This window comes from Melozone crissalis, unplaced genomic scaffold (genome assembly GCF_028551555.1).
Source record: "Melozone crissalis strain CALT ecotype California unplaced genomic scaffold, PUWL_Pcris_2 ptg000036l_1, whole genome shotgun sequence".
NCBI classification, from domain to species: domain Eukaryota; kingdom Metazoa; phylum Chordata; class Aves; order Passeriformes; family Passerellidae; genus Melozone; species Melozone crissalis.
In genome coordinates, this window is record NW_026535814.1 from 11,692,544 (window position 1) to 11,940,471 (window position 247,928).

Below are 247,928 nucleotides of genomic sequence, written 5' to 3' on the forward strand. Positions count from 1 at the left end.
AAATTTTTTTTGGTAGTAATACTTCTGTTTTGTTGCCTCTTGAAACAGTAGCCATCAATTTTACATACTAACCTCACCAATAACCCATTTACCCAATGTCATTATGAATAACATGGTTATAAGAGCCAGTCCCCTTTCTCATGGAGCAGTTTTTGCCTGCAGACAAGGTGGGAAGCAGCTTTCCCTCAACAGCTTTTGCGTTTTAGCAGAAATCTCATTACCTGACATTGACAGACCCATGTGCTCCACTTCCTCTTGGGGTGCTGATGAGCAGAGAGAGGCACGTCCTGCTGCCAGACACCAACAGGACAAACGCAGTGGCAGCCGTGTGTGAGTTCAGCTGGCAAAGGGTGATGCTAGGTGTGCAAATGTATAGCAAAGAGGAAGGGAAGGGGTCAGATTTTATTTTCTTAGTCAGCACACCTGCAATACACACCAGCCTTGCACCTAAAGGCAAAACCAAACCTTTTAATTCAGTCCTTTTCTCCAGACAGGAAGATCTGTTTATGTGTGAAGCATTTTCAGTGTTTCATTCTAGTAGAAAGTTAATTCAAAGCTCTGCTATTTTGATGTCCTGTTATTTTAGATTCGGGCCACATGTTTGAATGAGTGTATTTGATCATTTGGAGATCAAGAATGGAGAATGAGAATCTATTCCTCCATTGTTTTTTTTTTACTTCTGAGTCCAGAATTTCTGCCTTTTGACAATGATTTTGTGGGACAGCTTTTCCTAGCTGAAGGCACAGAGCAGAATAATGGGCAGCAAATATTTCTGCAGATGGGATTCTGTTCAAAAAGACTGGAAATAAAAGAGCAAAGTCTAAACTCTGCTATAACTGGCACCAAAAAAATGTATGTAGCATCAAACCACAAGAGCAGTGATGGGCAGGGACCAGGTGGACTCTATTAGTGAGCAAGGAAGAGAAGGAATCTTTCTTCTTCCTAATAGCTGCCAAGAAACAAGCTTGTTTCAGCTTTTGCATGAAATGATAGATGGTGGCTTTGAAGCCCAAATCTCTTTGGTTTTATTCTTTCTCCTTTTGGGACATGGGTGCTGTGGATGTTCATTACTCACATTGGAAACATTTGCCACAGGAAGCTCCTGGAACAGACTTTGGAAAGCTATGAAAGCCCTAATGTCAGCCCAAAACATCAGGGCTCTCCCAGCACTTGCTGAATCAAATTATTAAGTGCCAAGATAAATTAATGTTTGTCATCCCAAATTTTACAAAATCCAGGGTTTTCAAACCCCCTTCCTACCAAGAAAGTCCTCTCTGTTTGAAAAGTGAACCCCATTTTGGTGGCAGCAGCTTCTGCAGAATCTGCAACAGTATTTTCTGAAGTCTTGCTTCACTCTTCTGTAAATTTTCTTCCACCTCTGTTTCCCTGGTGAAATAGCCAGAATATTTGCATTTTTTAAAAAATCAGGGTTTTCAGTAGTCATAAAGCATAGGCTAATGAGCATCTTCTGCAAGACAATTTAGTTAATTAATATTTATATACTGCAGCAAGGCTCAAGAGCTAATCTATGAAGTGTTATTTAATAATTCTGAATATCTGCCTTGGGAATCCAAGATTGAAATTCACTGCAATTGAATTAAGTTTCAATTAAGGGTTCCTGCCATTAAATCTTTAACACAGGAGCAATAAACACAACAAAAGCATGAAGCAAGAAGATGCAATTCTGCCTGGCCAGCCTGTGGGCTGAGATAATCAGGATAAGCACCTCTGTTCCTGGCAGGGAAGAGTGAGTGTCACTGGGACAACTCGGTCATGTTTACCCTTGGGGGCAAGCACTGAGCCCACAGGACCTGAGGTTCCTGCTCCTGTGCCACACTTGGCTGGTGGAGAATGAGAAAAAGGGAAGACTGTCCCAGCCCCCCTGTGTCTGTGGGGGCCAGCATTGTCCCTGGGGGGAGTGCTGCAGCCCCACATCCCTCTCTGTGTGCTGCCGAGTGGGAAATGACCCCGGCCAGCGGCAGGGTACCAGCCCACAGTGGCACTCTGTGTGCTGGTGACACTGGCAAACAGCCCCAGCTGCAAAGGGCTCGCCCCTCTCACTCCTCTGCAGCCAGGGCCTCTCCTGTGGCATTGTCCTGCTGTCTCCCAGACAAGGAAGCAGGACATGGAACAGAGAATCCCTTCTCACCATCATTCAGCAGCTCTCTTACCACCGCTCAGCAGCCAGCACCTTGCAGGGCTGGGGATCATTCCTGGGAATAATGATGCCTTCCTCAGCAATGCTGTTGCAGCCAGGTACTGGTGAAGACTTGCTCACAGACCAGGGAGCTGCTTGCTTTTGGGGAGGTTGGGTGTGCTTGTGGATGCGTGTGCAGAACTGCATCCTGCAGTTATGGCTTTCCAGAGAATACCAGTGGGTGGTTCAAGAAGTAAAATAAGGATATTATTATTATACACATATAATTTGATTCTTTTAGTCTGAAATAACCCCCGGTAAATTTATATTTACTTGGCAGTGAAAACATAAAACTTGGTTTGGCAATTACATTTAGGAAAACATTAGGAACTCAAGGGAGAAAATACTACTTGGCCGAGCATGTTTAACTAATGCTGAGAAATGGGGCTCTGTGAATCTGAATTCAACCCAGTTTTTTAAAGCTACTTACCCGGTCTCCTTCCACTGCTGGCCAACTGACAGAAATTCAATATTTTTCTTCTAGTGAATGAAAAGCATAGTCAGAAGCAGCCATTGGGTCAGGTTCATATGCAAAAGCTCCTCTTGTGCTTTTGTTTCCTAATTGCTTTTGGAAGGGTTTTTCGGACTGGGCTGACGCAGTTGTGTGTGTGAATTTCCTGGCAAATAAGAAAGGTGACTGTGTCCAAAAGACATTTAAGAGTGTGAATTCACAGCCTTTCCATGTCTAATCAAGGAGCGTAAACCATTAGCCACATGTTCCCCATTTCCATCACATTTTTTCACACTTAAACAAAAACATGCCAAAGGAAAGGTGCTACATTTTTTAATGCCCCCAAATAGGAACCACAGGAGTCCATTAAATGCTGTGGTCATTTCCAGCATACAAATCAATTTTCCTTGTGGTGGTGAAGTGGTGAATAATGCCTGGTTTGTTTAAAGGAGCATGACTGATTTTGGATGAAGGATCCTGTCACTTTGGCATTTTTAGTTTTATTTATTGCATGCAAGCGTATAAAACCTGGTACTGGTCTCAGTGCCAGGCTTACTAGTGGAAAAGCTGAAAGGACCACATAACGTCTGGTGCAGCAAAGAAGTTCTCCTTCTGCAAGGCATTTGCTGGACTCCTGAAAAACTATTTTGATTAACATGGCAGAGAAGGATTTCATCAGTTGGCATCTGCTGGCTTTATTTTTTCTTCCATTTTGCCTGTGTCAAGATGAATACATGGAGGTGAGCAGAAGATCTTATAAACCAGTGGCCAAAATATTGCAAAGTCACCACCAGACTGGTCACAAAGGTTCCAGAAGCAGGGAAATATTGAAACAGCGGCATCAACTTATAGAGTGGACTGTTGTTAATAGCACATCTACAGACCACAATGTCCTGAGACCAGAGGTAGATGATGTAGAACTGACTACCTCAGATAGAGTCCAGGTACTCTGAATTAATCTTTTAAAGATATCTTTAAAGCTAATGAGAATTTTTTTTTTTTTTTGCTAACATTACGAGTAATATATTTATGGAATAGTTTTTATTAAAGCTGTGTATTGGTCTGTATCCTGCTGGGCTGCTTTACAGGATCTTTTAATGAGCTGGTAGAACCAGCAGTGGTTGGGGACATTGGTTTCAACACAGGCAGCAGGGCTTTGTTTTGTTGAAACTGTGAGTTTGTGAAATCATATATGCTGAAATACAGTCTCTTAATTATCCCAAGGTATTAATTATTTAATATATTAAATATATTAGATATTTCTAACTCATTCAGATGTGAAGGAAAAGACAGCATTTCTAGAGGTATTTGGAGAGATTCAATTAGCAGAGAATAATTTTACTTTAAAATGATGTATATAAAGCATATTTCTTGAGCTTGAGACAAAAATAATGAAATTCTGAATGTTCCAAAATTTTGTTCTAAGGAGTAGCTTGAAAAAACCAGATACTAATGTAATGAGTAGATTTAATAATATAAATCAACTGAGAATTTATGAAGAAAAAAAGCTTGCAATGAAATTGTAAATAGTCTGCAGTATCTGCATTTGAAACTGAGAATATCTTTAGGCCTTTCATGGCACTTTACATACTATAGTCATTAGTTTACAACATAGGAAAAATGGCATAACTTGATTATACACAAAATATTGCAGTCTAAATTTGAAAGAAAAAAATCTGAAGGGCAGAAGATTAAGCTTTTTCTAGCACTAGGCAAAACAAAATTCCACTCAAATGAAGGGGCTTTTTTGGTCAATGTGTTGTATTAACAGCAAGAAACATGAGTGCTTTACAATTGATACAAATATTTGAGTCCTGTACAGTTCACCTTTTATCCTTTGGGGTTTTAAAATTTATTCAGATCAAAATATGATATTTTGAATTGCCAAAATCAAAGACATGCAGATAAGTGTTGAATAATAAGGTTATTATTATGATAAGCAGAGAAGAGGTCTGATTTTAATCCTGTCCTGGGCTTGAAGAACTGAAACACATCCAAGTAAGGGAAGAGGTTTAATACACTGTATTCCCTGTATTAAAACTCCACAGTGCCTTGCATTTTGTATTTCTTGGGCAGGAGTTAAATGTTCCTCCAGTGCAGTCAGCAGAACAGATATTTAACTGTAGGCATGTTAAACTGTGCTTGCAGAGTGTAAGCAGTGTAAAACATAAGCTATACAGTCCAAAGGGCCAGCCAGTGTGTGCAGACCCCTTTACTGCAGGGAGAATTCTGTGTGCTGCAGACCTGGTACAGAACATTCCCCTTTAACACCACAGAGTTTCAGATAATGCAGGATTTAATGCAAAACCACAGCTTTTTAGGGCTCAAACTTTCCCCCACAGAAAGTGTGCTGAGGCTGCATGTGTCTCTTGTCAGAGAGTTTAATGCAACTTGTCTGGAGCTGCCTGCTGGGGAACAGGTTGTGACAATAAAATCAAGCCCAGTGATCCGAGTACAGCTGATGGCAGCCATTTACCTGCCAGCCCATCTCCAAGAAGCAATCTTTTGTGGGGAAATGATGCAATTTTTGGCTTAATGAAATGAAATGGAGCACTAGCAGATGCGCGACAGGGATAATCAATCACACAGTGGTTACGCAATATGTGTTTTCCACTTCCAGACTCCAGGAATTTCTAGGCAGAGGAAGAACAAAGGTGGCACTGACATGTTTTAATTAATGTCAAATCTTTCCCTTTCCCTTGAGTTATATGGAAACTATTCAATTCCTATTTCCTGCTTTCTTAGTTATTTGAGATGGAATAACTCTACCCAGCTAAAGAGAATTTAGGCTGGGGAATTTCACCCTCTTGCTGAAGTGTTTCAAAGGTCTCATTCCCTGCTGTGGAAAAGAGATGTCAGTATTTGTTGTTACTATCTATTGTATGTTATTACTATTTGTTGTCTTTGCTGCACTGAGTGCAAGGCCAGCTTCCACACTGCTGTTAACTAATGTAAAATATAACGTGCATTTTTAAAGAACAAGAACTCTTAGTGACTAAGCAGAGTCACGTCAGACCATTTTGCCATTTCAGGTTGCTCTTTGAAAATCTTTCAGTATCACTAGCCAAGCAGTGTTTTAGCCTGAATTTTGGCAACTTTTGGTTGTTTCTTTTCTTGGAGAAGGGGCATGGAAGGCCTAAGTGCCCACAGAGACAGATATTTTGCATTCAGAACAGAAGCCAAGAATGGTGGAGGTGCATCACTCGTCTTCTGCTTTGTCTTAGACAATAAAACAGAAATTCATAAAATTAATCAGGAAGTCAAAAAGGGTCAAAGGTTGGGTCTCCAATTATGACTTGTTCACAGCTTTAATTTAAGGGAATTTCATAGACCATCTGTTGCCTAGATTATTCTCCTACATACTAAATCATGGGAAATTCAGCAGATAGCTTCAGAAATAGTTCCAGTTTTCTATCAGTGTTAGGATATCAATGTGGCAGATGCATTTCACAACCTCCTAAATTATATTCATGTTCTGGCAGCAAAGCCAAAGATTCACTGACAAAAATTATGCACAAATGGCTGCAAAGGATGCCTTTGGCAAGTAGATTGCAACAAATCTCTATGTCACATTTGAGTGTAACTTTATTTTAGGAACATGTTTTTCCTTTAAATGTACTCTTCATGAAGTTCTCTGATTTTAAAGATTAGAAGAAAATCCTAAATATTCCTCATCCTTGGCAGCTGACCACGAATAATTTTTTTTCCTAGTGAAAGAGTAAAGGTAATAAATTAATTACTTTATGACTTGCATAAAAAGCTATTTTTAAATCAGTGGAACTGTTGCATATAACCAGACTGGCAGGACTTGCCTCATTTCACACCTAAGAACCTGATGAGCTTTTTTTGAGGTAATGCCTGATAGCACTTGGTTATGACCATCGCTTGTATCTATTTTATTTTAAAATAGCTGTTTCTCTAATAAAGCTGTTCAAGATTTCACTACATTGTCTGAAAAAGACAAATTGCATCTGCACAGAGAGAGTCTCACATGCAGTCCACTTTGCTGGATTCATGTCTTCCCTCAATTACAATCTCTTCTAAGTCTTTGGATTTTTTTAGGCTGATATGACTTATTTGCTCTTGGGAGGTGTGTATTTAGCTCACCTTCCCATTTAACGTGAATGTGAAACACTATCTAAAAGAAGATGGAGATTTTAATCTCAATGCAAAAATCAGTTATTCTTTTAGGGGATAAAACACGCTTGCACAATTCCAGTCCTCTTGTACTTGGCTCCCTTTCAAGGACTGAAAATGGGCTGAAACCAGAGCCACTTCTTCTCTCATACCAGGAATGTTATAAAAAGTGCATTTGGTGATTGTCAGTTATGTCCTGCCTAACAACTGGAAGAGACAAAACAGCCAGAAAAATACAAACAGGTTCTCCAGGAAGAGGGAGTTCAAGAGGCAGAGCCTATTTTTCTCATTAAGTATAGACCTTGTCTACAATTAATCTAAAAAGCATAGCCTTGACCAAACCCCATAAGTATGAAGCCCTTCTGCCCATTGGCAAGTCTTAACTTTTCCATAACTCTTTGAATAGGAAGGATATTTGTTCAGCTGTCAACTCAGCCTTTATTCCCATGGTAACTTCACCATCACTGGTTCCAGCTGGACAGGGCTTGTGTCTATCCCCTTGGAGGAGCTGCAGTATTTTGGTGGTGTCATGAAATGAATTTCCTATATCCATAAGTCCCTAAGCCTCCTGAAATCAATGAATTCCAAGGGTTTTCTTGGTATTATCCAAAACACAGGCAGAATGTTTCAGATGACATCAGTGACGACACTGAGGGCAGGAATACAGCTCATCTGTGGGCTCATTTGACAGCTCCCATCCTGACAGGGGCTCGTTTTCTGACACTAAACCAATAAGCCTGCATTGGGCAAGGAATTTGACAATGATAAAGATTAGGGAAAAGAAAGGGGAGGAAGGCAAATAATAGAGTGATTAAAAAAAAGTAGTAGTTGGATTGGTGTAACTATCCATCTCCAGATTTTAAGAACTGAAGGTTTGCATCTCAGGATATTAGGAAAGAATTGTAGGGAAAAGAAACAAAGATGGAACAAATGAGGAGGTAGAGAAATAAAATCAAACACTGAATCTCGGCTTTATCTGACATACTGGAAAATCTATGATAACTAAGTTATGAAACTCAGTCAGAATTGAATGAGTCTCCATTAGTACAAACACAATAATATGGAAAAGAAAACCACTCAAACAAAGCCATTATTAAACTGATTACTACAGTAGCTGAGCTGTACATAATGAACTGATTACTTTATTTATGCTGCTGTATTGGTCAGCATATAGGTTTTCATGGTTCACATTCACCACTACAAATGATTAAAAACCCCTTGTATTAAGTTCAAATTTTTGTCTTGTGTCTTGGCACTTTTTTAGGGTCTCCCACCTTTAGTAGCCCGTAAATACACAGGTCTAGGATCATGAAGAGGAAAATGCTGCACAGAGATTTTTTTTTAGTATCTTCTTTGTGTGGTCCAACACAGTTTTATTTATGTTTAATAGAGGAGAGTTCACTGCTGAAGGTCAAATCAAGTCCCTTGTGTCCTACTACTGGTTGTACATAGGCAGGTTTGTCATCAAAGGTCAGTTAAAATGTGGGATCAGGATGTGAATCTAATTGAAATATTCATCTAAATTTCATTAGATGTTATTAATTTATTTTAAAAACATTCATTATTTAACAGGATAAGCTGGGATTTTTTAATATTCGTTATAGATTTTTGAATGCTTCAAGAGCTATTCCTTTAAATCTTCCAAAAATAACATCTTCAGGGATAACCTAACTGTGTGAGAATTTCATGCCAGATAAGAACTGTTTTGAAAACTTACCAAGTATATAAACAGAAATACATAATGAAGACCCTGTAACCAACATGCAGAAGATGGATGTCCTCCATGAATGAGCTACTTAAAGCTTATTTTTGTGCACTTAGTCCCCCCAGCCTGGACCGCAGAATCCAGACTGCAGCTCCTGCTGCCGAGGTGACTTTGGAGTTCGACTCTACCAAGGGCCCCCAGGACCTCCTGGGCCCCCTGGGATGCCAGGTAAAAATGAATTTTAACCCACTTTTTTATCAGTCTAATTGCAGGCCATAAATTACAGGCTATTCTATGAAATATCAGAGAGCGGTCCAAACATCAGTATCTGGGGACAGATTCAGGAACAAGTTTTTCTATCATTTAAGAGGAGACAGATATTTTCCATTGAAAACCTATTTGTTATTAAAATTCAGCTTTCACAAATTCATACTGAAAGTAATCTTATCACACCTCTAGGAAAAATTGGTCTCTCTTAAAACAGCATGAAGTTCCCAATAAACTTGGAAGAGCTTGTTCCCTGGAGCTGATTATTGTCATCACCTTTGTATATCCAGCTGTGTTACTGTTTTCAAGGGCTTTTCTTCATCTAGCATACTGCTAGCCAATATTTTACAGAAACACAATGCTTCTGTTCTCCCACAGAAATTCCTTCACTTTCTTCTTTCATCTTGTCTTTCATAATAAAAAATCCCCCTTTTTTAACATAAAAAATGTCCACAGAAGAACAGCATACACAAGAAAAGTATATACTTTGATCTGATAATTGATATGGAAATATAAGAGCCTAGAGAAGGGAAAATGTTGGTTGCATGCTGGTGTCAGTTTGTTATATCATCTGCCTTCAGAGATTTGGAAATCGCCATTCCTGAAGCAGAGGTACAACATAAATTAGCAGGTCACTGAAAGACAGACTTGTCTCTTCTTGAAAAACTTACATCTTCTGTTAACACAATGAAAATGCAATTCAGTGATCCATTACTTACTAATAAATTGTTGGATTCTTAGAAGCAGGATATGATTTTATACTAGAGCCACATTTTCAAGGCTGCAGTGGACACACTGGGGCATGGCCTGGTCCCAGCTTTGCCCTTCCTTCCTGTCTCAGTTCCACTTTCTGTCACTGCAGGATACCACAAATGTACGTCTGGCAGCAGCCTCCTGCACCCGGGGATTTCTGTCTCCTTCATTTGATGGATTTCATGTTGCTGTGCCTGTAAGGGGAACAGCAGCAGTTGCTTTTCCCCTTGATTGAATCAAATGTTGCTTGCAGACTTCTGTTCTGAACTGGTAGAGCAGTTCTGGCTTCACATAAAGGATCTTGTTATTTTTGAGAGCTGCAGATTCCTCTATCCAAACAAAAAAATGTGCATAATTTCTTTCAGCATTTGGCTTCCTTGTTTGAAATTTTTTTTTCTTAATAGAAAGACTCTGAAGGATCACTTCATCATCAGATTTGATCTCAAACAACACTATTCTTCTTGTAAATTTGTAACCAGAGAGAATAATCAAAGAACAAGCAGAGTGGCAAAGAACCTAATTTCAATTCAGGTTGAATTAGAATAATGATGACATTAATTAATCCCCTGAGCTGAAAGATCAGGCTTTTGCTGCAGGAGGGATAATAATTGGTCAGTGATTCTAGCCAACTTCAAAATCCTGTCAGCTGCATAGACATTTGCTTAGTAATTTAGTCAGTCAACACCAGGAAGTAAGTAATACTGCAGATGCATGAGTATGTTTTGCAATGAGTTGTTTTACTAATTTTCTCATAGCAAGCCATCTCAAAAAAAGCTTAATTATAAAAATTTTGTCTCTCTTTAAATCTAGGACTATGTAGTCAAATGGCCCCTAGCCAGCACCCTGCAAATACACACTCTCCTCTTTTTAGCACAGATTTTAACAACTTTAATGCTACAGCCATTCATCATTTGTGTGGATTGTGTGTTTTAAAGATAGCAAAATCTTATTCAAAATTAGCTTATCCTATCATGATTGGCTTAATTTACCAGGAAATTGGTGTTTATCGTAAAGCAAAACTACTTCTGCAGGCTACTTAGTATGTGGCAACTGAAAGAGGCTTTTGCTTTCCTTGAGCCTTCTCTCTGCTGACATCTTCCTGCACATCTCCCCCACAAAGCAATGACTTGAGACACCACCAGTTTATACAGCAACATGAGGGTTAACTCCCAAAATCTATGTCCTTCATCAAAACCTTTGCCATCAAGCTGACCACGCAGCAGTTTCTTATCCGGTTCATCTCAGCCTGGGGTTTATGGCACGGAAGCGCTGGTGGAAGAGGATCCTGTCACACTTGTCTGTTAAAATATGATAAATTTTTTAAATAAAACAGAAAGTTTTGCTTCCCTTCAGGAAATCATGGAAACAATGGAAATAATGGAGCAACTGGCCAGGAAGGAGCCAAAGGTGAGAAAGGAGACAAAGGAGATATTGGACCAAGAGGAGAGCGTGGCCATCATGGACCCAAAGGCGAGAAGGGTTACCCTGGGATTCCCCCAGAGCTGCAGGTACAACATCTCTGGCTCGTATTGGCTGCAGCAAAACTCAGATTATGGTTTTCTTCACTGAAAAAACAGCACCTTATTACTGTAAGATACTTAAGAAGCAAATCCCCTTGTAAATTAATACTGTAACAGGCATATACAGCCCTTGTCCTTACTGAAAAAAAAGTGCTCTGCCAGATCTTTCTGGAAAAGAAAGCTTTAGTCAGAATCCAGCTGAGAAATAGGCAGGAAGAAACATATATGCTTCCCTTTGAGGGCAAAAAGCCAGTATCTGGGTTATTAAAGGAGAATAGCAGGGACTATCATTTTCCTACCAAGCTGTATCACATAAATAATTGCACTTCCCACAGCATATGGAAAGAGTAAAGGAGTCATGTTTCTCAGGGTAGCCGGGCTTTATGAGACTCTCAGAAGCACATGTATCCAGCTACTCAAATTTTTTGAGTGCAGTAAAAGTCCTTTAGTTTCAAAAGATACCCCTCAGTAGTTGTCTGTATATTTATATGTCTAGGTATTTTAAATATGTTTGGGGTCATGTAGGTTCTGCCTATGAATGAATAATTCAAAAGCCAGATGAGCAATTAAATATGGATTAAAGCCTGAGTTGTTGAGCTCAACTCTCGTATTGGCACAATTTCACAGCTTTTGGATTCCAGCTTCTTCAAATCCCAGGAATCTGGCAGAGAGTTTGTGTATGTATACATAAATATATACGTATGTGTATATAAATCTCTATACACACACACACAGATACACATATATACATATTCATACATATGCATATACATATAATATATGCATGTAGAAATATATATAATATATGCTCATGGTAGAGCTGAATATCTGATAAACATACCTTTAATTACATTCAACATACATCCTTCTACAATTTTAAAATTAACTACCACTGTTTTTTTCCTTACATAAAGACAATGGTAGTATTGTAATTAAAACTGAGTGATGAAAGAAGATGAACAAGGAAAGCTCATATTGTAATACCTATTTCCAATACTTAAAATTCCATCACTCCTTTTATCAAATGTGTTTAAAAATGTTTACAGTATTTCTTACCACCATACTTAAGAATTTTAAAGTCAGTGGTGGTATAGGAGGAAACACTTTTGAGTACAAAACTGTTTTAAGTACAGGATTATTTTGAAAAACTTTGTGTATCCATGTTGACCTGCTACTTCATAATGAGACCTAGTGAGAAAAGATATATTTTTCTGCTGTTCTGTTCAGCCCACAAAAAGTAACTCAGGGTCAAAGAGACTGTGAAATGGAATCTAGACAAAAAGCAATAAATTCCATCAATCTGCCACTGCAGCTGCTTTCCTTTAACAGACGATGAACTTTGATGTGATCCTGGCTGAGAAGCCAGATATTAACAATTTGCTGTAATAGAAAATGCATCCATGCAGGGGTAAGGAAAATCAGCCCAAGCTTTCAGCTCACATCTGGAGCTCCTTAAATTTCTGAACAGATGGCTAACGATTTCCGTTGTTGGATCCAGACTTGCATTTGATCGTCTGTTTTCATTTTGTTCTGGTTTGGATCTGAAATCAAAAGGAGTTTGGGCTGTTTTTTTTTTTTTTTATTTTTTAAATACCAGCATAGCTGGAATCTCACAAAAAATGTCATTTTTGTGATGGGCAGTAACAGATGCAATTGAACACTTGTCATTTAAGAAGCTGAGATAGAAATAAAAAGCCAAGTCTATATGTAACCTTTTGGCAACAAAGCGCAGCAATTCTGATTCTATGCCATTTGCTCACATAATGGGGGCAGGGGAATGATAAACTTACAGAAAAGGTCACTCCCTTCCCTAACCAGGCCAGCTGGCAGGGTCATTCCCTGGTATCTTCCTGAGGATAATTTAAATTGTCTGGTGTGGGATGTTTTGCACTACTTCCTATGAAACATTTCTATGACAAGAAGTGAAACACGAAGTTGAAGCACAGTTTTAATTTTCTTATTTTCACCTCTTGGTCTCCACCACCCTCTGTTTTCAAAACTGAGGGCAACTGACAAGACAGAAAAACCATTGAATATGGAGTGTCAGCTGCAGCACTTCCAGAGGACCTCTAATAAAAGTGTTTCATGTATCTCTAAGCAAGAAACACTAATCTTCATGGATTTTACTGACCATTGTTCATTTTCACACATGCAGTTAAAAGCAATATCCAGTTTAATATTCCCCAATATCCAGCATTGGGGAATACATAAAACTATATAAAACGTTTTTGTCAGAAACACCATTTCAATACTATATTGCTGTTGCATCATTCTAGCAAGACTTAAAAGTAAATAAAATCTGAAATTAAGGTTCTGAACTGCAAACACTTGACCATACACTTACTTTACAGTCATGAATGGTCCAATTGAATATGAGAACCCTAGTCTTCTTCCAGTTTCATTCAATGGGAGTTTTGTTAACTGGAGTTTATTGGCCTTGGAGCAAACCCTAGAAGAACATCTCTGTCAGGAAAATAAACAGACTGCAAATACAGGAAAAAAAATCTGTTACCTTGTTGCTCTACACACATGTTTTTCATGAACGACTGCCTGAATAAGAACTGGATTTTTGCAGGTCGCATTTATGGCTTCAATGGCTACTCACTTCAGCAACCAGAACAGTGGAATCATCTTCAGTAGCGTTGAAACCAACGTTGGGAATTTTTTTGATGTCATGACCGGGAGATTCGGTGCTCCAGTGAATGGTGAGCATTTGCAAAACAGAATAATGTGATAATTGGAGCTGTAGAGAGACACGTGGTCAAAAAGGATGAGGCACATTTAACTGCCTTTGCACTCTGTCTGCATAGCTCTTGCTACCTACTTTCCAGAAAAAATTAACTGAAAGCTGAGCAAGCCAAGAGTGGTCTTGCCAGCCAGTGAGACCAGTGCTGACACAAAGGCAGGAGGAAGAGGCATGGCCAGGGCTGGGGAGGGAGCAGGACTGTCTGCTTTGCTGTGGCTCCTTAGCCCTTCAGCCACTGTGATGACAGAACCACAGTCTTAATGTTATAGCAAGCAGCAGCAGCTTCACAGTTGCCTCCTCCACCTCCTGCCTCCTGTCAATCTCTTCATCCTCATCCATCCCCATGCCAATTCAGCTGCGAGCTGACCTGCAACAGATGTGTGGCTGGAAATGAGGCGTTACAGTTCTTCATGGTTATTTCTCAGCTGCATCAATCCCCCCTCTTATGCAGCTGTGATGCAGGAAGAACACCTGCCATATGCAGAATTAAAATTAATCAGATTTTGGAATGCTATAAGCAGAAACAAAATATCTGCTGACAACTGGAAGGCAGTTTTGTCTACAGCTGTTATGGTTTCTAACCAAGAAGCACAAATGTGCAGCATGATTACTTCTTTCTATGAAGCAAACAAGTTGTTTTTATAACCTTTTCAGGGGTATATTTCTTTACTTTCAATATGATGAAACATGAAGATGTGGAGGAAGTGTACGTGTACTTGATGCATAATGGTAATACAGTGTTCAGCTTATACAGGTAAGTAAAGGGCCAGGACATCTCAATGCAAAAACATTTGTATGGTTGTGACAGCTTGCTCATCTTTCCAGAAATGTAAAATTGTTCATTTTTTTTGGAAGAAATTCTCTAGGGTAAAATAACCAACAAGAAAACCTATTTTTTTTGCCATCCTCAGCATGCATATTTGGACCATACACACCACAGATGCTGGACCTAAAGTTCAGCCTTGATCACCATTTCCTCAAACTCAGGGGTTAGCATAGCAAGTCAGGGTTGGAGTTCAGTGGTATCATGCTGTCATTCTGCTAAAATATGTCTTCATCCTCATTTTGCTTGTCAGAGAAAGGAAATAATGAAGTGTCCAGTGACTACTTACAGTCATGTTAACACGAGGGAAGAGAAATTTACTTTAAAGTTGGGAAGTGTTTAAGCTGCAGAAGTAAGGATGAGTGAGAAGCAAAGGTCTTCCATTTACTGGCCTTTTTATCATTAGCACACCACCACAGGCAGCTTCATCCCCAATAGATCTCTGCAAAAGGAAAAGTGCTTAATTTCTGTTTCCCCTGAAGCACTGGTATCAGAAAAGGCAAGAGGTAGAAGAGAGGAGGCAAAGCCAGGAGGCTAGCCCACATCAAATGTACCCATATTCCAATGAAAGGCTCAGTAGGGAGCAAGCTGCCTGTGTCTGCTCACTGCCTGTGCTGGGAGTACAGGGACTCAGCTCTTAAAATTAGTTGGGATGAACTCAAGGGGAAAAAAGCATCACAGGAAATCTGTAGTGTTGTCATCAATGAGCAGCATTTAATTTTAAACAAAAAATTTGTTCCTGTGCCCTGGAGAAAAAATAAGTTTCAATTCCAGAACTTCAGAAAGGAATGAAATAATGCATTTAGGCAAGGTACTAAATTTGACTAGGAGATCAAATTCAGAAAGTTGCCAAAATTTCCTTATAAAGCCAAAAAAATGTTGGCAAGTCTTTCAAGCAAGTTTTGCTCAGGATAACAATGTACTTGGATTTTTTGGTAAAGTTGTTTGTTTGGTCACTATTGAGAAACAAAAACCTGACTTGTTAAAATATTCATCCTTAGCTATGAATCCAAAGGGAAAGCAGATACTTCAGGAAACAGTGCAGTCCTAAAACTTGCCAAAGGAGATGAAGTTTGGCTGCGAATGGGAAATGGAGCCCTCCATGGGGACCATCAACGCTTCTCCACCTTTGCTGGGTTTCTTCTTTTTGAAACCAAGTAAAAAAAAAAGGAAACAACCCAACAGATGTTTATGTGAAAAAACATCTTTTTTGGAACTTGTACATTTCACTGGACTGTGAAATAACTTTACAACATTGGAGGATCAAGAAGCCTTGTTTTGATGCAATGTGCTGCTACCTGTGTATCAGAGATAAGCTGAATACATTGAGTAGCTGACACAGATTCACAGAGTATCTATTGTCATCTGAGTTGCACCTATTTAACCATTAAATGTTGCTATTGCTCTCTTCCCCAAAAGTGAATGAAAAACAAAGGAAAGTGAGTTTAAAGAATTTAAAGAGCGGTTTACATGAAGTCAATTTCATCTCTAAATATATTTTAGTTATATGTCAGGAATTGAACAACTGATTCAAAAGTTTTGGATCATTTATTCAGTTCATCTTAAATGTTCATTTAAATTTGCATCATGGAAACAGGCCTGAATGTATTATAAGCAGGCTCAGGTGAGACCAGATCTAAAGGAAGAAGATGTACTGGATTGGAATGAGCTCAAATCAAAGAAAAAAATGTGAAAATGTAGATTTCAAGGATTCAGGTTTATTGCATTCCCATCTCAAACCTCTGAAGATGTATCTGGTGTCATTTTTCAAAGATTTTTAGCACATATTTATGCTTAGTCTCTCTCTGTTAGAAGAAGAATGTCAGTAGTTCTTGCCTTAGTAGCAGCTTGAAGCTAAGGTAATTTAGTTTGCAGTGTGAAGGGGATCAGGCAGGGGAACTGTAATGTTTCCCCCTAGCCTTAGAATTTTTAAAACCTGATGTAAGCCAGTGCAGGGTGTCAAAGCAAAGGCAGATACGCTAGAGAAATCAGGATACACCAACAGCACAGAGATAAACAAACTTTGTGGTGTGGAGCTCCTCCAGAAGGATATACCTTATAATATTGCATATTTACTTAACAGTGAAGTTGTTGAAACAGTTTTCCTAGCAGTCTTCCAAGAATCAGAATTTCAGGAAAAACCATTGCAAAGCAGCAGCTAAGCCAGTTCAGTATTTAAACTGGTGAAAGTAAATGCTAGCTGGCTTAGTAGTTCTGGTCCCAATACACTGGGCCACTCTTCAGCATTCATGCCACTGACTTTTCAAAATTTGGGTACCTGAAATTCTATCTTGCTATTTTCATTTCAATGAGCACTAAAATCAATACTGAAGTTTGAATGTACCTTGTTCCGACTCTCCACACAAAAATGAATGAAATATAAATTCCTTTATACAGACATTACATTTTAATCAGATATTACCTGCCATTAATGTATAACAGGAAGATGGGGTTAGGAAAATATTGAAATTCTTTTATACTGGATACAGGTATCAGTAGAACAACAATAGAGCAAATGAATTGAAATCTGCCCCAGGAATTTGTATGTCCTTGTACACGTTCCTAGCGTATGTAACCACATCTTATGAAGAAAAATGCATGTTGATACTTGATGATTATGACTTGTGATTTTTTCAGTTTTATGCATCAACCACTGAAAATATTAGCTTTAATGAACTGTTGTCTGATGTGTTTTAATAATTTCTGTATCAACTTGGATCAGGTCTGTGCCACATAGGTTTTCAAAACCTGAGACCATGTTATTTTGTTAAGCTTACTTTGTAAAACACACATTTATTCAATAAAGATTAATGGTTCAAAGCTATATTGGTTTGCTGACATCTGTATTTACCAAGGACATTACCATTTGGAGACAATAGAGAGATATTCTTTTTAATATGCTTTTCCTAAGCATTCATTTGCTACTGAATGGGAGAAAGTCAGTATTAAGGATTAAAATACATTTATTTTACATGTGTGTATATATATACACACATATACATAAAATTTAAATCTGTAAGGTTTCCTTTGGGGACTTACTCTTCTTTTGTAACATGGCCATTTTAAGCCATTTTGATCAGAAGGAAGCACTTAGAAACTGTATGACATACACTAATTTTAAGCTACTTTTTATCTTATTATCTACTATAATGGCCATAATATAAAAGAAAGTAATGTTTTGCCTTAGCCATTTTTTATTGTTTTCATGAGTTTTGTGCAATGGCCGGCTAAGAGGGGAAGGTAACTAAGAATTATCACAAAAGCTCCTTTGACAAACAAAGAGCAGTTCCAATGTTAAAGCTAAACAGTTTTTTACATTAAAGTTAAAATTCCTAGGTTTTGACTGAAATCTCAGCAGCCTTTTCTCCACAATTTACTGCATGCAATCTCCGCTGATTAAGTGTCATAATACTTTACAAATAAATAGTTAACTTACGTATTCATTTCCTTCAAAAGAAGAAGGAAGATCTTCAAAATACAGCAACTGATGTGAATACGAGTGTGTGTGTGTGTTTATGTTCTTCTCTAAAATTAACATGCTTTATATTCAGTAAGTCATGTGGAATATATGATCTTTTTTCTCAGAAATGTTCATGAAGATTAGTCATCTTTCCATTGCTGCTGATAATTGAAAGACTCTTGCTTAGCAGATGCTCAAGACAAAATGTCTTTTACAAGAGGCTTTTATCCTCTGTTATAAAATACATGGTATCTTGTAATTTGTGTTAGAGCTGAAAAACCTTCTGGAAACTGCAAAGCTGTAATTTGGAGTATACTTAATGGCTTCTTGTCTCTGCTAAAATGAATCTGTATCTCTCCCCCTTCCTGAGCTCCCAGATTTAACCAAAACTTGGCAAGACCCACAAGTCCCTGCCTGCCATGAGAGTTGTGGTTTGGTAGGTGATATTCGACCTCTGTGGTAGGTGCTGGCATCCTGGCAGCAGAAAATGCTTCTCAACACGGAGCCAAGTCCTGCTCCTCCCTTCCCCCAGAGTTCCAGGATCTGCAGTGACATCCTTGCAAGCAACTCTCATCTCCAGCTCTGTCATGAGCATTTTGCAAAACAGGGTTGCGTTCAACTCAAGAGATGCTGAGTGCACGCCCTTGGCAGGGGTAAAACACAACCTCTGTGCAAGAAAAACATGAACTAGAATGAAACCAAATGGGAGAAAAAGGTTACAGGCCTGGGTCTGAATTTCATGAATGGTGTTTAAAGAAAGTTTAATTAGAACTCTGTGAGAAAAGAAATAAGTTTATGGTTTTACTTTCAGAAGTTAAGTCTGTGGACTGATTGACTGAAAAGGCAGCTTAGACTGACAATAGTTTGCAGTCTCAGCCTCACTGAGAAGCCTGCCAAAGGGAGATCTTTAAATAAAGTAGTATTTTTCTAAAGAGAGAATAAGGAACAAACTTTACACTCAGGTCTTTCATCTTCCCCTCTCTTTCATTGAGCTTCCCATGTTACAATCTACTGTTTTCTGAAGCAATTTTTAATAGAAGTAGCTTTGAATTAAAACTTTTTTGCCTCCTTCTTAGTTCAGATTATTAAAATGATTCTTTCATGCTCAGAACAAAAAAAAAAAAAAAGTCACACAAGGACAAAACACGCAGGGAGTCGTTGAGTGGTGTGTGAAAAGACCTACAGTTCTTAATTTTGGTGAATCCATTGCAAAGTTCCTCTATTTTGCAGTTAGTTCTGCTTCAACAACCAAAGAAAATACAGCCTTGGTGATCAGTTCAGATTTAAAAATCTGAGACAACAAAAGGCTGTCATGCTCAGATACTAGTGAAGAAAACTCTAGAAACTATCCTCATAAATTAAAAGAACTTGATAGAAGGTGCAATTCCTAGTATGACCAGGTTCATGCTTACACCAAAGGGTGAGCGCCCCTTTAATTCTTGGGCCAAACCACACAGTTTTAGAAGGAATTAGAGCATCTGCAGCCCCCCATTAATTTCCAGTCTTCTGCCACTGGACTGATAAACTCAGTGCACAGATGTTGACATGAAGACTTAAGGATGAGAGTGAGGGAGGCTCAATTTTGTGCATCTGTGTTTGGAATGGAGCAAGCTATCCTCCATTAACACATTCACGGAATAATAAAACCCTCATGTGGCAATGTACTATTAAACAGACTCCTTGTATCAGTTGCTGAAAAATTGCACAAATTGAGGGCTATTTTCCTGCTTTTCTGGAAACAGTCCATCAGACATTTAAAAAAAAATCCACAAAAAACAGTTTTTAAAAAGAATCACATTGCTATAACACCAAGAGTGGAAACACCCATGTTCAAATTATCTTTGACATCTCAGCTTCTGTTTCCTGTGAATGTGTCTCATGGTGTGATCCTCCCATCATCTAGTCACATGCTACCTCTTTGGCCTTGTCCAGCAGCAAGTATAAGATTCCTGCTGAATAAGGACTCGCACATATACTGGAATGTGACAGGAAGAAAAATATACAGAACATCTTCATTCAGTAACTCCATCCAAATGTACAGTTAAAAAAGTGACTTTACTGTAAAAATAGTGAACACTAATATGTAAGAAAGATTAGCAGAATTAAATTAACTGCAGCTCCCTTCATTTTAGAATACTTTATAAGAGGGCTTTTTTTCCCCATCTTGGAAGTTTTTTGACAGAAAAACACTTCAGGCTCTTACAGCATAGTAAAGATGATGAAAGTCAAGGAAGTCTGCAAAGACTAGAATTTCAGGCCAGGAAACTGGAATTCAGAGATTGTGCCATTCTGCCTCGTGCAAGTCCTGGTCTGCAGCTGGAAGCGCTGGATGGAATTTAATTTGTCTCATGTTCATTTTTTAACTAGAAAATAGTAGAAGCATAGTTATTTTAAGGAAAATTTTTCAGATACTGCATCACTTCAGATCAACATTTTCTTTCCTCCAAGACAACCTGCTCCTCAGAATGCATGTTCTGTCAAATCATTAAAGACTCACAAAATAAGTAAAAAGTATTAGGTATGCCATAAGACACACCGTAAATGGCTCATGGGCAAGATGATGGAAACACTTAATAAAAATAAAGGTTTCTCAATCCATTGCCCTAGCAATGCAGGAGAAATTGTCACTGGGGAATGTGGCAGACAGTGTTATCTGGCAGGAATGGCTCACTGGAGGTAAGTTTAGGGCACGGTGGCTAATCAGGAGTTCATGTGGCATCCAGCACAGATTTCAAGCTCAGTATTCAGGCAAACAAAATGTGGAAATAATCCCAGTCTAGAGTTTCCAGCCTCTACAATACTAGTTAACAATAAACTCACAGGAAAGTATTTATTTTCTCCTGATTACCAAAAATAAAGATTAGCTATATACAGTTTCTTGCCATTCTCTTCATCTAAATCATGAAAGCACATTAATACCATATCCTCTGTTTCAAAGGAAAGAAAAATATTTTGCTTCAGGTACAAGGGTTGAGGTCCAAAGTACAGAAACCACCGTCACAGGCATCAGTAATTTGTAATCCCAGTAACCTGAAATTCATACTTACCAGAGTAGGAGAGGGCAAATTTCGGACAATGTGAAAGTTTAAGGCAACGCCTGTTCAGCTGAGCTGGGACAGGTCACCACCTCAGTGACTGACTGGACTAAAACAACTTGCAAACTGCAGTTTTTCAAGAATATGTCTACTTTAGTGAACAGGGCAGCTTATACAATTACCTTCTGTAGATGAGACAGAGATTTTATTTCTACATCTGTAATTCATGATTTCAGACAGACAGCCAGATTTTCAAGTAGCATGAATTCATAGCTGCTTTAGAAGGATATAATGATCTCAGGATAGATTTTTTTTGCTGCTGAGTGGTGGGATGTACACTTGGGAGAGCAGCAGTGCACAAATCCACACTCACACAGAAGCACGGAAACACAGAAAAGCAAAGTGATGCTCCAAACTGATGGATCCATTGAAATGGCAGAGATTAAGGTGCTGCATTTAGCAGGAACATTGTATAAGGGACAGTGTGTCTGTCACAACAGCACAAGGAACGAAGTTAGAAATGTGGAGGATCCCCCACACCACCTCTGTGGGTATCAAGCACTATGAATGGAGCACAGCTTCTATTCAGGCAAGGCATAAATGCAAGCTTTGGGATAAAGCAACCATGTTTCAAAGCTTTTACAAGCTTGGGGCACAAAACTACCATAAAATTCCATGAAAATATTTAAAGTTCTCAATTTCAGTTTAATGCAGGTATCTTTCAATTTAGTAGAGAAATTTCACCTGCTACTTACATCTTCAGGCAATTATAGTTACAAAGATTTGAAATATTATAACCAATGTAATTTTTGCTTCTTCCTTTAACAAAATCAATACAAACCCTACAGATATCAGTATCTCTTTAGCCATGCATTAGGATGGACTAAATTGTAAACAATATACATGTGAAAGAGGAGAATCCAGACTTTGTGTACATCTGTAACTTCACATTGCTGCCTTAGTATTTTTCCAAAGGACTGAAATGTATGGATAATTGTAATCAACAAATCTGAGACCAAAAGTAATAGTCTGGCATGCAGTGTGTGTTGCAAAAGTGCCTACAGCTCTGCAAGATATATTGATACAAGTCACAGTAAAAACAATTTCAGTCTTTGAACACTGACTGTGAAAGATGCATTTCACAGGATGACACAGACAGCAACTCACTGATGTAATAGAATAAAGCACACACGAGCACTCTGACAGTGCGGATTCAATCCCAAAACAACTCCTTTCACATACCCATTACCTCTGCAATGGTGAATTCATGTGCCCTTCTCTTTGCTGCTGCTTATTAATTAGAAGTATTAAATGGCATCACACAGATGAACATCACACTGTTTTTTGCACACTGCAAGCCCATGGTAGAGAAGATCTTATTTATAACATATATTTTCTGTTGGCCAACTTGCTACTTCAGGAGAGTTTGCTGGACTCAAATTATTAGCCTTCATCTCATGGTTGATTAGAATATCTGTTTCTCTCTCATGCCTGTTTATTTTTTGGTTTGGTAAAATCCAATTTTTCAAACTGGAGTTAATGCTTATAAAATGCTGCCCTCACCTCCCTGAGACTGAAATAACTTAATAGGGTTCTGACTTAAATGTTTCTGCCACAGATCACTCGCTGTAATTCTGGATGACAACTAAACAGCAGGTGCAAAGGACTGCTCAGTTAAACCATAGCAAAATCCAGACATTTTCCAGTGTGTGATTATGGTGTTATTTAGATGGGGTAAACTAAAGAGCATCAGGTGAAATCAAAGGTGATACAACAGAAATTGCCTGTTCGTATTCAACATAAACTCCAAGACCTGAAGATGTGAGGAGACAAATGAAACTGAAAATTAGTTAGAGAAACACAGTGTCACAGTAACATCCTAATGTCAGTGAACACAAACCATTACATGGAATGGCGTCTCTAAGGGAGATGGATAACAAACAAAACTAGCCAGCTTCATTTGAATGAAAATGCAAATACTTTTCTCCTGGCCATTTCTTGTGGGTACCACCATAGCAGTGGACATAATCAGTGCCTGCATTACAGGACCTGGTGTCTGCACAAAAAATGAAGGGTGTATAACAGACCTGTTATTATAGAATGAGAAAAATTGCTGCATTCAAATTAGCAGCCTTTACAGGTTTTCACAGTCTAACCAATTTAAAGAAATTTATAATGGCAGCATGAGTTGCTCTGTCTGTATCCCGGTAACCTGAAATACTGGGAGCAGAGCCTAAGTTTGAAAAGCTGTGTCAATACAATGCCAAAGATTTCATCACCCTTTCTGGATTTATGTCGGTTCCTGCAAGCAGCTGATGCCACAAGAATAACAGGGCCTGGCAGCCCTCCTTAAGGAAACATCTGGCGAAAAGAAACCCCAAGTTTTAATCACGTGTCCTGCTAATATCCCACCTTGTGACCTGGGGGCCTTGGGTGTGGGGGTTTTGGGCCATGCAGGTGCCTCGGGCACGGCTGGAGCCCCAGGCCGAGGGCTCCTAACCTTTTTCCTAACAACAGGCACAGGGACCTGTGGCCCGGCCAGGAGACCGGCTGGACACGACGGCACCCAGCCTCAGACTTCAAAGGCTGGACTTGACGATGCTGGAGGTCCCTTCCATCTTGAACGGTTCTGTGATTCTGTGACTTTCCTGCCTTTGGGCTGTAGGGATGTAAAAGCCCATGGTTTCCTTTGTTCGGGGTCCCTACATGGAGGCAGGGGATCACTCTTTGTTGTTTGGTTATTGCATCACGATTAAATTATTTGAAGGATTTGCTCGTCTGGGCCTCTGCTATGGGAGAGCCAGTGTGAGTGTGGGGGGCTGCGCCGCTGCCAAGGGCCTCGGTGCCAGCTCCGGTGGTGCGGGTCTGACGGCCAGGGGGGCTGGCTCCGGCATGGTCGGACAGGGAGATTCCCCCAAAAGCAGCTGCGTGCCGATCCCGCTGCAAGAGAACGCCTACGCCTCCTCACCACGAGCCGGCGCGGAGGCGGTGGAGGCGCCCGCGGGCGAACAGGGCTCGGGGGGAACACCCGGAGAAGCGGGGCCGGTGCCTCCGAGCGAGGGGCCGCAGGAGCCCGCCCCGGCCCCGGGGCCGCGCGGGAGCGGGGGGGGCGGGCCCCGGGCCGCCTCCGCGATCGGTGTATGGGCGCTCGACAGCGGCAGAGGAGGCCGTGACGATGGCGCTGAGCGGGGTGCGGGTGCTGGAGCTCGCCGGGCTGGCGCCCGCGCCGCTCTGCGGGATGATCCTCGCCGACTTTGGGGCGCAGGTGGTGCGAGTCGACCGCCTGTCCCAGTCCGCCGCGGCCTTACCGCACGGAGACGTACAGGCCCGCGGGAAGCGCTCCTTGGCGCTAGACCTGAAGCAGCCGCAGGGCGCCGCGGTGCTGAGGCGGCTGTGCGGCGGGGCGGACGTGCTCATCGAGCCCTTCCGCCACGGTGAGGGGCCCCGGCCGCCCGGAACCGCGCCGGGGCGGCGCTGCGGCCGCGGCAGCCCGGGCCGGGCTGTGGGGGGCGAGCGGGAGGTTGGAGCTGCGGGGCCGCGGGTCCCGTGCTGAGGAGCTCCGGTCAGTCGCTGAGGGGCTCCCGTTTGTCTGCGGCCTCTGCGATTCTGGGTGGGAAGCGGGCAGGGAGCAGCTCCGGAGGCGCTAGGGGCGCATACTGTGTGGGGGATTTGCGCAGTGCGGCCGCCATGTGAAACCACAAGGAGGAACCGCCGAGAGCCCTCAGACAGGGCCGTGCTCCCGGCCGGGCTGTGGAGGAGCCGGAGGGTGGCCGCGCCGAAGGGTCACACCGTGCTTGGAGCCCTGAATGAGCAGAAGGGTGTCCGAGCCGAGGGGTCAGACCAAGCTGGGAGCACCATCCTGTGTGATATGCAGGCCTGTTGCTAAAGTGCAGCTCACTTCACGGTTGCTGTGCCGGTGAGAGTTTGATCTTACAGTTCCTCTGAAGACAGGAGATCTGACATTATGGGTACACATTTACAAAGCACAAATCCCAGGGAGAGGAATATAAGAGTTGTGTGCGTTAAATAGAGTAGTATGATTATGTTATACAGGGTTACTCTGATTCAGGATCAAATCCAGGTTATGAACTACAGTCTTCATCTTTAAACATCATGTTTAATTTTAGAAAGTTGCACTCTACAAACTGATTGCTTCCTGCCAGTCTTAAATCTACTTTATGAAAAACTTCCTTGTGTTTTTGCAAGTACTTTCCATTTTTAACATTAGGTTAAAAGTAAGACAAATTCTTCAAATAATCAATTACAGAATTTTTCAAAACGAATTTTTTAAAGAGAACTTTCAGTTCATTTTTTAATTATAGTGTGCATATTTCCTAATTAACCACATATAGGCGTGCATAACATCTGATTTTCAGTAGCAAAATTGATGCCATTTTAAGATCAATAGATACACAGGCACTCACCTGATGGTTATGTCAGTATCCCTGGGTGCTCCTTGAGGGTGCTCTTCTGATAGAAAAAATGCCATTAAGGTCAGGTTGGACAGGGCTCTGTGTACACAAATCTAGTTGAAGATGTCTTTGCTCCCAACAGGGGCTTGGAGTAAGTGACTTTTACAGGTCCCTTCCAACCCAAACCTTTCTGTAATCATGCTTCATTGAGGAGCTAGCTGAAATGTTTGGGAGATGTTACAGACAGTTTAGGAATAGGAGACTGTTGTTTAGACATCATACATCATGGACAAATTGTGTGTCACAAGTAATTATTTTTCTTCAGAAAATGGGTTTATTCTTACCTTACCTTGTTTGTTTACTCTACAGAAGGTGAGCTAAAAGAAAATGGAAGTTAAATTCCACTTTTTCCTTGTAGCTAGTCTCCTGGGTTTTTTGTTAATGAAATGTTGTTTTCTTTGTTTTTATGGGCACTTGCTGGGTTTTTTTCATGGCTGGAGGTACAGGCAATTTTGTAAATAGATAGTAGGTTGTAAGGGCCTGTAAGTGAACTACATAAATCTGTGACCCATCATGAGACAGCTGGAAAACAGAAGCTGGGGGCCCGAGCTGCAGAACAATTTCTTGCAAGGCATGTGTAACTTTGCAGCAAGGACTTTGTGACAACAGAGGGGTTATTTGTCACCCTGTTTCCATTCGTGTGCTTGAAAATCATGCATTTTGCCAAATTTCACTGCTTTCTTCTTGGGACTAATCACTTGCAGCTGCCCAGCAGTTAGTGCAGTAGAAATGGATCTGTATGAAATTAGTGATGTAGTAAAAATATAGATTAATTTTGTGAAACAAGCTGGAATAATAGATTTTGGGGTGGAGCAGGAATTGAAATTATGTTATCCCTTCAATTCTGAAATATGTGGCCTTGCAGTGCCATTATAGACTATTGGTAAAAGTCTGACCAAACTGCACTGAACCAGTAAGAAAGTACAATTCACATTTGCAATTCAAATTTCTTCTCTTAAAACCACTGCAAGATTAAAATTTTAGCTTTGATTTCTGTAAATCCGTGCTGATTCAGCTTATATACCACTGATTCTAAAAATTCTTTATTCCCTGCAATAAAAAAAGAACACATTTACTGGTGTGTGGTTCCTACAGATCATCTGTGGAATAGTGGCATGGTCCAGTCACATCAGTGAGTTAAAACACACAGGAACAAGAGCTACTGAGAAATGGTGAGGAAGGTATATTGCAGAAAAGTACAGATGAATATTCAAGGGATTTGGATACAGAAAATGGTTTTTTTCCTTGTTTTACTAGCCTTGGGTGGCTTTCTCGTCCAGTGGTAAAACAGGAATAAAAGCTGAAAAAAAGATCCCCTAAAGCCTAATTTCTGCTTGGTTTATATTAAAAATTTATGCAGTATATTGGTAATTGATAATGTTCATGTTGTAATGTGGACACTGAAGTACAATGTGCTACTTCAAAAAGTGCAGTTGAGTTCTGCTGTTGCATAATCTAACTTTGAGCCATTATGTTTTGTGAATTATTAAATGTGAATTTGAATTCCTTGCTTATGTCTTTTGAAGGTGTCATGGAAAGACTTGGGCTTGGCCCAGAGGTCCTTCTACAGGAGAATCCCAGACTCATCTATGCTAGACTTACTGGTTTTGGCCAGACAGGAAAATATGCCAAGTCTGCGGGTCATGACATCAATTACATGGCTTTATCAGGTAGGCTGTAAAATTTCCTGTTAAATAAAGCATCTTTCCTCCCTTTGATCAAGATTCAAGAACTTGATGAAAGCAGGTAGCTCAAAATTTATCTGACGTGCAGTCTAATAAAACAGCTGATCTGAAGTGTCACTGTCAATGAAATGGGGCTTTCCTTTCTCTGTGCTTTTCCTTGATGCTTTTAGTCAGCTCTGGCACTTGCCTAGCCCGTCTGTAAACTTCCTCACAAGTCAGAAACTGGCCAGAACAAATGAGGGTGTCTCTGCTGGGTTGTTAAGATGAAGCATTCAATGAGGGATCCAACCAACAGGCAGCACACCAAAGGAGGAAACATGTACTGGACATGTTTTCCAGCAGCAGCAAACCGTTACAGGCTGGATCAGCATGTCTTCCCAGGCTGTACATTATTTTCCTTCGTTGTTGCTATTCTATCTGAATAAAGTATCCGAATATTTATCTGAAGAGAGGACTGAATATTTTCTTCAGCACCCCTCTCCTAGAAACTCTGTATACTTATAATCCTGAAAGGGCTGCAGATTATTTTATGTGCTTGTGAGCAGATTTTTTTGAGCATAGAAAAACTAGGCAGCACAAGACAATTGAGATCTTGTGCTTTTTTGCTTGTAAATGTGTCTCCACTGATCCCAACTGAAAGGAAGTAGGCTTCAAATAAAGTGGAAATGCTACATTTCATTAAGGTGTTGTGGACATTACACTGGTTTTAAGTGGTATGGCTTTACAATTATGCAGTAGCAAACATAAACAAAGCACACACCTCAGGTGCTGCCCATCCATGCATGGCCCTACCTCCTGCTCTTCACACTGCTTTCTGTCACTGATGCCTGTGAAGGAGGAAAGTGGCCCAAAAGTTCTGGGCTTCCCACTGGATAAAGTAGTTCTTGTAGCTCCAAGAAAGGGACGGAGCAGAGGCGATGCCAACGTGGTGATCTGGTATCTGCTACTATGAGCAGTCATAATGATGTGGAATTAAATTTCTTTATAGCTGCATTCAGTCTTCCCTCATGGAAAATTGTTAGAGAGTAGAAAACATTAAAGAAAAGATGTCTCATTTGAAACACTTTGACTTCATGTTAAGATGATTTCAAAGAATTAGGGTATTTTTATCTATTAGTGGAGGGAAAAACTTAGTACAGAAACAGCATGGTCCATCCCTACCTTAGTTTGTACTACTTTCTGGTTTACAAATAGAGTGATTTTTAGCTCTGGAGCTGATTTAATCAGTAGTCTTTTGGTTAGTGATAGCTTCCTAAAATAATTTTGCTTGAAATTTCACAGATCAAGTTTTTCTTCCTATTAAAAAGAAATAGAGCAAGGTGTTTGAGAGGTGTCATTCCTCAAAAATGAGATCTCATATTTTGAGTATTTTTCTAGTAAGCTTTGTCTTCCTTTAAGTAGAAAAATATTTTGTGTTAGGAACTCTAAAGAAGTCGGAATATTAATTTTCTGGTGCCTGTGACAACTTTTTAAACTATTAAAAGGAAGGTTTTAGGCAGCAGCAGGGGTTTTACTCCTGCACTGCAGGATTTGGAAATTACTATACTGTGCACTCTGTTGCCCATAGGAAGTGCATTAGACTATTTGTTAATTAAACAGTCCATCAGAACCATGCAATTCTCAGGAATTTCTGACTGTGTATTCTGCAAGTCTCAGGCTGCAGACACAGGAGAGGGGTGATCACACTGCAGTTTCTTGCTTGCCCGAGGGGAATTGCTATGAGGCAACTATCAAGAGTAAGGTTACAGTATAGAGGTTGCTCAGGGTGGCAGAGAAATGCTAACAAATTCAAAGCTCTGACTGAAGTAAATTGGCTTAGCCTTTGCTCTAATTCCGTTTGTTTCTGCATAATTGCTGGCATAAACATAGGTTCCCTGTGTTTACATTGCATGCAATCAGAGATAACCTTCCTGAGTTAGTCACCTGTTCCTATGTGCAACTTTTTTTTTCCCAGACGTAGCTGGGGACAGAGGATAGGACTGAAGTACAGTTGTCAGTGTGACATCCTTTGTTATGACTATTAGTTCCTTTTTAATGAGCACATAAGACTATACATCTGCATTTTTGTTTTAAAATATTCAAAGAAGAACACTTTATCAAAGTGGCTTTGAGACATATTCATAGTGCCTCTTTATGGGTGAGATCCAATGCATGTACAAAGTACTAATATAGAATTACTGCACACAGGGTTGGATTTTTATAAAATTTTATTTAAACTAAAATTTTATCCCTCTTTAGTCAAAATATCAACGTTTAGCTGTGAGAGTTTTGTTAATATCTTTAATTAATTAGATCTTCAGTATTGTGATTTCATATATTTTCACTCTTCTGTGAATTAAAGAGTCAGCCAAGCAGAAATAGGAAACATGAGAAGATTGCTTTATGCCTTATTTATTTGCATGGTTTGAAAAGAATGAAACTTTTACTTGTAGAAATGAATGTTTATAATAATTTTATGCTTATCCTTGCTTTGTTTTCTCTTTTGTCAGGTGTGCTGTCAAAGCTGGGTAGAAAGAATGAAAATCCTTTTCCACCTGTAAACCTTCTGGCTGATTTTGCTGGTGGAGGTGTCATGTGTGCACTGGGCATTGTTATAGCCCTCTTTGAACGTGCCAAATCTGGCAAAGGGCAGGTCATTGATGCAAGTATGGTAAGTTCTCAAGGAACTTGGGGTTTCTTAGGCTTGCTTGGGTGTTCTCCTACTCTAAATCTGGGAAAGGGAGGACGTTGTAAGGTTTAGAATTGAGAAGTTGGGAAAGGGAAAGTGAGGGATCTCATAAAATGGCTGTTCCTTCACATGCAAGCAATTTTCATGTATCACTGCTGCCATAACATCCTTATGTCACAGAACACACAATGCAGCCTCTCCCTTCTCTCTGCTTTTGCCTGTCTGCCTACTTCACAAAGTATTAGCACTATATATTTGAAGAGTAAGTGTGGTGTATGGAGATAGGGTGTATAGTAAACAACTGGCTTACTGCATAACAGCAAAAATTACAGTACTCTTGGAGTAAAATCGCATTAGCTTTATTCAAGATACATCTTCTTATGAATTTGTGACAGGTCATATCTTATTTAGAAACACTGTTCCCTGGGATAGTTACACTGCCTGTGGATCATTGCCAAGAAGTCAACTTCAGATACTTTGTGAATGTGCTGTAAAATAAATGAAAGGCTAAATTAGCTTAATAATGAATATTTTTCCACTGAAGGCCACCCACTTAAAGAGGAAAAATAACTATTTACATTAATTTTTGAAACTTATGTTGTTGCTCCTCTCTTGTTCTTCCTTTTTTCTTTTTAATGAGTGTTGCAGTTAAAATTTGACCTCCGTTTGAGGCATACTCCCTTAGTGAAGACTAAGGTTTGGCCTTAAATATAAATTGAAAAAAAAATTACATTAATTTAAACAAATCCCCTTGTTGAAGGGGTCTTGAAGATAGTAGAGCAGCAAGAGATGTTGGATTTCTTGATTTCAGTAAGTTTTTTACAAATTCACATGATGTTTTCAGAAGCAGTCCATGGCATTGTGGTCTAGATCAAAATTTTATGGGAACAGTGCAAAACAGGACTAATGTTTTTACTGCAACAAAAGTTTTTAGTAGCTGATTGCCAAAATGAAAAACTTAACAAATGGAGTTCTATAGATGTTTGTTGGGGCTTTTTTCCTTTTGTTTTTGTCAATAAGGTGAATGATGGATGAGCGACTGTGTTTAGTAAATTTACAGATGATACACGTATGTGAGGGACTACAAGTGTGCTGGACTTGGGTTAGAATTGAAAATGACCTTTTCACATTGGAGCAATGACCTGAAAGAACTGGCTGCCATTCACAGACATTGCTGCTCTGTGGTCCTTTGTAGGCAGAAACAATTTGCTGCACAAATGCAGTAACAGTGAGAGAACAATTGGCTAAAGTACAATCCTGGGGGTTCGTAGTAGTCACAAGCTGAACATGAGTCAACAATATCATGCTGTTACAAAACACATACATACTGTATTAGGATGTATAAACAGGAAATGGAGCCAGTAAAGTTTCTGAAGCAATTACTCTAACCTAGTCAATGTTTATGAAGTCTCAGCAAAATAATGTTTCAGACGCTGACCATCATCTTTCAAAGTTGCTAATTTGAGGAAGCCCAAGTAGCACAACAAAAATTATGATTCTAGAAACATGACCTAAAAGAAGAATTGAAGGAGAGTATTTGTGAAAGAAAAACTGTGGAGAATTGTGACAAGCCTTCAAATACTGAAAAATATATTTCATGTAGTTTGTAGTATTATCAAATTTTCCTTGTCATAATTCAGAGAATTAAAGGAATTTGTTAGAAGAGAAATCAGTTAAGTCTGCTAATGTTCTAATGACATTTGTAGCTCATTTGGAGTGGAATGTGTTGTGGGGCTTTTTTAAGCCCTTAAGCCCTTAAGATGGTCTCTTCCAGTTTTTTTTTTGTCTCATTAGAATTGTGGAATTTATAGTTCCCTGCTGATGTGCCTGGTGACCTGTGACATGGACAGAATATTGTCCAGTACCACCGGATGTACTTTACCTGATATTTGGTCATATTCCCCATTTCTTGAATAGACTTTCAGTGACATCGTTGATAAAAATTATCCATGCATCATCAGCAGTAAATTGACTGGTGGATGAGCCTGGTTTTACACCTAAGTTTTTTTTTTGTGGAAGGAATTGTTTTAAAAATCACAACACTGTGCCATTTCAGCTGTTTTGTTTTAAGACTGTTTTTTGTTTAAGAGACCCTTTACTTAAGATGTTGTACAATTTAGGTAGTCTGAATATGTTAAAGAGTCAGACACATGGTAGAATTTTCTATAGTAGAAACTGTGCAAAAAGTAGACACTGGGTTCAGAATTTCATCTGTCTGTCTCAGAAGAATTGTGCCTGGCCTGAGTTGATTCCTGCTGGTTGCTGTCCCTTCTCATTGACCCTGTGGGGATCATGGCTGTCTTACAGGAAGCCAGATAGTTGCCACGTGGAGTGAACACTGCGATGTGACACAGTAGGCAGAATTGTACCTCTGCATTCCTGCACCACACTGGAACAGAGGCATGTGAGTCAGGCCCACAGCTGGGGTTCACTAGAGTTTCAGCCACAGAGCCTTCTGCTGGTGGTGGGCATCTGACTGAGCATAACTCACTCTTTGTGAAAAGACAGCCACAGGAAGGCATGCTGGTAGCGATAGCTTGCATAAGAGTCTCGTGGCAGGAGCATTTAGCAATGCAACAGAAGACTTGAGGTTCCAGGTTTTTCTCAGCCTGGAGGTACTCAAAACCAAAACTCCCACATCCTAGGAGCCTGCATCAGTCACGAGGATAGTTTAGCTTGGTATGGATTCATTCCCACTTTTGTTTGAGCTGTTTTCAGTCTGTGGAAATAACAGAAGGCTTGTGGAGCAGACAGGTCTCCCATTAGGGTGATGCCTCTGGATTCTTGTGCCTGCTTCAGAGACTGCAGATGTTCTCTAACGTGAGGGAGACATGAAACACATAACTGTTATTATAATCATTCTGCAATTAGACTTAAGTGGAGTCTCTCCATGTTACCCCTTTCATGTTGTAAAAGAAAGTGACCACATTAGTGAGTGTGTGATGTTATTTTTACATGCCTTTGGAGGTCTGGTGCAGATGTTAAGACACTTTTTTTACTTGTCTCTGAATTGTGGTGGGCCTCAGGCAGAACCTAGCTATCCAGTTGCCCAGACAGGGATATTTCTGAACTCCCTATACCAGTCAAAACTAGATGTGCTGTTTTATTTTAAGTGTTTCCTGGGTACGTAGCACATAGGTATTGTACAGCTGCTGACTAAGAGTTTTGTCAGCACCAAAATCTAATTTTCAGGGCTTATTCTAATGTATTCCCGATCTTTTATTATCCTTACTTTCAGTGCTTTTTGTGTAATATTATTTTTTGTTAATATGAGCAGTGCTAGATGAGGTCATTAGTAAAACAAACTTTATTTTAACATCCTTGCAATAATTTTGCAGATATGTAGATGAAGGTATGCAGTATTTTCTCATATGAAAGTACTTTAATTGACTTTAACATGTGGCAGTGAGGATGGAAGTATTCTTGTCCTTGAAGCAGAGCCGAAGTAACACACATTAAATGAAGAAGCCCTCTTGACTGCATGCTTCAGCAATTTGCATGTTTTAAATTTTTGCATAGAAAGGTATAAACTAATAGATCTTTCTGCATGAAAATTTAGTAACCTTTTTTTTTTTTGGCACAGTATCTATGCTTTTCTCTATAGACAGTATTAGTTTAGTTTCATGCAGCTGAAAATGCATGAATCAAGTGATACTCAGAATAATACAGCTCAGGTTTTAATCTGTTCTCCTGGTATGTGTCTGGCCGTACACTATTAGCTGGCTTATCTTTGCTTGCAGTAATTTCAATACATTTGAAAGAAATTTAATTGCGCTGATGAGCAAAACTGTAGTATGTGATTTGTTTTTAAAGACTTGTACACTCTTGGTAATTGAAAAGCTGAACAAACTGAATTTTCATCTAGGTGTACTGCACAAAGACAAAAATTTGAGAAGCATTTTGGAATGGGATTAATAATGTTTTCTAGCACTGTATTCATCAAAGTCTATGTAGAGATTCTGTTGCTCTGTGTGTGTAGCTGCCAGTGATGACAGTGGGGGAATAGTTTTTGTTTTAACTTAGTGTTGGAGATTTTATTTTATTTTCTTCAAATTTTCTGCTAAAAATAGCAGTCTTCCTATAATCAGTACATTTAAAGGAGGTAAAAATTTGGTATTTATGGGATTGGTACAGATACCTTGTTTCAGGAGGTTTAGAAGGTCTTGATAGCTGTCTAATGCTTAATGTTGTATAGTGGCAAGAAGCTTTTCCCTCACTTGAAATTACTCACTCATTCTCTAAACTTGCTAAATGAGGAAGCTTTGTGCATTGAAGGTGTGTTGTCCATCTGAAGCTGCCTGACTACATTTATGTTCTTTCTTATTCTCTGATTCTAGATGATTTCACATATGCAGTGTAAACAGTAATTGAAAATTTTAAGAAATGGTTAATGACAGAACCTTACCAGAGATTCTGTCATTAAAAATCTTAGCAAAAGGCAGAACTGGTAATAGCTTTTTGTTGCTTTGTTTTATACAGAATTTAGGTAACATGCCAGCTAATTTACTGGAGCTTTTTTTTTTTTTTCTCTAAATCTTCAAGGTAGAAGGAGTATCATACCTAAGTTCTTTCCTGTGGAAGACACAAAATTTGGGACTTTGGGACCAGCCTCGAGGTGAAAACCTGCTAGATAGCGGAGCACCTTTTTATGAAACCTACAGGACCTCTGATGGAAAATACATGGCTGTTGGTGCAATTGAGCCTAAATTTTATAACCAGTTAATAAAAGGTGAGTAAGTTGGAGCAATTGTTTTATAACAGCAAAGCATGATTGAGAGAATTCTTTCACAGTTGGTTTTGATTCATGATGCATGGTTCACAGCCCTTCCAGATCATCGAGTCCAGCCCATGCCCTGCACCTCAGCTATCCATGGCACTGAGTGCCACATCCAATCTTTCTTTTAAACACACCCAGGGTGGTGACTCCACCACCTCCCCAGGCAGACCATTCCAGAACTTTGTCACTCTTTCAGTAGAAAGCTTCTTCCTAAGAAATGGGAAATGTGATTTCTTTGTAAAAGCCAAACACTTCCTGAAGTTAGTTGGGTAGTTGTGTAACAGTTAATTGTCTTTCTAGCCATTAATTTGTTTCCTTTTCACCCCCAGCAACTACACTTAAATTGCAAGTCTTCTTTTGGAGTTATTGTAATGGTGATGCACTAAAAAACTTTTTCTGCAAATCACTTAGTTTAAATGATTCTTATACTTTAAAAAGACCTAATTCTTTGCAATTGCAAATAGAATTTCAAAACATTTCTATTATTTGTATTGTAATTAAAAATAAAACCTATTTAAATTGTTTCAGAAAGGAATGTTCACAGTAAGTAGTTTTAGTATTTCTTGACAGAAAAAATTATTGTGGAAGCAAATTCTGCTTAAATAATTAATTTTCTCCACACAATTTCAGACTGCTTTTAGTGTCTAGTTGTGGATATAATATTTATATTTGACTAAGGCTCTTTAAATATCACCATAAATCATGATTTATCTTTTCAAGAAATTAGAATGGGTTATGCAAAATGTTTAACTGTATGAAATTAAAACAAATGTTCAGGTGCATCTTCTGAACTTGTTTTGTGCTTCAACCCTTTTATCCCATGGACTCTTAGCTTCTTATTGGTTATTTAATTAAATTTTTTTTTCTGTTGTGGTTCTCTGGTAGATTGCCATGCTTTCCATACAGAATTTATGAAAATATAAAAAAATCTTGAAAGAATTTAGTATTTATTCTTTCTTTGCACAGAATATGAAGGCTACAAGAAGTTCTCAATTTAGTTTTAGTTTTGGTTAATGAGTTCAAGGAGTGTCAGCAAAGGATTCCTAAAGTGGGCGCACCCGGCGTTTTGTGAACCGCATTATTCCATGCATGGCTCATGTGGCCAGTCAGTGAGCCTGCCAGGGGAGTAGTTCCTTATTCTTGCCCAGTCTCTTTCCCCCTGATTTTTCCTTGAATTTTAGCATTCCTTGAATTGTATCCATGCTACAGTTTGTACTGGTTTTGCCTTGGGATAGCACTGAATTTCTTCACAGTAGCTAGCAGGGATCTGTGATTTGGGTTTGTGCTGGAAGCAGTGCCATTACACAGGAGTGTTTCAGAGACTGGTGAGCTGCTCTTGCGCAGCACTGAGGACTTTTCTCCTCCTTACCCCACTGCACCAGTGAGAGGGCTGGGGCTGCACAAGAAATGGGAAAGGATCACAGCCAGCACAACTGACCCCAGCTGACCAGAGGGACATTCTGTACCACAGGACATGATGCTCAGAAATAAAACTGGAAGGGAGGTTGGTGGGTGGTCACTGCTCAGGGACAGGGTGTCCATTGGGCAGTTGAGGGCAAGCAGTTGTTCTCATCTGCAGCTCGTGTATTTCTTGTGTTATGGGGTTGTAAGGTGGGGTATGCCTTTGGTGAGCAGGATCCCAAAGATTGTTCTTTATTCTTTGGCTTTGTCTCTTGCAGCCTGTGGTGCTCCCCAGGTTCTTGTGCAGCTGTAGCTGTGAATGGCTGCTTCTCTTGTAGCTTAAAAAAGTCCATGCAGTTGTGTGGAATATGTAAATTGGGATATGCTGCTGCATGAAATACATGAGGAAGGCTTCTGGAGTGACTCAGGGACATGTCCAGCATTATGTTGGACAGATCAAATGTCAAGTCTGGAAATGCCACTTTCTTGGCTGAAGAGGATGATGCTTTTTTGTCTCTAATTGTCCTGAGAATAACTTGTTTGTGAACTCAATTTGTAAGCAACTTGACCTTGAAAAAGAAAGTTGAAGAACAAAAGTAAATATAAAACTATATCAAAATAAAATGCAAGCCCTTGCCCTTGGAGTTAGGTAATTTGGAATTCCAATAAATATCTTCAGGGAAAGTGCTTGTATTAAGTACAAAGCAGATGAGAAAAAAATAAGGCTGTATACTCAAATACCTATATGTTTGGCTTAAGTGATCAAACACTGGCCTGCAGTATTCATGGCCTATGGTATTTTGTATTTTGGAGACTATGTTGAATCACAGTTAAGCTACAGGACTGGGATAGAATCTGTACTTGTCCAAAAAGCACCAAAATTCTGCAAAGGGATGTGGTTCTGTTTGTGACTCTTCGTCAACTTTTTCTGGACAGTCCTGCTATCTTTTATTGATCATGGGGCAAGACTTGGGCTTTTCCCTTTCAGCCAGGTTATCTAAAGATAAGACTGTGATGGATGAAACCAGTGGCCAGGTGATATAACGTGGTCACTGATGGTCTCTGTCTTCTTTAGATGACTCTTTACTGAGGAAAGTGCTAAAATTCTGGTTTTCTTGTAGTTGTTTCCCAGAAATTTAGAACTTAGAGCAACTGTGAATTCTTCTGCTTATGTTGGGGCACCCACACGGGACAACTTCATTTTCATGTTTGAAAGTACTCCTTATGTTTACAGTGCAGAGAAGTTGCTTGATTTTAACAGCTGAGGTTTCAAAAATAGTTATTCCAGCAGGAAAGAACTAGTGTGTATCCACTTGTAAGTAGACAACAACTGCAGTCATTGTTGCATGTGTTTCAGTCTGTTTCTGCCATATTTAAAAAATCCAACATATATGCTGCAGTCTTTGAGGAAATTTTGCTTTTTGCCATTAATCGTATCCCTATCTTTGCTTGTTTACACTCATTGAGTTTCCTTTGTTTATTTTGTAAAAGTGTGTTGTTTAAAGTAAATGACCAAAATCAAGATTTTCTCACAATATTGAATTTAAAGCAGCTAGTCTTTTTGTTATTTTGTTTGAGGTGCACATTGTGATCTGTTCAGATTTTCACATAGGAAATATTCCTTTCAGTACTTATGATTTAAATCTTTCTGAAGCAATAGTTCACTAAATTAGGACAGCAGAACCTTCTTGTGACTTAGGGATTATTTCCTTTCTGGGATACCTATTGCAGAAATTAAATTCAGAATTTAAGCCTTTGAATATTATAGGGAAAAGTGCTTGTGAGAATTGTATTGCTTCCTCACAAATCTGAGGATCTTTGACTTGGGCTGTCATCTGTTCCAGGCATTAACTCCAGCTTTGAAGTGGGTTTAATGGTATGGTCCAGTTGCAATTTCTATCATTTTGTTTCATAGCTTTTCTCCATATTTCTGGTCACTTCTGCTGGTGAGCAGTTTGGTGCTATTCCAGATAAAATATATTCAAAAACCACTTGATGTCTCTCTGTCCATATTCAGAGGGTAGATTAGTTTTGCCACTCCCATAGAATGAGAGTGCAAGCATATGGGTGTTGCAGATGTCAGCTGGAGTTTTGAAGACTGCAGAATTGAGAAAGGAGTGTGATGTCTGAACAATTTGTCTCTGCTCACAGAATTCTGCTTAGCCAAAGCAGAACTGATTTCCTTTTGGTTTTGATTCAGTGTTTCCCTGCAGAGTTCCTGCAGGAACCCAGTGCTGGACCCAAGTGCAGTTAATGACATGGTGAGGAAAGTTCTTAAGGAGGCTGCAGAGGGAAACTAAATTTAAGAAAATAGAGCACATTAGTTTGAGAGTATTGTTGGCTTTGTAGATTGTGCTCAGCAGGGGCAGTTGCCAGAAATTGCCAGAAATGTATTAATTAAATAAATTTCAAATAAATTTCAAAAGACTTTATGAAAAACTGAAGCTATGTAAAACAGATGAAGTGGAAAAGTATTTTGAACTCACTATTGAATATTTGCTATTAACAGACTAGCTGTAGTCCTTTTGCTGGTATTAATTTTATTACTACAAAAATCAGACAATAAATAGCTAAAATGCCTTGGCATCTGTTGAAAAATCTGATAGCAGAAACATTTGCTACTAATGTTAAGCCTTAATCTTTCAACAGAAAGAGACAGCATGTCTTTCAGCTGGCCTGTGAATTGCTTCTACAGGTTTGTTCTGTTTTTCAGCAATAGGTGCTTAGTCTGCTGCAGCCAGGCTATAAGGGCTGTGAAGAACACAGTAAATACTGTGGAGCAGGTGGGAGTAAAGGTTTGATTCTGAGTTATATGGTGTGAAATCAGTTACACAAGGTGAGCTTAGTGTCCACTTACATTGATGTGGAAAGCACTGACAGTTGCTGAAGTACTGAACTTCAGTTCCTACTCTATGGTACCCCTTTCATACTACTTTTCAGTACTCCTATTTGTATTACTTCTGTTTAAAAAAATATTAGGAAAAAATTAAGAAGCCATTAAAAAACATTGTTTACATAATTATCAAGGATTTCCACAGGACTCTCCATTTTGTGATTGTTAAGTATTGTGTACTGTATTAAAAATCTGCTGGTATACTGAGTGCAATATCACATTGTTATTGAGACATTCAACATGGGCAAACAGTTTTCTCATTATGTTTTAGACTCAGTTATACATAATGTTATGTTCTGTTTTATTTTAATTTATTTATTATGATAAGCCTTAAGCATTGTACAAATTCTGTAGAGGGCCAGTCTCTGCTGCATCAAAACATTTGCAGTTGTGGTAATTGAGTATGTCGGCTTGGAGTACAGCTATGGGTGCATTTGCAGTGAGGCCTGGTAGTACTGTGGGCCTGATCAACTGTCACTTCCTAAAAAATTCTGAAGTTTTAGAAACCTTGATCAGAGAAAAAACTTTACATAGTAAGTTTAATGAAAATCCACTGCTTTCTTCTGAAATGTGGGATATTCTGAAATTCAATTCCCTCTCACACTGAGAACAAATTTTATTTAGCCAGAAAAAGAACAATGGCCTTCGCCTTGCAGCTGTTATTTAGGCCAAAATTAAGGTTTCCCATGCTAGATGATTTTATTCAGTCATGTTATGACAACATAATTTCAGAATGACTCTGCTATGACCATACATTTTTGAAAAGAAAATTAGCAAGTTAAACCAAGAAAATCCTGAACAAACCTCTGCTTTTAAAATATATGACTGAAATAATATAAAAAAAACTGTTTCAATTTCTGACATACCAAACCAACTTCACTGATTGATCTAATGAATTTTGCTGGTTTCTTTCTCTTGAAATCAGTGCCTGATTTTACTAGAGTTTTTTAAGAAGTTCTGTAGAAATAGAGATTTCAGTTTGCTCCATCAATAAACGATGTGGGGATATATGTCAATAAACCATAGCATTTGAAGGAGATTTAAAGCTACATTATTATAGGGAGACAATTTTTCAGTTTTCAAAAATAATTTCAAGGTGTGCTAAAGTAGGTTGATTAGGCTTTTCCATACAAAAACTCCTAGATGAAAATTTAAACAAAAAGACTTGGAACTAAGTCATGGTTGCCTAATAAGATGTTCTATGTAAAAGAGACTTTGCTTTTGATTACACTGAGTGAAATCTGTGCTCCTGTGGTATCCCAGACAATTATGTGCCATGCAATAGTTTCCTTGTTGAGTCAGTCACTCCTGCGCTGATTCTGCTCATCTGCACCACAAATGGTGAGCACAAGCTGGAAAATGAGGAGCTGTAGTGCTTAAATGCTCTCAGTTCATCCTGTTTAAAACTGAAGTCTTCAGTGGTAAGCAGAAAATGAGCATGCAATATTAAATTCCAGGTTCTGCATATTGTTCCAGTTTGCCAGAGAATGTGCAGTGAGGCTCAGCCAACTTCCCATCTGCCACAATCATCAAAAATAATTGTGTAATGGGATAATGGTAGAGCTCTGCTCATGTTGGACTGGCTGCTAGAAACCAAACCAACTTAATAAGAAAATGAGTACTGTGAAACAAAGTTTCCACTTGACAAGATTTCATGCTTTGAGACAGAAGTTCAGGTAGTGAGTATTTCCTTTGGTGGAAGGTAAATTTGCCTCACCTCATAGTTCATAAGTAAACTATACTGCGCTGTAAGTCTCTAGTAGAAGACTTTGAAAATCAATAATAAAATTAATTTTGAACATACTGCTAGCTTTTATGTGATCATGATGTTCAACCAGTGTGAGTTACCTTCAGCTGATCTCATTTTTAGGATTACATGAATGGTTATGGACACAAGAGTGTAAGTTCAGTGATTTAAGGTGCTTGATAAGGGCATTAAGGGCTTGATAAAACCATGAGGACTGATCATTTGTAGTATCATTTATCCTGATATCCATAGGTCTTTCTAACAAGATGTGAGAATACTCATTTTGTCTTTGACTGTGATGAATTTCTTGTGAGAGTGAGCAACTGCAAGGCTGTGTTTCTGAGTCTGGAGACTGGCAATTTCTGTGTGTTTTCCTTTGAAGTACCAAAGTGCAATTTCAAAGCATGTATTCATTTTCAAAACTATGTTTAATAATCTTGTGATCAACAGTGAAATTCTTAAATACTGTGTTAAACTGGGGGGGCACTGTGGGCCCCAAGTGTATTGTACAGTTTATGAATGGAGAGAAAGAACTTACAGAGCAGAAGAAAAGGAATTATCTCCCTTTCTTGTATGTTTAAGCAGCAATATATCTACCTCACTCAGTGGTAAGGAAGCTGTAGGAAGACAAGATATTTAAAGTGTTTTTTGCCTATCTACAACTAAAGGCAAGGGGAGGTCTGCATAAATTCTGCCTGCAAACAGCCCTCTATTACCCAAGCTATACATTTCCTTTACATTTTATAGGGAACTGCTATTTTCTAAGAAGCTAATTTTTTTTTGTTACTTTGAGGCATTATGATAATAGTTGTTTTCTCATCTTTCGAATTTCTCAAATTATTTTCTTTTGTATCCCTGCTTTTTCTGAATTTTTCCTGCTGTGTTCATGCTCCTGGATTTCAAAATGTGACTGTTAGAACAGCCTTCAGCATGTCACTTCTGATTTGTATTCAGTATCATATATTCTGCTTATACCTCCATTTGAAACTGTAGTTTCCATTTGAAATTGTCTCAATTTGAAACTGTAGTTCAATTGCCTTTTCTCTTTCTTGTGTTTTACCTCCTTTTTGAGATAATCTCTACAATAAGTGATAAAAATTCTTGCATCTCCTTGAAGTAGCAGAATGAAAGGGCAGAGACTGCAGAGAGCAGAATCCCTGAGAACAGAAAGAGGTATTGGAAGCTGGCAGCACAGAAGAGCTGTAAGCTCCCCAGTGAGAAGGGATGCTTAGTTCAGGGATAGACCTGGGACTTGCCTGGTTTAGGAAATTGTCATTACAAGGCCTGTGTGCCCATGCTTTGCCCTGGTGTCTCAGAAGGGATGTGCTTAGTGCTTACCTGGGTGGTCCTTGCAGCTGAGATGGAAAGCAGGGTTATTGAGCAGCTGGTGAGTGGAAGGGCTGAGGGAATTGGAACCTGGGGAGTGAGCTGGAGCAGAGCGAGGAGGAGACACTGCTGGAGCCTCTTTGGACAGTGGAGTGAAGAAGCAGATCACTCTTGCAGTAACCAGGTCCAAAGTCTATCATCTGTCATGTGTGTCCCAATAGTACGGGATCCATTCAGCAGATTTCTGTGTTGCTAGTGCCAGGTAGAGAATATGATCCTACTGTCAAGCTTTTCTCAGGACATTATTACCTCGAGACAGCTGCTGCTTGTGTGAAGTGTGCATACAAATGAGTGCTTGTTATAGGTATGTACTTAAAAGGCTGTAGCTGATGCAGTTTAGTCTAATTGCAAGTATCATAGAACATTTTATTATTCTGCTCCTTGCCCTGCACAGATACCCAAATAAAGTTCAAAGTGACTGTAGTATTGCCTGCAAAATACTGTCTTCTTGAGGAATACATGTAGTTGTGAGAAGCACTTAGTGAATTATCTAAGCTGTACTGTAGTTAAACTTTACTTTTCTCTTTTCAGGTCTTGGGCTAAATTTAGATGAACTCCCTGCTCAGTTGAGTTTCTCCCAGTGGCCTGAAATGAAGAAAAAATTTGCATCCATATTTGTACAGAAGACACAGGCTGAGTGGTGCAGCATATTCGATAGCACTGATGCCTGTGTGACCCCTGTTCTATCCTTCGAGGATGCTGCCTCACATCAGCATAACAAAGAAAGAAGTTCTTTTATCAAAAATGATCCGGGAGAGATAAGTCCTAGACCTGCTCCTGTTCTGTCTAGGACTCCTGCTGTTCCATCATGTAAAAGAGATCCTTTTGTAGGAGAGCACACAGAAGACATACTTCTAGAATATGGGTTTACTAAGGAAGAGATTGCTAAACTTTGTTCTGATAAAACAATAGAAATCAAGGATCTAAAAGCTAGTTTATAATCTCTGACTATGCATATGAGATAAATTTCAGGCTGATACTGTAAGCTTTTGTGCTTTAAAATTGAACTATATGACAAGTAAATGTTGGCATAATATTGATTTTAAGTAATTTATATGTTCAAAATTGTTGACATTTTAAATTTAATTTGAAAACTGTGAGACTTGTGTACTTGTGTACATGGATGGTCTGTTGTCTAGAATGATACTATAGTTGTGTTCTGAAGATCTACACAGTTTACTTGTTGAGCACCTGTAAACTCTCAGAATGTTGTTTAAATACTGTAACCTTTGGTTTGATTATTTTAATTCTTGGTTACACCATTGATTTGCAATACATGTTGTAATTACTTGAAAGCAATTATTTTAATAAAATATAGTTATATTCTTCTTAAATGAGTGATTGTGTTGTTTATTCATGAATTAGAAGGGATTTTTTCATCTACTTTCATATTAATTTATTTTTCATATTAATAAATATTTTTCATATTAATGAATGAATTAATTAAAAATAATGTTTTATCATGCTGAAACTATGGTCTAATTAATGCTATTCTTTCATGTGCTGCTGCAGAGCTATTATCTCAAAGTTGATCTGTTTAACAGCCTGACTACATTTTCTCAATACAGTCTCCTTATTATGCATTACATACGGAATATCACCTTGGCTAGAAACTAAATTCAGAATCAAATTTTTTGTTTTCAAAATATCTGCCAACTAATAACCCTTTCCTCTCCTCATGGAAAAATGGTAGGCAACTTTGCTGTGCAGGTTTTAAACAATGGTTATTTGGTTTTCATTTCCTTCAAACTTAAACTTTCGTTTGAAACCATCTCTTTCAAGACAAAAGAAAATATGCTTTTAAAAATAATTAATTATATGGCATTATTACAGTATTGTCCAAGGTGTGAGGAGTTATAACATGAAGGGTTGGGTATTTAGATAATTTTGAAGTTTGGTTTGTTGGTTACAAAGGCTTCCAAAGCTGAGCTATACTTTAACCCATTTTAATGTGTTGTGGCAAAAATGTCAACATTATTACCATAAGAAAACCTTTTACATTCTACTACATAAACCACAGTCTGGAAGCAAGAATTACCTAGTAGGTCCTGGCAAGTTGTCTAAACCATCAGCAAAAACACCTGGGGTTTACAGCTGAGTCTAGTGTAAGCTACTGAACATTATACACAGTTGCCGCAGGACTTGACAAGTTTCTTAGTCCCAGATATATCTGATTGTGTTGGAGAAAAATCAGCGTTGTCAGATGTGATGTCCATCATGGATAAGTTCTGAAACCAGAATTACTGATGTCAATTTAAAACCTTGTGTTTCTTCAGGATGGCTTGGATCAGCTGCCTCCCTCAGGTGGCTAACCTGAAAGGTACAGTTTGAGTAAGGTCAATACAGGTTTCTTTCAAGGCAAGAAAGACTGTTTAAAAAACCCTCTTATGAGTAATTCTGATACTCTCTGTTTTCAGAAACCAAGAAATAATCAGTTCTTTTGAGGGCAGTACACAGCACATACAAAAAAGTACTCATCAGTTGCTGCTTAACAGATTCCTGCCAAGCGTTATATCTGCCTCTAAGGCTCCAAGGCAATGGATAGGTTCACTTACTCATCCTTGCGAAGTGCCTTGAAATCCTCTTCCAGAGACATAGGGATTTTTCCCCCCAGGTTAGTCAGCGGGGAATGGTCTGATGCTCATGTTTGCTGAATGGGAAGATGAAGACTGGGTTCCTGGTGTCACTGCCATCTTACAGCAAGATCTTTCAGCAAGAGGAACAGCTTTGTGTCAGGCTAATCCTGCGCCCAGACCATGTGATGTATGTTCCCGTCGTATGTGTGCTTCATGAGCAAACAGTAATTCCTCAGTTGTGGATAGTCGGGAGCAGCGCAGACGCCCAAAAGCTCAGATCAGCTAATGTGAACACACGCTTCCCCGCCCCCTTCCTGGCATAACTTGTGATCGCAGAGCCATGAAAGTATGTGATCCCTCCCCCAGCACAGACCGATCCCACCCAGCATATGATCTGGGCCCCATGTCAGCCGGAGCAGGCAGCACCAGCCTGCCACGGCGCTGCTCGCAGCCGGAGCTATGACCTTAACGAAGGAGAGCTTCCACGGGGCTCTCCTGCCCGCCTCTGGAGCGGCCAAGGCCGACATGGATGGCACCAGAGAGAAGGAGGAGGCCCCAAGGCAGGCAGTGATGAGGACTGGAGCAGCGGTGCCCAGGAGGCGAGCGGTGGGAAGGCTGGTCATGCACAGCATGGCCATGTTCGGCCGGGAGTTCTGCTATGCCGTGGAGGCCGCCTTTGTCACGCCGGTGCTGCTCAGTGTAGGGCTGCCCAAGAACCTCTACAGCCTCGTGTGGCTCATCAGCCCTATCCTGGGCTTCGTGCTGCAGCCCGTGGTAGGTTCAGCCAGTGATCACTGCACCTGTAGCTGGGGCAGGAGGCGACCTTACATTCTGGGTCTGGGCATCATAATGCTGTTAGGCATGGCTTTGTACCTCAATGGGGACGTGATGATCTCAGGTGAGTGAGGGGCATGCGCTGTGCTGACAGACAAAACTCATCCTAGCCTTTCAAATCAGAAAAAGGAGAGGGGTTCCCCTTTTCCTTCTTAAAATGCACTGTTAAAATTTGGTATTGTGTGACTCGGGTGCACTGAAGGAGCTGGGGAGCGCCGTAATCTCTGTGTACATTCAATTCTAACACTGCATGTTATGTACATTGTGCATAGTGTTCTGTAGTCTGTGCATGTGATTGCAGTCTGTTGTATGTTGGTTTGGTTGCCTGACAAGCTCCTTCAGGTAAAGATTTGCTTAGGCCATAGAAGTTTTCATGAGCTAAGATCTACCTTGTTAGCTTAAATGATAGTATTGTTTTTGTGATGTAATACATACCCAAACTGAATCCCCACTCATCCCTGGTTTAGATGGATTAGTATTCAGAATACTCGCCTTCAATTATTGCAGCACTGGCTTGACTCTTGTACCGAGCTGGTGAAAAACAAAAATCCTTAACTTCTTGAAAACTCAGCTGCAGCTGAAACAAGCAAAATCAATAGGAGTGACATCCATATTGTTACATTTTGGCTTGGGATATGGCTTCTTAAAGTCTTGATACAAAGTTGTTGCTGACTAGGCAGATGGGGGAGGTGTGTGTTTTATGGATTGATTTATTCTCTCTTCCTCGATATTATTGATATATACTTGATTTGAATATTTGAGTATTTCATTGACCCAGAGAGAGATGTTGCAGTCAACTCTTGATTATCTAAAACAATATAAGGGTTGGGCAAAGAGAATAAACGGAAAGTATTGCAAAATGCATGTGTTAGGCTACCAGAGCATGCCTTGGAGGTGTTAAGGAATAGATTTAGGATTGTGATGCTCTTGGTTGTGGAGCTTGAAGCATTCTGAGCAGTGTTGGCTCAAGGCAGTAAGTCAGCCTAGCCCAGCTCAGCACTACACAGACTCGGCTCTCCTGCTTCTCTGATGAGATTCCGGTGTCACTGGACTCTCCTGTGTAACCAGTTGTTGTTTAGATTTAGAAGTGTCAGGAAAGACTAAATGTGGTTTTGCAGAACATGGCACTGTTGCTGTCAGAATGAGGGTGTTTTTCTTTTTTTAGCTTTCATCGCTGAGAGAGACAAGCAGCGGACGTGGGCAATAGTCATTACCATGCTGGGAGTAGTACTTTTTGATTTTGCAGCTGATTTTATCGATGGTCCAATCAAAGCATATTTATTTGATGTCTGCTCTCATCAGGATAAAGAGAAGGGTCTGCATTACCACGCCCTCTTTACAGGTACACTGATCCCTTCTTTTCCTCCCTGCCTCTCAAAGGAGGGGAAGGTAATTGCTTGAGTTTTATCCTCACTGTGTTTCTAATCTTGAATGAACTGATCATCTGATCCTGCACTTCAGTCACAGGACTTTTGTTGCTGGGTTTTCACTACTCCGGAGAACAGCAACTTGTGATTGCTGCTGCAAAAATCTGAGGAAGGCTGCAGGCACAAATAATTACAGCAACACAGGCATGATTTACGAGCAGTTAGTTATTTTAAAATGTGAAATAGGGTTTGTCAGTTTGTTTTGGATTTTTTTTGAGTTTTTTGCTGAGGCAGAAATTAATGGATGTAGCTTGTTTCATTGCTGTTGCATATAAAAATAACATTTTTGATTTGTCATGTGACATGCAACAAGAGCTGCGCAAACCAATTGATTCCCATTCTTCAGCAGTGCTCCAGTATATGCTGCATAGAAACAAGAGTTCTGTGTAAAATTCAGAAGGTCACAATTCCCACAAAATAAGACCAAGTGGTTAAGTTCAAATTCCTGCAAATGAAGTTAACAGCTTCATTTGTTTTAGTACATTTTTAAAATGTTATTGAGTTACAGAAGGACATAAAACTGTTGGAACAAGCTCAAAGGAGGGCCACAAAGTTCATAAGGGGACTGGAGCACCTCTCCCATCAAGATAGGCTGAGAAGGTTGGGGCTGTTCAGCCTGGAGAAGAGGAGGTTGTCTGGAGACCTCATAGGAACCCTCCAGTATCTGAAGGGGGGCCACAGGGAAGCTGGAGAGGGACTCTTCTTTAGGAGGATGTGGGGAAATTTAGGCTGGATGTTAGGAAGAAATTATTCCCTGTGAGGGTGGTGAGACACTGGAATGAGTTGTCCATGGAGGTTGTGGCTGACCAGCCCTGTCAGTGTTCCAGGCCAGGCTGGATAAGGCCTTGAGCAGCCTGGTCCAGTTGGAGGCATCCCTGGATGGGTCTGGATGATTTCTAAGGTCCATCCCAACCCCTGAACATTGATTTCATGGAATCATCTGTACAATGTGAGCCCTGTGTTGAGGAAATGCACAGGGAAGACACGTGAGGCCATGTACCTGTGGAGTGACCCGGGAGGAACCTCCTGCCATGTCTGAGAGTAACCCCTGTGAAAGCACTAGACAAAAAGCAGACTAGATGAAAAGTCATGGAATCTTTTTACAGCAGATTTTTGTGGCTACTGAACCCCCAGCAAGAGCAGAGACTCATAAACTCAGTAGCAGTTACTCTGTTCAAGGAGGGAGGTGTAGTAGCTAATGAAAAAGGCTGATTTTGGACACATGAAATACCTATATCCAGGAACACAGTTTATAAGGGAAGCTTAAAGCCACATGGGAATTAAATCTGTATTATCCATTGGAACAGATAAAATGCTAAAGAATCACTTGTTTGGAAAAAGAGAGGAGTGAGTGTTTATGTATATTCAGCACAACTCTGGTTGCAATATTTTTTTGGATGATACTAAAAAGTCTCCAAGTTTGAAGCTACAGATTTAGCTGACTCAGTGTACTGATCTGTGAAAGGGAATGTGAGACAAATAATGTGAAATAGGACAGAAATGGGGCAGAGTGTGTGACTTGGCCCAGCATCCTGTGCTCTCCACAGCAAGTTCATCTCAACCCTTCCTAACAGAAAGTTCCCTGGTCTGGTGTTGAAATCCTCCCTTGACTGGAGTTCTACAGCCTCCCAAGGCAGTCTTCTCCAGCAATTCACTGGCCTTGGTGTTTGTTTTCCCTAAACTGCAACATTATTATTAATTCCCTACAGTTTACATTTATCATTGCCCATTTTATCCTTATTAGACACAGACAGCAATCTTCCCATTTCTTGTCCAGGTTCTGTTTTAGATATTGTTTCTTTTTCCTACTTTAGTTCCTCCTTTCCTTTTACGCTTAATATTTCTGAGATTTTACTCTCCAGTTTGCTTTCAGTTTAGGGTTTGAACATGAAACTTGATAGCTTTGCAGTTATGAAACCTATGGCCACTTATTCAAGTGGAAGAAAGAGTGCACACAATCAACATTTAGGCTGCATTCCAATATCATGATGCTTCTTTTTCAAAACAGCAAAATCATCCCCTAATGTCAAACATTCTGTCTGCAAGCATACACTGAAAATAATGTTGTGTAGATTTTCTTTTAAAAGTAATTAATAGCGTAATTGGTTTTTATGAGAACAAGCAAGGATACAGTCCCCTGTGAAATGCCCAATAGTGCACAATGAAAGAGGACCATAATCAGACCCAGGAGGGTAAAGAAGGTACAGAAAGCCCAGAACTCAATCAAAATCCCATGGTTTTGGGGGAAGCAAGTGCAGGTGCTGTTAGTTTTTGTCAGATGCGGGGCTTTGCTGCAGACTGTTATCAGATCTCCTAAGCAGAAGGGTAGAAATTGAGTTCTTGGGAAGGGCCTATCCCATGGAACTCCCAGCCATCCATCCCCTAGTGCACCTGGTTAAGGAGGTGTCAGGACCCTACAAAGGTGCCAGCCCCACCAGAGCTCTGTGCTGAGTGTAACAGAGGGCATGATCCTGTGCATCTCTGCGTGCGCTTATAGTAACAAAGAGAAGAATTGTAAAAAAACCAGACTGACTGAAAACTGGGTTTATTAACATCAAGGAACAAAGTAGCATTCTCATTTTACCCTTTAGTCTAACTCTTCTGAGAAAATTAGTAAATGGGATTACACTCTTACACTTTTTCCTTTCTGTTTTCTTTACCAAGTGGTGTTGTACTTGGATTTGTATAAGTAGAAAACAATGCCTTTGGGTTTATTTCCTTTTTTAGAGAAAAATCACATGGAGGCAGTATTTCTGTTTGGACTAAGCTAAATACATTTTAAAAATTCTAAACAATAGAAACTCTCAAAAGAATTTTAAAAATGTTTGTTCTGTGAAAATAAAAAAAGAAAACCACATTTTTCTTGTAGGATTCAATTTAGTTTTACTTGCATTATTTACCATTTCAAAGAAAATAGAACTTGAAAGAGTCAAAAAAAGAAATGGACCCTATTTTCCTGTGTATTCAGCCTATTTCTAGAGAGCTCTGCCTGACAGATCTGAAGAGAGTTTTCAAGAGATGTTTTAGTAACTGCTCATGTATGTGTTAGCTCAGTATTCCTATCTCTTGTGATAAATATCTGAAGAGTGATTATTCCATCATTTCTAGAGGGCATCACATATTGAGGGTATTATGTGCTCTTTGTTAATTTTGTCAATGCCAGTAGACATTTCTTTTTCCTTTTTTTCTTCCACCATTGTAGGTTTGGGAGGAGCCCTGGGTTACCTTACAGGTGCTATGGATTGGGGTCAAACCATACTAGGATATACCTTGGCATCAGAATTCCAGGTGATTTTCTTCTTCTCAGCCTTGGTTCTCATAATCTGCCTTACCGTACATCTGTGCAGTATTCCTGAAGTCCCACTCAGATATGAAAACGAAGAGGCAAAGTTCTTGTTGGAAGAGACTGAACCCCATAGATACCACTCCATAGAGGAGGAAATAAGGAATGGTCACTTAAAACCAACATGTACGGAAATAAAGGCTGCAGCCAAGCCAGGGAAATGTGTGGCTGCGTCACGCACACAGGTGAGTGCAGAGGAGATTTTACAGCTTCTATCTTGGCATCCTTGGAGACCCCTTAATTAGCTAATGCTGACTGTTTGTAAGGCACAGGCACAGAAAAGAACCCTCCACCGGGATACAGACAGGAGAACGTCTGCCTGTCTTTCTTTTTTCTTTTTCTTTTTCTTTTTTTTTCTTTAGAACGTATTGCCAGCAAGAGGGATGAGACCGGCTAGTTCTGATGCACTGATCCATTGGCAGGGTATGAGGGAGAAATTGGCTCCATTTTCTGCTCAGTGTCAGTCTTCTGATGTCCTCCTCATGTGAATTTTGTAAATAGGATCTACTTTTTCCTTTAGTCTTGGTATAATTAGCATAAAATTGTGGGCAAAGACTACAGACCATTAATATTTGATGTAGGTCTCTAATTCTCACTGAAGTCCACATGGTTTTGTACATAATACATGTGAAATGTGTGACACTTGGATATTCTGCAACTCAACATTTTATTGAGCACTAATGTGTTTAAAATTGCTACAGCAATTTTAAAAATTTTAAAATTGTCTACAGCAGTGCTACCTTGCTACCAGAGTTTGTGTTTCATTTGAGCGATATTGTAGCTGAGCCTTTGGCAAAATTTTGAGGTGTGAGAAAGCAGTGAGTACTTTTAAATCCTCACTGTTATTTTGTTTCTGATGCATTTTTGTGAGAGATTTCTTCAACCTAAGGCACGTAGGAAGAGGTGAATCTACCAGAAAAGTGTCTGGAGAGCCCACTTTTAGTATGGTGTTGAGAACTAGTGCAAACACATCCATTTTCTGTTGATGATTGTTTTTACAGTGTGGTTGATGACTTTTAGTGCTAGAAAATCCTCATGGCTACCTCATGGTACCCTAGGTAAACAAAGTATAACACAACAGTGGTGACACAATTACTTCTCATTTTAATTCCATTTTGATTTCTTGGCATTATGCATATCAATCCCTGATAGACTGATGCAAAGGTTTGATAAATCAGGTAAAATATACTAAGCATGTACAAACAGTTATAAGTAGGAAAGCAATCCTCTTGTTTAATCTGTAAGTAAAAGGGATCTATTATCTTTTACTATTTGTAATTTGTTTTACAACAGCACTTGGTATTTCTAACTGGAAGAAAAATATTACGAAATTATTAAAATATTATTAAATTATTACAATATTATTAGATGCAAGACATATGAAATGAGCATTGCCTGATGATAATGCAAGGCAAGCACAGAGTGGGGCAGACAGCCAGGCAACAGCTGTGGGCAGAATCTGACAGGAGCTCTGTGATGCTGTCTGAGCTTCCCCATCTCAGGCCAGCATGAGCAGCCGGCATCCTTCACCAGCCCTGTTCACTCTGGGCGCCCTCCAAATTGTCAGAGATGCTGAGCCTCACCGACTGCTTGGGCCATGCGGGCTCTAAAAAAAGAGAAGGCAAATGAAGATGACAGAGCGATGCAGTGAAAATGGGGGGAGCAGACTGTGGTTTGGGGTAGCCTCTGCCTCAGGAAGAAATAATTCCCTGGAGTGTGTGACATGAGAAACGTGGAGTTCCATGTCTGGCACCGGAGGCAAAGCTGTGGTGGCAAGCCTGTGCCATTGCCCTCCTCTCTGCCTAGGCTGGGCAGCCTGTTGGAGTCCCCCAGTGCTTTGATCAGTCTCATGTTCCTTTGATGTGCCTTTCTGTGTGTGCATGAGTTCTAGACACTCACTGCTTTAATGATCTGTCTCCTGCGGCACATGTTTGCTGAGTCCATTCATTACCATAATCACTTCCTTGAAGAAATGGTTTGGCTTCCTGTTTTTCTGTCTTTTTTTTAATTGTAGGCATCATGGCTATATTTCTTCTAAATTAAGGCCTATGTTCTCACATGCTAATAGCTAACATGATTATCAATGAGATTTGACTTGTTACAGTATGAACAGATACCCAAAGCAATTAGCCTTGTATTCTTTTGAATGGTGCCAAATTATTCAGGGTCCACTGCCATAAAACCTGAGTCATATTGCTTCCTCTGCATTCTTATCATCTTATGCCCTGAGTTGTAGTGATTTTGTAGAGATTATTTGGTATTCTGAGCTTTTAAAGGATAAGGCGCTTAAACAGAGCCAAACTTCAGCACATTATTTAAATTAGCATGCAGTTTGTGTGCTGGTATGTTTTGAATGTGTGCATTAAACATTTTTGGTTTCCATTTCCACTTTCTGGAATATCTAAATAGAAAAAAAACCATTTCTATCTAGCTGTCAAATTACTGTTTGTAATCACTGCAGTGTCCTTTGTAATTCCATGACCTTATCCTCAAACTTTGATTGGAAAGTCTATTTTAAAAAGCAGGGTGGAAGAATTGCAAACTAAATAAAGCCAAGTCAAACGATAGTAATTATCCTTGAAATAACACTAATGAGTTAATCTGGAATTCTTTTGTTTTCTTTTTATAATTGTAGAAGAATATAAAGCTCACCCTGTTTAAAAAAAGACAATGATGCCAAGTTCCAAGGGATTTGGACAATATACAGTCCAAGGTGGAAGCCAGCAACTTGAATTTTGGCATTCCTATGAGGATTAAAAACCTCACACTGAAGCAAATTATTTTCCAACTTTATATGTGGTGATTATTCATAGAGTAGCTTGCAGCATAGCCTAGTTCAAAGGAAAGGAGATTTGTGAAAAGTATATACAAAAATGAAGAAAGAAAGGAAAAAATGACATCTTACAGCAAATTGAAGACAAGATCCAGTCCAGGAATTTTGAGTAAATTAGCATAATTTTTGCAGTTCTCCTACATTTTATAACATACCTCTTCCCTTACCATCTCTCCAAACACTGTTGTCTTCAAATGTCTTCAGAGAAAACTGGAAGTTTTCCATCATGCACAGTTAAAAAAGTATATATATTTTTTTCTCTTTAAAAGCAGTGAACCATGCAGGAGCTTTAATACAGGAAGAATTATGTGTAAAAATATCTGATATCAAGCACACCTACAGTAGTTTAAAAAAAAATTAGAAATACAAATTATCTGATGAATGTGACTGGAGAAGAATCTGAGAATTTTGGGGCACAGGGCTGAGACAAGGAGGGAGATTACATGGGGCATTAAAGGCAGTGAGAAAATTTGATTTCCCTCATCAGTGAGATTTGTTAACCAGCACTAATTTGGTTATGAAATGAGTTATTGCTCCCTTGGTATGAGGTGTTCAGATGCTGGAGCTCACATTCTCTGTGCGCTACCATGGGGAACCACAGCTTCTCCCTGCTTCAAGGACAGAGCATAGTGGAAAGCTCATGGTATGCTTGAGGAGGTAGAAGTTTCCCTAGAAAAAGAAGTTTCCTAGGGAATTTAGCACATAGAATGGAAAGGGAATAAAAGGTCTCATGAATCTGACACATCTTAATTTTCAGGAAGTATTTTGAGCACAACTGTCTTCTGCGGCAGCTTTAAATTTTCAGTGTAAAACTGATGGTTTCTATGGAGAAATAACTTTTGTTGCTTGTTGTTTCTGTTGTTGGTTCATTGGGTTTTTTTTAAAACTCTCTGAGTCTGCTTTGGCAGAAAATTTCCCCGTTATTCTATATGTAAATAATTGTCCTACTGATAATAACAGCAAAAAATGTTACATTCCTGCTGGTATACTCCATTTCTTCTATATACTTTATAGAATTTTATAAATTGAAGAAAACTCAGTACCCAAGCAACCCTTCCTAGCAAAAAATAAAAGACTTTGGAAGTTTAGCAATGAAAAGATACTACTAAGACCTTCTTTATTTGCTGTCAGCTATTTCATTAGCATTCAGGACAATAACACTGTATTATTCTTGAATATTTGCTTTTAGGAAAAGAGGCAGATGACACTTAAATCCCTCTTGAAGACACTTTTAAGCATGCCATCCCACTATCGCTGCCTGTGTGTGAGTCACCTCTTTGGATGGATGGCTTTCCTGTCCAACATGCTTTTCTTCACGGATTTCATGGGACAGGTAAAGCATAAAGTGCTCTTCCCTGTAGCATCTCCTCCTCCATCAAAAAGAAGTGAAATGGTGTTACTATCCTGAGGAAATGACACGGGTGTCAGAGCCATTTGTATCTGGATGGCTCAACAATAGTTTTGTAAACCAGCTAATTGAGGTCAGGCCCTTGTTGCAAGCCTGTCCGGGGAAATCACTGGGGAAAATGTTTAGTATTTGTAAGGCTTTGTGTCTAAATGTTCCAAGTGAAGCTCTCAGAGCTGGCCCAAACACCTCCATTTTCTGTTTTGGTTTCAGAGCTGCTCCCAGCTGGGCAGGTTTTCTGGCTGGGCAGTGCTTGCATGCAGCTGGGCTTGTCCTGGTGTGTGTGCAGCATCCCCACAAAGCCCCTCACCTGCACTGCAGCCTCCCTGGCCTCAGGATGCAGCTCTGTGCACACAGGGAGCTACTTGGCAGCAGAAAGTTTTATCTTCCTGCATTTGTCTGTCCTGAACCCCTTTTCTCAGCAGCTGTTTGCCTTCACAACACCCCCTGGTGCCTTTTCCGTGCCATTCCCAGGGACTGTATGTCCTTGACAGTGACTCTTGCCTGTATGGCCGTGTCTGCCTCCTTCCTTCCAGAGCACTAATATGGTCCTGGCACAAATCTCTCACTGCCACTCCCTGCTCTTCTGTGGTTTCCACACAGTATTCCCATTTCCTTGCCTTTTTTGTCTTTTCAGGCAAGGCAAGAGGGAGGGTTTTTTTCCCTGCAGCGTAGATGAACAACTGAAAGAAAAAAGTTTTGCTTGTCTAAAATAGTAACTGAATACGAGAATAACTGTGTGGAAAAATAAGTGTGTTGAGGAAAATCTGAAAGAGAAAACAGAAAACAAATTGTAGATAAATTAAGGAAAGAAAGGCTAAGGCAAGAAGACTGAGAGAAGAGAGAAAGTTAGTTGGAAGTGAGACACCTAAAGGATAGAGGAGCAAATGAGCAGATTAAAAAAGCTGTACAATAGACAGTCCAGGAAAAGGCAGAGGGTAAGAAATGAGGTGGAGCCTGGGATGTGACAGTCCAGGAGATGTGAGTGTGACACCTGGAGAGTTACAAATGGGTGGTTAGGACACTGGTCAACAGATCTCTTGGGTGCTCCCTACCAGGGATGGGGCCTGTGCCCATGAGAAGGAGGCATTCCCTACACGGTGCCATTCCTGCCTGCTGTGACTTCCGTGGTGTCTTTCAGGTTGTGTACCACGGGAATCCCTATGCACCTCACAACTCCACACTTTACCTGACCTACAAAGCAGGGGTAGAGATGGGATGCTGGGGGCTGTGCATCAATGCAATTTCTTCATCACTCTATTCTTGTAAGTACCCATGAATAAACTCCAAGACTGTGTTTGCTGTTTGCCATTGTTCAAAAACCATAAGGGGATGCCAAATTACCTGGAATTTGTTCTACATAAAGGCTTAAGGAATGTTACATTCTCAGCATTGTTAGAAACTCATATCTTAGCACCAACACTTCCCGACCACATCATGAGGGGTGACTTTGGAATTAGGATATTGTTCTGCACATGAACTGACCCTGAACACTGAAAATCATTCTGTAAATAGATGCCACACTAAATTCTTAGGTGCTCTTTCACCTAGCAATGCTGTATTTGTGGGCTCCTGAAGGTGACCTCTCCCCATTTGCATTCCCTGTGTAGAAGTTCTTGCCAGAAGCTTCAATCTTGCTCTCCAAAATTATGCATAAACATGCTAGCACAGCTCCCCAGGTAGTTTTCACCATAACTCTTCCAAAGAATTAAAAACCCCCTGAGCTGAAAACTCATATAAGTAGCATTTTGAGGGTTGATTTGAGCATCTAAAAGAGGCTTGAGGAAAATGTTTTTCCTTTGGAGCTTAACTGCAGGCATTTCTGTATAGCCCTTCTGTGGATAAACTTCCATTCAGCACAAGCATCTCTGGGTGCAGCTGCAGTGCAAGCTGCAGGTTGAGCTCTGGGTGGTGTGAGCAAGTTTTCTTTGGCAAGTTTATACCTACAATAATTTGAGGTAACTTCTAAAGTCATTAAGATTATCTTCTTCATTGCATTTTACAAAATACAAGGTTTTTGGTTTTTTTTTTTCCTTAAAAGGAACCTCCTGATAAATTGTTACCTATTTCTTTTAATCTTATCAGCATTTTCACTTTCTTTCCACAGACTTGCAGAAAGTCCTTCTGCCATACATAGGATTAAAGGGACTTTATTTCATGGGATACCTACTTTTTGGACTGGGTACTGGATTAATTGGCTTGTTTCCCAATGTCTATTCCACTCTGGCTCTTTGTTCACTCTTTGGAGTCATGTCCAGCACACTGTACACAGTGCCTTTCCACCTCATTGCAGAGTACCACAGGGAAGAGGAGGTGAGTGCAATGTCCCAAGAAGCATTAATTTTATATCTGTCTGTGTCTGTTCAACCTGTTTTGGGGGTAAACTGGATAGAAAGAAGCAGATTTTAATTTTAATTTTGAACTATTAACAATGACACATATGGATGGGAAGTTTCTGACAGAGAAAGTTAATATCCCAGCTCCAAACTCTCCAAACAGGCCTTCCATGAAACAAATAATTATTTATCATCACATCTGAAACAAAGACAATCACAGAACATGTTCAGGCAGTAAGCAGGGTGGTCCACTTGTGTTGTCTTCAAGTCCTACCTTCCTCATATCCTTCCTTCCAGCCGCTTTAGCAGAGGACTTCTGAGGGCCTGAGGTTTTAATAACAAGCCTGTAAAGGCTGTCAGAATTTTTAGTTAACTGAAAAGTGTTACAAAAGCTTATTAGCTCTTAGCTAACAAACAAATGCCATTCAAGTAGAAACATCATTATATAGTACAGTATTAAATCTATACCACATACTCATTATCTTTCTAAATGTCTGTGGTTGGGTTTTCATCCTCCATGGCCTTAAATCCTGTTTCCAAGGAAAATCTGGAAAAACTTGCACTCCTTGTATCATGTTACTGGGCATAGCAGGATCTTCATGTATTGTAAAACATTGAGTTCTTTAATGGAAAAGTCCTCTCAAGTCCCTTAAGTTACTCAAACAGCTGGAAACAAGAAAAATTAAGGAGAGTTGGAAGAAATTAGGAAAAGTTCCAGTGTATCTTGGAACATCTGAAGAAATTAATAAAGGCAACGTTGAAATATTGGAAAACCACATAAAACATAGTTTCAAGCAGCAGAGGGCTAGATCAAGTGCTAGACAACACGTCCTACTGTTTTGTACAGCTCTCACCAGCACCTTCTGAAGGATGAACACAAATGAACTCTTTAATTATTCTACTGAATGCTAGGAGGAAGTCTCAAAGTGATTGAATATTTCAGATATATGATTAATAATTTTTTGGTTAATTTCTTTGCTCCTTCCAACAGGGAATGATCATGATGTGTTATAAACACAAAACAAAAGACTGGGAATGAACCCAGGTTAGGGTGAAATCTCAATTCTTACCTCAGGTCAGCCAACTCAGAGAGGAGGAGTAAATGCAAAATTTTTATCTGTTTCAAGACAGAAGTGAAATAAAATAAGCTAAATTGTGCATGAACTTTACAGTTAATAGGCCAATATATTAATGTGTTACTTAAAAGACAACCAGTTGTTTCTTGTTTGATGTATGGTATCTGCTATGACAGATGTTAAATGATATATAATTCTATGTTAGATTTTACATTAATGGGTTGAGGCTTAGCTCAAATCTTCTATAATGTACAAGACAGGGAAAAAAAAGAATAAACATCAAGCACAAGAGTGCATTCATTTACAGATTCATGTATTTGTGGTCAGAACTACTGCCACATAGGAAGACTGGGAACAGCCCAGCAAAATAAATACAATTTATTTTTCAAAGTGTCTAAAATTGAGGCTTTATCATTTCAGAACAAGCAGCGGACATCTTCCCCCACTATGCATTCTACCAAAATCATGCGCTGTGTTTTATAATGCTGCCATTTCAGCTCCTGTTCTGTGCTGCTGTTCCCTAGGGTCCAAATTCAATTTTTTTTTTCTACTGGATTAGGAAGAGACTGTTTGTCTCCAGTACTTGTGAGCTTTGTGTAGCTCAAAGGCAAGGTAATAGGGTTTGCAAAAAGCAAAAAGCATCTTAATGGCTAAGAGAATTTGGATACCAGAACACCGCAGTGCTGCTGGCCTGCAGTGTGGGAACTTCTTGTTGTTGGCATACAACCTCCTCCATTTAACAGCCTATGCAGGAAGGAAATAAATATGTCAATTATCACATAATGTCCCAGTTAAACAGAGTAATTTCTTTCTGGAGGAAGGGACCCCCAGAGATCATGTAGATCCTTCTCAAAGAGGGCAACCTGAAGCAGGCTGTCCCAGTTCTGGTTTGAATGATTCCAAGAAAGGAGACTCCACAACTCCTCTAGTTAACCTGCTCCAGTGACCCACCAGCCTCACAGGGTGCTAATATGCAAGACACTTGTACATAATGAATGAAGGCTTTGGTTCTGCTATGTATCGCAGCAGATACACAGATTAGTAATTAAAAGTGGTCCTCAATAGTGTAGAAGAATCCTAGTCTGGATGTTTGCTTTCAGGTTGCTTTCATCCCCAGCAATAAAAGTATTTGAGTACTGATTTCCCTTATATGCTTTGAGTATTTTAGTACTAATTTCCTTTATGTGCTTTGAGCCATAACTTCAGGTTCCTGCCTATATGTGTGTGGGGCACATCAGCACTGCTGTAAAGCCTTTGGATGTGGTTCCTCACAACATCCTTCCCTGTAAAGTGAAAAGATGGATTTGATGAGTGGACTCCTAGATGGAAAAGAAGGTGGTTGGATGGTCACATCCAGAGGTCAATGACTCAGAATGCACATGGACATCAGAGACAAGTGGTGCCCTCAAGGGTCTGCACTGGGACCAGTGTGATTCACTGTCTTCTTTAATGACATAGATGAAAGGATTGCACACATGAAGGACAGGATGCCATCCAGAGGGACCTGGACAAGCTGGAGGAATGGGCCTATGGGAATCTGATGAGGTTTAACAAGGCCAAGTGCTGGTGCTGCCCCTGGGCTGGGACAGCCCCTGGTACCAGCCCAGGCTGGGCATGAGCAGCCCCAGAGCAGCCGTGCCCAGAAGGGCTTGGGGGTGCTGTGGGTGAGAGGCTGCACATGGCCCAGCCATGGCACTCCCAGCCCAGAGAGCCAAACGTGTCCTGGGCTGCACCCAGAGCCCCGTGGGCAGCAGGGCAGGGAGGGGATTCTGCCCCTCTGCTCTGCTCTGCTGAGACCCACCTGGAGCACTGCATCCAGCCCTGGGCTCCCAGCACAGGAACCACAGGGACCTGCTGGAGCCAGCACAGAGCAGAGACATGAAAATGGTCACAGGGCTGCAGCACCTCTCCTGTGAGGAACAGCCGAGAGAATTGAGATTGTTCAGCCTGGAGAAGAGAAGGCTTCAGATTGGCACAATTGTGGATTGCCAGTATTTAAGGGAGCTTGCAAGAAAGGGAGAGGGGTTTTCACAAGGGCACATAGTCATAGAACAATCAGGAATGTCTTCAAACTTAGAGAGAGTAAATTTAGGTTAGATATCAGGAAAAAATTATTTAGTGTGCAGGTGTGAGGAACTGGATCAGGTTGTCCAGAGAAGTTTTGGATGCCTCATCCCTGGAGGTGTTTAAGGCCAGGTTGGATGTACCTCTGAGCACCCTGGAAAGTGTCCCTGCTCACAACAAGAGCATTGGAACAAGATGATTTTCCAATTTCCTTCCAATACAAACCATTCTGTGATTCTGTGATGATTCTTTGATAATATGATAGTATGGTTCCTTCAGCCATGAGTCAGAGCGAAATTATTCATGACAGGATGACCTGTACTGTTTAATATCAGTTTGACAGAGATCAAGTTGACCTGAACTTGAAAATCATGTATCGTTTCTCCAGTCAATTTCCAATTACTTCGTTAAGAGAAGGGATAGAGGGAAAAACTGCAGATGAGAAAAAAATTGGTGGAAGCTTGGGAAACTCCTGTTACTTAAAATCTCTGTGGTGTAAGAAGGGGAGCAGCGAGCTGTTGCCCTGCCCGCTGCCCCGGGGCTGTAACAATGTCTCGGCCCGGAGCTGCGTGTTGCTGACACTGCCCCGTTTCTGGGGCTTGTTCTGTGCTTCTTTGCAGAGCCAGAAGCTGCAGGAAGGGGAGCAAGCAGGGGAGCACGGGCGAGGGAAGGGCATCGACTGTGCCGCCCTGACCTGCATGGTGCAGCTGGCCCAGATCATTCTGGGCGTGGGCCTGGGGCTCCTGGTCAGCGTGGCCGGCAGCGCCGTCACCGTCATTTCGGCATCCACGGTGGCGCTGGCCGGCTGCTGCTTCGTGGCCTTCTGCATTCGCTACGTGGACTAGGGCTGCAGGGAGCCGTCGGAAGGGATCCCCCCGGGGGAGCGTTTTCTTTCTGGGTCAGTAGCGCTGGTGCTGTTGCTGTGCTGACACTGCTGGCACGTCATCCTCTCTTACCTCCTTGGATCGGTTGCAATTCCAGAGCTTTATGAAATGGAGACTTGATAGAACTGGCTGCCTTATGCCTCGGACACACACACACACTCTCCCCCACAGTGTGTTCACATGCTGTGGCATGTGATGATGGTGTGTGTGGCCACGGTATCTTGATGCTCTACACTGGGAGTCATTCTGGAACTCCTCGTTACCAATTTGTGAAAGTTAATGGATGAAGAATGTGATAAATTGAAGTAATGTAAAAGGACAGAGTTAGGAAGAAAGTTTTTATTTATCTTGTTCTCCAAGTGTCCTAAGTTGGGGGCTGTTCCCTCCAGTAGTCAAAAGCTGCAGGAGATTCAAACAGGTGTCAGAGGCCATGCAGGCTGCAGTTCTGTTATCATTAGTGGTACTGTTAAATGGTTCAGTTAATTACCAGCTACTGTCAAAAGCAGATTTGAGTGTGAAAAATGACTGCAATATAAAAAAGATTGAAGCCTATTGTTTAAAAGCATTATTGTAAAGTAATTATCTTGTACTGGATCCTGCTGCTTCTGTATGAAAAAAGTGAAGGTACTGGCTGAGCTTGTCAGGAAAGTCTGCCTAAAGCTGCTTTGCAAATCCATGTGTAGGTACCTAAAAGTCTGTCTATGGGAAACAGCTGCCATTTCTGCCTTCTTTAAAAAGTGGCTTCTCAGTTCTGATGCTGTAATTGAAAAAATGAACTTGGCCAAGGGAAGAATTTGGCAGCTGGTTGACCACTTAAATCTTGACGTTGGATATGACAGCATTAACCTTAAAGTAGCATCTCTCTTTTCTGTTTTCCTTCATGTTTTGCCTGAAATGTCATTTGCTCTCTACAGAATATTGTAGAGGAATTCAGTTCTGCAAAGCAATATCAGGAATTACTGTACAGTAAATACACAAGCCCAGTTATTTGTATTTTATTGCATATGAAGCTTCTTTCTTATTTTTATAATACTGCCAGAGTTTTGAAAACCTGTTTGTGAAAGCAATATACTGTATTTATGCTGTGCTTCCTCTGTCCTGAAAACTGTCACATCCATCCACTGTGTTATATGTTAAGCCACCTGAAGCCATCTGCTAATGCAATATTGTTAATGAACATTGAGAGACTATGGGCAAATATGGTGTTTATGGTTGTTTTTGTTCTAAACGTTGCACATGTATCATCAACACTGTTCAGAGAAATGCAGTGTTGAGATTATCAGCTCTTAGAAGCTCCGCAAGACATGAACTGACAACACCAAAAATAAATGGTTACATTTCAGCATCAAGTGCCTCTGCAGAGATGCTTCAGCTTCATCCTTTCTCTATGTTTCCAAGAGTAGAGTCACATATTCTCAGGAAAATCAATTTTCCCCTAGGTAAATTCTTATTAATTTTAACAAGCCTGTGGGAGCCTCAGATACCTTTTCTTGATGCTGACTGTCTCCACTGAGGGCCCAAAAAAAGGTTCAGTGTGTGGCAAACCTCACCACAGCATCTGCATCCTTCCTGCCTTTTGAAGAAGCCACATTTCATGGTTTCTTTTGTTTTGTGGCTCTTCATTTCACACCCACGAAGAGGAAGACTGGGAAGACAGAGCCCCTGGACTGTGTTTGAAACAGTTTGCAGGTGCAGAGACAGCTGGAGCACAAGGGCCTCCACAGGCACAAACAGGAGGAAGACAGAAAATGAAGGATTGCTGTCTTCCCAATTATCTTTATGCCATCATTAAGCCACTAACTTCCATTACCTCCGTATCTCCTGGGAGGATGAATTTTCAAGGGAAGAGCAAGGCATCTATGGAGCCATAAAAACAGATAAAGGAGGAAGTGATCTGGTTTCACAGGACTGCACCACATAAACTTGTGCACGAGGAGCTCAGGTCATAAAGCTCTGATTCCACTGTGAGGCTGCAAAAGAAATTTTGCAATGTTTACTATGTCTTTGTCAATATTTTCTTTGAGGTTTAACACCATTAGAACATTAACATTTAAATGGTCAATGTTGTCCCTGCTCTGTTACACAAAGAGAATGCTGGCATTGATTCAGGCCCACAAAGGAACCACAAATCTTTGGCAATGCAAGACAGGTTCTGAACCTGCAGAGAGAAGTGAGAAGTGCTTTTATTTACAGATTTATTCAGAGAAAATTGTTTCAGGAACTCATATTATCATTTCTCACGACCTCATGATCTTTCCCTTTAAAACCCACTGTCGGCTACAGACAACAGAAACATCATCTTTTCTCTGGAAATCTCTATAAAGGCATCCTGTATTGTTCCCAGGACTTCAAGACAATATCTTTATGAGTCTTTGTTAGAAATGGCAAACTGACCAAAAAAGTATATACAATTTGGAAAACAGTGTCTAAACAAAAACAAAAAAAAAAAGATGGTTCTCATTCTGAAGTTGAAAATGTATCTCAAGTGTTACTGAAAACAATATAAAATCTTACTAACTCAAACAAGGGGATAAAATAAGTATTTCTTTTAGCAATAGAAATGTTACTAATGTATGTCACTAATATAATATATTACTAATACATGAAAGGGGATAAAATATTTATTTCGGCAAAAGAAATGCTAAAATGTTAAAAATGTTGAAGGTTTTGAAGGATTGTACTGTAATGCTATTAATTTAAGAAGTTCCACCTCTTCTGTGCCTTTACACCAGTTCTGGACTTGAGCCATTATCAATATGATTATTTACTGTACTTAACATCAACTTTATAGCAGAGATGTGAGTATAAAGTTACAAGTACCCTGTGCCTGATCTTTCTCATCTGGTTTTATTTCCATATACATAAAATCAAATAAATAAAGATCCTCTCTGTATCATGTTTATGTAAATGATACACTTATCCAAACCACACAGAATCACAGGATGTGTCAGGTAGGAAGGGACCACAGTGGGTTATCTGCTCCAGCCTCCCTGCTCCAGCAGGGCCACCCCAGAGCACTCGGCACAGGATTGTGTCCAGAGGGCTCTTGAATATCTCCAGTGAAGGAGGCTCTACACCCCCTCAGTCACCTCTTCTTGGGGCTGAACAAGTCCAGCTCCCTCAGCCTTTCCTCATGAAAGGGATGCTCCAGTCCCTCATTTATCCTTGTATCCCTCCTCTAAACCCTCTCAAAGATGAGCTGTCCTGTGATAACCAACCCTCCTCCCTCCCACTCTCACAGAAACAGTCATGGCTAAACGAGGCAAGGCAGGAGACAAGTCTGTCACCTTATCTTCATGGCACTTTACTTTTTCTTTCTCTTACCAACATCTGCCACTTACTCCCCTTTAACAAGCAGGCATGTGACGCAAGCAAATCCTTAAAGGAACTTCTGGACTCTTCTTTAGAGGACTTGAAGTCTTATTAATGTCAAAAGTATTCTGATTTTTTTCCTCAGTGTTCATTCTGTGTTTCATAGTGTTCTCATTAAGTTTCTTTGACTTGCTTGTAAACAAGCAACTCAGGTGGCTTGTGGCAGATAAACCTTTTTTTCCAGAAAGGCTACCCAAGTCAGCATGAATCATAAATGTCTTTGCCTTGGGAGAACTCACAGCTTTCACATTGGTGCCTATGAATCACTACCAGCCCCTGCAGCATGTCAAAAGATGGTGCAAGTGAATGTGGCAATGGTGACATTTGATATTTTTGAACTGTAGAAGGATTGGGTGGAAGTATCTGCTGTAAAATGTCTGTAAATGTTTTTGGCATGACAAAGCTATAAATAATGAGCTATAAAACAAAATTTTCCCCTCTAAGTTTCCAGCATTCATTTCCATTCTCTAGCTGCTCTATCTTATTTATTTAAGAGGCAAATGTTCAGGGTCACTTTTTCAAGACTGCACTGTGAAAAGTTATTTGTAATTTTTATGGCCCCTGACGTGATGCATCCACGAATGCTGAGGGAGCTGGCAGACATCATAGCCAGGGGGCTCATGATCATCTTTGAAAGGTCATGGAGATCAGGAGAGGTGCCTGAGGGCTGGAAGAAAGCAAATGTCACCCAGTCTTCAAAATAGGCAAGAAAGAAAGAGCACACAGGGAACTGGAACCAGTGAGTCTCACCTCAACCCTTGGAAGGGGCAGAGGCCTCCTACGGGTGTTCACTGATGACACAAAGCTGAGGAGTGGCCGACACCCCATCAGTAGAGGGCTCTGCAGCCCTTCAGAGGGACCTGGACAGGCTGGAGAGACGGGCAGAGAGGAAATTTCTGAAGTTCAACAAAGGCAAGTGCAGCACCCTGCACCTGGGGCGGAACAACCCCTGGCACCAGTACGGGCTGGGCCCAACCTGCTGGAAAGCAGAAGGACAAGGGCCTGGGGCTCCTGGTGGACAACAAGCTGTCCATGAGCCAGCAGTGCCCTTGTGGCCAGGAGGGCCAAAGGTGTCCTGGGATGCATTGGGAAGAGTGTTGACAGCAGGCCAAGGGAGGAGATCCTGCCCCTGTGCTCAGCCCAGGTGAGGCCTTGTCTGGAGAGCTGTGCCCAGTTCTGGGCTCCTCAGTAAAAAAACCATGGAGCTCCTGGAGTGGGTCCAGCCGAGAGCTACAAAGGGGATCAAGGGACTGGAGAACCTCTCTTATGAGGAAAGGCTGAGAGGGCTGGGCATGTTCAGCCTCTAAAGAGGTGACTGTGAGGGGACCTCATCAGTGTCTGTCAGTGTCTGCAGGGAGGGGTCAGAGCAGGGACCAGGCTCTGCTCGGTGGTGCTGAGCAACAGGGCAAGAGACAATGGGCAGGAACTGAGGCATGGAAAGTTCCACCTGAACACAAAGAACTTCTTTACTTTGAGAAGAATGGAATGCTAGATTGCACAGCAGACTGAGATGAGCAAGCCCTCTGTTTCCCGTGGTGCGAGGTTCTGGAGCACGGGGAGCTTTTGGCGAGGCTCACTCCCGAGCCGCACACTCGAGGCTCATTCCCAGGCCCATTCCCGAGGCACATTCCCAGGCCCGTTCCCAAGGCTGCGGAGGGAGTCGGGCGCTCGACTGCCCCCTGCTGTTCAGCGCCAGCACCGCGCCCTCCGGAGCCGCCCCCCAGCCCTGCCCAGCCCTGCCCAGCCCTGCCCAGCCTTGCCCTCAGCTGTCCCCTCAGCTGTCCCCTCCCCTGCCCTCAGCTGTCCCCTCCCCTGCCCTCCGCTCTCCCCTCCGCGGGTTCCTCACTGCTGGCATCCAGTTCTCTCTTCCTTTTCGTGCTTAGACAGCCTAGGAAAGCTGCTCGTTGCCGGCTTGCCCGATGCATTGCAGGCACTGCCCTACGGACACGCGGTGGTGGGAGCCCCCCATGGACACGTTTAGCATCGAACTCATGGCAGGATCTGGCCTTGGAAGCCTTCAGTGCTGAAGCCAAGAGGCAATCCTGCAGTGCAGCCTTTTCCCGCTTGTTTGGCAGAGGAGTTTTTGTGGCATTGGCTCACAGCAGCTAAAGTGCATCGGGAGGTGGGAGGAGCAGCACAGAGGGAGGCAGCACCAGAATCTTGGACACCTCTGACTTCAGGGCCACTCTGCTTGTTAGATGGTGAGAAGGAAATGTGACAAACGGCAGATTTGTGGAGTCTAAGGAGTGACAAGAGGGAAGGGAAACGTTTCTGACAGAGATGCCTTTTGCTGAAGTCTGGACCTTTACACTGGGGTTGCACAGCTGGCAGATCACTGTATAAGTGCAAATGTATCTCAGATTATTTGGGGTTTTTCCAACATTCAGATCTGATTGGAAAAAAAAAAATTAGGTTAGCTTGCAATGCAACTTGGAAGTTATTCAGTTTCCACAGATTTTGAGGGCTGAGCCACCTTTTTCTTTAGTAACTGCTGCGGTTCCAACAAAACACCAAATCTTAACAAGTAGGCCTTTAAGAAATATATCCCAAATATTGTTAGATTGTTAGATTACCATAACACCGCAAAACATGGCAATAAAACAGCTTTTGGAACTATGAGTCTCTCTCTGAAAAAGATGGCGCCTTATCAAAGGGTGATGATCTTTTATGGACAGGGATTTTGCATTTTGGAATATTTTCCTTGGAATTAGTTTATATCAAGTGTGCTCAAAATTGAATATTTCAGTTTACATCTCTGAAAATGAGATCTGAAATTTAAACCAGAGTCTTCTTTTCCCTGTTACGATCCACTCTATAGACTGAGCAGTTATTTACTACTCCTAAGAGAAGGATCTCTTTTACCTTCAGGACCTCATGGTTTGCTCTCTATACCTCTATATCCATCACTGGATTGGCCTATGAACAAGGGACTGGATTTCAGCAGGAAGTGACTTTTGATGGGCAAGAGGAAGACTATATTTACTCTAAGCCCCCTCCACCATTTCAGCAGAAATTAAAAGTAATAAAAACATTTTTAAAACTCACTGAATAGGTGATTTGAAATACATAGTAGTAGATGATTTGAGGGCATAAAATTTGTAGAGGTTTTTCAGAATGAACATCAAGCAAGACAGACACTAATGCTAATTCCACTGCATTGGAACAAAGACACATCCAGAGCAATGTATTTGCTATCAGAAAATCACATAAAAACACAGAATAGTTGGGGTGGCCTCTGGAGATGACCCAGTCCAAGCCCCCTGCTCAGCACAGGGTTGCTAAAGAAGTACAATAAGCGTTAAGTCAGATTCTGAGCACTTCCAAAGTTGGAAACTCTCCAGGCAACCTGTTCCAGTGCTTGACCACACCATTTGAGAGGGGTTTTTTTTCTTACATTTCAATGATGGAATTGAAAGGCCTATTGCCTCCCGTCCATTCCTGGACAATACTGAGAAGAGTCTGATTTCATCTTCTTCAATCCCCACCCGCATCAGATATTTCCACACACTGATAAAGCCTTCTGAGGTCCAGGCTGAGCACCTCTAGCACAGCCTCCCCTCGCATGGCAAATGCTCCAAGCCCTCCATCCTACTGCAGCCTCCCTGGTAAATACTCCAGAACTGGGTGACCTGCCCAGGACTGGGCACAGCATCCCAGACATGTCTCACTGGGCTGAGCAGAGGGGCAGGAGCCCCTCCCTGGCCTGCAGGATTCCCATCCCTAGAGATGTTCAGTGTCCTGCCCAGTGCAGCCCAGGATGCTGCTGGGCTGTGCTGCACGGGCCCTTTGCTGGCTCATGTCCACCTGGTCCCCAGCTCCTTCTCTGCTTTCCAGTCAATTGGGCTCCAGCCTGTGCTGGTGCAGAGAGTGCAGGAGTTTGTTATCCCCTTGGTGCAGGATGCCTGAGGTTCCTGTCACACCATTTCTTCAGCCCAGTAAGACCCCTTGAGAGGTGGCACAACCCCCTGGAGTCACCCACCTGATGTCAGCGTGCTGATCAGACTTCTTCACAAATACAGACACAAGTCATTTTCCACAAGACTCCAGTTCACCCAGTGTGTGGTTCAGCTGAGCAAAAGTGGGAGGGTTCATTGAACAATGATTTTAGAAGTCAGCGTTGAACAGGTAATTTGGCCATTGTACAACTGACCATACTCATTCAGCTGATCTGAAGGAAAACTACAAGTCCTTGGAGAAACAGTATCTCATTATCCCAAGAAATGGATGAGTAAGGTAAAAAGCTGGTACCCGAGTAAGATACCTTTATTTTGTGATTTTCCACACAGAATAGTAATCAGTCCTTTCCAACCAGCAAGTCAATGTTTCCAAAAAAATGTGAACTAAAGAAACTGCTTCTGTCTGCAGCTGATTGTTTGGCCCAATTTTCTCAGCCATCCTGTGAATCTATATTTTACACTTAAGATTTTGGGAAGGATTCTGAGTCTATGCACAGACATAGACAGAGAAACCAGCTAATGAGTATTATCAGCTACACTTTAGCACTAGAGTTAACTGGCTACTCATGGCACTGACTGCTACTGGGATTCTACCTACAAGAGATTCTTTTAACTGCTCTTGTTAGCATTCAAAAACACATAATCATGTAGTGATTATATGCGGTGCTTTTTATTTAAGAGCTCTGGGAATCGGGGTATTACCCAAATCTGATTCCGACCATACATTCGAGATGAGCGTGTTTTATACTCTGCAGTTATATAACTTTCATGTTAATTATTAAACTTATATTGTTCTATTGTATACATAAGTTTCAGCTAAACATAGCCCCCCTTTGAATTTCCAACATAGTTTCTCCTTATTCTTTTTATGATTATATAATAATTATATTTAATTACTAAACAATCATCCCATCTAACAATTATATCATTTATCTTACTGCTTACACAGGTGCAGTTGATCTGGGAAAACACAAAGCTTAACATTTTAGATTCTATCTTTAACTTTTTCCAGGGCTCCACTATCACTCTCATCATTATAAAAAGATATTTTCAGTAACCCCCTTTAAATGGAAAAATAGGAATTCTCTTTTGAGAAAAAACTCTCACTAAAAAAAGAAGTTCCAAGCTCTCAATCTAACGTCCTTGAGCTGCATCACACCCATATCTGCTCTTGCTCCAGCTCAGGGATACAAATTAGATCAGAGCTTCTGTGCACACACTCAATTGAATAATCAATTTTAGAGCAGACAGTCGTGAATGGGAATGAAGGGGACTGGGCTTTTTTTTACTGTTAAAGTGAGTGCCAGAATAACTCACTGAGAGAGTGAAACAGCATTTCCACCGAAGAGGCATTTCAAAGGGCAACCTGGAAATGCAATTGGAGGTTGTTATTGCATTAAGACCTTGGTTAGTTATTTAAGGGGCTGAAATACTTAAACGTCCCTAAAGAATCAGTGTCTTTGCCTAATGAAAATATCCGGTCTTTAAAGGTTCCCTCAGTTTGTCACTAGATGTCAGCCTGCACCTTCAGGTCCCTACCCTTCTATAAATAAGTGCACCTCTCCACCAGCACCCCACCAGGACTCTGCAACAGAAGGAGATAAAGCAGGCAAATCTTGTCAAGAATTCTCTGAGTATTGTTTTGTATCCTTCAGCAATGTTTATTTCAGTAAATGAAAAGATGATTGTTACAAACAAAGACATGAACATTTGTAGGAAACAGAGTTTTTGAAGGGTGTTGTAGTCATTACTTATGAAACCCCGGGATACTCAGTAGGATTTGTTGTTGAGCTGGAATGATCCTCTGCTGAGGCCACACACCCTATGCAAACAGAGCAACTGCAGCTTCTGCCAAGACCTAGGCTGGTGCCCGTGCCCATGCAGCACACAGACAGATTTCAGGCTGTTAGCTGGGACTCACAGCCAAGGTGAAGCAGGATTTCTCTCTGCTCATGCATCGCTACAGCAGTGCTCTCTGCTGGGCTGGACATGCACTGACCTGCACAGCCTGGGCTCCTGCTCTGCCCTAAATCAACATTTGGCCGAGTGTGGACGCATTGTGCCTCTTTGAAACAGCAGATCCATGACTTACACTGGGTGGATCAGTGGCTTGTGAGAGAGCTGCCCACTAATTTCATTGTCCAGTCCCTACAAACTCTCAAGGTATTTCCATGTTTGGGTGATTTGCCAAATGGGAGGTTTTTATGTCTCTAGTGATCAGACACCTGGGGTTTCCTCTGACAATAGTACACACTCTGGGATAACTATGTGTTGTTCTGAACACCACCTGTTGTATTTACTGTGTTGTTTTCCTGGCACAAAATTATGTCTACACTGACACCCACAAAAGCACATGGGTTTTGCCATGCTGAGCATCACAGAGGCTGTCTTTCAGGCAGCTTGCTATCTACTGAAATTCATAGTTTCACTTCAGATGCTTGGAAAGCTGTTTATTCAATGCACAAGAACAGTTAAACATCAGATAGGGAAAAATTTTCCAGCAAGTTAAGCAAGAAATTACGCTATTCAAAAGCAAACAGTAAGAAGAGCATCTGGCTGTGAGATTCCTCCCATGTCCTTAATTTAGATACTTTCTCCTGGCCTACAGAAACATGAATATCTCTCTGAACTCTGGAATTAAGAGCTTATGGTATCCTTTTCTCATACAACTGTGCAACTTTCTTCACCTGCAACACAGAAATTAGGGCTTTCTCCCACACCAGAAATGCAGTTTTTTGCAAATCCTTTAGCAGATTAAGCTGCTTTACCAGCAGATCTAGAAAGACCTCGGGTTCCTAGATAGCATACTGGAACTTTAATTGAAACAGGAGCTGGGAGGAAGCTGATCACTGTCCTTGGGAAGGGGAGACCTACAACCCAGATCTGGATCAAATTTCCATTCTGTATTTGCTGAAAAAAATCTCTCCACAATTCCTCTTTGGAGATTACACCCTAACCACTGTGCTGCCAAGCCGAGTTTGAGGGCTTTTGTTGCCATAAAGATCCAGCAACGCTGAGCAACTCAGGCAACAGGGAACTGTTTCAGGCCAGAGAATATGAGCACAGTCACAAAGTGGCCCAGAGATTGAGCCACTCCCCTGGGATGTGGAAAAGGGAACTGAATCTCTCAGGCTGTGGGGGATAGCTGTGACCACTAATTTAGCATTTCACAAGGGAGGGGGAAGGAGCATAATCTGCACATACATTGAAGCTGGAACAGAAGCAGCACATCCAGGCACAGATTCAAAGGGATGGGGGAAATGAGTTGAGTTCACAGCCGCTTCTGACTTAGTGTGGCCTGGCACAGGGTTTTCTGTGTCGGGATGCAGAGTTGCCTCCCTCACAGGATGCACACTGTGGCCAGCCCCAACAGAAATATCCCCATTAAGCACAGAAATAAGTGCTACAGAATTAAGCAGATTTAGGCATGCTCAGGAACAGGTTTCTAGGCACAAAAATTTTACTAGAAAAAACTTAAGTACCTACAGACTTCACCGGTCAACCAAGTCAGGATTTAGGAGGTTAGAGAGGCAGTTGTACAGTACTTAGATGCTCAAGTTCTTCTGTGGATATGTCTGATTTCTTCGGAGTCGTTGCATCTGTGTAAGTGTGCCCGTCAGCCGCCAGCTCACTTCTGCTGCTCTTCTTCAGACAACTTGTAAATCAGTATCTTCCTCGTTAGCAAATGCCCAAGGCTGGAGAAGCTTTTCTGCCTTGGAAAAAAAGATAACTTCTCCTTGCAGGTAGCAGAACCAGCTGCTTTCAGACCAAACAAATTTTACAGCAGGAGTTACCAACACATTCAGTACACCTAACAGAGTCTGAAAAGTGTAATTGCCACTATGGTGTAGCAGCTTTCTCTGGACAGAAATAGCAAGTTTGCTCCATGTCAGTACTTAGAGGTGACACACAACCCTCTGCATAAATGCCTTTATAGCAGAATCAGGCAGATGTTGGAGTTAGACTGCAAGGAAAGGGTTTGGAAATAGAAAACATTTTTGAAAATTGTATTTATATAATCATCTTATATGCAGTACTAGGGATTAATGAACTTGTGTTCTGAAATCAAAACCAGAAATGTTGCACCTTCCTATCATTTAAAACAAATGCTTTGAACTTTTGGTTTCAAATCTTTTTCCTCATAATAAAAAAAATATTTTAAGTAGATATATAGCCTCATCATAAAAACTTTCACAGCTTAAAATTACACTTTTTTCATCCCCCTAAAAGTTCGATTCAGATAAGCCTCAGATTATTTCTCAGGCATTTCTGTGGAATAGAGGCTGGTAAAGGCCAATCCCTGACATTCTCTAGGCTACATAAGCACTGCAGGCCCTAGGGCTGCTCAGACTGGAGGACCTGAACTGAACTTCGCTTGAAAAACTGGCAAGAGTCAGTGCAAACCCTCAGCAGAACTAAAGCCTTTGTGCTTGGTTTTAAGTGAACTCAGAAGTATCCCAGAGCAAGTGATTTGAAGTGGCTAGGGGTGTTTCTTTTTCCCCTTTTCTAAATATTTTATTTACAGTTGTGCTGATTTCCTGAAGTGAAATATGAACAGTCTGAAGTGCAGCAAAAATTAAGCCTGCAACCTCAGTGCCGTGGGAGAGATGCTGTCTTGCATCTCCATGGTCTGGGGCTGGGAGGTTTCCTTTCCTCTCAGTGGCCTGGAGAGAGGCTGCAGAACAGTATTAGGGGGCTCACACCCTCCCTCCAAACCCAGGCAAAGGAACACCCCATGAAACTGCAAATTCCATCCTTGGGTTTCTCCTTGTCTGTCTGGGTTGCTTTATGCCATGGCAGCAGCTGGGGGGATGAGGGGTAGCTAGAAAAGCAGATCTGCACTGATCTGGAGGGGAGCACAGTGTTCCTGGTCCCTGCTCTTTCCCACGTCCCTAAAAGAGGGGAAAGGCGCCAAGCCTGAACAAGCAGGAGCTTTGTACCCACTTGTGCTGGCTGTTCCCCTCAGGGCAGGTTTGAAATAGAAGAGAGGCTGTCTGATGCCCAGCCCTCAGTGGAGCCCAGGAAGCAGTGACGTTTACAGGGTCCTGCAGCAGGGAGAAAGCAGCTCAGCTCCCTCTCCCTGCCATAGACAAACACACAAGGTGGGAGGGCTGCTTGCAACTCCAGCTTGAGGGGACGTGGTTAAGGCCTTCCAGCCTTGGTCCACCCCAGCCAGCCCCTCACCTCCCTGTGCTACTTTGCACATCCTGCATCCTCCCTGGCTGGGATCCCATCACCCTCATTGGTCCTTGCTCCCCAGCACAGGCAGAAGCACTAAAAAGCATCATAGAGACATCCCACCACTACCTCGTCCTAGTCCTGTTCTCCAGCTCAAGGTGCATCTTCCAGACAGCAACATCCATCAAGTGTCTCCGAGGGCAGACAAAACCGCAAAAGAGCATCTCTCACACACAAGTCCTCTTTTACTCATCCCTCCTCCCCTTGTCCTGACCAGGCATTCAATATCCCCAGGCCACATCTGGCACTGTGCCAGCCCCCAGAGCCCCCTGCCCTCTCAGCAGTGCTGCTCCATGGAGCTGGCAGGCAGCCGGTCGTAGCGGCTGCTGTACATCACCACCCCAGGCGGGTAATAGGCCACCTCTGCCTGCACGGCTGCAGCACGGGGAGCAGCAGGGACAGGCTGGACAGGCATCATGGCATGCAGGGCCTGCTCCTCCTTCTCAGGCTTGGTGGTGTCAGTGAAAGGGCGCATGGTGGTGAGGGAAGGGGAGGTGATCCTCCAGAGGAGGCTCTTCAGTGCCTTGCGAAACTCCCTGCGCATGAGGCAGTAGAGGATGGGATTGAGGCAGCTGTTGGAGTGTGCCAGGCACACACTGATGGGGAAGAGGTACACTTGGGAGAGAAAGTACTCGTTGCTGAAGTGCACCACGTTGAGTTTGATGAGTATCCCCCAGGTTGTAAGTGCTTGGTTAGGCAGCCAGCACAAGAAGAAGGACAGCACCACGATGGACACTGACCTAGTCACTTTGGAGCGGCGCTTGATGCTGGGGCCGCTGCAGGTGCTGCCCACGTGCTTGTCACTGATGAAGCGCACCAGGAGCAAGTAGCAGAGGCTAATGACAACCAGTGGCACCAGGAAGCCCAGCAGCACCTTCTGGATGTGGTACAGACCCAGCCAGAATTGGGCATTGTTGCCTCGGCCCTCTGGGAACTTGACAAGACAGAGGACATCATCAAAGACAGTGGCAGTGGTGGAAAAAATGGCATGGGGCAGGGAAGCCAGGACAGCAGACAGCCAGATGAGTGCACAAAGCCACTTGGCAGAGCAGCAGCCACCCAGTGGGTCTCCCCGACGCTGATTCTTCAAGGCTGAAGCCACAGAGCGGTATCGAGCCACACTCATGGCAGTGAGAAAGAACACACTGGCATACATGTTCATTGCTGTCACATAGGAGACGATCTTACACATTGCCTTGCCAAAGAGCCAGTTGAAGTCCAGTGCGTTCTCCACTGCCCAGAATGGCAAGGTCAGCACAAACTGAAAGTCAGTCACTGCCAGGCTGGTGACAAAGAGATTGATGGAGGATTTCCTCCAGCCCTGCTTGCTTTTCATCAGGTAGAGCACCAGCAGGTTGCCCACCAGTCCCAGGGCACACACCACGGAGTACACAAGTGAAATGACAATCCGCACCACGTCAGAACTGTCCCCCTGCATCCCGTCGGCTCGCTCCAGGTTGATGGTCTTCAAGAACTGCAGGAAGGACACGTTGCTCCCGTTGTCCATCTGAGCGCTCTCCAGGAAAGCCAGCGGCGTGTCCCAGGACTCCCTGTCCGCTCCTTCCTTTATGCCAGCGGCAGGCGAGCAGGCACCGCGCTCGCAGGGCTCGCCCATCCCATACTAGGGTGGGAGACGGGTCCGCGGGAGCTTTTTCCCCAGAGGCTGACCAGCGGCGGCGGCGGCGGGAGCGCTGCTGGGGCGGCGGCAGGGTCCGGGCACGGCACGGCGCGGTGCCGGCAGTGCGGTGCCGGCTGTGCGGGGACACGGCTGGAGAGGTGCCGGCTGTGCGGTGGCACGGCTGGCACGGTGACAGGGCTGGCAGCTGGCACGGCTGGCGCCGCTGGGCTCCGCGCCGCGCTTTTATCCGCGCCGGCGGGGCGGGGCATGCGCGGTGGGCGCGGAGCTCTCCCCGGTGCTGAGCGCGGCCCCCGCGCCCCCGCTGCCCCCACGGCTGCTCCCGCCCATCGCCCCGTCCCGTCCCGTTCCGTTCCGTTTCATCCCGTCCCTTTCCTTCTCGTCCTGCCTCATCCCGACCTGTTCCGTCCCTTCCTGTCTCGTCCCGCACACCTTGCCGGGAACGGCATCTGTGACTCAACCGGGCGCTCCCTCGGGCTCAGTGCGGCAATTGCCCGGCCGGAGGCGATGCCCTCTCTCCCCCGCCGGTGTCATGCTGCCTTCCCCTATATGATCCCCCATCTCCTGATGTGATCCCCGCTCCCCCGACGTGATCTCTCCCCGACGTGATCCTCCCAATCCCGATACGATTCCCCTCCCCGATGTGCTCCCCTCCGATCAGCGCTCACAGAACCTTTCCCCTCCTGCGTGGGGACAAGTTTTGGGGATGTCGCACCTTCGCTGAGCCGCAGGACGACCCGGAAACCACCCGCGCCTTCGCGCTTGAGAAACCTCGGCACCGAGCCGGACCGCGCCTCCCCCGAACGACCGCACTCCAGACAGCGACCCACGAACGCCCCTCCTGCTTTTGGGACTCGGGGAGACGGCGTCTCTCCCTCATTTTAAAGCGAAGGCGCGGACAAGGCAGCTGTAACTGCCGGCTGTCCATGGCGCTCGGGGGAAGGCGAGAGCAGCAGCCGCCGCTCCCCGAGGCAGAGGGAAGGATCCCGCCCGCAGGGGGCGCCCCTGTCCTGCGCGGGGCCCGAACATCGCTTCCCCACCAAGTCTGCTGCAAAAACAGACAGCAAGCGATGGGAACAGGAACCGAGACTTTCCTTCTTCTGTTCCGCTTCTAAATAAATCAAGATAACGGCGCACTTTTAAAACCAAATAGATTCTGAATATACCTAAGTAAAGCACTGTGAATCAGCCATCCGGGGGAGATTTACGGAACATTTAACAAGTATATTATTTTTGCATTGATTTATCTCACTGAACTTCCTGCAAAGACATAGTCGTGTGTGCTATTTGTTATCAGCAGTCCACTCGTCACTTTGATTTGTATCTGCAGGGACCCTGTAAAAGTATCAGCCAGATGATGGTATGGGAGTGTTAAAGGGGAACAAGACTAATTAAAAGTTTTAGACACCATTCATATTGCTTAGAGTGAGGGTGCAATTTACTGGAATTAGCAATGCAAGGCTCTGGAAAGGTTTAGTCTGCAGATTACTTAGTATAACAAATAGCTTGGTACCAGAATGACCAAAAAAAAAAAAAAAAAAAAAAAAGAGAAAGAATGGACTGACCACATCAGCACAAAGCCAAAACATAGCTCCACACCAGGCACTTCAAGGAAAATTAACTTCAACCCAACCAAATCCAGCAAATCTTCTCAATTTTTCCAAATTATGGATTTTTCCCCTACATTTTCATACCTCTTAATCACTGATTAGGGTGGCATCTGGGTGGCATTTTCAATACACAGCATTAAGTTGCATCTCACAGCCTGCTGAATGGCAGCAGTCTTCCTAATTGTTTCAACCAGAGGAAATTATCCTTGCAGTGAAATTCAACAACCCCATTAGTCCCATCAGCGTTGCAGTCAACTGTACAACAGCACATGCAGAAGACAAAGCCACTGATCCCTTAAAACCAGCAGAAGAACCATCATATAAACAAGCAATCTGAAAATGCTGAGTTTCAGCCAGACCTGCAGAGGTTCTGTAAACACAGCAGAGGGTGAGGTGCCTCCCAGCCCACAGCAGCAATGACTGCCTTAGCACTAGTCAGCACTTATCCAAAACCAAGATTAGTAAAACATTTGAAATAAGCAAGTTCTTGTTCAATTTTCCCTCTCCACTTAGCCCTGCTACTATTATAGCCCCCAAGGAAAAAACAATCTGTAATCGAGCCACGCAGAGACTTGATAAATTATTAGTGAGGTTGATAGTGCAGAAGTTGACTTTTTCTAGATTGAATTCTATCCTATTCTCATCACATTGCTATCTTCACACCCAATTTTAAATATGTCTCTGGAAAAATTGCAGCAAACATGTCTTGCATAAAATAATTTCTTCTACCATTTCTTTTGTTTGGCACATCTTGCTGATGATATATTGCTGAGACTGAACAGTCATAATGATCCAGAAAGGGGAAGAGGAGGAAAATAATGTCCAGCCTTATATTGCTTTTTCTGTTAGTCACCCAGAGAAAGCAATGGAGTGTGAAGTTGGGTACCTCCTGGGAACACTGGTAGTGGATTTTGAACTCAGGTCTGCAAGTGTGAAATGACTGTCCAAGGTTTCTGCTCATGTTTGGACCCTCAGAAAAATTCCTTTTCAGTCTTGGGTGGGTTTTTGGTCATTCTTCATTTCAGAGATGTTTTAGAGGCAGGTAAGGCAACTTGCAATACCTAGATGAATAATAAAAGAAATATTTGCTGAATTATTTATTTAACACACTGCCAGAACACTGCTATAGCTGAAAAAATGTTAAAGAAAGCCATCAGCTACTTTCAAAAAGTATTGCAAAACTCATCAGATACAATCACAAGCATTGTGGTTCTGAAAGACATTGTTGTCTGTTTGCTCCCTATTCATTGCACTCATGCTGCCAAAGCTGTGCTGCTAACATGCACCTTTTCAGAGCCTTCTTTTTATCCAAGTGTCAGTGTAATTGGTATTACTTACTCAAACTTTCTGAAAAGTCTAGGAAGGCAGAGGCTTCCATGATGCACTCTAGCAATAATGGTGTAAAAATGGCTGATTTGTGTATTTTGCCCATCTCAAACAAATCAGGCAGAGGCTTTTGTTTTCATATATATAGTACTATGCCAATATAACCCACAGGGCTGAGATTGCTAGTTTGCCTGCAGGCAGCATCAATCAGTACAGTAGACTTAAAAAGGCTGTCACTTGTTCAGGCCACCAACAGAAACTGCCCACTGGTTTTGACTGTATTGTGTCAGTGTCCTGCAGGTGTTTCTCAAATAGCATTAAAATATGTTTTAGTTAAATATGCCAAAAAAACATTTGCTGAAATGGTGATTTTCCTACAATTTACCTCAAAGAATTCCTATAATTTTTCACTCCCTTTGCAGACTTCATACACAAACAAAAGATTTCTTATAATTACAACAGTGACTGAACCAGCTGTATGCTCCTCTGAAATATTTTGGCAAGGGAGATGGTGTTCTGTTTTCAATATGAAAGGCATTTTTGTAGCTTAGAGCAGATTTTTAAAATATTGAATGTATCACTAAATACAGAAATGTGGGACTATTTCTCAGGGTATGTTTGTAGCAGTAAGAGATTTTAAATTTATTTTTTTATATTTGACACACTGAAGCAAAAATTAGTAATAGTAAAGCTCTAGAACAGATTTTATTAAAAAGATTTACTGGTGTGTGTGGCTTAAATGAGCTTTACATTATTTAAATGCTGCATTCTTGCAATTGAATTCTGTTTTATGAATAATTCTTTTTATGGCATCGTCTCTCAAACAAAATTCTGGATCAGGAGAAGGAAACTAGAAAACAGGAAAGGGATATTTCATGTTTGTTTAGTTTTTCAGTTCTAATTTCTGGAACTGATATGGCCTCCTCTTGATTTTTTATAAGCTCAGGGCTACAATCTCATCCTTCTCACCAAATTCAGACAGTAAGTGTTAACTGGGTTTCAGTCCCAGTTAACTGGTTTCAGTCCCAGTTTCAACTGGGTTTACAACTTTATCTTCTCCATCCTGAGAGTGAACTTGGTATGACTTGATGTGTGTCCACCATGGGAATATTTTCATGGCAATTCTCCTCTTAAAAGTCTATTAGGGAATGGATACAGGCTTTCATTACAAAATCTCAGATAACACAATGATCATACCACAATTCATGAACCACAGAAATATCCTCCAGAAAGTATTATTTGGACACAGAAATAGGTTTTAATAAAAACAGAACAAAACAAAATACCCCTGAAAATACCCCCAAACCAAACAAATAACCTTCCAAAATCCTTGATTATATTCATCATCCTCATAATTCACTTTCTAGACAGACTACTGAGAATATATTTTTTGGGCACCGACTTAAAAAGATAATTCACAGTGACCTTTGATAAATCAAAAAGTTGCTCCAGAAACATGCTTTTATTTGGTTAATATGCATAGTATGACAAATAAGCTTATAAATTCACATGGTGCAAGCATGAAATTATAATTTTGTGAATTAGCTCACTAGTCATAAAAACCAATCCATGTTTGAAGACTGACTAGAAATCTCAGTGTGAGCACACACAAAAAAAATTTGAAGTTAAAGAATCACTGACTACTTAAGAGTTTGCTTCATTCTCTTACTTAAATCTGCCCACAGACATACCAGAAGTGGAATGTCAGAAAATAAATTTTTTTTTGCAAGAGTAACTTATGAAGTTCCGAAAATCTGTAAAGATTATAATGAAATGGAAGCTGAGAGATCCAACAGTGTCTCTGGCTCAGTTACCAATAGTTAGCTGTTTTAAGAGACTGTATCTCTAATGAGAAACAGGGAATAAGACTAAAGATTAAAAAAAAAGTACTCACAAACTTCTTTATAAATCTGGCAGAAAAAGAATACATCAACAGTGGCAATTATCCAGCAAACTCCACAGGGTCCTTGGTATTCAGAGTCATTCTCTTTCAGTTCATCTTCCTGCCAATAGTCACAGTATCACAGAATCACAGCAAAGTCTAAGCCCACCACATCATGTGTGATCCATGTTCTTACCATTTCTAGTGCAAGCAAGCTGTTAAGCTGCCAGGATAGCTAACAGTCAGGTCTGGAGAGTGTTTCACCTTGGATGTGACAGGCAAGGATCTGTTATACTCCAGAGGTATCATCTCCTCTCCCTGTTGACTGCAGGAGTAGAGCAAGTGTGTACTATACAATTTTGTATCTTTAAATTTTGAGTAGGACACTCTCATTGCTAGTAAAGCAAAATATCCTTCTGTGTCTGTCTTCACATGGACTTCATTTAACAGCAACTCTCCTATTCCAAATCATATAATTTGTGTTTTAGCTCTTCACTGCTCAGAACCTCTGCTTTTCTGGCTCTCTGGAAACATTTCTACATACATGCAAATTGCAATGCATAAATTTATTTTATGGCTGTCCTGGAAGTCTACTTAAATTTAAAAGAGTCCAGTATTGTTTCTGGTTTCTCAGTACAGGATTGACTGTGTCTCTTGATTATGACCTTTCAATAAATGTACAGGCTCTTCTGAGTGGAGCTGCACCTACTGAACTGCAACACCTTTGTTGCCACAAGAACACAGCTGATGTGGTGATGTATTCTTTTTATAACTGAGGTTGAGTCAGCAAAAACAACCTGCTTTCTTTAAAAAAAAAACTTCCAAAACCTCAGGTTATGCCTCTTTGGAACAGGAAACCACTGGGAAGACACAGTGCCATAAATTCTGTTCCCTTAAAATGGTCTCAGTATGTACTCACATCAGGAGAGTGCTTTCTACTTGTGCCATTGCTTCACATCCTGACTGTTTTTAGCTGGGATAGATGTAGTTTTCTCCTTAATAGCTGGTACAGTGCTGTGTTTTGGACGCCGTGTCAGCTACAGCCACAGCATCCCTGAAGCAGGAGCCCTAGTGTCCCCCAGGGTATTCTCTGACACTACACCCAGTGAATCATTTTTTCTGTGTATGTGCATGCTGGCATAAAGCCCAGGGAGTTATGGATGTCTCAGACCAGATTCCCACAGCTCTCTTTCTCCACTCTCTATGACTTTTCGATCTACAAATTTTTGTCATTAAAAAAAAAAAAATCAAATCAAAACTCATTCCCACAAACTCTCTTGAGTTCCTAAAGCTTTTAGTTCTCCACCACTTCCAGGGCTGGGGAGAATTACAGGCAACAGGAATTAAGTTTTCCTGCTGAGGAAGAAACCAGGATTGAATCCTGCAGGAAATTCCCATCAGATTCACCTAGCAGGGAACACCTAGCTAAGAGATGACTGAAATGGAAGTAAATAGTTAAATGTCTCTCACAGAAGGGTTATTTTTCTGATGGCCTTCAAGAAGTATGTTAAACCAACACTTTGCAAACATACGCCCATCCCTTGAACTGTCATACCTTCTTTCCACTGCTCCTATCCTGTTCTCCTCATTTTGCAGTATTTTTCCTTTTTTATTTCATTTGGCGGAGATACTTCCTTATTTGCCAACTGAATTATTTTAAAATATTAATGTCAAATTGTATGGCTTTTTCTATGCAACAATTGTCAAGTGTTTTTAGATGGTAAATATTATATATATAATATCAATTTCAGGTCACACTTAGCTTTAAATTAATTTAAGGGAAGTACTGATAAAGAGCTAAGCAGACTATAATACCCAGTCTCACCAAATAGCCTCATGCCCACTGTGTGACTAGACTAAGACTCTTAATGGCAAGAACACCAGAAAACTTGTCACTGTAACAGATGAGATAATATCATTTGTGTGCAGAATATATGGACAGAAATATTGAAAAAAATACCTCGCAATTAACAAATCTTCTCTTGGCAAGTACTGTTGGATATCAAATAAGCCATGTTGAATATCAAATATTCCTTTTGCATGGTCGGTGTCCTTCCACTATCTAGAAGACAGCACATGACGATTCCTAAATCAATTATCACTCTTATAAATATGTCCGTTTCCAGAGTTACCTGTCTGAGTCCTGGGGGAAGCCACATTTTTTTGCTGATTTAGAAAACCTTGGAGCTTTAACTCTTTTTTTGCATTTCCGTGCTCTGGAGTTCACAGTTCTTACAGCTAAGGCAGTTGAACTGTGGCAGCCATTCATCTTGGGAAAACTGAGCAGAGAAACAAGGATAATTAAGCACAGATTGCAATGAAAGTATACAAGAAGTCCATGGTGGAGCTAGCTTTAAGCAGGAGGCTGCCAAAGCAGATGAGGAGCCCAGCCCAGGTCTCAAGCATGGGACAGCACTGAAGTGTGCACCCACCTGTCGATCCTTGGCCTGGCAGTGACCATAGCAGATGCTCGATGAGGAGACTTGCCAGAGAGTACATGGCATGCACTTGAAAATGTAGATGGCAAGGTTATTTAGGAACTTTCTGTCCATAGGGAGGACATTCAGAAGTAACCCCAATGTGCCAGCACACTGCTAAACGCAGAACGGTCTCGGCACCCTGAGGAGTCTTAACCTGCATCAGGGGAGGTTTAGGCTGGACATTAGGAAGAATTTTTTCACAAGGAAGGATGATTCGACTTTGGCATGAACTGCCCAGGGAGGCGGTGAAGTCGGCATCCGTGGAGGTGTTTAAGAAAGCAGTGGATGTGGGTCTTGCTACCATGCTCTGGTTGACATTTTGACATTCAGACACAGGCTGGACTCAATGATCGCAGAGGTCTTTTCCAACCTGGCTGACTCTGTGATTCTATCAGGTAGCCTGGAAACCGGGCTCTGGCTGCTGGGACCCGAGGGGCCACGGGCTATGGGATGCTTCAGCCCGGGAAACCCCTATCCCCTCCCGCCGCATCAGGAGCGGTGGACAACGGGAGAAACTCCCGCCTGCCTCCAACACCTTCTCCTGTGGCGAGGGAACCTCTGCCAGGGCCTGTGCGGGGCTGCGAGGCGCCCTGCCCCGGCCCCTCGGCGGAGACACCGGCGTGACCCAGCGAGGGGACGCAGCCTTGTGCGGGCGGCCCTCCCCGAGGGCGGCCGGGCCGAACTCCCCACTCCGGCTGCGGTGAGGGCGGAGAGGGGCGGCGGTCCCTGTTGGCGGCCTCGCCTCTCCTCCCTCCCCGCCGACCCGGCCCGGTTCGTCCCGCCGCGTTAACCCCGGCGGCTCCGAGGCGGGGGCTCCCGGGAGCTGCTCCCTCCCCACAGCCCTCCTTCCTCCGCCGGCAGAAACCAGACACCGGGACGGCCTCGCGCAGCCCTTGTGCAGAGCGGCGCCTGAGTCCGGCGGCGCCGGGAGCGGCCCGGCCATGCCGCGGCCCCGATAGGCGCCCCGCTCGCAGCTGCCCGCCCGCACCATGCCATGTGTGCCGCGGAGCCGGGCCGCACGCGTGCTCTCCCTCTGGCTCCTCGTCCTCCACGCCCAAGCGCCCTGCCTGGGCAGGGCCCCGCCGGCCGGCAGTTCCCCGTTCCCCGACGGCGGGCAAGGTCAGTGGCGGCGGGACGGGGCGGGACGCCGCGGGGAGCGGGTCCCGCCGAGGGTGCGGTGCGAGCCCGAGCAGCGCAGCGGCTCCGGGACGCTGCTCGGGCGGGAGGGGCGGCAGCCGGGCCGTGTCGGCCCCTGGAGCTGCCCGGGCAGCGCTGCCGGGAGCGGCTCCGCACCGGGGCACAGCGCTCTGGCTGCGCCTTATGCGGCTCCCGGGCAGAGTTTGGCTGTGGAGAGATGAAGGTATTGCTAAACTCCGCCTGTTGCAGATCTTCCCCGTTTAGAAGCAGCTGTCTAAATGCCGGGATCGTTCTGTGCTACTAAACCGAAGAAGTTTACTGTCCTGATTATTTATTTATTTTAAGCAAGCGATCGCTTCTGTACCAAAGCAGCAGGCGCTGTAGAAGGATTGGTCTTATCAGGGTTCAGCACCCGCTGTGAGTTTCTCACATTTAGTGAGGATGGTAAATTACAAATCAGACTTCACCCGCGGGAGGAGTTTCTTTGAGGCTGCCCTCACAGTTGGGTTATTTTGTCCTCTTTTGGAGTGGGGAGTGCAAGGAAATTTAATTTTTATTTTAGTTTTTGCCGGCTTAAGGAAAATTGTGGCTCCCAAGGGAGAAAAATTTTGAGTAGTTGGAAGACTCTGCCTGGCAGTAGAAGATCCAAAAGTATATGAAGAAATTTTGCTTCTGTAATCAACAGCTGTGGTCCTTTCAAAAGAGCTTGAACACAAAAGAGAAAATCTTCTCTATCTGTCAGAGAGTGTGGAAAGGTGTTTAAATAAAGTGCCTGAAAAGTGTTTCAATAAGGTGCCTGAAAAGTGAATTTTCAAGTATCCTGAAGTTGGTTCCTGGTGGATTCATTGAAAGTGGATGCTAAAATTACATCCCTGTGACTGTACATGGGACAGAACAGGGATGGTTGTGTTAGCATGTAGCGGCTGTTTAAGTGTTGGGCATGTGGAAATTAATGTAGAAGTAATTTCACTTTCTAGGCATTGAAAACAGTCTTTTCCAAGAATTTGCAAATATCATTGAGTAAAGGGGCAGTTAAAAATGTGGCTAATTTTTTACACAGGAAGGTTTCTGGCAGTGTGAGGTGTGGACTGAAATTTGTATGTGGTAGAGTTGAAGTGTTCTCCCCTCTCTACATCCATAAGTGTGGTGGATGGGACATTGGGATGCCCTTGCAGAGTGCTGAAGGCCTGCTCTCTGCTGTAGGGCTTTGAATGGAGCTTGCTGTATTTCCTGGGTGTGATGCTTCCTCGCAAGATGAGCCCACACTTTTTCCTATCCCAGGGAATGGTTTGAAAACAAGCCAGAGGGTCTGAGGGGCACATGTACACAAACTACAAAGATGGAGATGAAACAATGGCAAATGATGGTGCGTCACATTTTAAAGGAATTTTGTCAGGGAACATGTTATGTATTTAAAATAAATTGTGGTTTTCCTGTCATGTGTGACAGATCATGTATGTTTTTATCCTAGTTTAACCACTTTGTGTACAGCCATTCCTAATAAGGCAATTCTCTGCCATGTGTGGTGAATTTGAATCCACAGAGGAGCAGAACACACAGGAGTGGTTTTGAATATTATCAGATGTTTTCACTGATGTGGAATTTGAAAGGTCTGCAGAGAAGACTTTTCTGACAACTTAAAGAGTGCTTGGGCTCCTCAAAATGAGTGTGAAGGGCCTGAACATTGCCTGCCCTGTGCGCCCAAAAGTCTGAGCAGACACTGATTGCAGATAAAAGTTGTGACTCAAGTGTGTGCTGCTCATTGCCATGTTTCGGTCTCATTCACAATACCAACACAAGCCAGCATGCCCAGGCTGTAGTTCTGGAAAGACAAAACACCCTCTGGAGATACACAGCCACCTTTCCTGGCCTGTAAGTCCTGAGCAGTGTCCACACGACAGGTGGGACTCCCCTGGAGTGGAGAGAATGCTGGATGTCCAAGGGGGATGCTATGACTTGCCAGTGCCACGGCTTGTCAGTGGCATTTGTTCTCTCCATTTATGTTTGCTGCTGCAAAATTTTATGGAAACTTGTGGTGTTTTAATAGGAATTCCCGTTACTATGTGAAACTAGAGGTATTCGGTATTGAGGGATGCAGCCCTTAATTTTGAGCAGTCTGCGTTGCATGAATTTTGTTCTTTCCTAGAAGGGCAGAAAGGGATCACCAAAATTGTACCACTTGTCTGTTTTACACTCTTCTCCAGGCAGAAACTATGCTGTCTTAGGCTTAGTGTGGAGCTCAGTAAATTTTTCTGTTGTAGTTAGGACTGAATTTTACCCAGTCTAGGCAAAACTGTACTGATAGTGATTACTTGCAGAAATATTATTACCCTCATCATGTTAGACTTTTTTGTCGTAATCTTATTCCCTCTGGTCTTTTGAAGGGTTTTTAATAATTCATTTCTGCAGTTGTATTACAGTACATTATTATTGCAGCATAATTCTCCTCTCCAGTAACTAAACAAGTATTTAATGTGTTTATGGAAGAAGTTCAGTATCTCTGCTTTGATAATCCAATGCTTCCGCCTTATTTTACATCTTACTGATGCTGATGGCCTACTTTTCTTTAACCTCTGTACACTAAGTGATGCTATAGTGATGAAATAAAAAACTTCCTTGCATAGTTTTAAATCCAAAACCAGAAGTCTTTGGTGTTGCATAGAGTTCAGCAGTTAAGCCACAACAAATTAGGTTCAAGACATCAGGCAGAGGCAAATGGCACAGTGACAGCAAATGAGTGAGTTTTCCTTCAGGCACTGGATTTGATTTTTTAATGAGTTGTGCTGAAGACCATAGAAATGGGGCTGGTCTTGCAGCATTCTCTGTTAGTCTGACTTTGCTCGCCATATGGAAGTCCCATGTCTGGGAAGTCCCATATCCCAATATGGGATGTGAGACATCTGGGAAGTCTCACAATTTAGCATCTGCAGATCTTATCTCTTCTACCTGCCTTTTTTTTTTTCTTTTTTCCTTCCCTGTAGAGTGTGAGGAGGCTTGGGTTAGCTTCAGCTGCTGAATTATCAGGCATCCAGCACCTTTTGTGCTGTCCACAGGCTGTGCCAACTGCAGGCGTGAAGGTGTGCACTGAGTTTCCAGCGTCTCAGTCCCCTCAGTGGACAAGGGCAGATGTCTCTGAGAACCTCTGGTAGGCATTATTGTCCACGTTGTCAAGACCTGGCTCTGTGAAGGCCCAAAACCCCACTGCTGTGGCTTGTCCTGCAAAGGCTCCAAGTCACTGCAGGCTTGTATACAAAGAAATCTATTGTGTAAGAGAATAAGTTTGCTTCTGAAGTAGAGTTGCTGCTGAAACTAGGCCAGAATTCTGATGTAGTTCTATATGTGCTGGGAGGCCGGGGACTTTGTGTGTTTTGTTTTGCTTTCCTTTCAGTTGGAAGTGTTTCAGTGCATTTGTCTCAGGGGTCTTTGGCCTGAGGAAGCTCAGGCAGCCACGTCTTAAACTGCAGCTAATGAGGGCAGCTGAGATGTGCTCCTTCCAGAAGGGGATGAATCCAGACAGCTGCCTGCTTAGGCAGGATTTTTCCTCTGTGACTTTGAAGGTATAGGCAATGGAGGGAGAAGTGCTTCTAAAAGGATTGTCTAACTAGACCTAGCCTGGAAGCAGCTGGAACAGGCTAATTGCTTTGTTAAGCAGCTTAGTTAATGAATGGGGTGTAGTCACTTTATGTGTGAGTGGCTGGGACTTTGGGAGTGAAGAGCGACTCTGGGTAAAGAGGAACTGGATTAATGCATGTCATCATAACTTCTTTTTAATTAAATGTGTTCAGACTGTCATTTCTTGGGTAGAATTCAAGTTATCCCAGCAGATCTGGCCCTTAGGGTATGAATTCTTATGGATTGTGTTTTATGTGGATTTGTGTTATTTGCACGGGGCTTTTGCGTTTCACATTAATTTAAAAAAATAAAATTGGGTACAGCTGGTGTTTCTTCTGTATCTTCTTGTGCTTCCCCTGTTGTAGCAGGGGACAACAATGTCAATAATGCTCTCTTTCCCTGCTAGATTCTGAGAAGTGATAAGATGTCCAATCTTACCCTGCTTGGAACGCCTTATACAACACAGCAGGATTACTTCATTCTCTTCAAACCCTTCTTTGAAATTCTGAAGCTGCAGCTGTAGCAGTTGCTAAAGCTGGTGCTACTGAGATGCTGTTACTACAGATAATCAATTTGTGTTGTCTTCACCTTTATGTCTTTGCAAGGCTCTCTGTCCAAGTTCAGGTGGTCAGTTTTTTGGATGTATGAAGATCACACTCCTTGATCACAGTATCATGTCCTGGAGACCTAGGTCATGAAGGGTTCCCAGCTCTAGTGGGACTGGGAGAGGGGAGTGTGCATGACAGTCAGTCTTTTATATGAATGGGGACAAATGTTTGAAAAGAAGAATGTTTACCTTCTAAACTGAGGGTTACAATGGGAGAATAGAAAGCCCAAATGAGGAATGTGTTCCATAGTAGTCTGTGCACTGTCTGTCAGTAGGGCGTTGTGGTGAATTGCTCTCACTTCTGATTTTTCCTTTAAATTATGTGAGATCTGTACAAGCTAGTACTCACTCTAGTTTTGTTTCTTTTTTTCCCCCCCTTTCTCTCAGAGCAATTTGTGAAGACAGTGCCAGAATACCACGTGGTTCATCCAGCAAGAGTAGATGCAAGTGGGCATTTTCTTTCTTTTAATCTACACCCTCCCATCTCAAGTCTGAGGAAGAAGAGACATCTCGTAAAAAGTGAAGATGTGGTATATTACAAAATTAATCACAAGGAGAAAGATCTGTTTTTTAACTTGACTATCCACACGGGATTTCTTTCCCATAACTATGTAGTAGAAAGGAGACGTGGCAACCACACCAGGGCGAAGATTTCAGCTCCCTCAGGAGTTCCTTGCCACTTCCTTGGCACAGCGTGGCAGCCCGGCTCCGGCAGTGGGACAGCAGCCATCAGCACTTGCAGTGGCCTGGTAAGTGGTGTGATCTTTACTGGGGTTTTGGGCTATTTCTGGTGTCATTAGAGCTGAGCTTGTATGAATATGTCTGCTGAAAAACTGGGTGAGCCAGTCTGATGCCTTGCTCACTCAGAAAGAACGTTTAATTCTATGGATGTTGTTTGGGTTTTTTGAAGAATCAGAAAGTCAGAAGGTGATGCCGAGGCCCCTTGGCATTTACTTTTAGCTAGATTTCTTTTTTAATTGGTGATCTGGACTGAAGGTTTCTGTCAGGCATACAGCTTGAAGCCATCCAATATCGAGTCATTGCTTTGACTCCATTAGTAGTTGGATTGTCTTATCAACGCATCCAAATATGAGCTTCTGTTCTGTAATCCTGTAAAAGGAATGTAGCTCAAGTACACTGAAACTGCTCTGTGAATCACACCCATGCATGGTAGGTTGGGAAAACACAGTTATTTCCTAATGAACTGCACTGCAGCTTCAGATATAAATGATAGGTTACATGCAACCTTAGCCAGAGCTCTGAATTCAAGTGTTAACCATTGCCAGGCACCTCATGTAAAAGAACACCCCTAAGGCTGGAGCTTGAAGTCGAACGTTTCTCAGAATCGTGTGGTTCACACTGAGACAAGGAGACGGAAACCTTTTCTTTTCCATGCTGTATGTTTTTTAATCACAGCCATAGCTTCGGTTTCTGTATGTGCTAGAGCATGAGGCTGAGAATGCCTTTCTGGAGGGGAAGAAGGAACAAACTGCCTGAGTGTGAAGGGGATGTAGCGAGGTGTGTGAAGTGGCACGTGTGATGTGTGAGAGGCAGAACCCAAAGGGTTTGTGGAGTGTGCAGACAGAGGTGATGGTGAAAGGTGTGCAGCGTGCACATGCTCTCCTGCCTTGACTCCACATGCCTGGAGTGGCAAATGACAATGTTTGAGAGCCCCTGAAGCAGGGGACTGATCCCTTCTGGCCAGCACATCTCAAATCTGCAGCAGGCCGGGGATTGATGCTTCAATTCTGAGCCTGAACGCCAGGGTGGGTGAAGTGGGAAGTGTAACCTTTCCCTGCTGACCTGTCAGTACCAAAGTGTGTTCCTTGCTGTTGAGCTGTGTGAACCATCCAGAAACTATGGAAAGTCTTCTGGCAGTGTGTAAGAAACAACATGAAGACAGTGGTGGTATATATGAAATAGGAAATTCTGGAGTTTTCAGAGGTGCTGATAACGCATTTGGCATGTTTCCTGGAGAATCGAACATTTGCTTGAGGGAAGAAGTTTCAGTCCCACAGGTATGAAGTTTCATGGATTTTATTTTCTAAGTTACATTTCCCGTGGGGACCAACTTATCAAAATTTCTCCAAAACATATTTTGGTCATACAGGGTCAGTAAATAAAAGGAGGTATGATGATACAAGTAGATTCTTTGGTTGTTTTGTTTTGTGCTTTAACAGAATGTCTTTGTTATTTTTCAGTAGGATGAGAACTTGAAAATGAGGTGCTAGATCTTCATTGTATCTTTGGAAGTATTTAATCTGCAACAAGAACTAAGAAAAATGCAATTGGCATTTTAAATTCAGCTTGGTAATATCTTTTAAAGTTATCCTTTCATTTGTGTTATAAACTTTTTGACTTTTATTTTCACTCGAAGCTTTTGAAAAAACACTTGTATTAGAAAAATCACTGTTGAGGTTTTCTGTTCCCATCCTGCCCCAAAATGAAACTTTGAAAATATATAATCACAAATTAATTCAGGTTGAATAAATTAATTTTGCCTCTGGATAAAAAATAAATTAATTTTGCCTCTGGATGGTGGTTTTGATGTGATGATTTTTGTAGTCCAGAAGTTGCTGCTCTGAAGAGGTGGCAGTAAGAGTTGGGTCTGTATCTTGATTCTCCTGTGTGCCACAAACTGGGGAAAGGCGATTGAGCTTGCCTTTCCCCAGAAAGCTTTCCAAAAGATCGAGTGTCATATGAAAACATCTATTGATGAATAATTTTGTCAGCTATGAGAAATGAAATCTGATTTTCATGATAAAAACCAAACATTTCTGCATTTTTTTTTTGTTTGTGGTTTATCTCCACATTTCAGAGCTCTAGTGTTGATCTATTTTCATCCTGGTGATCCTCAATTTTTTGCTCTTCAGCATCAGGTCTATTTGTGTCTTTTTTTCTTTCTGGGATGAGTTGTGTTTGTCTATTGAAAATATTTTTTTCCATTTACTCTTGTGAAGGAGGGGAGGAGAATGAAGGAGAACTGAGGGTAAATAAACACATGAAATTAGAGAAACTTGCTTCAGATACCAAAGTATCTGAGGAGATTAATAGATGATGGCATGAGGAGAAATGAATAGCTTGTTTGCTGTTGTAAAACTGTGCTGATATGCTCATGCCTCCTAACCCAAGAGCTGGCGAAAACCAGTATCTTAGCTTTTAAATACTGGGAGCAGGAATGTTAGTGATGCTCCTTCCCTGGTGCTGTTTGGTCTTGACACTTCAGGTTCATCATCAAATTAAAGCCTACTGTGCTTTTGTTGCTGAGGCATTTTTTAATAAGCTCAGCGAAGCACCAATTTACTGTGGTAATGAATGACAGGAAACTCTGTGATCCCTAAACGTCAATTTTTTTGCTTTCTTAGTCGTTGGAGCTGGTAAAAAAATACAACTGGAATTTACTGATTTGATTAAATAAATATGTTTTATGGCATATCCTCTTGGTTGTCATTTTTAATGTCAAATGTTGCATTATTATTTTGTATTCTGCCCTAGTGAATTTCTTAGAATATGTTCACCCCAATTTTACAAGCAGTGGCCTGAACTGGAGCAAAATAAAATCCTAAAGATGCCTGTGGGAGAGTGTTCTAGAGTGTTCCTAGTTCTAGTCCTCTTTGTGGAATAGCTTCTTCTCATTTTGAGTCTGTTTGGTTTGTATTGGACAGTTTCTTGATTTCCAGGACAATAGTGGTGTATAAGAACCAAAAAGATGTGTGCTGTATGTTTGTGTCGGTCATAAAAATCGCTCACAAAGTGCACTGAAAATAGAAAATCTGGAAATGTATTTTCATCTCCCTTTCATTTTCACTTTGAAATGTATTCCTGCTTCCCTTGGCATTACACAGGCATTGCTGATGTATTTTTTAATGTTCACAGAATGGTCTGCAAAGGAAATAACAGAGTGATAGGTGTAAGATATGAGAACGGGTGGCACAGTCATTGTGTGACATTGTTCTTTTTAAAAAAAATAACTGTGTCTCTGTTTTCAGAAGTATATATGGGAAAAAAAGATTCATAAAGGAATTTGATCAGATTTGGGCAAGGAGATACAGAGGATAATTATCAAGAGATCTGGACGGAATAAGATGTAATTTCCAAATCCATTTTTTTCTTACACCTTGTGAAATCTTAGTTTCCCTTCCATGCTAAATAGATCATGACCTTCTTAGCAGGTTGAAGAACATGATGCTGTAATCTCTGTCTCTTCCTCTATGGGTCAGTTGCTTAGTGAAGTCTTTTGCACTTCTGAGCCATTTTGAATAATGCATGTGTTAACATGGGCAGAGTGAGACAAACCTCGCTGTTTATTTTGGGTCACACTTGGATGAGGGAATCCCTGTGGGGGAGTCACTACTGGAACACAAGAAACATCAAACTGTGGCACTTGGCAGGGGAGCAGACATGAAATCACTTAGATACAGGAAAATTACCAAGATGAAGTAAAGGGAGGAATTTATTTATTTTTATATCTTTGAGTGAAAATGATGTTTGGATTGGCTGTCTTGGCAGTCTATTTACGGCACTCTTCTAATAATGCTATGAATTTTCCCAATGCCTTTCCACAGAAGGCTACAATGAACTTTCCCAATACTAATTTCTTAATTGCCAGTTGTGTTCTAGTGCTGAGAACCTGTTGTGTCGGAGCTGTGGTGTCAGCTTGTCCTCTCAATAGGGCTGATGGCGAGCAGAGCCCAGTGAAGTTGAATGAAAACCCGGGGTTTGTATGCACCGGAGTCCTACAGAGCTGGGAAGTGGGTTTTCCTCTGGTAGTCCATCCTCTTCATTAGGAACAAGGCCCCCTTTTATCCATCAGTAACACAGACATTGTTTATAGTATTTTTAGATGACAGAGCATCATTAAGGCTTTGTTTCCTTGACACTTGTTTACAGAGCAGAGCTGTCAATCTGCAGTTGCTTCGGGGGATGCATTTGTCTTCAAAGGCATTAGCATGGAAAAGGGAGGAGAGTGGAAGGACATTAGCATGGAAATTTGGAAGGACATTAGCATGGAAATCTGTGCACCTGTATCTGGCAAGGTTCTGGCCATACAGGGCCTGTGGGCAGATCCTGCTTTGTCTGTCTCCAGCTAGTCTGAGGGCTGCCTCTGTCCTGGTGGACATCACTGTTTTTAAAAAGTGCTGGGTGCCTTTGAAAAGATTTTTAAAATGTTTCCCCCACCTCCATTCTCTCTGTGCTGCGCCACAGTCAGGGCAGACTTTTGTGGACCTTAAATTGGTGGCTGTATGACTGTTCGTGTAGCAGCTGGTAGGAGGTGCTCCAAGTGGGACCTCTCTGGGCACATCTTTGTCTGTCCTGACACCAGTGACAAGCTTGTCACTGAAGTGGAATGGTGGCTGAATTCTGCTGGAACGTAACCATTCTCTGTTGCAGGATATCACCATTGAATGAAGCCCAGAATGAGCTCTGGTACTCATCCAGTTCCACCTGTCTTCTCCGTGTAGCTTTATCTTTTGCAGACTTGCATCAGTTTTGGGGAATTCAGCATGATCTCTGTTCTCCTGCTACATGCCCATAAGCTTTTCTAGGTAATGTGAGATGCTGTTTTTCTGTTGACCCACATGTTGCTGTCTTATGATCTGTCCCAAGTTGAACAGTTCTGTGCAGGTATCGTAAAAGTATTTTAGTGATAATGGGCTCTGTGACAGATAGTGGTCTAATACTGCTGTTTAGACTGTCCTCTCCTGTAGATACAGAAAACAGCCTTTAACATGTTGGACTTGGTGATTTCCTTAGATGAGGTTTGAGAGTAAAATCATCTTTCAAACAGTTTTATAATATTTGTTCTAAAGTAATGGAAGAATAAAATGTCTTGCTAAGCTTATAATACATACTTTTATCTGCTTCTGTATCTCCCAGCATTTGAGCTTGTTTGATTACTGACCATTTGTTTGCTAATCTGTTGTTAAAGGTAGTTACCAGGGTTTAGCAAAGCTAAAGTACTACACAATTCACTCCTACAGCCCAGAAAAATATCCGTGTCTTTTTATTCACTTGTCATACACATGCAGCTAGTAGAGTTGTTCCTCTTCCAATGGAAGTGTATTTTGATTATTAAAAGTGGCAAGATATGTGGCAGTGAGAAGACTTTTATGGAAAGTGGGCATGTAACGTTTTCCTCACTTAAACTTTTGACCACCTGAAATTGGATTCAGTGCTCATCCCTGACCTGTGACTGGGCAGCCCCAGAACACATTTGGGCACGTGTACTGTTTAGGTGGCTGTTTTAATTTTATGATTTGAATTGGAATGTATTCCTGTAGTGGTTCCGGAGATACATTAATTCCATTCTGTGAACGTGGCTTCTGGGAGACAAAACCAGAAGTTCTTCAGGGTCTCCTGCTCTTCTCTCATCTCTCCTTCCTTCCTCTGAGACAGTCTCTTGTCTTTCCCCTGAGGGATGGTACTAGGTGGGTCCTGCTTGTGTTTGGAAGTATGGCCATATCTGCCTCTCTGCCAGTGGTATCTCCTTACTTTGGTGTCAGTGGCATCTCCACTGCATCCTCCTTTGGTTTGTCTGGCAAAGGATGGTCTGGTGGAACCAAAATATAGGAATATGGTGTTTGGAGAGAGGCAAGAATGAAATCAAGCTGCCCGCGTTTTCCTCGGGGATGGGAATTGCTCCATGGAGCTTCCACAGTCTGATTACTGCAATCTGACTTGTTCTGATAATCCTAAAGAAGGAAAGAGCTGCCAACTAACCTGGTTGTGTAGCTGATGTACATCTCTTCTCACATGCAGTAGTATGGAAAATACTGTAAGTAGAAGAACATGCACTGAAAGTAAATGCAGTTTTTGCTGTGCATCTGTTCGTTGTCGTGCTTGGTTTGCCTTGTTTCTCCATTACAGTAATAAATATCTGGGTATTCTCCTTGACTGACTAGTGTTATGGTTGTGTTGCATAGTTTTGTTTTCCTTTTTGAAGATGATCCAAAGGCAGGGTGTGTGGTGGTCAGTGGGGGTCTACCCCCATCCCCCAATAGATTAATCCTGCAAACTTTCATTAGTATTTGCTGCAGTACTTTAACATCCATCCCTTTCTTTGTGTTTAAGCTTCAACTATCCGTCTGCCAGCTCCCTTCCCCCAGTCTTTTGTCTGCAAAAATACTCTTAATTGACAGGTCAAACGAATCTCATCAGTGATCTCAATACATGAGAATTTGGCTGTGTCTGTGGCTCCTGCTTTTGGCCTTGTCACCTTTAACCAATATGAAGTTGCTAGACCAGAAGCTGGGTCTGACCGGAGCTTTTATAACATTGTGTTACATTTCAGTGGAAGAGTCATTGATGGGGTAAGTTAAAAAAAAGGATTAGTCTTTGTGAGCTGGTTTGGATGGAGTACTCAGATTTAGAATGCTCCTTCAAGATAATGATTTTTTGAGAATATGAAAGGGTGACTCTTATAAGGTAGTTTTAATGAATCTTAATCTCTTGTTTAAATATATATCTATATATTTGCTAATTATATAGGAATAATGTTCATGTGCAGAGCTGTCAATCATCTTTCCAGTTTCCATGAGTCTTTGTAACCAATCTACTATGTCATGATTCCATTACTTTGGTGTCTTTTTATAAAATGTTTATGTTTACTGAGTGAAATGTGTGAGATTCTGACTTCAGGTTCAGGATGCAGAAGTGAAAAATATGCATAACATCTATTTTGCTTTGATTATTAATAATGTAAGGTTTGTAAAATGGGCTGTTGTTTATTTCTTTTAGTATCTTCTATTCTCTTTGGATTTTTTTGTCTCATTCTCTGAAGTAAAAGTGGAGGCATCAAAGCCATTAAGTTCTTAAGAATTTTTCAGGTAAAGGTGGAACTTTTGATCAGTGAAATGGTGCATGTGCACACTCATGCACATGTGTGGCCAGTGGCTTAGCACGGCTCTAAGTTGTTACTGAGTGAGGTGCACTGCTGCCCATGTCCCTGCTGATGGTGCGGAGCACTGAGGGCTCAGGAGAGATTGGAGGAAATTGCTTGGACTGGGAGAAGGGAGCACACGTGAGAAGCAAACCTGTGGGGGACCAAGGCTTTGATAGTTCTGCTGTTCATAAAACTTTTTCTTCTTTACTTCATTTTCACGACGGCCTCTTCAATTCTCTTTGTCTGTCAGAGAGGAACAGCTGCAGTCTCTGCACAGGGTCAGCATCAGAACTTGGTTATATTTGCACAAACATCAGACACACACACGCATGCAAATACATATAGCCCTGTCACTGCAGAGCGGCTGCACTGCAGCTAAAGCTATTGGGTTCAGATCTCTTTGGTGTGCTGAGAAGGCTTCTGTCATGCTGTATGTATTTCTTGTTACCAAATTGTGGCCAAAAAAATTGTTGTGTTTGGTTTTTTTTCCCAAGAATCTAGTGCTTAACAATGGACTTGCCTAACTAATTTCTTAATTGCAACAGAATTCTAGAATTTAGTGACTTAGTCTAGGGTATTTAGTTGCTTTATATCCACACTGGCTCCAGGTGTGCTCTGGAGAAGGACAAGCATTGAAAATGAGTAAGTAGTCATAAAAAAGCTTGTGGTCTTGCTTAAACAGTGTCTGTATTTAAACTCGTTCGTGGTGTGTTCCAGTTCTCATGGCAAACAGTAGATCCCTATAAACTACTTGTGGATGCATGGAAAGCCCAAGAGTAGATCTAAATTAATTCTGGTTAGGACTCGCAGTAAAGGAAAATGCAGACACAGCTTTGGGTTTCAAGACTCCTTTTTGCAAATTTCACTCCTCCCTCTCACCCCCTTTTGAAATGTATATATTTGAAACAAAGGCAGTTTTAAATGATCAGTCCAAACTTGAATATCTGCTAATTTTTATGCAGTGTTAATTCTGTCTGTTTCCTTATCTAGAACAGTCATTGACCAAATCTGGTCAAAACCATAAAAATGGAGACTGTGGATAGGGTCAGTGTCTGTTTTATCCAGCATCCTCTGTCCAGCAATGACTAAGTAAATATCCGGATATGAGTAAGAGCATGGCAGTTGGCCATCTCTCATTTGGTCATCCTTGCTTCTGTTTTCAACTCAGATCAAATTTTTGGAGGAAAACCTATTGATGTATTAGTATTGCACATATTATCTGGGCACTGCTTTACTCATTGTTAGAAATATAGATCTTTACATATGAATTATAATACTTAAAAAATTATTTAGATGCATCTTCATCTGTTTTCCACTAGCTTTTTCAATCAGTTTCATTTGATGCTTCCTGGAGTTGTTGTCATGGATGGCACAGTGAACAGTGAAACACTGAACTTAGTGTTTGAGATTATTTACTCAGTGACATAGTGTATTCCTAATTAATTCTTTGTTTCTTGGTAATTCCAGACACTTGACAGCTTTGTTGAACAGCTGTTAAGATTAGTTTGTTATATAGTTCTAGTTTTTTTCCTCATGCAAACAGTAGCTCAGGTTCTTTCTGCACAGTAGCAGGTAGATGAGAGTCCATATGCTGCTTTTTCCCCTTCACTGTACAGTGCTGTATCAGTTTTCATTCATCTATTAATTACATTTTTTTTCTTTCTAGTCCAGCTGCTCACTCTCAGGAGTTTTCTGACATTCATTGGTTGTCCTTTGTCCTTACTTTAATAACTTCTTAGAGCTTTCTAATATCCTTTATAACAGATTGTAAACTAATTTTTAATCCAGATGTTAAGATAAGGAAATTGGTTGAAGGAGAAAAGCCATAGCCGAGAAGCTTCATTATTAATAAAAAACCCACAAAAACCATTAAGTTGTTTTCCAAATGAACTAATATAAAATTGCTGAATTGCTGACTGTGAGATCTAATCTATCATTTCAGTTGGCTTTGTAGAAGGTAGACAGCGAGGTATCTTGAATGGCAGGGGAGTAAATGGGTAAAATGAGCAAGTAGTGGAGAAGAACTCTAGCAAAATGATGAGAAAGTAGCCTTTAACCCAAGACATCCCAAACTGGAAGTTTTTCAGAACATCTGGAGGTCAGTGATTGTGTCCTTTTATCTTTGCTCTGTTCTTGCAGCCTTTCCATAAAAATCTGCTTGTGTCTGCTGATGAAGGTTCCTGAGTTGGAAGGATCTTTGTTTTAATCCATTCTGGCCACTGCTGTCTTCTTATAGCACAGGGTTTACAGCAGGTATTTTAATACAGGTGCCTTCTCTTGAAAGTTGTGTGTGGAGGGGAGAACAAGAATTGGTTGTTGTTGCTGCCATGAGGCATCAGAAATTATTTAAAATACAGGTTCTTTCTGGCTTTACTTTCTCTATGGAGTCTGGATGTCCTTTTTTTGGATCTTCCTCAGTAGATTTTAATGTTTATTAGACTGTTTTTGCCATGGCTATATACAACACCAAAATGTTTGAACTGCATTGCCTGCATATTTTACAACAGCTGTTGTCTTTTTCCGAATAACTTGTAATCAAAAAAGAGAAACTGTATTTCTTATTACATCACATCAGTTCAGAGTGGCTGAGTACTTGCTGAGATTTTTAATGTATCTTTATGTAATGTTGTGAAGTCACAGCTGGTGGCAGATGCTTGTCAAAAAACAACAGGTGTGTTATAATCCTTTTTTCATCAAAATGCACAGCACAAGCTACTGCTGCTTCTTGGAAGCAGGACCCCAGTCTCAGCTATCAGAAAAAAGGGGATAAATTAGAAAAGTTCAGGTTTTCTCCTTACACAGAGAACTACATGTTTCTTATTTTATTGCTAGCTAAGCTACAGAGACAGCATGCCACTTGTTTATCGAATTAAGTGTTCTCTTTCAAATCAGGAAATGGATTTCACTTGGCTTTGGAAAAGAGATCAAAAGTCTGAGAGTAGTAGCAGTTCAGGAGAGAAATGCCAGGGTGTTTTATGACCATTACTGCACCTGTGAAAGCAATCCAGTTCTAAGGAGGGAATGAAACAGGAGAGTGTAAATTATCCACGACTAACCACAAAGCCCTTGCCTGCAGTAGCAGCCACTGCCTTCCAGGAAATTGGTAGCTGTCTATTCAACGAATATAGATTTTAATATTAGTATTTCTTAAGATAAAATAGAAATAACATTAAATTCATTAAATGTCATGCCAGGTCATCAGCTACAATTATTTACCCAGGTGAGGTTTTAGGATATTAAATTTAGTTTGCACCAGTATTCTGAATTGCTTTAGAAAGGAATGTTATCTCCAGCCCAGTTGTGTTATCTTTTTGGCCATTTTCTCATCATTAGGACACATCATCTTCTGGCAAGGCAGCAGAGCAGCTTTTTGGCATAGTCTCTTCATGTTATGGCTGTTATTGTTGCTTTATATGGTACTATTTCTAGTTAAGTTGATTATCATAACACTTCTCAAGAAATGTGTTCTGTAAAGGACTGAATGACAACTAGATATTTTAAAATATAAACAAGCCAAGTTTGTTTATGTCAAACTTCTTTATGGAGACTGAGCTAGCTGAACTGAGTTGCATTTTTTCATCTTTTACAAATGTTTTGTGTTTCCCCATTACTAAGAACTTATTTTCTTTGAACTATAAAGTCCTATGTAAAAAATGAATTGAAAGCCATTATTCATCCAGAGTGTCCAGTGTGAAGACTCAAGATGCAGAACATAGAGATGAAGTGATGTACAAAGTCTGTAAGTGGATAAATGGTGTGTGAATTAGAAGCTCAGATGAGAAAAAAACATTAGGCATAATAGCTCAGCTTCTCACAGTGGATGGATTTCTGTGAAATGTAGGAATTCGTGAATTGTCCATCTACCACTGGCATTCGTAGCCCTCACACAGGCTATTTTTGTGTACAAGTCAGGAGATCAGAATTATCTAAAACAAAAATAAAACAAAACCAGAAACTCAAAGCAGAAAACCTCCACTAACTCAACCCCTCCCCCTAAACCCTTAAGCTTCAACCAGGTTTCTTAGGACCTTTCTTTTTAATTTTTTAACCTGATTACAGGACAAGGTCTGTTCAGGAGTTTGCCCTGAACATGGCAGTGGATTGACCTGTTTATCTGTATAGAATCTGCAGCAGTGCCACAGAGAATGGAGCAGTATCCTTCACGGTGGAATTAAATCAGGTCACTAGTTTATACTTGCGTGGTACATCTACCACTGGCGAAGTGCCACTGTGGCATTGCTAACTGGAGTCCTGTGGGGCATTTGGGAGCTGCCCATCATCCTCCCCACCCACCTGGCTGCATCCCAGTAACTGGGCTAATGACATCTGGCACGGTGGGTGTGTGTTTATTTGTGTGTAGCATCTACTCTTGTGTATTTGGGACAAGTCAAGGGTGCTGATAGCTCTGCGTTTTGGAGCACTGTGTCACTTGGGGTGGCACATTGCAGTTTATTATTATTTCGTGGAGAAAAAAGACTGTTCATGTAGTCCTTTAAGTCTCTGTTCTGGGGCTGCTTTTATTTAAAATTCTAGTCATGAGACTAGAATCAGCTTTGCTCAGGATGCAGATCTAGAAAGTATCATCAGCATGGAGAATCACCAGGATATTGTGTCATTTACCAGAAGATGGTAGATGTGAAGTTGAAGAAGGGAAAATTCAAGTGTCATAGTGTGGAGTCTAGAGTCACAGACTTAGCAATTAATAGACATTTCTAGCTTGAAAGCTCATCTGGTATAAGTGTGAGGCTAAGACTTGAATATATTTGCTTTATACTTGGTGGATTTTTTGGGGGGTAAGTTGTTAGTAGAAGTATGTTACCTTGGAGGGAAAAAAAAAGGAAAAAAGATCCTGGGATTTGAGCAGAGATTAAAAAAATACAGGAAAATGTGACTAAAGGTTCACTCAGGATACTCCAGGCATTTCTCATCTCCCTTTGAAAAAGGGTAAGAATCTGTGAGAAGTACCACACCTTATTTTACTTTTCCCCAGATGTTTACTTTCAGCAGTTTTGAGAAATAGGATGGGGGTAAGAGATGTTGGGCTGAGACCATCCTTTTCCTCTTATGTGAGATTTAGTTTTTGTAAGGTAGAACTGGCAGCTGGATTTGTAGGTTTATGGTTTCCCTTCTTGTCTTGTTTCTAGCTGCCCAAGTTCTGTTTTGAACACTGGGACAACAGTGATTTGTCAGGATTCACAGTCTCTTCTTGAAACAAGCAGGCTGATATCCATGGGAAGACCTGGAAAACCAAAAAAACATAAATAAAGTTTTAAATTGCAGCATAAGAGATAAGGTAACAGTGCGAGATGATTTAGGCATACTGGCACTATATGAAGGTGAGATTTCAGGAAGTCAAGACATCCTCTTTCAGCACTTCTCTGAAATCTGGTTGATAAACATCTTGTGTCCTTCATGAGTGGTCTCTGTTCACTTCAACTTTATCTTTCTTTTAAGGATATCACTTCATTTTAGTGATGAAGATAATACTCCAGGGTGCAATGTATCTGTATTTGTATAAGTCTACATAATGTGATTGATGTAAATAATAAAACCAACGCTTTTCCCAAATATAGCCCTCCGATTACCCAAAGGTTTCCGAACCAAGTGAGACACCTAAATATGAGCTAAATTAACACACTTGAACACAGGAAGGCAGGGGAGACAGGAAGTAAAGGAGAGACAGAACTTTAACACAAGGGAAAAAAAAAAAAGAAAAAGGATGTTGTTCATGCAATTGATTGCAGAGTAAAGATCTTGGCAGCCATAAAGTTCTGTTGTCTGGGAACTGTTGTGCACGGAAGCTGAGGCAGCGCAGAGTGAGTGCATCCAGAGGAGAGTGAGCGTGGTAATATTCCTGCAGGGCTTGCAACAAGGGGTGTTTTGCTGTGGTGTAACTCAGCTTTGCAGCCAGGGAATCTGGCACACGCTGTTTGCGGCAGAAAAAGTTGTTCTGGGTAAAAAGCACATTTGTAATGAGTTTGTTTCAGGGTGTTCCATCTGCTTTCCTATCTGAGGCATTTCTGCTCCTTAGTATTAAGGAGCAGTTTCTCTACTGATCACCACAGGTATACAGCAAGAGAAAAATGAAGTGGATCCTGAAAACAGGGTTTGCATGAGGACTGTACTCTGTATGTCATCCACTATCATCCTTTTATCCTCAGAGTTTTGCCCAGCCTCTTTCCTTTGGGACAGCCAAGGAAAGGGTACTGGATGGTTTAGCTCAGAAAGGCAGGGGAGTGCATCCCAGTACATTGGTATGAGAAATGTGTGGTGCCCACAACAGCAAGTACTTTGACATTTGATCCAGTGAAAGGAATGAGACAAGTATGAGGTGCAAGCAGGGCTTAGGATGTTTTTATAACATCTTTCTTCATCCCATTCTGAGACTAATCTACAGATGCAAATACATTTCACACCTGTCCACTGTAAACAGGGAGCCCTGGGGAGCCGTGATTGTATCACAAATTCTTGGCCAGTCTTCATTTAAGAAGAATCTGTAAGCAGACCAGTGAGGGTTGCTGCATCATTCAGGCAGGATGCACTAAAGAACATGAGTCCATCATAATTCTTTTTACCAATATGTAACAAGAAAATAATATCTCTTAAATCTTTCCTTTTGCTTTGGTCCTGCTGTAGTTGCTGTGGTATTTTGTATCCATTAGAGTGTATGCTGTCTGAAGCAAGTTAACATTTCTGTCTTCGCATAACCTTATCTTAAGACCCCTTCATATAACCTTGTCTTAAGACCCCTTTTGTCCCTTCATGGCTGACACACTGATGCGGCGTTGCTCTGTGAGTGCAGCTTCCAGGTTCTCAGGTTCTCAGGTTCACTTCTCACTCTGCCCTGTGTCGTGTGGCTCAGCCCTCTCTCTTCTGTTCTTCACTTGCTCTGGCTTTTGTTGCTCCCTCTGACCCGGCTTGCAGGTGTGGCCACTACTTGCATGACCTCTCTAGTCCAAAAACAAAGACAGCGTTGGATTTGGAGGTAGTCTGGGCACTCCTTTCCCCTTCCAGTGTCATCCTTTTATTCTCTTCAGCAAGGTGCTGTGGCGCCTTTGGGCAGTACCAGAAATATTTGATGGCAGGAGAAGGCTGCTAGACAGCAGAGGTCCCATATGCTGAGGGAGTGTGGGGATGATGGGGTACAAGCCAGTCTAAATACAGCCTCTGACTCCTGCAATTGGATAGGCTCCAATTACTGCTTTCTGTCTTTTGTTGGTGTCTCCTGGGGTCGTATCCTCGCTTGTCAGCAGGAGTTGGGGAAAGCTGGGAGCGACTGGAGGTGCTGCCCAGAGTGCCCTGGAGCTCACTAACTCTTTGTCCAAAAGGCTTAATAGTTCTACAGTTTCTAAGACTATCATGTATCTTTTTGGTGTGGGTTTCATTGCAGATTCAAATTCATTTCTTTCTCTTGCTGAAGTAAGATAATCTACATTGGTTTGTTACATGATCACAGTGCATGGAGTTGCAGAGAGAGAAGCCTGGGCATTCTGTACTTGCATGATGAATTCTCCAATGTAAGAGCCAGATTAACTCTTTAGAGAATTATTTTCTGAGCAGTTTGCCAGGGCTGGAAAGGCTTTTGGAGGTCATCTTTCACTTTAAGAAGTTTGTGAGCAAGTATGTGAGGCAGCAGACTATTTACTTTCTGGCTTGGATTCTTTTCTGCATAGACTTGCACTGGTTTTAGTCAGACAGCAGACATGGTGCTTACTCTGTAGTCTCTGCTCTTTTTTAAATTTCTGAAAGGCTAATTTGTGCTCCAGCAACAGTATTAAAAACAGAGAGGTGAACTTGATGTGAACAATAAGAAATTATAATTGTTTGAAGTTCTATTGTCTGCATAGGCATTGGATAACATCACAGAAAATACACCTTAGTACTTCCAAATCTGTCTAGTATGAAGGCTGAGGCAGTGACCAGCTCTTCTGTTTTACCCTAATGCTGAAGAATGAAATGTGCTGCCTGTCTTCTGCGGCAGTGTAAACTTAATGCCTGACTTGTGACACAGTTCTGTGTGTTGTGTTATGTGTTGCCAGAGCAAAGGTTACCCAGAGGGACATTTTCACTCTGTGCAGTTGGAAAAAAGAAAGTAGTTCCAGGTTATAACGTGTGCTGGTTTTTACTCATCAGTTGTGCCAGATTTTTTAAATCTGGGAAATGGCTAGAACTGCTCCCACTGGAGATGAGAGGAGGTGTGGGGACAGGGCTGGGGTGGGAGGAGTGATGGTTAGCGCTGGGCAGCAGGGTGAGTCGGTGTGGTGGGTGCCCACGAGGGACCTGTGGGTGCTGCTGGACACCCTGCTGTGTTTTCTTGGCTGCCTCTGTGGGCAGTCTGATGGGTTCCTTCCATGAACCGGCCAGCTGGCTCCTCTGCCCAGACAGCTGAGTGGCTTCTTGCCCAACCCACTTGTGAAATACAAATTAAAGGCAGTAGTGAAATGCAGAGGATTTGGTTTTGAACATGAATTTACTGTAAAAGGTCTAATAATATAGCAGCAGTTTGGCATAGTATCTCATGGGGCTTTTGGAGTATGAGAAGAGAGGGGATTTTGTTATAAGCAAAACATTTTTTGAGCCATAAGAATGATGTTTTGCAAAAGTCGGTCACAGCTAAGGGCCAAGTTCTGCCCTTGTTGCATAGCCAAGAAAAGGGCAAACACCAGTGTGATGTTGAATGTTTTTGTATACTCTGAGAATTTTAGATCTTTGAGTATGTTGATGCAGATTTCCTTGCATATAATGAAGCAAGAATGTAGTACTTTTAAATAATGTTGCCATTTTTGCAGGATTATTAGGCAACACGACGGTAACACAAGAGTGGCATGTATAATCTGTTTTACTGAAGAATATAATGTCAGCCATCTTCAGTGCAGCTCAAGTTACTTGCATGGTTTTGTCAAGGACTGTGTGTAGAAGTACTGTTGCTATCTAGAGGGCTTTATTAAATATAGTTCAGTATCATTTGAAAAAGGAGCTGTTGCTTAGTAGATTTGAAGTGAACTACTTGTCTCTGTAACTACTAGTGGTAGAAGTAAGGGTACAGGAAAGGTTTCAAATCTGTGAGACAAATGCTGGAATTGTGTCTGATAAACTTTGTAAGGAACTAGAAGAGACGGGCCTGAGAGGCAAAGGATGGAAAGGAGCAGACAGTTTGGGAACAGCATCTTTGTCTGTGGGCAGTAGTGAGGGATGCAGGTTACCAGTGAAGGGGGTGCCTGTGAGAGCTGGAAGTCTGCTTGCTGCAGTTCAGACTGTCTTGTGTTCCTGTGTCTCATGAGGTGTAAACAGCTGTGGAAATTGGAATTCTGAATGCAAGACCAGCACATTCCCATTTCTGTACTTCTGTTATCGGAACAGCTTGCACACATTGACAGTGGTTTGGGCTTATTTTGTTTGTTTGTTTGTTTACCTGGGGTTTTTGTGTTTTTTGGTGGGCTTTTTTTGGTTTTTTTTTTCTTTGTTTTGTTTTGGTTTTTGTTTGTTTTGGTTTGGTTTTTTATTAATCTAATATTTTAATTTTAAAGTAGAAAACAATCTCATTGTATACAGAAAACTACAGCAGGCTGCAGATAATACTTACTGAAATAACAAGCTCTAAGAAAGAGAGGAGGCAGTGGGGAAGAATCTCCTGGGAATATAATCACAGTTGATTTTCAAGCAGTTGTATTTTTTTATGTTGTTCCTGCTCGCATGGTAATGCTTTCAAACTCACTGGGAAAAATAGAAAGTTCATATCCTTAGGACAAGACGGACTTGAGCCTGGTTTAAAACTCATAGGATATTCTTTGCTGCCACACATCTCTTCCTTCTCCTTTTACTCTGTCCTAAAAAAACCTTGTGTGTGTCACTGTGGAAACACACATCAGAGAGTCGTAATTGAAGGGCTGATAATGGGGACAGGTTTAGATAGTTCAGATAATTGATTTTCAGGAGCTGTGTGTGCCTTTCAAAGAAAGTTAACTGCTGCATTGGATTTGCCGGAGAAGCAAGCAGTGGCAGTAATTGTGCCACAGGGAAAAGTGTTTTTCTGAGAAAACATGAGTCTGCTCATGTGAGCAAATCAACATTGACAGATGAAGGAATAACAGGGTGGCAATAACTATATTTTGAGTAAATTAAGCTCTAACTGTACAGACAAGAAGACCATGGAGAAAAATACAAAATACTGTGTGGTAGGTAGATAACAATGTGCAGTTTTGAAGTGAACACCTCTTCTTGTAATTTGTTGTGGCATCTCTGTTGAAAGAGAGCAATTCTAGGCTGGTACCTGCTTTCTAGCAAAGCTCTTCTCACCTCTTTTCTGTGCTGGGAAAAGCCTGGATGTTGGTGAAAACAGAGTGAATGTATTGCTTAGGCAAAGCAGAGGCGGCTTTGCCAACAGAAGAGATGTAAAGTAGCACTTGCAACAGGAGATGGTGGTGCCAGGAGAGATTCCCAGATGCGCTGTGCATCTCCAGGGTTCTGTTAACCCTTTTGGCTGCAGGTGTACATTACGGACAGTTTTCAGCTATCCTAAGGTCAAACCAAGACTTTCAGAGTTTCCGCTTTGCAGACAAGAGCCTTGTTTCCCAAAGCACAATTTCTCTTTTGTGTGAATTTTTGTAGAAATTGGACTGTTTCCTGGAGGTCAGGTTACAAATGGCAGTGGTGGTTGTGTGTCTTATCACCTGTTTTCCTGAGAAAGATGTGCTCCTGCAGTGTTTGTACTGTCTACAGATGGGACCAGGAACATTTTTACGTTGTCTTTCAGACCTTTGTCCGAATGCTCAGTGCCAGAAGGGACAAAATTGATAGCTCCAGAGAGTTTTGGTGGAAATGTACCTGCTTGGTAATGGCTCCTCTTTTCCAATTGTAACTTCAGCTCTCTCAGTTATCAGGTTTTGAGTCAGAGGAATGAGCATAGCATTGATTTTTTTTTTTTAACAGTCTTCATAAAAATGTGTGAAGACAAATGCCTTAGAAAACCTAAATGTGTCATGAACATATGTTTTCAGGTCAAACTTGCAATCTAATTAGGAAATGTGATTAGAAAATATAAAAAATGTAATCTCATTAGATAGAATCTGTTGGCTTTGGCCATACTTCCTGCTGTTAATTCTTTACCAGTCTGGTTAGTATCAGCTGTCCTTCTTTCTTTCCCTTCCTGCCCACCCTGAATCATGTCAAGCTGACATGACTGTGATTTCTGTGATGTGCTGTGTGCCTGCAGTACATACTATACAAGCACTGACTCTTCTGAGTTCTTGGAAAAAATTTCTCTCATTCCAAAATTTGTTGAACACCTTAAGCTCCCAGGCGTTCTTGACCTTTCCCTTTACAGCTCTTGGATACAAGTTATAAAAGTTTGGTGGCCCTAGAAATGTAAAGATTTAGGGACCAAGCTTTGCTCTTTAACACTTTCTTTAGTTATTTTAAAAGTAGGCGTAGTATGACTACATTGCAGGACTGTCTTCCCATCTACAAAACAATAACACTTGGGTTAACAATTCTGGTTTGTTTTGTTTTGTTTTCTTCTGTGTGTCAACAGTTCAGTGATTTCAATTTAAAACCAGAGGTTGTATTTGTCATTTGTTATTCCCAACAGGTGTTTTATATTTGTATTTCACTTCCTGTGTAATCAGTGTCTGAGGGGTAGAAAGGGTGTAGACAAGGTAGATGCCTACAACAGTTGAGCTTTTTTAATTCTTCCTCTCTGCTGACCTAGGTATCTGTTCATTTAACCTGGGGACACTTCTGGGAAAATTTGTAAATACCAGTCCTTTGTTTCTGAGCCAGGTAGCATGGCTTGTTCATGGTGTCAGTGGATGTAGGTGGGTTCTGTTTGTTAAGGTGAGATTGCAGTTAAAATAACACAGCAGCATATGGGCAGCTTTTCAGCTAATTTTGTTTAAACTCAGTCTGGACTTGAAAAAAGCATTAGTGGACAAATGGAGAATTACAGCTTAGATTTACCAAGTTTTGATTGCAATTTGAGCAGCACCGAAAGAGTTAGACTCTTTTTAAAATAGTGCTTTCGCAAGTGTTGTTCAGAGCAAACGAAGTTTTTCACATTGTGCCATCTGCATAAGCTTGATCCTTTAAAATATCTAATAAAAAAGCTGAAGAAATGGAGACCTGCACGTCTGTCTTCCTGAAGGTTTTATTGCATCAGTTTCTTCTTTTCAAGGATATTTTATTTTGTTGCTCTGTGACTGTATCATGTTTTAGGATGACTTTGTTTTTGGCTTTTCACTTTTAGTTTCAAAAACCAGTGTGAGATTAAATTACAAAATAGATAAACCATATGAATACCAAACATTACCAAAATTTTTGTTTTTCAGGAAAGGCAGAAACGCTCTAGTAATGGCATTATGGCTTATGTGTCAAATTCTCCCCTGTTGATGATAGCTTATGTTCACTCTCTTGGGTCTTTTATAAGTTTTGCTTCATTGTGCAAGCTTGTAAATCTCAATTATACTAATGGGTGTCATGCTTTCACATTATAGGAGAGAAGTGCCAAATACAGCCCCCAGCGGGATGCCCTCATCCAGCAACTAACTCTTACACTATGGAGCCTTTCTCTTAGCTATCAAAAACATTTAACACTGGGGAAAAGAACATTAATACAGCTCGTATTTGAGTCCAGGGGACTATGATCTGGAAAGCTGTTTGCCTTTGTGTCTGGCAGGCTGCTGCGTATTGAAACGAGAGGTAAAACAGTTGTCATAGGAAGGGAAGTAAGTGGCATTTGCAGGGTTGATGGTCAGTTAATTATTGCTGAAAAATACATAGCAACTTGCTCCTGCTCTTTTTAGAGATGGTATTTGATATGCTACTCGTTTACTGAAATGTCTTGTAAAATAATTCTTTGCTGTGAATTAGAAGGCCAAACATTTGTGCTCCCCTGTTTCTGAGAAACCAGTTCTCAGAAGGGCATGAAACATAGGTTGACACCAAGATGTGGCATTTTAATGAGGCCTGATGTCCTGTCTCTGTTTTGAAAGAAATCGAGTCACAGATGTTAACTGTGCTTTCCTGAGGAGGACGGGTAGCTCTGGTTGTTTCCCTGCTGCTGGTTTGCCTGCAGCATTTAGGAGAGAGGCAGAGCAAAACCATATACATTCAGAGAGATGTATGGGCCAGTTTTAGGGAGTCTTGGTGCTTTAAACCACTGCTCTTAGAAGAGGATTCATAAGGGTTTATTTCAGGCACTTTTGTGGGTTTATTTTAGATGCTTTACCCAGAGGATGGTGAGGTGGGAGCATGTTTGCATGGGATGGGGGTCCAGCCTGCTGAGGGCCAGAGTCATCCTTATGAAGGCCTCTAAAAGTGTCCTTCAGCAGCTGAGCTCTGAAATGAGGTTATTGGTGCTTCACAGCCTTGAAAAGGCCTTTTCTAGCACAGGTCATGTTTATTTTTCATTAATAATTTCCATAGGTATTTCAAGCACATCAAATTATGTTGAGGGAATCTATGATCTTATCTCTGACTTAAGCAGGGGCTAAGTCTGCACAGTCAGAAAAGAATGAAGTTACTACAGCCAGGATTTTTGCATTGGCCAGTCTGGTTTTACTCCAGGTTTATGCCACACCTAGAGGCTCCTAAAAGTATACTCTGAAATCTAAACCTTTGACTAATTTAATGAGATGTTTGTCTAGTTAAGGCTCCATAATTTAACATTGTCTCTCGAAAAAATGGTGTAATTTTGCCCTTTTCTGTCTGTTTCCCTTTACTTTCTCCATTCCAGCCAAAACAAAATATCTTGACAAATATTTGACCTCACTGAGTATGCTTGAGACCATAGCAGAGCTGATGGGGTTTTTGACTCTGGGGTGCAATAAACAGATTGACACTGGAGAGATTAATGTTCTGGCTCTTAACATTCCTTGAAAGTCTCTGCTGCAGGTGATGCAGCAGTTAGGATTTCTTAGAATTTAAAAACATGTGCAAGCAAGACAGTAGAATATTTAATATGGTGGAGTAATGATTTCATATTATAAACTTGTAACTCAGAGGGAGAACCATCTGGTTAAAAATAAGTGCATTTTTCTCATTTCAAGTATAGCCCCGGGGTTGTTTTTTTCTCATTTTATTTCATACAGCTTTTGATTTGGTTGAGAAACTAGTTAATGATGTGTGGCAATCGAAGTCATCAATAGCTAACAAAAAATGAGAGTTAATTTTAGAATACTCTTTTCTCTCACTCCCCTCTGTTATCTAGTAAAATGCGAAATGAACATGTTATTCCTTATCTTAAGTTAAATTATTAGAAACAGACACTGTGGTTTTTAGTTGGATTTTTTTTTGGGGGGGGGGGGTTGATCTTTCCATCAATGTCTCCTACAGGTGTTTAATATATATGGAGTGGAGATATCCACAGATGCAGGAATAGAAGGATGTCAAATAAATAGAAGTGTGACTTCCTGCTCTGTTTATAAATACTTCTATATTTTAGAAACTGCTTTTATGGTGTGATTTTTTAAAATGGAGAGTGAACTGTCTCTAAACGTGTAGTAGAAAACACTGGGTTTCATAACTGAGGGCCCGTTGTTACTCTTGATGTAACAGATGTAAGTCTGCTGTGTTCAAGAATTATTTCTCCTGAGGTAGCTGTAGTGAAGGGAGCAGACTCTGTAGTGGTATTCCAACAGTGAATGGAGCACTGGACAGGGGTGAGAGGCCGTAGGGCTGCTGCTCAGAGGGACAAGAGGGCTTGGTGGCCTTGTGTGAAGTGTGGGGTAATAGAAGGACAATATCACAGAGCTTGTGTAGCAGCTCACCTCGTGTGCACTTTGTGAAAGTCAAGGTGCGTGAGCAGGGGTTGGATGAGCTCAGGTACCAGGAGGGCCAGCTCCAGCAAACGCCACCTCCTGACAGCAGCCCAGACACAACTCTCCTGCCTGGACAAGGTGAATTCAGCACCAGCTGTTGTGCTTTACCCCATGGCTGCCTTGTGCTCTGCTGTAGATAAATACAGGCCTTGCTATGAGTCTTAAATGAGAGGCAGCTTATTGAAATCTAAAAATATATTAAACAGCCAAGTATCCAGGTTTATTCTTATCAACAGCTGCTAAGTTACCATCTGATGACACTGGTTGCTTGAGTCCTATCACTTAACTGAACTTCAGAGATGGTGTGGAACTTTAGTTCTGACTTGAATAAGCATTTCTGTTCAAAAACTTAATAAAGTCCAGAGTTTTCTCTCTGTGTTTTTGCCTGCTTTGCAGCTCTGGTGTGTGAAAGTAATAAATGAAATTGAAATGGCTTTTTTTCCGCTCTGGGCTATGAGATTTTTCAGACCTGGTGGTGTATAGGAATGTCTTTGAAATAATAACTCATATTTTTAGAGAAAGTGGAGGGATATGCGTGACTGACACAGATGGCCTTCCTTTGTATCACCTTCAAAGAAGCTCTTCTTTTTTATTTTTCTTGTGGTCAAATAAGAGGTAAAACTTAATCTAGAGAAATCCTAGTCTCCCAAGCATTTTTATAGACTCATAGTTGTTGGTTTTGGTTTTTCCCCCTGGTCACAGTCCCCTTATTGTATGTGCTGAACTTTGGAAAACTGGTGAAGCCTCTTTAGCTTGCATGGAGAGGGTATGTATAAGAAGAGTGGGTTTTCCAGCTGAAGCATGCTTGAAATTCATTACAGCCTTCTTTTTTTCCCTTTTTTTAAAAGCCTGTCAGATCTAAGTTTCCAAATATATTCTCCTTGCAGAGTTGCAGGAGCATGGACTGTCCCTGGAGTTGTCAGTGATTGCATTTCCCTTCCTTTGGTGTGGCAGCTCCAATCTCAGTCACTCCTCCTTTCTTCTGTGAAGGAAATATCTGAAAAATGCATATGGGGGTGGTACCTGGTCAGCCTGTGTTTGATACACTCTTATTCTGTATAATACCTGTATAATTCTGTTCTTTGATGGACTTGTGACAAGTGACTAATAAAGAATTTTCGACAGGAGTCACTTCTGTGCATTGATAGTGCTGCATTAGTGGCACTAATGCATTCGACACAGGTAAGGAATTTTATTTCAAAGGTGTCTGTAATGCTAAGTGAAATGGATATTAGTAGTTCGGTAGGTTCAAGACATTACCTACTTTTCAAAGTGGTTTTGCAAACAGGTTTTGCCAGAACCTGTTGCATTCTGGCAAAAGTTACTACAATATGTGTTTTCATTCAGTCCTGCTGAAGGGAAAAGAGGGAGACCAGATGGATGAAGATAAGATCCTGAATCCTATTCAGTTACTAAGGCAGCTGTGTAAAATTCTGCCACAGTCCCATAAAAGGACTCAGGTTTTATGGATGTGTCTTACCCTGACAGCTCCTGCACACCAACATCTCACCTGCAGCTTGGTTGCAGACATTGATTCTAGTGAGGGCAAGGCAGGGTTAATTGCAGTCATGGTGATGGTTTTGGGAAATAACATATATCTTTTGTGTTGCAACCTACCTGGGAGAATACGGTGTTCAGTAAATAGGTGAGCCACATTAAGGCTGTTCTCAGGAGGTTTTCATTTTTCCCTGGCACATCCAGAAAAGGCAGGACTTACTTTAGCCTTGGATCTCTACTATCTGTAATTAAAGGCTTAAATCTGTGGTGTGTCTGCCTAAACAGGTGACTAAATTGATTCCATGTGAAGTATTCAAACCCACTGAGCTGAGAGGAGGACTTCTTTATGTAGCTCTTTTCTGACACAGACTGCATGGATCTTAATGTTTTCTTTATTAATTTGCTTTTCAAAGGAAGATCTCCAAGCTTTCAGAATGTAAACATCCCAGAGATAGAGAACTGAGCTTTCAACTCCAGCTTTTATCTGAATGTCCAGCATCAGCAGCTGTACAGATGTAATCAGATTGGGAAATGAGACTGTTTTTCTGGTTTTGACTGTAGTTTTCTTTAGACTCTGTGGTGCCCAACCCTTAAATATGAAGTTTTTGGGGAACCAGAGCAGGGGAATGATCAGGAAAGTTTTGCTCTTTCTTTTATCTGAACATAGCTCAGTTCCTGTTCTTTTTAGAGAAAGATACCCATTCTCTCTATGGAAATGAAGAGGGATGCATGGCCGTTTAAAAAACCCAGCCCCAACCCCTACAAAGAAAATCAAACCAAAATGCACAATAAAAAAATCCCTGACCAAAAGTAGCTGGTGCTGTGCATGCTGAGGAGAAGCAGTGTGAGACAGTACAGTAATAAAACCAAAATGGATGATGTGCAGCTTCTTGTATTTTTTCTTAATGCTTTAATTACCCAGCATGCTAGACCTGGGAAAGATTTGTGATGTTCATAAATGGCAGAGATGGGTAAAAATGCCACTTGGAAAACAAGCACCTTACAATCCTGGCTGGTGTGGCTTTTACTGAAAATATGTCCAGGCTGTACTGGACTGAAATTTATATTTTCCTTTCCTCTGATTAAGATTGAGAAGAAATCTCCACTGATGCAAAATGTAACCATTTCTTCTTTAGAAGGACCACTAGAAATGAGTAATGGCTCTTATTTCCAGTGGCCTTTGCAACTTCATTGTTGCTGTAGGTGCAAGGTGGCAATTCTGTGCAGAACTGTGCTCCTGCTGCTTCCACTGTATTTAAATGAGTGAACTAGATGTGTTTTATCCTTCTAAGCTTGTATGTTTCTTTGCCAAAGGCAAGTTTTCATAGAAGGCAGTTTCTCTAGGATTTTTCCACAACCATGTGCAGCTAAAATGTGATTAGGCTGTTTCTGAAGGATATTACCACAATTGTTTTTTCTAATCTTTTAGCTGGAATGCATTTGCATCTGACTCATCCCAAATGTTAGCAGCTAGAGAGAACTGGTTTGAATTTAGAATTCTGCATCTGAGGCCTGAAGATACTCGGATATTCTCTTTCTGTCACTAAGGACACCTCATCCATCATTGCTGTTTGTTCTTTAAATATCTTCTTTGGTGAGGTTGAGAAGTGCTGTCCTTCTCACAGGTGGTAAATTTTTACAAAAGTCTCCCTCACAGGCACTTATTGGAGCTCCTGAGAGAGAAGTTTCCTGGGAGAAAGGTTTCTGGGACCAAGGTTTGTTTCTAGGACCAACCATCTGCTGGGTGTGGTTGGGTGGTAGAGTCTGCACACTGAAAAAGTGTGCACAAAGAAAAAATGTGGGATATGACATGAGCAATATAACAGTGGGTGAGTCTGTTTCTTTTTGATCAGCTTTCACTTGCTGGAAACTCTTGCTGGACTCCCCTGGTTCTGATTGTGTCAAAGTAAACTGAGTTAAAGAACTGTAGGTTAATCTGGTGACAGAGACTGCTGCATTTCCTTCTATAGGAGAAATTTTATCGAAAGCTAGAAGAATTTTCCTCAGGTTCCAGGGATAGGATGCTGATTGTATGCAAAATAAATCAAGAGGAAAACAGATCCAAAATGGCAACAGAAAAGGATTATTGTATCCAGAAGTTTGTTTGAGATCATGAATGCCTAGTTATGTCTGAATGTTCATTCAGAGTAAAAAGCTCAGTCTGTAGGAAGCAGACTCAGTGTCCTTCATCCTTTTGTGCTTTCAGAAAGAAGATTTTGCTGATTTCATGTGTTTATGAGTAGCAGGTACTGGAAAGCTGTATGTATGGGTTTTTTTGTAATTCTGTTACTGAGAATTAGAACAGTTGTGTTAAAGCAGTGTTCTTGGTGAGTTGTTTTTGTTTTGCTTTGTTTTCTTTCTGATTTTGGTTCTTTTTTTTTTTTTTAATAGATGCCATTCCATGTCACGTGGTAATCCATTCTGCTATATGCAGGTTATTATTGATGGAAGATGCTTTGGAGCAGTAAGCATAGTGTACTTTTCAAATATATCACTCCTGCAAAAGATGGCAATGTGTGGGAAGAGTACACAGCAAATTTAAAAAAAAAAGAAAAAGGTTTTATTGAAGAAATCCACCTAAACAGCTTTAAGGTTGAGAAATGCCTGCTGCAGTGTTTTTGTTACAAGTAGTATTGACTCAAGGGTGCATGTGGTATGAGATCTTACAAACACTTGTTCATAAATGCTTTCTGTATTGATTTCTTTCAAGTGTTCACAATGACACTCAATTGTTGCTAATTCAACATTTTCTCATTGCTTACTGTGTTTTGTTTGATGAGAACATGTTTGGGTTCTTAGTTTTGGTTTCTTTTTTTCTTCTTTTGGAAACAGACTTGGGTAGTTCTTTTGAGTTTTTCTGTACTCTGAAGTGTGACACACAAAAATTCATGAATTTTTTACAAAGTTAAATTGGCTAATGTGGTAGTACTGTCCAGTTTTATATACCAGCTGAATACAGAGCGATGAAAATCAGATGTGCTTACTGCTTTAAAACATTTTGTTATAAAGTATCAGAGAGTTGATTTATTCTTTCTCTGACAACATAAAATCACAAGTTTTTGGATGTTCAGTTCCTGTCAGTTTCCATTGCAGTTTTGGTGTGAAAACAAACAACCAAAATACTGATATGTTATGAAGGCTTGCTATAAGGTTTTATGTTAGTGATGTGCCCATGAATTCTATATTGATGTTTAAAGAAATGTTAGTTAAATACTTGCACAGGGCTTGAGAAACAGTTGATTGTATTGGGGAAAAATGGAGTTACTGCAAAAAACTAAAGTGGAATGTGCCCCTGCTTTTTTTCTGTCCATTTTATAACTTGGCTGATAAGGAGGATTTTATTCAGAAATAGCCTATAAGCACAGTGCAGTGGTCCAAAATCTGAAACTCAATGCCATATTAGGTATAGCTGCAATAAGCTGCAACTTTGTTGGAATGATTACACAGGGGGACTGGAATTTGGAACATGAACAGGGTTATTAGCACAAAAACGCCATTCTGGTGTTATTTACTGCTTAATTGTTTGGACAAACTACACTTCATATTAATGGAGTTTCTGACACTCCCCTAGTATCTTGCATCACCAGCCTGTGAAGTTGTTGCACTGGCGAAGCAAACCAGACATAATTTGGACTAAAAAATTAATGCTTTTCTCAGCTGAAAACTTATAATTTTGACTAATGGAATCAGTGGAGTAATGGAGAAGAATTTAAGAAATACCCTGAGAACTCTGTTGTATGCAGCTGGCAGTGAAGACCTTGTCACTAAGCCTGTGTACAGCTTTACCCATATTGCTGTTTTCAAACCAGTTAGAATTCCTAAATAGTCAGGAAGGGTCCCATTTGTCTAATCAGCACTTCTGCTCCAGGAGCAGACAGAAATTCCAGGCAGACATGGGCTGTGTGGGACACTGATTAAATTCCAGTTTAGCTGCTGTTTGCAGTTACTGGAAGGCTGGTAGGGAGCCTTAGCAAGGAGAGAGGGAAGAGGGTTGGAAAGGGATAAATAAACATTAGGTTCTGGCTGCGTTTGCAGCTGTCTAGGAAAGGATTCTGCAGGACAATAAGGACCTGCAAGGAAGGCTTTGAGGAGATGTGTTTAGCTCAGTAGTATTTCTGTAGCACTGCAGAAGCCAGTACATGACAGAGGAATGATTTTAATCTATGCTGCACCACATAGTACATAACAGCTTTATTGACATTATATTTTGGAGGAAGAAGGTGTTTGTGTTTTCCACTGACATGAAACTAAGGATTGCCTCCCCTTTTTAATGCAATTGTCCTGCACCCAGTTGACAAGACCTCTTTAAACCTTGCTCCAAGCACAGGCTATGCTTGCATGGGAAAGCACTGTCAGAGTTCTCTGTGACTGAATTCCCCTTCATCCATGCACATCTTTGAGGAAGGTCAGTTTTCATAAAGCTTTTGTATTCTTCTTGGTATCTGAGATAACACTGTTGGGAAGCAAAAGCAGACAACTCTCAGATTCCATGTTTCAGTCCTCCAGCAATCTCAGGCAGATGACAGATTCGTACAGACTCTGGCTGTGCTTTCACAGACTTGCACATCTCTTAAATTAAGAATCTAGCTTTAAGAAGCTGAGTGGTCTGAAGGGGTAGTGTTCCCCACTGCTTTATGGGGTCCCAAACCTTATGCTTTGAGAATTGACATAGCATATGTCGCGCTATGTGCTCTGAACTGTACCAAGAGGACACATTTAAGAAGCACCATCTATATGAATTAGTAAAAATAATACAGATTAAATGACATCTTTTTGGGGTTAAGATCTTTTAGTGTTTATGCAGTGTAATTTTTAGAAACTTCTTTGTAATGTTTTTATTTCATTATAGCTACAATTTGCTGATGAAAATGAGCACTGTAATTCAGCTGTATTGGAATGAGGTGAAAGAATGTCTTACAGGACTGCTTTGTGAGGTATAGGAGTAAACACAGTACAGGGAGGTAGTATTCTTTGGGTAGTGTTATTCACAGCAGCAAAAATTTACACAGAGGCATAAGAACCACACAGAGGGTGAAGTGTCTGATCCAGTATTTTATTCACTAGTATTGCCACTGTTGCTTCAATATTATGAACTCGTCATCAAAAGGAAATAAATGAAAATAATAAATTCATAAAACCTACATTAAAAGCAAAAAAGATCAGAAAGCTGTGTGGAAAAAAATTCCACAAAGACATTCATTTACATAAATTAATAAGAATATTTAGATATGTGTTTCTCAATTAAATACTTCTTGTATTTTGCTTCCAGTGCCTTTCATTTGCAGTAACTCCTCATTCATCAAACTAATGTTTCATTAGTTTGATGAATGTGGAGTTAGTGCAAATGATCGTAATTTAGAAATTAAACATATTCCAGAATCTCCATCCGTTTCTCGTGTGATGATTAGGATATCTCCATACAGTAGAGAATATTCTCCCTATTACTTGTAGGGCTGCAATGTTATGTACACATGCCAAATTTTATGTAAGTTAAATGAAGACGTGGTGCCCCAGCTGTGTTAATTTCACACCAAGACAGGCTTGGCAGCACTCAGGTTTTACAGCTGAGTAGAGATGGTGTTCACCACTGTGAACTGTGGCAGAAAGAAAGGTGCCATGGAACACAAATCACTGCAATGGTATCCCAGGTCACTGTAAATGAGATGTGTTGGATGGAATGTGACTCTGTCCCCTTCTCTGCTTCTCCAGACCTACAGGATCAGTGAAGAGGACACTTGCAGAGCACTTCTGTGTGTGCAGACACTGCAGGGACAGGGAGGGAATCCAAAGGGATAAAATTGACAATGAAAAGCCTCTCTAAAAACAGTCAATATGTGGCCTCTTTTTTAATGCAGGGCATCGGTTTGCATGATTAAAGTAATAGTTTCCTTGGTAGTTCTGTAATCAAATGGCAGGTAGCCACAAAATTTTTAGATATTCCTTGATTCTGCTGTAGAGTATCTTCTGAGTTACTTAAGAACTGCTGCTGAGGACTCTGCAGTCACCTTGCTGCATAATGTGGGCTGTGATGGTTGTTGGGAAGGATGAGAGTTTGACAACAAAGTCTCATAGATATGGATGCTTAGCAGCAAGATTTTTAAATGTAGAGTCTGATGAAGGAATAGAGATGGAAGCAAGTTTTGATATAGAAGAAAAGAATTGCTGAGCCAGTCTTATTGTATAACCAAGAAGGCAAAAGGTATGTTAGTTAGAAGGGGTTTTTATGACTTAGAACAAAGCATAAACCCACCTCAAACAAGATGTTTCTACCAACTAGAAAGACAGCACAGGCAAACAAGTCAGCAAAGTTGCAAGTAGAAAAAAGGTCTCAGAATTTTCCACTGCAAGAAAACTGAAAAACAACTTCTAGCTTAAACTGTAATGTACTAACTTTTAGTGATTGGAGAATAGTAACATAAATATGGTAATTATATTAGTTATGATAGGCTGTAGATAGTAGTTAAGGTATAGATTGGTTCTCCTGTATTAAGATGCTAAGGAAAGAAAACTATATAATGCAATGTAACCAAAACCAAAGGGTCTCCAGGCCTGCCTGCAGCTGGAGCTGACAGCTGTAGGCACAGGCTCTGTCACCCACGACCCTGCACTGCTGTAACCTCTTGGATGGAATAAACTGCATTTTGGAGAGCCCCTGGAGTCCTGCATCTCTCATTTAGGCTCTTGCAGATGGTGGCATGAGTTCTTTTCCTTTCACAACCAGTAATCTTTCTTCCATTTCAAACTTACACTTATGGCTCGTGTCTCAGCTTGGGATCACTGACCCTCAGAGTGTAGCCTGGAGTCCATTCTCCAGAGTCCAGTTCCCACTGATGGGAATTTACTCAACAAAATTTACAGTGAACTCCCTCCATTTACTGTATAGCATAGTTTAGAAAAAAATCAGAGTGTACACAGGGTCATTATTGCGCAATGACTCCTTAATGTGGTCAGGATTTGAACTGATGGCCAGCTGTAGCCAGGGAATATATTTCCTTCTCCTGCTGTAGTGCTACACATAGTGACTCTTCATGGTGATCTTGAGCTCTTTTTTGTTTTATGTCACTGCTGGAAGCTTGGTAATATGGCATAAGAGCAACTCATGTATTTTAACTCTGTCTGTTATTCATTATCACATGTATTGCATCAGAATTGCAAAACAGAAGTCGGACTTGCATAAGTCAGAATAAAAAAAGGCACTTCCAGTATTGCATTCTGTGTGTTGCAGATTAAAAGAAATTAGTGTCTTTACCTCAGACAGAGAGCAGGTGCTTCTGATCATGATGGTGACAAAGGTTTTATCAGTGAAGAATAGGGATAGGCAAACGTTACTAGTCAATGCCACAAGATTAGAGCTCTTTAATTGAACTGCCCATAGGCAGTCATTGTCTGGGGAGGAAAGCTGTTTCTTTCTAGTTCAAGAAGAAAACACAGTCCATTTCTTCAACCTTCGTGACTTAGTACTCCCCATAGTTTCAAGCAAGTGGGTTTTGGTGCATTGAACTACCAGGAAAGGTTTTGAAACTTTTTATCCTCCTGACTATTGACTGAATCCATTATTAAAAACAAGAAAAAAACTTCATCTTGCCGGAACTTTTTTATCAAGTTAAATTCTATCTGGAGTAATCACTGGGTCTTGGTCTGTCTCTTAAATCACACTCTCAAACTGTTAAAGTTTGAGGACATTCCACTTGTGAGGCTCAGTAGTATCTCAAAAGATCAGAAAAAGACCTTTTTTTCAAAAGATCTTCCTGACAAAACATTCTGCTGTCCTCCAGTGCCACACAGTTGCATGGAAACCATGGGCTTGTCTGTTCACTGCAGGTTGCAATACCCTCACTGGGTTCTTTTCTGGGAACCTGCAGCAGAACTTCACATGAGCTCAAGGGCTTTGTGCAGTAGCTCTTTTTGCTCCCCAGCCCTCTCTGTGGGCTTGACCATCCACATCCCTCTCAGGCTCTGAATTTTCAAAGATGCTTTGGTGTCCCAGTGGGGAGAGGGCTGAGTTCTGCTAAGCCTGCCGTATCATTTAGCTACATTCAGTGTTAGAAGGAGCAAAGTAAGTGTGGATGAAGGAAGGAAAGAAGACTTTAAGGTTATTTCTTGCACCAACATGACCTAAACATTGCCTTTTCAGAAAGTTGGAAAGTTTCTGGCTTATGTCCAGCTTGCCTAACCATTTACCACCCCACAGCAATTCAGTCTGGAATCCTGCATAGAGCACTGACCTCAGAAGCATTTGAGGAATACACCAGAGATACAAGGATGCCCAGAATATCTGCTTGAACAGAAAAACAGAGCCTCCATCATGAAGTCCCTCCCACCAGAGTCCAGATCTCCACCATTGACACTTGTCATGAGGTGACATGCCTGAACAGTACCTTTAATCACCCTGATGCATACAACTCCTCTTCTGTGAAGGCTTTCAGAATTTCATCGCATCGGGCCATTAGCCCTCAGAATCAGTCCTTGTCCTTCCAAAATATATTATTGAGGTTTAGCTCAGCAGGTGGTTTTAGGTAGTTCTTGGATGGCAGACTCAGAGGGGTAGAATTCTGCTGCAGCAATCTTCCAAGTGACATGAGCAGAAGCACAAACTTTGTTACTTGGTTCCTTTATGGCCCATGAAAACAAAACATGATGGCAATACCACTGACTTCTCCAACATTTTAGCTTGGTTAGTTGTGTCCAAATGGACAACTGAGACATCCAGTACAGGTGAAAGGGCTGTCAGAAGAATAACTACACCTTGGGGCAGTCACAAGAGTACTCACCTGGACACGGAGTGAAAATACTGCGGGATATTTTTCAACAGGGTCTTTGAACATAATAAAGTTTTCTGTGTGCTCCTTCAAATATTGTAAAACAATGTTTTTCTTTGGTGGTGAATTACAAAAAGTTCCATTTATTAAATGGATGTACTTTTGAAATCCCAGATGTTGGTAGAGGGATGCTGTGGTCTAAGTGGATAGGTCTGAACTTGGATAGAAATCTATTAGGAATTAATCCAAAAGTACTTCTCATGTGCATTTCACTATTCCCCTTGCAGATTATTTTTCTGTCTGGGCTTTTCTATTTGAAATCAGTCCTTAGGCTTTCCTATTAGAAGTCCCCTTGGAAGCCCTCTTGTGATGAAACCCTTATTCTTTTGCTCCTTGCAGAGATGTCTTAATTGTGTGTTAATTTTCCAAGGAAAGAGTGTGTTTCATTTGCAGCATAGGGATTGTGAAACGTTTCTGGGAATATGATACTATGTTTGAAAAGTAGTTGATGTTGCAAAATAAGGATGAGAAGGTTTACCCCAGACTTTGTTACAGTTTTGGAGGAAATGAATAGATTGCTGTTCTGGAGGGCTGGAAGTGGGTGGCCTGGATCAGTGAATCTGTGGAAGTACAGGCACACAAACTTTAATACACAGACAATTGTCTCATTTATAGACAGGCTTTCTGATGTGCTTCTGATTCCTCTGTATATTGTGTATCTGTATATGTTTAACAGATCCTGGACTCTGGCAAGCATTTGAAAAAAAAAAAAGAAAAAAAGAAAAGTGGTGGGCCAGTCTTGGTGGCCAGTCTTAGAGATCAATAGGATGCATGTTTTTATAATGAACTGTGCCTTGGCTACCACACAGAGAGTTTGATGGGTTCCTCAAGTGGTAAAACGTGGCCCATAACATCTTGTAGCTTTGGCTGTAACATGGATTTTTTTTGTTTCTGAGACTCACAGGGAGGTCTGTAAGCCCACATATGCAACCCATTGTGGCAAATGAGTGTACATGTTATTGTTTATTGGATTGTTTTTCAAGACATATCTCTATAGGGAGCCTGAACAATAAAATAAACCTTCCTCATGTGGGGTATTACTCATTTTTACTGTTATTGTTATAAAGAGTAATAATTCACATGGCAGTAGTGCTGTGAATTATTATTAGTGCTGTGTGTCTGAGTCACAGGCCTTGTGGTAGGTTCTGCATAAATATCACCAAAAACTGCTGTGAGACTGTGAGTGTGGAATAAAAGGCAGCAGGATGAGTGCAGGCTGGAAAGGGATGTTTTTCTTTGGAAGATGTTATGTTAGACATACATTTTGATGTTCTAACTTTTCCTCTCAGCAAAAGGAATGAAGTTTTCTGTTTGATTCTGAGAGTTTGTTGAGCCTTTCAGTTCAGAAACTCAGCTTGCAACTGCTGGCAATTCTGTGAGTGGCCCTAAAATGTGCAGATGGTGTGTGTCACCTAGGAAGCAGTGTTTGCTACTGGATATTAATGCCACTAATATTAGTGTTAGAATATTTTGTTTGTTGGCTGTTAGTCCTACAGGTAATTTGGAGTTGTGGGGTTCACTCTATTGTCCAAAACTCCATGTGGATTCCTTATGTAGAAGAATCAGTACTAGTGGATCAGTAATACTGGCTGATACTCTCTGTCTGTTTCTTTTTCATATACAGGCACACTTGCAAGCAGGAGTATGCTATTTCTAAAAGATCTGTACCAGTAGAAGAAAATAATTTCTCTACATTTTGTGAAGGGCTAGTATATATATGTATTTTTTCAACAAATGTTCCATCTGAAGGACTGCAAATTTGGCTCAACTGGCCATAAACTGGCTGTTTATGCATTATCAGTAATATGAGACAAAGGTCAGAAGGTTTGTTGCAAGTTGAGGATTGATTGTGCTGAGTTCTTTTCTCAGTTCTAGTGTAGCTGTAGAGCACAGTTTCTCAAATCTTCTGTAATTGTAGGGATCCTGCTGAGATGCCTGTTGTACTTCTAGTGCTTTGTGTGTTCGTGTTTTTAATCTCTGTGTGTATGTGTAATTGTATCTTTCGCTTGTTCCTCATTTGCTTGCTTTCTCCACTACACATTGCTGTGGCTGAGAGCTGAACATGGTTTCAAATGCTGGAGCTAGAGCTGATCTTTCACTTCTGCAGCTGTGTTACAGTCTTCCTGAATTAGCAGGATTATTGTTTAAGGACGTCAGACAATCAAATCCCAGCAGCTTCCCTGGAGCCACAGAAGATAAAGGCTGAGACTTGAACTATGGAAAAAACCATGAGAAAAGACTGAAAACTAAGGAGACTGAAAATAAAAGCATCTTACCTTTATATATAATTTTTCTAATGCTTCTCAGTGAAAGGTAATCTAAGACTGTGCTGAATTAATGGGATCACATTGTGTGAGGAAGCCAAACATGGGGTTTTGGACAGTTAGGGCAGTGAGTGCGCAGGGAAGTCTAGAGCCAAAGGAGGAGGGATCTGAGCAGTGTCTGGGCAGGCATAGCAGGAGAGTGGCTGCTGTCCTCTCAGCAGCACTGGGCAGAGCTATTGAAACTGTGAAAAGATTTGTGTGAATCTTGATGTTTTGAAGAAAAATAGGCGGAATCCAGAGATCTCTGTCCCAACAACTGGTTTTGGCTGTGGAAGGACAAAAGAAAGTGTGACCTGGTCTTGGATTAGGTCATGTAGCTATTGGAAAACAGCCAGCAGCGCTAGGGAAAGAAACCTCCCAAAAGAGGATTTTTAACTGCCAGTTGCACTAAACTAGCCCTGTAATTCTTGTTTGCTCTGGCAGAATCTGTCTTGAAAGTCTTCTTATATCCAATTTGAGTTTGGGACCTGTAAGTGCTGCTATGCTTTGAGTACTGAGCAAAGAGCATGGTCAAGCATACTTTAAAGTGACAGTAGAAGGGACAGGAACAGTGCATGTGTTTTCATCTGAGCCTTCAGGGGATTATTCATTGCCTTTGGAATCCACATGTGGTTTGTTGTGTGATGTAGGCTGTCAGGTCCATTCCTGCTGCAAATAAATCAATGAGGTGGAGAGCCACAGATGTATTTGTTTATTTTCTGGTTTTCATTGTCATAGAGGAGAAATAAAAAAGGCTGACAGAGAAACTTGAGAAAATCTTGCCTGAATTGTTTTGGAGAGGAACACACACACACACACACACACACACACACACACACACATATGCATGCAGGGGGGGAAAAAAGGCAAAATAAAAGCAAAAAAAAGAGCACCTTTCCCTTCCCTTGTGCAAAAGCATTGTTTTTCAATTATAGCATTTCCATTACTGATGATTCACTGGAATTGTCAGGATCTGGCATCATCCTGTAGAAAAAACCTCATTTGAGAATGTGTCTTTCAAAAGGTCACAGTCTCATATCTCAGTTGAAAAGATTTCTGCAGTAAAATTCTGGTATTTACCTGTGCAACTCCAGCCAATAATGAGAGCAGAATGAATTGCTTATGGTATGTACTGCTTGTCTAAGTTTGAGAGAGAATGATTGTGAAATATTGATGATTCAGTCCAGAATTCCTTCATAAATTTGTTTGTAAACAGTTCTTTGGTTACACAAAAGCCTGTTAGAGGTTTATGAGTCAATTACACCTCTCTTTTAAAGAACTCTTAAGTCCAGTGAAGTTCTGTCAGGACTGCTTATGTACAAATATTTAGTATCTTCTATTTCTTCCAATTGTTACCAAGGTTTTTTAATTTTTAGTATTCCTAGATTAGTAAGAGTCATGCAGAATGGTAGCTGAAGATGCTTAGTATATTTTTTGTTTATTTAAACTTCTTTAGTAAAACATTTGATTTTGCAGAACTATGAGCATGTCTTGAGGAACGTGTATCATTTGCAGACAACATCTCCCTTATCTGTACAAAAAGTATTTTCTTATTCTTTTGCATGTTTCCCTGCATATCACTGTATCAGTGTCATGTAAAAAGTATTGAAAGTCCTAAGGGAAAAAACAGCTGAATTCTTAGAAAAGCTGAACATCTGTGCCCTTTTTTTAAGTTTAAAGGGTTCATGGTTTCTGAATTCCTGGGAGGTACATTGTGAGGATTTCAAAACATGCCAGTTTTAGAGAGAAAACTTTAACACCCTGTGAACAAAAGAAGACAGTGGAACTTTAACAGAAAGAAAATGAGTCCTTTTATTATTATAGCAAAATACTTTTCCTCACCTGCTTGGTTCCAAAGAATGTTTTACTGCAATTTTTTCTCCAGATAAATAGGTCAATTCTTATCTATTTTGGCCTTTTTTTTGGTGCTATGGCATACTGCATTCAAACCTAAAAGGCTGACTGCTGCTTTTAAGACAAAATGAAATGCTTTTATTGCAAGAAGTGTTGTATTTCCAAAACAGGAAAACTAATCTCTTTTCATTGCAGATAAAGAATGATTTTAATGTAAGGTCTAATTTTTGTCTGTTTGAAATAAAGCTAGTAATTTTTTCAACCATCAAAACCTGTTTTTTTACAGAAATAGTTTACAAAGAAAAAACCCACACATATCCACACATATCAAAACAGTGTGAAATGAAAATCTTAAATTAATGAGCTTTTGACTGAAACCGTATCCTTTGAAGTCATGGGTGAGTTGTACAACTAAGACATTTTCTTTTTGCAGGCAGACAAAAGTGTATTTTCCAGGAATGGTTTGTGCAATGGAGACTTCTTTTAGAAGTGGTTGCTGCTTGCCTGAGGATCTGAGCCCTATGGCAGTGCAAGGTCAGCCCCAAAGCCCAGCCTGCCCCAGAGTTAGTCTGGGACAAGAAGGATTAGTCTGACGTGAGAGGCGTGCACAGGTTCTGCACTGACATCCCCGAGGGGATCTGAGGCTGATGTTACAGCTTCAAGGAAATAGAAACCTGGAGCATGAAAGGTACAATAGGGACAAGTCCTTTGGACTGCAGGAAGAATGAAGAAGCACTCAACCAAGAAAGGCTCTTTTCCTATTGAAAAAGCTCCTGCAAAGACAGCATCTGAGCAGCAGATGGAGATTTCCTTCTTGGTGGAGGGTTTTAATTTTCCCGACCCTTGGCTTTGTTGAGTATGAGTGACTGACTTTCAGAAGGAAATAATGATCAATAGCAGATTCCTGGCAAGAGGAGTAACAGAAGGATGGAAAGTAGGAATATCTCCTTGATGTGCAGTCTGTTTCTGAGCGGCAGTTGGTATTTTTGTGTTCAAAAAGGAGGGACTAATCTTCCCTACGTAAATTTATGCAGCCATTTCTGGTACTTCTCTAAAACATTTCTGATTTCCAGTTTTTTATGGCATCTAGGAGGACTTGAGCAAAGCATTTGATACTGTGCCACGTGGAGTCCGTGTTTCTAAACTGGAGAGACATGTTTGGGCCAGAACCCAACTGTTTCCCAGGCTGCACCCAGAGCCCCGTGGGCAGCAGGGCAGGGAGGGGATTCTGCCCCTCTGCTCTGCTCTGCTGAGACACACCTGGAGCACTGCATCCAGCCCTGGGCTCCCAGCACAGCAGGGATGTGAACCTCCTCTGACTTGGGTGAAAAAATGTTTTGTTTCCTACCAGCTTGTTTTGAAGCTCCCTACCTTTTTTTACTAGGGCAAAGAGGTAGGAACTCTCCAGACCATCTGTGCCCCATGTTGTCTGTTTTCCAGCCTTTTTAGGTGCTTATTACAACAGCCTTTCTCTGGAAAGTGTTGAACTTGTTGATTTGCTACAAGCTTCAGAAGCACTTTAAAGTATCCATCACCTCAGACACCTTTGACATTTCATCATCACTCTCCCAGCAGAAGAGTCCTGGAAATCACCTGAGCTTTTATGCTATTCTTTGTTTAAGTAGTTTACTAGTTACTGGTTTTGTATCAAATTTGATTTGTTTTTTTACTGAGTATGTCCTGCCAAGGAGTATTTGTTTGTCTTGCAGGCTTTTGCTTTTACTGGAGTGGGCTTTTTGCACAACTTGTATTTCACAGTATAGGTCGTCTCTCTGCAACTCTGAGATAGAAGTTAATTTCCTGCCTGTGAGCTTTAGTGTCTCGTATGCCCAGGTAAATCTGATGATATATCAGTGTGCACACTGTACCTCTGATATTAGTGGGAATGGATTTCAGTCAGAATTCAGACTTCAAGGAGGGGTTTACATCACATTCGGAGCTAACTATTTTAAAAGCTTTGTCCTTTTAAATGGACCTGAATCCAGTGCTGAATCAGAACAGCCTCTACCTTTGTTATGTATGAGAGGGAACTGGGATTCATAGATTTGAAAAAAAATTCGTGGTGGTGTGTGCCAGATGCAGTCATGAAAGCACATCACTCTCCCTTCTCAGGCTGCCAAAAATAACCAGGAAAGTCAAGTGATTTGTGTGTGCTTTGCCCCAGGCCAGCAGGAGTTCAGCACATCTGTGGTGATTGCCGGTTACCATCATGCTGCTTCCCAGAGTGGCACGTGCTGAGCATCAGCTGTGTGCTAGAGACTGCACTTTGTCCTGCAAGTACTGGCTCTCTGTTTTTATTGTTTCATTTAATTTCTTCTCCCCTCTCCTTCTGCATCCCAGTTCCTGCTTTCAGTCCCTTTCTAAACAGAGACTAGTTTGTGGTGCAGAGTAACCTTTTTGGTGTAACGTGTCACTCACCACAGCTGCCCTCAGCTGGGACTGAATTTTCCTGTTTTGTAAGGTATTTGGTTTTGATAAGCTCCCTCCCCCTTCCTTCCTCCCCAGGGATAGCACAACAAGCTGCAGCTTGAGCATGGCTCGCAGGCTGTCACGAGGCTGTGCAGAGCAAATGGAGCAGCTGCTTGCTCACACCACCCTGGGTATGAGGGCAGGGTGTTTCAAGCTGCAGTTGTTGAGCAGAATCCATGACTCCTCATGGATTCATTAGAGTATTCTTCCATGTCACTGTGCAGCTCCTTTGGTACTGGGAAGTCACCTTCTGGAATGGCACTGGAAACATGGGTGGGAAGTGAAGAAGAGGCTGAGGGCATCAGTACAGGCTGCCTTTAAGGGCACTGTGAAATGACACTGATGTTAACTGATGGAATCGCCCTTCCATGGCAAGGTGAAATTAATTCTTAAGTCCTGTCTGCTGTGACACTTCATGAGTTTGGAAAAAAAAGAGGCAGAATCCTTTTCTTTCAACACACCTATGATGACAAAAGCAGACCTAAAATATCCTGTCTGCTTCTGATACCACTTCTTGGTTTTGGGCTGGACAGAGTGAAGAGAGGAGAAGAGCATCAACAGGTGGCTCAGTCTGATGCTGCCTCACAGACTTAATTTTCATCAAGCAAAATAATTTCTATTGAGAGGAAGAAGTTTGGCTGTGACCTTCCCTTGCTCTGCTCTTGAGAGGAGTAAGGTTCCTGACAGACTTTCATCCCCTGGAAAATGGGATAATTGTGCTTTCTTCCATCCATCTGCACACGTTGTGGCAGCTGTCATCATTTGTATCTCTGCTTTCTGGCTGTTGACTGGGGGTCCTGTAGGTCAGAGTAATACAAACAATACTTGTCAATAGAAACAAAGCCACTTGTCATTTGATCAAATGTTTGCATTTAGTTATTCTCTAATAAAGTTTGAACTCTGCAAAATTAACATTGTCATGCTCACTGGCTTGAAATTAGTTTTAGAGTATAAGTGAGCAGGAAGCCAAAACAACCGTGGTGCTTTCTGTCTCTGTGATTAGAGATCATGTCTGCTTTGTGAATCCTCTTGCCTGTCTTTTCATTCTTAATAGAAACCACTGTTTAGGCATGGAACTGTTTAACAATCTGGTGTTAAATCTTCACTCTTCGACATTAGATAGGCTTTAAATCATCAAACGTAACCTGTTTTGCAAACTGTGAAAATGTGCTGGATTCCAAATCAAAGCTTTAAAACTTCTCATTCAAAGTGTCAGCGGAGATTTCAAATGCTGAGAAGTACAAACTATTTTTACATAGTTAATTTGCATTTTCATGAACAGCAGTTTTAATATCAACAAGATAAAAATCCCCAGTTAGTACCATGTAAATCTCCTGGATACAGTGTTTTCTGAACAAATTTGATTAGAAAAATTAAAATGAGATATTCCAAGAGTATTTTCCATGAAGAAAACAGCTGTTGCTCTTTCTTACTCTCCCGGATTGTCTTTGGAGGGATTGGGCAAACTCTTTGTTTTGTTTCAGAACAGTAACACTTGCCTCAGTTGTTTTTTGATCCCAAATGAAGTAAAAACCTGATAATCTCACCCTCTTGGGACTAAAGTCAAAGGAAGCCTCTTGCTCTTGAAAAAGCAGTGGGGGTTTTTATCACTTTCTTCCCCACTGGTTACCATAAAGCTTCCAATATAAAAACAGGGGAGGAGGGGAAAGGGCAAAGCATAAATATAGGGAATAGTAAAAAACTCATAAAAGGTATGTTATTGTTCACCAAAGAGCATCCTTCAAGCTGGGTAGCAAAGCTGATTGATTTTAAAATTTATATTTAGCTTGCTATTATATTCACCCTGAGATAGAGCTTGAGACTTTATTACTTTTTCATAGTCCTTGCTTGATGCAGTGCAAGTGTGACCTAGCTGACTTTTGCAGGAGGAAACTCATCTGGGCATATTTAATTCTCAAGGTAACATCTTCAGCTGACGTAGCTTGCTGTGTGGCTCAGAGCTCAGGCGAGGCACCGTGCACCCAGGCTGTGCTGGTGGGATGTCACCTCAGAGCCTTTGCACAGAACAGGCAGCCCAAAGAGCTGTGACCTTGCTCTGAGACCCAGGGCACTCTGCAGCAGTTGGGCAACAAGGAAAATATGACAGAAGGAGCCTGAGATCTTCAGAGTGCCCTGGACTTCAGGCAGTCCTTGGCGGTCTGTCTCAGCTGCAGTGTGAAAATCCCACTGGTAAATAGGAGAAGGGTTGAAACTGTGATTGAGTTAATGAATTTTAATCAACTGTGCCATGCCATCTACCTGCTGCGTGCTCAGCGTGTGGCAAACACACCTCGTTTCAGCTTACTAGAACCAGCTCTGAGTGCTGTGTAAAGTTTATTAAATACTTTATTTGCTCTATTTCAAGACCATAAAAATGCCCAGTTGCTAGTACTCCAGTAGGCAAAAAAGTTTTACCCTGTTGGAATTTAATGGTGTGTCTGAGCTTTAAGTGCAGCAAAAGAGGACAGTTTTGGCTTGTGTGGATCCAATGGGATGTATTTCAAAAAGTATAAAGTGAGAATGTGGAAAGGAGCTGGACAATATGAAGTGTGTGCTGCTGGGCACAGTTAGAGATGTAGGAACTTCATGTTCTTCATGAACTGCTGGATTTCAGAGCTGCAGAGATGCTACCTAATGGGGCTCAAAGAAATTTAATGGCCAGGCAATTATCATCATTTGTGGATCTTCTGTAATGAGAGAAGAAGATGGGAAATTTCTACGATGCAAATATAGCTGCAGCAATAGTGTATGCACAAGTAAATAGGAATAAGATACCTGGACTGTTGGTTCTTAAGGAAAATCACAAAATAGAAGAAGTAATAAATGTTTAGGATAGACAGTAAAGATGATGGTGGAGGATGCCATGACCTGAATGAAGCATGAACAAAGATGTCTTTTAAAATTACATGCTCCAAGTTGTACATTTTCAAGTGAGCATGCTGCAGTCTCTACAGAAGATTAATTTCACAAAGAATTTCCTTCAGTAGAAATGAATGTACCTAGGCTGTTTCAGATTCTGTATGAGATGCAAAGCTCGGAGTGAGTTCAAGGTCCATAGAAGTGACACCTGATTCAGAATTATTTAATGAACTGTATCTGTGTCATAGCAGAGGGGCAAATGAATGCATATTTTGGATTGTTCGCTTCTTTTACATGTTTTTATAAAAGTGAGGGGCTTTAATGTTTTAAGACTTATTCTAGATAACCTTCATCCAGAAAGAGTGAATAGAAAAAATGAAGTTGAGTGTAGTCACCATCAAGCTGGTGCTCTAAGCCAGAGGATTGATTCTCTGCCAGGTCTCTCTGAGTGATTGTGCATCTTAAGTAGTTTTATGGTAGCTGATAGACATGGCCCTAGAGACTTGTCTTCTCTCCTTGGCTGAGGATATCCTCCCAGCCAGAAAGACCCTTCTCTCTGAAGTATCCAGAACTGATAAATCCTTTAGGAACCTGGGAACTGGAGGATGTCAGACAATCCTTCCTCTCCAGATTTCCTTCCACAAAAGCCCATGTTACTGTAAATTTGGCTATTTTCCCCCCTTACCATCTGTGTCTGAACTTTCTGAGCTCACATTGTCCAGGGCATAACTCTGGACCTCTGACCAGTTTTCTGTCAGTTCCTAAAATATTATAGCAAGTGTGACAAAAGTATGTAAAATCTCATGGAATTACAGTATTCTGTTCTTTCACTTACTTTGTCGCAAAAAATAAGCTGTTTTTATTTCAAACCAAAGCTATGTTGAACCACAAGGCTATGTTTCAATATTACACTTTCTTCACTAAATTGTGCTAAAAGCATAGATTTTTTTCTGTAGAAGTGTGTTAGAGTGGGTGGTGTTCATAAAAATCTTTCATCAAATTACTCAGTACCTAAAAGCCCCAATCTCTTTCTGTTCTGAGCAACATCATGGCAAGGGGTTTTTTTCTAGCTGTGTCTGAGGATGTAGTGAAAAATCTCATCTGGATGCTAGGTTTTTCTTTTGGCTGAAATAGGAACAGATGAGAAATTCAAAAAGAGAGATCCCTGGGAAAAAAAAAAAAAGGGACATACAGAAAGGAACTAAGTGATTAGCTAAAATAAATTTAGCGTGTGTAATGTTAACAGATCATTTACTTTACCAGTTCTGTTTGGATTATTTGCAGCTGTAGTTCTCTGATAATGCATGTTTCATATGCCACAATTTTTTCTTTAATTCTTGTATTCAAACCTAGTTTCTCTTACCATGTATTACAGTTCTAATAAGCGCCTGGAGCAAAGTACCTGAAGGTAAAACTCAAATCTTGTCCTCTTCTTTCATGTTGCTTCTAAAAGTTGCTGTATTTTCAGGTTCTGTCACTGTCCTGTTGTCAAAATTCTTGATTGACTTGTTGTCAGAAATATTGTTTAATTTCATGGAGTTACTCACTGTTCTCACTACAGATGCAATTTTTTTGAGCATTATTGTCAACATACGGTTATTGTAACTTTAGACTACAGATTGTTGTTTTTTCCCTTCCCTTTTTCTCCTAACAAACACCCACTAATTCTAGGCTCTGCTGTCTGGTCTAGTATTGCAATTTCATAACCATAGCCAAGAGTAAAGCTGCTCTTTCCCTTCCCACAGGACTCAGCTTCAGCTTCCCACGTGGAACTGATTGAAAAAAACATGCCAGAAAATGTGTTTTGACAAACTTCTGAGCTTTTGACTGAAAGAAATATGTGAAAACGATGTGCTTTCCACTGGAAAATGCAGATTCTACTGAAAATCAAAACATTTTGAAACATGGTTGAAAACTTTTAAGTCAGAGGTGTTCCAGGATCATCGGTGTCGTTTTGGCAAGTGACATGCGATGTAGGAGATGTGATATGTTCATGGAGCTGTTTGTGTCAAAATAATGAGGCACATGAGTTAAAAATCCCATGAAGTGATGTAGCAGCACTACAATACAGTATGGTAAACATTTGCAGCCACAGCATGTCAGAATCTGAGGGCAAAGAGTGAGATTTGAAAGAGGGGAGAACAACAGTCTATAAAAAATGCTGTGGTAGGTTTGTAGATTTTTCACCTGTAGGCTTTGAGGGAAACACACACCCCCCAAACAAACACACACATGCACACTCCACCCCTGTTTTCTGACCATGTCTGTTGCTGTGTTACTCGGTAGCTTTACATAAGAAAGTTCAAATGAGGAAAGCTTCTCTGCAGTAATTTTTTTTCCTGTGGTGATAACTAAACCCTTTCATTAATGTAAATATGAATGACTGTTTTCTAATGAGGCTTTCATAACTGCCCTCCTTTGTGTGTTCTGAGGCTGTGTGAATGCACTCAAAAGCAGGTGAAGCTCAAAAAAAGCTTATATTGTATTTACATAGCTAGAAATCTGATGGACTTTAAATGAAAAATTCTTGCTGTTATATTTGTGAGTCAGAAAAGAACAGCTATGAAGAGCAAAACTAAAGACGTATTTAATCAGCAAAGGGAATTTTGCCAGTCCTCAGTGCTTTGAAGTAAGTTTAATGTGAAGATTGGTCTTTTTTTTCTTTGGTCTCAGTTCGTCTCAGCATTTAATTTATTGGTGGATAGCCTGTGCAGGGTGAAAGTGCAAATGCAGAGCGAGAGTTCAGTAAGTGCTGGAAGTCTCTGGAAGCTTTTGGAACGCCTCTGTGCTGGAAATGGGCTTTTACAGTCCTATTCATATAATGAAGTTTTGCTTTTTTCCCTGCTCCATACAGCTTGGATAGACAGCTGAATTTTAACATGCAAGCATTGATGGAGGAGCTTGAATTTACCACTGATAGGCTTATTCCACCTTTTATAGGATTATCTGGCCTTTCTTGTTGCAGATAGACATTGACACAATAATCCGGCAGCTATTGCCACTTGCTTCCAAAAATCTGGGTCTGCAAATGAAGATGGCTAGTTCTTCTTCATCCCAACTGGCTTAAAACCCCACCAAATTAATCAAATAATCCAGTCAAAAATTACAGATATCCAGGAAAGATTGAACCCTGTGGAATGAAAAGGAATGGGCAAGGATTTGTGAAGGTGCATTGATTCCCTGAGCAGCATGAGGAAAGCCACATCACAGTTCTCCTGGTATGACCACTGCAGATGCATTCTTGCTGTATGGATTCACTCTTGCCTGAAAGTTTTATCCAGTGTGAATGTGGATGCTTCTGTGTCTGGCTCTGGTCCTGTGCCTTGATTTATGATTTAAAAAGAAACATAAGCATTTTTTTGGTATGCTGTTTAATAATCAGAAGTCCCAATCTATTTTTTCTTAAAAATGAAACAAAACCCATACAGGCAGTAGCTGAAATCCCAGATGAACAAACAGATGTGACTATGAGTCCTGAACCTTTGATGCTTTAGGGGTATAAACACAGCTTCAAACCAACACCAACCTCTGGCTTTAAAGCTTTGACTTCCATTGGAAAGAAAGAGTTTCTGATCTCCAGAGCTGTTGGGTAAACTGTGAAAGGACAGTCACAGTTATTTATTTGCACAAGTTTGCTGTGGGATGTACTGGCCCTGTGGCAATACATGTGGAGGCAGAAGGTACTTTACTGAGCTGCCCCTTGTCTCCTTGTATGTAGAGCCCATGGTTATTTTATAGTTTTATAAGAGTGCTTTTCTTCCATTCATAGGATTTCTTTCATATCCTTAATCTCATACTGGCTTTCCCAACCATCCAGAGAAACTCTAAGGCTTTGGAATATTTAAAAAGATTTGAAAATTTGTCTGCCATTCTGTGTTTGAATATAGAAGCTGCAGGAACAGACTGTTACTGCATTTTTTCCCTCTTCCAGAATAGGCTAAGAGGGGTCCACTGACCACAGCAAGAAAGTGAAGAGGAAACACAGCCAAGACTGGAATACCCCAGCCTCCTGTCCCATCCCCAGTGTGGTTTGGGTTGTCAGTAGATCCTTTGCTTTTAGATTAAACATTGCTCCGTATATCTTGACATGGAAGGGGCAGTACAGTGGTTTTGCAGTGTGTGCAGTCCCTGCCAAAACGCTGAGACACGATGGGCCAAGGCCATGCCTGGTTGGAAGTGAGTCCTGGATCATGGCAGGGTGAGGTGTGAAAGGACCCTGTGCGCTCCAGATGGGTATCAAGGGCGCTGTAGCTTGGGCAAAGCAGGGAGCTGATACAAAAGTTTCAGCCTGTGAATGTTGCAGCCTTTTTAGCTGATCTCCTGGATGTTCTTAATGGCTTGATAATTCACGAAAAACTTCTTATTGCTTCCATTGTAGTGTTGGCCTGGGGGCCAGTGAGGGTGTATGGTGTGAGGCAAAGTTGGGCCGTACAGTCCAGCCCATCTGATGGGTTGGGTAATTGATTGTGGGACTGCAGCTGGGAACAGAATTTCAATCTGCACTTATGAAACAGCTTCTATTCCAGTCTTGATCTCTGGGGAATGGATGCAAAACACCAGAAGAATAAGATGCAGCTCTTCCTCGTGCATCATGTTTGTCAAATCAGCTTTTGACCTTTTACTGGCTTTGTAAAAATATGAGAGTCTTTGACTCAGTTTCAGGTTATTAGGAAGGAGATATTTTTTTCTGTTTCACTTTGGGCTGTAATGACTGTGAGGTATGAAACAGCCTAGATGTAGGCAGCAGAATAAATACTAAAAACCTTTTGTGTTCATATTTCTCCAGTGTAAATGACTGGCTTGTGAGGAAAGCTTGGGTTTGGTGGTATGAACGGTATATTTATTTTTTGTCTTCTAGTACTGAACAGAAGAGATTAACTCTTTTGTGCTTATTTTCAGACTGGATATTTCCATCTGCCCCATGGGGATTACTTCATTGAGCCCATTAAAAAGCATCCACAGAAGGAGGGAACACCCCATCCCCATATTATCTATGGTGCAAATAACCTTCCAAATGCTTTAAGGAGAAGACGGGCCATCCCGATGGAAAAGGAACGAACATGTGGACTGAATGGTACTAATTTTTCTGCATTTCAATCAATTTGCTTTCTGAATCTTTTTAAGCAGCTATTTTCCAGTGGTGTGTGCCTTTCCTTCTGCCAGGCTTTTTAAAACTCTGTTAGAAAAGATTATGCAAAATGAGAGCATCTCAATCAAAACACCACGGGAGCCACCCATCTGTGTTCCTTTCTGAAAAGTTAAATCCTCCTTATGACTGCTGGGATATGTTTTTCACACCACTGATCCTTTCTACCCTTCAATTTTTCTCCAACCAGAACTGTTCAGTGAGTTTGAAACCTGAATTCTTGAGGAGCTTTGGGATAAAAGGATTTGCAGTCAGCATTATTTTAAATAAAATGTTCTCACTCCATGCCAAGTTCTGTCTTCAACATAAAGTAACTCCCGTCTAGTCCATGGTTTAAATTTAGGATTTCTAGATTTTCTGTGATTGTTAGCAGATTATTTAAAGAGTTTTATTTAGCTATTCTGAAAGTGAAGTACAGGGCATCAAGAGCAAGATTTTTTTAGTGGAAGTAAAAATAGCTTGAATATTGGTGCAGTAATACTCAGGATCATGTCTTTTATGAAGACAAACTAGTACACTATGCTGGAAGGGAAGTCTAGAGGGTTGTTGGCATCTCATAATTACAGAATTAGTTCCTTTATTTAGTTAAATAATTTCCTTTATTTATTTCACACCAAGAATATACAGATTTTGTGTTAGCTTTCTGATGTTTGAGGCCTTGGATCTGAGTCTGCACCAAACTTAAGAAAGGCATAATATTGGTAGGGATGAATCAGTAATTACTTACATGACCTAAGGCCCAAGGTATGTACAAATAGAGCTGCAGAATACACAGGAATGTGTTTCTGTCTTTCACAGGTCAGTGGTTCAAGAGAAGTTGGTTCCTTTCCAGGAATGGGAAATGAAAGGAGGAATGTAGGAATTTTTAATCCCCAATCATGACTGCTGGTGAAGTTTTACTGCTGAGTAATATGGATTGGTAAATTAAAGAAGCAAAGAGCAGCTTGACCCCCCTGTGTTTCTGGTCATAGACCTGAAGTGCCCTTCTTGCTTGCTGGCCCAAGGTAGTGCAAAATGGTAACGGGGAAAAAGTGAGAAATTTGATGAGGGAGTTACTCAGTCTTCTGTGATAGTGGGAAGGTAAAGGGGAAGCCATAAGAATTAATATGAATGCTGCTCCATTTTATTATTCATCAAGTGAAAATATGTCTATTTAATAGAAAATAACCCTGGATTTGAAAAAACCAGGAGTGTCTAAAGGTAATGTTTATATTGGTATCAATTTCAAATAGCTCCCTGAAATTTCATTCCTTCTGATGACTGCTGGGCTAGACAAGAGAAATTAGTTTAGATTTGCCTGTGAAGAATGAGGAAGTTGTTCTTGCCTACTGTCTTCCAGGTTTCTTTTATGGATGAAATAACATATGGATGAAATAACATCTGCATGCAGTAATTAAAAGTGTGGAGAGGACATTGGAGATCCTTGGGAACATGTTGTTTGCTTGCTTTGTGTGATCTGCTTATTTTCTTTCTACCGCTCACATTTGCCTCTTGTATCTTTCTTCAAAGTCAGGCAGAATGGGACAGAAAAAGACTGGCTGTACCTGGACACTGTAAAAAAGAGAATAACTTCTCTACATTACTTAGATTAGCTGAGTCTGCTCTAATAGACTTGTCAGTTTAAACTTTCTGTCTAATGTTACTCTTTCCAAAGTGACAGAATTATTTCTGGTGATAGTATATTCATTATATTGCACCCAAACAGAGATGGTGCCTTATGAACTAACCAAGTAGTCAGCTGTAAATTATGTTTCTTTTTTTCAAGTCAGCCCTTGGAGGTAATATCTGCTTTTAACCAAACCAAAATCTTGGCTGTCATAAAAGTTAAAGAATCAGTGTGAAGAAATGTATGGGGTTAAAGCCATTTCCATCATTACATTTTTCCCCTTCGTTCGACAGCATATAACAATCATAGAATCCTCAAAATGCCTTAACATTTAAGCTGTGTGTTATGTATCCTGGGCTGCACCCAGAGCCCCGTGGGCAGCAGGGCAGGGAGGGGATTCTGCCCCTCTGCTCTGCTCTGCTGAGACACACCTGGAGCACTGCATCCAGCCCTGGGCTCCCAGCACAGGACCCACAGGGACCTGCTGGAGCCAGCACAGAAGACAGGCAACAAGATGGTCAGAGGACTGGAGCATTTTTCACCCTGGAGAAAAGAAGGCTTTGGAGTGAACTAATTGTGGCCTTCCAGTACCAGAAGTGAGCCTGCAAGGATGGACAGAGACTTTTTACAAGGGCTTGGAGTGAAAGGAAAGGGGGAAATGGCTTTAAACTGAGAGTAGATTTAGATAAGATATTAGCAAAAAATTCTCTGTCTTGAGGGTGGTGAAGCTCTGGAACAAGTTGCCCAGAGAAGCAGTGAATGCCCCATCCCTGGTAGTGTTCAAGGCCAGGCTGGATGGATCTCTGGTGTAGTGGAAGATATCCCAGACCATGGCAGGGAGTTGAAACTAGGTGATCTTTCAGGTTCCTTTCAAACCAAGCCATTCTGTGTTTTGTTATCTCATTTCTGAGTAGCCAGCTTTTCAACAGGGATAGAAGAAAGAAAGAATTCAGTGTCATCTTCTGTTGATACTGTGCATTGTCAGAGCAGTTGCTCTTGTTAGAAGTGAAATACAGAAGAAAAAGGGAAAGTGTTACAATTCTTGCTTTCTGTGCCAAAAGTATTCACTACTTAGGCTTTAGTATACCTATATTTATATATATTAGTATATCTATATTTAGATTAGTTATTTATATATTAGTATATCTATATTTAGAATACCTTGCGCATAAATAAATTTTAAAGGTAGTAAGTTGACTCTGCCACCTTTTCAGGATTTCATGTACTTCATCCTTTTGAGGTTGGTACCAGAAATCTTGTACACCTATGTGACATCACAGATAGCTTAGAGTAATGCCTTTTGGGATCCCTTCAAGGCAAAGCATTTTCAATTTGCAGTTCACAGTTAATTATAAAAACTAATTCTGTTTTATAGGTTAATTTCCATTCTGTGTTTTCAACTCTCAGCAACTGCTGAGCTGGGGCTTAGCTGAAGAAGAGTTGCCTATTGTATGTCTTACCAAATATTTTAATCTCGTGGGCTGAGACTCATCATGAAAGTGTCTGCATTTGTTCATTTGAGCTCTGAGTTTGTTAGGCTTTTTTAAATTAAACTAAGATACTTGAGTTATTTCTGTGACTTACACTTGGTGTATGTTCAGGTTAAAGTTAGTGATGATTTTTTCTTGAAGAAGTTGAATCACCTCGATGCTTATGAGTCAGTGCACAGAGTTGAGTGGTGATAATAGAAATCTTTTAGTCAGAAACTAGTCTGGCTGTCAGGCAAGGACTATAAGGACTAGTTGTACAGACAAAGTCAAAGTTAAGGAATTACTGCAGGGGGGAATAGGCAGAGGATGCTAATCCTCTGTGCAGTCTTTTTCCAGGTTTGTTTTTTTTTTTCTTTAATGCAAGATCTGTGTCTCTTGGAAGAAGCATTGTGCAACAGCAACTTTTACAAGTTTTACTGTGGCAACAGCTGCATGAATATCAAGGGTTCAACTTGTCTTGCCTACACATGCAATAATGTTTTAGAATCACTGACTTTCCTGTAGTCTTGCAATGATTACATTAATTATGTTGTAATTGGTATTGTCTTTAACAGTTTCAGATACTTGGAGAAAAATCATCACAGTAAATTACGTAAATTAAAACTTATGTTTGTTTTGCACACTTTCATTGCTGCTCAGGCAAATGCCAGCTGACTCAGTCATTAGCTGCATGCAGAACTGAGTTACTAATACTGAAAGCAGCATAACAATACTGGACTCTGCTAGCACCTGTCTCACTGCACTATTTGAAATACATGTGAGAAGTGTCAGAAAAGATAAATGAAAACTGTCCCTGTGCCTTATAAAAAACCTCTCTAATCCTTTGTGCCCACAGGAGAGGAAACTGAGGATCTGCAAGTTTGTTTTATTCTTCTAAATAGGTATTTTAAAAGCTTGCCAGTGCTCTGATATATAATTTAAGGAAAGAGGAATTTTCCTACTTTCTCTAGAAAAAGAAGTGGCCTCCTATTTCTTCTGCTTGTTTTCATTGCTACCAGGAGGGCACTGGTGCAAACAGAGGGAATTCTTTTCCTTGAGCTGGAGAGAAGGACAGGTTGCTGTTGTTCAGAGGGTGAGGGCAGTTAAGTTTATTCAGATTGCAGCCTGGTGATTGCTGCAGAGGGCTGTGAAATGTAACTAAGGCGTGAAAGGTTTCGGGTATTGAAAAAGATCTCTGAGAATGTTTAATTGGAGCTTTAGGTGTAGAAAAAATGGTAATATATTTTACCATCATTTTGGCATTGAAGTATTTGATCAGTCTGAAGCTGAGGTTAGTTTGGGTTTGACATGGGCCTCCACCTCCTTGTCTGCAGAGAAGTTACAAATCTTGAAACTTATTTTTTTTGCATTTGGAGCAATTTTGCTCCAGAATTGTAAATGTGATGTGATAAAGCCGGGGTGAAAGAAAGGAGAGAAGAGACTGGCTGCTGTGTGCAATGATGAGGAGGGGAGAGGGAGTTAAAGGAGCAGAACAACATTGTGCAAAACTGTTTTTTAACAGTTTTCCCATCATCACTCAAAATTTAAGTATTTTGAGTGCTAATGGCATAATTAATTTAACAGAAATCTAAATGCCATTAAGCTCTTTCAGACAATTACTACCTGTTCTACTTCCTTTGACTGCAGAACTTTATTAAATTATGGTCTTGCTTTTTGACGATTAACTTGATACTGTCAAAGGCTTCTCTTCAGTTTTTATGCTTGCAAAGTGTACAGTATGAACTAGTAATACTGGCTTTTGACCCTGAAATCCTTTGTTTAATCACTTGAAAGAAGGAGGGGGGAAAACCCAGGGCAATATTTTATTCTCAAGCAATAACCTATCTTCTGTTGTTTTAGAAGGACATTATGGGCAATGTAAGCAGTTTTGCTTGAACTCCTGGTTGTAAGCTCAGAACTCCTGGTAGGGGTTCTGTACCTTCTGTCTGCTTCTAAAGAAAGTTGCTGATATTTTCCCAGTATTTGTTTATCCTGTATTTAATCACATCAGTTATAATTCAGCTTAATTAGCTCGGTTTCTCCAGGACACGAAGACAATTATTCATAGGATGGTAAGTTGGCACATAGAAATTTAATAACTGAGGTTAATTCAGCCTCAATTTAGGGAAGACCACCTTTCTCCCTGCATGGCTCTTCCTATGACTGGCTCTTCTAAGCTGTTTATGAGATGCTTATCATGAAAAAAAGAGCAAATAGGGACATTCAGTCAGAATGACCTCTGTTTTAAAGCAGGTACAACCTAGCAAGCAGCTTGCAGAAGAACACAGAGTATCCCCTCATCTCTGAAACAGTTTGCACTGAACTGGAAAAAGTGAGTCCCTCCTTGTGTGGACAGCAGTATTTAGTATTTCAGAGACAGGGACCTGGGAAATAAAGACATGAAATTGGCTTATCACAGCAATCAGTGTGATAATTGCTGCTAACCAGTATCAAAACACTTCCCCTCTCCACAGACAACCTCATGGAATGAAACCAAAAGATTCTAACTTTCTTTCAGTTTTCAGGAATACATTCGAGGGTTTTTTTTAGTTGCTCTCAGTACAGGTAGAGGAAAAAAGGAATAAAATACTGTATTTTCTGCCATTCTTCCTCTCCAGTTAAATAAGTGAGGAGTCAAAACGAAGGTTTACCCAAGTGGATTGAAGTTTTTGCTGAGCAAGGGCCTGAGATGGCTCAGTGCTGGCAGAGTACTGGCACCTGCTTTCCCTGTCCCTGATGGTTTTCTCATTTTCTTCTCTTTTCTGATGGAATTTTACTTTCAGTATTTCACTTGCTCCTGTTAACTGAAGCAAAGTGACTTCCCTGAGTGCTTGTGTTATGCAGGAGGTGGGGAACAAAAATCTGGCAACTCAGGATTGTTGTTGTAAGGTCATAATTGTTACCTGTCACCACCAGACATGCTACCTGACTCAAAGACTGGATAAACTTTAAAGTTCTGTGACAAGCCATTTTCGAAATAATATGAATCGAACCTGTAAGGAGGGAGAAGTTTTTCTTCGTTGTGAACAGTCTTTCTGTTCAGTCACTGTGCCACTGGAAAGAAAGTGTTTGCTACACCATGCTTGCTTACTGTATTTGCTTTCCTGTAGTTTTCAGGGTAGTCTGTGATGTCTTCCATGTCTTCATTGAAAGTTTCCTTAACTGCTTATCAGATTGAGGAATCTCAGTCTGCATCCAGACTAACTTAATTCAGCATGTCTAACAGAGTACTGTCTTAGAGGAATATATTGTGCTCTTGCTCTGTACCTGTAGCTTTCCTTATCAAACTGTGTGTGATGCTATTGCACTTCTTGAGTTTAGCAATTGATTTGGTAAACAAATGCCTTGGGAATATAAATGTTGAATTGCTGCAGTATTGATTTGGAGAGCAGTAGTACACTTTAAACTGTTATATATCACATCCATCCCTTTCTCTTTTGTAGAATAACAATGACCTTGCATAATTGTAAACCACATTTTAGAAAACTCAGAAAGCCAAGCTGCATTTGGTTTTGTTTCCTGCTGCGTTTCTGATGCAGGAATTTGAAAATTTGGTCAGAACACTTCATCCATTTACAGAGTAGTATTTGCAGAGATGTTCAGCCTTCAGTCTGGTTAGAGCCAGATTTCTCAGTCATGCTAAGCTCCCTGTGACCCTTCTAATAAGAAACTACAATTACCTTATTATTTCTGAGCAGATGACAGATTTCCAGTGCTTAGAAGTGCTGGACTCGTTCTGTGGGGCTGATGAACTGATATGGGCTCAGTGTTCAGAATTAGTTTCTCTGGAGTCGTATATCCTTGATGAGCCTCCTGTTGCAGGTGACCTACTTTAAACAGGTGTCTGAGTTCAGTTTTTCTGCATGAAACACTATGTCCTTGCTTGTGGCTGTGTTCTCTACTCTTTGTGTCCCTGACCTTGGATCCATTTTGTGTGCTTGGGGAGACACCTTTGGAGCTATTGCACTTCAGAGATATTCATAATATTCCTCTAAGCATAGGTTTTGGCTTTATGGTTAGTTGGGAATGAGAGGAACTTGGGAGGTGATTTATTCTATCCACTACTACTTCAGTTAACTTGTACGCTCCCTCCTTTTTAGGGATTAGTGAGGCCCCATTTGCATTTATCGCACACCATGCACAATTGCTTGGGCTGCACAAATATCCTGCACCCCTGTGGTATTTATGTACTGTCCTGAAATAAACTGTATGTAAATAACAAGCTGGAGAGATGCTGTTCACTGAAAGGACATATAGATTACACACTTTTTTTTTTTCTAATAAATGGAATTATCCCAAAGAATTCATCTTTATGCAAAAAAAGGTGGACAGGAGATTGCTGTGCTGAAAGATCTAGAAAATGTTTTTAGTTGCTGCCCTTAAATACTGCACTTGTTTGAAGATTTTGTGGAACTATTTTCTTGCATGTGCAGATTTCCCTATTAAAGACCATAGGAGAAAATAGTGATTTTTTTCTTCTCACAGTCTCATTTAGACTTATCACTTCCCTTGCAAATACTCAACCTAAACTTACTTCAGCAAACGGCATGTAATGTGTCTTAGCTGAAAAAAAGATAGGTGTTCCTTTGCTCTCTAAACAGCAGTGATGAAGTCTTTGTACACATAAATTAGACTCCTACAGAAAGTCTCTTCTAAACTGTTCTAATCAATTACAAGAAACACTGTCCCAGAAATAATCTTTTTGCAAAATAAAAAGTCCAAAGTTTTTATGTCCTTTATTATTCTTTCTTGTAAAAAATGTCTTGGTCTAATACTTGGCTCTTTTGCAGAACAGCTTTTAAGTTGAAGCTGCAGAGAGAGATATTTTCATATTTTAAATACTTTAAAAACACAATTAAAACACAATTTCAGCCTGTCTCCCTAATTTCTGCCAAAGTTGAAATTAGCCGCAAGTTTCTTGCCTGCCCAAACTTTAAAACAAGCTGAATCAAGATCCTTCCTCTCTGATCTGCACTGTTGTTGGTTGAACCCCCAGTATGGGTTCCTTTCAACTCTCTGGAGGTTTTGGATTTGGATCAAATTCTTCTTTCAAATACTGTGGTTTCAACAAGGGATCATTCCTGTCATTTTCTGTATGATTTGCTTGACATTATTTTCCTGATGTTCTTCAGCTGAAACACTCACTGAACCACTCTCTACTTCGTCACATTTTCTTTTCATCCTCCCAGCTGCATCCATTGCCCATGGTGAGATGCTTCTGTCAGTCAGGTCTTCCTCAGAATAACTGGAAGATGATGGGAAAGTTGAAATTCCATCTGTCAGGGTGGTCACAGCAAAGAAGGGCAGTAAAAGAAGGGAGTTTCCTGCAAAGCCTGGACTGGTAACATTGATAGGCAGCTGGAAGTTGTCCAAGCAGAGATAACCTTTATATTGGGGAATTAATTACTAAACAACCTCTTCCTCAGCTTAGGGTTGTAACTTGGTTTTGTTCATAATTATCTATTTTTTGTATATTTTTGTCTCCTTAAGCTATAATTATTCATACTGTTTTATGGTGAATGTGAACTGGATGTTTCTTTCAGCTAACCTGCATTTTTCCCTCTTTCTGGTCCAATGCATTTACATACCTTTATCATCTTAAGACTTCCTGGTGAGAATAGTAATCAGGGAATTTTTGCAAATAAAAACTGAAATTGTCATTAAAAAAAAAAAAAAAACCCAGAGGTTCAATGTGTTGGTAGGGCTTTGTTTAATTCTCTTTCCATAGGAGTAAAAATTTCAAAGTTCAAACCCAGTTCTCAGCAAGCACTTTCAAACTCCTTGGCATTTAAGTGTGGAAGCGCCCAATGCTCCTGTCTGTGAAGGATTCTGGCATAGTTTTCTGTAAGTAATGAACAGAGGGAGTTCAGTTAATTAAAGCTGGTGTTACTGGTGAACCTCCAGTCCGTGCATGACAGAAATGCCAATAAATTAATGGGCTTATGACATCCAACAGGTTATAGTGCCTCTGACAATCAGTCTCTAATAGGAAACTGGAATAAAAAGAAAAAGTCACCCTTAAAACTCTGGCTAAATTTGGAAACATCCTTTAGCCCTGCAGTGGTATTCACAAAGAGCTGAGTGGACACAGCTCACCTGAAGCTGGTGTTACCCCAGCAGGGTAGCTCATGCAGGCTGCTGGCAGGAGTTATTAACCTCTCACGTCAGAGGTGCTGATGGCTGCCTCCCCTGAGATGATGAGATTTATGCTGTTCCTCCCCTTGCTCCTTTTAGGAGTTTACAGATGCCTCTGTCAGCTCCCCCCAGCTGCAGGATCCAGTCTGTCCTGCTCAATGTCTGTTGTCTGTGTACAGGTGCCTCTTCAGGGGCTCAGTCAGACAAATGAAATCTTTTGCCAGCTTGGAACAGGAGAACCTCAACAGTCATCTCTCAAAATGTTGTGAAGCTGGAAAGTGTTGTTATCAGGATTTGCTTCTAAGGATAGAAAATGTTAACAGCAGTGTGTGCCTAAGATTTTCAAGATGTTAGCATAATTCATTTTGGTGACTGACCAACCCCTTCCCTTCTTCAGGGAGGATATTCTCATCTGCAGGAGCTGTGCTTTAAGTGCTGATGTTTGTAGCAGAGGCACAGCAGGGTTGGGGCTGAGCCTGAGCCTTTGAAGGCTGTATTGCTTAGTAACATCATCTGATAGTTAAGACATTTGGCCTCAGCCAGGGACAAGGAGGCCCCTCAAAATGCTTTTTTCTTTGAGCACACTGGTGTGATTGGTATTTTAAAGGCAGTGGAGAAATGGAATGGAAAAAACAACAGCTGGTCCAGAGAAAGGCCAAATGACCTCTGTTGTATAAGCCCAGGGATTAGAAGGTTATAGCATAAGCAGTGTTATAAAAGTGATATCATATCAAACCTTGAAAGAATATAATTTTGTTTCAGGATTAGTTCCAGATTGGCTTTCTCTGATTTTTCTTAGTAATCTAATCCAAAACCAAACTAATTAAAAGCCATTGTATAACTACCACTTCGAAGACTACTCTGTTCATCTTTCTATAACTGTTTCTCTCCACAGACATTAAGCTTTAGTTTAGTTGAGGTACTTTTCACTTCTTGAACTGTGGTTTGAACATTTAAAACTGAGATGTCAAGTTTCAGGAATTATGGGTGAACTATAGTAACTATTGTTGATGAAAAATGAACTTTGGTGCAGGGAATGTTTATTTGATGAGGTGCTTTCTTGAGAACGTGTCCTCTGTGTCTGCAGCATACCTCAAGCATGAAGGTCTTCAGATAGCTGCAAAAAGACTGGGAGATGGAGAAAATGGAGCTCAGAATTTCACTAAGTTGATACCTGTTAGTCAGTGCTCTCCCCTTTCACATCTTCCTTTCAAATTTCATCTCATGTGAGGGTGCCAAGAGGACTGAACGGCCTACAGTATTTTATGGAAATGTGTATTTATTTTGGATGTTTCTAAGGATGGCTGATGAGGCAAGGAATAGGATCCAGGCATTCTCTCCAGCCTTCACCCTTGTTTATACATATTGGCTCATGCTCATCTTGCTCCTCACAGCCCTTTCATAATGAAAATAAGTCATGATAGCTTTGAGTGATGTCTGGAAAAAGTGCTGTTTTCTTCATAATTTCAGAAAAAGCAAGGGGGAAAGAGCAGTTGAAATTTAAGTCTTGTAAATGTGACGTTACGAGTCAAGCCTAAGGGTTTGTGCAGTCCATTAGAACAGCTAATTAGATCTGTTATAAAACAAATGGCATTACCTATTTGCTTGCTCTGTTAGTTCAGGTAAATGATTTCTGAATGTTACTATCAATTGGCATCTTTAGACTGATTTGTAGTTTTTAAGGTTTTTAGGTAGTAAAACTCAGTGGTAGCAGATGAAGTGGTTAGAGATGCTTCTCTTTCAGGCTTGCGTCTTGCTACAGAAATTGATTTGGTACTGCCCTATTTCTAAGATCCTGAGGTGAGAGCAGGATGGTGACAGAGACAGAATGGACAGGGTGAAGCAGACGTAGCTGTCAGATAAAATGTGTTTGCCTGACCCTGTTGGATTACCCTTTGCGTTGGAAGCACAGCTCTGCTTTATTTGCTCTCTAATCACACTTTGTGGTCCAATATGTGGTTTATATACCCTCCTCAGCATGGAGGTGCTGTTTCTTCTGGATCTGCAGAACTTTCTGAGCTTGCAGTTAGCAACCAGCTTGCTGCTTTGCACGGAGAGAACAAAGGGGAGAGCTGAGCATCCTGTGTGTAGAGAGGGTTGCAGTGGGGGTGCAAAAGCTGCTGGGGAGCACAGCTGAGATGGCTCTGGCAATATTGGAGTCTCAGAAAAGGCTATTTTTCTTTGATTCTCACATGGACTGGCAGCATGACCTGAATTCTGTTGTGTTTCAGCCTGTCTGCTGGGCCATGTCCGTTGTGCTGCAACAGGTTCCATAAATTTAGCCTTAGTGAATTAATGAGCAGGTACCGTTTGTAGAATGGGATCATTGGAGAAATCCTGAGAATGTCAATAACACATAAAATGGCTGATGTAAGTACCAAAATGTCATCTTCGCTTCACTAAAAGCCAAGGACACCTGTTTTTCCCATGAGTTTCAGAGCATTTGTAGAACACTTATTACTGTCTTGCTTTCTAGCTTTTAGAATCACTCTCAAGTCCTTTTAGTGCACACTACCTATTAACTGTGAAAAAAATATTTTTGAGAAAAAAAATGTGAAAAGGAATGTGTTTATACCAATAAGCTAAATAAAATGTTGAAATGCAGCACTAAAATAAAATCTGGCAATTTGTAAAAGGACCGTAATGGACCTTCTGTACTTGGATGACTGAAATAGTTTTGTTTAAAAGTTATGGGTAGTGCTGTAAATGCTTTATATTTGGTTTTAGAGTACATTTCTTTCACCTTCTTGTCCCTCTGTGTGTTTTGCTAACAAATTGTATGATATATTTTCTTTGCTGTACTACAGGTGCTTCTACAGCTGACATAGAGAATACCTTCAGGTTAGTTCTGAAAAAAGCAGGGATCTGTCTTCCTATTTAATAGACTTTAGATAAGATGCTGGAAAAAGGGGGGAAGTTTAATCTAGATTATTTTTTCAACATTCTCCTGCCCTTTTGTGTTATAAGTCAGAATTTCAGGGCAGCTAACTGACAATTTTTAACCTATTGATTGTAAGCCCAGGAAATTCTCATTACAAGTGCTCAGTGAAATAACCACATGTTCATTTTACTGGATGCCTTGTTAATTTATGTAAGAAAATGCATCCTCATACATACATAAATATTTAGTCAGTGAGGTCAGATTATTTCTTAGTCAGTCAAATCTTCAAGTACAAAGACAAACTTCTATCTGGAACCATTTTTTAAAGAAAAAAATAATTTTATCTGCTTTATGCTTAGACTTAAAATGATATATTTCTATCTAGGGCTTCGTAACTGGACTACCATGTTACAACTGGAGGACTCTCTCAAATCCGTGTGTTTTATTCAGAATTATTGACTTATTTTTACATCTGAGGGAGTTACAGTAGATAAATCTGTCTTGAAATCTGGCTTATGTTTTTGCGGTGGCAGTTCCAAAAAGTAATGGGGTAATAGTGGGGATAGTTTCAACTAGGCTCCTCAATTCCTTTGCATGTGCATGTTCGGTAACCTCTCTGTTAACATCTTGAAAGAGATTGTTTGAAATATGTCACAGTCAAAGCCGTACTTTTTGAAGGCTGAACTAGAAACTTTTATTTCTTATAAATGTGAGTGTATTTGACTAACTGAATGATAAAATACACAGTCCAATACTAATCCAATGCCAGAATATGTAGCAGAAACCTGAAATGTAAAATAGCTGCAAAATCAGGCAGTTTATATGGTGAACATAAAGACATGATCTTTAATAACTTTGCCTGAGAAATTGTATTTAAAAGATGCCTGTGGTATACTCTACAATGTGTATTCTGGTTCACCATGTAACTTCTTTATATGTAAGGCAAGTGCTGAGCTGGCATTTGCTCTCATTGTGGAACACTGTGGATATTCATGTTCACCACTGTTCCCACACAATGAGATCATGTTTGTGCTAATCACTGAAATACTCCAGTGTTCTTTGGCATGGCAGCCAAGTAGCATACAGCTCTCTTTGTGAGTACATCAAATTTTCTCTGTCTCTCGCTCAGAGTGGCCAGATCCTGACTGCTGAGAGGAATGGCTGGGCTGTGCCTCTGCCATGGACATTCATGCTGTCACAGCAGGTCTGACAGGCACAGCTATCTGCTTGCTGGTTTTGACTCTTAGAGCTGTTTGGAGGTTCCTGGGGGATGAGCTGAACAGCACTTTCCATGCTGTCTTTGGCCCAGAATGAGTCTAAGCACAGTGGAGGCGTCAGGGCAGAGAGTGCTGACATCTGAAAGAGAGTTGGCCTGAGAATGGTGTGAGGGGCTCAGATGCCTGGACTCCTGGGGGTCACAGCTGAGCTGGAACCTGGCCGAGTATTCAGTGAGGGGTGTTGTTTGGTGTTTGGGAAAGGAAGATGTGCGCTTAGGGAAGGAGGTGCAGAAGAATGCTGTAAGATCAGGACAAGGAGCAGTTCCGTCATGGGATGATGTGAAATAGCTTTAGTTCATCAGCCGTGCCTTTCACACATAGTTTCTAACCAAACTGCTGAGATTCAGCTTTTGTTGAGGGTGAAGCTGTGAGCTGGAGCAGTGTCTCAGAGTGCAGGGAGGCTGCATCCTCTTCTGGGACCACTCAGCATCGCCCAGCTGTGCTGTGCTGCCTCTGTGTGTTTGCCTCTGACTTCCTTCCTATCCCTCCTGGAGAGGAGGCAGGAGCAGCTGGTCCCAGCTGGCTCTGCACTCATCATTTGCAAGCACAGAGAGATGCAAGTGGCTGATTCTGCTTTATTAACTTGAAGAGAAATGATGAGCCAGTGAGGAGTTCCTGTGGTGCACAGGTTGGCTCTTGGGGGCCTAGAGGAGGCCCTTAAACCCACTTAAATTTGGGATTCTGCATGGGGTAGCATAAGCAGGCAAAACAGTGCTGGGGGTATGTTAAAATCTGATTTGTGAGAGATGTTTCTGCCTGAATGAAGATGCAAACAAGACTATATGCTGAAGTTAACAGTCTGGATCTTATTTAACAATTAATGTGAGGTAGAGAAATAGAGAGAAGTAGAAGGGATGAAGGAAGGTGAGATCAAGCAGAAGATAGTCAGCACCTGTGGAGTGAGCACCATCCCCTTCGTCCCTCTTCACCTGGCGTCCTGGAGTACCACTTTCCTACAGCCCAAGTTCCAGGGAGCCACAGGATGGTCACAGATGGTGTTCCCACAACTTGGGGTGATAAGTGGATGAGCAGGTGTTTCCTTTTCCACCATTTGCCACAGGAGGAATTTTTGTCCGGATGTGTTAACCACAATGTGCTAACCAGATCCTGCCGCCAGGCCTGGAATAGCACCTTCCAAATTCCTCTCTTCTGTGCTTAACTCAGGTTCTCACTGTGGTGATTTGTCTTATGGCAAGTTCCATCTGTGGCCTTGACAGTGTTTGAAACAGGCACCTGTACTCCTTAAGCCCTTTAAACATACTGGTTTTGGCATGATGAGGATATTACAGGGAGCATTTTGCAAAGGGTGCCATCTGTGGAGGACGACCTTCCTCGGTTGTTGCTGAAAGCCAATATGGGTCCCTTGGGTGCATGGAGCAGCATTCTGTCCTCTCCAAGGAGGGGCAGTGACATACTGAGGTCTTTGCAGAGGGCTGTTCTTAGATTCTGTGAGCTAAACAAGAAAGCATGTGTGAGCAGAAGCCTCTTGTTTTTCTGCATGGGGAAACCCAAGTGCTCCCCTTCAGTTCTGCATCAGTTTAAAATCTCAGGTAAATCTCTGGTAAAATCTCAGGAAAGGCTGGCTGAGGATGGGCCAGTGGGGAAGAAAGCACATTACAGTTCAGAGCAGAGAATTATGCTCTCATAGCTGTCTCCTTTGCTACTCTTCAGCTTCTGATTCTGTTGGAAACAGAACAAAATGTTTCTTCATATTAGGATTTGATAGGTATCAGTGCTGTAGGGACTTTGTTGTCTGATAAAAATGGAGCTGCCAATTTCTGAAGTAAAAGGAAATGCACAAGTTTACTTGGAATCCATGAATCAAATGTGATTATTCTCAGTTACTCTTTCATGAGGAGATGACTGCTAATGCTTATTGGGCTTAGATTCAATTGGTCTGGTGAGCTTTCCTATGAATGCTATAAGAGGCTCAAATTGCTTTTGTGCAAGAGAAGTGACTCTCCCCAGTCCTTGTGGCACAGCACCCAGCCTGCTGCTATACTCACAAACTTATTAAAGCCAGTAGGTGGAGGCCCCTTTGAGCTGCCTCCAGTCCCTTCAGAGGCTGGTTGCAATCTTCACAGCTTGAAAACCACATTCTCTGTTGTGTGAGCCACTTTTAAAGAGCAAACCTTCCATGTAAAGCATTCACCGTGCTCAAACCCTTGGAATTACAATCTTTAGCAGTCCCTTCTTGTTCTTTGCTTCTTCCAGCATAATTGTTGGAGATTTTTTCTGGCACCTTTCCTTGCCTTGGTGCTCTGTCCTCCATTCCTATGGCCTTACCAGCTGTTGGAGCTTGGCATTAGGGCAGCCTGCAATGAGTGCCTTTGTGAAAATCCCTTAAGTGATCTTCAAGAACTATTGGGCACTCCAGAGACCTATGCTGCCAATTTCTGAATCCTGCTGGTTCATGACTCTCTTCCTATCCATGAAGCCCCATAAAATATGTACCCTTTGAATGTTTCAGCACTTTCTTTCACTGCTGAGTTCCCTAGTGCCAGCACAATCTTACCTGCAGCATACAAGCTAAGGGGACAGAGTCACAGAATCTTTTAGGTTGGGAGAGACCTCTAAGATTATTGAGTCCAACTGTTATTCCAACAGTGCCAAGTCCACCAGTAAACCATGTGCCTCCATGCCACATCTACATGTTTTTAAATACCTCTGGGAATTCTGACTCCACTGCTGCCCTGGGCTTCTTCCAGTGCTTGGCATGCCTTTTGGAGAACTTGTCCCTAATACACAACCTGAACTTCTGCTGGCTCAACCTGAGGCCATTTCCTCTCATCCTGTCCCTAGTTCCTTAGGAACTTCTCCCTACCTGGGAGAAGAGACCACCTCCCACCTGGCCACACACTCCTGTCAGGGAGTTGTAAAGAGTGATGAGCCATCTTTTCTCCAGGATAAACACCTTCAGCTTCCTCAGCTGCTCCTTGTCAGATTTGTGTTCCAGACCCTTCCTCAGCCCCATTACCCTTCTCTGGAAACTCTCCAGCATGTCCGTGTCTTTGTTGTAATGAATAAGACATTGTAGCCTTTTACCCTTGTTCTTGGTCCTGACTGCAGCTGGTTGGTGACCTCTGATTGCCAGCATGTAACCAGTTTGGGGGGTTTTTCATGATTATATGAATTAAATTTATGGAAGATAAATTTTTGGAACAAAAATATGGAACAGAAATTCTTGGAGTCTGATTCAAGAGCTCCTGGATACTATTTGGAAAACCAAACTGAAAATCAGATAAACACAATGCAGAGACAACTACTTTAAAGATATCACTCCAAGGTTTTCTGCATAAATTTTCTGTGAATGAATTTTTAGAGAGACATAAAAAGAGAAAGATTATTAATAAAGCCCGTATGTTTTAATTCTAATTTTCATCATAATGGTACCCCAAAACTGCATTTCTCTATTATTTTTAAGTTAGCAGTTCTTAAGTTATTTGGCAAGAGACATTATTATATAGGTATAATTCATAGGGAATTTGCAATCTGCAAATTTGTTTCACAATGAGTGTATTTTGTTTCAGATGATACTTGTTTTTCTTTAAAATTTAACAGAATTGTGCTGCAAGTTAAATTGTATTGAGATGCCATTTTACCAAGAGCTAGATTAATTCATAGAAATGTCACTTCTAATCCATTTCATTAATGTTTTCACTAAAATAAGAGGCACCAGACACTAAAGTTGCCAAATGAATGAACATGGAAAGTTCAAATTTACATGGAGTAATGTACTCCTAGGAAAACATGTGACACAGCTATAATTTTTAATTGTCCCTTATTGTCTTGGGTTTAATTCCTAAGTAAAAAAATAAGAACATTCAGTCAGAAGGACAATCATTGATGCAGAGCATTGGCAACTTCAGGCATATGTCTCCCACGATATTGTTCTCTGTGTGCCTCCTGATGCCCAGTGCATCTATCATTCCATCTGTACAGCCTGAGTGGTAATGAGCAGCAGACACTCAGCAGCAGTATCTGACTAAGTGCATCAGTCAAGACAGGTCCAGTTTTAGCTTCATTCTACTTCAGAGTGGTGTGACTTCACTGTTTGATATGCTGTGTTTTTGACAGCAGGAATGTCAAAGTTAAACAAACCTTGCTGAGTTGTAAGCTTGCTTTCTCTGTGCTTGTTTTTGCTGGGACCTGGGGGTTGTCAGCATGGGCTTGTACGTGATTAAGTAGTTGTAATAGTTTCCTGTGTGAACACTTCTTCACACTCAGAAAGCATTTGTGTCTTAGTTTGACCTGTTTTAGAAATGCTGGTAAAAACACCTGGTTTGGTTATCTTTTCAGTTTTAAATTCACACGCTCGCTTCCATTTTTACACCAATTTTCCCATTATGGCATGTGAGTCCTTACTCTCACATTGTCATCATCCAGACTTAGTTTTGTCTGTTTATAAGCAGATCCTGTGTGTAGAAAACTACGTTGTTTGTTTCAGGAGGGGAACAGGGAAGAGGATTGCTCGCTGAATTTGATTTGTAAGCAATCAGTAAGTTCTCGCCAGTAGTAATAAGTAGTAGCTAGTAGTAGTAAGTAGATCAGCTATGAAAGTTGCTCACTTTCTTATGAGTGAGGGAGAGTATTGCTTGTGCAGTGACTGTGCTTCAACACAGTTTATTGACCTCTTGAAAAACTCACCCCTAAACAGTATCATTTTGTTAATACTTAAACTAAAGGCATGTCTTAGAACAAAGTGAAGGGTTTTGAAAGAGTCATATGTAGCAAGTTATGAACAGTGTGGAATTTATTCGTCTAGCATCATTCACACCTCCTTTCTGGGGCTGTAGTATTTTGACTGTGAACAGTATAAGAGTGGCAAAAATGACAGAGCTCTTGCGCAAAGGGAAGGGAGCTGAGAGTAGAAGGTGAAGACACAAATCATTTTGTGTGACAGTCTTCACTTGGAGTGTTCTCCTCTTCAACTCAGTAATCCTCCTCTTCTGGGAACTTCCAGACATTTTCCCCTTGCTTCTGCAAAGCGCTGTGTACCTCCAAAGACGTTGAAGGCTGGCGATGTGTAGTTAGCACCTGGAGGTCCCCTTGCGCTGCACTGTTTGCTGCATTCTTCCTTGAGCAGCACCAGCAGCAAACAAAGTGGGAAAAAGCTTGTTTTATGGAAATCTCACATAATGCCTTTAAGTGAGGTGAGTCATGTTTGCTCTTTTAGGGAGTTTGGAGTGGTAGAAGACAAGCAGACAATAACTGCTTAACAATCAAGCTCATTTTGAATGGGTGAGTTATTCTAAGTGAAGAAGAACTTTGGTGGAGGTTTTTAAAGTGAGATCATCTAATAGTTAACGATTAGAAAGGTCCTTTCTTACAGAGGACTGGCAAAGAATGTTGTCACCTGATGAAAAATTAAATTGATTTGTTAGAGGGTAGAGCTTTTTTTCACATACACAAACCATGCAGCTTTAAACTGTCCTGAAGAAGCGTGTGCAATACTGCTTTTTTTCTTATATGGGTGAATCTTACAGATAACTCAAAATCTTCCCTAGTAGCTGAAAGTTAAGGGCCTTTTATGTTGTTGTTAATCAAGTAGGATTTGTAGGGTAGTTTCAAGGGATGTTTTTATTTTCACTAAAAATAATTTTGAATTTGATCTTAAAACCCAACCATTTTGCTGAAGTTTATCAGCCATTTCTATCTAGAAGCTGATGAAATGTTGTAATCTACATCATTGCTTCTGATTATGCAGTCAAATATCTGGATATCACATATCCGTGTTGGGACATGGTATGTTACTTGTTGGGCTGAATCAGTTTTTCTAATGAAAGCTTCATATCTGCAAAATTACCTCCCACAACAGCTAGAAACTTCTGAGTGTTGCTGCTTGAATTTCATGTAGTTTGTTACCTGAATCTCTTACCAGCCTTGTTTTTGTTTAGTCTTAGAGCGTCCTGGCTACTCTCTCAGCACTACATTCCTTTTCTGTTCCTAAGGACTCCAGCACTATTCTTATCTGTGTTATACCTCTTCTTCAGAAATCCATGGAAACCCTCAGGGTAGGAGTACCCCCTTTCTCCCTTCTGTTTCTTGTGGAATGAACTGTGCTCAGGAGTCATGATGGAAAGGAGGTTTTCCCCAGGCAGCACTGTTCCTAGTGTCAGGCCATTCCTTGCTTCTTGGATAGTCCTGAACTGGTGGACTCCCAGTCAAGACTTCCATGCCTGGACAACAGGGTACCTGTGATTTCTCAGTAAATCTGAAATCACTTGTAACACTTTTCTTATTGAAAGTAAAGTTATTTAACTTCACAGCTGGATGGTTAAAAGAGACAGTCAAAATTTGGAGGGACATAAAGGCAGAAGTAGAACTGTCCTTTGTAGCTGCCTGTATTTTAGTGTGGCTCAAGAGGTTGTCCTCTCTGCTTTGTCTAACTAAAAAAGCTGCCAGGAGACGTCACACAGTGGGGATCCATCCTTAGATGTCACCTCCCCAGGTGACACACCCTGGACAGGAGGTTGTCCATCACTGAGGAGAGTTCTTTCTGCAGAATCCTCTGGCTATCTGGCGTTCATTTTCACCTCTTCTCAGATTTTCATACAATACAGAGTCTCATTCTTAACCAGGACTCCAAACATTTCCCTGAGGGCTGTTCACCACTGCAGTCTCTATGACTTTAAACATTTTTACCTCCATTGCTATCAGCTGCCCAGACAATTAACAATACTTTTTGCTAGCTGTAAACAGAAAACCTGACAGCTGGCCTGAGGTTTTATTTGGCCATAAACAAAGCACTTAACCAGCAGTTTCAACGGAGTTTTTTGTTCGGATAGCTGTGGGGAAGGTTTTTCTCAGCACAAAACCCTTAAAAATGTAGATAATGAGAACTGTGCTTCATGGAAATAAGAATGCTGAAAAATGTGCAAATGTGCAAGGGAGGTTAATGAATACCAGCTCATAAATAGCCCCTCATTGGGAAGATGATTGCTGTAACTGAACAGAGATTGAGGGAGACAGCTGGAGTGGTGCTGCAGTGCGGGTTAGTGGGGTTAGGGTGCAGGTTATAGCAGTGACAGCTCACTGCTGTCGTGCACAGGACACTTGAGCACGGTGGCTCGGTTCTAAATGTGGTCGGTGTTATTTTGTTTATTAATGTGGCAAATTTCAATTGCGCACATTATGTGTTATCAGGATTGAGGCTTCTTTCAGGCTTACGTCAGAGAACACTTTTCTGAAAACCTGAATATATAAACCATCTTTTACACCAAGAGATACGCACATCCGGTGGTGCTGCGTTTTGTTGGGTACACAGGATGCCATGATTGTTCTGTCTGTGCTTGGATCTGAAGGGCAAACAGCTCATTCATGACAAAGGTGTAGCTGGTGTGAAGGGACCCAGCTGCCAGGTCATCCATTCTTCAAGGGCAGAGTGTCTGGGTAGCTGCTCCTCAGCACTGGGAACTGGACGTGGAGGTGATGTTGGATAACTGTCCCCTGCCCCACAGTCATGGAGGTGATGCTGGAAAGGCTGTAAGCACTTGGAGCTGCCCTTTTGGCCTGTGGATGTGCCCCATCTGGAATTAGGACATCTTCTTTCATGAGTGAGATGACAAGGCACTACTGCGATACATGTAACAGAAACAAGTGCTCCTGATCCTTTGTAGAACTCAGGAAATCCCACCACTGTAGAAGCATTTCTAAGGGGCATGGGTTGGAAAAATGCTAGCAGTTGCTGTAAAACTGGCATCTCATTTGGTTTTAAGGCCCTGCATTATTTAAGTTGCTGGTATTTCCCTGGTAACATGGACAGCTGGCATTCCAAGCTAGAGTGAGTGGAGAGGCATTAGCCCCACTGAACACAGTGCAAGGTTGCTAGCAACCCTACAGAGCAGAGACTTCTTCCTGAAAAGCATTAGATGCACAGATCCCGAAATTACAGTGGAAGCAGTGTCTGTCCTGTCATTGGGCAGGATGGCAGCAGGCAGGGATGCCGTGCTGGTATTTAGATGACACCTGCTGGTCAAATGTCCCCACTTGTCACGGATATTCTCCATGCACAGAACAAGGCATTCTTGGATGTGCCAAGAATGTGTTGGACTTAATGTGCCATCCTAATGGGAAAATGAGCTCCTGTGAAGAAAGCATATCCCTGATCTTAAACTGTCAGCTGGTGTCTTTGGAGAGGTTAGATCCAAACCACAGGAGAGAAACTCCTTGAAAAGGGCATCCCCAATTCAATTTTTTTTTTATCTTGGCTCTGTCTCACAATGTCAATCCCATGTGTAAGTTTTACAGCCATACAGTTCAAGCTTGAAAATATTTTCAAGACAGCATTGCTTTTTACTCTTCCAGATACCCACAGCTTTTTCAAACAGCAGCAGCATCGGAGGGAGAGATGGGAACAAAACCACGCAGCTGCCAGGAGGGTTTCCCGGCGCTCCGTCAGCAAGGAGCGATGGGTGGAGACACTTGTGGTGGCCGACAGCAAAATGGTTGAATATCATGGGAGTGACCATGTGGAGTCATATATCCTCACCATAATGAATATGGTATGTGCAATGTTTTGGGGTTTGTGGGTAGGCGAATGAAGCAAACCTGAATTTGATTATGCTGCTGATCTTCTAACAGGTCTGCAGTGTTGCTCATGGAGAAAAGTGTAGTATCATTAATATATATGAATTGAAACTCTGTATTTTTAAGTAATTTTTTACTTTGTATAGGCACAATTTTTCTCTGGATTTATGTGAGATACGTCTCATAGCTGTAAATGCTAGCACTAGCTTTCTTTTCACTGTAATTCTGTCTCCCTTGGAACCTATTTCTCAGTGATTTCAGATTTTTGACTATGGCAGAGAGAAATTCTGCAGGTTTTAAATAGACAAATTCTTTCACATATTTGTGGATGAGAAAGGTACACAGGGAGCCTGCTGGAAATTGTAGTGACTTTGCAAACCATTTTAGCTTTTTTTAACCAGCTTGTTACTGTTTTGATCATAAATCCAAACAGCAACATATGAACTATTATGAAGGAAGTTAACTGTCCCAGTTGAAGCCAATACAGCTTTTTTTCCAGATAAGTATCCTTCTTGGAGTACAAAGTTCACATTGGAATAAAGAAAAGTTGAACTTCAAATGCTTTCCTTTGTGGCAAGTTTCCAAGTAAAAGTGGTCCTGGGAAAAGCCATAACATCTGCCCAAAGATATGCCTTCTGTTATTAATACCTGTTATCAATATTATGTGTATCATGGTAGATATTGAGCTTGAGAGTACATTGAGGATGTGTTCTGTCTGGTTATCATGGAAATGTGCAATATTTGTGGAGGTAATCAGAGTGCAATTCTAGCCATGGTGACTGATCTGTCCTGTGAGTTTATACAGTATGTCCCCAGCTGTGCCCCAACTTGCTGCTGAGGCAATGAGCCTGAATAAACAGGTGCAAAGGTTGTTCGAGCACGTGAGGTTTTGTCCACACAGGGAAAGTGCCTGGAATAAAACCCAGTCATTATCAGGTTCAGGAACAAACAAGACTCAACAGTCTGACCTTAGATATTAGGGTTATTTAGAATGTTTCAATTTTCGGTAGAGTACCTTGAAAAAGATCCATATCCAAATCAGACCTCTGTAAACACAATTTCTACTTCATTTTGGTATTTCTCCTTTAGTGATCTTCTCCATAACGGTTTTGACCCAAAGACTTTCCATTTTGTTCATCCGTATTTCCTGTGATAGATGGCATAGGTCACACATAGATATGTATAGATACATTGTGATTATCTTCTGCTCTGATTCCTTTTCCTCCTGCCTAATTCAACATTTTGATGATGTTTATAACAATTGGGTCACATTTTTGCAGAGTTCAGTTCTTGTTGCTTTTTATGTGGAGTCTTTTTTGAATGGAGTTGTTATCTTTGCTTTTGTACTTGTCATCCTTTCCTGTACTCTGAGAACACAAGAGTAGCCATTATTCAAATAATTTCTCTTTGCCTAGTACTGACTAAATTTGCTTTTTTGTGAGAGGATCCTGTTTATTTAAAACAGGACAATTTGATATGCTGGTTTATTTGCACCCTGAATGTACCTTTCCGTCAGTGTTATATGACTGTAGATGTTGTGTTCCTTTCTGCTAGTATTTTTTATGAACTCAGAGATTTTTGAATCTTTTTAATCTTGTTTGGGCTTTTGCTCTTTAGCTTAGTAGCTTTAGCCAAAGGCTGTATCATCATTCATTAGGCAGAGTTGGCCTTTGCAGTAGTTGTCATATTTTTGGATTTCAGTAAACTTTCAATGATTTAAGAATTTAAAAAGTAAACCAATCCCCAGATCAACAGTATGCTAGAAGTAAATGTATTTTCTCTCTGAATTGTGTTCTACTGTAGAGGAATCAGTTAATCTCATGTCTCCTGGCTCTGGCACAGGTCACAGGGTTGTTCCATGATCCAAGCATTGGCAATGCAATTCACATTGTGCTGGTGCGGCTCATCCTCTTTGAGGAGGTGGAGGTAAGGTTTTTATTTACCTCAAAATGTCTCTTACAAAACTTCTGGGTTCAATGCATTGAGCTGTAATTATATTTGTTTAAAATAATGTTTTAAATTTACTCTGTTAAAACTACAATGTGTCTGGTTTTAGGAGAAATGGTGCCCTGGATAGCAAAGTATTTTAACTGATGACTTCGGGTATTTCTGCATAAAATTGCATAGGAAACTGTAATTATAACAATCAGGTTAAGAATGGGAAAATGAAATCTCCCAAGTGTCAGAAGAACATGGGATGCCAAAGAAAACTACATAAGAAACAGAAGCTACACATCAACATTCAGGATTTAATTACCTAGCATTGCCTAAAATGTATTATGAAGTGTAGTGCTATGCTATTTGCCGATCTCTGAAGAAGTAAATCTCTTATTGTGCAGTTCAAACACATATTTTTCTTTTTTAAATCTCTTGAAATGAAGAAAAATGGGGACAAAGTAGATATTAATTGCTGTAACTAGCTGTATATTGATAGTTTCCAATGTGTCTATCTCACAAAAATGTTAAAATATCCTTGAATACATGCTGATTGTCATGATTTTATGGTTATTTTTTAAATGCAGTGCACAATAGAGCTAGCTCTGACCAGAGATACACCTTAAAGGGATTTTCTCAGTGGCTTAGAATTTACAACACAAGCCAGATAGTCCCAGTGCTATTAAAGGCAATAAACTGAACCTCATGACTGTGTCTTCAGAAATATTTGTTGGTATAGAGTCTGTCCTTATAGCTCTCAGCATAAGTGGGACAAAAACTTGAGGTTTCACCTAAACAGGACAATCAGGACCTGAGATCCATGATAATCTTCAATTAACTGCATTTCCTAAACTTCTCTGGCTGTTTGGGTAAAAAATGTGGATTCCTGTTGAAGAATGACAGTGTTGTTTTTAGGTTCCCCAGAAATTACTGTCTGGTAACACTTAATCCCATACTTTGACGCTTGTTGAAAACAAAGCAAACTGAGGCAAGATAAAGTGAATGTCCAAGACCAGAAATTAGAAAATTCAATTTTGGATTAATTAATTTTCCATACTTTTTAATTAAGGTTTTCAGTAATTTGCATGTAAACTGTATAATGATAAGTTGAGGAAGAAACTTTTATGACTGCATTGTTTCTCTTTGGAATTGAAAAATATTGTGAAATGAATAGTCTGTTAGAAGCATAATTGTTGTCTGAATATGACAGTGTTCACATAACATCAAGTGACAAATTTGATCACAAAGTCCCACAATAAGTAATCTTCACCTTCTCTTCAGAGGAAAATTTGATTTCAAGAGAATATAAAATGTTTGAAAGTTTCAGTTCAGTGTTGGATCTTATGAAGCTCATTTATCAAAATGTATGTAGAGTTCTGCATTCTATAATTTTCCTTTAGTTGCACCAATTACAGGAATGTCAGCATTTTAACTTAATATTCAATGTTAGATAAATAGGTGTCATTGCTCCTCATGATGGCTCTAAATTCAGGCAAAAGCATAATCAATTACATTTAGATTACCCATCATCACAGCTGACTTCACTGAAGTGTTAGTGCAGTGTAGTGTGGTCTTTACAGTAATATATTCCTTCATTTCCCATTAGCAAGGCCTGAAGATAGTGCACCATGCTGATAAGACATTAGCCAGCTTCTGCAAGTGGCAGAAGAGTGTCAATCCCAAGAGTGATGTCAACCCCACACACCATGATGTGGCTGTGCTTCTTACCAGGTATGAGAGCAGTGACTGGCTGCTGTTCAGTTGCATTTCTTTGGTAATGACATTTCCTTTATAGGCTCCAGCCATCACTTAGTTCATCCTGCACAGAGCTCAGAAGCGTGGTCGAAATATTGGTGATGCTACATGTGCATACAGGTTAGAAGAGATGCATCTTAGTCACAAAATAGAGATTTGTGGCTCCCAAGAAGTGAACAATTTCCACAGCTCGGGTCATTTTCCTCCCTTGATCCTATCTCATTTTGTGCTCAGTGACTGCTCTATTCTCCTTTGACACAATATACCAAAACAAGGTAGCATGCAGAGGAACAACTCCTGAAGAAATGTGCAGGTCCAGCTCTGAAAGGACAAGTATTATTCAAAGAGGGTGCCATTCATTTTTAAGCTTTAAAACATATGATTTTTAAATACCTCCATATTTGAGAAGACACAAAATTATTTTTAATGTCTGAGCACAGGAGGAACAGAAAACTTGAAAGTGAGGTTATCTGAGGTTATGCAGGGAGTTTATGTCATAGCATGAAATGGGACCTCTCCAGGTCTGTAAAAATTGATATAGAAGAGATTGAGTCTGTGATGTAAAAAAACCAGCCCTTGGCTAAACTCTGTCAGGCAAAAAAACCCAACCTAAAACACCCCTCAAGTGGCTCAGTAAAAAAGAGTCACAGAATCTTAGGTTGGAAGAGAACTCCAGATCAAGTGCACCCTTTGACCATTCCCCACCTTCTCAACCTTTTCTCAGTCAAAAATCTTAGGAATAAGAATGTGAGGTAAAGTCTCTCAATGATGTGAGATTTCACTGTCCAAATATAAAGCACTCAGACAGTTCACTTGAATGAAGCTGAGCTGTGGTGACTTTAGTAAACTATGCTTTAAAATGCTGCCAGACATGGAGGTTCTAAAACTTGGGTTTATGGGAGTTGGTAATGAGTGTATGTGTCTAGGCACTGCAGCTACAAAAATACTGGCTGCAAATTATAGCAGTATAATGTAGTAGTAGAAAAAGTGCGTGTTGTTCCATACATGTTTGTAAAAAGACTTACCACTATGATTTACTCAATATGAAAATTAGCACATTATAGGATAGAAGCTGGCTACCTAGTGTCAGTGACACTCCACAGGTGGTTTTAAGCTCTTTAAATGGCACATCTCTTCTGTGATTGTAGAAAGGACATTTGTGCTGGCATGAACCGTCCCTGTGAAACCTTAGGCTTGTCCCACCTGTCGGGCATGTGTCAGCCTCACCGGAGCTGCAACATCAATGAGGACTCTGGCCTCCCCTTGGCTTTCACTATCGCTCATGAGCTTGGACACAGGTACAGTTGACAGGGAAGGGGGAACCTGTCTGAGTCAAATTTGTTATTTGCATGTTAATACTCAAATTGTGAGGCAGAAACGAAACAAAAAGTGAGTTAAGTCTCTATTATTAAAATCAAAATTTATTTCAAAGCAGAAAAAAAATTCTTAAGCCTTTGATGTGTGTTTTACATATACAACTATTCATCAGAGTGAAATAGCATCACTCAATTGTGCTAACTTTTCCAAACACGTGCTAGATTTCTATGCAATTACATTAGATAATCTCCAGATTATCTAAAAAAACATTTACAGAGAGATAAAAAAACATTATCCAAAAAACATTTACAGAAAACAAACCTGTCTCACTATGTCAAGGTGTTTCAGTAGTGCAGATTAGCTAGAAAACATATTTAACTGCTATAGAAAAACTATTATATATTAATCTTATCATATATTTAATATTTGTTATATCCTTTGTATTTTAATGAACCAGTAAAGTCTTTTAGGGCATTTCTTAGTCAGTGGTATTTTCTGTATAATAATGCTATGGTGGGTACACTTAGACTAAGATAAATAAAGTTCATGGATATTTCATTTTAGATTTTTTTTTTTTTTTAATGATTGGGTATTTCTGTTTGAACTAAATTTCTTAGAATTTTATGTTTTTGGAGGTGTTTTGATTGTTTAGATGGTTTATTAACTCACTTGAAAAAACCCTGATTTTTGAAATTGTTTTGACATAGCTGTTATCCTCAGGGCAGAGCATTATCTCATGGACACTCTGGTCTGACTGTAATGCCTGCACTTTTCAGCTGGACTCTGTTGCTTGGCTAAGTCACATGTTCATTGCTTTATCTACAATGACATTAATTTCACTGTGCACCAGCCACCAATCAAGATGGACTCTGTGTTTCCTTATAGGATATAATAATGATGATGATGATGGTAATGACCATGTTGACCATTAATTGGCCACCATTTATTCAACCTCACCACTGTCAGAAAGGAAATTGAATAAATAAATAATTATGAAATCACTCCAATTGGGTCTGGGTGCAGTGGGTTTGTCACTTGGTCCCCATAGCCTGTTGCTGGCAGGAACTGTTTTCATTCACACTGATGATCTGAGGAGACTCCTTCCCACAGCCTGATCCATCTGTGACCTTCTCCTTGTCTGTCCTGGCTGGCTGGTGGCTCTGTGTCCTTTGGGGGCTGTGGGGCTCAGTACTGCTGTGCTTGCCCTTGCACGAGTGGTGCAGGGCCTTTCCTTAAGGACTGGCTCCATAAGGGATGTTGAATACTGCAGGGTTTGTTGTCACACTGTTGACCTCAAGCCAGGCTAGTGTGCACACGTTGAGAAGTTCAGGTAGGGACAAGTTTGTAAGAACAGATGAACAAAAAATAAGAGACAGACATGCTCCCATATCTTAGAGGAATGCCAAAAGTCAGCTCTTCCCCACACTGTCTGTCTAGATGTTTGCAGCCTTAGGATTCAACAGACCCTGTTTGTGGACAAGAGCCTGTCAGAAAGGGGAGATCCGTGCATTTGTGCTTCTGAATCATTACTGGAATTGGTTCTGACTGAAATTAGCTCTGCTTTCAGAACTTTTGAGTCATGATATGATTAGATTTTTGAGAAACGTGGTCTTAAGTATTTTGAACACACTTTTCTGATTCGTGACTGAATCATGACCTGAGTAAGCTCTCACTGCTTTCAGGACTTACACACTCCAGATGTTAACAATGTAGGTATCAACATATTCATATATCAATATCTATGTATGTTATTATTTATATTATGCGATAATGCTCACTCTGAGGTGGTGAAGGGGCATGTGTGTTTACTCAGTTGAATACCATCCAAACTTTTGTGTTCATGACTTCTGGAAGCTCTTGAATAAAAGAATTTCTCAGCAAGTCAGAGATGCTGGAGAGAACCTGCTGTGGAGATCTGCTTACATAGATTGGGCAAATTAAATGGGATGGAGGAATTGAGGTTGGAGGAAAATTCACTGAACATTCAATAATTTTGTAGACAGTGTCTCTGGTGCAGTCTGTCAAAAGTTTTAGAAATGAAAAAAGCAGTAGAGATATTATTATGAGAGAGTCTAAGACAGAATGTAACAAAGCATCATCTTAGTTAAGGTGGTACAAGTTTGGGTTCAAGAGTTAGGGAGCAGTCTTAGCTCTAACAGCTGTTACCTAACTTTTAGGTTTAAACTTTAATTTCTGCCCCAGCTGTGCACTAGTATTTGGACTCCCTTAAAAGTACAGAAGTATAGTCTGTGACAGCATGTTCTTTATTTTGTGCAGAGCAGTATTGTTGTGCATAGCAGACATGTTTGAAAGCCTGTGGGGGTGTAGATTTTTCATAGATTTTGGGTCGTATGTTCTCTGTGTACATTTTCTTTTAGCAAACAGGTAGCTACAGCTCTGCAGGGGAGGAAGCAACATAAATGTCTTTTTAAGCACGGAGTGGAACCTCTAGGTAGGTGTTGTGGTACAGCCAGTCAGCTGGAATTACTAGATGTTGTTTTTTACCTCCAGTTTTGGAATCCAGCACGATGGAAAGGAGAATGACTGTGAGCCTGCTGGAAAGCGCCCGTACATCATGTCCCGACAGCTGCAGTACGATCCCACTCCCCTCACCTGGTCCCAGTGCAGCAAGGAGTACATCACACGGTTCCTAGAGTGAGTGGTCAGGTTGCAGCGTTTGCCTAGATTGAGCATAGCTGTGCTGGAGTTCAAAGTATATATTGTATTATTGCATTGATTATTGGAGGAGGTCTTAGTGTGCTTGAGTTATTTTCCATGGGGGACATACCACTGTCCTGTTGCTCACTTACTTGGGAAAAGCTCAGTGTAGTCTTTTACTCTGGAAATGAACTCAAGTCCTGTCGTATTGGCTGGGGTTTGGTGCAATCTGCAGCTTTTTGCAGTTACCAGGAGAAAGAAGCCTTTCCATCAAGGGCCCTGACAGAGCTCCATGGACTTTGCCTTTGGCCACAGTGCCATGTGTTTGGCTTCAGTGACTTGTTAAAATCTGTTCCATTCTTTTTAAGACCAGCGATGTGGTGCAACTTTAACCGCAGAGTACGGGGTTCTCTGAAGCCACTCTGCAAACTATACTGTGCTCATGGTGTTTCCTCTTTGACAAGCTGTATTTTGCCATTTTAAAACCATCTCTTGCTAGACAGAGTAACTACTTTGTTTGCAGCATTTCAGCCTAATTTGGCTGGAATCTGGAAGTATTATTTACATGGGCCAATCAAAATTACCCCTAAGAAATTGATACTAAAAGTCTGTATAGAAACATCAAAAAACTGTGGTGGTAGGGAGTTTTTTAATAGGGAATTTTTGTCTTTTAGTCGTGGGTGGGGATTCTGTCTGGATGACATCCCCCAAAAAGAAGTTTTAAAGTCCCCAATCATTGCTCCTGGAGTGATTTATGATGTGCACCACCAATGCCAGCTTCAGTATGGTTCCAATGCTACATTCTGTGAAGACGTGGATGTAAGTGCTGAATGTTTTTCTTCATTTTCCTACTAAGAATTCAAAATTCTTGAGCTGCATGGAAGTGTATTCAGTGCACCTCATTTACAAATGCAGTGTGTTTAGAGTCTCATAGGCTAGTGCAGTGCAGGCATTGCCTAACACACTTAATTCTGCATATTCTGGAAGTGAGTTGTTAAGCTGTTTGCATTGTATTTCACAAAATCTTTTCAGTATCTCAGCCATATCTATGGTTAAGTGCCTGTCCTCCTTCTGCAGTGGAGTCGTTTTGGTTTTAAACTTGTAATACTAATTCTAAGGTAAATTGTTAATCCAAATTAAGTCCAATTTTAAAATATTCTTCAACCTTGTGGCTTTCAATTGATCTAATAATTCTGGGAACAAATCTTCAGTTCCAGGAAGAGTTTTCTGAAGAAATTAGGGTTCTGTTCTCTTCCCATACATCCTGATTTTCATACTCTTTATGATCTAAAAAACAAAATAATATTTCAGTCCCTGTGGAAAATACTTACTTTGAAAACCAGTATTTTTGCATGGAACATTAGATATTTTTGCAGAAGTGTATAATTCATAGAGTGCCCTGAGGTCTGTCTCACAGCACAGCAAAGCAGTATTGTGAGCAGATGCAAGGGAGAAGTGCAGTCACAGCAACCCTCACAAGATTGTGGAGCCCTGCGGAGTAACAGGTTGTATTAGCTAAAATACAGTGGTATGGTATTTTACTTGAATAATGGTACTAGAATAATGCTCAGAGGTCTTTGGGTCTTCACATTGTCGAGGTTATCGTGGGTGCTGTGTCTTCAAAGAGACAGGGCAGTTGCTGGTTGTAGTGAAGCTGATTTTTGCGTGAGTACATCAGTCTGGAAGGCAAGGAGCTCAGAGTGTTAAAGTCCATGCTAAGAGCTTTCTGGCCAAAGATGTTTTGAGCAAAAACAGCAGCAGCAACAGCAGCAGCTCCCACACCTTTTTTCTTCTTCCTTCTTCTTTCTCACCCCAAAACAAGGGATTTTTTTCATAAATGATCCAATCAGCTATAAGTACGATTCTAAAACATTTTTCTTACACCAGTCTGAGCTTAATTCTAATGTGTGGAAGTGGTGTCAGTTCTTACCCAAAATCCATGTACATGATTTTATCTATTTACGCAAAACGTACTACCTGTTTCCTTACCCAAAAACTGCGTATATAATTTTACCTATTTACATTAGTAGTTCTATCTGTTCTATCTAGAAACACAAGCAATGTTCTGCTATGTTTTTGTTATGCCTGGACCTAAGTTAAACTAGGCTTTAGGGTCTTTTACTAGCTAACACAGTCTCTTAAGGCACTTGAAATATATTTTTACTTACTTAAAATTAAAACTTACACTTCCGTTTCATGTCTGTATGGCTTAATATATTTCAGCTTCTCTAGGGATTCTAATTCAAACCTTGCATTTCTTTTTTCTTCAAGGAACTCAGAGAGGCTTCTATTTCATGCACTCCAACACAGCATATTTATACATAGAACAGCTCAGCAGCAACGTTTCCAAGTGCTAGCCTAGCTAAATGATCACTAATTTTCCTGTGTTTTGAGCAGCAATGTTCAATAAATGCTGGAGACAGCACCCAGCCTATTGGCCGTGTCAAACACAGATGTGTTCTGGCTGTTGGCAGTGCTGGTATGAACACAGCTCTGGACTGGGCACTGCTGATATTGACTGTTTATTCCATTCAGATAATTGTGTGGATCTCCATCTACCCTTCTCTTAGAGAAATTATTTCTGATTAATCTTTTCAACCTTAATAGATAACATGATTACCAGTGTTGAACTACAACTGCTGAGTCTGAAGAAGGTACTGAAAGATTGCTTTCATTACCTGCTGTTACAGTTTCCTTAGTTACTGTAATTTGTCTGTTGGTACAGATAGAAAATTAGGATGTAATTTTGCAGTACTGGCTCAGTCTGTCTCTCCTTGAATTTGAACCTAATAGGCCTTTACATTCGCATCTCCTGATTAACCAATTTTACAGCTGGACATATGTCAGAAAATTAATTGGTATCCTCTCGTTTTGCATTTTACTGAAAGGCCTCTATTTTGCTGGTAGTTGCACTGGCAGGCAATGGAATTGGGAACAGTAGGGTCAACCTGGGATGTTGAATCATCAGTCTTTTTGTCATTTTGTCTAAGAGGTCTGACTCTTTTTTGCCTTTCCTCTATTTACTTGGCCTTGCTCACAGACAAGCTGTTTTTGTTTTGTACATTTTAATGTCTGACTGAATTTGATCCACAGATCCTTTTTGAAAGAACAATATGCATTTAGCTGAAGACGCCCTAGAGTTCACTTAGAAAAAGCTAGTATTTATAATTCATATAGTGGTTTTCGTGAAGCACTTTGGCAGCAAACTGTCCTGTGAAGTATGCAAGTATTGTCCCTCTAATAAGGCAAAGAAAAGCAAAATATGTATTAGATGGAGGAATTTTCCCAGTCATAGCTAGACCCATAGCTTTCTGTAGAACAGCCTGTAGGATATCAGAATACTCATCTTAATCCCTTTTTCTCTAAAAATGCCATTGGCTTCCATGAAACAGAGGAGTTTTTTTGGATTCAACTTTCTTCAAGGCACAGACCCTTCATAGATTGGGTGGAAAGTGTATATCATACTGCTGATGAGGAGAAAACCTACTTGCTTTGCAGTGAGTCCATAGCAGAGTCATGAATTTCTGTGTGTTCCCTCCAAAGGCATGCAGTACATAGTGCATCCTCTCATATTGTTCTTTTTCATATTGTAGTGCATCTCTTCTGCTGTTGTTTCAGTATTCTTAGAGGCAGAAACCAGTTATGGGATATGGAGATACATATGGAGAAATCCTTGCAAAGCTAAAGAATTCCCTTTGTGAATTCTTGACTTTGAAATCTATGGGTGCACCTAATAACAAAAGTAACTGCCAAGGAAAAGCTGTGTTTCTCTGTGCCAGTTTCTCTGATATTGTCTGAGGATGGTGCAAGAGTACACTTTATGCACTAAAACTACCAAATACACTTTATACAATAAAACCACAAAATATATTCCATGTACAAGAGTTTAAATAAAGGATGACTCTGATAATGAGAGAAAATTCATCAGCCAGAACACTTGATTAGCTCTGCCTTAAGAACCTGGCAATGATGGCTTCACAAGGCCTTCATAAGGAATGCTACCCTTGAGGTATAAACAGAGAACTGCAAAACAAAGTTTGTTCTGTGTACATTGCCCAGAAACAGTGAACCAAGATGCCCAAGTGATCCAGGCATTGTATTCCAGCTGGAGGGCTGGAGTGCTTTGAGATGTTCCATGCCATCAGCTTTTTTCTGGTGCTCTTTTTGACAAATCAAGGTAAACACACAATGGAAGAAGTAAATGAAAGTGAACTCTCTCAAAGCTTGTGCCCAAGCTTAGCCATTTTAAACAGAAGCAGGTCAGAAATGGGCAGCCAAACTCTGCATTTCCCACTTGGATGAACATTGCTGCTAACTCATTGGGGCTGCATTTTTGGAAGCGTGCAGTTTATATGTTAACTTCCACATCTGGTATGTGGCTTCCCCATCCCAGTGGGAGCTGCTAGTGGGATCCTTCTTATCAACTCTTTTCTGTGATGGCATTTGGAGCCATCCCTTCTTCACAGGTTGATGCTGCCAGTTGTGTTCCCTTTTCCAGAATTGGACTATGACATCCAAACAGCCTGAGTCAAAACCTGGGCTTTTGCTTCTGTTGTTCCTGTTGGCAGCATGCATTCCCTCTGAGAGCCCTGCTTTCTCTGCCTTGGAAGTGGTGTTTCATGCAAAGCCCTGATTAGTCAGGAGTTCCAAGCATACAGGGCTCCTGCATGCCAAACAAAGAAAAGCTGGTGTGCATGTGAACTGAAGAGGGAGAAATGGCCTCAAGCTCTGTGCTCCCTTTCTGGAGAATAGTTTTGACTGAGGGAAGTGGGTTTGGTAAAAGGTAGCTGGAATGTTTCTTGCCCTGCTTTCTTTGTTGCCTCTCAGGAGTTTCTGTCTGTTCTGTGGAGCCACTGCACATGAAGCAGCATCTGGAATGCTGTGTTTTATTGGCAACCTACTGCATTAAACTGGCACCAGTTTCTGAGTTACTTAAAATGCAAACATTCACTAACCGGAGCCTTTACTCTTCCCAGCCCACTATGCTTTTTTCTCTGCCAACTAGCTGGCTGCATTTTTTTCCTGATCATTTCCTTGCCATCTCCCAAGCTGATGTTTTAAGAAGCCTGATCACTTTTTCCTCATGTACTTTTGGGACCACCATTAATATTGTTGGAGACATGCTGTTGTTTGTATTTGCCTGCCTGGCTCCTGTAACCTTTGATTTCACTGTATGTTTCCAGGCAGACAGCAATGCAGAATTGAAGATGGTATTGGTTAGTACTCGTCAAATGAAAATTTTTCAATTTTCTGTTCACCTTATCTGCAAACAGCAGTGACCAAAGTTTGTTAAGCCATTGTGTTTTCCTATGAGTTGAGCAGCCAATTAGGAGAATATTTGAAGTCACATAGTGCAGAGAATTCACTTGATAGTATTTACAATATTTTTTAATTTTTCAAATAGTCCCTTTTTGCACAGTAATGATGAGTAGCTAAATTTGGACCCTTGGTAGTTCCTATCTTATGAAAAACTCGTACCCCTCTGGGAATACAACCCTTACAAGACTTTTTAAGTGGCTGTAAAAATCTCTGGGAAGCTTTTGAAAATCTTGGCCATAGGAGTTCTGCCCTGCCTCAGACTGCTGCAGTTTTCTTCCTTTTTCAGAACCTTTGCCAGACCCTCTGGTGCTCAGTGAAAGGCTCCTGCCGCTCCAAACTGGATGCAGCTGCGGATGGCACTCGGTGTGGAGAAAACAAGGTGACTGTGAGCCACACTGTTTACAAGCTTTGCTGCCTGCCAAAGTGCAGAGACGAGCTATGAGTAGCTCTGTTATTGCTGACTGTGAAGGAGGGTCGTCCTGTGACATCTCTATTTACATTTCCACTTAAGTGTTCAACTCTTATGAGCTGAAATAAAAAATAATTCACAGAAACTAAAAAAAATCATGATTTCCCTGTGATAATGATCTGAAGCTCTCTGTGCTTTCTTTTCTCCCCTCAGTGGTGCTTCTCTGGTGAGTGCATTACAGTGGGGAAGACTCCCGAAGCAATCCATGGCGACTGGGGCATTTGGTCATCCTGGTCCCATTGCACAAGGACATGTGGGGCAGGAGTTCAAAGTGCAGAGAGGCTGTGTGATAATCCAGAGTAAGCTGAGTGCACTATCTTTCCCTATTTTTTGTTTAAGATTTTTGAGGTTCTTATGACATTGGAAACTTGAAACTCTCTTGTATGAGACTGTTACCAGCATGTGCCACATCAAGACACCACAGATACTGACACCTCTCTTCCCAGCTAGGCATACCTGTGTGAAATTCAGCTGGCTCATCTTTTACAGTCATCTTGTTCTTTATTTCTTACCCTCCACAGAGCTTATTTCAATGCAAAATGAATTTAAAAAACATACTTAACATTTGGGCTTTGCAGAAATAGTGTAAATATTGCTTTATTCATACTGCAATGAGTAAATAAATGTTGTCAAACACCAGGTGAGAACAGTTTCTAGCAATCTGATCCTGAGAACTCACCTTTCGTGTTTTCTTCTAGTCATCAGCTTTGTTTGAGCTTCACACACATGAGTTGTCAGGTATGGAACATGAAAGGCAGAATTCCCCACTACATATCTGAGTTCATGAAGACTCCACATCTCATTTTCACAAGTCACTAATGCCAGGAATAATTTGTCTTTTCAGAGAGAGCTGTCAAGTGCACTGCAAAGTGTGGGATTCAAAGCAGTCCATTTGATAGGTTAATTTGCTGTGAGCTCAGCCAGGTATTGCCAAGCACTTTTTTGGGATACAGGAGTTGTCTGTGCTTCATACTGACATGTTTGAGTACTCAAACATGTGATGTGAACAGTATCTCTACCCTGTCAAGGATTCAGACTCACCTTGTTGTGCTAATGGGGCCTGAAATACGTTTTTGGTTTAAAACTTTTTTTTTTTTTACCCGGTCTCATGTCCCAGTCTCATGTTCCGTTTCTAGACCCCAGTTTGGAGGAGACTACTGCACTGGAGAGAGGAAGCGCTATCGCATGTGTAACATCAGCCCCTGCCACAAGGACTTGCCGACCTTCCGTCAGATGCAGTGCAGTGAGTTTGATACAGTTCCCTACCAGAACGAATTCTACCACTGGGTTCCTGTTTATAACACAGGTATGAAGCTACACAATTTTTTAATGTCCTGTGTAAAAAGTCGAAGTTACACGCATGTGAGAAATGTCTATGAGGGTGGGACGTCACTGAATTATAAGTTTTCTAATGAATTAGAGAGAAAAATCTGGTGTGCTCTCGTGTGCTGGTGTGTCTTTTGTGTGAACAAAAATGCAGTGGTTCTTCTCTACACTTGGGTGTTTTTACAGAGCTCTGGTGATAATGGCTGTCATTGTAACTAGTTCAGTTCCTGAAAAGATATTGCACTAAAAAAGCTGTTGAAGTTATGTCTGTGCTATTTGTTTAGAATAGATCTAATCCATCTTTTCCAGTGTCAATCACAGAACAAGTAGAGTAGTGTGGTGTAGAGCTGCATCCTTGGGCCTGCAGGCCTCACTGCACCAGAGCTCTTCCACTGCACATATGATTTTACTACTTCCAAACTCTGAAAGGTAGCTGCACTTGACATTACAGTGAAGAAGTAATATCTGAACTGGTTCAGTATCATGCTGCCCTGTATTGTAGAGGCAGAGTCAATGACTCTGCTTTATAACTTGCTTTGGAACAGCTAGTTATACAAGGGAAATCATTATTTGTATGTAGTTTGATTCTTGGGTTGTGCATAAATGTAAAGTGTAGATTATCCAAGAATCACAAAATTTTTAGGGTTGAAAGTAATATCTGGAGACCATCCAGTCCAACCCCCCTGGCCAAGGCAGGGTGACCTGGAGCAGGTGGCACAGGAACACATCCAGGTGGGTTTGAATGTCTCCAGAGAGGGAAAGTCCACCAACTCCTTGGGCAGCTGTTCCAGTGCTCTCCCATCCTCTATGTAAAAAAGTTCTTCCATGTATTGAGGTAGCATTTCCTGTGTTCTAGTTTATGGCCATTGCTTTGTCCTGTCACTGGGCACCACTGAAAGGAGTCTGGCACCATCCTCTTGGTACTGGCTTTGAGCTATTTATATGTATTGATGGGACCCATTCTCAGTCTGCTCTTCTCCAGACTAAGCAAGCCCAGCCCCCAGAGTCTGTCCTCACAACAGAGATGCTCCAGTCCTTTAATCATCTTTGTGGCCTCTGCTGGACCCTCTCCAGTAGCTCCTTGCTTTTCTTGTACTGAGCAACCCAGAACTGCCAGACTCTTTCTAATGGATCCCAGGAGCCCACGGGCCCTCCTGGCTGCCAAGAAACCCTGCTGGCTCATGGGCAACCTGTCACCCACCAAAACTCCCAGGTCCTTCTCAGCAGAGCTGCTCTCCAGCAGGTCAGGCCTCAATCTGTGCTTGGGGTTATTCCTCCCCAGCAGGATCCTGCACTGGCTCTTTTTGAACCCCACTGAGTTTCTCCCTGCCCAACTCTCCCCTCTATCAAGGTTTTGTTGAATGGCAGCACAGCCTTCAGGTGGATCAGCCACTTCGCACAGTTCCACAGCAGCAGCAAACTTGGTAGCAATGTGTTTTTCAATGAAAAAATAAGACAGACAGGATAGGGAAGATCAGGATTAAACTTCCAGTTTCATTTGCCAGTAGTATTTTTCAGCATGTTAATTGCTTTTTCAGTTACTGGAAGTTCTGAATTGATTTCCTAAATTTCAGCTACTGTTTCCATTTCATGTAATAAATACACCATTGAAGATGAACCTAGAGCAGGCAGACTTCCAGTAAAATTTCTGATGAAAGAAAACATGGTTGATGGAGATTTTTTGGAAGAAATCCCAGTAAATCCATGACAAATGCTAACAGCCTAATGTTGAGGCTAAAACCAAGCTCAAAAAACATTTTCTGCATTCGCCTGTCATTGAAATTAAGACCTCTATTACTCAGGGTGTGCTAGTGCAGGGTACAGCGTTCATTCTGTTCGTGTCCTTTCTGTGACACTGCAACAGAGCAGGTAGTTCTGCATGCGCATTTCTTACAGAAGGTCTGTTTCTAAAGGAAATTGAGCATCATGAGTCAAATGCCTACTGCACACTGGAAGGCAGGGCTGTGCTCTGTCCGTGCTGTATTTCAAATAGAACAGTTCAGAACTGTACAGACAAACCAGCTCTATTTAAAATGCTGTGCTACTGAGCCTGATACATTTCATCTGGAAAATCCTTTGCAAAATCCTTCAAATATCAAGGAGATTTTTTTTTTCTGTGGCTTGAAAACTTCTTGACTGTTTTCACCCATTTTCTCAGCAGCCAGAATTCCAGCATAGATTTCCATGTCTTTCCCATTACCTTGGAGGCCCTTAATGTTTTCACGTTCCACCAGCAACATTTAAAGTGTTTTCTTGCTGCTAAACCCTTAACTTAAAGTAAAACTGGCTTCCTCAGACAAAAAGGCTCTCCTGGTAACACTCAAGTGAGTAGGGAGATGCCCAAATTTGTGCTGATCTTTCATCTGACATCATTGTATGGCTGAGGGTAGGTGGCTCTTGTGGGCACACTGCTTCCAGTGTTGTCCAGCCAGAATTACCTGAAATACATCTGAGAGTTTTCCTCCCATCTCACTTTCAAATATTTTTTCACCTTCTATCTGTGGCTAAAGATGTCCTGGGCAAAATACCTGCAAATAAGATCATGAAACATTGCTGTCTCTGAGAGACACAGGAGTTTGGGCCTTCCTTGCATGTGTGTGTCCAAACAAACCAAGACTTTAAACAACAGCAAACAAACAGGCTTTTTAAACCCCAAATGAACTGATGTTTCAGATCTCTGGAGACTTTACTCACAATGTCCTAATATGTACACCAATCTATGTCAATTCCCTTACTTACTTCTTAACTTGTGGAATCCAATTTCAAGGATTTTTCACAGCAGTCTGTTACTATGTTGTCCTGCTGCCAAGAAGGCTTTGACTTTTATTGTGAGTTAATCCTGCCTGGACACCAGGTGTCCACCAAAGCCACCCTGTTGCTCCCTTCCTCAGCTGGATAGGGGAGAGAGAATGTAACAAAAGGCTTGTGAGTAGAGATAAGGGCTGGGAGAGATCACTCGCTGATTACCATTGTGCACAGACAGGACTTGGGGAAATGCGTTTAATTTATTAGAAACTAAATCAGAGTGGAATAGTCATGGGACACAGTTTTCCTTGAACCTCTCCAACACAAGTCCTTCTCTGCAGTTCTTCTTTAGCTGCTCCAGCATGGATCCTTTCCACAGGCTGCAGTCCTTCAGGAATGGGCTGTTTCAACATGGATCCCTGGTCTATGGGTTCTGCCAGGAGCCTGCTCCAGTGAGGGGCTCTCTGCTCAGGCCACAGCTCCTGCCAGGAGCCTGCTCCAGCACGGGCTTCCATGGGGTCCCAGCCTCCTTCAGGCACACCCAGCTGCTCTGCTGTGGCTCCTCCAGGGGCTGCAGGGGAATCTCTGCTCCCCCTGGGCCTGCAGGGCCTGCAGGGGCACAGCTGCCTCACCCAGGGCTGCACCAGGGGCTGCAGGGGAATCTCTGCTCTGGGGCCTGGAGCACCTCCTGCCCCTCCTCCTTCACTGACCTGTGTCTGCGGAGCTGCTCCTCTGTTCCAGCTGCAGTTGTGCAGATTTTTTTCCACCTTTTAAAATACATTATGCCAGAGGTGCTGGCTCTGTCACTGGTGGTTTGGTCTTTACTGGCAGCAGGTCCATCTTGGATCTGTCTGATGTGGGCTCTGGCAGTCATGGGGGAAGCTTCTAGCAGCTTCTCAAAGAGCTACTGTGACAGCTACAGCTGGTTTGAAGCTGCACAGATAAAATTGGCCATAACAGAAACTTATTTGGCTAGCTTAGTTCATTAAAACGTAGAAGTGTGGGAAATGGATTTGCCCATTACCAAGTCCCTAGATAAGACAATGATAAGTAGGATTTGAACTCAAACAGGGACCCCTGCCAGTGCCAATCCTGAATGCAGACATATCTTTGGCCAGTGAGCTGGGCAGTGTTGGAACCTCGACCAGTTGGTTGTTCAAGCACAGGAATTTTGAACCCCCTATAAAAGGGAGTGTCCATCAATGAGCTTTGTCTGTTCTTCAGTGTGTTCAGTTTTGTGCCTGTCTCCAAAAATGTGACCAAATGTGGTGACCTCTGATGTGACACAACAGCTTCTGCTACCCCTGTAGCCCCCCTGCTACCAAAACCTGGCCATGCAAACCCAGTACAGCTCCTGTTTTAGTGTCAAGCATTTTCGATCCTCTCATGCTGCACTTGGGATATAAAGGGGAAAGAAAGCATAATTAAGCTTTCCCAAGCCCTGAGTGCACATACATTTTTTATGTGCAAGTGTCTAGCTGAGGAAATAGATTCCTGAGCCAGACATTCTGTGACATTTTAGACATTTTCTGTTCCTTCATCCCACTGGATAAAAAGCATTAAATTTTCTGGATGGTCACAATTTTCTCTCCTGGCTTTGCTTTCATAGCTTGCATAAGGCAGTTATAGCAAATGTCATGTACTTAAAGAGTCTTTTCTTGTGTGTAAATTGTAACTTGTTGTGTAAATTGCAACTTCACAAGATAACAAAGACATTTTTGAATAGCTTGTGATTTAATAAAACAACCAGCTTTAACAAGCAGTCTCACAGAAAAGCATTAAGTCACATCTTGCTGTTTCCTAGCCTGTTGTTTGAGGTTTCAGTTGAGAATTTTCTGGTTCAAATGGCTGTATGCCTGTTGGGGAACTTGCATGGTCCTGTTATGGAATTGCTCTGGACCTCAGAAACTCATGTGCTCAAGTTGGAGCATCAGAGTACCCTTGGGAATCTTAAAATTATGGAGACCTCCAAGTTCAGGAATGATAAACTATCCAGCAGCCTGAGCAGGATATTTTCTGAATTTTTCTCATGACCCAGGCCCCTATTTTGACACTTTGGACAGGCTTCTGTACGTATCCACTTCTCTTTCCATCAGACTGACCCCATGTTTATTTATTTCATACCATTTGACAAATTCCACTGATATGAGTCTGATAGCATCTCAGGGTTTAGCTTCCATCTATAAGTCCTACATTAAATCATATGATTACCTTTATTTTCTGTATCAGTGCCAGGATCATTTAGTCAGTCATTAGCTCAGATAGGGGTTGTGTTAAAATGTTATAAATTTCATATTTCTACCAAAATATTTCTGTGTATCAAATAAGATATGTTCTGATACAAGGGCTGAGCTAACAGGATGAAATGTCCCTGTTTCAAAATTAAACTTGTTTTGGAGTTCCAGGCTTAGTTAAAGTGATAAGTAGCTTCACCTCAGTTTTTTTTCCCATTTTGTCTGTTTGGTAATTGTCTTTTCTAATTTTCTTTGTTTGGGATTTCCTCAGTCAATTCTGAGTTCTCACAGAGATTAGGAGTTGAAGAGAAGAGGCTCACCTCTTTTCTTCCTTGTGAAGTTGGGAAAGATACTGAAGCCTTATCTTCTTCTGACAGGCACGTTAATCACATCCTTCTTAGTCAGGTTAAGCTGGATCCCTCCTGCATGTGAACTCATGGGAATCAGCTGTAAGGTAAACAAATTTAAATTGGGAAGGAAATATCTTCCTTTCTACTTATCTTCATGTTGTTCTGTTTACACTTGGTGAATCTGAACTTTTTAATAATATACAGAGGGGAAAAATATGACATGCCCAAATTTCAGGACTTTTACTCAACTTTGCTGATTTGCTTCTTTCTGATTACAGATAAGTCACTGGGCCCGTAAGGGGACTCTGTGGCTTGGGATTCCATTTCATCTTCTGTATATTAGGGAATTGATAATTTCTCTGGTCAAGTCAGCAGCAGGTGTAAGATGTGGACACCACATAAAAAACCAGATTGTAATTTTTCTGGCCTGCTGGTTGTTGATGGCACTTCCTCTAAGATCTTACGTCCAGCTTGGAGCAAGGCACTGGCAGAGGGATGCAGCCAGACTAAAGAAGGTTGACAGGAGAGCCACATCGAAGTCAGGAGGTCACTGAGAGGGACTTTTTACAAGGATTAGTAGAGATAGGACATAGGGGAATGGCTTTAAACTGACAGAGGGCAGGTTTAGATTAGATATAAGGAAGAAAAATCTTTACAGTGAGGGTGGTGAGGCACAAGTTGCCCAGAGAAGCAATGGGTGCCCCATCCTTGGTAGTTTTCAACACCAGGTTTGGACAGGACTTTGAGCACTAAGGTGTAATGGAAGATGTCACTGCCCATGGCAGGGGGGTTGGATGATCCTTAAGACTTCTTCCAGTCCAAAAGATTCTACGATTCTGTGATTTGAAGAACACAGATTGAGCAAAGCAAGTTTTGCTCTAGAAAGGAAAACTAGGAGTGAGTTAAATGCCAGCTACTCCATGGAACATTGAAGGAGTGTTTAGCTTGTGTACCCCTGAGCTGGTGGAGGCACGTGGTCGTTGCTGAGTGCTCACAGATTGGATATAATATTTCATGCATGTGCTGGGTTGCAGGAATTTATGTATATTTTGGCCTAAAAGTTACAAGAATTACAGACTTTTTGTTAAAATCTTATCATGATTTAATTGAACTTGCTGAAGTAACTGAACCAGCTGCTTTAATGAGCTCCTTCTGAACAACAAGTGCTCCTATTCATCTGAGTTAAATCTTTTTAGATTTTTGGGTCTGAAATAAGAAAAAAGGCTGAACTCAATGCAATTCTACCATTTCAGGAAACATATTTTTTTCCCTGGTGTGTGAGTTTGGTATCTGCTTAGTGTTTAAAATATTAGGTAACTGTTCTATGAAAAAAGTATTAAAATATTGTTTTGGAGGTTATTGGCTGATTCTGATGCAGTTTATTTATGACCCTATAAAAACAGAGCCAAGATGCCTGAGCTCAACCATAATAAATAATAATGATAGGTAGATAAATAAATAATTTTAGATAGTTTAAATACCAAATACAGTGCCAGTGTAATTTCCTCATTGGTAGCCTAACCAGCCTTTCTGCAGATGAAAAATGAAATAAATAGCAGAGTTTTAGGTGAAGAAGTAAATACCCTATAATTTCCAGAGGGTCTTCATAAAATACATATAGAATGAAAAACAGTAAAAATTTGTGGGTTAGGTCTAATTTTACATCAGTTAACACAATCAGGAAAAACAGGAAAGCTTTCATACTTAGAAAGCATTTGCAAGTATGACAATTTGTTTGGTTTTTTTTTTTTCATTTTATTTTAACTTAGTAAGGGAGTTATTTTTCTTTAAAAACTGATTCTGAGTTATAGATTTACAGCACCATAATTATGGCAGGAGTATGTCAGCACTGTCTGCTTCTTCTTGTTTGGTGATTTCTGAAATGAGATTGCTTGTTTTGTCAACACACAGCGATGAAAAGGTACAGATACCAAACTTCTGTTTGACATTTTTCATTAGGAACAATGCAAAAGCTGAAATGGCATTCTGTAAAATCTATCTGAGCAGGTAACAGAGTACCTGGAATTGTAGGATTCTCCTTGTCATAAACATATTGTGCTTTGTGTAGAAAAGTGCTACATTGAGAAAGTAGGCAAGGTGAAGCAAAATTTAGAGCACTAAAGTAATCACTTTAATCACACTGCCATAAAAGGAATTCTGCAGACAGAATTAAAATCACTTGTATTGTTTACCATGACAGCTCTTATCAAAGCAACTGGTGGGAGTTATGGCTGGCAGCTTTCAGAGAGGGGCTGAGGGTTGGTGAGCATTACAAACTTTATGTTCTTGCCTGAAGAACTTTTTTATCTCCACCTCCACTGATATTCTTGAACACAATTCACATCAGCTGGAATTCCACCAGTTGTATAACCATGGTCCATGCGTGTGCTCTGGGTCTCATCACTGTGGCACTTTGTGAAGCTATTTTTGTTTGAGAAGCCAGAAGCTCACATTGGTGACAGACCTGAGATGCCACTTTAGCTCTGCTGACAAGAGGGGGAAAAAAGCCTTCATTAAGGTTTTCAATTTCCTTTACTGTTCTGGTGGGTTTTTTTGTTTTTGTTTTTTTTTTTCAAATTTGTTTTTTGTTCCCAGTTCTGCAGTGTTTCTGTTTACACAAGTGAAATTCACAGTACCAAAGCTCAGGCTTTGCAGGATTCAGTTCTTGATCTGGAAGAACTTTGAGGGGAAGAGTTGCAGTCACCTTTGTGCACTGTGTGGTGTTATGTGTATGTTGGTGCTGCCCAAACCTTTGTGCACTGTGTAGTGTTGTGTATGTTGGTAATGAGAGCAAATTTTCCTCCTTCAAAAGGATAAATCCTTTTGTTGGAAATTAGTTAGTTTATTTGCATTATTGGAAGATGGCATTTCTCTCATACCAAACATTTCTTCAAACACAGTCCTTTCCATGGCACAAACAAAGGCAGCAGAGGAGGAAAAGATAAAAATAAATCCATCAACCAGGATGTGGAATGCTTATAGCTATCCTGCATCCCTGAGACCAAGGCAGCAACTTCTGTCAACTCTGTCAGGCACAGGATAAAACTCACTCAGCATTAGCACCTCTGCAGCACAAAGTTTTAAAATTATTAAATAATGGTGCCTTGAAGTCACTGCTGACTGGTGGGTTTAAGGCCCACTGCTTTTCTCAGCAAAGCATTTCATTGCTGGGCATGAACAAGTTGCTTTAATGCTGGATGAGACTAGGGTCTTTGAATAGACCAAAACCTGAAGACAAGTCTTGTGTTGGTGTCCTTCATTAATATGGTAGTGGGTGATTTTTAATTCAGGCAGATGGTTCTGGTTCTGCTGCCGAGTTTTCAGAGAGTGTTACAAGTCCAGGGATTATGTCAGTCCTTGCTTTGACCCTAATTTCAGCTCTAACTCATCTTCCATGCACACAATTTATTTATCAGACTTGTGTCCTTTGTCTCTCAGATGTCTCAGCTTTAAGATTTCCCATTCACAAAGGCCAGTGTCTGTGAGGCAGGGACGTTGGTGTTTGGCTCTTCTTACTCCGTAGATGTAATAGATTAAGGCCCTGATCAATCACAGAAAATCTTGTTTCAGAGGCCACTTGTTGCTCTTGCTACAGCTTTTCTCTTCCCTGTTGCTTCTGTGGGACATCTGTCTGAAAACAGCCTGAGTCTGTCAGACTTGCAATATCATCCATATTTCATAAGTTGTCACGCAGGAAAAAAAACGTTTGAAATTATTTATTAAGTGCCAACAGATAGATGAAAATGATGAATGACACGTAAGATCAGAAGCAGGCAGCTGACTGCTCTCTGAGAGAGGCTGACAGCAGTGATGGAAAGTTTAAATTACCTCTGAAATTACTCAGTAACTAGCTGATGGAAAACTTTCCTGTCAGTCTCCTTGGTGATCTCACCCCTTCTCTAGTGGCAGCTGGATTTGCTGGTTTCCCATCCCTTTCTCCATCACAGCCGGTGGCCTCATTGCAGCCTCACTCAGCAGTGACAGAGAGCACATATAGGTGTGAGGGGAGCAGCCTACAGCTGCTTCCCACAAATCCTCAAGTGCTGTTTATCAGGCCTGTGTCACCCTGGCTCTGCTCAATTCTTCCAGTTCTGCCAGTTCTGGCAGATGGCAGGGAAAGTGAGCAAATGGCTCAGCAAAGACCCTGTGCACTGCACTTCAGTGTCATGCTGGCATGTTGTCTGAGTGTTCTGTTTCCCTTTCAGCAAACCCCTGTGAGCTCCACTGCCGCCCAGTAGATGGCCATTTTTCAGAGAAGATGCTTGATGCAGTCACTGATGGCACTCCTTGCTTTGAGGGAAGGCACAGCCGAGATATCTGTATTAATGGCATGTGTAAGGTATTGGGTATGTTTGCATGTTTCTTTCTCTTCAATTTAATTCTATGGCAAAATGCTTAGCCATTTTTTTGATAGGATCAAGGCCAAGTACTCAATTTTATCACATTTTTATAATGAGTTTATAGCAAAAGCTTTCAAAGTAGACATAAGTGAAATTTCCACCTTTTTAATGAGTCTATTTGACTGACTGCTGATTACTTTTGGTGCCTTTTAAATCCTCTGGTTTTTTTCCCACTATTTTAAAACATCAGTTCAAGAAAAGCTGGTTTTGATTGGAAGTTTTCACAAAGTATTGTAGCTTTAGGGTTGTAACTGGTGTCACCACTGTCTGTGGGTTTTTTTATGAAAATGTGGTTTAACTATACAGGCTTAGCTGTTCTGAGCTGTCTTTTGATAGGACTTTGCAGTTGAGGGCAGTAAAAATTAATTTAGTTTACAACATTGAATTGAATAATCTTATACAGTGGGATAATGGGCAGACACAGTGTATATGGCTCAATAATATTGTGCATGGAAGAATAAGTATAATGATGGCTGCCTATTCTTTGTGTTGGTAGCAGATTTCCAGGATGATGTGTGTGTCTGTATGGCATTTGAAGGAGTATTCTGTAAATTCTGTAGCCTCCACAATCTTAGCATTGCTTTTAGTCACTTTCTTATAAATAAAATGAGTGCTTTTCTTGTAGAGGATATATTTACATCTGTGGTTTATTTCTTCAGATTGGGGGTTTGTTCTGTACCTCCTTGAAGCCTAATAGCTTTTTTGCTTTTAGCATCTTTGGAAGCAAGAATGTGGCTTGTGGAAACTGCATTTGCTTATCTGGTATGGGAGCTGTATGCCCCAAGCCACTTAATTGTATAAAAATGCAGCTGGAAGGGGCTTCAAGAAGTTGTCTGTTTCGTCCCTTTAAAAATTATATTACTTTTTTGACATTTTTCACATTCTTTTCTTAAAGATTTCTAGTGATGAAAAATTCACATTTTTAATAGATGTTGGTACACCCTCTTTTTAAACTTCTTATTTTGTTAGAATGACAGTGCATCAGAGACCAGTAATAAAAGATGTATTTTAAGCTATCGTTGCAATGCTTGCATTTATGAAAGGTTACCAAGACCTTGATCAAGCTCACAGTGAAGAGATGCTGCTTAACTTAGCTGAGGGTCAGAAGGGGCCCTTGAACTATGATGGCTTTGAATGGTTCAAGCCAGAATGAATAAAATCTTTAGCATATTGAAACATATAGTAGATATTGCATACCATAGCAGTGCTTTTGACCTTCACTTGGGAGAGACCAGTTACCAAACTCAGAAAGGCTGTCCTTGTGAAACATTCATTCTCTGATTTCCAGCCCAGTTGGACTGGGGTCACTGTGATTAGTTTTAGTTTCCATATGCTTTCTGTATTGAAACCTTGCCTGTGGCAGTTCAGATTTATACCTGTTTTAGAGATAGCAAGACTCAATTTATCCAAACTGGGAGATCAGAGGTGAAAGAGAAGCTAATCTAACTGCAGTTTGTAGAGCCCAGATACTCTTCAGTATTAACAATTCTGTGGATCCAAAGTGTTTCTGAGAAATTCCCTCCAAGATGCTGTCAGCGTTGCACATGGTGACTGCTGCTTCACATCTCACGGCAAACAGATTCATTTGGAGTCAGGATCACAGAATGAACAATATAGCCATGCAAAATGAGACCAAATGATGAATAGGTAACACAAATAGCTCACAGTATTGAAGGGTAGGATGCTTTCATCTGAAATAGGTACCCAGCACAAAACCTGAGGAGAAGCTTTTTCCTATATCTTCATCTAATTTGCTGGTGTTTGATTCCAGCTAGCTAAACACAATAGATACATTACCGGTCCTGAAGAATAAATCTGGAAATGGGTTTAGTATAATTAGTCTGGCACCTCATTGCTGTAGTTTGATTGCAACATGTTGCTAATTATGTGGAAAAGACATTCACAAGTGTTAAAGCACTATTCTGGTTTTCAGAATTGTATCTCACAAGAGCACTTCACATTTGTCCTGAGTACTAAAATAACACTTCACTTTGGTCTGAAATTGAGAAAAATATTAAATTAATAAGATATTAGATCCACTGTCTAAATTGCTCGCATGTGATTGGCATGTAGAGTAGCTATTTTTTCTCAAGTGAGTTCAGAGTTTTCCTACTGAGTATGTCAAAACAAGATAGATAGATCCAAAAAATAATTTCATCTTCTAAATTAATCTGATTTTAGTCTGATTTTGCAGTTTGTCATGAATTTGTTCAGAGCTATCAGAGAAACTAGTCTTTCTTTAATGGCTAAATGTGGATTGAGATGCTTCATTTTAGCCATGAGAGGTATACTGGGTCCTTTCCTAGCTGGCCTGACAAAGCCACAATGTGCATCTTCAAGTGAGAAGTAAGTACAGACAGACTACTGATTCACTTGGTCCTTTTAATTTATCCTGTATCTCCTAATTTTTTGGAAGTGCTGCCCATGCATCAGTGCTGAAGGAAGGCTTAAAGTGAGGTGTTGTTTGCATGGTATTCCTTTAGAACTTGTGGAATCAAAGACAAGTTAAAATTGTTAACTCATTTGAAGGCCTGGCCTATAAAGTAGCTGGGTCCTTTCTCAATGCTGACCTTACACAGAAGAAAAGTTCTGTCAGGAGATCTGATAAGATCTGTCAATAATTTAATCTCAAATCATCAAGCTATACTATGACTATTTTATTTTTTACTGTATGCCTTTAGCACTCATTTTTCAATTGTCATTTTCCCCCTTTTATTTGGGAGATCTTTAAAGCACATAGCCTATATTCCTGTGCTTAAATTATACATCACAACTGTATTCATTCTCACAACTCTTATTTCTTATGAGGTGAGTCAGTTGTTCCCCCAGTGTTAATGAGTGAAGATACTGCCACCAGAGTATGGTTGTTTAGCACTGATAATGGGGATTTTTGATTAGGTACAAGCCATCACATCCTCTAAAAGTGAAGGCTTACATGTTCTTTGCACTGGAATGTGCAGATGGTGAGGGTGGAGGATCTGGAAACATCTGTGATGTTTCTAGCAGCCATTCATCTCCTGCACAGAATTTTGATAGGCCTAAGTGACCTTCAGTCATGCAAATCTGTGGTAATTCACAGTTGTGATTGTGAGAGACTGACATTGTACTGGAGAATTACACAGCTGTGTAGCAGGGAAGGAACCATTATTTTCTCTTTCTGAAAAGCAGATTACACAGCTTGGATTTTTATGCAGCAACTTCACCACTTCGCACTACGGTTCAGCTTTCTCCTCCCATTGCTGGTCCATCAGGACATTTGATTCAGACCCACATAGATAAATTACAAGATAAATTACCGACATCAGGACACATTTCTCTCTCTTCAAGGCAATGTCATGGCCAACATGAAGTAAACATGATTTCTTTATTTGAAGACTTAGTGGGGGAGACAGGAGGAGGGAAGACCTTAAAGTTCAGTATAGCATTCACATGATGGATATTCAAGCAGTGCCCTTCAAAGCCATACCCTTCAGTGTCAGCAAGGACTTTTTGTATCTGCCCCCCACTGCCAATCTGACACAAAAGCCTCTCCCTCTGGAAATGGAAAAAGGCCAATATTTCTGGCTGTTTTCCCTTTAGTCACTGAGCAGCAGGAAATAAATTGTTTCTCCTTCCTGTAATTCAGCCGGGCAGTTCAGGTCATTGCATCTGCCTCTGCACTGTGTGCTGTGACCAGAAACAAAGCTGATCTCAGATGCATTAGAAAGGGCTCTTGGAGAGTGGGACAATGGCACAGTGCAGCAGGGAGGGGTGGGACAATGGCAAAGGGCTGCAGGGAGGGATGCTAAGTTGTGATGCCCATGCCATGGCACACAGTGGTTCCTGTAACACAGCATGGTTGACAGGCAAAGGGTGCACAAGGACATATGTGGGTAAAAAAAAAATCAGAGCCTAATTGCTGCTGATATTATTTCCTGCTTTATAACCTGCATTAGTCTCCAGAACCCCTTTAGCAACTGCTTGTCAGAAATTCATCATGGAGTCATAGCATGCTTCAGGTTGGAATGGATCTCAAATATCATCTAGTTCTGGACTGCAAGTGCCCATTAATGGGTCATATTGATCTTGTGGAAAGTTTGAGGCATGTTTAGAAAATGCATCCACAAGAGTAAGAATAATGAGGAAAGCAAGTAAAAAGAAGAATGACACATCTTGAAATTATTCTAATGGATGGCAAAAATTATGCGGTATTCACTGGAGTAATAAAGGAAAACATGGTCTGGAAATTAAAGTTCATGGAAATTAAAGTATCTGGAGCAAATGAATGCTGTTTATTCTGAGACATGAGAATATTGCTTTGTGATGGTTTTTAATGGCTTTGTAAGATGAGACCCTGCTGTTATATGTGAAGGTCATGGCAGCATCAGCAGCACCCCAGGGCTGAGGAGTAAAGCAAAGGCTTTATTTATTTATTATACCAGAATAAATTGTTTGCCCTACCTCATTCTTGAGTATTCCAAAACCCCAGGAATGTGTAGGAATGTTGCATGTATAGGTAAGGCTCATGTCTGATCAGATACAAACTGTTTCATATATCAGGAGAACAGTGAAATACAAACTTCTGATGCTGTTACTGGAAGGGACAAAGGGATTCCCACCACATCACAGTAATGCCATATTTTGATGCCATAGATCTGTTGGTAAAGGAAATGGTCAAATGGGAAAGGTCTGAGCTGATGGAGTACAGCCCATGCAGAAGCACAGATTTGCCAATCCCAAAGGCAGGGAAGGGATGATGCTGTATTGCTGCCATCTCAGTTAGAGCCAGGGCTGCAGCTGTTCTAATCAGAACTAATTAGTTAAACCCTTGGGGTTTTTTACACCCCACAGTACTTGGAAGGGAAATATGCTCGGTGATGTTCATTTCAAAGTATCTGATTGACAGTGTGAAATAGATAAATTAATTCTGTGTGCAGGCTCTCAAACAAGAATGCACAGTAAATAAAGGACAGAAACCTTTTCCAAAACATGAATTTTCTACCAGAAAATGATAATTTGGCAAAAATATACAATTTGAAGACAAGTAATTTTTAGAGAAGTTCAAAATACAAGCTCCCAGCAGCCATTAATCGTGTTTTCTAATGGGAAAGCACAAAGCGCAAGAGTTCCATCTTCAGACTTTCCCCACCTTTCTGTTCAAGGATATATGTGCATAGTATAGAAAATAAACTTCAAATTTAATGACTTTCTAGAGTGTCATTTCTTCGGTCTAATAAAGAGCCAGATAAGTATGACTTCCCTGTTTGCAGATGATTAACAGATGTACTAAGAGTACAGTAGATGTACTGTGGAATGCATCACTGAGAAAACAGCAGCACTTCAGCCTCTCTAAATTATTAGGAAGTGTTAAAGATAAACTGGTGAAGAGACAGATCTGAATTCCTGGAAAGATAAAGAAACATCCTGTTTGTGTAGCGGTGGCATCTGTGTATTCTGAATAGTAGATTAAATCCACCCCTGTTCAAATAGCTGCATACTGGGAGGCAAAAAGTTCGTCGCCTTGCTAACATATTGTTATCTCTGTAACCTTCTGTACTGCTCATAAGTGTGGTCCTTGGTGCCAGGATCTGTGTGTGTGCAAGACATTACAAATATTTCATTTTTTGAAAGTGGCCTTTGCTGAAAGGAGGGAGAAGCCAAGGCTGCCGCAGAACCTTTGACATGGTGTGACTTTACAGAGCTGGTGTGAAAGGTGCTGGATATGAATTGGCAGTAAGTGATGGATGCATCTCTTTTTTTGGAGCCTTCTTTTAAGTGATGCAGTTTGGCACCATCTGTAGTTTGAGGCCTTTCCTTGCTTCTGTTTCTCACAGTTTCTCTAATTGTTCATTAAATTCATTGGCATTTAGACAAATGTTCAGGTATTTCTTAAGCTGAAAATGATAAAAAAGCACTAGGGGATGCAAGATTCTGTATACCTAGGTTAGTCTAATAGATGGATTTTCCTGTCAGAATCCTGCAGAAATATACAGTTGCTGATGTAGTGAAGGGGAAATAAGATCAATGTCAAAAGAGGTTCATATATCAGATTTTCATACATCAAGAGGGTGTTAGACAGGTTGGCAGGTATAGCACCTGAAAGCTTATTTTGAGAAAAATCAGCTGAGAAAACATGTTTTGGGGTGACTTTATGATATTGTATCCCCTATCTCAAACCAAGACCAAACCTTGACATACAACCAAGCTTCTGGCTATTCATCTCTATCACAGGCCTCCAGGTATCTTAGGTGCTATTAAACACTAAGTGTTGGACTTTATGCTGTGTTCTGCAATCCTGCCTGTTTTTGAAGAGGGGCAGGAAAAAAAATACTGAAACCAAATGCAAATTCTGTTGAAATTTAAAGACATTAGAGCACAGAATTTTTGGGTTGGGCAAGGAAGTTTTTTCCTGACTCAGGATGAATACATTTTAGTCTGACTTTCTTCCTATAGCAAGTATAAACTGGAAAATTAGTTTTTACTAGAACTTAACCCACTTGACCCACTGTATCTGGACCCATGCCCCTATGCTGGCAAGCTGGAGAGTCATTGATGTAAAGCGTCATGCTTACTGAAGAGTTTCTCTTTGCCAGGGGGGTTGACTGTAGCAGAGGTTCTTTGCTGTGAGATGGCCACAAAAAGCTGGCAAAGATTTCAGTTCTGTTTCTGCATTGCATTCCCAGGAACCTGTGGATGGCTCTATGACATGAGGAAGCAGACACAAATCCTAGATACAGTGGCCAGTCCCAGATAATGAAGCCATTTGTGTGGCACATTTGTGTCTCAAGTGACTGGTCACTGCTGTATGTTTTGTGACATGGTGATGGTTGTTGTTTGTTGGTTTGTTTTTCACCTTGGTGTAGTACACTATAGAGGATATATACTACATCCCTACTCAGAAGCACAGTGATAGATGAGCTCTGAGTACTTCATTGTGGAGGCTGCATTTATTCTGACGCTGTTTTTTCCTTCTAGGCTGTTGGCTGTGATTATGAGATAAATTCCAACGCAACAGAAGACCAGTGTGGAGTTTGCCTGGGAGATGGCTCTGCTTGTCGTACAGTGAAGATGATGTTTAATCAAAGCGAAGGATTTGGTAATTTGGATTCCTCCTTTAAATTCTTCCGTTGCTGAAGTCATTTCTCTACGTAAAAATGATTGAAAGTGCTTCTTGTTGAAAACTGAGGGATCATCTGCAGGGGAAATTGTAACTGAGTGTTACCATGTCAATCAGTGAATCAGTGTTATCGTGTTATCAGTGAATCATGCTTCTGCCAGAAAAAAATGCATGCTCTGTGCGTAGTCAGATCTGGTCATCGTTTGATCTGCAATGCTGTGCTGATGGCCTGAATAAAACTATTATTTTCTCACTGAAGTTGGAAAGGAAAAACAAGTTCTTCAGTCTTTGTACAGCTCTGCATACAGCAAAGGTTTCATTAATTTGTTCATGTCTGTTTTGGGAGGATATAGATTTAATTTTAATTAAAAAGGGAAGGATTAATAGCATCTGAGGGTTGCCAGTTCACAGGTGTGCAGAAGCACCCACAATAAGGTTGCTCCAGGATTTAATGAGCCCAGTGTAGGTAAGACAGCTGACAGTTTTACTGTTATTGAATCTTGGATCTCTAGATCCTTATCAAATGAAACCACATAACCAGGAACAATTCCATAATGTTCATCCACAGAATTTTAAAACAAAAATTTATCATGTTGTGTGACAAGCTCAAAAGCTTGCTGCTGATTAGCTTTCCTTTCAAAATCAGATAATGTTTATTGGGAATCAGCAAGAGGCTCTGGGAAATCAGGAAGTAATTTAGCTGGTGGGGAGGGTCAGGGAGAAGGCAGAAGATGATATACTGAATGAATGGTAACTTCCCTTACCAGAGAGTTGCAATACTTTAAAATATTTTAAAACCTTTAAAATAAGGTTTATGAGCAGCAGCAGGTGATTCAGACAAAAATAACTATGCAAAATCTTGAAAGGATATGCAAGTTTTTGTGTTGCAATAGAATACAAATTGCCTTACAGTTTTGATGCTTTGCGTTTTGAACAAATGTTATTCTAATTAAATAGAAAAATAAACCAACCAACTCAACCCTACTGTAAAAGGACACCAACATTTCAAAGCCAAGCTGCCAGGATGTGACATAATTAAGACTTTCCATGCTGTGTTTATTTTTCCTGGTTGTAAGTATGCCTTCTGATCAAGCCTTTAGTTACATAATCACACACTATGTTTGTAACATGTCTTCTCTCCACTGAATGACTATAACATTTGGGAAAATCATTAGACTTGGCTACTTACAACAGACCTAGATCACTGATTTCCTGAATAACAGAAGTGAGCTTCCAGATTTTCTTACTTCATTCACTTAGAAAAAACTGATTCATTTAGAAAAAAATGTTTCAGTTTCCAGTCAGTCAAGGAGACTTGCAGAAGGTAACATTCAGAAAATCTTCCTTCTTAAACATCAATCATTGGAAATCCAAATATATGGTTATATATTATCAATCTAATTAGGAAAGACCTGAAGTAGACAGATTCTGTTTTGCACCACAAGCAGCATAGGATATTTTAACCACTATTTATTACACCACAAAAGAGCTGCAGAGAAAATCAGATGTTGAAGACTCTTGGGCACTTACTTACAGCTCCAGGTTGTTGTACAGCACATAAATAGTTCTGGTGGGAGAAGAACATTGATACTGAAGATTGCTTAGCATGCCCAGTGTGGTTTATCTCACTCATGTGAGTGAGTAATCAAAGGTGAAAAGCTCATTTCACCAGAAAGGTGAACAGGATGTGACTCTCAGAATTTAATTCATGACCTCAGAAAGGTGTGATGAGAACTGGGGAACTCATGTTCCAGTCTTGAAGTAAACCAGCACAAAATGCAGCTCACGCTCCCAGTGCACCAGCTTGTAACAATGTTATCCATCTAATTTCTGGAGCTCAGCTAGGGGCAATAACAAGAAAGCTACCTGTGTTCATGTTCAAGTATCTATGTGAACTTCCTATTTTTACAATTTAGTAGCAACAACAATAGCAGCTTCCTGTAAGGTGAGAAGCTCAGAATCTGACATCACATATTGCCTGTGATGTGAACAGAATTCTGTAATAGATGCTTTGGGTCATTCTTAACACACAAACCAAAAATCCCTGAACAAATAACTATCCATGAAGAGCCCTTGAACTTTGTTATGAAGATTGGTAATTTACAAAAAAGTGCTGAATTTATAGTCGTAATTTGAGGCATTTGAATAAAATTAGTTTGTTATTCTTGTTGTTGTAGGGCAAACAATCGCAGAGAACTTAAATGCCTTAAGAGAAGGTACATGGAATTCTGTGCACACCTGTACATTGTGTACAGATGAAAATGTTCTTTGTAAATTGAAAAAAACCTTCCCCAACAAAGGCTGTTAACTTGCAGGAACTCCCTGGCATTTCTCCAGATTACAGTATACCAGAGCCCTCGGGCATAGTTATGGAAATGTTGATGCCCATGTGTGGAGTAAATTTCCCCTGGCACATGAAAGTCATTCACCTCCACATCCCTTCTAAATGCCACTGGCATTGCCTAAACTCTATTCCCCAACTGATACTAGAAACCTTGACTTGGAAAGTCACACTATTAACAAACTGAAATACAAGCTCTGTGACAGAACATTTGTGTCTTTTTTCAAGCAAAGCTGTAGTTTTTATCATCTTACAAATAAGTGAAATGCAGTGACATTTCTATTGTTCACCTCCGTTAATTTTTCTTGTCTCTTAGGATATGTTGATATTGGGCTAATTCCAAAAGGTGCAAGGGGAATCAAAGTCATGGAAGTTACAGAATCAGGAAATTTCCTTGCTATGCGAAGCAAAGACCCAGAAAAATACTACCTGAATGGAGGCTTTATCATCCAGTGGAATGGTGAATACAAAGTGGCAGGCACAATATTTCAGTATGACAGAACAGGGGATCTAGAAAATCTGACTGCTCCAGGACCCACCAATGAATCGATATGGATTCAGGTAAAGGGGAAATCAGGGGCAGAAAATATGTATATTGGTATATAAAACACTATATTAAAAAAAAAAGAGTTGAGCTGTTTTGGAGAGAAATAAGCACTTTGCTTTTGAGGGTTGTTCATCCTGCCTAAGAACTCAAATCCTGCATAGCACTCCCAATATTTGTTAAAGGCTGATATAATCCTGTGCTGCCACTAGTTGGTCAGTCCTTTGCCCAAACTTTCTTGGACCAACTCATGGCTGTGATGTGAACCAGATCCAGATGAAAAATAAGTTGTCACATAAAGGGAGCTGATGTGAGGCTGTGAACAGTGAGAGCTAGGGGCAGCTAACAGCAGTGACAGCTTACACAGAGCAAGAAAACATACAGCATTATATAGATGGGTTAATAGCTTGTGGTAAGTGAAACTGACCCATTTAACATCCACAGAGGCTGGTTTGTTTCTTTCATGTTGCTTTATGGATTCTGACTTATACATAACCAGTTTCTGTCAGTTCTGAGAAAACAGTTTGGAATTGGCCTTTTGGTCTTCAGAAGTGTCTCTCATGGCTTGTTTGCATGTGTGTCCACCATGCAATCAAAAGAAGTATTAGAGGTGTGATGGGAGACCCCTTTCACACTTTGAATGTCTTGTGAGAAGACAAAACTAGTGAGTGCTCAGACTTCACTTTTAATAGAATTGGGAAGAAGAATAAAAGTTTGTGGCTGAAGTATTTTTTTCCCCTTAATGATGTTTATTTTCTCCCTCTCAGGTAAATTTCTTGAGTACCCCTTCTCAGCTGGAAATTTTTCTTCTTAATTCAGAAACAATGAAAAATAATGTTAAAGCAGTGTCTGAATAGCATCTGTAATTTTCTGACCCGGAGGTTGTTTTATAACAGCTATTTCAGCAGGTAGTAAAATTATAACTGATAATGGGGATAGGCAATAGCTCTTAATCAGCAGCATAGGGATGCTTTGGATGGACTTCACATTATATTTTCTTATAGTCAGTAGAATACCAATTATGGTGACCCATTTATTCTCACCTGTATTTGCAGAAATGCATGGTAAACAGATGTGTCTTTGAAAAATTCATGTATGCCATGGTCGACAAAGAAGTGGAAATTTTGTGCGTCTGCTTCTCTGAACTGGTAGCAGACTTTATGGGCAGCTTTAATTATTCCAGTTTCACACTTTGAAAGCTCTTGACCAGTAGATTATTAATTAAACCACTGATAAACACCACTCTCTCCAGCTGCTTTTTCAAGAAACTAACCCTGGAATCGAGTATGAATACACTGTACGCAAAGAAGAGAGTAATGAGAATGAGATTGGAGAGCCAGAGTATTTTTGGCAATATGGAGAGTGGACAGCCTGCAGTGTTACCTGTGGAAGAGGTAATTCCTCACTTCCCTTTTCTCTTACTGTTTTCCTTCATTTCCTCAAAGAGGTAATGTTCTTTAGATCTGCATTTGGTGGGAAATCACATCACATGGTTACAAAAATAATGTGAGGAATAACTTGTTTACTTTAAATGAGGCAGAGCACTGGAACAGGCTGCCCAGAGAGGCTGTGGAGTCTCCTTTTCTGGAGATATTAAAGATCTGCCTGGTTGTGCTCCTGTGCAGCTTGCTCCTGGAGACCCTGCTGTAGTGGGGGGTGGGACTACGTGATCTCCAGAGGTCCTTTCCAGCCCCAGCCATTCTGTGATTCTGTGAATAATGTGTTTTCACTTCTAAATAAAAAAAATTTAAAATTGCATTAGTCATTATGTTTCTAAAATACCTGCCCTGAAATTCTCAGCTTCTGTGAACCAAAATAAGAAGGTACAGTTTTCTTTCCACCATAATTTTTTGTCAATACTGTTCCCCATAGCCTTTCTTTCCAGCAATACAAATTTATGACCTACTATTGTTTCCCTATTAAGAGTTTTCTATATAATAACTACAAAAAATATTCTTCATTTCTGTCCTGCCTTGACGAGTAATAACTCTTTTCTGTCCATTGTTCAATAGTTACTTGATTGCAGTTAGTCTTGAGAACTTCCATGTCTTTGCCTGTTTGGCAATAGCTTGGGTAGCACTGCACTTGTACTGTAGTTCTGTGCAGCACATTAAACCAGACAAACACAATGATGACTGTGAAGTAGGATTTAACAACAGGTCTGAAAGTTGTGGCTTCTGGTAACTCACACAAAATGCTACCAGGAGAACTTCCTCTGAAGTAGCTAACATTAATAGTAAACCAACAATAAGGATAAAGAGACCAAATCTTTACATTAATAATTTTTTAAATCCACCTATTGTGTGAATTATTTTGAAAATGTGATGAAAATGTGGTATATGAAGGGAAGTCTGAACTTGGGGGTTAGGAATTGTAGCCTTCTGTCTGAATTAACTCTTGATTTTTACAGGACAGTAAAAGAATTCTGGAGATACAACCATAACATTGTTCTTTGACCATTCTGTACAGTGTGAAAGGAGTAGAAGATTAGTGTTACAACCAATAATATGAGAAAGACCTTTTCTAATACTAGAGTATTGTTAATGGTTTTTGGTAATTACTGCTTTTTTAACTGCTTTGTGGAAGAAAAGGAAAAGGACAAACAAGTGTTGTAACAAACCCAGTTGTGATTCTAAAAGTAGTGATGATTGCAGGGGTAACGTTTTTAAATCTCTTCTGTCAGGGAAGACACTAAAACAATGTGTTTTTAGTGGTTTGGACAAAAGGCATTTTATGACCTAATTTTATAAGATTAAAAGGAGAATTTTTAGAAGCCTAGTGTAAAATATCCCATCCCAGTAACATCCACATATTATTTTAAAAGTATTTATATATATACATATAATCAACATATTATAGAGATATGTATTCATTCATATATATGTATGCTTGATTAGATAGATGCTGTGATTTGTTTTCTGGGTTGTTTTTTTTTTTGAGAAGAGTCTCTCAGCACAAAACTTGATGTGCTTTCTGGTGGAATGACACCCACCATTTTCTTTAAATAGGTGCACAAAACAAGTGGTTTTGCTTAATTGTGTTCTTGTAAGTGTTATTTCTGATACCTGCATAGTTCTGAGTCATATTTAATGTAAAAATTGTTGTGATAAAAAGGGGAGAGGAGGCGAATGTGTAAGTAGACTGTTATGCTGTTTTGAGGTTCTTTTTACATTAGCTGCAGTTTTCCCAGAACTGTTTCTAGGTAAATTGTAGCCCCATGTACTCTCTTCTGGCTAGTTAACTGTGATGTGGCTTTTATTTCTGCCACATGGGTTACTTATACTGATAACTGTGGTATGTAAAGTTTTTTCCGTTCTTATTTACTAATTGACTTCCTCTGTTAGCTGCATTTTTGCTCTTAGTAAAAGCTTAGTAAAAGCTCTTTTTTGAGCTTACTGCCTTTGTATAAGTAGAAATCATGTGTTTCAGACAAGATTGCGGACTTGGTGACAGCAGTTGGAGGGGAATCAGGAGGTACATCCCAGTTCATGAAGGGCACAGACACTTCACCAGTCCTCTGCATTCCTTCATGGACAGAAGAAAAGAAATGAATAAACCTGTAGTCCTCTTTCCTCTGAGATACAGATGTCTCAAGAAGTAACTGGACAGGTGTAAAGAAGGATGTAGTTTGCTGATGCAGTGATGCAGTCAGGGTATTGTTTCTTACTCCCTGCTCATTAAAACAGAGAAATCTTGGCACAGAGCTCCAATGCATCACTTGGAATGGGGAAATCTGATATGCCAATCTGCCTGCAGCTCTCTGCCGGTGCATGTTGTATTTGGTTGTGCTCTGGGCCATGGGGATGTGGACCAGCATCACTGTTCATAGCACCACTAAGGCTGGAAAACACCTGAAAGATCAGAGAGTCCCAAGCCTTGACCAAACACCACCTCATCAACCAAACCATGGCCCCAAGTGCCATATCCAGTTGTTTCTGGAACACTCCTAGGGATGGTGACTCTACCACTTCCTGGGCACCCTGTTCTAGTAGGGTTTGACTACCTTTTCAGTGAAGAAATTCTCCCTAATGTCCAACTGACTTTCATAAAATTTCCTTCTGACTTCCACAGAACCTCCTTCTGGCTGTGAACAATGCGATCGATTTCATGTGAATGTTCACTCTGTTCAGATTCAGAATTTATTGCTGTTGACACTAACACACTTGTCCCAAATCACTGACATTTGAAGTGTTCTGAGGAGTTTATAAGGTAAAAGTGCACTGAAGTGCACATCATTTTCTGCCATGGGTGTGCTGCAGGACAAGTCTTATTGAAGATAAGCCTACAGAGAGATAAATAAGAAAAGCTGTATTTATTTAGCCTAACGTAAGTAGTAAATAGCTTTTAAGGATTATTGCAAGTACCATTTTTGTAAACAATTAACCAATATTTTTTTAGGATAAAAAGGAGGACCAAGAAAGATGAACTGCTGAACTAACTTTGACAGCCACAGCCAGTGGGAGTAATTGATCCTTACCTAGACTTCTGTTCTCTTGGCAAACCTGGACCTGCCAAAGGTCCAGCACAGGTCCTTTCATCACCACTGGCCAAAAACACAGCAATAAATCCAAGGCTAATTCTGCCTTTGGTGGCCACAGAAATCAGGACAATACAATCAAATGCTTTCTGCAGCCAAGAAAGAAAATTTGCATTAGGAAATAAGAAGTTGGGCTGCAGGCAGGGCAGTAAACTGATGCAGTGGAAAAACAAAATATTTAAATGTTCTCATGGCTTCTTTCATTTCCTTTGTATGCACCCACCTATTGTAGTGTCAAAGGTGGCTCTGGCCAGTCTACTGTAACACCGCTGAACAGGAAAAAAGTACTCAGAAAAATCAAGGTTTTCTGTGGCAGGTATACCTAATCCTTCATGCAGGGAAAAGGAGAACACACTGCAATACCTGATACGCATTTCCAGTGTAGAAAATAGATTAGTTACATTGCAATCCAGTTCATGGCAAACAAGCACCAAAGGGGAGAATTTGTAGTAAAATCATAACCCTTTTTCTGTCCTCAGTGCAGGACAGGTTGAACCTCTTCCTGCCATTTGCTTTATGCTGAAAGGAATTGCTTTGCAGTCAGAATGTGTGCACACTGGTGTCCTGCAATCTGCTGCACCCTCTGGACAAGAGCTGTCCCACCAGAGCCTGCTCTCAAGACAGCAGGTAGAGCCTGTAAGCTTTTTTACATGCAGATTAATTTAAATGTGTCACTGAGGTTCTTTTCTAGACCAACTACCTATAAGTCCTTCTTTAAATAATCACAGAATGGGTTATATTGGAATTAAAAGTGTAAATACTTCCTCCTTGTCTAAAGGCTTCAGTCTTGTTTCTTAGAACCAGCTTTGAGTGGCATTAAATGTAACAAAAAGCATAGCACACCACAGCTGCAACTAAGGGAGAATATTAGCCAATATCAAAACTTTGTTTCTCCACAGATAGTATCGGTAATTGGCAGATTTTCAAAGCTCTGCTAAAGGACTTTGACTTAATTCTAAGATTCTTTTTGGGGTTAACTGTTATGTGCCCTCTAAATCCTTTACAACTTTTATAAAGGCCACTCTGCAAAATGATTTCCAAGTGTTCCTGAGCTTGCAGTGTTGGTTTTAGAATGCAAAGGTCACTGTTTCCATTGACTGTTTTGTGTCTCAGTTTTAAAGCACTGCAAATGTAAAGACTGGCACTTGTATTCTGTGCATAACTTGTGCATGCACAGAATATAATTTGCTCGTTCAAATACAAAGTGAACTCCTTGCAGAGTATCTAAGTGCACAGCTCAGATGATTACCTGTTCAAATGAGCTCTAAAGTCAAATATGCATGTTTCTCATACACTTTTTTATATACTTGCTTATGATCCTTCATTTCTGTTGTTTACAGCCCAAACTGAGGGCTCTGTGGCAAAAAGATTTCTAATCTCTCTTTCAAATGCCTTTCACACCCAGATAACTTTGAACTGGTACCTTTCTTTGCCAACCAAGTGAGAAATCAAGATATGTGTGGGTCAGCCTCACATCTAAAGAGTCCTGCGTTAGGCATGAAGTGTCACAGGGAAGAAGAAGGAATCTCTGAGCAGATTTAGTGAAATTAAGATTATTCTGTGATCTGATGATTATCTTTCTTGGTTTCTCCTACCTTTCCCAGAAATACTTGCAAGGTTTTTTTCACTGAACTGAGATAGTACACATCAGGTGAACTAATCAGCATTGAGTTCAGAAAAAACTAAAAGTGGTGAAGGGACGAAAACAGCTACCTCTCAAAGCCTTTTAGAAAAATGTTTAGGTTTCAAATTTTACTGAGGTTTCAGTATATTTAGAATTTTTAATCTGTGGCTTGAATAGGACATTACCCTCTTAACTTGTATAACTGTAAATACTTGCTGGGGCAGGGTCAGTAGTGACTAGTTGTCTTTTTCTGCAGTGTTTTTTAGTTCAACTTGCTCAAACTGATAAAACCATTTCATTATGTCATAGCATGTAAACCTACATCTGTGTGTGTGTGTTGCTATAAGCATATAGGATTCCTTCCAGCTTTGGAGCTGAACTGCCTGAGATTTTGAAACTACAGTGGGAGTTCACATAACTTTCATAAAGAGATTGTTTATTAGAATAAACTAGTTCATTGATGTCAGCTGGTCCTTTTATGAGAATGTACAGCTTCAAAGCAAAACTTTTGCAAAGGTTTATGGGGGCTTTCAAATGAATTGCAGCAGCTGAAATACACTAAAAATTTATCAAAGCAAAAGATTTGTTGTTGTTTGTATTTGGAACAGCAACATATCATGATTTTGAAAGTAACAGAAACATTTCTGCCAACTGATTTGCTTACAGCTAGCAGAAAGATTGCTGAATTTTCTAGTCACATTTATACCAGGGCATAAAAGAGAGCACTGCTCCCTGGGAGTTCTCTGCTGAGACAAAAGGCTTGCTCCTGTTTGAAGTCACCTATGAATAAGAGATCACCATGTCCAGGCTTACTGCAGTCTTGCAGCTGCACCATGCACCCATGGACTCTTGAATGCCTCAGTCCCTTAATCGTCCCTTACAGGTGACACTAATCACTGTTCTAGAAGATCAGCCTTCATATCTGACTGGGGCAGAGTCAGTCATCAAATCTTGTGCTGTAGTCAGTAATTGTTTTATATGTCTCAGTCAGAAGCCTTAAAGTAATCAAAAAACAAAAGCATTTCCTCACATACCTGATGTTCTCAGGTGTTAAAAAATAGGGATGTAGGTTTCCTTTGGTTTCTATGAAATTATCCAAACAGGCATGCAAAACTCTCTTCTGTGTTCTTGAGCTAGAGTAGGAGTAATGATTAGATTTGTTGATCCTACAGGGCTTTTCCAACCTTAACATTTTTATGGTGCTATGAATATACAGTGGAATATATTACTATTTCTCAATTATTTTCTATGGATTGCCGTTCTTATCTTCCATGTAGTTTCCCATACTAGTTATTAGGAGGCCTGAGGAAAGGAAAAGCTTGTTTCCTAAACATACTGCTAAATAGCCCAACACTTATCCTTGATGCCATGATAACAGGGCTGTGAGGCCCTGTGCATCCCAGGAGGAAGATAAAAGTTCTAGAGATGCAGTGATCTACAGTGTGTATTAATTGATATGAAAATGAATAGCACAGTTAATGGGAGTTAAAAAATGATTTTTCAGTCTTTTTAGTCCTTAAGATTTGTGTGGACTGTTTTAATGCCTCTGTATCAGTCTCACTGCAGTCTTTCAAACTGTAATGTTGCAATACTTTTGTTTACATTGCGTTGCAGCCAGAGATCTGCCTCAAATTATTGCAGAACTATGGAGAAAGCAGGCTCCTAGAAACTGGATTTCTTTAGATTCATATTAGGTTAGTGTGGCATTTTGGTTCATGTTTCTTTCTGTTAAATGAATGGAGTTTTGTATAAAATGAAATGTTAGGAAATAACCCAAATGGTTTGTATGAATTGTTTTTGTGTGTCTCTTCATAATTGTTCTTTACCTATTGTGCTGAATGTTGTGTATTATTTACTTAGAAAATAGAAGACATTTTTTATCATTGATTTCAAAATGTGCAAAAAAAGTCAAAATGTGCACCAAAACTTCTTAAAAGTTGAATTCATGTTAAGAGTCACAGGATTATTCTGTGGCTCTGGTTTGTGTTCTGCTTAAACAGCCTTCCCAATGAACAGAGAAAAGGTCAGCAAACCCAAGCTTGCTGTGAATAGCCTGATGCTGCTGTGTTTCCTCTTGTCTGTGGGTAACTGGAGAACCCTTCAAAGCCATTTAAACCCGCTCGAGGCCCTGCAGGAGCCCTTTCTGAGGCCAGCAAAGCCATCAAGGAAAGTGCTTTCTAATCTGTCACTTGAGCTCTGATCCCATCCAAGAGAGCTCTGCTTGACCTTTCCAGCTTGGCTGAGGGGTGCACGTAGCCGGGGATTCCTGCACTCCATCCCCAGCCCAGGATGACTGCTCCTTTCTCTCTCTCTGTGTGTGTGTGTCTCTGGCAGGGCTGCGGCGGCAGATCGCGCGCTGCGTGCGGAGGGCGAGCGGAGCCGTCAAAAACTCCTTCTGTGACCCAGCCACGCAGCCCAAGGGGCGGCACAAGAAGTGCCACGAGCAGGACTGCCCGCCCAGGTAACAGCTTCTGGGGCTCTGGGGGTGGGAACAGCATCCTTGCTCAAAGGAACCTCTTCCTCATGCCAGGCTGGCATGGCATCCGCGGCCTTCCATGGTGCCGTGGTGAGGGCTGCCACGCCTTGCAGAGCAAGGTGCCAGAAATTATATAGTAAACAAATCAGAAGTGAGCCATGCTGAGAGGTTTCTAAGTCAAGTTACTGAGCAGTCTGGCAGAGATAGTTCTCTCATGTATTTAGATACTATTTTTGTTCAGTTTGGGTATGGGTGTGCCTGAAGACCATATAGGTTTTTATTTTAAAACTGTGCTCTTGCCTTAGCTCAAGTGAGCTAAGAAGAATTAATATATTAGTAATTAGTATATTCCAAAAACAACTAGCAGAGCCTTTAGATGTTGTTTCTCAGTATTTGAGAATACACCTTTGTCCTTTTTATGAGAGGTGATGAGTGGAAATGCTTACTTCTAAAACTAATTTTTATACTTTCTTTGTAACACAGTACTTGGCATTTTTTATTATGGTCCTTCTTATTTATAACTTTGAGTGAAGTGCAGTTCTCTTAATTCCGTGATCACATGGGAATAATTCTTTCCTTTCTCATAACATTGTCTTAATTTATATTCATCTCTGGTTTTTCTGTGCTACCATTCTGTGCTACCATTTTAGCATTTAGTAGGGTAAGGAAGATAAACATTCCAAGTGGCTGCAGAACTGTGGGCTTGTACAACAGGCACAGATGTGCTGAAAAGAGATCAATACTGGTTTTTGTTTCATGCTTTAGATACTTTGGTTTTGTCTTCTGTTGTCTTTGAAAGTTGTTTATCATGCTGTTCACAAAGGTACACCAGTCTTTCCCTAGAAATTCTAGTTCAATCAGAATCAAATCAAAGCAATGAATCCTTGGGGTTCATGGTGTTGCATTTGCCACCAGTGAATTTCATGAAACTTTGATGTTAAAAGTTCTGTGTATTTGTTTGTTTTATTAGTTATTTCCAAGTATCTTCATAGCAGTATGTGATGCTTCTGTGGGATTTACGTCTTAGTGCTTGCAGCATGGTGTACCAGCTGCATTTCATAATTCTTTGTAGATTGCCAGGAAATCAACTGAAACTACACCAGACTTTTTATTATTTGACTAGTTAAGACCTGGGGCTACCCATACACACTGAGGTGTTTTTTCATGGCACACATAAACTGTACTATCAATTAAATATTCCCAGTTAACTCAATTTATGCCATTTGTTCTAAGTGACAACATTATTCAGACCTGCTTTTGAAAGTCAGAGAGGGGAATTTGTCGCTTGTTGAGCAGACTGCACAATGTCATACATAAACCAAACTCTTCTGCAGACCAGGCAGAAAAGCTCTTGTGTGCTGGCAGCCTGTGATGCTTCCTCAGCTCATTCTGTGCTGCAGGGGAAACCAGAAGTCATCCTTCTGAGGACAGCAAAATCACAACAAAGTGCAGTGCAGGAAAACCATATGTATTTAATTCTAGAGTTGTGTTGCATGTTTATTTTTCTCTTAGTAACACAAAAGTGACTGTAGGAACTTGACCAAGGGACTGAGTCCCTGTGCTGGCTCTCAGCAGGGCCTACATGCCTAAGGAGGAATAAGTCAAACATAAATCAGATTTCTTTGTAATGCTCTTCCAGCTTTCAACTGGTTTTAATTCAAGGCATTTCCAGAGGATTTCTTAGCTTGTCTAATCAGTAACCTCCAATGAACCTCACTCATCCAGCCTCCTTCTGCAGCCTTGAAAAATTTCTCTTATGTACAACTTCCTCTATTATATACAATGTCCTCCTGAATGCTGGAAGCAGGTGTGACTGTCCCACATGGCATTATGTGGGATAACTGAGAGTCCAGTGGAGCTGCTGAGGACAAAGTGTTCCCTAGAGAGGTGGCTAAATTCTGTGCCAGAGGTGAGGACAGTTCTGTTAAACACAACCCTGCAGGGAGACCTCTGATTAGTGCTGCAGCCACAGAACTGAAATTGCTAGGTGACCTTGAACGTCTCAGCAGTGAACCAGGTGCTTTAGAGTAGGTTCTATCAAAAAAATGATGGCTGTTCCCTACTAAATCACACTGATGAAAAACATGCTACTAGACCACTTAATAAGAAATCAATAATTTATCAAAAAGAAGCTATGGACAAAGAATAAAATGGTTGTGGCTCTCACAAACCAGATCTTACCTCCTTAATCCATTTCAGGAAGTTGTAAACTGTTTAAATTGCAGATTTAAAATTACAAATTTAAATTACTTCTGACAATTCTAAGCCCTAACATACTTGCTTGTCCCCTGATTTTCTCTGTATTTATTTTATGCTTATTATTACACTTATTATTACACTTTCTCCTAAAATAATTCAGAGGAAAATGAAAAAAACATTAAAAATATCACAACACATGTATGCCATGTTTTGATTCAGAACAAATAAAGGTGGCTAGACAGCTGAGAGTTAAAATGTCACGCAGCCACTCATGTACTGCTTCAGTTATATTGCCTAGATGAGTTCATTGAGACTGCAGTACAAATGCTTGCTTTTTTCCAGGTCACGCTATGGAGTATGGTTTCCAGTTGAATGTTTCTTTGGTATGCAGGTGTTTAGTCCCATAGCTGTTAATGTTAAAATCAATGGATACTTGAAAAAGAGTAGGATTTTAACTACTTAGAGCATTGTGAATAAAGTTTTGCTTCCCGCTGTAAAGAAAATTGTCTGGAGCCTTTTTAACTTGACTACCCACTTCAGCAAGTAACCCTAAATAGATTATTTTAAAAGTACTTGGAATCTGCTACTTGTTATCTGTTGTTATTGTGTTGTCCTGCTTCCAGACTGCTTAGTACACTTCCGACAGCATAATAAGAATGAGAAATCTGTTTTCTATTCCAATGCACAAAGAATCTATGCACCATTGGTATTTGCTGTGCCTGATGCTGGACAAATACATAAAGAAGCCAATAGTCTCTCTTTAGGTATGACATGCCAAGATGGGAATGAGGGAACTTTTGCCCCATAGCCCCAAAATTCCATGCTATTGCTTTTTCAACAGGAATCACACATCATTCACCACACATCTTCTATGTATAGCTGAGGACTATGTCATAGGCTTTTGGGCTCTGCCTAATTTTTTACAAGCCTTAGAAACCCAGTTTGTGAGGAAAAGATAAGTCTCATTTAAGGCACCTGAATGCCACCTGAAAGAATGAGATTTTCTTCCTATCTCTGTCCCAGGCTTGGTTGCAGAAGAGCTGAACACTCACACCTGCAGCTCAAAACTACCTGAAGTTATTTTTTCACCAGGCAGGCTCCTCTCTGTTCTGACAGTCTGAGGAAGATCAGTGCTCATTTATTGCAAATTAATTACCTAAATTGTGCATTTTGCTTGTTTGTTTGCTACCACAATCTTTCCGTGCCATGCCTGCCTATGGAGATAAGACAGTCATTTCACTTTGCAGGGATCTGTTGATGAATTAATACTTAAGAACCACTCAGTTGCTGTAGCAGTAAATGCCAGAGGTAGAATCAGAAACCAGAGGCAGGAGCAAGCATTGGCTGCTGACTCCCATGAGGCTTTAGTGTCGACCAGCTTGTCCCAATCTCTCTCCACAGTCTTTAGCTTGGCTGGGAGGTCCAACATCTTGGCCATTCCCTCTCAGAAGCTGCATATTTAGAGCTCAGATTGCTGTGTTAATTCTGGATGTGTGTTTGGCAGTCACGTCCAGTTTTGGTTATGCCTCTGCACTGTGAGGAGACAGCAAAAGCTCCTAGATAAGCAGAGCTTGGCAAAGCAGTCACTCAAGTGTTACTCTCTTCTCTGTGGTCCAGAGCCTGCTCTGGGGCATCCTGTACCAGAACAGTAAAAAGGATGTTGGCTGTTTTGCCATCCTTGCTTTGACTTTGTTCCCCTTTGGCTGAGATGCCACAGTTCAGGTCCTCAAGTAGAAACCATGAAGAGACAGGAGCACAGGTGATTCCATGTCAGGTTTCTGACTCTTGGATAATTAGGCATATGCATGAAAAAGGATATGAAAGGATGAAAATAGGAAAACACAACATCAAAAATTCCAGTTAGTGTTAAGAGCAAACTTCCTGTTAGAGCAAGTTTTTTTGAAGTTACCTGCACTGAGTGAGGAAGAAGACTACAGAAAAAATTACCTGGCTGACTGTAGTTTTATTTTGATCATGAAGATGGAATAGAATAAAATCTTAATTCTGGGATTTTCTAGCTGTGGAGCACCTGACTTTTTTGACTACTTCCACTGCTTTCAAAAGTGTTTTGTGTGTGACAGTTGATCACACACTGTTACTGCTGCTCAAGGTAGGTTCTGTGGTAAGCTCTGATAATTCATTGCATAGAGATTGGTATTTCAATGTACCAATTGCTAAACCCTCAGTCAGAGCCATTTGAAAATGCTGAGGGGGAAGATGTGTCAGTTTAGCATATCTGTACCTCGAAATATGTAATCTGGTCCCATTAAAATTAATAGAGCAATTCACATATTTATGTTCCATTTGTGCGGAAATGTCAGCAATTTACAAGATTATAGAAGAGATAAAATTCTAAAGAAGATGCAAGAGATGATAACAACCCTGAAATGGCTTGATTCAGGTGGTGATAATTTACTCCTTTTTTTTTTTATTACTGTGTTCAGCTGAGGTGTACTTGCTTTTTATTTACTTGTTAGAGTTCCTTTGTTGTTTGCAGACCTGGAAGAACAAGAAACAATCTAAAGGAAGGCAAGAGGAGGAGAAAGATATTTTGGGTAGATATTTTGGGATATTTTTTAGTTTAATTTGGAAAGATTAGTTTATTTGGAAAGATATTTGTGGATTTTTTTTAGTTTAATCTGGTCCAGAGACTTCACCACTGGGTTGTGGTGGCAGTGGACTGCATTCTGGAGCAAAGCAGTCAGTGCACTTTGGGGTAACTTAAAAGGAAATGCTGTATGGATATATTACTAAACAGGAAGATGGGTGTAGGTACCACAGAGAGGACCAGATGGCTGCACAAATAAGCTGTGTTGCAGCTTGATGGCTCTGAGTCTTGGTTGTTTGGGTTGTTTATTCTTTAGTTACTAGGAAGGTATACCAGTGCCTTCCACATCAGTGGCAGCTCACATGCAGTGGAAGTGAAAATGAATTAAGGAACACGGAAACTGCAATAGGGAAGGGAGAGGGATTGTCAGCAGAGACAAAGCATAAAAACTGTTAGAAATCTGAATGCTGAACTTTGATGTATTTGTCAGAATAGGATTATTTTGTCTCTTAAGTTCATGGACCTTAAAAGAAAAAAAAAAAGCCAAAAAAAAAAAAAAAAAAAAACCAAAACCAATAGAATACTGTTGGTTGTAAGCCAAAAGCAATTTTTTTCTGCCTTTTTTAATAGAAAGGTGTTTTCAAAATATATTCCTACTTTGTTTTCACTGTAAGGCTTTGTTGTGACCTCCTTGAAAACTCTGGAGCAAGCAATGTTGTTTAGGAGCTTTTGTGGCTTAGAGTTTAGAGCTGGGCGAGATTTTTCAAGCAGCAGCTTGAAGTTGTATTCTTGCTTAGGGCATGCTTAACTGAAGGAAAAAAGCTTTTCTTGGTTTGATGTTTTTTCCTTCTTTTTTTTCAACTATAAAGATAAATCTTCAGGCAAATGTCACAGTTGATGCCAGGACTTCTCAAACTGTAGAAACCTGGAAATTTTTCCTCCCCTTTCTTATCACAGAAGGCAGATATGCTGATGCACAATCTGCTCTGGGTCAGCATGAGAAAAAATAGTTGGATGGTGCTGGAGAAATGCTGAGGTGAACCAAATATAAAGGGAGCAGTTCTTGTAGGTAAGGTGTTTTGCACTGGAAAACACATAACATGTTATAGAGGAAAGTTACCCTGGCTTTGGTGGAAGATTTCATACCATAGTATGAAAGACTGACTTTAATCATGACAGAGACACATAAGGGGCTCCTTTCTACTTTGTTGAGGAGTTAAGTACAGGAAAGTGCAGCCTAATGCAGGCCTGTACACCATGCCCAGAGGGACAGTGCTGCAGGGCACTGATCCCATGCAGCACAGCTCTGATTAACCTGGTTTTGGGGCTCTGTGCCTCACTGCTTCCCCTAAAGGGAAGAGGCCTTGTGGAGGGAGGTAACCCTTATGGAGAACCAGTTTGAGTATTTGTGCAGTACTGGCTGCTTAGACTGGGTAAAGGGACCTTTTCCACCTCTGTGCTGTCATTACAGACTCCCCAGTGATTCTCATTTGTTAACTCTTCTGTACTGACATAGCAATAAACAGACAAACAATAGGGTAGAGTAAATAGATAACTTGCTTAAGTAGATTTCCTAGCAGTTCCTGAGATTTGGATTTGAAGGACTACCTACTCAGTAGATTTTTACACTTTATTGAAGCATGAGGCTTATTCCCCACTTCTGTCTGGAAATCCTGCCTAATTCTGTCTTCTCTCTTTCACTGACTGGGTGGTACTAGAACACAGGGTAGATGGGAGAGCTTGAGTGATCTGAACCTTATGTGAATAGCTTATATCTGAGCCCAGGTTTTAAATTACTGTCTCTTTTTCTTACAGTCTCTGACCTTTTCCTTGATGTGCTTGTGATGGGTTGTTTTCTGATGTTTCTCACCCTGCTGGCTTTCAGGTGGTGGGCAGGGGAGTGGCAGAAGTGTTCGACCACGTGTGGCCCAACAGGGCAGAAGAAGAGAACTGTACTTTGCATCCAGACAGTGGGATCTGATGAGCAGGCACTGGATGTCACAGAGTGCCAGCACCTGCTTAAACCAAAGACCCATCTGTCATGCAACAGAGATATCTTGTGCCCATCTGACTGGACAGTGAGCAACTGGACTGAGGTAAATTCATGTTAGCTGAAACACTGAACTTTTTCTCAAAATTACCTATTATAGTCAGCAAAAAGGACCATTGACCTGCTGTTTTGCCTTTTTAAATTTTTTTTCTAGAATACTTTTCTATAGTTTAGTAAGTTCACAAATCCTTTGTACAGAAAAAAACCTCCAGCCCAGGTTCCTAAAGACTTTGGGCAGTGTTGCATGTTAACTTGCTGAGCTTTTGGGACTGTGGAATGTGGTGTGCTTAGTGCTAAAGAGTCTGTGTGAGAGCAGTGGCTGCTGTGGGCCAGACTAGGGGGATGACTACTGTCATTTCTGTAGGTCAGCAAAACATTTATAAATTCTTTACATTCATATCTCTTGCATCCAAAACTCTGCCTTTTTCCCCATAGCTTTGGAAACATACGGGAATTGTTCAAAGCTGCACCAGGAGACGTTCAGGTTGGACATTGGGAAGCATTTCTCCTCTGGGAGGGTGGTCAAACCCTGGAACAGGCTGCCTAGGGAGGTGTTCAATGTCCCCAGCCTGTCAGTGCTTAAGAGAGCATTTGAACAGTGCCCGTAGCTTTGACTTTTGGTCAGACTTGAGGTGCTCAGGCAATTGGAGTAGGGGTTGAGGGTTGACTGTTGAGGGTTCCTTCCAGGTGTAAATGCTGTCTTCCCTTCATTTTTGAAAACTCCACTCTCGTCTTCTTCATCTTTTTTTTTTCATTAGACTCACTGCTGTGAGAACAGAGTCACATACTGAACTAAAAAAATCTTGTGACTATTGGATTGGTTTATGCTGCTCACAAACCATCATCACAAAATGTTTTGGGTTTTTTTTTGTTAATTGAGTAACCCCCATGTTTTAAATACCTGTTAAAAAATAGATTGAGCTTACATGACTAGCAGTACAATTATATAGGAATGGCACATTGCTTGTGCTCACATGCAGTTGGATTGTATTTACAACTTACTGATAAAAATGCATTTTTGCATCTGCAGAAACTGGAGAGTGCAGGTATTTCACTTGCACAAAGGACAGGAGCTGATGAACCTGCCTACTGTGAGGCTACACTGGTTGCTTTCCTGCTTCTGTTGCTGCAGAGCATTGGGATGCAATATTATTTTATAGCTGTGAACAACAGAGTGCTCCAGCAATGCAAAGTCACTGGTGTTTCTACTGCCCTGTGACCCAGACTAGCTCCAAAATGAGTTAAATGTGTCAGGGACAATAAAGCCCTGGGAAAAGGAGAGTTTGTCACTTCATGTTGAGCACCTGGTCAGGCTTCCTTGCTTCTTAGGAAGAATTCTTCCAGTAGGTTTTTTTGTAACATCTCCACTCCTACTCAACCAGTCATCCAGACTTAGCATCTCCAACCAGAGAAGTGTGATTTTATAAAATCCGTAGTTGAGGCACAGCTTCTGAAGGCATGGCTGTGCCTTTGGGCCTAAGGATGAAAAACATCACAGAAAAGAAGAACATCACTCCTTATCTGCATCTCCTTAGCTCCCAGCACTCTTTGTACACAGCAGTGCTCTCATTTAAATAGAAGCCAGGTTGGCTAATTACCTTCTGTAGTCTCTAATTGAGGATAGACATGCTAGTAGCTCTGGCAGCAGTTCATGGCTGTACTAAGACTGAATGAAAAATCCATTTCATAAAGTCAGCAAGGGTCTGTGAGCTGCATGGATCACCACAGCAGGTTGGTGGCACTGTGAGCAGCACTGAGCCAGTCAGGTGTGGGTTCAGGTCCAGGTTTTTAGTCTGTTTTTTTATAAATCTGGTGGAAAAGGTATTGACTAAATGACTTTGTGAGTCAATGAAGAAATCAAATTCTATAACATTAATTTAATGTTTTGTCTTCATCATGTAGTCTTTTTTCACTACTATTTCCCCAAGGTGACATTTACTGTTGAAAAATTTGGAAAGAACTCCATGGTAGCAGAACATCACTAGAATGAAAGGCTTGTTCTCCAGGAAAAGCTTTGTAATTCATTATTTGTCATGATGCTTCTTTATTATAAACAAATGCCATCTGATACTTCTGTGCAGGGAGATTACATTAACAGGTACATTAATTCTGTTTCATTTGCAGTGCACAGTCACTTGTGGTGGTGGAGTAAGGACTCGTAATGTCACTTGTGCCAAAAATAATGATGAGCCTTGTGACAGTTCCAAGAGACCAAACTCTAAGGCCCTGTGTGGTCTTCAGCAGTGCCCTTCAGCTGGAAGATTTCTGATTCCCCCACAGGCACCCAGAAGAGGCAAGATCATAATCAGGAAAACAACTGCTGATCCTGAACGGAGTCTTCCTCGCAGAATACCCAGGCCAAACCCCAAGTTCCATACAACAACAAAAATGCCCAAGCATGAAAGTGTAACTCCCTTTTTGCCTACGTCCTCTGGTTTGGTCAATGTCTCAGGAAAAGAGGGAGCACCCAACAGGACATTGCAGAGTAATTTTGCTAAATCAGGTGATGTTTACAATTACCCAGTTGTTTCTACTGAAAATAGCTCATATCAAAATAGTACTTCATGGCCTTTTCATAACAGCTTAAGTACTGAAATTATAAGGCATGCTGAAAACACCTCGAAAAGTGAGCCAGTTTCTACTGCACAGAGTGAGATGCAAAGAAGTGAGGACACTCCTGTTTCCTCTTTTACCAGTAATCCAGAAATAACTTCCAGCTATGATTACTTAACTGAGGAATCTGACAACACTGATGGGCCACTTGGAGTCAGCAAGAAAGCAGTTGATCTCTTTTACAGCACAGAGTTCAGTCCTGAAATCGGGACCAGAAGCACAACCTTGGACACTGCCTCTCCTGTCACTCAGAATGAGAGTGTGGCTTCTCAGAGCCCACCAGCATCTCCTCACCAAGACCTTTCTGTGCTCGGTCCTGTCAGCAGAGCTGCTCAAGGGCTGCCATTTCCAACAGCAGCAAACTATGTCAGTCTGCAAGTTGATGTTCCTGTTGTGGAGGTAACAACCCCACAAGCACTGGTTACAGAAATGCCCACAGAGCTTGGGCATGCACCGAGAGACCAGGCTGACAGCAGAGAAGAAATAAAGCTGCCTGACACTGTAACCACTATCACACCATCCTCAGCTCCCAAGCATGCTCTGAACAACCAGAATGCAGCATCTGAGGGTGTTTTAGTGAATGTCACAGACAACAGCCACATAATAACATCCAACAGTTTGCCCAGTGATGCCTACTGGATAGTAGGCAACTGGAGTGAGGTAAGTTATTCATTGCTCGTAAGAAGTGGAGAGTGTGAACAGCTGTCTGAAACACTGCTGAGGAAATGGAGTTTCTTAGTTTGTCACGATTTTCTGAAATCAGTATCATATATGTAAAATACCACAAAAAAAGGTGGTAACTTGGGATATCTAAGATTAGGTTGCTTATAGAGAATGAATATAGTCATCACAGGGCCTGGCCATAATTTACCAACTTTTATTTAATACCCTTCCCACTATAAAGTTTTGTTTTTATGTAAACAGAGTTCCTTTTATGCTAAAGGATTTTATATTCTTGATACCTAAAGTGAGAGATGTTGGTGTCTGAAGTAATCATCTCATTTTTTGATGGCCTTTTTTACCAAACTAGAGAGGGTCAGATCTGGAAACCTCCTAGTCCTGATCTGCCTCTGTGTCTCAGTGCTGATGGATAATGCTGTCCATGGTCTGTTTCTGTGTACCTGTTTGCTCTTGGGTGTGCTGGGAATGATTCACAATCATAGAAATGCAGAAATTCAGGGCCAAAAAGGACAGCATGAGGTTACTAAATGTATCTCATGCCTGTGGAGGCATATCTGGACCCCTGAGATGCTGCTGGATGCAGACAGTGGGTAAGACCCCCGCTCTGTCCTCAGTGCACCAGCCCTTGTTCAGGACATGTACTCCTGATGGCAGTTTGAGCTTTCGTCTTGTGCCTTCCTGTGGCCAGGTGAGAATGGCCTTAGCTTCCCTTGCTCTAGAGGGACAGGTGAAGAATTCCCTCCTGCCCATATCCCTGTAAGAGGAGACCTGCTTTCAGATCTGCTTGAGTGCAAGAACCTACAAGAGAAGATCAAGGGAATGGTTGTGGCCCCAAGCCCCCAGAGCCTGAGCAAAGGTCTGTCATGCAGAGATGCTACTGTCCCACTCATTCATCATCCACCTTGAAATATTTTCCTTACAGATAGCAAACAACTTCCTTGCTGAAAATGAGGATTCTCTTTTTTTATATGCATACTATGGAGGAAAATTATCTTCTTAATAACTCTTTTGGGGTCTGACGTCTAAATTCTTTCAAGATTTTCCTTGTGTTTTTAAATATCTGGGGACATTTTTTTCTTGTCTGATCTTGCTTCAGTTTCATGACATATTTTATATCAGTTGACATTCATTGTGGTCCCAGTGGACACATGGCATATAAAATCAACTAATTATTAACATTTTATGTATTACCCTCTTTGTGAAGGCAGAAGTGAGATTTGTCTTGTTTTGTAACCATCTTGCTTTGATGTATTCAATTTGTGGTCCATTGTAAATGCTGGATCCCTACTACAGTATTCTAGATCAGCAGAAGTTCTCAATTACATTTGGGAGCTCTGTGTGTGTGTGTGTGAATATAGATGTATATGTGTGTATGTTTGTGTATGCATGAAGAGTTTTCCCTAAATGTAGTATTTTGTATCTATTTTTTTATTTCACTACTGCTTTCTTACAGTTTTTTTTGTGGTGAGGTGTCACTGAATTCAGATTTCAACATTCCTGCCTACTCTCCCAGCTTGTCATCATCTTCAAATGCCTTAAATGCATGTTGTCTTTCCTCATTCAGTAGTTAATGAAAATGCTGAAGAGAGCCTGGCTTTGGAGCCCTGTAGAACCATATTTGAAAAGTCTGTTCATTTTGACATTGAACCACTAAGAACCACTTTATTACAGTTTTTCAGTTAGTTGTAATTATTTCACCTAAACTGTATTTACATTTGCTAAAAGAACGCTTTGCAGGATCATGTAAAAATGCATTACAGCAGCCAGCTCCTTATTTCATTAAGCCATGTTAGCCTGTCAGAAAAGGTTATTAGACTCACTTGAGTTATTTCTTCTAGATGGGTCCATATGGGCTTTTCTTTTGCTTTATCATCTTTGTTAGTATTTGCCAGTTTGATCTTGATTGTTTAATAATTTGGTTTTTATCTTCTTGTGAAGTGTGCTTGGATGAAGCATTCCATTAGACCACAGATAGGGCTTTTTATTTTTCTAGAGATAAATTGGAAGATATTCTTATCTAATCCTCTGGGACATTTCCAATCTATTACAAGAATTGATTCTCAACAGTTCAAAGATTCTTGAATAAACACTTGAATGAATGTAGAGATAAGGTTAATACATTTGCTTTCACAGAACTGATAAAATCAATTTGAAGATACTTAATGCATATAACTTTGTTATTCTTTAATAATTTAGTAGTATTTTGCTACTCTCATTCAAGCTATTGTTTTTTGTTAAAATAAATTTTATGGGAAGTGTGGCACATTGAACTTCCAATTTTTCAAATTTGAAGAAGTGATGAAAAAGAGAATTTATGGAATCTCCATCTTTGGAGATATTCTGAAGCCATCTGGACATGGTTCTGGGAAATTGCCTCTAGGTGGCCTTATCTGAGCAAAGCTCCTTTCCAATTTCAACCATTCCATGGTTCTGTTAATAAAGTCAGCTATTCTCTTTCACATTAAATAAAAGTTATCTATTTCACATCACACCTTGAGTCTGACATTTACAGAACCTTTTCTTTTTGTTCATTGCTTTTAATTAATTTTCAGTCTAACGTTTTCTGACTTTATTTTTGCTCTTTCTGTTTGCCCATCCTTAGTAAAACTTTGAATATTTTTCTAGATGACATCTCTCCAAGGCATTGGTATTTCAAGACTGTACCTACCCTGACAAATACTGTGCTGTGCTCTTTCTCTTTTAGTAGCTGTCAATATTTTGACATTGCTTTGCTCTGTAGGAGATGTCCACACTAGTAAATAAATAGTGCCAAGAGCAGTGATAGTCACTGAGGTGGAGAAGTGTGACATGTCCCATAAGAGGGCTGGCACTTGTCCCCTCAAGGGAGAGCACTAATTTGAGTTGGACAGAACAGTGCCCATTCCCACCAATGCTTGTCTGTAAATTTTACTTCTTTCCTACTACTTTCCTGGGCCATTCTGGGCTGTCATTTTTCCCTTTCTAAGAGCTTTCTGAGTAGCAAAGACATTCCATTACCAGCAGATCGTCTCATTCTAGTACTGGTTATCTCATTCTTCTCTTGGTCATGTCAAGTCACCTGCACTTTCTCCCTCTGTGACTGACATCTGCTGTGCCAAGGGGAAATTTTTGGTTCCCAAATGACAAAGGGAAAAGCAGTATGTCTTCAGAAACTTATTTAGCATCAAACAACAACTAGGAAAACTCAGGCTTTATTCTGAAACCCTTTGAAGAATCATGCCTTTCTCTCTTGACCTTGTGCTGCACGCAACTGGGTTTGAAAGAATCCTGCTGTTTCACCTTCCTCACACAAGACCATTAGTTTTCCTCAGTGTGATCTGCCCAACATCGTCTGTGGAGCCACCTTTGCTCTTCTCACGTGTGCTCAGAAAGGGCTTTAGTCAAAGACTTCAGCATCCCTTCAGTGGAGTCCTGGTGTTGTCAGGCTGGTGTAGCAAAGCTGGGGAAGGCATCAGGCCATCAGAAAGCAAGGCAGGGGCAGTCTGTCCTCTCAGTCAGAAAAATTGCCTTGGGTAGAGATGTCACTAGGCAGAACAGAGCAGTGGTGTGCAGTTTCCTTTAACAGGACCTTTGTGGCCACTTGGACACACATCCCAGGAGTCACCATGAGATCACACATCTCCAGTGTTGGTTTTTTTCCTGCCTTAGCTTCAGCTAAACTTTCCCTATTTTTCCAAGGACACTTATTCAGTGTTCTATATTTAACTTTCCCACTGCCACACAGGGAGTTCAAGCCACACAATAGCATTTGCTTTCTTCATCATTTTGCTGACTTAATCCAAGATTATTTATGCTGTTTCTCATGCCAGCTACAGGCTTCTTAGTGTGTGTTGAATTTGGCTCAACATGTGTAGCTCACTGACCCACCCTGTCTAAGGCAGAAAAAGGTAAATGGGTGTCTCCAACCAGTTTTCAACTCCTCCTGCTTCAGAATACAATGACAGTGTTTGGGATTTTTTGCGAGGAGTGTGCTCTCTTGGGATATGGACTGGAATAGTCAATATTCTCTTTCCTGAGACACAAAAATCCTCCCAGATGTTGAAAACACTCAGCCACTTCCTGAAATAATGATTTAGAGAAACATTTTCCTGTACAGTTTTCCTAAGATTCCTAATATTTATTTAAGATTTCCAGCATCATAAATTCAATTAGCTGACTCTCTCATCAGCAGTATTAGGGGTAGAGAGGGAACATGCTGAAGATTGGATGTAATTGCATTTTACTGTGGATCCCCAGAGATAACAGAACAAAACAGTGGAACAGCTGGTACAGATTTAGAATGTCTCGGTAAGCAGGAGTTTGCCAAGGAAAAGAAGTGCATCGTACAAATCAGGAATGGTATTGTCCTTAGAAACAAAAAAAAAAAGCCCTTCTTCAGAATATTAAGTAAAATTTGGTGATTTCAAATCTTTTTTGGATGTCTCTGATAACATATGTCATCTAAAACAGCTGTAGATATTTATATTTAGGTTCCAGGATTGTTTCCAGAATGATGGTCTAATGTTGAGTTTGCCCCTGGGCTTTCCTCTTGCCCTCGTGCAGTGCTCTGTGACCTGTGGAATGGGGGCTTTCTGGAGACATGTGGAGTGCAGCAGCAGGAACACATCTCACTGCCAGGACATGAAAAAGCCTGATCCTGCAAGGAGGTGTTATCTGCGCCCATGTGCTAGCTGGAAAACAGGAAATTGGAGCAAGGTAACTTCACTCAGGGCTGTGTATGAACAGTATGGTTGCAGATTTCAGTGGGTATGAAACTCTAAATATTTCATTTTTAAAACAATTATTTACTCAGTGAATGCATACATGATTCCTAGTTGACCACTCAGCACTAATTCACTAATTTCCTGACCAAGTTATATCTGGAAACACATCTGCTGTGAATTTTGTTCTTCCTGTGATGGGTTGTGCTCATTAACTCTGGCATCTAGAGCCAAAGCAGGACTCACTGCTCCTGTTCTTTGGAGCTGACAGGGCAAAGCTGTACACAGTTGCTTGTGACATCTTTTTAATCTCTGCCTCCAGGGACATATCCTAATTTTAAGAAGCAGTGGGAATTTGCAAAAGGAGTTATTGTGTTCCTACTCACCCTTGTCACCATGCAATTTACATGGTCTGTTCCCCATTCATCTAACTTCTAAGTCTGGTCTGTGCAGGATTCTGTTTGGCCCTAGTTTTGTACCCATGGCCTGTTCAAGGGACAGAAGAGTGTCCAGGGTGCTAAGTGGAACCCAAAGAATTGTGCTTGAGCCCCATTTTGATATTTTAAGCTGTGTGAAGAGCACCTGGAAGGACTTAGGTGAATTCTGGAAGCTTATTACATTTTGTCTTCATGCAGTCTAAAAATTGAGTTTCAAACCACAGGTTATTTTTCAAGACTAAAAAGAGATAAACTACAAAATTTTGTTTTAAATATTGTTGATTTAATAAGGAAAACGATAGGTGTCTCAAACTTAGGCAGTATAGATCATTTCTGTGGACAATGTTGTTGCCATTGGGCTAGAGGGCAGATTGATACAAATAAAAGGTTATAGTTACAAAGCCTGTGTTATTATTGAGCTCTTAGACATAAAATTGATTTGCACAGGAATTACATGCCTCTTTAGAAAGTTCAGGAAAGGCCAAGGCTTTACATAACTACATTTAAACCTCTGAAATTAATTTTAAGAGATACATAGACATCCTGCCCTCTCAGCTACAGTAGGGCAATTTCACCTTCACTTTTTCTTCATAAATGTCATTGCTCTTGCAACTAGTGAATGATGGCCATGTCACAAAAAATAGCTAGCAATCAGGTTTAATGATAAAATATAACAGGAAGCAATGTTTTAAAAATGTCAGACCAGTTATGAAACAAGTTTGAGGCAAGGGGCTTCTCCTATCAGATTTTTGTTGCCCTCCATTTTTTCCCTCAAGTGAACTATACAAACCTAATTGAAGTTTCATATATTAAAAAAGGTTAAATTTTGTTTGCTTTACAAGTGGCAATTGTTTTTTGTTACTCATTTCAAGTATTTTGAAGATGTGTTGTCACAGCAAGACGTCTGGGTTCCCTGCTAGTGCAGTAGAGCTTTTTCCGTTTTCTACTCTCATTTAATTTTTCCCCTCCCCTGAAAGAAAAGTGCTTCAGACGAAATCTTAGAGTCTGTGTTTAATGCCAGATGTATTTTCCATATATCTTGAGACTATTGTACTCAGTTTCTTACAGAGCCACTTCTGTTTCTATACAGAGAGACAGAAACCTGTCCTGTGGACAAGAGTATAAGGATTCCCTTTCCATCCATTCTCCATCTCCTAGGGGAAGCATTACATTCAGGTTCCTTGCTCAACTAAAGGATGCTTATTTATGCAAAGGAAAACATCATCAGATTCTATTTCATCATAGTGGTAAAGGTGAAAGGTGATCTAAGAAGCTTTCAGTGGTGCAGTTGGAATTGGCTTTAATTCTGCTTGAAGACAAAACATGTATTTTTCCTTATCCCTGGGGTAGCAAATTCAGTTCTTCATCAAGAGCAAGAAAGGTCCTGAATTTTGGTGCCTGGAGACAGGACCTGGTGATGCTGCATGAGATTTGGAAAAAGCTCTGGCTAGCAAAAGGAGACTGGAAGGGTTCACGTAGCTCCTCAGCAGAGCTCTAAGCTGGGCAGTGATTTCACAGGCTGTGGGTGAGGCCCAAAGTGCCTCTCTTCTCCCTCCCACCTTCTCAAACTGAGGGTGCTCTTGGGGTACGAACTGTCCTGGTGCCATGGAGGTGCAAGGATACTGAGGGTGGGAGCTGCTACTCACTCCCTTCTCTCTTTGAAGCAGCTAAGGAACTGCTGCTGACAATATCCCTACATTCAGAATCCATTTTTTGTATTTACTGCATTATGACTCTTTCACTATGGCATTTTTGGAAACAGCTGGCATGATTTCCCAATTAAATATGTATCCATAATATTAATGGCCATAGCAGTGTAGCAGGGGATTTGCTTGCATGGCATGTTGTGGGCTGCTGTGAGGAAAGCCACAGCATTTAAGCCTCAGGACAGGTTGGTGTTACAGTAACCTGGAAATTCCTTCCATTCAGGATGCTCACAGCTCAGGCTGTCCTGCTCTGTGACTGGGGAAGGCACAGCCCCTCAGCAGGGCTCATCATGTGGAGATGTGCCCCTCTCTGTTTTGTGTGCAGTGCTCTGTGAACTGCAGCGGAGGCTTCAAGACCCGAGACGTTCACTGCATTGATGTTGGGGAAAAGCGGCTGCTCAGGCCTTTCCACTGCCAGTTACTCGGCTACAAACCACCGCTCAGCACTAGCTGTAACACAGAACCTTGCTTGCAATGGCATGTGGAGCCCTGGAGTGAGGTACTGTTCCTTAAGAGAAGCTTTGTGAGTCAGCAGTCTGCTTTCAGGTAACAGCGGCTGTTGGATCCCGTGCTGTCAGGTAAAACTGTGCTCCAAGGAAGACATGCAGCTGGTGAGTTCTTGTGCATGGCTACAGCAAAAATTAGCACAGGTGTTCATTATGCTTCACCAAATCGTTCTTACAGCTGGAGCTTTAAATTACATGTCCTGAAGGGGAGAAGCAGATGGCCTGGAAGAAAATTTGTTGTAGCTATACTATTGGACCAGTAAATGTGGTTCATTTACATGAATCCTTTTTGCTGCTGTTTTAATCTTGTGTTCTCATTATGGCAAGTTTAGAATGTTCTTTACACTTTTGGACTGAAATTTTATGGAGCAAAGGCTTAGACCAGACATAAGATAAATCTGACTTTTGGGTCCCTTTGTAACGCAGATCTGTGCCAGCCACCTCAGAGGCAGCCAGGCAAATATTTATGTCATCTAAAGCATGTGGCCTGATTATATTTTAGAATTTAATCCCACTGAAAGCAGCTCTGGAGAACATGTGTGATGATATTTGCAGCCCTGTGGACCTAATGCTTTGGGATTTTAAGGGAGGTGATCACATTTTCTTTACATTGCACCAACAAATCACACCTGGAGGAGACCAGGGTGTGCTGTCAGAGCAGTCAGCACGGGGAGAAAAAATAAAAACATCTGAATGATTGCAATTGCTTGCCACTTAAAATACTTTATAAAAACACTGCTCCAACCCTGGGAGTTGCCCTGATGCTAAAGACACTGGGTAGAAATGAATTGAAAGGGTTCATTAATCAGATGTCACATATATTGTCCTGTCCATAGGGGTGCAATTCCTTGTAGGACAGTAACAATGCATTATTCAAAGTATATTTGATACCTTATTTCATATAAGAGTATAAAATACTTTGCGTATTTCAAGCAGACTTCGTGAAAAAAATAGTAAAAAAGTCGGTGAATGAGTAATTCTAGAATGTGGACAGAAGAATGTTTAAAAAATAACCTGAGTCGCTATCTTTGCCTGACAGTTTTACTGCCAAAGAGTTCAGTTGTTGTATGAATTGAATTTTAATGTTCCCAACCACCTCATAAGAAATGAGATCTTATGAATGTGTTGTGTCTTCATTTAGTGTTACAGATTAATCCTGCTGACACATGACTTCTACTCTAATTCTTGTTAGAGATGCTACTGGTGTTGGTGATGCTGATGAGCAGTTCTGTGTTGCCTGTTCTGTGTAGCCACTTCTACTCTGCCCTTTAGTCCTTCCAGTAGTGTGTGCCAGGAGCAGCTTTTCCCCATATAGCAGCTTCTTCTCAGTCTCCTTCCAAGCACATGGAATAAGTGCTGCAGTGCAGAGCTTTTCTTCATGTCTGCACTTTAGTACTTGATGTGCAGGCAAGCCTGTACATCTTTCTATACCCATGGGCCTGTGACTCTGTGTCCTTGTTATCTGTGGCCCCACATGTTCTAAATGAACCTGTCCAACCATCTTTGTGGTCTGTTTGTGGTTTCTCATGCTGTCCCACCCCTGGCTGTGCCCCTCTCTTGGCAGTGTTCGAGGTCGTGCGGCGGTGGCCAGCAGCAGCGGCGCGTCTCCTGCCCGCGGGAAGGGCGCTGTGACTGGAACAGGAGACCTGATCCCATGGCACCGTGTAACAGCCAGCCTTGCACTCAGTGGGTGCACATGGCCTGGAGCCCGGTAGGATTCAGTTTATTTCTGGGCTTTGTTTGTCATGAGCTGGCCATATTTGGTCATGTTATCCACTTGTCTCTGAACCTCAGCACCTGTGGCAAGTACAGTTCCTTATGCACAGCTGAAGCTGCAAGAGGAGAACTTCTGAAAACATTACTGAACATTTGATAGCCAGCTTATGTCCATTCCTTCAGGTGACAGATAATGTAGCTTCTGGCTTTTGTTGCTGTATTAGAAGTCATTGGAAGTCTGCCATCTTTTATCTTGTCTAAGAACAAAGGAGTTTTACCATTAACATTCTTCCTCTGCACATTTGAAATATTCCACTGTTAGAGGCTATTGGAGGGGATCGGGTGATCCTCAAAACAGCTTTGGGGAATATTGTACTTGCCCACACAAAGAGAAATTCTGAATTTTGACCAATAGCCTCCTACATAGTACCTGGCAATCTTATTGAAAAATATGAGGTGTACCTTTGGGGAAACTTCCACTATCTGCTATACACATTTATCTATTGCTATACATATTTATCTATAAAGAAACTAGTATATCTAATAAACCTTTCCCTGCAGTTTCCTTAATAAACATTGCATACATTACAAGAACTCCTCACAGCATAATGGAATATTGAAGGAATGCTAAAAGAAGGAGCCACAGATCAGGAAACATTGGAGTCTCATTTAACACAGAAAATTCAATGAGTTGGTTTTGACGCAAAGCCATTAGATGGGATGTGACTATAATGTACTGTAGAGTCAGTGTAACACTTAAATATAGAAGTGAAGCACATAAAATAAGTAACAGAATACCAAATGTTATTGCAAATATTTTACTTATTTATTAATTCCATATTGATGTATTCATTATTAATTTTACTTCATAAAAATATTTTAAACATCCATATAAAGTAGTTGCGAGAATGCCTAAGATCTTTCAGTCTACCTCATGCCAGTACTATTGTGCTTCATGTACAGAATACACATTAGAAAGGGGATAATTTGCAGAAAAATTACAGAGGTTCCACTCCTGTCTTCATCTCTTGTGCTTCATTAGCTGACATTCTCTATCTTCTGAATTCTTTATCTCATTTATCTGCTGGCACTATTTATCTGTAGAGAAAAAAACAAACAACTAATTGGCATTCTTAGATGCTCTGGGAAGTCACAAGAATTAAGTACATTTACAGAATTATACAGGAAGATATTTTAAAAGTGTTTGGGTTTTATGGCCTTCTGTGTGCAGTCAGAACAAGCAGCTGGCTTTTTTTTTGTGGATAAAGAAAGGGTAACCTCTGTTTAAAAGCCAGGAAAGAAACAAAACCTTGTTGGACTTTTTTTTAAAATCTTAGTTTGGTCATTTATAGACCTAACATTGCAGTTGGTTATTCATGTTTACCTTAGATAGTCAGAAAACACAGGAAGCAAAAACTGTCCTAATTCTTATGAATTTGGTTTAAGTCTCTTCTGTTGTAGGACTGGCATTGCAGGTCATCCTTTCCTCTGTAGAAAACAGTCCTTTCCCCCTGTTTACACATTCCAAGATGCTGTATTTATACCATTTACCCTCTGCTGTATTCTGCCAAATCTGGCTAAAATGCACCACGGAGGTGTCTGGATGGAGCATACAGTACGCAGATTACTGGAGTGGCATTGCTTCTGGGTCACAAGGCAGTTTCAGCTTCCAGTCACATCACAGCTCAAATATTGCCATATTGCAAAATTTCTATGTAAAAAAAATTTATGTATGGTAAAATTACTCTTTCAGTGTGCTGTTTCTTGTGGAGGGGGCATTCAGCAAAGAACTGTGAAATGCATGAATACAGAAACTAAGGAAACTGAAGATGACAGTATGTGCCTGGATAAAGCCAAGCCCACAAAATACCAGAAGTGCAATCTGCAAGAGTGCAGGAAAAATACAGGTAGAGTAATGCACATGCATGAAACAGTTTTCTCCATGTCTACAGAGATTCTGCAAAAACTGGGAGCTGACTCTATCAGCTTCTTTTGAGTAGCATGGGCTCAGTAATTGCAGGTCACCCTGGCCTGTCCCTGCTTGTCCCTGCTCAGTTGCTCTGTTGGCAGAACCACACTGTTGTCTCTTCCAGCACTTCTGGCCTTGTGTAGCCATGACGGGGAACCTGCATCCCTAATTTATGATGACACAACTAAATTAGTAGGTCTGATTGTATTGGCCTCTTTTAGCTAACTCAGGGTGCAGTGAGGACTGTGGAGGGACACACATTAAAAAACAGTTGCCATTTCTTAAGATAGATCCCTCTATGGAAGCTGTAAATTCTGGACTGGGAGTGCAAGCAAGCAAATTCTTACATACACTGTAAAAAAACCCTTGTAAAAAAACCAGTGTCCCATAGGGTAAGACTGTCCAAAATCAATTGGTGAAGAGAAGTGCTCTTGTGAGTCAGAATGTCCTGTACCTCTGTCCTTCAAAGGCCCAGGAGCCCAGCTATGTACATGGTTAATAGCCCAAAAAAAGAGGCATCAGCGGAAGGGGGAAGCTTGCAGAAGGAATAACATCTTTATGAGCAGTGTGTGTACTGCTGCATCCAGGAGGTACCCTCAGATCAACAGCAACATCTCACAGCTCTTCTAGAAAAACTTTCAAAAGCCTTTTGGAGCATGATCTTCCCCGTTAGTCAGTGCTAAGGGTCCAAGTTGACAGTGAGACAATGGTTTGAATCTGGAGGGCAGTGTGGATCTGACATGCTCTTGAGAGTGACGCATCACTGCTGCTGCTGTTCACAGAATTTTAGCACATGTTTTGCCCTGGGGTGGATTGGTCTGCTTATTTCCTGTCCCTCTCGTGTTCTGAGAGAAAAACTCAGATAAATACTGCCTACACACATTAGTAAGAGTAACTTCTGTGAATAAAAGTTCAAGTGGCCTGTAAAACATAATAAATGCCCTACTGGGTAAGCACTGGTCCATGCAGCCCACCCTTATGTCTCCAACAATGGCATTAGAAAATGCTGCTTAGCAGGAATGCAGGAGGTTGGAGCTTTCCTGAGTTTCATTTCCATGACAGTTCTCCAGCATTTCCAACTGATGTATATTAGGACTATTAAAAGTTCTCCTTTTTATTTTAACTTTCATTATGTTGCAACTCTTTTTGATGCTGTTGTCTGCTCTACCCTCTCCTGTGGCAGCAAGTTCAAAAAATCATGGAATTGTCAAGGCTGGAAGAGACCCTCAAGACTATCCAGTCCAACCATCCACCCAGCTATGCCGCTGTAGCCCCTGAGCCACTCAAACACATCACCCAGATCCAGATGCCTCTTGAACACCTCCAGGAATGGTGACTCCACCACCTCCCTGAGCAGCCTGTTCAATGCCTGACCATCCCAACAGTGAAAAAATGTTTTCTAAAGCTAATCTGAGCCTCCCCTGACTCAGCTTGAGGCCACTTCCTCTTGTTCTCTCACTGTGGATGTGGCAAGATAGGCTGACCCCCACGTCACTGCAGCCTTCTCTCAGGTAGCTGTACACGCCTGCAGTCCCCTGGGTCATCCTTCTGACCCTCCCAGAGATGGGAATTACATTTGCTGACTTCCAGTCAGGAACTTCTCCAGTTAGCCAGGACTGCTGGTAGGAGATGGAGAGTGGTTTGGCAAGTTCTCTCACCAGTTTCCTCTTTACTCTGGGGTATGTCCCATCTGGGCCCATAGACTTGTGAGTGTCTTAATTGGCAAAGCATGTCCCTAACCATCGACAGTCCTGGGTTATGGAAGCTTCTTTCTGCTTCCCATCCCTAACTTCCAGCTCTGGGGGCTGGATATCCTGAGGACAGCCATTCTAGAGGTTCACAGCCTGGTGTGAAAAAAAAAAACCTGCTTTGATCTGTTTTAAATTACCTTTATACTAGTTTTCTTTGCGTTTCCCCCATTGCAGTGTTGAAGGATTTGCTGGAGAACAGCCTTGCTAATATACCATCTTCCTTCTTTTGCACACCTTGCCTTCTCAAAGCTGAGGACCTCCAGTTTCTAATATCTGGCTAAATCTGGCCCATCTCAGTCCCTCAGAGCTGCCACAGACCCATCACCACGGTGGTGCAGGCAGCAGCAGTCCCTGCCATGTTCTGATGCTGCAGGAATCAAGGCATAGCCAAGCTGAACATGCAGCTGCATATGCATTGTCTGCACTCTCCTGCCTGCCCTGGCTGGCTGTGCAGCACCCTGCCAGCCCATCACGCTCATCTTAGGGGCAGTTAGTTACAAGAATGCAAAAGTACCAAATTCAAGTCATTGTTGCCAGGCTTTCTCTGGCAGTCCTTATCAGCAGAAAAGTCAAAGTGGAAAACATAGATCAGCTGTGTCTGCCACAAAAGTAAAATCTCAGTGAACAGTCATATTTCCAAAACAGAAGGTCATGTGTTCACTAAAAGATCCTAGAATTTCAGTGGGACGTCAAGCTGACCCATAATACAAGGGAAGAGAAAGCCACCATGAATAACACCCTTAACAGACATGACCATCTGGCATAGAGCAGTTCTAAATTCTAGAAATATGGGGAGTGTGTCAGCAAAATACAGCTAATTCTTGTCATCTTCTTCACTACAGGGCTGCCCTGCAGCAAAGACCAGCTGTCAGTTCACTTCTGCCAGAGGCTGAGAGGCATTGGAAAGTGCTTGCTGCCATCAATACAGACTCAGTGCTGCTTCACCTGTAGTCAGCCCCGAATTCGGAGCAAAGCAAGACATGGGGATCAGCACGGCTTCAAACAACAAAATTACACTAAATCTAGAAGAAAACCACCTCAAAACTAAGAAAACAACAACCAAACAGCTTGGCACTAGCTGTTTTATTCTTGTTTCCTTGAATAGAGCTTCTGTTTACAAGTTTTACCTTCCTTATTTTTTTCTGAACCATCCAGCATAAATGGAAATCTGTGATCAAAACTGGGAAAGCACATCACCTAGGGTTATCAGTCATAATTTACTGCTTCCATTTTTTCTCTGTAATAGTCCAAAGTTTATAATGTAATTTTCAGTGTATCAGCAGCTAGTACTACTTAGGCATGCATAGACACTAGAAACAGGCTTGCAAGAATTTTCTGGTTTTTTGTAATGAATGTTTAACTTGTTCTTCCATCTCTTTTCCAGAACCCACTTGAAACACCAGCACTGCTTTCTCAAGAGTGCTTAGTGAAGGTGGCCCTTGGGGCAACAGACACATACCTGTGCCATGGGCCAGTTCTCTTTATGCTCTCTTGCCTTTCGTTTTAGGAATCAAGGTGAAGTGGCAATGTTTCTTTAAATTCATTGCTCACTTAATAGACTTAAAAGCAGAGTTTTGTAATATCTGATTATTATTGGCAGGATGAATTCAAACTTGTTTTTTCAGGAGAAAAAAAATCTTTGCTTAGTACTTGACTGAACCTCTAAAGGATACCTCAGCCATAATCTGTTCTTGACAGTTTTCTTCTGCTACAAATGTCTTGCTGTAACTTGAGAAGCCCAAAATGTGGGATGTTAAGTTCCCAGATATTTTTTAAGCAGCATTTCTTGGTACCACAAAAGCTAAGACATCTGCATCTACCACCTTAACAGTCATAGAATAGTTTGGATTGGAAAAGATCTTTAAGATCAACAATTGCAGTGCTGCCAAGTCCATCACTAAACCACACCCCTAAGTGCCACATCTGTATGGTTTTTTACACATTTAGGGGAAAATCAAGCAACGTCTTTTAGACAGTTTTATACATTCCATCTGATAGAATAATTTCAGTTTAAAGAAAAATTTGGTTTTGCAGATCTTTTGCTAGACAGGCAATAACATTCTTATGTATCATCTGTAGTTCCTGTCCATTTAAAATTAACTGTCCAAGGCCATTTGAAATTGGATAAGGCAACCAGCTCAAGGCTATTGCCAGTCTCTGTAGCTGCAGGTATTCAGACACAAATGGTACATGTCAGCAGCACATAAAAAGCTGTCAGAAAATTGATGGAGCATAAAGGTTGTACCAGCTTGTTCTGCAGCAAAAATTTAACCTCAGAACTTGCTCTTTGGAAGAGGTGGTGTTCTCTCTCTCTTGACTTCTCACTTCCACCAGTTTTATGTGAGTGGTCAGCTCCATTTAGTTCAAGAGTGTTACAGCTGCTGAACAGAGGAGCCAGGAACCTTCACTGTAATGGTTTCCAGACTTTACAGCATAAAGAATAAAGGAGTCACACAGTGAGAAAGCAAAAGACTTCTAAGCTGATGTAGGTAAGGACAATTGGAAGTTGAATCTTTTGCATTTAAAAAATCAAATCTTTCTCTTCTTTGAAAAATGAAAGGAAATAGCAGTGAGCTGGCCCAGCTAAACAGTTTTGCCAATTTCAGATTAACTTATGTGATGGAATTCAGCTTTACAGACTTAAACCTTTCCTGCAGCTTCAAATGGAGCATGCAGGCATTTCAGCAGGAAATTACCGTTCTACATTTTGAAATTAATTTTACACCATCAGCATAAAGGCCAGCTAGCAACTGGAAACTGTGTAATTCACACAGTTCAGTGGCAGAGCTATCATGCCATCCAGTATCTCCTGCCAGAGCATAAGCCCACGTTCACAGGAGCACTCTACCACCTCACTCACAGCACTTTTCCCACAGTGTAAATCCATAATCACAGTGGAGCTGAGGGCTCCTGGGGCAGCAGCCTGAGGCACAGAGTGGTGTCTGCAAACCTCGGGCCCCAGGCATGAGGGCACCCCTAGTCAAGTAGCAAATCTGTTTTGCTAGTGAAAAAAATACCAAAACAAACTTCAGGGAACCAAGACCAGACCTTTTGAACAAAGCTGGGCATTTTGAAAAGAGCTGGACAAGAGCAGACATTTAGGTTTCTTTGGAATTCAGTAGGATTTAGACACCTTGGTTCTTCTGGCTTTTTTGAAAATCTCAGATTTGCACCCTACTTACCTTACCATTTCAGATTTTGTAGTACAGGGAAATGCACATTTTATGCAGTATAGGGTGAGACACACAGTCCTGAATCCAAGTGTCACTGTGGTTACAGAACTGTGACTAGCAGTAGCTTTTTTTCTAGACAGACTTTATGAAAGTTAATAGAAGTATTTCAGCCTGGCTATAATGTACTAACCTAGTGATGGCCATGAGTCAAATTGTCATTTTTCAAAGGTTTGTGTCCTTTGGCTAAGGACTTACTTCTTCACTTGAAGTCTCTGGGAGTTCAAAATATGCAGCATGGTAAGGTTAGATTTATTAACCTCTGTGATGGCAATATAACCCCAGTTTTAGGTGCTGATAAAACAAAATCCACTGTTAAAAGTGTGGTGCTAGGGTAACAGACATGGGGATGACTTGCAATGGTGCATGTGTGTGCATGCACACACTCTTACAGTAATGTATGTCTGTGGTGTTGCTGGCCAATGCCCGACATGATGCTTTTTAAGTTTCACAGTTTGCTTCTCTCCTCCTGGGGACCCTTTGAGCAATACAAACCTGGGCAGTTCTTACTCCTCTGGACACAGAAGTGTTGAATCATGCAGGAGCAGAGGTGTTGTCCTGATCCAGGAGGGATTTGGGCAGGGATCAGGCTTGGGCTGTGGGTGTGGAGCAGTTCCCTGACAGCCTGGCCTGGTGGGCAGTGCAGCTCCTCACATTCCCAAAAACGTTCTGTAGGATTTGGGTGGGACAAAGCTCTGGGTCAGATTACTCTGTGCACAGAGGTACCTGCACAACATTTTACCCACAGAGGTCAGCAGAAGGAGGCCACCAGGTATTTGGCTTAATGAGAAAGGAGCTGATGGAGTGGATGTGGTGCAGGTTGGAGGAAAATGCCTACAGGAGTTGTCCTTTCCAGTGCTCCTTAGGGCTAGTGTGGAGTTAAACCATTTTTGCCTCCATTGTTTTCTTCAGGGAGCTGTTATTTCATTTGAAATGAATAAAAAGTGAATAAATTATATTATGGATATTAGTCAGAATAATCATTCTACCCAGGGAAACGCAGTCATTACTGTTTCTCAGCTTAAAACTTTAAGAAAAATACTGTGACAGCATGAAGTGTTTAACAGAGCAGTGCCACTGCTATTATGACACAACTGTTCTTAAGTAAAGGTGGATTTATGATCTGAACCCAGATGGTCATTAGTCTCAAAACGAATTGAATACTAACTGCAGAGGTGTATTATCATAATATTATTGTATTAGCCCGAGACACATCAGCTTCAACAGAGTGCTCAGGAAAAAATGTGTATTTGTCACATTCACAGCTTGTTCTAACATTTCAAGGTTTAAAAAGCAAACTATGATGTCATATTTGTTTCAAGCTTCAATAAATGGCATTGCATAGATTTGATGTCTCTGGTATTTTGTGTTTCCAGTGCAAGAAGATTTGTATAATGGAATTTCCAGGAAAAAACAAAAAAATTAAAAATATATTTTATATGTCAGAGGTCTCCATCACTGAGTTGTTTTGGTGCTTGATACTCCAGCATAAAAAAGATCATTACAATGGGTGAGGGGAAAAAAGTAGAAGAATATGGTGATAAGTAAAAATATACACTAAAAGGATTCATTACTTCCCATGAAATAGAGGAAATCTTACCACTTCTAGTGGTTAAGCAGATATGTCTTAATTTTTTGGCAGCAGGTGAGAGTGTCTGTTATGTCTATTGAAGAGTTGCATATAATATTACCATGTCCCTTGTCCCCCACCCTGAATCTCCTCAACACTCGAGTTTTGCCAGTCGTGCTGCTGCCCATGCCCAGAAGCTTGGTCAGACCAGCCCTGATCCCTGACATCTGCCCAGGAGCACAGTTGGGCTCGGGCAGAGAGCGCCCTCAGCTCTCACTCTGTCCCCAGACCCCACCCCAGGCCTCTCTGCGTGGGCCCAGCCTCACAACAACACCCTGTGGAAGTCGCAGGATTTGCTCCTCCTTGCTTTGGAGCCTCCAGGCCCCAGGGGCAGCGCCCTGCACAGGGTGAGCTGATCTGAGGAGGGATGGAAGCTCCCTCTGCCTTCCCAGGTCCGTTTTTGTGTTCTGGAGGAGCCAGGGCTCAGATCCTGTGGGAGGCTCACAGCCCGCCTTGGCTCGGCCCAGCAGCACTGCCACACAGGGACGTGGGGCTTTAGAGAAGTTCCTGCCCTTTGCCCAGGCCTCTGGCAGCAGGCAGCAGCTTTATTGAGGTGACCAGCACCCCAAAACCCACCCTCATTTGCGAGTTCATTAACAATGGCTGATTTGCTCTATTATAGGACGGATTATTTATTTAATAGACACAAAGCTAACAGACATAAGAATTAAACCAAACTAATACTATACAGGAATAAGGACAAAAAGAGACTACTAGAAGGTAAATACAGAGTGAGATTAACCTATCAATGTTACAGCTAGTGAAAAAATAATATAACTTAGGATTCAATGTACCTTACCATCCCATTGTTGGTGAGACTCACATGGAGATCCTTTTCTTCAATCCTCAGGGAAGTAACCATGTGTCCAAACTCTGTGGAGAGGTCTCTCACACTTTCAGGGTGTGTGTGTAGAGGCTTTCTACCTCTGTGATAACTTGTGTGTCATTCATAGTTTGTAGAACAGGGTCTCTTAGTCAAGAATATTTATTTTATCTCTTCCTACATCGGCTCTCCATACTAAGATGTCGATTCTTAGCTGAGGCCTGAGCCCTTTAGGTGCCAGATGCCCCTTGCTGAGCCTTTCAGGCCAGGTTATCTCTTTATGCCCCAGCTCTCTGGTGAGGGGACAGGGGTGTAGACATCCTGCCACCAAAGGAACTGCCTGTTGGCTGCCCACATCACCTCGAAGTTAAACCAGCATGGTGACAGGATGAGGTAAGAGAAGGGGATTTCGGGTGGGGTGCTCCAGACAGAGGTACTTGATGCAGCAGAACTGATAGTTTAATTTTGTAGATATAGAAATGCAATACGTTGCAGACTTAAGAGAGAGAAATTTCAGTCTTGCTGAATGTCCTGTCCTTGTATTCAGAGGATATTCAACTCCTGTCCTTGTATTCATGTATTTTCATGTTCCCTGGAGAACATGGTGAGAGTTGGTGCCAGACACCTCTTGGATTGGCTGATCTGACTGTGTTTCAGAATGGTGATTAATAAGAAACATGGTTTACTGCTGCTGCCCAGCACAGCAGCCTCCCTAGCTCTTTTTCCGTCATGGAGTATGGGGAGCTCACATGAGGTGAGCTCATTTCTGCCGCCACTTATTTCTACCACTGATTGATCCCAACCTCCTCTTTTGTCTTGGTGGACAAATGCAGATACCTCCAGCACACTCACAGAACAAAACCTGGGATGTGTCAGCCAAGGAGTACAAGTTTCCCCTACAGAAATAATCGTTACAGCATTAAGGCTCAGGGAATGAAAAATAACCGCAGGACCCTCAAAGTGGCCACCCACAGTCTGTAGGCTCTGTCAGGGTTTTTAAAGGATTCTCTGGAAACCAAGGAGCTGCTAAATAACCTGGGCATCACTTGATGCCAACTTGGTATCACAAGCTAATAAGAAAATATCAAGGTTCTTGAAGGCTTCTTTAGCCTTATGATGTTAGCATTATGAGTCATCAAGTTATCATTCCTAGATAAAAGTTGAAGATTTAGGACAGAGGAAAATATTTTCCTGGTGCGATTGGGTGTTTTGAAAGGCAGTCTTTTGCTATATCTCTGGAGTTACCTCCATCTCTGCCATGTTAAAAGCAGGTGAGATGGTCTGGATTCAGTGATTCAGTGTCTTTGAGTGGCACCTGAGATATCAGAGAATGAATTGTAGAACCACAGAATGGTTTGGGTTGGAAGAAACCTTAAAGCTCATCCAGTTTCAACACCCATCTATGGCCAGGGACACCTTCCACTGCGCTGGGTTGCTCTAAGCCCCAACCAGCCTGGCCTTGAGCACTTCCAGGGATGGGGCACCCACAGCTTCACTGGGCAACCTGTGCCAGGCCCGCACCACCCTCACAGGGAAGAATTTCTTCCTAATATCTAAACTAAACCTACCTTTTATCAGTTTGGAACCATTCCTCATTGTCTTGTCACGTACTTTTACAAATAATCTCTCTCCATTGTTCTTGTCAGCTCCCTTCAGGTATCGGAAGGCCGCGATTAGGTCACCCCAAATCCTTTTCTTTTCCAGGCTCAACAATCCTGATTGTCTCAGCTTTTCCTCATAGCAGAGGCACTCTATCACTCTAATAATCTTGGTGGCCCCCTCTGTGCTGGCTCCAGCAGGTGCCTGTCCCTGCTGTGCTGGGAGCCCAGGGCTGGATGCAGTGCTCCAGGTGGGTCTCAGCAGAGCAGAGCAGAGGGGCAGAATCCCCTCCCTGCCCTGCTGCCCACGGGGCTCTGGGTGCAGCCCAGGACACGTTTGGCTCTCTGGGCTGGGAGTGCCATGGCTGGGCCATGTGCAGCCTCTCACCCCCCAGTCTGGGCAGAGGGCACTGCAGTTTGCTCTGGGGCTGGTGATAAGGAAAGCTCCCACTTGCCACACTGGCATGGTTGAGTGATGGCAAATGTGGCATTAATGGGAAACTGCCATAAGGAAAACTCCAGGGGGAGGGAAGCTGATCAATGAACTATCAGAGAGGGAATGTTTTATTGCAACACCATCAGGACTCACTGTGAACAGAAATGCAGTGAACCTTCAAGCTCCCCACATGCTTATTTATACAGATGGCAGTCATGGAGATACTGTGTTTCCTGTTTATTCTCCTATATCTGTTATCTGTTTCATACAATAGCTGAACTAAAGAAGCTTGACATTTAATTACCACTGTGTTCACTTGAAGTATATTTCCTTGTTGCTTGGCTCTGGAAGTAAAAATATTGTCAGGTTATAACAAATGGGAGCATGAATCAGACTCATAACAAACAGTGCTGGCTGATAAAATCACTGTCCTGTGCTGCAGAGCCTGTCTGAAGGCTAATGAATGGTGGTCTTTTGCAAGTTCTTTTCTATGTGACACTGTCACTCGTCTCAGCCCTCATGGTAGTCATTGCAAGCCACTGGAGTGCCACATGCACTGCAAGACAAGTGAGATTTTTTTTTCCCCTAGCAGCTGTGGGTGTAGAAGTGACTTATTTCACTCATCTGAAGAGATGTTCAGCCTGGCTGGTCTCAGCTTCACAGCCCAGTAAAATTGGAGTTTTGCTGTGCATCTAAGCTGAGGGGAGGCCATGAGGATGCACAGGCTCCAGCATGAGGCAGGAGTTTGCTTTCAGCAGACACCCCTGCTGTCAGCAAGTGCTCCCTGTGTGCCTCCTGGCAGCTCCCTGCTGCTCCTGGGTCATTTATTTCTGTTCATGCCTCTCTTCCAAGTTTGTGTTCAGGCAAGGAGGCAGTGACAATGCTGCAGCTGCCAGATCCTGCTGTAGTTAATGGGAGCAAGAACGTGCTGTGGTAATTATTGTTGTTACATGATCAGCAAACTTCAGATTTTGGCTGAGGCTTCCTGCTGGCCCCCTCTGCCCTCGCACAGGGTGGTCTGGCCGAGCAGGGCACCCCCTTTACGTGGGGGCCCTGCTGGGAGCAGGCAGCGCTGGCTGGTGTCAGGTGCTGGGGCTCTGGATCTGCTGCTGCTCTGCCTTCCCAGCACCCACTCGGGCTCAGCACCAGCCTGCTTGACCTCCAGTCACCCTCCAAAGGGGAAATGTGTGTTTCATGCCTTGTTGGACTCATGGTATCCCAGAGAGTAGCGAGATGGGGAGCACAAAAACCTTCTCTATCAAGCTCAACAAATTGTTTGAGCAACCCATATCTCAGGGTTCACTGACTGCTGTTGTAACAATCCTCTGAGAAGGTAAGAAGTGCCACTAATACATTGGAAACTTTGTTCAGGGAGCTTTCATTCTGGTGCTATGATTGACATGGCCATGACCTTTATTGGGTCTGAAACTGCAGAAAGGTAACCAAAACTGGAGTTGGAATTTTCCATCCAGTACAGTCCCCCTTACCCTGGGTAAAGAATATGTCTGTGTAAATGGGAAGTAGCAATGGGAACAAACTGTGCTAGAACGTTTAGTTTCTGAAAAGTAGAGTACTGTAGTGTTTGAAACCTTTCTTGCATTAATTCAGGTTTCATGAGTAACCATGAACAATGTCAAAACTGATAGTTCCAATATTTCTGAAATTAAATGTTCTTTTTGAGAGTGTTGGTCAGTGCTCTTCACAGGACAGAAACTTTGGGGTAGTTTGCCTATTAGCTGCCACATCCTTGGAGTTCACATTTGGATAAGTGAGTGCCTTCATTGCAGTTCTGTGCAGGATGCTGGAGGGGACTCTCTCCTGCCTTTGCTCTTGACAGAATTTTCCACGATAGAGTGACAATTATGACAGGACAAACAGCATAATGTCAGGACATAGACCATAGATAATCTCTTTGGGATTTTTGTTTAAATATATAATCAATCCACTGAGGAAGAAACTGTTATTCAGAAAAGCTATTTATTTTCTGGTGGCCAGATATGTTGTGCTGGTTTCATACAGGAAATCTGCTGGGCTCAGAGCTGACAGCTGTTGGTTTCCCTGGATGCATTTTAGTGGCCAACAGCTGTGAGAAGCTTGTGCTGAATTGGCTTCACAGTTACCAAGAGTCCCCAGACCGATTTAAAGAGTCTGACTGACTCCCACTGTTTGTGCACACACACATGGGGCTCTTAGGTGCTTGAGTCTGAAGAACTTTCATAGCAAAAGCAATAAAATAAATCTCTGAAGAGAGAACACTGTGTGTCCTCTGTAACAGCCCATGGCACCTGTCCCTCCTGAGTGAGAGCTGCCTGCTGAGATGAAGATATGCACTACACGGAGTGCCAAACCCACTGTAAATTAGAGCTACAAGGGCAACAGGTTTCTTCTCTTTCATTATCTTTATTTATTCAGAGAATGACTGTAAATATTTAGCCCTAGATTAGTGAATTAAGGTTGCTGGTAAGAGGACTGTTGTATTCTTAATAGTACTTGTTCTGATTAAAGGAAAATTGTGTTCTTAGTCTGAGCTATGTGGAGGTTGTGTCCTGGTGAAAGCAGCACATTTGGCATGCTCGTGATCTGGGCTGCTCAGGTGATGTGTTTCATTTAGGGATAGAGATGGATTTGGTCTGTTAGATGGATATGCAAGTGGTTGGATAGAAATATCCAAAGGGTGGAGCTCAACACCTTTGAGTCCCAAAGGACATCAGTGACAAGTGGGACACACAGAGGTCCTTACTGGGACCAGTGTTATATCTTCATTAATGACATACACAAAGGGATCAAGTACATCCTCACCAAGTTTGCAGATGACACCAAGCTGAGGTGGTTTGACACACCTGAAGGACAGGATGCCATCCAGAGGGACCCAGACAAGCTCAAGAAGCAAGCCCATGGGAGCATCATGGGGTTTAACAAGGCCAAGTGCTGGTGCTGCCCCTGGGCTGGGACAGCCCCTGGTACCAGCCCAGGCTGGGCATGAGCAGCCCCAGAGCAGCCGTGCCCAGAAGGGCTTGGGAGTGCTGTGGGTGAGAGGCTGCACATGGCCCAGCCATGGCACTCCCAGCCCAGAGAGCCAAACGTGTCCTGGGCTGCACCCAGAGCCCCGTGGGCAGCAGGGCAGGGAGGGGATTCTGCCCCTCTGCTCTGCTCTGCTGAGACCCCCCTGGAGCACTGCATCCAGCCCTGGGCTCCCAGCACAGCAGGGACAGGGACCAGCTAGAGTGAGTCCAGAGGAGCCACCAAGGTGATCACAGGGATGGAGAACCTGTCCAAGCCACACTGGATGGGACTCTGAGTAACCTGGTCTAGTGGAAGGTGTCCCTGCCCATGGCAGGAGGTTGAAACAAAATTAACTTTCTTCCAACCAAACCATTCTGTGACTGATTATGTCCATTCCATGACTGATTTTTCAAGATTTCTGTTTTTTGCTAGCTGCCATTTTTGTACCTTCTTCTTCCAAACTCAGGACTGTGTTCTTTTTTTTCAGGCCAGGAATAGGTGCAACTTCCATTAGAAATCTATTTCACAGAGGGGTGCTTGCAAGCTTTGGTCAAGTCACCTCTCTCTTATGTTAAATGAGGTAAATACACTGGGTTTCTTTAGGCTTATTCCATGCACTTTAATTTCTCTGCTCTCGTTGAATGCTTGAAAATGTAATTTCGAAGTGCAGATGCACAAACTTGCAAATCTGATTTTGTCGCTGCACACAACATTGGTATTCTGTTACTTTTTCAGCCTCAAATTTTAGTTATTACACCTTTACACTATAAACACAAAGTCAGATGGTAGTTTGTGATTACTATGATGCTATTTTGCAGTGTCATGAACTTCAGCATACAGCCCCCCCTCATATATCACCTCTCATCTTTCCTTTTCCCTTTCCTTTCTTTATGAAACCAGATTTTTAAGTTCCACTGACTCCAGCAAGTGACCCAGTTCACCCTGTCTAACCAATCTTTCTCATTTACTGTCTTGCCAATTTTTGTCTCATCTGAAAATATTTTCTGCATTGATTTTCTGTTTTCTTCCAGATCGCCAATAAAGACATTTAATGGCAGAAATATCTTTCTACAGGAGTAAAAGGTTTTGGTTGACATTTCCCCTTTATTTTTATTATGAATTCTGAATGTGTTTGTGTTTGACATAGTGGTAGTTTTTGCAATCAAAATATCTCATGGGAAAAATCAAAATTTTTCACTGATGTCTTTTGCCGTATCTAGCCCAGCTTGTCTGCTGGAGGGAAGCTGTATGAGGACTCTGGTTGTACTAGGTTGGAGAATCAAGCTAGCATAAGCCACAGCCCTAACCTTTGTCTTACTGAAACTTCAGCCTCAAGGCACACTCAGAACATGCTCAACATCAGCTTTGAAATGTCTTTGATGTCAGATTTCTGTTAGCATAACCACTGAGACATCTTTGGGTCAGATGGATGGCTGCCATCTTAAATATCCAAAATGGGAAGGAAATAAAATAAAATATTCCTACAGATCTATTGCAGGACATGCTTCTCTGTTGCCTTTTGGCACCTCTAGCTGTGCATTTGAAATCATAGGAATTTTGAAACCTCAAGCAGCTGCTGCTCCATCCAGCTACAGAGTGGGTCAGAACAGCAAGACTCCTGGAATTTGCTACAGCAGAGAAAGTACATGGCTTCTCCTCACAGTGATGGCTGATGTGCTGACTGTAAAGCTTCAGCCTACAAATGTTCTTGGGACATCCCCTGGGCTGACATTCCCTGCCAGGAGCTTGCAGGTCCAGTGTTTGCAGCTGGATGAGGCCTGGCTATGAAAACAGGGCCTTGTGATGTCATGAGTCCTGGCTTTGAAGGTTTTCCTGAGCCAACACTTCTGTGTGCCTGAGGATTGGATCAGCAGAGGAAACTGCAGCAGAAGATGGGGCGCTCCAGGCTCGTGTTGGAAAAGATTCATTCCAACCCCGCCGTGGTGCCTTGGAGCAAATATTACTACAGAGCCTTCCTGCTCCTGCCCAGTGACCATGCGCTGGCCATGGCTCCTACAGAGTAAAACAAATTAAGGGAGGAAGGGAAACTGTCAAGGGAGCTGCCTGTTCTTATTACTGCAGTAATTGAACAAATAATGCCAAATACCTGTGTAGCTGAAGCCAGGAACACAGCTGCTTTTGATCCAGGGAGATTATTCTAGCTCAGAAACAGCTTAGAAGGGGAAGTATTTTGTTTGATTTGCAGCTACTTTGGTGCAAAAAGAAAGCAGCTTGGAGTTCTGGGAAATAGTGAGAGGTTGGTTCCAGGTGAGACAGATCTTGTGAATCCAGGTGCTCTCTGTATCTGCTTGCCTGTGTTGTGCTAGGCAGTGATCCCTCCAGGTGGACCCCAAAAGCCCAGCCACAGGCCTATTGCCAGGCAAAATGGAAAGCTCCAAAGCTGTGGTTGCCACTGGTGACTTATGAAATTAAGTCAAAACATGAGCAGTTTTCATAAGAGAAGGATTTTCACTGTCTCAGTGAAGGACTTGCCACTTTCCCCTTGCGCCACCGCTGTATGAGCTTGTGAATAAGGAATAATTTGCCTCTGAATTGACCACTTTGGGAACACTTACCTTTGATGATCTAGGCTCTGAGCCATTTTATGACTAAAAATGCCTCTTTCTATACAAAATAATATATTTTTTCAAATGTCAATGGTACCTAGCTTGTAAAATAACAGCTGAACACAGAATGTCTAGACAGTTCAAAAACTAGCTGTTCAGGAGCTTTTCAATGAGATATTTCACTGAAGATATTTTCAACTATGAGAAGATCAGAATTCACTTTAAAAGCATGTGTATTATAGAATGAGTGACATCTTATTAGATTAAAAAAATAGTGTCATAGATATAATTTTCCTTCCATAGGAAAAAATGTGGCAAACTTGAAGTTTTCACTGAAATATTGATAAGCAATTAAAACTTTGACCTGTGTCCATTTGTTTGACCCTGTGTGCAGCCCCAGAAACTGCAGAAAAATAACACTTAACATGCTTATGAAATTATAGTGTTAATTCCAATATCCTGTCTAATTTCCTTTTTGTGCCTACATTTCCCTGCCATAAATACTGGAGGGGTACTGTGTGGTAACTGGTGAGCTGTGCTATCATCCACTATTCCTCTTTGCTGTTGAATATCTTCTGTATGCACTGAATGTTATTTATTAACACATGCATTTCAGACCGTGATTCATATGAAATTGCTATCTGTGACATCTGAAGACAGCCCTAAAATGATGTGCTGAACACGATTTCTACCTCAAGTACTAAGTCATGCTCCTTTGAAGAACAAGCTGAATAAAACTGCTATTCATAGGATTTTCAGCAGAGGTTCTTGCCCTTTCCCCATTTATAAAATGAGAAATGAACTTAAATTTGCTTTACAACACTTTTTTTCTTGAAATTCCATCTGTGTTCACGCACAAAAAAAAACCAGCTTTGCAAAGCTTTGGATAATTTTGAATGAAGTTTCAGGTGTTGAGCTAAATATACCTTGGATGAAATTTGCATTACTGTGAGTTCCCAAGTTGAAAACTCCTGATAACAGTGCAGGGTTTTTTCTGAACAAGTGTCTGCATGTTTATCCTTTCCAGTCTCCAGCTCAGCTCCTGTGGCCACCTGCTGCTGATTCTATTTCCATCATACCTGAAACAGCATGTGAGATTTCTTCCTCACAGACTTCCTTCGTCATCTTTGTGTCCCTTGAAGTGCTCCCCTCAGTACACTTGTGTTATTTCTGCTGGGGATCCCCCCACGCTGTGCAGCATCCCAGACGTGTCTCACTGGGCTGAGCAGAGGGGCAGGAGCCCCTCCCTGGCCTGCAGGATTCCCCAACCCTGGAGATGCTCAGTGTCCTGCCCAGTGCAGCCCAGGATGCTGCTGGGCTGTGCTGCACGGGCCCTTTGCTGGCTCATGTCCACCTGGTCCCCAGCTCCTTCTCTGCTTTCCAGTCAATTGGGCTCCAGCCTGTGCTGGTGCAGAGAGTGCAGGAGTTTGCATTTCCCTGTGCCCAGCTGCCTGGGGCTCCTGTCAGCCCATTTCTTGAGCCCACTGAGACCCTTTGAGTGGTGGCACAACCCCCTGGTATGGAGCCACTCCTCACAGGGTGAACGTGCTATTCCATCATCCACACCTCTGATGAAGATGCTGAACAGACCTGGCCCCATAACAGCCTCAGGCACATCACCAGCCACTGCCCTTTGCCCTTTCAGCCCTGTTAGTTCAACACCTCTCATACCCACTTACCCAGTCCCTGCTTCACCCATTTGTCAATAATGTGCTACAGAAGACAGCAGCAAAAGCCCTGCTAAAGCTGAGACAGACAGCAGGTGGGTATTCAGGTGGGTGATTCAAAACATTGATTTGCTTGACTGATGGCAGCTCCTCAGACAGCCTAGAACAGGTAAAGATGCATTCACAAGAATCTCATTGCTGACAGCCCCCACAGCTGCAACTCAAAAACAAAAGATTGTCAAAAGCAAGAATGGACCAGGAACATAGCCAGCAAGTTCAGCCCTTTTCAGAGTGTGAAACAAATAATGTCATGTCATAATTCAGTCCTCAGTCTTATTCTGCATTTACTGATAATGTCATGTCATAATTCAGTCCTCAGTCTTCTCATTCTGCATTTACTGAAGGGTAACTGAGAGCCAAATGTTTTTTGCAACTGGAATGGAGAGAAAAGCAGCCTGTCTTGCACTGAGTCATGTCTGAGGATGAAAATTATTGGACTGCAGTTCTTTAATGAGATTGATTTTTATTAAATTCCTGTGTGCTGCTATTGCACCCCATAATCCTTGCTGAGGGTGGTGATGCTGCCCTCCCTGCCCAGCACCTCCCCTCCACCAGCTCTTCCCTTCACCTGAGAAGCAATGATTCCTGCCAAGGATATTTATAGTGCTGCAGAAGTCCAACAATAATAAAGAGCTGTGGAGAGGAAAATCTCTCCTCCTCCACCATGAAGACTGAAAACCATTTGAAGGAGGGAAAAAGTAAATTTCTACTTTTTTCCTTTTCAAAAGGATTATATGGATCTTCCTGCACACTCCAGAACTGTGTAGAAACATCTTCATTGCTCACCTGACTTCTGAAGAAAAAGAGAAAAGAGAGAAAAAGAAGAGAAGAGAAGAGAAGAGAAGAGAAGAGAAGAGAAGAGAAGAGAAGAGAAGAGAAGAGAAGAGAAGAGAAGAGAAGAGAAGAGAAAAAAAAGGAAAGGAAAGGAAAGGAAAGGAAAGGAAAGGAAAGGAAAGGAAAGGAAAGGAAAGGAAAGGAAAGGAAAGGAAAGGAAAGGAAAGGGAAAGGGAAAGGAAAGGGAAAAAGTGATGCTGCATCAAAAGCACCATGCACAGGAGGCTGAGTGAATTGGGACTAGGAAAGAAAAGGCTCTGGGGTGACCCAGTTGTGTCCTTACAGTAGCTAAAGGAAACCTACAAGATCAATGGAGAGAGACTTTTACAAGAGTCTGGAGGAACAGAACAAAGAAGAATGGCTTCAAATTGGTAGAGGGTAGATTTGGATTAGATATTAGGAAGAAAATCTTTGCTGGGAGGGTGGTAAGGCACTGGAACTGGTTGCTCAGAGAAGCTGTGGATTCTCCAACCCTGGAGAAGTTCAGTGCCAGGCTGGATGTTGCTCTGAGCAGCCTCATCTTTAAAGTCCCTTCCAGCCCAAGCCATTCTATAATTTTGTGATAAATCACTGGGGAGAGGGATTGAGCCCTTGTGAATGGCTCGGACAGATCTTCCAACCAACAAAATTGGTGCCTAAACAGTGCAGAAGGTTATGTGCAGTAATAATGCCAAAAAGGCTGCAAACCCTCAGCTTACCTCATTTCCCTCTAGAATTGTGAGTGGTCATGAAGTGTGACGCAAAGTGCCTGCTTGGCAGGTGTGCCAGGGCTGAAGGCCCTGCTGATGAACAGTGGGGGAAAAGTAATCAGGGAGGTAGATTTTGTTTTCCCCAGACTTTATTATCCATTACGGTTTCTGAAGTTAGCTGTCTCCTGAAGAACTGGACACCTTCTATTGATCAAAACAGTGTAAGGGCACTGTTATTTTGAGCACTAAATCAATAATGAGCCTGACATACCATAAGTGAGGGTAGACCAGAGAAGGACAGATTGATTGACTGATTTTTCCATTTGGAGCTTCTGAAGCTCTCTGGGCTCCCAGGGCTCCTCTCCACAAATGGTGGGCAGCTGTTGGGCCAAACTAGCACTTGAAGTATGGGGGAAAAAAGCTGAGGTGCCAGTGGTGCCATTGAAAAGAGAGAGTCTGTGTCTCAAGACAAAAATAAAACATGCAGTGACTTGGAGAAGGGCTGTTCGTGACTGCAATTTAAATAGCAGAGAAGCTCCATCATTTTCAAAATGAAAAGAAGTTTTGAACATGTTTCTCTTCTCTTTCTGTGGCTGGTAGTGGGATCCACTTGCCACTCGGATGTGAAAAACAGAGTCAGGGCATACTGGCAGCTGGTGAGAGTGTGTGGTGCAAGAAACAGCAATCCCAGTGTCAGACAGACTCTGCACCTCTGCACAAACACACAGGCAGGGCTGCTCCTTCTAACAAAAGGCATCTCATAAAACAAGCTGCTTGGCTTGGCTTGGCTTGGCAGACAGAAGAGGTGCAGTGTGGTGAGCAGAGCCCTGTTTGCCAAGCCTGAAGCTCTTCCAGGGCTGGGCAGGGTGACAGGGATTAAGTCAGTGCGGGGCTGTGCACTCCTGGTGCCCCCACATAATTAGATCACCATCACTTCAGAGCAGAGCCTGCTTCTGTACAGATTTGAACAATGAGGTTTTGATCTTGTTGGGGTTCCTTGGCACCACATTAATACTATTTCGTTAAACTTATTATAAGATTTACTGCCACATCAGCAGGACATTTCTTAAGAAGGCTTGGCCCTGTGATGAAGGGACAGAGCTGAGGATGGGAAATCGAAACTTTAACCTGGTTTTCTGTTATAATTTTGAGCTGGACATTTATTCCTTCAGCTGGCATAAATCCCTGACTTGCACAGGTCGGCTGTCAGTGAACGAGGATTTTCAGAAATTCTCTTGAGATTGCTCTGGTACTGTGGTGATGTATTTTGTCTCCGTGATAGAGATAATTGAGTTAAGTTCATATAATCATGTTCAAAAGGTGGCTACATAATAAAGGAAATATAAATAACAGTCCATAACCAAATGATGTTGTCACAAGGGCTTGGAGCTAAGAATGAGCTGGCTGTGCAGCTGTGCTGGGGAAGAAAAAGGAGTTGCAGAGACGCCCCACCTGGCAGCTCGTGACACAAACGAGAGCAGAGGCATCACAGCCCCTGTTTTGGGTTGACACATGCAGCTCAGCTTGTACTGCCACTTCCTCTGTTATCTACAAAGCCACCTGTGCTAGGAGAGAGGGGAGAGCACACACCCAGCACCCTGTGGGCCTGGCACAGGGGTCTGTGCTTCCCCAGCAGCCCCCAGTGCAGCAAGCCCACCAACACTGCTCTGCACAGCTGAGATGGATTAACTCTGGGTGTGTGCTAACTGCACCCAGCTCAGCCTCCTGGCTGAGGCTCTGCTCCACAACCAAGCAGCATCTGGAGGCCAGCAGATTCTTCAGCCCAGAGGGAGGGGAGAAGAGAGTTTTGGCCTTGGGGATATAATTCCTGACATATCCTTTTTGGTTGCAGAGGTGATGCTGTTGTGGAGGAGGTTCTCCATTAGCCAGGAAATCTGGGTAAAAGCTGAAAAGGAAAACTGATTTTCAGCAGTTGCTCACTCAGCTCTGAGTTGGGGTATTGGAACAGCCTTCCTGGGCTGTCCCCATTTGCACCTTGGTTGTTTCAGGTATAATTCCTGCAGCAGTGTGACAGAGAACTTTTGTGAAAGGGAAAGTGAAGAGGAAAGCAAACCATGCAAACAGATGAGAGCTTGGCTTTGCCTCTGCCTGGAGTCTTGCCTTGTGCTGGCTGCAAAGTGGCACAGAAATGTAAACAGGCAGGTAACAACTCTGCTTCTCCATTCCAGGTCTGAGTTTAAAAGCACTCCCTTGTTTGCTGTACCCAGCTGTCTCCTTCTTTTCCTGTCCTTCTCTCATGCAGTTCCTGCATCCTTTTCCTCCTCTCACTTCAGCTCAAGCCCAAATTGCCTCCTGTCTGCTGTTCAGGAAAGCTGAAATGTGCTTGTTGCAGTTTCCCAGTAGTGGCAGTGCTTTATCCTGGTTACAGCAAAGCTGGACAAGAATGCTGTTAGTGTTCTGACCTCCAGCAGGTTCTTCACTTACTGTGATGAGACATGCTGAAAATGAAATATGAAATGCATACTGATACCTCTCTCCATTCAAAGTTTTATGGGTAGCACTATTCCTTAGCAAAACAATACTTGCTTTTCTTCAATGACCAGAAAGCAAAGTAGCATTTTTTGGTGTATCTTAACTCATGTGCAGACTGATGTCACAAACTGGAGCTGCTACTTTCTTCCCTTCAACTGGAAACACTGATAATCAGTGACAGCTTGCCATATTGTCCCGCTGCATTATCTCCCATATATAAAGATGATTGAAATTATTTTATCAGTGATTTATGATACTGGTTCAGATGAGTTTGTTAATTACAGGATAAGAGACTATCCTGTAAGCAGAACTCTGCTTTGCAAAGCATGTTGTTGGGAACAAAAAGCCATACACCAAAGTATTGCACTCTGTGCTTTGCCAGATCTGCATGGAGCATCTTAAAAATGCAGGATTTGGCTGCTGAGAGTTCAAGATTTGTTAAAACAGAAATAGAAAACCTCTAGCTTTATATGCTGGTGGTGAGAAGAGAGCATCTCCTTCCTAAAAATGTATAAATGTGTTTGAAATCCCCAATAGGAGTTCCAGATCTGTTTGGCAGCACAGGCCCTGTTTTGTCCGTTTCCTTACTGTCTTCACTTTTCTCATGTCTTTTTCTATGCAGGAGATACCCTGAACTCTCAATATGCTCTTCTTTGGATATTGGGGATTTGGGTTTGAACCCCTTCAGGCAGAGGAGGGAACTGAATGAGGGAATGTCACATCTGGGACAGGGACTCAGATGTGCCATTGGTGTGACAAGCAGCAAGTTTCAAGATTAGTAAAAGGCAGTTCCCCTACAATTTAGGTATTTCAGGGCCAGGCTGCAGCTGGTTGCAGAATTCCCACCTGTAAATCCAGGATGACACAAGTTAATGCATCTTGTGAGGAAATGGAGATTTGTTGTTTGATGATCGTTTCTAGTCAGAGCCTCAAAGTCTTGTTCTGTGGAACAAGTCTGACGCTGAAAACAACCAAAACTAACTTGTCATTGGAAAGTAAAGCCCAAACATTCTGAAATAATTCTAATTTCCACCCTGTGAACAATCTCAGAAAAATCTCTGGAAGGAAAAGATACAAATAGCTCCACCTGTTGATGCTGAGGAGTTAGTCAGAAAGGAGAAACTTGATAAAATACATGTACAGTCAGTTCAGGGATTATCTGTTCAAAGACATAAAATGATTTAAAAATCCTAAGAAATATTTCTCCTAAATAAACTCTGTATTTAATCTCTTTGTGCTGTTATTATGATCTGAAGGTGTTTATACTCCACTCTTCCGACAACACCTGTCTTGATGTGAGGAGCAGAACTCAGAATACTTATGTGTGATGTCATTTCCCATAGCTAAATGAAGTGTTTATGAAGAAATGTCATTGTATGATATTAAATCTCAGCTGACAATGGCTTCTTGGAAAGGTATACTTAGCAATTCAACACAGTTTGACATTTCAGTGAGTGCACCAACAAAAGGTGCCTTTCCAAAAAATCAAATTCATTCAAAGCTGTTCCAGTGTGCAGCCTGACATCCTTGCAGATACTCCGTGAATAGAGATTCCACGTCCTTATGTACCTGTATCCCAGTAAAGGAAAAACACAGAGAAATTTTCATTTTATTGCCAATGTGCTTTAGACAGGTTACAGTCTGTCCCTGAAGCATGCAATTGGAAAACCACACATGAAACATGATTAGATTGTCATTCTGCATCTAAGCTCCTGCAGAGTATTAAGTTAACCTGTGCTGATGTGGCCATTACACACTCAGTGTGCAAGGGTAAGTTCTGAATATTTCAAAAATGAAGAGTCACGCTTCAGGAATGCAATAAAATCAATCAAAGTCTGGTTTAAAAGCCTGCTTCCTCTTGTGATGGGTAGCAAAAGCTGTTCTAAGTGTCAGCCCCAAACTATTCTAATCTAGTGAGATAAATCTTTCACAGGGTGGGATGTTCTGACTCCAAGGAACTTAATTGTACTTTACATCTGGATGCCAACAGGGAGAGCACAGCATGTCTTTGTTTCATACTTTGTTGTCTCATCTCTGCTTCTTTCCAGTTTCTCCTTGCCTTGTGTGGATCTCAGAGAGGCAATTCTAAAGGCTCTGGGGAAAGACAAGGCTGTCTCATGATGCATCTCTGTCATGATTAACTGGCATATAGAGATAGATAGATAGATAGATAGATAGATAGATAGATAGATAGATAGATTTGTTTTTTGTTTTTGTTTTGAGGTTTTTTTGGGGTCCTTTTCACGGTTTCCTTGTTTTTTAAATTATAATTTCTTTCCTTTTGGGATGCTGAAAATTTTAGGTTTGGTCAGGGGTATTTTTCCCAGTTTTCACAGCTACCCTCTGGGCAACATAGAGCAGGTTTTTTTTGTTCACAGAAGAGCTTTGTGATCCAGTTTGAAGGATGCAGTTTTCAGAAGGATACAGATACCTGATGTATTGAAACTAAACATGTAGCCCAGATGATTTACCCTTTATGTCTGAGAACACTACAAAATGTCCCTGGCTGCTCCAGTTTATCTGAGCACACGTTCTTGCAGTGATTTATCAGAAGCTGTTAATGCATGCCTTGCTCCAGAGGCTACATGAAAAAAATTAAACTAAAAACTTTTGGCGGAAGTCCAAAAGTGTCTCATTCTGTGTGAGCATGCTCGGTCACAGTGGTTAACAAGGCATCAGCCACATCCAGACAACTTTGAAAGAATATTCCTGTCCAAGGCAGACAGAAAGCACTAGTGTGTAGAAAGGCTGAATGATTTTGTCAATTCTCTTTAAGCACCAATCACTAAATTCTATCTTTTAAAAAAATAAGTGTAACCTTTAGCAATTCTCAATTTCATCACATCACTTCATCACTGTCAGATTTGAGGGCCAATTGCTTAGATTTTTGCCAGAAATGACTGTGCAATTCAGAAATAATGGAGAAGGCAATAAGGAAATTACATAGGACAGGAGCTGAAGGCCTCAAATGAGTTTTCAAAGACCACTTAATCTTGGTCTAGTCTTACAATGAAAAAGTCACTTAGTGAAACAATTCTCTTTTATCAAGGAGCATATATGGACTGGGTTTGGATGCAGTCAGGAAAAATGTAGTCAGGCAAGACAGACTGAGTAAAGGTGCCTACAGCAACAGTTTATCTCACAGCTGGGTTATCCTCCTCTGCTTCTAGAGGAATTGATATTTGCCTGAATCTCAATACTGCAACTGCATCAGACTGACCCAGTGGTGTAGTGGAGTAAGTATTATCATCCCAAGATAGGACAGGGAGCACCTTACTGGAATTACCCTTTGTAGTAGCAGCATCCAGGTGGCTCTGCTCCAGAGGAAACTTTTTCAGGAAGTTTGTAGTACTGAGGAGCTACACAGAACACTGAATCCTGGCACAGTGATTCCTGACAGATACAGAAATTACTGCCATACATTATTTGTATATAGTTGGATGATCTGTCAATAAGGTATCTTCCTTCCCTGTCATTCCATGTGCCTTCTCAATTTTTGTGTTTCAGCAAAGCTTTCGATACTGTCTCTCACAGGATCTGGACAAAATGTCCAACTGTCACCAGTGGGGTTCCACAGGGCTCCATTCTCTGCCCTTTGTTTTTCAACACCTTTATAAATGATTTGGAAACAGGACTGTAATGGATGCTAAGCCAGTTCACAGATGACACAAAACTGGGAGGAGCTGTTGACTCCCTTGAGGGCAGAGAGGCCCTGGACAAATGAGAGGACTGGGCAATCACCAACTGCATGAAGCTCAGCAAGGGGAAGGGCTGGGCTCTGCACCTGGGCCAGAACAGCCCTGGGTGAACGGACAGGCTGGGGAAGGAGATGCTGGAGAGCACTGCCATGGAAAGCAAAGCCATGGAAAGGGACCTGGGGCTCCTGGTCAATGGTGAGCTGAACAGGAGCCAGCAGTGCCCTGGCAGCCAGGAGGGCCAGCCCTGCCCTGGGGGCATCAGGCCCAGCATCACCAGCCGGGCAAGGAAGGGGATTGTCCTGCTCTGCTCTGCACTGGGGCGGCCTCACCTCGAGTGCTGGGGGCAGCTTTGGGTGCCACAGTGTAAGAAAGACATGAAACCATTAGAGAGTGTCCAAAGGAGGGCAATGAGGATGCTGAAGGGTCTCGATAGAAAGCCATGTGAGGATTGGCTGAGGTCATTTGGGCTGTTCAACCTGGAAGAGACTGAGGACTCCTCACTGCAGATACAATTCCCACATGAGGGGCAAAGGAGGGGCAGGCACTGATCTCTGCTCTGTGGTGACAGTGACAGAACTGAGGGAATGGCCTGAAGTTGTGTCAGGGGAGGTTTAGGTTGGATATCAGGAAAAGAGTCTTCATCCAAAGGGTGGCTGCGCACTGCAACAGGCTCCCCAGAGAAGTGGTCACAGCAGCAGCCTGAGAGAGCTCAAGAAGCATTTGGCAATGCCCTCAGGTGTGCTTTCTGGGGATGCTCCTGTGGAAGGCCAGGAGCTGAACTTCTTGGATTCTTGTGGGTCCCTTTCAACTCAGCATATTCAGTGATTCTGTCAAATTAAATTTGCTGTGAAGTAAAGCCAAGTTGGAGACATACCTTACCAAATACTCCACAGGAAACACCCATGAAAACTTTCCTAGGGATATACAGAGTGAAAAGCAAATTGCAAATTACTTGAACGTCTCGTACCTAATGCTGGCAATCAGAGCAGGCTCTGCCAAACTAGAGAGGTGGGTTTCAGCCTTCTCCTGGAATGAATTATTTAAGAGCTTCTTTCCTGCTTGACAAGTGGTCCCACCATCAATCTATGACAGCCAAGCTGCATTATCCTGCCTTAGGAGACACCTTAGGAGACACAGTACTTTGGGGGGAGCTTATGCTACCAAGGATGGTAAGCAGTGACCAAAGCCACTGTTCAGAGGAATTCTGGTTGAACCATGGGAGGAAATGTGCTGCTTGTGCCAGGCCAGTGCTATAGATGAAGCACTGCACTTGTAACCAAGAAATAGCAGTATGTTTATCAATGTAAAACAGTGATCTATTGAAGCTTGATTGTAAATGCAACAGTGAATCTTGTGATTCAGTGTCAAGGTACACTTGATTTTCACTGCATAAAGAACAGGATCAGGCAAAATTGTTGTAGGGAGACCCTACTGCCATTGAGTCATGAGGTTCAGGGAGGAGTCCCAGGCATTCAACACTTTCTGAGGGGAGTCTAGGTGCAGCTGGATTCAGGCTTAGTCCCAGACTCAGTCAACAGCTTCTGTCTAAAGGATTACATGTGCACAATCCATCTTTTTTTACCACTTAGCCAGTATTTCAAAGTTTAGCATGCTGTTAATCACTTGCTGAGAACTGGTTGTGGCAAGGATTCTCCCAGCCTCAAGGATTACCCCCGAGCTGAGTCCTTACTCAAGGAGACACGCTGGCACTGCCATAAAGGAGAGCCCATCAGGCCCTCAGCTGTCACCATCTATGGAATAAGACAACTGACTCACAGTAATATTGGCCTACCAGATGCTTCTTGGGCTGGCTCATGCTAGGAAGATTTATGACGATAACTCCTGGGGTGCTGTCTGCAGCCAGATGGAGCCATCAGAGCACTGCTGAAGGCTGTGCTCGGG

The 247,928-nt window shown here is 41.3% G+C and overlaps 5 protein-coding genes across 7 annotated transcripts; 4 read left to right on the forward strand and 1 right to left on the reverse strand.

The window, feature by feature from the left end:
- The first annotated feature begins 3,304 nt into the window (after positions 1-3,304).
- C1QTNF3 (C1q and TNF related 3) lies at positions 3,305-15,760 on the forward strand. Of its 2 annotated transcripts, none has more exons than XM_054283536.1 (6): positions 3,305-3,592; positions 8,607-8,718; positions 10,864-11,018; positions 13,606-13,735; positions 14,431-14,530; positions 15,601-15,760. In XM_054283536.1, the coding sequence occupies exons 1-6, from the start codon at positions 3,305-3,307 to the stop codon at positions 15,758-15,760; spliced, it is 945 nt and encodes a 314-aa protein (XP_054139511.1). The 2 variants fall into 2 exon arrangements, with proteins under 2 accessions (XP_054139511.1, XP_054139512.1); XM_054283537.1 differs by having other exon boundaries at positions 3,305-3,388.
- An 8,457-nt stretch (positions 15,761-24,217) lies between these two features.
- AMACR (alpha-methylacyl-CoA racemase) lies at positions 24,218-43,457 on the forward strand. The gene is made up of 5 exons (XM_054283553.1): positions 24,218-24,528; positions 27,093-27,236; positions 29,741-29,901; positions 34,462-34,648; positions 42,655-43,457. The coding sequence occupies exons 1-5, from the start codon at positions 24,270-24,272 to the stop codon at positions 43,062-43,064; spliced, it is 1,161 nt and encodes a 386-aa protein (XP_054139528.1). The 5' UTR covers positions 24,218-24,269; the 3' UTR covers positions 43,065-43,457.
- Positions 43,458-45,158: 1,701 nt separating this feature from the next.
- Positions 45,159-60,862, forward strand: SLC45A2 (solute carrier family 45 member 2). Of its 2 annotated transcripts, none has more exons than XM_054283522.1 (7): positions 45,159-45,597; positions 46,699-46,875; positions 50,163-50,488; positions 54,326-54,469; positions 55,683-55,806; positions 56,649-56,854; positions 60,638-60,862. In XM_054283522.1, the coding sequence occupies exons 1-7, from the start codon at positions 45,159-45,161 to the stop codon at positions 60,860-60,862; spliced, it is 1,641 nt and encodes a 546-aa protein (XP_054139497.1). The 2 variants fall into 2 exon arrangements, with proteins under 2 accessions (XP_054139497.1, XP_054139498.1); XM_054283523.1 differs by having other exon boundaries at positions 50,163-50,470.
- An 8,547-nt stretch (positions 60,863-69,409) lies between these two features.
- RXFP3 (relaxin family peptide receptor 3) lies at positions 69,410-75,129 on the reverse strand. Its single transcript, XM_054283546.1, has one exon. The coding sequence runs from the start codon at positions 75,080-75,082 to the stop codon at positions 73,745-73,747; it is 1,338 nt and encodes a 445-aa protein (XP_054139521.1). The 5' UTR covers positions 75,083-75,129; the 3' UTR covers positions 69,410-73,744.
- Positions 75,130-83,390: 8,261 nt separating this feature from the next.
- Positions 83,391-224,346, forward strand: ADAMTS12 (ADAM metallopeptidase with thrombospondin type 1 motif 12). Its single transcript, XM_054283474.1, has 24 exons — positions 83,391-83,520; positions 88,145-88,506; positions 135,153-135,327; positions 157,075-157,271; positions 159,139-159,222; positions 160,838-160,962; positions 162,135-162,284; positions 164,815-164,958; positions 165,636-165,780; positions 170,567-170,659; positions 170,903-171,048; positions 171,886-172,055; positions 181,610-181,743; positions 188,759-188,879; positions 191,558-191,802; positions 193,038-193,179; positions 200,281-200,407; positions 207,055-207,265; positions 209,344-210,492; positions 215,056-215,208; positions 217,682-217,855; positions 219,427-219,573; positions 221,332-221,485; positions 224,141-224,346. The coding sequence occupies exons 1-24, from the start codon at positions 83,391-83,393 to the stop codon at positions 224,344-224,346; spliced, it is 4,884 nt and encodes a 1,627-aa protein (XP_054139449.1).
- The last annotated feature ends 23,582 nt before the right edge of the window (positions 224,347-247,928 follow it).

Bases quoted from the DNA above. Each gene is read 5' to 3' on its own strand.
- C1QTNF3 (XM_054283536.1), top strand. From the start codon at position 3,305: ATGGCAGAGAAGGATTTCATCAGTTGGCATCTGCTGGCTTTATTTTTT. The intron at 13,736-14,430 runs GTGAGCATTTGC...TAACCTTTTCAG, and splicing joins ATTCGGTGCTCCAGTGAATG to GGGTATATTTCTTTACTTTC. The intron at 14,531-15,600 runs GTAAGTAAAGGG...ATTCATCCTTAG, and splicing joins ACAGTGTTCAGCTTATACAG to CTATGAATCCAAAGGGAAAG.
- AMACR (XM_054283553.1), top strand. From the start codon at position 24,270: ATGGCGCTGAGCGGGGTGCGGGTGCTGGAGCTCGCCGGGCTGGCGCCC. The intron at 29,902-34,461 runs GTAAGTTCTCAA...TAAATCTTCAAG, and splicing joins AGGTCATTGATGCAAGTATG to GTAGAAGGAGTATCATACCT. The intron at 34,649-42,654 runs GTGAGTAAGTTG...TTCTCTTTTCAG, and splicing joins TTATAACCAGTTAATAAAAG to GTCTTGGGCTAAATTTAGAT.
- SLC45A2 (XM_054283522.1), top strand. From the start codon at position 45,159: ATGACCTTAACGAAGGAGAGCTTCCACGGGGCTCTCCTGCCCGCCTCT. The intron at 45,598-46,698 runs GTGAGTGAGGGG...TTCTTTTTTTAG, and splicing joins TGGGGACGTGATGATCTCAG to CTTTCATCGCTGAGAGAGAC. The intron at 56,855-60,637 runs GTGAGTGCAATG...GCTTCTTTGCAG, and splicing joins AGTACCACAGGGAAGAGGAG to AGCCAGAAGCTGCAGGAAGG.
- RXFP3 (XM_054283546.1), bottom strand. From the start codon at position 75,082: ATGGGCGAGCCCTGCGAGCGCGGTGCCTGCTCGCCTGCCGCTGGCATA.
- ADAMTS12 (XM_054283474.1), top strand. From the start codon at position 83,391: ATGCCATGTGTGCCGCGGAGCCGGGCCGCACGCGTGCTCTCCCTCTGG. The intron at 88,507-135,152 runs GTAAGTGGTGTG...GCTTATTTTCAG, and splicing joins TCAGCACTTGCAGTGGCCTG to ACTGGATATTTCCATCTGCC. The intron at 171,049-171,885 runs GTAAGCTGAGTG...TTCCGTTTCTAG, and splicing joins AGGCTGTGTGATAATCCAGA to ACCCCAGTTTGGAGGAGACT.